The sequence below is a fragment of the Ovis aries genome, chromosome 3 (assembly GCF_016772045.2).
Source record: "Ovis aries strain OAR_USU_Benz2616 breed Rambouillet chromosome 3, ARS-UI_Ramb_v3.0, whole genome shotgun sequence".
NCBI lineage: Eukaryota > Metazoa > Chordata > Mammalia > Artiodactyla > Bovidae > Ovis > Ovis aries.
Window position 1 is genome coordinate 153,936,120 of NC_056056.1, and position 288,358 is coordinate 154,224,477.

Consider the following 288,358-nt stretch of genomic DNA (forward strand, 5'->3'; position numbering starts at 1 on the left):
AACGATATAATTGCTGCTGTTGCTGCTCAGTTACTAAGCAGTGTCCAGCTCTTTGTGAACCATGGACTGTAGCACCCCAGCTTCTCTGTCCTCCACTATTTCCTGAAGTTTTCTCAAATTTATGTCCATTGAGTTGGTGATGCTATCTAACCATCTCATCCTCTGCCACCTCCTTCTTTTGCCTTCACTCATTCCTAGCATCAGGGAATGGGTCAGCTCTTTGCATCAGGTAGCCAAAGTATTGAAGTTTCAGCTTCAGCAACATTTCTTACAATGAATATTCAGGGTTGATTTCCTTTAGGATTGATTGATTTGATCTTCTTGCAGTCTAATGACTCTCAGTTCAGTTCAGTTCAGTTCAGTCGCTCAGTTGTGTCTGACTCTTTGCGACCCCATGAATCACAGCATGCCAGGCCTCCCTGTCCATCACCATCTCCCGGAGTTCACTCAGACTCGCATCCATCGAGTCAGTGATGCCATCCAGCCATCTCATCCTCGGTCGTCCCCTTCTCCTCCTGCCCACAATCCCTCCCAGCATCAAAGTCTTTTCCAGTGAGTCAACTCTTCGCATGAGGTGCCCAAAGTACTGGAGTTTCAGCTTTAGCATCAGTCCTCCCAAAGAAATCCCAGGGTTGACCTCTTTCAGAATGGACTGGTTGGATCTCCTTGCAGTCCAAGGGACTCTCAAGAGTCTTCTCCAACACCACACTTCAAAAGCATCAATTCTTCGGCACTCAGCCTTCTTCACAGTCCAACTCTCACATCCATACATGACCAATGGAAAACCATAGCCTTGACTAGACGGACCTTAGTTGGCAAAGTAATGTCTCTGCTTTTGAATATACTGTCTAGGTTGGTCATAACTTTTCTTCCAAGGAGTAAGCGTCTTTTAATTTCATGGCTGCAATCACCATCTGCAGTGATTTTGGAGCCCCCAAAAATAAAGTCTGACAGTGTTTCCACTGTTTCCCCATTTATTTGCCATGAAGTGATGGGACTGGATGCCATGATCTTTGTTTTCTGAATGTTGAGCTTTAAGCCAACTTTTTTACTCTCCTCTTTCACTTTCATCAAGAGGCTTTTAAGTTCCTCTTCACTTTCTGCCATAAGGGTGGTGTCATCTGCATATCTGAGGTTATTGATATTTTTTCCCAGCAATCTTGATTCCAGCTTGTGTTTCTTCCAGTCCGATGTTTCTCATGATGTACTCTGCATAGAAGTTAAATAAGCAGGGTGACAATATACAGCCTTGATGTACTCCTTTTCCTATTTGGAACCAGTCTGTTGTTCCTTGTCCAGTTCTAACTGTTGCTTCCTGGCTTGTATACAGATTTCTCAAGAGGCAGGTCAGGTGGTCTGGACCCAGATAATCACGATGGTGAGATCACTCATCTAGAGCTAGACATCCTGGAATATGAAGTCAAGTGGGCCTTAGAAAGCATCACTACGAACAAAGCTAGCAGAGATGATGGAATTCCAGTTGAGCTGTTTCAAATCCTGAAAGATGATGCTGTGAAAGCGCTGCACTCAATATGCCAGCAAATTTGGAAAACTCAGCAGTGGCCACAGGACTGGAAAAGGTCAGTTTTCATTCCAATCCCAAAGAAAGGCAATGCCAAAGAATGCTCAAACTATCACACAATTGCACTCATCTCACATGCTAGTAAAGTAACGCTCAAAATTCTCCAAGCCAGGCTTCAGCAATACATGAACCGTGAAGTTCCTGACATTCAAGCTGGTTTTAGAAAAGGGAGAGGAACCAGAGATCAAATTGCCAACATCCGCTGGATCATTGAAAAGCAAGAGAGTTCCAGAAAACATCTCTTTCTGCTTTATTGACTATGCCAAAGCCTTTGACTGTATGGATCACAATAAAAGTGACTCTCATAATTCTTCAAAACATAGAACATTTCCACCACACCAGAAAATTTTCTGTGCCTCCATGTAATCAAATTCTCCTTTCAACCTCAGTTTCTGGAAATCATTGACAACCAGTATAAAATATTTAGGTTTCCTAACCATTTGCCGGAAAAGGCAATGGCACCCCACTCCAGTACGCTTGCCTGGATAATCCCATGGATGGAGGAGCCTGGAAGGCTGCAGTCCATGGGGTCGCTGAGGGTAAGACACAACTGAGCGACTTCACTTTCACTTTTCACTTTCATGCACTGGAGAAGAAAGTGGCAACCCACACCCATGTTCTTGCCTGGAGAATCCCAGGGGTGGGGAAGCCTGGTGGGCTGCCGTCCATGGGGTCACACAGAGTTGGACACGACTGAAGTGACTTAGCAGGAGCAGCAGCAACCATTTGCAGATATCCTCCAGCCCTCATCAGGCTGCCCTGTGGGAACTGGGGTTAGAGTTACTAGCACAAGAAAATATTGATATTTTGGTGATTGCTATTGTTGTAAGTAATTAAGTCCTTTTCTCTGACCCAAGAATCTTGTGCCTCTGCCAGCATCTATAAACAAGGGCAGGCTAACTTGTTATTTTGCAAGTAGGATAAAATTTCAGACCCTTTATATGTTTCTCAACCAGTTTATTTCTTCCTTTCCAATCCATTTCATCTCTCTCTCTCTTTTTTTGCCTTATTGCATTGGCTAGGATTTCTAAGTGAAACTGAAAGTCTCTCAGTCATGTCCGACTCTTTGCAACCCAGTGGACTATATACAGTCCGTGGAAATCTCCAGGCCAGAATACTGGAGTGGGTAGCCTTCCCTTTATCCAGGGGATCTTCCCAACCCAGGGATCAAACCCAAATCTCCCGCAATACAGGCAGATTCTTTACCAGCTGAGCCACAAGGGAAACCCAAGAATACTGGAGAGGGTAGCCTATGCCTTCTCCAGTGGATCTTCCCAACCGAGGAGTCAAACCAGGGTCTCCTGCATTGCAGGTGGATTCTTTACCAACTGAGCTGTCAGGGAAGCCCAAAAAATTTCTTATGGCATTAAATAGGAGTGGAAGAACAGGACATCCTCGACTTGTTTCCGATCTTATGGGGAAATCTTCCAAACTTATCCAATTTCTTACCATTATTGATGATATAAGCTGTAAGTTTTTGATAAATATCCTGTGTCAGACTGTAGATGTTTCTTGTTATTCCCAGTTTCCTATTTTTGTTGAGGATTTTTTTTTCATCTTTACTTTCAGAGGGATATTGGTCTGTTTACTCACAACATCTTTGGTTCTGGTATCAGGAAAATGTATGCCTTATTAAATGAGCTGGGAATTTTTCTCATCTCTTTTATATTTTGACAGAGTTTTTACAGTGTTGCTATTACTTCTTTCCTAAATAGTTAGTAGAATTTGTCTTGAAGTCCTCTGGGCTTGGAATTTTCTTTTCTTTATTTTTTTAAGAAGATTTTTAATTAGAAATTAAATTTTTAAAAAACATATGGGACTAGTCAGGTTACCTATGTCTTAGAGGGAGCTTAAAAGTCCCTGTCTAGTAGTTCCAATATCTCTCTATTATTTGACTATGATTCTGTTGATTGTTTTGTCTCTTAAAATAGTGTACTAACTTAATTTACTGCTTGGTGTGTCTTGCCCTTTTGGTTGAAAGCTGGACATCTTATGTACAGCAATATAGACCAAGGTAACTTTATTCTTGATAATGGGCATGTCTCTTATTTTTGCTAGTGTCTGGGATTGTCATCCTAGAGGGCAGGGCTGGGCTGGGTTCTTTTCTTGCTGTGATTGCCTTCATTGTACCACACAGTTTCAGCTTCTAGCATTACCTTGTGTTTAGGGTCGGGAATGGTCTGCTAGAAGGTTTTCCTCAATGTCTACTTCACTCTCAGATTTAGGTCTTCCCTTTTTTGCCTACACTTCAGAAACTTATCTCTTCATACTTCAAACAAATAATCATTATTTATGTATTTGCTTTTTTGGGGTTGTGCTGGCTCTTCATTTCTGTGCAGTGGGTGGGGGCTACTCTTTGTTGAGGCGCTTGGCCTTCTTATTTGGTGGCTTTTCTCATTGCAGAGCGCAGACCCTAGATGCGCAGGCTTCGGTAGTTGTGGCGCATAGCTGCTCCATGGCACGTGGAATCTTCCTGGATCGGGGATCAAACCCACGGCCTCTGCATTGGCAGCTGGATTCTAAGCCACTGGACCATCACAAAAGTCCTCTCCGTTCTTTTACAGACTGCTGTTACTCGTGTTTTGAGTTTGCTAGCCTGATGTTGGGGAGTGGAATGGAGGTGTTTTCTGTTGTTCTGCTTCAGTTCCAGTCTTAAATAGGTGCTTCAACCCCAGGTCTTACAGGTGGAGCCTTCTCAGTGATTCTTCTGCTTGCTCAGCAATAGGAGATCTCTTATATTCTGAGCCTCGAGAATACTGAGTCAGTATTCCTGACTTTGTCAGAGAGTATTTCTGTTCCTGCACCCACCTGCAATATGTCTTCATCTGTACTCTGAGGGTGACAAGGTTTAATGTCTTTTCTCCAGTGGGATAAGGCTTTTATTCTGTAGGAAATACAGAAGAGAAGGAATGGGCAGATCATCATACCTTCACCTCAGTGGTTGCTCTTCCTTTCCCCAGGTCTTCACCACAAAGGATGCTTGTCTAGACTCTTATCTGTCTTCAGTTTTCTTATGCACACTCAGTGAGGTCTCTTGTAAACGGGTGTGAATTCTTCTACACCTGTGACTCTCAGTAATTCTAAATGCTTACTCTAAACTCTATACCCTATACTCTACACTTGCCTTTTAAGGTTTTGTTAAATACGTAAGTCAATTTTTTTCTTACCAGTGCATATAACATTTGGTGTTTGCTGCAGCTAAGTGCTCTCCTTAGAGGCATCTGTTGTTCTTAAGTTAATTGTTTGAACCATACTCTGTGACAGTCAAGAAAAGTTGTAATTTCCTAAGTTATCTAGCTTTTTTCTTTTGGTTGTGAGTGTGGGGTGATGTTCTTTCCTGTTTCCCACACCCCATAGTGAAACCAGAAACCCTATTTATTGACTTATTAAAGACTTCATTTCTTGGTGTTCAAACCATCTATAGGCAAATCTCATATTATTGGTCAACTGTCAATCAGGTCATCTTGAACCTCAAGTATCAGTAACAGAAAATCCAACTTCAAATATTGAAACCAGAAAGTAGTTATTATCTCATTTGAAGAGAAAAACTGAGGTAAAAGGTTTAGTTAAGTCAGATCAATAATTTTATTAGGGTTCTAGGGTCTTTCTCTTTTCTCCTCTGCTATTCTCAGGATACTGCTATGTCCTTTTAGGGTAACTTCCTTCAATGTCCCAAGATGGTTACCAAAGTTACCAAAGAAGAAAAAAAAACTACATAAAAATATACATAAAATTAATAGCCTTTTTGTATTATTACTTGTTCAGAGAAAGAAAATTGTCCCAGGAAGATTCCCATTAAGACTTCCTATATGTCTTATTTGGGCTTTCCTGGTAGCTCAAAGGGTAAAGCATCCGCCTACAATGCAGGAAACCTGGGTTTGATCCCTGGGTCAGGAAGATTCCCTGGAGGAGGAAATGGCATCCCACTCCAGTACTCTTGCCTGAAACATCCCATGGATGGAGAAGCCTGGTAGGCTACAGTCCATGGGGTCGCAAAAAGTCGGATGCGACTGAGCAGCTTCACTATATGTCTTATTTAACAGGATTGGATCACATGCCCATTGCTCAATTAGTTGCTAGAAAACGAATGGAACCACTATAGTTGATGTAACAGCAAGATTCACCTTTGGTCTGGGAAGGGAACAAATTCTTCTGAAGCAGATGGCCACCTGATAGCTGAGCAAAATCAGGATTCTATTACTAGCAAATAAAAATGCGAGGAATAGCTGTTAAATGGGTGACTAATGGTGCCTGGTAGAGTCCATAAGTTGTAAAGAAGGACAAGCTTTGCAGTCAGATATATCTATTCTGGCTCTTTGAACTTTGGAAAGTACAAAATGGATAATATTTTGTAAATATTAAACATTTTATATTTATCTCTCTCCCTTGTGAAATCATATTCTTTGGCATTCATTTTGTTATTGTAGCTGAGGAAGAGGGCCTGGAAAATGCCACCTAAGGAGGATAGAGGAAGTGATTCTGGACTTTGTAGATGCTCAGAATATGGTAGCTGTTGTTAACCCACAAGCAAATTGTTATAACACGTTTAGCTAATGGCTTTTTCTAATGTTAAGTGCTTTATTACAGCTGCATTTTCCATTTTGAGGGAAGATAGACAAGTATTTTCCAGCTTAAACACAGAGTGACAGGCCTTTAGCTGACCACCTCTTCTGTGGTAGCAAAAGACAGGGTTATATGGCAGAAATGTCAGTTTAAGGCTCTCCCATTAGAGAGGATAAGGACTTCCCTGTAGCTCAAATGGTAAAGAATCTGCCTGCAATGCAGGAGACCCGAGTTCAATCCCTGGTTCAGGAAGATCCTCTGGAGAAGGGAATGGCAACCACTCCAGTATTCTTCCTTGGAGAATCCCATAGACAGAGAAACCTGGAGGGCTACAGTTCATGGGGTCGCAAAGAGTCAGACACGCTGAGCGACTAACACTTATTCACTTATCCATTAGAGAGGAGGGTCCTATATTCCTGTCTGATTGACATGAGCCCTTGTTGTGGAGTATGGAAAGCCTAGGAAGCGCAAGGAAGCAAGAGAACTCTTCACGGATTGGTGTTTGTCTTTCCATCCACAACTGTGGAACTCTGCAACGAGCAAGGAAAGTAATAGCACCAAACAAAAAATAGTTTAAGCTCCCATTTCTCTTTAGCCACAGCATAAGAATGAGACATTGCTCAGGTTAAAGTGCAATGCGTTTAATTAGGACCAAAAAACAAATGAGTCTTTTTGTTTGCACATCACTGATGCTTTAGCTGAGCAAACTCCGGGAGATAGTGAAGTTCAGGGAAGCCTGGAGTGCTACAGTCATGGGGCTGCAAAGGGTCAGACATGAGTTAGCAACTGAACCACAGCAACATGCTTTAGTTATTCTAAAACTTATGTTTAGTCTTATTAGTTTCTCAACATATTTATTTCCCCAAGGCCCATCAATCATATTAATTCCTTTTTAATCCTGAAATAACTTTTCTAAATTGAAAGTACCACAGCCATTCTGAAAAATAAGATGGCCCCCCATCCATCCACAATTTGGTTCCAATATAGAAACATACCAAGAGGGTATGAAAAGGTTTGTTATTTACCAAACTGAGGATTTTCCAGAGAAGTCAGGGCAGAAACCCTAAGCAGGTCTGAAAATGGCTTGAGAGAGCAAGGAAAGGAGACAGGCCTGGGGTTTTAATGGTGCTTAAGGGAGAGTCCAGGCTGAGGGTTCTTGCCTATGAGTGGAGACTTGTGTGTCTTGGACTCCCAGCAGTGCTAACACAGCAAACAGCCAGGTTTTATCATCTTGCCCAGACGTGAGGCAAAGGGAAAGAGAGATGTGAGGCTTACAAGTTGTCAATGGTTAAGCCAAACAATGGAGTCAGAATCCTTATTAAAATAAGATATCTTTGGGAAGTCCTATTGAAGATGATATTTCAGTTGTTTGGACCTCTTGAGAGCTGGGTGGGAAAGTTGCAAGAAACAGGATGAAGAAGGAAAGAACAAATGACCTTGCAAAATCTTTTGCTAGTACTAGTTACTTATTCTAGTTCTCAGTGAAATTCAAACAAATTTCTTTTGACTCAAGGTCCTTTATAACCACACTCCCGCCTGCCTCCTTCAGCCTCTCTGTAATTCACTTTCAGCCTCACTGACTTTTTTTTTAATGCTTTACAACTGTGAACTATTTTTAACACACAGAGAAAGTCATGTGCTTTTCATAAGCTATTTAAAAAGTATGTTCACATACCCATAACTCAGATTTAAAATACATAGTCAATTCTCATTGTTCACAGTAGTTATGGTCTATAAAGATCCTGGGCTCCCCTGGTAGCTCAAATGGTAAAGAATCTGCCTGCATTGCAGGAGACCCGGGTTCAATCCCTAGGTCGGGAATATCCCCTGGAGAAGGAAATGGCAACCCACTCAAGTATTCTTGCCTGGAGAATCCCATGGACAGAGGAACCTGGCAGGCTACAGTCCATGGGGTCACAAAGAGTTATTCGACAAACACTCTCACTTTTCACATGCTCTATAAAATTCCTGGAAACACTGATAGTGAGTATTGAACCATTACTCCTAGAAGAAATATGGGGTTAAGTTCTTATGAGCCTCTGGTCACAACATTTCTATCAACTGATCAACACATAACCTGTCTTATTTGTTTCTGTTTAAACACATCTTGTTTAAGCTGTATTGGTGATAGTGAATCACCAGCGCTGAGCTCATCACAACAACATTACAACTCATGCCTGATCAGAGCTTATATAACATGTGTTGTCGGATTTCTTAATTTTTGCCAAATTGCTTAGCATAAAGTGCTATCTCACTTTTCTTTTTTTTTCTAGTTTTATTGATATATAGTTTATACACAGCATTGTGTAAGCTGTAAAATGTACAGCATAATGATTTGATTTATATATATCATAAAATGTATTATCACAATAAGTTTAGTGAACATCCATTGTCTCACATAGATACAAAATGAAAGAAAAAGAAAATAAATATTTTTCCTTTGTGATGAGAACTCTTAGGTTTAACTCTTTCTACTTTCTTTTAATTTGAATTTTCCTAATTACCAAGGAAGTTGAAAGTCTTTCTGTGCAATTATTTGCCTGTTGGTTTCCTTTTATTGTAAATTGCTTTTTGAGATAGTTTACCCATCATTATATTTGATGGGTTTTTCCTTATTAATTTAGAGATTTTTAAAATGTGCATTCTGTATACTAGTATTTTCTTGATTGTATCATCGACATCTTCCTACAATAGCATGTCTGCATTTTAGATGATCTTTGTCATACAGAAAATTTCAGTTGCTTTCATAAGGTAAATTTTGTGTTTTATTTGAGAAATTTTCTCTTGCATATTACAAGGTCATAAAGACATTTCTATATATATTGATATTCTCCATGTTATCTTCTCATGATTTTAAAGTTTTGCATTTCATAGTGAGACTTTTAATAAGCCTTGAATTCATGTTTATGTGTGGGATAAATTTTTAAACATAAAGAGAGTCAGTTTTCTCAGCTTCATTTATTAGCCCATTCTTTTCCCACTATTTATTGTGTTATTTTCAGGGGCCCCCTGACCCCAGAAATAAATATACTGAGTTCCCAACATGTGAGTGTCTGTTTTGTGATTTTCTATCCTATTGTATTAGTCTATTTGTCCTCCAGCTAATATCACACTGTTTTAAGGACCAAAGCTCTATAATAAATCTTGATATTTGGAAAGGCAAGATGTCCCCCTCCTTATTTTTATTTTTCAAAATTTTTTTGATTACTTTTGGTTCTTTATTCTTCCATATGTATTTTAGGATTAGCTTGTCAAATTTAGTTCAAAACCCTGTTAAGAGTGAGATTAGAATGGCAATAAATTTATAAATTAATTTGGGAAAAATGTATAGATGTGAGAGTTAGACTATAAAGAAAGCTGAGCATCAAAGAATTGATACTTTTGAACTGTGGTGTTAGAGAAGACTATTGAGAGTCCCTTGGACTGCAAGGAGATTCAACCAGTCCATCCTAAAGGAAATCAGTCCCGAATATTCATTGGAAGGACTTAGCTGAAGCTGAAACTCCAATACTTTGGCCACTTGATGTGAAGAACTGACTCACTGGAAAAGACCCTGATGCTGGGAAAGATTGAAGGTGAGAGGAGAAAGGGATAACAGAGGATGAGGTGGTTGGATGGCATCACTGACTCAATGAACATGAGTTTGAGCAAGCTCCGGGAGTTGGTGATGGGCAGGAAAGCCTGGTGTGCTGCAATCCATGGGGTCAATAAGAATCAGACACGACTGAGCGACTGAACTGAACTAAACATTCTTACAACACAAGTCCTTCCGTCTACTGAAAGTCTGTACATCTCCATTTATTGGTTTTATAATTGGTCCTTGAGTACATTTTACTATTTCCATTAAGGAATGTGCATCTTTGGTTAAATTCATTGTCTGCCTTATGTATTTTTTGCTATCACTGTGAATGGGATCTTTTCTTTAGTTACATTTTCTAAATGGTGGTTTATTAGGTATAATGAAGTTACTATTTTTATATATTGGTTCTCGATCCAGCAACTGATGAACTCTTACTGATTTTATTAAACCAATTATGGATTATCTTCAGTTTCATATCATTGGCTCACATGGCCCATCCTGTTTCACTTTTCCAGTTCTTCTTTCTCTCTCTTTTCCTATTCTGGATTCCATCCTGAATACAAATGGTAATGGTGAGCATCCTTCCCCAGTCCCTGACTTTAAAGATAATGTTCCTGTGATGTTGTACACTTGAAACTTATACAATGTTATATGTCAATTGCATCTCAATTTTTAAAAAATATCATGCCTCTAATGTTTCCAATTTAGTTTGATGTTTGCTTTAGATGGTTGGCAGGTAACTGTATCAGGTTAAGAACAATTTCCTTTCATTCCACATTTATAATCATTTTTTGTCTTTTTTCCTTCCCTCCCTTCTCTTTTTTTTTTCTCTTCCTCCTCTCTTTCCTTCTCTTCCTTACTTTTCTTTGTAAAATAGTTAATGAGCAAATGTTCAATTTTACCAAATGCTTGTACAACTATGTTCATAGTTATGCTTAGCATATAATTTACCTCATTGTATATTGTCCATGTGGCATTTTAATATCAAAATTTTGCCAGTTTCTTAAAAGAAATTGGGGAGCTTTTCCCTTTTTTCATCTCTTAGAGCTGTTGTTATATGATCTATGAAAGTTTGGTGATATCTGAACCAATACTTTAATATATATTAAACATATGTTTGGTAAATTTAATGTTAATAATTATTAAATTAATACATAATATAAAGATTATATTATAGCAATTAATGCACATAATGATTTAGCATAATTATTAAAGCAAAATGTTAATAGTGATATATTAATATTAATTATTAATGGATTGTATTTCTTATATTAAATGAATATAGATTAAAGCTTGATGTTTAATATTTCCCTTTTATCTCAAGGTTGATGCAGCAACTGTACTACAGCTACTCTGACAATTGTACTCTAGTTTTCCATTTGGCGTTTCTTGGACTTATCTTCCTTCTCTGGGAACTTAAAAACGTCCAAATGATCTCGGTGTGTTGAGAAACACAGGCCTAGCCTTCCGACTAGTTCTCAGAAGGACTGTCTCCTCGGTTTCTCCTATTTCCCCAGTGCTCACTGGGGTGACCTGGAAATTACCCTTGCTGTGGGGTTAAACACTGAGAGCAACAGGGCTCTATGTGAACAGGGCTCTATGTGTCTACCTTTCCAACTGAATCTTCCCAGTGGTGTCTGAATAAGCCTCACCCATAGCAAAAATTCAAGGGAACCTTGTTCTGGTTTTAATAAAGCCCTGTCAAACAATGTCACGAGCCATTAATCCATGCCAAAATGAGGAAGTAAAGAGGATGTCAGGCGCTAGGTCATTGACATTTGAAGGCTCTTTGTTGATTTTTTTCCGGCCACCATAAAGCACCTAATTGAAGAGACCTGCGTGGACACAGCCAGGCCTCCCCTTCCTTCTGTGAGATCTGGACCTGGACGTGTCATCTGTGATCTGCTTAGGTGCCCTTCCTTCCATCTGGGGCCCCGAGAGCTCCTTTTACCATCTAGATATGAAACCACCATGGACAGCACAGCTCAAAAGCCCTACACTGGATCTTCTTTGCAACAAATGGTAAATAATAGCCTTAATTGGGCTATTAAAAAGAAGCATCCCTTGAACCTTCATTCTCATTTCTCAGCTTTGTTTTCTCTACACTTCCACCTTTATTCCCTGAAATCAGTATTGCCTAGAAATTCTTCCTGCCACAATTACGCTTTCCCAGAAACTCTGGAGCTGGCAGGCCAGAGCCGACCCAGCCCACACCCAGGGCTCTGCGTGCCGCCATCCTTACTCATAGCTCCTGTGGGTTTTTCCAAGACAGAGAAGATTCAAAACACACTCTCTGAGGCAAAATGGCCCCAGGAGGAGATTCACGCTAATATAACAAAGTCTGACAAGGAGTGTAACTCATTCCGACCCCTCACCCAAATCGGGATGCATGTTTAAGAAGAATTGCCAAGCATTCAATAAAAAAAAGCACACAACTTCATTCTTGTGGTTTTTGTACCCCCATCTCAGACAGGCTTGGACAAATTCTACTAACGCTATTGCTAAGTGATGGCTCCGGAGGCATTTCCAGCAACTTGAGGGAGAAAGGAGACAAGAAAGGAAAGGGAGTGGGTTAGATAAGGCCGGTGGGCTCCAGCGGGGCCACCCAAACTACTGAGGGAAGCTGCTGCCACTCACCTCACTAATCTTTTGAAACTTTGCTCCTATTGAGGTAGAGGTTGTCTGGGGTGAGGGGTACACAGTGAAGAAGAAGGGAGGTGTATCCCCTTCTGCAAGGGGAGGTCAGCTTATTCAGCCACCCTGCATGGAACCGCTGTTGTGTACAGAGGTAAGCAATGCCCAACCGCTGGCTGAACTAGGGGTAGGACCCTGGATTTAGTGGTTATCCCACCACCAAGATTGACCCAAGCAGGCCTAAGGCTGTAAGTTTTTGGTGTTCAAAGCAAAGTCTGGGGCTGGCAACGTGAATTACAATAAACCATTAAGCCCAAAGCAGATCACAAAGAATCAAACCAAGAGTTGGAAGCAGAATGAGCAGCTAGGTCCAGAAGAGGTATAGGAAACGAAGCCTGCAAAAATTCCAGGAAAGAGGCCCCTTGGCAGACAGAGCTATACATGGTCCAGCCCTAATCAGAGGAATGAATCCCAAGATTCATCCTCAAAAAAGGAACCATCCTAGAAGAAGAGATAGTCACATAAACAATAAACCTACCCAACATTCTAGGGGCAATTGTGGATATAATCTCCCATATGTTAAAATAAAGAGAAAGGACCTTCATTGGTCCATGGTAGGTGCAATGTTGTAGAGAGTTTTGCAGAGGAGGTCATGTTTAAGCAGGATTTTGGGGGATGCTGGCAGTGAGGACGTGGGGAAGGCATGAGAATGGCTGTGTAAAGACACAGAGGTTTGAAACAGCATGGTGCGTGGAGAGCCCTAAGGAGTGAGGTCATTCTGGAGGGGAGGAAGAGAGGGCAAGGGTAAGCATCAAGACTGGAAAGGAGGACCTGTGGGCTGGCATAACGATGGAGGGCTTCAAATCCATGCTAAGGAGTTGCCTCTGATGTGTTTTAACCAGGCTGTGTAACTTCATCTTTTTTGAGTTTTTCAAGAATAAATTTCTGGAGGCTGAAGCATAGAATATTCATTTTGGCTATAACAATGAAAGGACTTGGCTAGTTATAAAGCTGCTGCAGTGGTTCATGTCAAGGCTAAGAAAGCTGGAACCAAAGTGTTGACAGTGGGGTTAGTGTTGGGCATGGAGAACAGATCCAAGATACAACTGACTTGATCATGAGTTAGATATAGGAGGTAAGGTAGAGAGAGGAGTCAAAGATGACTGGCTCAAGTGCCATCCATCCATCTGCCATCATATTCCTCTGCACTTAACATTTATCTATAATCCATGTGGACCACAAAGCCTTCCTCACCTGCAACCTCCAGTAACCTTTCTAAATTCACTTCCTCCCACTCTCCCCTTGCTCACTGTGCTTCAGCCACACCAGCCACAGCAGACACTCCGAGCATGCTCCTGTCTCGAGACCTTTGCACTTACCTGTCCTGCCTGCCTGTAACGCTCTGCACCCGGATATTCTCATGGCTGGCGCTCTGATTTCTTTCAGGTGTCTGACCAAGTATCAGTGGATCAGAAAAGACTCCTGTATGACTCGATCTAAAAGAGAAACCGTTTCCTCCCATATGATTTTAAAAATACTCTTAACTGTGCTTGATTTTTCCACAGAATACTTAGCCACTCCCTTTTCCCTGCAAAATTCTGATTATTCTCTAGTAATGATCATTCCCAAACGTAATGGGCTAAACACGTATCTGACTCAGGCAACATGTTCACTGCAGACCAGCAGGGGGCTCCACTTGTGCTAGTCACGCAGGGTGTCAGAGAGATGAGGCTTCATATACCGAGTTGCTACCACAAGGACCGCAGCAGTGGTAAGGGAATGTGCTGGGTTTGTGCCTGGGCTCCTGAAGCTTCTGCCAGCAAGTGACAGAAGTAATTACTGCTCCTGTGTCACTGGCAGTAACAAGTCATATTGTTGTTGTGTTTAGTCGCTTCAGTCGTGTCCGACTCTTTGCGGAGAGTAGCCCGCCAGGCTCCTCTGTCCTTCGGATTTCCCGGGCGAGAATAATGGAGTGGATTGCCATTCATTTCTGCAGGCGATCTTCCCGACCCAGGGATCGAACACGCGTCTCCTGAGTTGGCAGGCAGATTCTTTACCACCAAGCCACCCGGGAAGCCCCAAGTCATATGACCACACCTCAGTCCAAAAAGGGAAGGCTGTTGTCACAGTGCGCACAGCAGGCAGACAACCAACAGTATCTGAGGAACAGTATCCTTGGTACTATAATAATAGACACATTAAAGAGTTCTTTCTTGTTAATCTCCCTCCTCCAGAATATAAGCATGATAGCAATGTCTTTGCTTTGTTCCCTCTGGTTTCCCCGACACTGAGGACTTACTTGGCATCTAGTAAGCACTTAATAAATATTTGTTCAATGATTAACACCCTTCTAAGTTCCTACTCTTGTCTGAAGCTCCTTGAGGACACATTCAAGGTTCCTCCATCTTTGTATATCCTTTGATTTCTGGACAGTGTCTCGGACCTGTTAAACATTCATTAAACAGTTTCTGAGGGGAAAACAACCTATGGCTTAAGGCCATGCCACTCTGTTTTATCAGAACTCCCAAATAAAATATTTTTATTTGAGAGTATACGAGAAACAGATTGGGAAAATGAAGGGAGAGACAGACAGAGGAACAGGCAGAAACCTTTTGACTAGGCCCCTGTATTAGATAATTCTGGAACTCTCAAAGATTGAGGGGGTCAATTGAGTCCAGATTTCTTAAAATAAATTATTTATGCTACCTGTCTTTTATCTGAAGCCACCTGTCCCCCTCAAAATATACATTTTCACACAATTCTCTCTTATTTGGATTAGAAAATTTTAGAACTTAGAATGTCACCTGGCTCTCTGAGTGTAGATCCAGTTAGCAGATGCTGACTTAAAAAAAAAAAATTGCTGTCCTCTTTATCAGTTCATTTTGAGTACAGAGTAGTCAGACTTCTTTATTGTGGGAAACTCTGCAGTTGCGGCCTTCCAAGGACAAGCCTTAGTGGGGAAGTGAACTGAACAAACTACTTGAGGCATCTGAGGCTGTGACTGAAGGAAAAGTGATATTTGTGACTCAGGGGACTGACTCAAGTTCCCACTTGTTCCCACTCCTGGATATTGGTTGTTAACTCTGCAGAAGTGTGGAGGGAGCAGACAGACAGTCTTGTTCAGAAGCTGAGCATTCATGGGAACACATCTGTCCTAGTTTTCTAATTTATGAATAAAAACATTGTAAATGTACACACCAGGAAGCATGTCTAGACCAAGACAGAAAACTTTTGGAGGCCTTTTCAAAAATGGAAAATATGAATGTTTCCTCGTACTTTCACCTGCCTGAGTAAAAGCTGAATGTGAGCAGAGCAGAGAGTGCTGCGGTTGTGGATGAGCTGGGCAGCTTCGCTTGTTCCTCTCTATTTTCCTGAAAGAGCAGTCTGTTGATGGTAGGAAGAGTGGTACTGATGGAAACACATACCTATGAGTAAGTGCCAAAGGAGACCCTGGGGGAGGGAGTTGGTCTGCATCTTGGTCTGAGCACCTCATCATTGGAGTATGCTGTGGGCAGGTGGCACCAGACATCGTGGCAAGAATGGTGCCTTAGTGTTAGCAGGCTTCTTGGAAACAAAGGCAGGATTTCTGAAAACTGATGATGATGCTCACAGGTAAGGTCCTTTGCCAGGTCTTTCTGCAGCTCAATCTGGCACCCACTTCTGCCTGTTCTTTGGAATGCTGGGATACTCACCTGCCTCTCAAATGCTCTGGATTGTGGGAGAGATCGGGAGAGTGGAGATGAACATCCAGTGTCACCACCAACATCCTTAAAGTTGAGGGAACCTCAATTCAGTTCAGTCGGTTCCGTCGCTCAGTCATGTCGGACTCTTTGCGATCCCATGAATAGCAGCACGCCACTAGGGCAGGACAGCCACGAGTACATTTAGAGAATATATGTGGATTCAAGGAAATTCCCCTTTCTTCTGAGCAGACACAATCCGGTACCACTGTGCGTGATTTGGCAGGCAGAGTGCTCGCTCGATTTTAGTCTCACTTGCCACCTCAGCTGTGTACTTTTGAAATGAACAACCTGGGCAGCTATGCATGGTGGCCTAGCTCCTTCAACTTTCCTCAGCAAACTCTCTCATCATCTTCTGGTGCTCAGTGACTAAGATTCATCTGTGGAGAAATCTCTTCATTAAGTTTTTGTAGGCTGAGAAGTGATTCTTTCCCTTCTCTGAATGTTCACATTCTTCCAGACATGTTTTTTAATTAATTTTTTTTATTGAAGGATAATTGCTTTATAGGATTTTGTTGTTTTCTGTCAAACCCCAGCATGAATCAGCCATAGGCATACATATGCCCCCTCCCTTTTGAACTTCTCTTCCAGCTCCCTCCCCATCCCACCTCTCTGGGTTGATACAGAGCCCCTGTTTGAGTTTCCTTAGCCATACAGCAAATTCCCGTTGGCTATCTATTTTACATTTGGTAATGTAAGTTTCCATGTTACTCTCTCCATACATCTCACCATACCTCCCCTCTCACCATGTCCACAAATCTATTCTCTATCCTTGTTTCTCCATTGCTGCACTGTAAGTAAATTCTTCAGTACCATTTTTCTAGATTCCATATATATGCATTAGAATATGATATTTATCTTTCTCTTTCTGACTTACTGCACTCTGTATAATAGGTTCTAGGTTCATCCACCTCATTAGAACTGACTCAAAGCCATTCCTTTTTATGGCTGAGTAATATTTCATTGTGTATATGTACCGCAACTTCTTTATCCGTTTATCTGTTGATGGACATCTAGGTTGCTTCCATGTTCTAGCTATTGTAAATTGTACTGCGATGAACAATGAGATATATGCGTCTTTTTCAATTTTGGTTTCCTCAGGATATATGCCTAGGAGTGGGATTGCTGAGTCATATGGTGGTTTATTTATAGTTTTTTAAGGAATCTCCATATGGTCTTCCATAGTGGCTGTATCAATTTACATTCCCACCAACAGTACAAGAGTGTTCCCTTTTCTCCATACCCTCTCCAGCATTTATTGTTTGTAGACTTTTTGATGATGTCCTTCTGACTGGTGCAAGGTGATATCTCATTGTAGTTTTGATTTGCATTTCTCTAATAATGAGCGATGTTGAGCATCTTTTCATGTATTTGTTAGCCATCTGCATGTCTTCTTTGGAGAAATGTCTGTTTAAGTCTTTTCCCCACTTTTTCATTGGGTTGTTTGTTTTTCTGGTATTGAGTTGTATGAGCTGCTTGTATATTTTGGAAATTAATCTTTTGTCAATTGTTTCATTTGCTATTATTTTTTCCCATTCTGAGGGTTGTCTTTTCACCTTGCTTATAGTTTCCTTTGCTGTGCAAAAGCTTTTAAGTTTAATCAGGTCCCACTTGTTTACTTTTGTTTTTATTTGCTTTACTCTAGAAGGTGGGTCATAGAGGATCTTGCTTTGATTTATGTCATTGAGTGTTCTGCCTATGTTTTTCTCTAAGAGTTTTATAGTTTCTGATCTTACCTTTAGGTCTTTAATCCATTTTGAGACAAATACTTTTAATAGAAGCAAATGCTTCTAATTTGAAAAAAAAAAAATTCGGTCTCTCAACTGATTTCTTGGTGGGGCAAATAGACTCACACTAAAAAGCCTCTTGATGAAAGTGAAAGAGGAGAGTGAAAAAGTTGGCTTAAAGCTCAACATTCAGAAAACAAAGATCATGGCATCCTGTCCCATCACTTCATGGCAAATAGATGGGGAAACAGTGGAAACAGTATCAGACTTTATTTGGGGGGGCTCCAAAATCACTGCAGATGGTGATTGCAGCCATGAAATTAAAAGACACTTACTCCTTGGAAGGAAAGTTATGAGCTACCTAGATAGCATATTAAAAAGCAGAGACATTACTTTGCCAACAAAGGTCCATCTAGTGTAGGCTATGGTTTTTCCATTAGTCATGTATGAATGTGAGAGTTGGACTGTGAAGAAAGCTGAGCGCTGAAAAATTGATGCTTTTGAACTGTGGTGTTGGAGAAGATTCTTGAGAGTCCCTTGGACTGCAAGGAGATCCAACCAGTCCATTCTGAAGGAGATCAGCCCTGGGTGTTCTTTGGAAAGAATGATGCTAAAGCTGAAATTCCAGTACTTTGGCCACCTCATGCAAAAAGTTGACTCATTGGAAAAGACTTTGATGCTGCAAGGGATTGGGGGCAGGGAGAAGATGGGATGACAGAGGATGAGTTGGCTGGATGGCATCACCCACTCAATGGACCTGAATCTGAGTGAACTCCGGGAGTTGGTGATGGACAGGGAGGCCTGGCGTGCTGTGATTCACGGGGTCGCAAAGAGTCAGACACGACTGAGCGACTGAACTGAATTGAACAGGACTTAAGAACTCTACGGAAGGAAACCCTTATCTCTTAGCGCTTTCAGTTGAGCAACTGTGTTTCCGTATTGGCTGAAGAGTCCCTTAACTCACCACAGAAACCCCAGCACCAATCCATTGAGATGAGTGTGTTTTAGAGATGGGCCAGATGGAAAGAGTCCAGATTCCATCTGTTCATTATACAGACGTGGCCATTGTCCAAATCTTGTAAAATTGCCAGGAGAGAAAAAACCACAAGGAGGTACATTTTGAGGGTGATCATAGTTCTTTCCCAGGTGGCTCAGTGGGTAAAGAATCTGCCTGCAATGCAAGAGACACAGGCGCTGCAGGTTAAATCCCTGGGTCAGTAAGATCCCTTGGAGAAGGGCATGGCAACCCACTCCAGTATTCTTGCCTAGAGAATCCCACTGACGGAGGAGCCTGGTGGGCTATAGTCCATGGAGTCGCAAAGAGTCAGACACGACTGAAGTGACTGAACACACATGCATAGTTCTTTGGATTATTTTAAACCCAAAACTAAATAGTGTTCCATGTGTATATGTGTGTGTGTATATATGTAAAGGACACCTTCTAGGTCTCTCTAGATCCAAGCAGACCTAGATTTGAACTTCAGATCTATTGCTTATTAGCTATATCAGGGCAGGTTAATTCATGCTGTTATCCTTCTTATCTCCATCTATGTCAAAGGGTTGGTGTGAGAACCAAGAGTTTGTAGATACCCTTCATTTCTGTGCTTTCAAGAAAGTTATTTCTTCTAAACAGTTGAAATCGTCTGCAAGATTTGAAGGGAAAAATACATGGGATAATTATTAATAGTGCATATCAAAATTTTAAATCAAACAGTCCATTTTCAAAAAAATGCTCATACCAGTGGATTGGTGCTGGGATATATCCATGGCAGGTTGACTGTGGATAAAGAAATACAGCTGATCACTTTACAGAGCTAAAGTTCATGGCTTACCTCCACAAGACTCTGTGCCTAATTTACATATATTTAAAATTTTTAAAAAGTTAGATCTTATTATTTTCATATAAGTAAAACCATTTGCAAATCGAAGCTTTAATGTTCATCTAATTACTAGTATAAACAACCGGTATTATAGTTCATGCATCAGTTATCTCTAGGTCTATACATATAAATTTAAGTGAAAGTGAAGTCGCTCAGTCATGTCTGACTGTTTGTGACCCAGGCTCCTCCATCCATGGGATTCTCCAGGCAAGAATACTGGAGTGGGTTGCCATTTCCTTCTCCAGGGGATCTTCCCAACCCAGGGATTGAACCCGGGTCTCCCACATTGGAGGCAGATGCTTTAACCTCTGAGCCACCAGGGAAGCCTATAAATTTAAGAGTAATATTAATTTTAAAAATGTTACAAATTTTCTTTTCCAGAAATTATATGCAACAGTTTCAAATAAAGATAGTTGATAGGTATCTCCCAAGTTGGAATATCAAGAGAAGCAAGAAAATTGATGTTCAGTACTGCTGGGAAATGATGCTATTTATGTAAGAGGAAAGATGTGACAAGGTCTTTTGTCTCTCTTACCTGAAAACTTGCACTGTTCCAATCCTCTTCTCACTCAAAGCAGTATTTTACCCCAAGGGTTGGTAACAGCATAACCTGTACACATTCAGGACAGTCATATGCTTGTAGTTCAAGTATAGGAGGCAAGAGGTGTTTTCCTGTGGGCTTGAAGTATGCTAGTCTTGAGAGCAGTGTTTGGGATTGCCAGACATGTGCAGGCATTGAATGCCAGATTGTAAGTAACAGAGTTCATGAGCTCATCAATAAAACATGTGTGTGTGATGTTGTGACATGCTGCCAATATTCTTTACATATTACCTCCATGGAACTCTTGCTTCCTTCAGCAAGAAACTTTGAAATCATCCTGGATCCCTTTCTTTCTCATACATCCTCTATCAAATCCATCTCCTGATACTATTGGCATTGACTTCAAAGACAGTTCTTGAATATGACCATGAATGCAACTTCTACCACCACCATTGTAACACAAGTCGCTGTTATCTTCCACCTTTTGTTGACGCTTTGTGCCTCCTCACTCATCCGGTTCCTCGCTCCCCTCCCCTGATTCCTCCTGAAGTCTGTAACAATAGGCAGTCATCCTCTTAAAATCAAAAGAGTAACAGCATGTTGATCCTGGGCTCACATTACTTCAGTGCCTTCCTGTCATGATCTGCAAGGTGGTCTCTCATTCGCCTCCTGTCTACCTCTCTTTCTTCATTGCCTACCATTCACTCCTTGCTTGCTGTATTCCAGCCACAGGGGCCCTTCACTGTCTGTCAGATATTCCCAGCACTTGTCACTCTTGGAGCTTTTGCCCTTCTCTTTGCCCATACCTGGAACCCTCTATGCGAGGGTTCAACTACTAGCCCTGACCTCAACTAGTAGCCCTCCAGAGTCAACTACTAGCCCTGACCTCACTCCCTGCTGACCCTTTCTAAGAAGCAAACTTTTTCTTCCTCTCTTTTTATTCATTAGTGATTTTTCAAAAACTTGAAGTATAGCTGATTTACAATGTTGGGTTAATTACTGGTATACAGCAAAGCAATTCAGTTATACATATATACACACTTTTATATTCTTTTCTATTATGGTTTATCATAAGATTTGAAGATGGTCCTCTGCGCTCTACAGTAGGACCTTGTTATTTATCCATTCTATATATAAGTGATTACGTCTGCTAACTCCAGCTTCCTACTTCATCCCTCCCCTAACCTTCCTTACCTTGGCAACCACTTGTCTGTTCTGTACATCCGTGGCTCTGTTTTGTCTATGGGTCCATTTATGCCATAGTTCAGATTCCACATGTAAGCGCCAGCATATATATAGTGTTTGTCTTTCTCTTTCTGACTTACATACCTTGGTATGATAATCTCTAGTTGTATCCATGTTGCTGCAAAGGGCATTATTTTGTTCTTCTTTATGACTGAGTAGTAGTCCATTGTATATAGGCACCACATCTTCTTCATCCATTCATCTCTCAGCAAACATCTAGGCTGTTGCCATGTCTTGGCTATTGTGAATAGTGCTGTTATGAACACGGGATGCACGTATCTTTTTAAATTAGAGTTTTATCTGGATATATGCCCAGGAGGGAGATTGCTGGATCACTCCTCTATTCTTTCAGTTTGCTATATATTTACTTAGAAAATCAATTTAAAATATAAGGTTTTATTTAGAGGACTTATCAGTACATATCTATTTTTAAATGCCATGTGTCTTTCATCCAGATTTGTCATTTCAGATTTGGTTTATGTGGTTCGAGGATCTGACTTTACTCCCTCTGGAGACAGGCATTTTACCCAGGTTTGTCCATTCCCATCCACAATGACCGGTTTGAGATTTTACAAGTGGAGCAAACAGGTATCTGCTTAATACTGTTTATGACACATTTTGGAAATAGAGGCTCTGGTTTTGTTGGCTTTCTTAAGTTGAAGCTTCTAGTAGCCATTTCACCCATCTATGGGAGCAGCTGCTTGAAAATAAAAAGACAACACAGAAGAAATTGCACTTACGAGAAGGAAAGAGAGATTCTTGAATGTTCAGCTTGAGCACCTGGATTTTCAGTTCAATAATCCAGTGAGTTCATCTTTTCACTTGAGCCAATTTGATCTGCAACCACCAAAAGATTCTGATGAATATAATTATACTGCATTACATCTGTATTTACCTTAACATTCTCATACAATGATTTATGGCTACATCAGATTTTATTGAAGTTTTGGTATATGTAAAAAGAATCACCATATGGAGGGTTATAGTACTAATATGATATAGCATATTAATATTATTGTGTTAATATACCTGTTATATAGTAATGATATAACATAATATAATAATAAATAGTATATAATATAAAAGTAAATTATCTAAATGTTGTACACTAAATACAGCATTTCCCACAGTCTAAGAAAACAATCCAAGAAGTTGAACAATTTACAGGGTGTTTCCTCATGAATGTCCAAGATCTTGTCCTCAGATATGGACACATCCTTTCTCCTGGAAAATGCCTCTTCTTTATAAATCCCACGAAAGAAACTCCACCTACCTTTTGGGAAATCCTACCCTTACATACAGGATTAAAAAATTTTTTTTCTCATTCTTTTTTATTTTTTTAATTATAGAAGTATTATTATACATTTACAGGAGACTTAGAAAATACAGAACAAAGTCACATATAGTTACACTATATATTACAATTATTTTTTAAAGTAGATAAGATTTTTAATTGGAGTTTCAATATCAAACTCTCAAAAATTAATAGAATGGATATACAGAAAAGTAGAAGGATACAGTAGACCTGAAAAACACCATGAACCGATTCAACATAATTAAGATTTATACAGTTTTCACACACTAATAGGATACAAATCCTATTCAAGTTCCCATAGAGTATAAACTAGGAGACATTGGAACATATCCAGGGGCATAAAACAAGGTGCAAGAATTTCATGGTCTAAAGGTATTGAAATCCTACAGAGTCTGCTCTCTTATCACTGTGGAATTATGTCAGAAATCACTATCAAAAGATATTTGACAGTAACCCACATATTTTCATGTGCAATATGACATTTACCAAGAGAGATCTTTGACTTAGGCATTGAAAGCTTCAGTCAAGTTAGAAGACTGAAAAAGCACAAAGGGTGATTGCAGAGAAGAAAGCATTTAAATGAGAAATTCATATCCAAGATACTTTAAAAACCCCATGTATTTGAAAATTAAATGTACACTTTTAAATGATAGGTGTACTAAAGGAGCCCTAACGAGGAAAATGAGAAAATAAGGCACAGGATTTGGTTTTATTCCTGGGTCCATCCCTCTTCCCTAGCATTGCGTTTCCCCAAGCCTGAATTTTTCAGCCTCTTACTCTTAGAATACGCAGGAGTGAGGGTGGAGTGAGGACTGGTGGTGGGAAGAGGTGGCGCAAGCAGGGCAGTCCGAGTGGCCTTTGGCATTCTGAGCGCCTCAGGGTAGCCCAGGGTAGATATGAGTATTCCAAACCCTGACTACTTTCCAGGACTCCCTGTTAGGGTGAGTGGTAGACACTCTGTCCAGCAAGAGTTTCCTCTGGTCTCACGATTACCTGTCAATCACGCATGTACAAGCACTGACGATTCTCAAAGGCAATGTCATCTAGGCTTACAAGAAAGATATGAGTTTTAAAACATTTCCCTGGAAATGTAGAGTAATGTTAGCTCCTTTTCTTGATCCTACCTCTAATCTTAATTAGAAAAGCTCCTCTTTCAGGCGTGATGGAACTATGAAAAGGTCTTATATGTACCATAATGGGTATGTGCCTGGGCGCTTAGTCATGTCTGACTCTTTGCAACCCTTTGGACGGTAGCCTGTCAGACTCCTCTGTCCATGGAATTCTCCAGGCAGGAATACCGGAGTGGGTTGCTATTCCCTTCTCCAGGAGATCTTCCTGACTCGAGGATCAAACCTGGGTCTCTTGCACTGAAGGCAGATTCTTTACCTCTGAGCTACTGGGCAAGCCCATGCCCGTGTGGCTCCGGCCTGTAATGCGGGAGACCCAGGTTCGATCCCTGGATCAGGAAGATCCCCTGGAGAAGGAAACAGCTACCCTCTCCAGTATTCTTGCCTGGAAAATCCCATGGACAGAGGAGCCTGGCTGGCTACAGTCCATGGGGCGCAGAGAGTCAGACACGACTGAGCAACTAACATCCCACATACGCATAACAGTGTATAGGAGCTGATGAAAATTTTAACCCAGGGCTCATCTTCCTCCCCTGTGTCCTTGTCCGGAGGAAATGAGATGGGGATGATCTACAGAAGGGACAGCCTCATTAATTTACTTACAAAATCTTTCTCCACTGTTGGGTCTGAGGCTCCTTGAAGAGTTCTAAGTTTCACAGCCAGTGTTGATAGTTAATAAATAGGTGTTGAATGGACAGATGACATCTGCTATGGTTATATTTAGGAATTCATCATTCACGAATTTGATAACAGACTTGAATTTATACCCATTATTAAATAGAAATGGATTTGGGGTCTTTATTTTGCGTCAAGCTCTTGGTCTTCCAGAGGTTGCTGATTCAGATAAAAATACCTGAGATGGAAAATAAATCCTCAAGCGCCATTGAAATGGAATCAGTTCCCGTATTAGCCAGAAGAGGGCAGAGTCCCTGTGGGAATGTGGCAGGACAGACGTATTTTGATGCCGCAGTAAGGTTTAGGAGCACAGACACTGGCTAGGGAAGGGAGGAGGAAGTGACAGAGACTCTAATGGGGGACAGAGGAAGAAATAATTTCTAGAAGGTGACAGAAGAGGTTTTTTTTATTTCCTTTTGGCTGCACTGGGACTTCGCTGCGGTGCACAGGCTCAGCAGTTGTCACGCAGGGGCTTTGTTGTTCTGAAGCATGTGGGATCCTAGTTCCCCAACCAGGGATTGAACCTGCATCCCTTGCATCGCAAGGCAGATTCTTAACCACTGGACCACTAAGGAAGTATCAGAATAGGAGAGATTAAAAACTCTGTCAACTTCATCCAAATTCATCTTTCATTCATTCATTTATTCTTTCATCAAACATTACTGTCCTGGCTGTTCTTTGGAAGGACTGATGCTAAAGCTGAAACTCCAATACTTTGGCCACCTCATGCAAAGAGTTGACTCATTGGAAAAGACTCTGATGTTGTGAGGGATTGGGGGCAGGAGGAAAAGGGGACGGCAGAGGATGAGATGGCTGGATGGCATCACCAACTCGATGTGGACATGAGTTTAAGTGAACTCTGGGAGTTAGTGATGGACAGGGAGGCCTGGTGTGGTGCAATTCATGGGGTCGCAAAGAGTCGGACATGACCGAGCGACTGAACTGAACTGAACTGAGCTGTGCAAGGAGATCCAACTAGTCAATCCTAAAGGAAATCAGTCCTGAATATTCATTGAAAGGACTGATGCTGAAGCTGAAACTCTAATACTTTGGCCACTTGGTGCAAAGAGCTGACTCATTGGAAAAGACCCTGATGCTGGGAAAGATTGAAGAGAGGAGGAGACGGGGACAACAGAGGATGAGGTGGTTGGATTTGAGTAAGCTCAGGGAGTTGGTAATGGACAGGGAAGCTTGGTGTGCTGCAGTCCATGGGGTTGCAAAGAGTTGAACACGACTGAGTGAGTGAACTGAACTGAGCTGAGCACTTACTATGTGTGAGACTCTGTGCCTGGGGTGAGTCAGGCAGAGATGAACACAGTAGACATGACCTGGGGAACGTTTAGACCAGTAAGGGTTACCGGAATTAAATACTTAAGTGTATGTATAATTAATGATTCTGCTAAGAACAATGGAAGAAAATAACAGGATGTTACGAGAACTTCTTCAAGTAGGAGGAGATCTCTCTGATAAGATGCAACCTGAAGGCTGAAGAATCATGTGGAAAGTTGGGAGATGTGCTCCAGAAAGAAGGAATAGCTTGTATGAAGGCCCTGGGGTTGGGGGAGGTGGGGGTTGGAAGATTCAAGGAGTTAGAAGGCCAACGTGGCTCCATGAAGTAGTGGCATAAGATAGATTTTGAGAAATGGGGGAAGACCACGCAGGGCCTTTTAAGCCATGCTCAGGGTTTGGATTTTCCTTTGTCTTTCAGTTTGAAAGCAGTCTCTGTTTATTAACAGGCCAGATTGCAAACTAATCGATGTACATACCTTAGTTTATCCTTTCAATAAGCCCATTGATCTTGTGCAAGCATCTCCATCTTCAAGAGAACGGGTGGTCTTTTTCTTCATTCTACCTTGTGGAGAAGATAATTTGAAGGGTCATGGGAAGTTGTTTGCTTCTTTGAAATGTTTTTCTTTTTTTTTTTTTTGCTTCTTTGAAATGTTTTTCAACAGAATAGATCTCATGAATCAGATCCTCCATGCAGACGATGCCACATTTACCAAGAGATTGAGTGATCCATGTGTTACCTGTCAGGGCAATTCATTTTCTGTTGATTTTGCCATAGGCAAAATAGATCAGTTCATTTGTTGACTTCAGGTTTAGGTACCCTCGTGCATTCTGGGTTCCACAATCCTCAGCATGTTGACTAAAGCCTCACTGTACTTCACAAAAGTGCCGATGAAGATCGGGAGGAGGTGAAGAAGCTGCAATACCTTCGGACCTTTGAGCTCACACCGCTGCTACCTCTGATCCTAATGACAAGTGCCAATTTGGATTGACACATAGGAACGTAGAAGTCACCAGCCTTTCCTGCCATCCTAGCAATTTTACTTCTGTACATCTGCCTATACGCCTTGTAATAGTGCTTAGCGTTTTCATTGATAAACTTTCTCCTTGCTTTTCAAAGCATGTTCTGCACAAACTTCTTTCCCAGGCTCTTGATCTTCAGTTCTGTGAAGTTCCTTTGCTTTTTCTTACGGGTTTCTAGTATAGCAGGAACCTTCTTTTTCTTCTCTTTGGTATTCTCCATGATTCCAGCCAGAAAAGAGCACGTTTTGATACTCTTGTATGAGCCATACAAAGATCTTAAGCAGAGGCATGGATTGTCTCATTCATATTTTAGAAGATCACTCTGGGGAGTTCCCTGGCAGTCCAGTGGTTAGGACTCCGAGCTTTCACTGCTGAGGACCCGGGTTCGATCCCTGGTTGGAGAAATAAGATCCCACAAGTGGCTCAAGATGTGTGGTGCAGAAAAAAAAGTCACTTTGGGCTGCAGTATTGAGGATGCTCTGAGGGAAGAGGGAAGCAGGGGTTTTAGGAGGCTGTTACAATAGTTCTGGGAAGATATAATGATAGCTTGGACTAGGGTGGTGACAAACAGTGGCAAGAATTGGATAAACTAGAAATGTATTTGAAGACAGACTTGATGAGACGTGGTAATCAGAGGCTGAGTGTGTGTGCCTGCGTGCTTAGTTGTGTCCGATTCTTTGCAAGGTTGAGAAAAGGTGCCAAATGTTTTTTGATGAGTTTCTATCATGAGCAGTTGGGGAAATCTAGGGAAAGGTGGGCTGGGGATATGAGGATGGGGAGTGGAGAATAGAAAAAGAAAAAACTCAGTGTTGGACCCATGAAGCTTGAGATCCTTGTGAGATCCCAAACAGAGATATTCTGGCCTGGAGCTCTGCAAGGAGGGCTGAGTGAGAGACACAAACTTGTGGATCAGCCCTGTATAAAAACAGCATTGAAAGCCACGACTGTGGGTGAAGTTATAGAGTCAGAACACACAGGAATGAGATGTCCCAAGGCTGAATCCTGAGAAACCGTTACCGATGCAGGGATCACAAAGGCAGTCAGGATTTTGTGCATGAAAGGGGAGAAAGTCCTTTCAGAAATGTATCTAGTGAGTGGCCACCTCCTCTTTCTTTCCTTGTAAGGAACTCTTATGTACTCATTTCCTACTGCTATTGTAACCAATTATCTCAAACTCAGTGGCTTAAAACAATACAAACTTATTCACTTAAGTTCCTGGAGGTCAGACGTCTATAATTGGTCTCACTAAAATGAGAGCAGTGGCAAGACCTGAGTTCCTTCTGAAGGCTTAGAAGAAAATCTGTTCCTTTTTTTTTTTTTCCTGGTTTCTCGAGGTTGCCCACATTCCTTGGTGTGTAACCTGCTTCCTTCTTCAAAGCCTGCAAATGGTGGGTGGAGATTTTCTCAGGCTGCGTCACTCTGACACTGAGTCTTCTCTCTCTCGCATTTATTTCTACAGATGTTTTGCGATTACATTGGGCTTACTGGGATAATTGAGGATACTGTCCCCATCTCAGGACTTGCTGATCAGCAACTTTAATTCCATCTACAACATTAAATCCCCATTGCAGTGAAACCTAACATACTGTAACTTATCCACAGGTCCAGTAGATTATGACATGGGCTTCTTTGGGAGTTATTATTCTGTCTACCAAACCTTACAAGTCTGCTTATTCCTCTTTGGAAAAGTGTGAAAAAGTACACACCACTCCTCAAGTCCTAGAAGAAACTCTTCCATGATAGTCCAAAGGGGGAAAAATGACAAAAGTGTGAGATTTACTTGTGTGTCTGTCTGTGTCATACCTATCTTTCAGCAATACACTCAGTTGGATAAGAAAGCGAAAAAATAGCCAAGTTATTGATTAGGGATTTGTTTATACTTCCTTTGTCCACTGGAACAGCTGTTTGTCTGGATAAGGAATCCTTGAGTTTTTATCATAAGTAATGTCTCTGTCTTGGTGCATGATCCACTATAACATAATACCATGGACTGTGCTATGCTAAGTCACTTCCATCTTGTCCAACTCTTTGCAAACCTATGGACTGTAACCACCAGGCTTCTCTGTCCATGGGATTCCCCAGGCAAGAATATTGGAGTGGGGTGCCATGCCCTCCTCCAGAGGATCCTCCTGACCCAGGGATCAAATCCGTGTCTCTTATGTCTCCTGCATTGGCAGGCAGGTTCTTTACCAATAATGCCTAGCTTGTAAACAGCAATTTATTTCTCACAGGTCACACACCAAGGAACGTGGGCAGCCTCAAGAAACTAGAAGAAAACCAAGGAAACGGATTTTCTCCTAAGCCTTCAGAAGGCACTCATACAACCTTCAGTCTGTAGCAGTCTCTTGGTAAAACACAATGTCACTATTAGAATGGCGAAACAAAAACGAGTGCCCCGACCCGATGCCAGCAATGTGTGTTCAGTAACTTGTAACTGTCATTTGTGGCTGGTACCAGTGTCACAGTAATTCTAATCTACAAAGAAGGGAATTGAAGTTTTCAGAAATTTGCCAAAGTTGCTCAGGTAGTACATGGTTAAAGTGGAGACAGAATTCATGGCTGTCTGACCCTGGGCCCATGTCCTTATTCATTCCTATATCTTGCTTCTCTCAGAGCCGTTTTCTGTTTAGAGGCAAAATGTCCAAGTTAGACTGTGATATATATATATATATATATATATATATATATATATACACACAATCATATTGTATGTACATATAGATATTCAGTTCAGTTCAGTTCAGTCGCTCAGTCGTGTCCGACTCTCTGCGACCCCATGAATCGCAGCACGCCAGGCCTCCCTGTCCATCACCAACTTCCGGAGTTCATTCAGACTCACATCCATCGAGTCCGTGATGCCATCCAGCCATCTCATCCTGGGTCGTCCCCTTCTCCTCCTGCCCCCAATCCCTCCCAGCATCAGAGTCTTTTCCAATGAGTCAACTCTTCTCATGAGGTGGCCAAAGTACTGGAGTTTCAGCTTTAGCATCATTCCCTGCAAAGAAATCCCAGGGCTGATCTCCTTCAGAATGGACTGGTTGGATCTCCTTGCAGTAGAGTTTTCTCCAACACCACAGTTCAAAAGCACCAATTCTTCAGCACTCAGCTTTCTTCACAGTCCAGCTCTCACATCCATACATGACTACTGAGAAAACCATAGCTTTGACTAGACGGACTTTTGTTGGCAAAGTAATGTCTCTGCTTTTCAATATATACATATAATTTTTATGAAAAAGTCAAATATCTGTTAATATTAACCCATTGATGTTTTTGATCAATATAGATATAAAAAAGCAAAGAGGGCAGATGGAATGAAATTAGCATTTTCATTACTTGGTCGATAAAAATTTTACTTGGGAAAATAAGTGTTTGTTTATTTACCCAATAGGTGTTTGTTTATTTACCCAATAATGTTCCTTTGTCCCCCACCCCATTTTTTATTCTAGTAAAATGTACCTAATAATGTTTTGTATTAAAGAAAGATGAGATCTTACTTTGGGGCTAATTTTTTTGAGTGATTTTATGCACTTTCTTGAAAGAAATGCTCATTCATTTCAATACTTTTAAAGAAATATTTGAAGCTATAAATTTATATCTAAGAAGCACCATATATTCTGATACTTTAATGGTTGTTCATGTCTAAATATTTTGTAATTTCCATCATCATTTGCATTTCAATTCATGAATTGTTTGAAGGTACTTCCAATCACAATGTAGTATTTCTTCTTTTCTATATGATTATTGTCATTGTCTAATTTAGTAACGATGTGGTTAAAATGTAATCTCTAAGACATTACATTTTTGAAAAATTCTGTGCCGTCTTTTGTGACTAGTGTGGGATTGATTTGGATAAGTGTTGTATGTGTGCTTGACTAGAATGTGTATCTTCAATTTGGGGAGTACAGTTGCATGTAGCTGTAATTAGCATGTTGAATCTGCCATGCGAGGCCTGTAACAAAGATACAATTTAAAAGGTTTATGGTAGGAGTACCTTTCTCTGTCCCTGGAGATAAATTGTGGAAATGGTGGTGTCTTTTCTGTGAACTGTGATTTAACAGACAATCCTGTTCTTGCTCTGGTCCCCAGATCACCATCTCTGATCAGTGACCAGCAGGAGATATCAGTTAGTGCTGCAGTATTTAGGGTAGATTGAATCTCCCTCTCCATGTGGTTGGCTGTGGTCTGCCTCAGTGGAGACAGCTGGCTTCTGGATCCTAGCCTCTTCTCTCTTCCCACGTCACCTTCTTCTTCTTCACCTGCTGCTCCATCTGCGCTTCTGATCTTAGCAAATGGCACCAGCATCCACTCCTCTTCCTGTTTCCACTCTTATTTCTAACAAACACCAAGAGTCATCAACTCTCCTTGCAAAGTCTCTCAAATTCTGTCTCTCCTGCCACTGACTTTGTTCAAGACGCCTTTATCACTCTGTCACTGCAACCACCTGCAAGCTGATCTTCGTCTCCATCTCCCCTACTCCATTCTTTCTGCTGTAGCCGGTGACTTTTCTAAAGTACAAATCTGATCGCATCATGCTCTGCTCATTCAGTGGTTCTCTATCGGTCATAGAATGAACTTCAGACTTCTTAACTTTGCTTCCCTGGCTCTTCTGGCTCTGTTTTCAAAAAAATTCTCTCCAGAGTCTTCTGTGATCATTTCCCTCTTCTGAAAATAAACCTACACTCTAGCCATTCTTGCAGGTCCTCAAATATGCTATGCTGTTCACCTTGAAACATAATGTATAGGACTTTACGTCTTTGAGGCTGATGATATTTCTTAAGTTTATGTATTTCAGCTCTGAAAGAGTGGAATGATAGAAGAAAGATTAACACACCAAAAAATACACTTACATATATACAGACATATGTACATACATTTGTGTATACACAGCCATATATAATGTATATTTGGGATAAATTCATGGAAACTGTACATAAATGTATGCATGTATATGATGCAAATTAGCAATCAATAAATGCTTTTAAAAGTAGTACATGTATATCCAATTATAAAGAACAGGTTAGACAATACATTAATATTCTCTTCTTCCCTAGATTCCATCAGAATCAGTAAAAGCATGTGAAAGCTATACATCCATGAGGACAAAAAGAATGTTTGGAGTCGATAAAAAATAAGGTTTCCACACATTTCTGGAATACAGATTTAGCAAATTTAGCAGAACAGAAGAAGCAGCCTCTCTCACTGCACACAGAGGGACATATACACAAGAAAAATCAGATTTGCTCAGAGGAATCCCAGAAAGACAGGATTCTCGAATTCCCAGTAGAGCAGTGGGTGGTATTTAGGCTTACGGCTGAAAACAGGGTGGTTGTATGGGTCAGTGGACTGCCATCCACTTGTTTGGGCATAAAATGTCAGCAATTTGGTTTCTATACTGAGGCTGGAAGTCAGAGATGACTTCCCAGGAGACCTCAGGAGTCTCAAAAGTAAGATATATATACCATATATCTTCGGTATGAAGAGTTAAAAAGATAAAATCAAGAAAATCTCCCAGAAAACAAAACTTAAAAAAAAATACATTTAAAATATCCAAGCAGTGTAGAGAATTAATCCTGCAGGACCAACATGTTATCAACAGGGCATCCAAAAATAAAGAATAGAGAAAACAAAGGTGAAGAACTTGTCAACAATATAAGAAAATTTTCCAAGGATTAGAGTCAGGTAATCAACTTCTTGGGTTTCCCAGGTGGTGCTAGTTGTAAAGAATCTGCGCTAGAGAGGCAGGTTCAATCCCTGGGTCAGGAAAAATCCCTTGGAGGAGGAAATGGCAACCTGCTCCAGTATTCTTGCCTGGAGAATCCCATGGACAGAGAAGCCTGGTGAGCTATGGTCCACTGAGCCCAAAAAAGTTGGACATGACTGAGTGACTGAGAACATGCTCCTGTGCGCAAAGCACAACTTTTCAGTGAGGCCTTCCTGGACCATCTCTTTAAAACTGTAGCCCCTCCACTTAGCCCCACCTTGCTTAACTATTCTCCTTTGAATTTTTAACCGCCCGGCATACAGTATATTTAACTGTTTGTTCAACGTCTCTTCTCTTAGAATGTAAGCTGCCCTCCGGGAAGACATTTTGTTCGCAAGTGGCACCCTCGGTGCGCGCCTACTCAGTGCTTGGCATACAGTCAGTATTCAATAATTATTTATTGAGTGAATGAATAAGAGGATAACTCAAGATTTAAATCCTCCTCGTGGAAAGAAGTTAGTTAGTTGACAACTCCTCAAACTGGTTTCACAACAAAATGATAGGTAAGCCTATAATTTACAAATATGAGACAGCCATCTGAAGCAATAACAGAGTTAAAGGCACTCAGCTGCATCTCAGGAAAGGATGGAGAGGCAGAGGGGGAAGAGGCAAACTGCTGTTGATCTTCATTACAAGCTTTTGAAAATTACTTGCTTTTTTCACCATGTGTCTGTACTGTTTGTTTTTTAAAAGAGTGTATATATCTTAGGAAACATTTTTTATTTATTTACTGTAAACATATTTCAACAGTAATAATAGCTAACATTTATTGAGCACTTATTATATGCTAGGCATTGTGCAGAGATTTATATGAATTATTGAAGAAGGCATTACACATATCTGTTGTCATTTTACGCAAACTGAAAACATCTGGATTCAACATAAAAATAGAAAAAAACCCTCAATCCCCAAATATAAATATTTAGTAACCTAATCTCAATCGAATAAATTCTGTTTCTCAATCATCATAACAAAGATACGAATTTGATGTGCCTCATGTCTTTAAAATGCAAGAAAAAAAGCATCATGCAATAATTTTTAAAAGTTTTTATTTAGTAGGAAATCCTTGTAGAACTGAAAAAGCACCTGTCAACAGGAACTGTAGAAATTGAAAGAAAAATTGTGCATAAGCTCTTTTAGAGACATCTGTCTATGTCGTCTGGTGGCTTTCCCTCCACCCTTCTTTCCTTTCCTCATTTCTCTTTCAGTCTGTTCATCTGAAATGTAAGTGAGCTTTGTTTCAGGAAATTTACGAGATTTTCACAACATGAGATGGCTTCTGACAGTCATTTCTGGGCCTCAGCTCTGATCTGCTTCCTCCCGTCTGTGCCCAGATATTCTGCTGTGATGCCATCCATCACTAGCTCAGGAACACACGGAGCCGTCACCTCTGCAAGTCACTCTTCGTCATTCCAGAGATGAAATCGAAACCTTGGTAGTTGTTTAACAAAGGTTATTTTAGCGCAGTGCTGTCATCTGGCTGTTTCTGGTGTTTAGGCTGTGCTCTGGATCTTCTGAGGGCTTCCTCGGTGGCTCCTGGATCTTGTGGGAGCAGCCCCCTCCCACCCTTTCCCTCTTTTGCTTGGCTAAACTCCTTTCCACCTCTCTTGCTTCAGTTGAGTGGTGCCCCTGGAGAAGCCTGTCTCAACAATGACCCCACCCGATGGGGACCCTCCACCTCCTGGGGATCCTGGAGGACCCCTCTGACTTTGACTCCATAGATTACATTGTTGCTGTCATTTACTCTCAGTCTGCACTGCTGGCCCTCACGGTCCCTAGACACAGAGACTGAACTCTTTGTCTTGCCAGCCCCACCACACGATGTAGTGCCCCGGTACACAGAAGGTGCTCAATAACCACTTGATGAATGAAAGAGTAAATGAAGGAATGAAAGCCACCGTCACTGTGTACAGTCCCACTTTAGGTTGCACATACTGTTTATGTATGAAAAATAATAACCAAGACAACTACACAGCTGTGCTTAACAATTACTGAGTCAAAGGCTAATGAGTTGAATAATCTTGGCCTAAATCCAGAAGTTAAGGGAACAAGAGATACCGAGAAGGCTGTGCCTACATCCTGTGTTCTGTAGGAAATGAATATTTCCTAAGCTCTTTTCCTCTAGCAAGTTCCAAAGTTGAGAATGCACTATATAATTTTATAGCCCCATGAAAGAAAAAAAGTAAAAAACTTTCAAAACGGTTTGCACTACATGCTATAACCTAGCCTCTTATTTATGGCTTGACAAATAGGTGAGAGACAGTTGTTCTTTTTTCCTGTTTCTTCAGAGGCTTTGAATAATAGTTAACAAAGATCACATTGAAAATTGAACTTACCTTATCACTCATGAGACCTGGTTCTGAATTATTTGATGTGAAAATGCTTCAATACAGTCCCCTCCCTCTCCTATTCTCTCGTCTCCTCAGCTGAGGCTTAAAAGCCTCTAGAGGCATCATAGTTATTCCATGCCTTTTCTATGGCTCTCTACTGGACCAGACCTAATATGCATGGAATGCCCTTTCAAATGACAGGAAAAAGTTGAAAGTGAAGGTGGTTCTAAAATTTTAATCTAAGGCTATTTGAAAGATAATTGTTTAAGATCATTATCTGGCTATTGAGAAATTAGACAAGATTTCATTTTTTAGTTCCAATATGTGACCGGTAAAGAAATAACAAATCAAAGAGAAAAACAGAAGAACAAAAATTTTCTACTTTGATGGCTTATGTGTTTTATCTGCGATGCTAGGTTTTCAGTCTATGTAACTCTGAGGGAAAATGATAAATTAAGATACTATTAATAATACTTATGGGATAATTTTTTGATTTATATGAGATTAGCCTCTGGTTCAGTTTCTCTTTTCACATAGCAAGTGTTCCTTTTGTAAGAAAAGTACTTTTGTTAAACAGAGTATATCTTTGACCTGAATGGTGTTCCAGAGACATATTTAGTTACAAGTTGAAACAGAGTTTGTTCCAAATCTATTATCAATATAATAGCCACATTATCTTTCATTCATCTCTGGGTGTGTTATGCCCAAGTCGCGAAATCTCCCAATGACCACCAGGGAGCCGATATCCGATGCAAAAGCAAGAAAGTTTTTATTACCAAGCTCGAGTTGGGGCTCCCACCGTTACTGACGTGGCGGCTAAGGAGAGGAGCCCTGAACTCTGGGTTAGATTGCTTATATAGGGTATTCTCGCGGGAAAAATTGGAAAAATGGGAATTTCTGGGTTGGGAGACATCTAATTGGTTACCTTCTGTCGAAGGGTTAGGTGTTGGGTTCTGATTGGTTTTCATTTCCCGGGCTGGCCACGGGTTCTGATTGGTTCCCATTTCCCCGGCTTAATTCGAATTTCCTGGGCAGCTCATAAGTCCTGAACATAAAGTCAGGAGATCCTGATCTGGGATCTGATTGGCTCGCAGGTGGTGGGGGTGAGGTCAGGGGATTTCCAAAAAGCTCTTTTCCGGGAATTTTTACAAAATGGAGTCTTCTTTAACAAAATGGAGTGGCTTAGGCTCTTCAGGTGATAATAAGTGATGTTTCATTTACTTTCTTTGCTCGCTCTACTTTGTTTGAAATGAAGAGAAAGCTGCTCAGTTGTGTCCAACTCTTTGCAACCCCATGGACTGTACAGTCCATGGAATTCTCCACGCCAAGATACTGGACTGGGTATCCTACCCCTTCTCCAGCAGATCTTCCCAACCCAGGAATCGAACCAGGGTCTCCTGGATGGCAGGCAGATTCTTTACCAGCTGAGCTATCAGGGAAGCCCTTCTACTTTGTTTACTAGACCCTAATAGGAATTGTATATTATTATTAATGTTTAATTATGAATGACTCTATTTTTATATTATCTTAAATTTAAGGAAGGACATATCTCCCACAATGTTTAACTTAAAGTTAAATGTATATTTATATATATTACTTATGTATGTAAGTTATACATACACACACACACACACCTGCAGTGACTGTGAGATAAACAAGCTACCTCACGAAACTCCACCACTGTGAGGTTGCTATTTTTCTATTTATTGGCTTCATACTCTAGTAGGTTCTATTATCAGTAGGAGAAGTTCCTTGTTTCTCTAACCTGGAAGTGTAATAGGAAGCCCTGCACACGTGAACTGTGGGAAGACCAGGAAGAGCCTCTCCTGATCCAGTACTGTTTTCTTTATGGGCCCTTATTCCAAATTCTCAGCACTTGGAACTAATTCTTTTGCCTTTAGATTCTATGGACATCTTGCTATCACAGAATCCTAGAATTTTAAACTTAGAAAGAATATTAAAGATCTAGTCCAACCAGCTTCCTCAGTCTGTAGATAAGGAAACTGAAATTCAGAATTTCGTCCAGGGTTTCACACGCTGAGGCTGGTAGAACCACAAGAATCAAGGCCTTCTACAGGTCATGTCTGCTGACTTTCTTTGTGTTCATTCATTTCTTCACTTTTTAATTATATATATATAATTATTTAAATATTTAATTATTTAAATATTTAAATATATATATATATATTCAATTCAATTTAATTCAGTTGCTCAGTCGTGTCCGACTCTGCGACCGCATGAATCGCAGCATGCCAGGCCTCCCTGTCCATCACCATCTCCCGGAGTTCACTCAGACCCACGTCCATCGAGTCCGTGATGCCATCCAGCCATCTCATATATATGCCATCCAGCCATCTCATATATATGCCAGCTGTGACCCAGCGCACTAAGCGCGGGTGGCCAAGAGGAGCTACCCAAGTCTGAGGTCAGGGGCAGAGGCCGGGAGGAGCTACCCTGCATCCGAGGTCAGGGGCGGTGGCTGAGAGGAGCTACCATGCGTCCGAGGCCAGGGGCGGCCAGGAGGAGCCACCCCACGCCCGAGGCCAGGGATGGCAGCCGGGAGGAGCCACCATATGCCTGAGGCCAGGGACAGCTGCCGGGAGGAGCAAACCAAGGAGCGGTGGCTGCGTGGGCGCAGGAGTGCCTAGAGGAGCTATCCCACGTTGAAGGTCAGGAAGGGCGGCAGTAAGGAGATACCCCTCATCCAAGGTAAGGAGCAGCAGCTGTGCTTTGCTGGAGCAGCCATGAAGAGATAACCCATGCCCAAGGTAAGAGAAACCCAAGTAAGATGGTAGGTGTTGCAAGAGGGCATCAGAGGGCAGACACACTGAAACCATACTCACAGAAAACTAGTCAATCTAATCACACTAGGACCACAGCCTTGTCTAACTCAATGAAACCAAGCCATGCCCACCGGGCAACCCAAGATGGGCGGGTCATGGTGGAGAGGTCTGACAGAATGTGGTCCACTGGAGAAGGGAATGGCAAACCACTTCAGTATTCTTGCCTTGAGAACCCCATGAACAGTATGAAAAGGCAAAATGATAGGATACTGAAAGAGGAACTCCCCATGTCAGTAAGTGCCCAACACGCTACAGGAGATCAGTGGAGAAATAACTCCAGAAAGAATGAAGGGATGGAGCCAAAGCAAAAACAATACCCAGCTGTGGATGTGACTGGTGATAGAGGCAAGGTCTGACGCTGTAAAGAGCAATATTGCATAGGAACCTGGAATGTCAGGTCCATGAATCAAGGCAAATTGAAAGTGGTCAAACAAGAGATGGCAAGAGTAAACATTGACATTCTAGGAATCAGCAAACTAAAATGGACTGGAATGGGTGAATTTAACTCAGATGACCATTATATCTACTACTGCGGGCAGGAATCCCTCAGAAGAAATGGAGTCGCCATCATGGTCAACAAAAGAGTCCGAAATGCAGTACTTGGATGCAATCTCAAAAACAACAGAATGATCTATGTTTGTTTCCAAGGCAAACCATTCAATATCACAGTTATCCAAGTCTATGCCCCAACCAGTAACACTGAAGAAGCTGAAGTTGAACGGTTTTATGAAGACCTACAAGACCTTTTAGAACTAACACCCCCCAAAATTGTCCTTTTCCTTATAGGGGACTGGAATGCAAAAGTAGGAAGTCAAGAAACATCTGGAGTAACAGGCAAATTTGGCCTTGGAATGCGGAATAAAGCAGGGCAAAGACTAATACAGTTTTGCCAAGAAAATGCACTGGTCATAGCAAACACCCTCTTCCAACAACACAAGAGAAGACTCTACACGTGGACATCACCAGATAGTCAACACCGAAATCAGACTGATTATATTCTTTGCAGCCAAAGATGGAGAAGCTCTATACAGTCAGCAAAAACAAGACCAGGAGCTGACTGTGGCTCAGATCATGAACTCCTTATTACCAAATTCAGACTCAAATTGAAGAAAGTAGGGAAAACCACTAGACCATTCAGGTATGACCTAAATCAAATCCCTTATGATTATACAGTGGAAGTGAGAAATAGATTTAAGAGCCTAGATCTGATAGATAGAGTGCCTGATAAACTATGGAATGAGGTTCGTGACATTGTACAGGAGACAGGGATCAAGACCATCCCCATGGAAAAGAAATGCAAGAAAGCAAAATGGCTGTCTGGGGAGGCCTTACAAATAGCTGTGAAAAGAAGAGAGGCGAAAAGCAAAGGAGAAAAGGAAAGATATAAGCATCTGAATGCAGAGTTCCAGCGACTAGCAAGAAGAGATAAGAAAGCCTTCTTCAGTGATCAATGCGAAGAAATAAAGGAAAAGAACAGAATGGGAAAGACTAGAGATCTCTTCAAGAAAATTAGAGATACCAAGGGAACATTTCATGCAAAGATGGGCTCGATAAAGGACAGAAATGGTATGGACCTAACAGAAGCAGAAGATATTAAGAAGAGGTGGCAAGAATACACAGAAGAACTGTACAAAAAAGATCTTCACAACCCAGATAATCATGATGCTGTGATCACTAATCTAGAGCCAGACATCCTGGAATGTGAAGTCAAGAGGGCCTTAGAAAGCATCACTACAAACAAAGCTAGTGGAGGTGATGGAATTCCAGTTGAGCTGTTTCAAACCCTGAAAGATGATGCTGTGAAAGTGCTGCACTCAATATGCCAGCACATTTGGAAAACTCAGCAGTGGCCACAGGACTGGAAAAGGTCAGTTTTCATTCCAATCCCAAAGAAAGGCAATGCCAAAGAATGCTCAAACTACCACACAATTGCACTCATTTCACACGCTAGTAAAGTAATGCTCAAAATTCTCCAAGCCAGGCTTCAGCAAAATGCGAACTGTGAACTTCCTAATGTTCAAGCTGGTTTTAGAAAAAGCAGAGGAACCAGAGATCAAATTGCCAACATCTGCTGGATCATGGAAAAAGCAAGAGAGTTCCGGAAAAACATCTCTTTCTGCTTTATTGACTATGCCAAAGCCTTTGACTGTGTGGATCACAATAAACGGTGGAAAATTCTGAAAGAGATGGGAATACCAGACCACCTGACCTGCCTCTTGAGAAACCTATATGCAGGTCAGGAAGCAACAGTTAGCATTGGACATGGAACAACAGACTGGTTCCAAATAGGAAAAGGAGTACGTCAAGGCTGTATATTGTCACCCTGCTTATTTAACTTCTATGCAGAGTACATCATGAGAAACTCTGGACTGGAAGAAGCACAAGCTGGAATCAAGATTGCCGGGAGAAATATCAATAACCTCAGATATGCAGATGACACCACCCTTATGGCAGAAAGTGAAGAGGAACTAAATGGCCTCTTGATGAAAGTCAAAGAGGAGAGTGAAAAAGTTGGCTTAAAGCTCAACATTCAGAAAACAAAGATCATGGCATCCGGTCCCATCACTTCATGGCAAATAGATGGGGCAACAGTGGAAACAGTGTCAGACTTTATTTTTTTGGGCTCCAAAATCACTGCAGATGGTGATTGCAGCCATGAAATTAAAAGACGCTTACTGCTTGGAAGAAAAGTTATGACCAACCTAGATAGTATATTCAAAAGCAGAGACATTACTTTGCCGACTAAGGTCTGTCTAGTCAAGGCTATGGTTTTTCCTGTGGTCATGTATGGATGTGAGAGTTGGACTGTGAAGAAGGCAGAGCGCTGAAGAATTGATGCTTTTGAAGTGTGGTGTTGGAGAAGACTCTTGAGAGTCCCTTGGACTGCAAGGAGATCCAACCAGTCCATTCTGAAGGAGGTCAACCCTGGGATTTCTTTGGAAGGAATGATGCTAAAGCTGAGACTCCAGTACTTTGGCCACCTCATGCGAAGAGTTGACTCATTGGAAATGACTCTGATGCTGTGAGGGATTGGGGGCAGAGGAGAAGGGGACGACAGAGGATGAGATGGCTGGATGGCATCACTGACTCGATGGATGTGAGTCTGAGTGAACTCCAGGAGTTGGTGATGGACAGGGAGGCCTGGCATGCTCTGATTCATGGGGTCGCAAAGAGTTGGACACGACTGAGCAACTGAAGTGTGTATATATATATATATATATATATATATATATATATATACACACACACACATTATTGGAGTATAATTGCTTTACCATTTCTTTACTCTTTAATTTATGTCATAGTCAGGATTCTCCTGGGTAAAAGTGAGAAAAAACCAAATCTGATATTCTTCAAGTAAAGAAGAAACGTTTTTAGCCTTTAGGCACAAATAGGCTCAAATAATGTCTTCCACACTTGAACTTCCTCCAGATCTGGCCTCTGGTGTCCTCTGCATGGGTTTCATCCTCAGACAAGCCCATCCCATGCTGTGGCAACATGCCTTTCCTGCTCCCCACCCTGTCCTTAGAAGTTACAGGCATGCATCCTACCAGCTTTAATCCCACCAGAGAAAGAGACTCACTTTACTAGTTAGTCTCAGAAAGGTGCTGACATGAAATCTCATGGGTTTGCCTTGGATCATGTGTCTGAACCAATCAGAGGGTCAAAATATATCAACTGGCTTAGCCTAAGTCACATGCTCTCCCCTGCCACCAGAGGAATCTCAGAGGCTGAGAGTGAAGGAGAGGAATTTCCTCCCCGCCCCCCCCCCCAATTTAAAAATAAATAAAAAATGGAGTCCTGTTGCCAGAGGAAAGTAAAATAGAGACCAAGTAGTTTAAGCAACCCCTGTCTGCTTCAAGTTCGTACTGTGCCTGAGACGTGGTGTTTGGTGTTTGCTGTTTTTCTGGGAAGCAGCCGTTGTTAACTCACTTGCTTACCAGTTGGTGTTTTCAAAATGAACACACTGGCCCTAAGTTGAGCTGACAGAAATGGAGTGAAGGAAAGACTGTATTGGATATGTTGAGGGAGAGGTGGGGAGACCACAGGGGAGGGGCGTTGGGTACAGAACCCTGGGCAGAAAAAATGGGCAGAGGAGGAAAATGAGGTCTGAATGAAGGTCAGCAGGGGCCCAGAGGACAGGAGAGAGCCCGGAAAGGCTCTGAGGGAGACTGTGGGTCTCTACTGGGTGGTCTGCTCAGAGTCAGCTCTACTTACCGAACAGATGCCCAATAGAGACACCATGTGGCTGATTCATCATGCAAATCAGTGGGAGGGGCTGCTGTGCTAGGGGCTAGGCATGCAAATATGATGAGACAGATCTTCCCTCACCCTCTGCCTTGTTTCTGTGGTACAGCCAGCAATGCTCACTGAAAAACCAGAAAGTGAGGTGAGGTCAATGTGAGTAAACGTCTCTAAAGTCACATACTTTATTATCAGCATGAATGGAAGAGAGGTACCCTTAGAGTTGCCAATCAGGTGGTGGGTTTTGCCAGAAGGGACAAGAAAGAAAACTTGCTTCAGGGCACTGAGATATTGCTATTTCTGATCACGGCATATTTTGACCTACCTTGTGGCTCAGCTGGTAAAGAATCCGCCTGCAATGCAGCAGACCTGGGTTCAATCCCTGGGTTGGGAAGCTCCTCTGAAGGAGGGCATGGCAAGTTACACAAAGCTTACTGACAGTTGCAGGAATTGCTACCAGGGAGAAGTCCAGAGTGTTTCGAGAATATACAGAAGACCTGACTGAGTGGAGAATTGTGGGCAAGGAGAAAGGCCCCTAGAATAATATTTCAACTGAGACTTGGGCTAATTCACTTTGCTATACAGCAGAAACTACCATAACATTGTAAAAGAACTATACTCCAAAAAATAAAAATAAATCAATAAACTGAGACTTGAAGAGCAAGGAGGAGGTTCGTCAGGGTGGAAAAGGGTCCAGGAGGAAAGAATTTCAGGCAGAGGGTACTGGAGCCTGTGAGAGGGGTCTTAAAATGATAGAAAAAAGAATGGTGCATCCCAAGCCTCCTAGGAAGGCCAGTGGAGTGAGGATGGGGGGCACCAGGTGGGGAATGCTGGTGAGAGCTCAGGCTGGAGAAGGAAGCAGGAGCCGGACCATGTCACTTGATTCTGGTCATTGGAGAGAGGCTTTGAATTTTACCTGCAAGCATTAGATTTGTGATGAGACTTGTGGTTTTAGAAAGACCACACTTACTGAGGATGGAAAAAATTGAGGCAGGCAGTGAGACTACCCAGCCAGAGCGTAAAGAGGGGTTCAGGGCTTGGACTGTAGAAGTGGCAACAGAGATGGAGGAAAGCAGCCACATTTAAGATGTATTTGAGGGACTTCCCTGATGGTCTAGTAGTAAGGGGCTTCTTCCCTAGTGGCTCAGCGGTAAAGAATCTGCTACAATGCAGGAGATGCGGGCTTGATCCCTGGGTCGGGAAGATCCCCTGGAGGAGGACATGGAAACCCACTCCAGTATTCTTGCCTGGAGAATCCCCATGGACAGAGGAGCCTGGTGGGCTGCAGTTACAGGGTCACAGAGTCAGACATGACTGAAGTGACAATTCTGCACTTTCACTGTGAAGGCCTGGGTTCAATCCCTGGTAGGAATTAAGATCCCTCAAGCCACAAGTCATCATCAAAAAACAAAAAAGGTATTTGAATTTCTTTGTACTAGCAAGGTTTCTTCAGCAGAAGTTGAACAGGCAGTGCAATATACCTGTGGACTTGTGAAAGTTTTACATTTTCATTAGCTGGTTGAATTGCAGGTTTTATTTTCCGTGACAGTATTAAATTGGCTGGGGATTGGGCTGAATATAATTGTTTTATGGCCAAATGTATCCCATTGTAATAAATAATGACCATACATCAGCCTGCCAACTGCCTGATTTGAGTACAAGGCCACAGGAAAATTCTTTGAGTCTACAGATTTGGTGACCAAAGATAAAGGAATGGGACTTTAAACTCTGGTGGCCCCACAGAATATCCTGGGTCCCACAGCCAGCTTGCTTACTACCGTTTAGAAAATCCTTGAAATCTGTTAGAGTTCATATACATAGACCCCAGAACTATATTCTTAGATTGATGAATGGGATGAATAGTTGAGTTCAGATAATCTTCAATGCTCAGTTATGTCCAATTCTTTGTGACCACATGGACTGTAGCCTGCCAAACTCTTCTGTCCATGGGGATTCTCCAGGCAAGAATCCTAGAGTGGGTTGCCATGCCCTCCTTCAGAGGATCTTCCCAACCCAGGGATTGAACCCACGTCTGCTGGATTGCAGGCGGATTCTTTACCAGCTGAGCCACAAGGTAGGTCAAATTATGCCGTGATCAGAAATAGCAATATCTCAGTGCCCTGAAGCAAGTTTTCCTTCTTGTTCCTTCTGGCAAAACCCACCACCTGATTGGCAGCTCTAAGGGTACCTCTCTTCCATTCATGCTGATAATACAGTATGTGACTTTAGAGACCTTTACTCACATTGACCTCACCTCACTTTCTGGTTTTTCAGTGAGCAGTGCTGGCTGTACCATGGAAACAAGCAGCCGCTGTTTTTCCCTCTCCTGGATCTGTTATCCCTTCTGGAAGTCCAGTTGCACTTTTCTTTGGTCCATCACAAATTTCATGTTTCACATGGGGCTGGCTCTTCTCACTAACACCTACAGTTCAGTCATCAGGGAAAATTGCAAGCAGGGGAAATCTCCTTGTTTCCTCTTTCTTCTAGTATTCCACTAAGCTGTCAGTTATTCTCAGCTGGTCGAAGGAGAATAGTATCCTCAGGCAAAGGGGACTCTAAGTGGAAACAGAGGTCTATGGAAGAGGAACACAGTGAGGTGGCATTCTTGGATGCGGATGAACAGGCGAGGGGCAAAGACCGGCTGCAGAAGCGTATTTAGTGTAGTCTCATTAAGCAGGCGGTCCTAAAGGAAATCAATCCTGAAAATTCACTAGAAGGACTGATGCCGGAGAAGGCACTGGCACCCCACTCCGGTACTCTTGCCCGGCAAATCCCATGGATGGAGGAGCCTGGTGGGCTGCTGTCCATGGGGTGGCACAGAGTCGGACACGACTGAGCAACTTCACTTTCACTTTTCACTTTCATGCATTGGAGAAGGAAATGGCAACCCACTCCAGTGTTCTTGCCTGGAGAATCCCAGGAATGGGGGAGCCTGGTGGGCTGCCGTCTCTGGGGTCACACAGAGTCGGACACGACTGAAGTGACTTAGCAGCAGCAGCAGCAGGACTGATGCAGAAGCTGAAGCTGCAATACTTGGGCCACCTGATGGGAAGAGCCAGCTCACTGGAAAAGACCTTGATTGGGGGAAAGACTGAGGGCAAGAGAAGGGAACGACAGAGGGTGAGATAGCTGGGTGGCATCACCAACTCACTGGATGTGAGTTTGAGCAAACTCTGGGAGATAGTGAAGGACAGGGAAGCCTGGCATGCTGCAGTCCGCGGCGTTGCAGCAGCAGACATGATTGAGCGACTGAACAACAACATTAAGCAAGGGGCTACAGCTGGAGGCTGGGATCTGGAGGAAGAACTGGAGTTAGGTGCTAAGATCTTGGAGGAGGAAGACCCCCACAAAGGTCCCTCCTCCAACACTGTGATCCTTCCAACCAAGAACAATATCAGGAGTCTGGAGCAGCCAGGCCTGAGGGCTGGACTGAACGGCAGAAAGTGAGTAACCCCACAAGCCAATGAAGCAGCAGGGCATCAGGGACCCCTAAAATGAAAGTGAAAGTTGCTCAGTTGTGTCTGACTCTTTGCGACCCCATGGACTATACAGTTCATGGAATTCTCTAGGCCAGAATACCGGAGTGGGTAGCCATTCCCTTCTCTAGGGCATCTTCCCAACCCAGGAATCAAACCCAGGTCTCTTGCATTGCAGGCAGATTCTTTACCAGCTGAGCCACAAGGGTAGCCCTAAGACCATTGCTGTAATGCAGGCAATTTGCATCTTGCTGACTTTTCAAGGGATGATTGCTTTAAGCAACCAAATCCATTGAGATCAAATACAATGCAAATGGCAATAGGGGAAAAGGAGTCTGTAGTTATATTAATGATTTTCATGCATTGAATATACAACCAAAATGGGGTTGAAGTCTTTGATATATTTTGGACAATGTGGATATTCTTGTGTGCAAAGATCAAATAGCCCCCTTGCAAAGGTGGTGATGACCAAGGACACAGGATGACAAGATATCCCATTGTTTTCCTCTAAGTTCTGGAGGAAAACATGCTAGTTTCATGCCCACCCTGCAGCCAGAGGCTGGATAACAGAAAGAAGAACCAATCCTTTATAGCATCTTCTATGTGCTGAATGCTGTTCAGCATTTCACCTATATTGGCTTATTGAATCGTTACAATAATGCCTTTTTTTTTTTTTTTTCGACCATGCTGTATAGCTTGTGGGATCTCTGTTCCCCAACCAGGGACTAAACCCAGGCCATGGCAATGAAAGCACCAAGACCTAACCAGGGCATCAGGGAACTTCCCCAACAAATGTTTTTAGATATATACTGTTAGTATTTCTGTTTAAAAATGAAAAAATTGATTCCAAAATAGTTATGTGACTTGCGAATTAGTGACAGAGACAGGATTCAAACCCAGGCAGTCTAGGTCTAGAGTCAGCACCTCTTGCATCATATGGGGCAATGGGATGTCTTGTCCTGTGTCCCTGGTCATCACCACTTTTGCAAATGGGTTGAACTACATGCATCTTTTGGAGTGAAAGTGTTAGTCGCTCAGTTGTATCTGACTCTTTGTGACCCCATAGATTCTAGCCCACAAGGCTCCTTTGTCCATGGAATTCTCCAGGCAAGAATACTGGAGTGGGTTGCCATTTCCTTCTCCAGGGGATCTTCTTGACCCAAGGATTGAACCTGGGTCTCCTGCACTGGGGGCAGAATCCTGAGCCACCAGGGAAGCCCTCTTTTGGAGTGGTGCTGTCTAAATGGCAACTCCCTTCCCTAGATTCCTCTATGACATAGCTGACATGGCCTGCAGTCCAGCAAATGCCAGTCAGTGACATGGCTTGGGAGGTCACTGGAGCTTCCGGGATTTGGAGTATTCAGGGAGACGTGGCTGTGTGTCACAGGGCTCTTCTTTGCTCCGTCTCTCTGGATTCTCAGCAGCAGCAGACCACTAGGGCTAGATCCGCATCTGCTATTTTTCCTCCGACAGAAAGTCTCTTTCTACGTATGTACCCGCCTCTCCCCGCATCCAGGTTCTGACATGGAAGCATTTTCAAACGTCGTTACTCCATGTTTCTCAGAATATATGCCTAATCTAGGGTTGGGGCAGCCACAATACAGACGGAATTCAAAAGTGAGAAAATAATCAGATGAGAGAAGGAAAGATGGGACTAACAGATCACAAGGGGTTGGTTCAAGTACAGTGGGAGGATTAGGGTGCTGGGAGGCTTGCAGGAGTGAGGGAGGGATGACTCCTGGATGACTGGGGTGGAGGCGTTTTTAAGGTTGTGACTCAGGCCTGGAGGCAGAGGACAAGAATCATCTATTGTAAACTGGGGGTTTTTCCATAGGCTCTACTGGGACTTGGCTGCCTTAGCGTAGATGGAGTCCCGAATGTACAGAATGAAGGGCGTGGGGACAGGGGATTTTACTCAGCCATGTCCCACCTCCTTGAGGAAGAGAGCAGAGAGCCAAGTATTATAGATGGCGAAACCACCTCTGTTGTTGCCTTTTGATTGTGGTCATTGCCCATGTGTATTTCTTATTTCACAAGTAGTTTTGATTCAATTTCTCTTCCCCTTTTAGACCAGATCTCTTAAATCTGAGAGTAATTGCTCAAGGATGACCTTGCCTAACTTTAAGAATTACTCCTGTTCAAGAAAAAATTTAATCTTACATAAATAAAACTTGATACGGAGCACATTCATGCTGCCCTGGTCTCCTCTCTCGGGCTTCCCTTTTCTGAAGCTTCATCCACTAACCTATAGTCTCAGCTTGCATCTCACCCCACTGACCAGATTGTTACTTTTTCTGTAGTGCTGTTTTTATTGCTTCCCAGGCAGCTCAGACAGTAAAGAATCTGTCTGCAGTGCAGGAGACCCAGGTTCGGTCTCTGAGTCAGTTAGATCCCCTGGAGAAGGGAACGGCAACCCACTCCAGTTTCCTTGCCTGGAGAATTTCATGGGCAGGGGAGCCTGGTGAGCTGCAGTCCATGGGGTCGAAAAGTGTCAGACACAACTGAGCGACTATATTTTTCTTAAAAGAAGAAAACCTAAACCACTTACCATCCCTGAATTCACCAGAGCGGAGCACAGCCAGACCTGTTAGAACACTCCCCTCCCCACTGTTTATGAAATGCTACCCCAGCTGAGACTCACTGTCCCTGAAGGCCCGGGATCCGTCTCTAATGGTGGCGCTATAGCCCTTTTGTGGGAGGACCTACGATTTGTCCCTAACATTGGCAGCAAGTTCAAGATGCCTCCAGCCACTTTCAGGGTAACTTGGTAAGGTTCTATTTACACAGCTCTCCCTGAGTCTAGCTCCCTCATGAGAAGTTTTGACTCTTTGTAGGCAGGAATGGGGCTTCCCAGGTGGCTCAGTGATAAAGAGTCTGCCTGCCAGTGCAGGAAACGCAGATTCAACTCCTGGGTTTGGAAGATCTCCTGGAGAAGGAAATGGCCACCCACTCCAGTATTCTTGCCTGAAGAATCCCATAGTCAGAGGAGCCTGGCAGGCTACAACCCATAGGGTCGCAGAGAGTCAGACACGCTTGAGTGACAAACACTTTCACCTACTAGAGGCTCCTTTGATGTTTGAATATGTTGATTTTTTTGGATACCCTCCTTGAACTTACATTTGAACTTAAGAGCTTTCTTAATAACTTTCACAAGCGTACAACTTATTTTGTGAATGCAACACTTTTAACTTTTCTAACAAGAAACCTAAATAAGAGATCATTAATGAGCATCATCTCTAAAATATGGGAAATTTTTTAATCTCATTTTTCTACTTATCCTATTCTGGACATAATATGTCCTTTTTTAGTCTTCCCTTTTAAAGTCAAAGATTCTCTCTTGGCTTATTTTTGTTTTCAAGAATTAATTTTTTCTTATCTGCTTTTCTATATTAATAAAAATGAAGAGACTAAATATGGATTCTATTAAATACATTTGTCCTATTATTAGGTTTAATTAATGATCCACTCCAGCAGGAAACAGCTTTCCCTCCTCTAGATTCTTGCAACTTGTTGCCTAAACAATTTATTTGGCTCTTTTTGCATGCTGCCTGTCATTTCTGCACCTGCATAATTTTTTTTTCCAAGGAGATAATATTTTGAAAGACCTCTTGGTCTTGGATTTAAGCACAAAATAGGCACTCACAAAATATAGGCTATGAGAATAAACAAATGAAGGAATGAAGTAGTAAGTTGGACAATAAATTTCCTGATAGGTTTCTTAAAATGAGCAAGCGCTTCCTAAAAAGCTAAGTAAAGAGGGCTGTAGTGACAATGGTGGCAGCACAACCTAGAGGACTTAGCTTTTAAAAAATGCTGTATTTACTTCCAAAAGGCAACAGAGGTGTAAAGATGAACTTGGTGGAATAATTCTGACTCTGCTTATGGGTGTTACAGAATAAAAAGATTCCTGTTCGGCAGACACTCTGTGACTTTCATTTCTTATTCTTTTCACCAAACTGTTGGCCCGCTACAGACATCAATTCAAAGATAACTGACAGGTCAGTTACAAACTTTGCAGAAGCAAGCCTTCAGTGAAAACTCTGTTTTAAACTATGATTATTCTTCCGTTACATTTCTTTGAAGATTGTCTTGGTGGAGTTAAACGTCAGATTATGAAATGTAGATTTAGGACAGCTGATTCAAGGAGTTTGATATAGCCTTCCCTCAGAATCCTGGGGGCACGGGTTTGATCCCTGTGCTGTGCTTAGTGGCTCAGTTGTGTCTGACTCTTTGCAATCCCATGGACTGCAGCCCGCCAGGCTCCTCGTCCACGGGGATTCTTCAGGCTATAATACTGGAGTGGGTTGCCATGCCCTCCTCCAGGGGATTTTCCCAACCCAGGGACTGAATCCAGGTCTCTTGCATTGCAGGCGGATTCTGTACCATCTGAGCCACCAGGAAAGCCCATGAACACTGGAGTGGGTAGCCTATCACTTCTCCAAGGGATCTTCCCAACCCAGGAATGAAACTGGGTCTCTTGCATTGCAGAATTCTTTGCCAGCTGAGTTACCAAGAAAGCCCCAATACCAAAATCCAAGAATGCTCAAGTTCCTTATATGAAATCACTTTATGCAGTCGGCTCTAGGGAATCTGTGGTTGGTTGAATCTGTGGGTTGGGAACCGTCAGAGAGCTGTGCTTGAAAACTTTACATTGGTGTGTGCGAGGTGTGGGTGCACGGTGTGTAGGAGGTGCAACAAAATGACTTGTGAATGTCTCTCTCCTTCACCTGTTTTGACCAAACTTTATTACTCATTTAATGGAGTCATGACAAAGAGGAGGAATCAAAACACAGGGGGATCACAGAGGCTGTTATGTTTATTGTGCAGAACAGACAGTGATAATCCACTAGAGAAATATTTTCAACAAGCAAGCGATTCAAAGTACAATCATAGACAGCAACTCTACATGAAGAACAAAGTTAGAAGACACTCAAAGAAACAGGGAGAAAGTCAACTGCAGTTCAACGTCTTGATACTTTTCTCCTGGAAACATACCTAACTTCAGAAATGGTAGAAAAGTTAAATGTCCAGTCTTACTTAGCCCGAGACCAACAACAGCAAAGAACAGTCCTATAAAATTTATCTCCCACAAAAATAAACTATATATATAAAAATTTTATGATGTTCTTACTGTTCCATTGGCCACAAGCTTTTTTTCAGTATGAAAAATGAGGTATACTGGGGCTTAAGAGGTAGTAGTGTGTTTTGATTGTACAACGTATAGGAAATAAGAGAGTAACTTCATCAGAGATGGAAATTGCTGGGTGTTTTGAGTTTGGCCAACATGAGCAACTGCTTCAGTTGCTGGCCAGTGAGGTTTCAAAAGACCCAACCCAAGATAAGGAGTGGGACTTCCATTTTTATGAGCCACTGTTTATTTGCGTATTAAATGCATAGTTAACAGTACTGTTGGGTTTTAATTCTCTCCATAGCTCCTTTGGTGATTCACAACAGTGAGCCCGTCTCAGAGAGGTACGTAGTCTTTGAAACGACCTCCCTGAAGCGGCTGGAAGAGAGATGGTTTTGAGTTTCATTTGGCATCAGTGCTAAAAGCCAGACTGACACAAGCCGTCATGAGAAGCTACCTCTTGGCCCAGTTGATAATACCATGTTAAAAAGTCAGCACACTCACTAGGAGAGAAAGGAATAAAAACTCTACATAAGAAGCGTTTAAAATAAATCTGGTTGAGACATATTACAAAAATCACATTTGTGTAAAATACATGAAAATATCTGTCAAGCATTTTTCATAGTCAACTAATCTTCAAAACATATTTTTGATTGCATCATGCAAAAGCTGAGCTTGTTGCATCTCACCTACAAAGCTTCAAGTTTCTTTGAAGGTTGGCTTTATTTTATTTGCAAAAAGTATGTAAAAACGTGTTCCTTTCTATCAAAAAAGCCTTTTACAAAAATAGTTTTGATGAGGGTTAGCTGCAGTCTGAAATATTTCAAACATTGACAAAAATGAAGGCTGCAAGTAACAAGTTCATTCCTTTTGAAGTCTGGAGGTAGGTCTTTGCAAGTCAATTAGTCCATTTCCTTAAACAATTCATGTGAGGTACAAACTTGGAAGGTAATATTTAAACATTACAGTCAAATTTTGTGTGATGTGTAGTGTGATGGAGGAAAGTTATCCTTAAGAACCTAGGAGCGACTTGGTTAAAAACAAAAATTCAAGTTAATGTAGAAAATCTAGCAGAGAAGCTGAAACAAGTATTTGTAAAATTTTAATAAAAAAAAATCCCATAGAAAAATACATAGCCATGCTGAAACACAGTAAGGAGACTGCTTCTTTAACTGTAAATAAGTGGACAAAAAAGAACTGTAGATGATTTGTATCACCTACCCATTGCGTTTTCTTTTCTTGCATTGCTTGTGTATAGCAGCATGTAATAAGTACTAAACTGTAAATTAATTGTAACATTCAGAGGTAGTATTGAGCAGTGGGTTTGTATTGCATCTCTGGCTAAAAGTGCAGTTTGAATGAAGAGGTGGTGAGCTGAGGTCAAGCACCTCATCCAATCATCCTATGTCAAAACGTATTACTTGACGTAACACATAAGCTTCATTTGAGGTAAGTGGTATTTAGGTCTTTCACGGAAACTGATAAACAATGAAGAGAGAGAAAGATAGGAGAGAGAGCCTGCTTTTTTTTTTTCCGTCCTTTAAATTGTAGTATAAACTATGGCAAAAGAAATTTGGATTTCGCTCCTCCCACCTCGTAATCCAGGTTAAATTCCTCATTCATTATTCTGTTGTACCTTTTCATTAAATTACAAAGAGGATAATTTTACTTGTCTAGGTTCCTTAAAAATGCTTTGAGGCTGACAAGTGTGATTTATTGCTAAATGGCATTTGGCTCTGTAGGAAGTAGATTCTACCCGGATGAGGGTTCCTGAAAGTAAAAAAAAACAAGGGCTGTGAGTAAATTTATTACTCCTGCAGATATGCGGCGGCATCCATAACTAAAGGAGTTGGCAATCAGAGTTTGCGTACTTCCCTTTTTGAAAAGTGAACATCACCTTTTCTGGTTTGTTAAGCTGGATGAAAGGATACATCAGCATTTCGTCTCATTTAGAAATAAAAGTAAAAATTAAAAAAAATCATCAAGTAAGTGTCTACAAGGTTATATGAAAAAGAGAGAAGTAGTAGCTAGTCCTATCTTTGGTGTTCTACACAGAAGCTTCACTACTGAGCGGGCTGGGTGGCGTCTGAGGTGGCCAGTGTTTCCCACCACGCCTGGCCTGGAGGAATGCCCGGTGTCACGTAGGTGACACGTTTCTGGTTTGGATGCAGTGCAGTGATTGACTAAACCCGATTCAGAGGTTATTTTCTCATCCACCCACTCCTGCTTATCAGATCCACAAACTATTAGTAGGTTAAGGAAAAAGAAAACAGTAATTAAAAGTTGCATTGTTAAAACTGTGTCCCCTGTGTTTACAGCAGTTTTCACTAAACCTGGGACCGTGAAGGGATTACAAAGAAGGTGATTAATATAGTCCTTTTTAAGGTTACGTGACTTCTCCCACCCCCACCCCCGTCCCGCCCCCACCCCTCCCCCCCACCCCCGACCCCAGATGAAAGTGGAAAGACCATGGCGACAGAGAGTAAGTGGTCACTGCAGTGTCTTCTCCCTTCAAAAGATTCAACTGCTGCTGAGGTAGAAATTGAATGCTGGCGCCCCCTAATCCTCTTCTGCAGACTCTTGTGAGGATGTCTCTTCAGTTTCCTCCTGGAACACACAAAGGGCACAGCCATTACACTGTGGGGCCTGCTCTGACAAACGGTTCAGAAGTGACCTGTTTCTACAGCACATTATGCTGGCTTCAAAAGAGGATGCGGATGACTGGCGAGCCCCTCGTTCCCAGGGCTTCTTAAACCATAATTGAGGAATCAAGGTGTTGTTTTTTCCCAGAGCCGTCATTAGCCACTGTTGACTTAAGGCTTGACATCATGGCGGCTGCTCAGCAGATTCAATTGTCTGCCATCCAGAGAATGTCAGGCCTGCGTGAGCTTACCCACCAATGAGAGGGAAAAAAGACAAGGATACATTTTTTCCTGATAGCTCACCAGTCATCAGTTTTAAAAACTAGCAAATCAAGTGAAGGGGATCCATTCCTGAGGCACAAAGGAAATGCGTCCTGCAGATATTGGGAATCATAGCTGATGCTCTTAGGGTGCTTACTTGATGCTTTTAGGGACTGGCTGGTATTATTCCCATTCTACAGGTGAGAAAAATCAAGGCACAAGAACTCATATACCCAAAGCGCAGGGCCAGGACAGCCAGGCTTTGGGCAGAGTGAGATGGGTGTTGGCACTCCTGCATGACCAAGATGTCACCACCACAGTGAGGGAGGCAGCGTGAAGGCAGAGCCTGAGAAGGGGCTGCAAGAGCTGAGGACTCATTTCCTTTCCAAATGGATTTCCTCCTTGTATTTATTAAAGCACGTTGTAAGACAATGGCCACAGTCTGCCATTAACAGCTCAATCTCAATACTAAATCCACACCAACCAAGCATTTAATGGTGGGCTAACCAAACAAAGAAAATCTAATATATATGTTTTTGCAGGGCCTTCTCTTCATAAATCTAATTCCCCCTTCTCTTTCCCTTTTTTGATTCCTTATGGCTCTGGAATTTGTTGGAGTTTCTGCAAGCCGGCTTGAGCTGTAAAGTTCTCTTTCCTTTTGCTTATTTAACAAATGTGCAGTACCTTTCAGGACATGGGTGGTAAAGCGGAGACAATAAACATTTCTGATAAAAGCGTCCTTAGTGACAGGATGATTTTTATCAAATGCTGTACACTGTCTCATAAGACGGCATGTGAAAAAGATCTGGGAGAAGAAGCAAACATTTACTCCTGCAGCAAACTTTAGGAATGGCCAGCTTCAAACAGCTTATAACAGTCTTCATACTTTAATAGATTTGATTTTCCACATGGCTTCATTTTGTCTGGGTGGCTAACTGACACAATTTATACCTCTCTTCCTTTCCCAGGTCACTACAGTACACCATTCAGTAACGCATGCCTTAAAGCTTGTCTGCATTATATGACCAAACTTCCATTCATTAGTGTTTGAAGCACTTCAGCTGTGAAGGAACTCCTAAATGCTACCATGTGTGATGCTTTTGCGTAAAAGCAGCAAAAAGGAGGCGGGGGAAGAAAAGCCCACATGAACGGGCACTCACAGGCTCACACGAATGCACACACACTCACTGTATCCTGAGCTTTAATAGGCCACTGCTTATTGCAAACCCTTTGCAAAAGGTTTCAAACATTCTCTTCCCCCTACCCAAGACTGAGGGAGCTGTAAATCCTGGGAATAAACACACATACAAATGAATGGATTATAGCTTAAAAAATATAACCACTGCAGCATCAAGTCATGAGATTTCACACTGGTTTTGTTTAGTCTGCTTTGGGTTATGTAGGAAACGTGGAACGTTTGCAGCCACCTCCCCTCTGCTCCCAACACCCAAACTGGGCTTCACATATTTAAGCAGCAGGTTTATACCTCTTGATAGGCAACAGGCCAGGATCCTGAGATTCTCCATGTATGGAGTCCTGGCCACAAAGGAGGATGGAAGGGGATCCAAGCCACGGACAGACGCAAGAGAGTTGAGCTAATGTTCAGCTGCCCTTTGACCTTGTCTTTACACTTAATATTTAAATTTCAGAAAGTCACTTATGTTGTTCGGCGGATACACTCTTCAACCATCCCCAAAGGACTCCTCATTAGGACAGGAGGTATGGACTTAGGTGACTACCCTGAAACAGACTACGGCGTACAAGGTGGCAGATAGATTTGATTGCTTCTTCCCCTGGTTAACAAATTAACAGAAGGCTGTCAAGTTGGAAGGCCCCTGGGGCCCCAGATCAAGCTGTAACTATTCCATTCCTAACTGATCAATTTTTCTAGACTATCTGGAAAAAGGTCTTCCAAATCCAGAAGGAAACCGAATTTTCAGGCCATGAACTTACAAAGATCTTGCAGTAGATGGGATGTGATCAGCTTTTCAAAACATTCCCAGAAACTTTGCTTGATCTGAGCTCTTGTAGCTCCTGATATGGAAGTGGTTTATTTAAATCCTTTAGTCACAATTTAGCCGAAAATGACGGTCCCTCATTCTCATATTGTTTCCTTTATTTAATGGTTCTTAATACAACATGGAGAGTTGTTTTATTTCCATGGACACTGAAATGCCTCTGCTAGGACTGGGTTTCTAACCAGGATGTCAGAGGGTGGGAGCCTCACTGGGTCAACCTTGGGAGGTCATGTAGCTCTCACATGCTCAGGATGAAGATTCTCACAAGTGTCTGGTTTGTGGAGAGTTTTCTCTTCTTGGCATAGCCCTGACTGGCCAACCTCTAAAGGATGACATGGCTGCCAAGGGGATCATGTTGGAGGTGCATATGAGAGGTGGCAGCTCTCACCTCTGCAAATGCCGGTTCTCACCCTTCCAGTAACTTGGCCTTTTGCTGTGACAGAAAGTATGCGTGTAATTAGGAGAAGAAAAATCTTCACTTTTTTTTTTGTTGTTGTTCCACAGTTCATTGACTCAACTGGGGCAGGTGATTCAACAGCAGATTGCAAAGTAAGGCTGGGAGAGGAGTTCTTGCTTTTCTTCTCAGGAACCATCTGTATGTCGTGGATGCATGATGATGGAGTCAGAAGACTTCCCCGGTGGCACTGTGGGTAAGAATCTGCCTGCCAATGCAGGGTACATGGGTTCAATCCCTGGTCTAGGGAGATTCCACATGCTTCGGAGCCAGTAAATCACAACTACTGAGCCCAAGCTCCAGAGTCACAACTCCTGAGCCTGTGTGCCGCAACTACTGAAGCCTGTGTGTCTTAGAGCCTGTGTTCTGCAACAAGAGAAGCCACCACAATGAGAAGCCCTCGTGCTGCAACTGGAGGAGCCCATGCTTGCCACAAGTAGGGAAAGCCTGAGCTAAGCAACAGACACCCAGTATAGCGCCCCCCCCCCAAAAAAAAAAAGGATGGCATCAGAAAATCCATGTTCAGCTGCTGACCAGACTTCACACAGGGCCCTTCTGAGGTGCAAAGAGTGGACAGACAGGAACCAGTGATAAAAGGAAGATGCATCTGGTCCTGACATCCCCTAGGAATCTTATTTTCATAGCAGAGTAGATGGTAGGAAACCCCTGAGATTCAATCCTCTTAAGTAACTTAAAAGACTGCCATTTGCTGTAGGCAATAGATTGGAACTTGAGCTATTTACTTAAATTGCTTCATGTTTGCTGCATATGGCTAAAAGATCTTTGAGCTTGGGTAGCCCCCCAACGGCAGCTCTGAGGCAATACTGAGTCGTTGAAAGACTGTCGCCAAGCACTCTCCACATCTCATTAGGGGCTAGTTGGCGAGGTGGGAAAGCCAGGCAGCCGCAGTCTGGTCAAGGAGGCTTACTGTTGGAATGGCGCTTCAGGAATGTAGGATAAAAGGACTTTTCAAAGTGAAAGTGCACAGTGACATTTTTATGAGCACCAGCCACTAAGGCCTCTAAACACTGAACAGCCCCCAGCCATCCACTCAGTTACCTTACAAAGACCACTGAGGCTGCACCGCACGGGGGTGAAACACGTGGATTTTTTTGGCAGAAAACTGAAGAGAGGGAAAAGAAAGTACACAGAGTTGGAGAACTATATTTTTATTATGACTGCTGGAAAAATTGCACTCATTTTGCCTAAAGTTTTTCTTTTGTTCCCCCCAAATGGAATTTAATAAGTGTAACTCTTTCATTGCTTTCATTACGCTTGGGGGAAAAAACCCACTAAAACCTAGAAAGACAGTTCTCACCTCTCCCCGTTCTTTTGATTTTGTTCAGCATGACACATTTAGCATATACCCTTGGATGCACTTTTGCTCACTGATTCAAAAGGAGGAAGAAGACATCCCAATATACATCCTGATCCCCTCATGCTGGATGGAATTTTTCAATGTCTTAGGTGTTTAACCATAGGTCTTACCACCGCAGGCAAGGGTGAGGGTGTGCACTGGAGGAAGGTTTAAGGCAAGAGCTGAAGCTCTGGGTTTAATTTTCAGATGCAGACTAAACAGAAGGTCTGCAGTGGAAAGGAGGCCAGCAAATTTTCAATGGAACCGAGAAATGGAAATACTCTCCCTGCAAATTATAGGGGTGCTGACACCATCATGCCCCTCTTTGTGTGTAGGAAGGAGGGCTAGTCACAGAAGTCCATGTTGCCTTTATGTCGCCTTTAATAAATACTTATTTTTCCCACCTTGGTTGCAAAGAACTCTGTGACTCTCTTATTAGAAAGTGCTGCAGGCTACAAATGCATCTGTAATTAAAGCTATCTTGCTAGTAAACCAAATAATACCTTGTCTTCTAGAAAGAGTAGTTATGGTTTAGTGACATTCTTTTTGTCATCTTAGTATGTTCAGTTCCTTAAGGACTTGGAATGACACACGAAAGAGTTTTTCATGTTCATGAATATCTCAAGCCAGTCCCGCTAGAACAAAAATCATGGGTTCCCCTCCTCTGTAGCAGAGACCAGAAACCAGGTTTTCAAGTTCCATCTGCAGCTAAGTGACCCACGAGACCACAAATCAGACATTTTCTATTTCTTGGTCAGATATTTTAATTTAAAATGGATTGGGGCTGTTTAACTTCATGGAAAGTGATTACTTCCTTCAACTAGGAAAATTTTATATCACATTTTAAAAAAAACATGTTCAATGGAACCTGTATAAACCCTATGATCTGGCAAGTGCAAGGCATTCTGGTGGAAATGTTTTTCAAAAGGAGGCTTCAGAAGTTGGGATATTTATGGTATATTTATCTTTTTAGTCTTTATGGATATTTATGGGATATTTATGGGATATTTATCTTTTTAGTCTTTATGGATATTTATGGGATATTTATGGGATATTTATCTTTTTAGTCTTATGTATGTAAAAATATACAAGTGTCTACCTTGCATGTGTTACCATCAACTTAATAAAAGTCAGTTTTAAGATCTTATTGTGTGTTCAGGTGCTAGGTTGTGTCTGCCTCTTTTCAACCCTATGGACTGTAGCCCCCCAGGCTCCTCTGTCCGTGAGGTTTCTCAGGCAAGAATACTGGAGTGGGTTGTCATTTCCTTCTCCAGGGAATCTTCCCGACTCACGGATTGACCCGTCTCCGGCATTGCAGGCAGATTCTTTACCACTGAGCCACCGGGGGAGCCCTTTGAAGGTCTTACTGGAGGATGTTTACGGTAAAGAAGGTTGATCCTAGATATCAATAACCATGGGCACCAGCCCTGGCATTAACGTGTATATAACTTGTGCCTTTTTCGCACTGTGTTACACAGTAATGATAATACCCATCAGCAGGGTGTGAGAAAAAAATGTGACAACAAAATGGGAAAATTTTGAAAAAAAGAGTAAAAATTCTGTAAGACTACAGTGTGGAGCTATGATGATTAATTATAGCTACTCATTTTGTGTTTCTTTCTTTATCTGTGGTTCAATGATAGATAGCTGTGAAAGAAAGGGAAAAAAAACCTGTTACTAAAGAATGCCTCCCAAAGAAAACAAAATATGACATCTTAGATTTGTAATATACTCCTGTTTGTCTTGTGCATGCCTCTGATCAGAGTTTCATCCCTGAAAATACTGTAAAGAGAGGTAACATTCATCTCTGGGATACTACGAACTCTTTTCTGGGATGGAAGACTATTTAAAAATATCTTCAGAAGGGAATCACATTTTTCAGATAGACAGTTCATTTTATATATAAACTAAATGCAAATTCTGGGGGCTTCCCTTGTGGTTCAGCTGGTAAAAATCCGCCTGCAATGGAGGAGACCCCGGTTTGAGTCCTGGGTGGGAAGATCCCCTGGAGAAGGGAAAGGCTACCCACTTCAGTATTCTGGCCTAGAGAATTCCATGGACTGTATAGTCCATGGAATTGCAAGAGTCGGACACGACTGAGAGACTTGCACACTTATTAACTGCAGATTTCAGGATCCTGTAAGTCATGATTTCTGAGGATCACAAGCTTCATCAGTTTTCCATGCATGCCTCCCAAGTTGCTTCAGTTGTGCCTGGCTCTTTGCGCCCCTATGGACTGTAGCCCTCAAGGCTCCTGTGTCCGGCAGTTTCTAATTCTTATTGAAGAAATGTCATGTTTAAGAAATAGTTAAAGATGCAGCAGAAAGATTTTTATATGAAGGAACCACTCAGGAAAAGGAAATTCATTTCAACATTTCCAAAACTATTGAGGAATGTTCTTCTTTTTACAAAGTAGTTTAAAAATGGATAAATTAAAGGCTGCTTAATGGTTTTATTCTGGATGTGTTTATTGATGGCTCAGATTAGCAGAAATATTTTCTCTCTGTTTTCTATGTATATAAAATTGTTCATAATTTGTATTTGTTGCCAGGAAATAGAACATTTCTGAGTTTTAATCATTATTGCACCAAACATTGTTTATTAGCCTGAGACAAAGACTTTTGAAGATGATTATGAAAATATCAATAATAACAGTAAGTTAAATAATTCTTCAATAGAAACATTTCCGTGTCTAGCAAACATTCCCTCAAAGTTAAAAAAGTTTCTTGGACAAACCAACATATTTCTATTCAAACATTAAGGATTTCCTTAGAAAGACAGTGTTTTAAAGCCAGTTACTATTTATTCATATTAATTTGGGTTTGGATAATAAGAAGAAATCTTACATATTGAATAAATAATAGCTTTTTATACAACTCACATCAAAATGCATAGGAAAAGCACTCTGCAATATGCAAAGGAAAGCAGACAGACATGGCCATTTTATTTTTAGCCTAATCCACAGGCTTTACCACACAGTTAAAGGCAATCATATTAAAAAAAAACCAAAACCTCTTATAGGAAATCTGTCAAGTTCAGAAACACTATATTTTGCCTTTTGGAGTTTTATGTCGTGCCCCAAACTGAGTAATGTTCTTTCACTTCCGTTAGACGTTTATGTCATCTCTGTAAGACATCCCATGCCAAGAAACAGCTGACTTCATCTTGCCAATATTCCTTTATTAAAACTAAGCTAATGACTTCATATGTTTACAGTTGATGATCATTTTGATATGCTTCCTCTGCCCTACCCATGTGCTGTATCTCCTTGAGCTACTTTATTATAAGAGTTAAATGATGCCTTCTACTTGGATCTTTTCTTTTTCCTTGACCTTTGCAATGTCAGAGGTCAGAGGTTAAATCAAAAATGTATTTCCTATACACAAAACAGTCCCACTCAAGGTGGGCTTTGATATCATTCTTTATGTTTTGCCAGTTGGTACCAAACATTTACTACTGGCCCACAAACTGTTTTACCAGCTTGAAAGAGCATAAGTTGGAAAACAAATAAATCAGTACTCTTTATGACTTAAGCAGCATAAATCACTATTCTCCCTGAGTGAGTAGAGAGTGACTCTTTTTTGCAAGTCTGATTTATGATGAACTATTTACTGAACTGGCCAAGATACCACGTAAAAGATGAGTGTTAGAGAACTCTCCCTTTTTCCTCCTTCCTCCTTTGTGTGTCTAGACTAAAAGCCCCCAGTAAAAATGCCTTCTTTGAGAACAAGATGCTGACTGCAATTCATCAACCTGCTTGTCCCAAAGTGAAATCTCTCATTTTGCTCCAAACAATGTTTAGGTTGTCTGAAATATAAACATCCTTAAAACTGCCCTTGAAGTCTCTGTAAAAGCATTCAACTTCTTTTTTTTTTTTAAGGGGGGGGGGAAATCCCATGATAACCAAGGCTTAGATTTCTTTGCCCCAACACACATCACCCACAAATGATGTTACTCGCAGGTAAAAGCTCTATTTCGAAACAGAAAGCTTTGTTTCCAGTCTCTTAGAAACTGAAAACTTTCCAGTTCTCTCACTGGGAAGCCGAAAAGGAGCAGGTTTCTACCTGTCTTAATTGCTAGAGGTGTAGCTTGCCAGGGCACTACAACAATGAGGAAACTGGGTTGAAAGGAAGGAGAAGTTGGATTGTTTAAAGCTGTTTTTACCTTCTGAGTAGGGCTCACGTGAGAAAAAAAATATCTGAATTATATATAAGGACTCACTTCTAATTTCAGTTTAAAATCTTAAAAGGCGGAAATCAAGAAACAATAAGATAGCTAATAAATCAACAAAATCTTTTTAGAATTCTGAGATGGGGTGAGATTTTTTTTCTTATGAAAATTAACACTTGAGAAACAAAGCCCCCTCTAGCAATAATAATAATCCTATATCTTATAAGGTTTCTTTTAGAAAAAGGACAACAGCAGCAACAAAACCTACCAATTTCCTACTCAAATTGAGAATGTAATCCATGTGGCTGAGAAATCAACTGCTTTTTTAGCAATCAATGGCTAAAAAACTAGGAAATTAGCTAACTTCTTACTTTTTTACTTTAAATGAAAATATAGAATTCTCTAGTAAGCTTAGTTTTCACTGGTTTTGGAACTTATAAATTTAATATTAAATATTAGAGATCTTCCCTTTTAGATTTTTAAGGTTATTAACTTTCCCATCAGGGTTACGTGACACACACTTGAGGTTTGCAGCTGATGGCACCTGGTGGACTTCCCAAGCACACCTCTGCAGAATGGTTTTCCTTAAATTTTTATTCCTCTCTTGATGTATGTACTTATATACACATATGCACATCTAAATTCTGAGATTTAGCCTAATTCTGAATTTGGCTCCTTAGAATGAATTATGACTTTCTTTAATCCATTTTCAAAAAGTTGCATCCCCAAAGTTGTGAGGAAATTTAAGAAGAAGCAACAGTTAGAATCAGACACGAACAATGGACTGGTTCAACATTGGGAAGGAGTACAACAAGGCTGTATATTGTCAGCCTGTTTATTTAACTTGAAACAGAGTACATCATGTGAAATGCCGGACTGGATGAATAACAAGCTGGAATCAAGATTGCCAGAAGAAATATCAACAACCTCAAATATGCAAATAATACTACTCTAATGGTAGAAAGCGAAGAGGAACTAAAGAGTCTCTTGATGACAGTGAAAGAGGAGAGTGAAAAAGCTTAAAACTCAACATGAAAAAAACTAAGATTATGGCATTTGGTCCCATCACTTTATGGCAAATAGGGAAAAAGCAGAAACAGTGACATTTGTTTCTTGGGCTCCAAACTCACTGCGGACGGTAACTACAGCCAGGAAATTAAAAGACATTTGCTCTTTGGAAGAAAAGCTATGACAAACCTAGTCCGCATATTAAAAAACAGAGACATCACTTTTCTGCCAAAGGTCCATCGAGTCAAAGTCATGGTTTTTCCACTAGTCACGCATGTATGTGAGAGCTGGACCATAAGGAAGGCTGAGCGCCGAAGAACTGACGCTTCTCAACTGTGGCTTAAGAAGACTCTTGAGAGTCCCTTAAACTGAAAGAAGATCAAACCAGTCAATCCTAAAAGAAATCAACCCTGAACATTCATTGGAAGGACTGATGCTGAAGCTTAAGCTCCAATACTTTGGCTATGTAATGTGAAGGGCTGACTCATGCTGGGAAAAAGTGAGGGCAGGAGGAGAAGGGGGTGACAGCAGATGAGATGGTTGGATGGCATCACCAACTCAATGGACCTGAGTTTGAACAAACTCCAGGAGATAGTGAAGGACAGGGAAGCCTGCTGTGCTGCAGTCCATGGGGTCGCAAAGACTTGGACATGACTTAGTGACTGAACAATGACAACAAGCATTTTGATGGCATTAGGATACTTTAGAAGAGAGTCTTTGTAACTCCATACACATGGAATTACACACAAGCCAAGTGCTTTAGTCCAATGATAGTATGTAGAAATCACCATAAAATTTTCCCTTTGTTAAAAAATCCTTTATTTTAAAAAGATGCAGTGAAAACACTTGAGGTAAAAAAAGATAGTAGTTTTGAACTAATTAGACCTTGGATATTTTTGAGAATACAAATCCCTAGAAATGAAAAGCCAAGCATCCAAAAATAAGTCAGAATGTAATACTATTCCCTGGAATTTATACAACTCTTAAAATGTCCTTTGGAGTACATGAAGATGCACCGTTATTTTCCCAGTTCATGGATATATAGGGAATAGAGAGATTAATTCATCCATTGACAGGGCCAGAAAAACCTAGGCAGCCTTATACACTGTTGAGTTCTTTTCTTGCATGTAAAATATTTAATTGTGCTAAAATTTTTGCCACCTCAAAACAGGATCTGAATGTAACCCCTGGAAGTAGTGTTGATAGAAAGGATACGAGCCTGAATTAATCCAGACTGCCACATGGAAAAGCCATCCAGGAGGGTATTTTGACAGAAACAGATGTAAAAGAAAGAGATTCTTTCGAATGTGGTGTGAAATTTACATTATCCTCCACAAACTTCCGTGTAGTCCCCATGTTTATATAATTCATCACTGTGTCCTTAAGACAATATAGATTAGGAAGCCCAATGAGCTCATGTTCTTTTATTCTGAGTCTAAACTCTCTTTTCAAGGGCAAATCTGGAGCATGGTTGCAAGACAGCAAGATTGATCAGTGAGGACCAACCCCATCCATTTGTGATTTCTTTGATATTTCTGATTCTCTTGGGACAAAAATGTCTGATGTCACTTACATTATTTCTTGGTGTATTATTGCCCAATTTGTAATCAGTTTTAGCCATGTGGATAACCTCCGCCAGTGATTTACCTGTCTCTGCCTCTTTACTTTTGAATATGCCATTCATCTCATCTAAAACATCTTCTATTCCTAAAGAATAATCTATGTCTTCATTTTCCCTTCTGCAACTAAACAATAACAAGATCAAAACTCTTCTGAGGATCATCCCCTTAGGCAACACAGGGAATCCCACTCATTCATCTATATCACGCTGTGCCTCATAGACTCTCATTGCGCCTTCATTTGCTCAACAAATGATCAAATGTCTTCTCAAGTGTGTTCACTGAGTATCTTCATCCATGGCTCTCCGTTACTTACTTGAGGAGTTCATAAAATACTAATGCGTGGGTTTCCAGACTAAATAATCCGTATCACTGAAGGGTGAGGCCAGTGGTATGCAGGTAAAAGTTCAACAACTTGCTCTCCAGTAAAATAAAGTCCTGACTTGTAGTATATATCAATTTCCATGGTGTAACTACTCCCACCAAAATGGATTTCAAGTCACCTACTTAACATCACTAAATATAGAATCTGGAAGAGACACAATTGCCTCACAAGGGCTGGCTCCAGCATACACCACTGGGTAGGGTTCACATTTACAGTTGTCTGTCCTTCAGTATCCGAGGTGGGCTGATTCCGGGATTTGCCTTAGATACTCAAGTCCTATAGTTGGTCCTCACTCCATATCCATGTTTTTGCATCCACCAATTAAACAAACTATGGATCCTGTGGTACTGTAGCAGTTAGTGAAAAAAAAAATCCCCCTTTAAGTTGACCATCACAGTTCAAACCCATGTTGTTCAAGGGTCAACTACGTATATTAATATATACAACTGGATATACATAATTATATTAATAGTATCTGTAGGTGATTCCAATATGCAGCCAAGGCTAAGAACCTCTGAACTAGATTACACATTTCTCATATGCAGTGACTGTGTTTTTGTTTGCCTTATCTTCCCTACAACCCCCAAAATAGACACTGAATCAAAGCTTTAACAGATCACCTTAGATTATTAACCTGTCATTCACAGCCCATGATGTAACAGTGAACACAGCAATATACTTTGACCCCAATGCACAGAATTATAAATTAATTTTCTCTTGGATTTCCCTACTAATGAAGGATGAGAGGGTAATATATTTGGGATCTCCTACTTTAAAATGTCAAGCTTTTGTTTATATTTTGCTCTGTTTAACATTGCTTAGAAACATCGTGTGCTTATTTTTAGTGTCCCCTACCACTCTTGGCTTTTAGGAAAGGGAACAGCTGTGATTACGATTTTTTTTTTTCATGGAAACTCTGTTTTTATTTTAAAGCACATGTGTAATTATTCAGATACATTTTTCCTGTATGCTTATATTGGTTTAGAAGCTTCAATTCTCTTTCAAGCTGCATTTGCAAAGAACAGCAGATACAGGAGATTGCCTTTCCCATGCAAACCAACACTGTCCCAAGAGAATAGGGTGAGAGGTACAGTTTTAGAGAACTCTAGGGAAAAGATCCTACAGATAAATTATATGAAAGATCAACAAAGAACTTGGTAACCTGTGATACTGCTTAATAACTTACTTCGGTAGGTTCTGTATGATACACCTAAGTCTCCTGTGCATCTCCTTCAACCCCAAAAGGGAGAACAGCAAGACATTTTTATATTTTAATTTATTATTCAAGACATACTTTCTCAATAAACATGATTCTTATGCTTCTAAGTACAGATTATAATTGGGACAAGGAACTCCAGGCATATGGAACAAGAGAAGTAAAGACGGTTCCTAATTTTGATGCTGCAAAAGACTTCAGAGACTCACTCTGCTAAGATCAGAGAGTTCATCAATAGCCAAATTAATATAAAAATTTCTCAATTTCCAGGACTTCTTTGGAGGAATTAAGTCAATGAACAGGTATGTTTCTAGTCATGGATCATGATATACTTTGCAGCTAGTAAGTCCTGTATGGAGTCAATGGGATGTGGATCGTTAGATGGAAAGGGCAAAATCTGATGTTTAAGTATGGGCGAAACACCTCAGAAGACTAAGTATTTGTTTCATATAAGGCACTAAAAGGGTTTATTTTTAGAAGTATTTTTATTTGCTTTGTATACTTTAGGTCTTGATGTCTTTCAGAATTTTTGAAAACCTCAGACTATATGTTCTTGACTATGTCTGAAGGATACAACCAGTTTTCAAGAACACTACAATGCTGACATAATCAAAACTAGAGAAAGACTAAATAAAGGTCATTTGGGGTCATATTTTTTTGGTCTTACTTTTTACATTAATTGGGAGAAAAAAATCACAGTGACTGTCTCTTACCTGAGCAGGCTTCTTCTGAACAACTTGTTGTGGCTAAGAAAGAAAAAAAAAAAAAAAAGAATTGTTATAATTTAAAAGGAAACACACACAATGAGAATAATTAAGTATACCTGTTTTAAATATTCACACTTATTTGCGAAGATGAAAGTTTCTTCAAAGTTCAAACGGTTTCTTTCAGGTTAAAGGATGTTAAATTGTTAAAACAATTCCCACCTAAGGTCTGTAATACATAGCAGTTACATCAAAATAAACTTGCTATTCTATTCACTTTGTTTTAACTAGCATATCACAAAACTTAGGAAGTGAAAGGGCTTAATTTGTTACAATTTTGTTTTAAAAAACTCAGCTTTCTTGAGATATAATTTATATACCATAAAAGTCACCCATATGAAGTGTATACATCTAAGCTTTTTAGTGTAGTCTGAAGGTAGTACAAGTATCACCACTATCCAATTTTAGAAGATTTCAGCTCTTGGGAAAGAGACCTATCCATTATCACCCACTCCCGTCCCCTCTTCCCTCTCTAGCCAGCCTCCAGTCCCCAGCCAATTACTAATCTGTCCCTACACGTGTGTTGTGTGTTCAGTCATGTCTGACTCTTGCTGCAACCCTATAGACTGTAGCTCACCAGGCTCTTCTGTCCATGGGATTTCCCAGGCAAGAATACAGGAGTAGGTTGCCATTTCCTATTCCAGGGCATCTTCCTGACCCAGGGAAGGAACCTGCATCTCTGCAGAGGCAGGCGGATTCTTTATCATTAGTGCCACGTGTAACTTTGCCTATTCTGGACATGTCACGTAAATATACAGTCTTTTTGTATCTTTTGTAATCATATAACATCTGGTCTTCTTTCACTTAAAATGTATTCTAGGATTATCCACGCTATAGCATGTGTCAGTAATGCATTCCTTTTTAATAATTTTATTTATTTACCTATCTTTTGGTGGTATAGCATGTGGGATCTCAGTTCCCTGTGCCCCCTGCACTAGAATCATGGAGTCTTAACCACTGGTCCACCAGGGAAGCCCCAGTAATTCATTGCTTTTTATCGACAAATAATATTCCCTTGTATGGATATATTTTGTTTACATATCCATCAGTTCATGGACATCTGGGTTGTTTCCAACTTTTGCCTAACATAAATGATGCTACTATGAACATTCATGTATGAGTTTTCGTGTGTACAAGTTTTTATTTCGCTTAGGTATACAGCTAGGAGTGGCATTTCTGGGTGATAGAGGTTAACTGGTAAACTTTTTAAAGAGCTGTCAGATAGTTTTCCAAAGCAGCCTCATCATTTTATAGTCTCACCAGCAATGTAGGAGGATTCCAATTGCTCCAAATACATGCCCACACTTGCTACTGTCTTTTTACATCCTGCTGGTGTGAAGGTGAATGTCATTGTGGTTCTGATCTGAATATTCCTAAATATCAATCACCTCAGATGTGCAGATGACACCACCTTTATGGCAGAAAGTGAAGGGGAACTAAAAAGCCTCTTCATGAAGGTGAAAGAGGAGAGTGAAAAAGTTGGCTTAAAGCTCAACATTCAGAAAACAAAGATCATGGCATCTGGTCCCATCACTTCATGGCAAATAGACGGGGAAACAGTAGAAACACTGTCAGACTTTATTTTGGGGGGCTCCAGAATCACTGCAGGTGGTGACTGCAGCCATGAAATTAAAAGACGCTTACTCCTTGGAAGGAAAGTTATGACCAACCTAGATAGCATATTCAAAAGCAGAGATATTACTTTGCCGACTAAGGTCTATCTAGTCAAGGCTATGATTCTTCCAGTAGTCATGTACGGATGTGAGAGCTGGACTGTGAAGAAAGCTGAGCGCCGAAGAATTGATGCTTTTGAACTGTGGTGTTGGAGAAGACTCTTGAGAGTCCCTTGGACTGCAAGGAGATCCAACCAGTCCATTCTGAAGGAGATCAGTCCTGGGTGTTCATTGGAAGGAATGATGCTGAAGCTGAAACTCCAGTACTTTGGCCACCTCATGAGAAGAGTTGACTCATTAGAAAAGACCCTGATGCTGGGAGGGATTGGGGTCAGGAGGAGAAGGGGACGGCAGAGGATGAGATGGCTGGATGGCATCACTGACTCGATGGACGTGAGTCTGAGTGAACTCCGGGAGTTGGTGATGGACAGGGAGGCCTGGTGTGCTGCGATTCATGGGGTCGCAAAGAGTCGGACACAACTGAGCGAATGAACTGAACTGAACTGAACTGAATGGCTGATAATGCTGACCTTTTCATGTACCTTTTGGCCATTTGTATATCTTCTTTAGAGAAATGTCTATTTGAATCTTTAAAAATGTATTTGTCTATTCATTATTGAGTTATAAGAGTTCTTTATATGTTCTGGATACAAGTTTCTTATCAGAATCTGATGTGCAATTTTTTCCCCATTTTTCCATTTTTTTCCAATGTTTTTTTTTCTCATTTTTTTTCCAGTTTTTTCAACCCACAGAATTCATTCGCTTTCTTGACGGTATCACTTGCAGAATATTTTGTCATATCTGTATCTGCATATCTCTATCGTCTCTATTTAATTCTGGATGTAATGCAAAGTCCCCCCTTTTGAGAAAACTGTTTTCTGTCCAGCCTAAGTTAGCTGTCCAATATTTAGCATATTAGAAAAACATTTAAGTTATTCTTTGTTGCTATAAAAGGTGGATCTGAAGCCCATTTTTCTTGGGGGGTGCACCTTGGGGCATGCAGGATCTTAGTTCTCTGACCAGGGATTGAACCTGTGCCCCCTGCATTGAGAACATGAAATCTTAACCACTGGAGCACCAGGGAAGTCCCATGAAGCCACAAATTTTTAATGAATTACTTCCAGTACTCACTCTCATGTTTGAATATAAACCTTATTTATTCATCTAGGCTTCCTAGGTGGTGCTAGTGGTAAAGAACCCGCCTGCCATTGTAGAAGACATAAGCAATGTGGGTTCCACCCCTGGGTCGGGAAGATCCCCTGGAGGCGGTCATGGCAACCCACTCCAGTATTCTTGCTTGGAGAATCCCATGGACAGAGGAGTCTGGCGGGCTTCAGTCCACAGGGTCTCAAAGAGTAGGACACGACTGAAGTGACTTAGCATGCACACACACACATCACTGAGATTTGCAAATACAACTGAACCACCACCCTGATGGGCAATGACATGCTTTTGTGGTACAAATAAAGAAAGAAACTTAATACAGTTCTCCCAGAAAACAGAAGTTAAGGTAAATTCACTCTTATCGTGAAAGGGCAGAACTTCTATTCATTTTCTTTCCTTTCAGTGATGGTGTGATGTCTTACTGCTGCTGTAGTAGACATGTTTTATTAAAAAAAAAAAAAATCAGAGCTTTTATTTTTGTCGATGAACAAGCTAAAAACAAAAGAAAAGCAAAATACTTTTGTTTACTGAAAAAAAACCCAAAAATCAAAACCCCAAAGTTCTTCCCTCTGACTTTAAATCACAGTAGAGATGATATCATAAAGGCCCAGGCTCTGAGATGATGTTTTCTCCAGGTGGAATCCAACTGAGAATGATTAGGACTTCTTTGCCTCTTAGGATTCAAGAATACTCTCTGAGCGCTCAGAGAGTATTCATTTCAAAAGAGTCATTTGTAAGAACAGACCACTTTTCTTCCTCCCCCTTTTTTTCCCCTGCCGATTACACCTGTACACATGCTTACTCCCAAATCATTTCAAATCCCCACACATTCTTGCAGGCTGACTGGTTCCTCCTGCTCAGAAGTCCCCCTCCCTTTTTGGCTGAGGAGCCCGCATTCATGTGACTCCTGCACACTGTGGGGCTCAATGAAATCCTCTGAAAGGGCTGCCAGCTCGCCCAATTTTCCATGAATTAGGTCCTGACACTTCAATGAGGGGAAAGACAATGTCTGAAACCCTGCCAGCCCTGGCTCCCGGCCTAGTCCGTGTCACAGAACTTCTTCCAGCTGCCCTTCCACACAGCACTTCATACTTTTCAGACCACCAAACAAACAGACCCTTGAGGACTTTCAATGGTGGTTGGGGCTATGGCTGCCGGGATGTCTGCCCAGCCTCTGGCACCCAATGGCTCCAGACTGCGCCGACGACGTTTTCCGTTGTTGTTATTTTGTTTTGTTTTTTATTTTTATGAATGGCTTTGGTAGAAAATGCAGACGGAAGCACAATACTACGGCCATTCATAAAAAGTGAGAGGAAACAAACTGCTGTCTGGAAATCTTCGGGGACACCAAACTGCAAATCTTTTATCTTCCTTGGGGCACCTACTAGCTTAAATACCTAGAAACCAGTTGCCCCTTAGGATTCTTGTCATTGAAACCATGGTCGACCACTATATTTTAATAAAAACTGACTAATATCAACTGCACACATGGGCCTGGAGTGTGGTTGGCAGTATATTTCCCTGCACCCTAATAAGGGAGCAATATTTTGCACGTGCATTTCCTGTATAGAAGCTAAAATCCTGTTTTAAACATCAGCATCATTGTGACTGGAAGGTCCCAGCACTTGTTATTTTCATTCGCTCAGAGGGAAACTAAGGCAGAGGGAATTTAATTAACTCCCCTGAGATCATCTTCTAAAGCTACAACAACCGGGGTTTCCTAATTCTCTGCATCCCCAACCTGTTCTCAACCTTTTCTTTAGAAAAATCAAATCTGATCAACCCTGGAGGAGAAGCTATTATTTCATGACTTCGGTTCCCACCTCCAGATTCACTCTGCTCTTTGGGATCTCTTGGGATTCCACATGCCACCACAGCCGGGAAGGCCCCTGGTTTTGTCAGCAGGGCCAGCTCTGACTCTCCTAGGCTACTGATGGAGAGTGAACCCCGGGGGAAGACTCAGTCCCACAAGGTCCAGCTGCTCCCCCTCCCTACTTGGAGATTCTTGCATCATTACCTACTGCGGAGGGTCTGAGGACATCTCTCTTATAGGCGTGTGCTATTGAACAGATAGCAAAGCCTACTCTAAGTTGCTGATTTAGACAGTTCTGATGGTTCCACTTCTAGTTAAGTCTGTGCATGTGGGGAAGTTTACACAGTTTAGGCACTCTGCAGACCTGGCATGTCAACCGTGCCTTGCACTGAGATTCTGAGTTCCTTATAAGATGGTTACACCTCTCAAATAGCTTGTAATGAAACTCTCTCATTCCACAGTGGCATTTTAACTTCTGAAATACAATTGGTGGAAGAGAGCTTCCTCCCAGAACAAAAGAATATCAACAACAAAGGACTTTGAAGAAATGCTTTGAATTAAGTTAATGTTAAATAAAACTGTGAAGACAATTAAAAAACCCATTGACTGAATGAATCATAAAAAGATTAAGAAGGGCCCTCTCTAACCACGGGGACGTCAATATGCTGTTTTCTGCAGATTAAACCTTGTATCTGACTAGCACAGCCAAATTGAATGTACAACCTTTAAGCAAATAAATACTGTTGTTAAAGTCTGTAAATAGCTTAGGAGACAGCATGCTAAACTAGATCATGCAAAGAATGTGAAAAAGGAAAGAACCTGTTTTTGGATTTCTGAGATCATACAGCAAACCAGTATTTCTCCAAATGAAAGGGGAAAAATGATTGAATTCTTAGTGTCCATAGAGTATTTTGGCTTTTAAAATTTTGTAAAAAGACACTGGTATAGGAAACTTATTTCAGCATAATTAAGGGGCTCCCCGGTCCTCCTGTGAATCCAGCCTATGGTTCCAGGGAGTCTAGGTATTTTAAAGCTGATGCCTAGGCTGCTAAGCCACCCCTTCTAGTAGGTATTGAAAGAAAATCCTTCGTAATAAAGAACCTGAACATTAGTAGTTTATTTCAATACTGACCTAAACATTAAATGAAAAGAAGCTTGAATTGGGCTTAACATTGTGATGTTTTAAAAAATGAGGTACAATGTTTAGTAAAGTAAGGATGATTATTATGCAAAGGGTTTAAGTTGATCTTTTGAAGAAAACAGTCCTTTCCTGGATCTCCATGCAGATGGGTCTTTTGGTTTTATGTACGTAGCAAACTTTTAATCTGATTATATGCTTTGTTTTATTGCCAAATAGCAATAGATGGTTTTGCCCACTGGCTTTTAAAATCATAAGACCATTGTTCAGTTAAGAGGTACTTCTGTTCCCAATACATACTTTTTTTTTTTTTTCACTTTGACCCTTCTTTCATTCTCATAGCAGTACAGGGCAAGACAGATTCATCCCCTAGCTGTTTACTAAAAAAGAATTTTAAAACCTTCACTTCTTTTGTGACACATGAAAGGCCCCTAAAATATTAACTCTCATTTCTCATTTCTAAATGAAAGTTACATTTTAGGGGCCTTTCACATCTCACAAAATAACAGCTCACAGGATAAGCTCAGTTATTTCAAATTTTTAATTAAATATGGTATCCCGCTAAAAAAGATATTTGTTTTTAAACTTCCCAAAGAGTCCTTTATGGCTTAATTGAAACAGAGGCACTTACGATTATGTTTGTAACCACACAAGTGCAATCAGATTCATCTTCTGCCTGAGGTGACTTATTGTTGTTTCGTCACTAAGAACTCCGATTCTTTTGAGACCCCAAGGCCTGTAACCTCCACCCCAACCCCACAGCCCCTGCCCAGTTCCTCTGTTCATGGGATTTCCCAGGCAAAAATACTGGAGTGAGTTGCCATTTCCTTCTCCAGGGGGTCTTCATGACCCAAGGATCAAACCCATGTCTTCTGCATTGGCAGGTATGTTCTTTACCAATGAGCTGCCAGGGAAGCCCATGGTGGCTTCTAGTTCAATTTAAAAATGAATGGTCAGGACTTCCCTGGCGGTCCAGTGGTTAAGACTCTTAAGACTCTGCACTTTCATTGTAGGGGGCATGGGCTCAATCTCTGGTCGGGGAACTAATATTCTGCATGGCACGGCCAAAAATAAATAAGTAAATAAAAACAAATTTAAAAATGAATAGTCAACTCTCAGTGACATCACTATAGGGAAGTTGAGTTCAGAGTATTCTCTAACACCAAGTGGTCAAAAAGTTATTTGATTTACCTAAGGAATCACCTTGGGCTTCCCTGGTGGCTCAGATGGTAAAGAATCTGCCTGCAATGTGGAAGACCTGCGTTTCATCCCCGGGTTGGGAAGATCCCCTGGAGGAGGACAAGTATTCTTGCCTGGAGAAGCCCCATGGACAGAGGAGCCTGGTGAGCTACAGTCCATGGGGTCGCAAAGAATCAGACACGGCAGAGAGACTAAGCACACAAGGAATGTTTCTGTTAATTAGATAGGACGATGTGTCTGAAGTTTGAAGAATTTCAGATCAAATGTTAGTTCAACAATGTGAGGATGAAACTGAGCTGTAGCTATACAAATCCCTTGCCTAATGAATGTGTTAGCCGCTCAGTTGTGTCCAAGCCTTTGTGACCCAGTGGAGCCTACCAGGCTCCTCTGTTCATGGAATTCTCCAGGTAAGAATACTAGAATGGGATGCCATTCCCTTCTCCAGGGGATGGATCTTCCCGCCCCAGGGATTGAACCTTGGTCTCCCTGCATTGCAGGTAGATTCTTTACCATCTGAACCACCAGGGAAGTCCTGCCTATTGCATATACCACTCTTGTTGGGCTGAGAGTCTTTCTGTATTAACAGCTTCTTCAAGCTGAGAAGGATCCTGCCTCCTTGTGGTGGGAGGCCTTCGTAAAGGAGAAAATATCCGCCATAACTCAGTAGTTGATGTCAATTTTTCTTCAGCTCAGAAAAAGCCTAGGTTGGATCACAACTTCTATGTCCTGTCCCTCCCGTGTGCACTCAGAGATGACGGGGCAACGTGTGTACACATGTAGCCCTGAATGGTTACAATTTGACAGTAACATCTGGCCCTTAGAACGTAAAGGAGATTTTGTAGTTCTCTGTACAAAGTCTCCTAACAAGTGATAAATCTATGGGGAGTTTTGGCAAAATCTCTGGAATTTTTGCTTGGTATTGGGGGGAAGGGGAGGTGTTCTTTATTTTCCACTCTACTTGGCTTTACTCTTGGACTTAATGCAAAAGACAAAAGTAAGCATCATTTCAAAAGTATTTATTGGATTATTATAGCAAAGTGCCCTCACTGCAGCTGGCCTTGTTTAATCTGTTCAAGGATGAGAACAGTCACAATCTGCTCTAGTTAGTGTTTATTAACATCAGCCTGTGTGTGTATGGCAATGAGCCACTGCAGTTCTCATGAAAACAGATTTGGGAGCTAGTACTGTGGAGTTTTTGTACCTTTCTGACTTCTGGTACCTTTCTGGTACCCTCAGAATGGAGGAGAAAGATCAGTGAAGAATTCTTTAAAAACCTCAGTGTCCTAATTAGTTGTAAAAGCCAACCTTTTACAATTTGACCTGATGAAGTTATTTACTGGCTATCAAATTTGAATTGATATATGATAAAGTATACATCAGATGGGGACTGGGTGTACAAAATAAATAAGAAATGTTTCCTAGTCTCAAGAATCCTAGAGTCTAACTGGGAGACAAATGAGGAAATAGATATTAAGAGTATAATGTGCATTTTAGATTAATTTTCTCCTATGTTCAATGCAATCAAACGTAGAGAAGCATGTTCATCAAATTACAAAAAAGGATAATTATAAGAAAGAAGAGCTATTTTCCCTTCTAATGGGGAATATGAGAAAGCAGAGTTAAGTTCACTGAAGAAAAGAAAACACAAGAAATTTGAAGACTTGATGTAGAGTTAAAATATCACTCATCTCTATCACAAAAAATATAGATAGAAGTAAATTTTCTTTGCTTTCACTTTGGAAAGTTAAAGATTAGAATTAAGTTCTAAAAAATCAGAAAACAAAACAAAATGCAGCAATGGCAGGAGTGTTGTGAAAATTATGACTAATTTTTAAATGATACTTTGGTATGCTCCTGAGTTGCAGCATTTAACAAGCATTGTTATCTTAGAGAAGATGGCTGCACTTTGGGGATATAAAGCATTCTGAAGTAGACAGTTACATACAGGTGGGGTAAAGGAATATATCGTCTCAAGAGTTAACTTTTCATTTCAATTTTTACAATTCTCCAAGATTTGGGAGGGAGAATTCATCCTTACGCAAAGGAGCTGAGTAAAAATTGCAAGGTTAGCGTTGCTTCAAGGAAAAAGAATTACTCTTGTTTCAGATCTATTTCCTCATCACACAATATTTTTAGACAGAAACACTAACTATGTATTTTTTAAAGATGCAAATTATTTATTTATTCTCTTTACATATTTCTTTTTTTCTTTCTATAACCATTCACAAAGCTAGTTCATTTTGAAAATGCACACATGGCTAACAGCACCAAAGGAAAATGAACAAATATGTGAAACATTATGCTGTTGGGTTTTGACAAATCAAACACATGTGCATGGATGCTATGGACTATATTCAAGCTTTAGTTAATGTCAACTTTATCCTGACAGTTCAGGACTAATGTTCAATAATGGATAACGTAGACATCTATGAGATAATGGAAATTAAATTGTATACTATAGGATTCTGTTGTGTATTTGTGTTAGCTGCTCAGTCAAGTCTGACTCTTTGCGAGGAGATGATCAATAATCAATACTCCAAATCTGTTGGAGACATACTTGAAAGTCTACTTAAGACACAACGTCTTCTTAACATTTGACAGATTATTCAGAGTGATTATATGAAATTGGATTTGGACTTGAACTAGAGACACAATTTTTCATATCACATGTAATACCTTTTCTTGTGTGTTTGTCCATGTGCATAGGATAGAAATCATGTGACTTTTAAGTAGTTCTAATTACTTTTATTTTAATGAGAGAGATTTAGAATCAATACTCAGAAACCTTCTTTGATACCGAGAACATCTGTTCGGGTTGTAGGGTAAAACATTTTAAAATGGTTTACCACTACTATATATAAAATAGGTAACTGATGAGGACCTACTATGTAGCACAGGGAACTCTTCTCAGTATTCTGTAATGACCTATGTGGGAAAATAATCTAGAAAATACTGGATATATGTCTATGCATAACTGATTCATTTTGCTGTGCAGCAGAAACTGACACAACATTGTAAATCAACCATACTCCAATGAAATCTTTTTTAAATGGTTTTACAAAATGATTTGAGGAGCCAGCATTTCCCAGCAGCTATACTAGTTACACATGGAAACCGAATTTAAAAAGCTGAATCATGATTTTAGGCATTTCCTTTCTTTAAGGAAAGAGTCAGTAAATTTATTTGTAATCTCTTATGCTCTCAAGGACTACAAAGGGATAGTTTATGGGTTGAGAGCTCTACGATACTTAACTGAGTCATATCTCTCCTAGAACCCTAATTTAGCAGTATTTTCTTGGCATTAGCCTGGGGCTGACTTTAGCAGTTGAGTTGTTTTCCTTGGAGGAAGTTCCATATTCAGTCCGAGAAATGTTAACTATTCCCGAACATTAGCTTAAATCCTTTAACGTTTTAAACAGTTGTAGAAGTGAGCTCTCTTCTTTCACATTCTCACACTTCCAGAGAGTACCCAGCACACTCATCTTCCCAGAGAATACCTTCTTCCTGGATCCTCCCTGGAGGTTTTCTCTGGATTAATGTTCCTTTCTTCAGAATCTGTAAATTAAAATGTCTCCCTTCCTTCTTCAGAAAAACCTCACATTTCATTGGGCTTGTCTCCAAAGTCTCTATTTGAAACTTAAGGGAGTTTCAGGCAACCGACCCCCTAAACCACCTAACTCAGCTCAACCGCTCTACAACGGATGACCCTAGCATTGGTATATTGTCATTCTAAAAACTATGTATTTGTTTTGACCGTTCCAGAAATGTCTCTCCCAACTTTGTTTCATGATCATACCCACTGAATCAAACTTTCTTTCATTACAATTCAGGGTAAGGTGATATGATGCTGCACTTTCTATTTCGATTGATCACAGAGGAACAATAACAAAAATAATACATTTTACAAAGTGATTTAATGTGTGCTTTCTGATTTACTCCACAACAGCCAACTGCGGAAAAGTACCGCTGTTCAGATTTATACATGAGGAAGTAGAACCCTAAAGATACTCAGTGACTTACAAAGGATTACAAGGCCACTACATAATGAAGCCACAATGGTAACGCAGGTCACATGGTTCCAGATCTTTTGCTCTTTCTATCATCCCATGCTGCTGCAGCAATCTGCTTATTCTGTGCTTCTTTTCTTATTAAAAATTAGTGCTATAAGCAACCACCATCCATAAAAAGAGCATACGTTTAAAAAGATCATAAAGACCTAGCTTTCTGGGGCTATGATTTCACTGAGAAGAAAAATGATCAAATAAGAGGAAAACCTGAATTTTAATGTAACAATATTAAAAGATCTTTTAGTTCAAAAGAATGCTTCTAATGTTCTTAAAGGAGAAGTCAGTATCAGAAAACTACTTTCAGTTCTGAAAAGTTTAGTCAAAAGTCTCAAGATGTTTTAGAAATATAAATAGCAGCTTGTTTCTCACTAGATTTCTATAAAAGTTGAAATCCTGCCCTGCTATTCACATATATATACGTGTGTGTACATAAATATATATATCTACATCTACATATATATTTATATACACACTTTCCTTTACCCTTTTATTTCCTTTATTCTCTTTGAAAAGTTTATGGAAAAAAATTCAGGCAGAATTGTGAAAGCTAAGATTTCTGTGATAAATGCTAATAAATTACTTTTGCTTTCCCCCCCCATTTATCACATGCTCTATTATGTGATGGTGTTAAAAACATTAGCTATAAATTCCATGGTGTCTACGATATAGGAAATAATAGACACAGTTCCTGTCTCTATGGTGTTAACAGCTTCATGTATTATTGTCTGTGAGCAAAATGTGAGGAAGAATAAAGATGCCTGGTTCTCATCAGATGCCAGGTCCTTCCATCCAGCTCCTCATCTATATCACCAGACAGCTCTCCTCATTCCTTGTGGCTTTCTTTCTCTTTTTAATATTTACATTTAATATTTTTAATTGGCATATAATTGCTTTCAATATTGTGTTTCTGCCATACAGCAACATGAATCAGCCATAGGTATATGTATGTCTCTTCTCTCTTGGAACCTCCTCCCTGTGGCTTTCTGCTCAAGAAATCTCCCTTTAATCCCCTGTCCTGTATGGTCTCTGAATTCACTGGTGGGTGCTTTTGTGCATGTGTTCATCTCTGTGGAATGTGACCACCCGTGGCATGAATTTTTTACCCATGATATATGTAAATATACATTGCCATACAGAAGGAGTCATTTAAAACACTCCATTTAAAGCCACATATAAATGTATAATATTTATATATATTTACATTAAGGCACAATTACTAGTCAAAGCTATGGTGGCCATCCATGCTCAACCTGAGATGTGTATCTGCAAACGCTAAGCAGATCACGCCACCAATGGAAAATTCCCAGGGAAATTGCCCACCCTGACTCAGCTCCTAGCATACTTCCTGTCTCCTGCATGGACTAAACCTTCAAAAAAGGTTTTCGACTGATTTCTATGCCTTCTCTTTGCCTGGAGGAGGTCCTCCTCTTCTTCTAGCTTCTCTTCCTCAGGTGGTGCTAATAACCTTTCCTAGATCTCATAAAAGAATGCTAGAGAAATGCAGATTCCTGACTCCACTCCTGGATTCAGGATGGATTTAGTAACCTGTTCCATAAATAAGTACCATGGTCCTCTGGCTGGTACTCTGAGAAATATCATCATAGGAGAACAATGGTTAAACTACAATGCTTCCCTCCACCAAGGTTCCTACAAGGTAGTTGACATGAGAGAGGTTTTTTTTTTTTCATGGATCTAAGGAAATGGAGGAGAGGGATGTGTATATGTTTTAAAAAACATGAAAAGACACATTAAATATGACTTTATACCCCTGTAGGTCAGTGTATGTGGGCAAGGGGTAACAGAAGCTTCAACAATCTATAAAAATGTAGATAATGAATTCTGATGAACCTCATGTATCCTGGCAAAGAAAATTCTTCTTGTATGCTTTAGAATACAATATGGGATTTAACCTGCTGAACTAACCCAACTGTCTTTTTAAGGATTAAAACAATTTTTTTTTTGAGGAGCACCAGTTTTAAAGTCTTTATTAAATTTGTTGCAATATTTCTTCTGCTTTTGCACTTTGCTATCTTGGCCCTGAGGGCTGGGGGATCCTAGCTCCCCCACCAGGGATTGAACCCGTGTCCCCTGCATTGGAAGGTGAAGTCTTAACCGCTGGACCACCAGGGAAGTCCCAAGGATGTTATGATGATGAACAGAAAGCTTGGAGATGATGTCTCTTCAGAACTGGTTAATTTAGCAGGTTAAATTCAGTTGGTAAAATCCTTAGGACATCAGGTTCTTTCTAACCTTCTGCTCTGCCACGTTATGTTTCTTCTCAGTGTATCTCCCCCAGAGTTACAAGACCAGTATGACTGTTCCTGGTGGCACTTTCAGGAAAGTCGATGTCTCCAGGAGGAGAGACAGTCTGTTTCCTATGGTTCCAAGCAGACTGCTCTTCTCTCCTCCTGCCAGAGGAATGGAATCGCCCACCAGCTCTGACAAATCAGACTTACTCCCGAGCAAGGAAAGGGTCACTGTGAACAAAGGAAAAGAGGGGCTGGATCTACAAAAGCAATCAGTTGGCTTTGAGTATTTCACTCTTCCCCGTGCCTTTCTCTCTGCCTTTGAGCACTGGCAAGAAGTGCCCTCTTGACTCCGAAATCAGTTGCACAAGATTTTTCTTTGCCCTGTTTGTCCTACTCTAGTGCATAAAAAGCTTTTGTCTTTGTCAAGCCTTTTCACAGGAGATAGAAGAAGAACAGGCCTCTTTGTAGACTGTACACATTGCAGTTTTACGATTATTATAGAGACAGTCGTAGGTGGTTTTTGCTTTCCCAGCCTGTTTGGAATTTGCGTTTGGTGAATCCAGATCTGAGTTCATTTCATCGTGGACAGAAGGGTGTAAGCTGTTCCTGACGGCCAATTAATGAGTGTGCCACGCTGCCTAAAACCCAGCTGCAACTCAATGGTCATGTCCAAAAGGGATTCCAGAGATAACTCACAGGAGCTTCTGCCCATATTCTGGAAGCTGACTAAATGTTGACTTTTAACGAGTCAACCGGAGTACTGCCTGGCTGAACTTAAGGAGAGCAGACGTGGGCTGGGGCTCTTGTGGGTGTGCTGGGGGCCTTCAGCTGCCTGCCTGTAACTACTCTTTGTTGTATGCTGCTCTTCCACCTCCCTGTCACATCTGTGTACCTATTCGGTGAATGAGTTGTCTCTATAAATGAGATGCTTGTCTCTCTGGAGGACAGTGGGATTCAAGTCTTGGGTCTAGATAATACATGTTTTGATATGTCTGGGCTTATTGCCAGATCCGTGTGTGTATCTCTGATCTTAGGAGGGACTGTTGGCGGTAGTAGCTTTTTTTTTTTTTAAATAAAGGAAGTGTGTTTGTAAGGTGCTATCTTTGATTGTAGTTGCTGTTTTCAGGATGTGGAAGCTGCTTTGGAATACTCCAGAGGCAGCTCTTTGGCTTTGAGAAATTCTCCCCCAAGGAACTCTATTTACTTTGTCAAGATTTGGAGGTGATGTCTTGGTACCCTACAGAGTTTTAGTCCCTACACACACACACACACACACACAGACACATGCATGCAAAGGAAATTTAAGGCCGTGGTGGAGAAGAAACTTTAGCACCAGAAAGGCCTTTGAAATCAGGTCTAGACCAGCCATGCACAAGCCCTGTGACTTGGTAGCAATTTAAACCTCAATTTCCTAATTCGTCTAATGTGGATACCTCCACTGGGTTGTTGCAGTGATTAAAACTGATTAACGTCTCTAAAATGCATGGCACAATTGCTGGCTGTAAAAACTTCATAAACATTATTTAAAAGCACTAGGCTGGTGGGGGTGGTGCAGTAGTAATAGTAACAGCAAAGGCAGCAGCAGTAGCAGCCCCCCTGGCTTGTGATTCGAATTGTTCAGCATCAAAGAACTGGTTTTCACAATGGTGAATGATTACCGGATTCTCTGCGATATAAATTTAAAACCCCTCATCTCTGATTTGCCAATGTGTCACTTCTGTGGCCTTCAAGATTCCGGTTTCAGAGGCACAGGAATATGCATGGCAACCAGAATAGGATTTTGTATGTGCTTTGTTCACCGAATTTGCACAGGACAATGGCAATTTCCTTTGTATTGTGTGATGCAAAGTTCATTGGCATACATTTTACAAAGATGTTATCTAGGCCGATTTCCTTTGTTCAGCTCTCTCTTGGCTATTTAAAGCTCTTGATTTGTGGATAGAGATGTCCTCCCCCGACATTTTTATAAGGCCAAAAAAAAAAAAAGAATGGAACAAAAGATTTACAGAGAGGAGCAAAGAACACATGTAGTCACAATATTAACAAGTAACAATTACTTAATGGTAAAACAGCTTAAAAATAGTGGCTTGCAAGTTGCATCTGATCCCCAGATCCCGTTTGTTGAATGGATCCAGCTATATGGACATTAAAGCTACATGTGTTAGGCATGTATGAGAACTCCCTGTAGCTGTTTTTTTGTAATATTACTGTAATATGACACTGCATCAAGAACGCAGCGCCTAAAGCACTTAACTGCACCCCTGCAAGATGTCACAGCTTAAAGCACTTCCCTTGTTCTCCTGTCTTCTAAACACCCTGGGCTGCTGGGAAAGAGAGCTAGGCTTTAAAATGTACTATTGTCAGGGATTTCTTTTGAGAGGAACCTACATTTTATTAAATTTGATTAATGACTACCAATGAAGCAGGGCAAAGGCTAATAGAGTTTTGCCAAGAGAATGCACTGGTCATAGCAAACACCCTCTTCCAACAACACAAGAGAAGACTCTACACATGGACATCACCAGATGGCCAACACCGAAATCAGACTGATTATATTCTTTTTCTTTGCAGCCAAAGATGGAGAAGCTCTAAACAGTTAGCAAAAACAAGACCGGAAGCTGACTGTGGCTCAGTTCATTGCCAAATTCAGACTTGAAGAAAGTGAGGAAAAACCACTAGACCATTCAGGTATGACCTAAATCAAATCCCTTATGATTTTACAGTAGAAGTGAGAAATAGATTTAAGGGACTAGATCTGATAGACAGAGTGCCTGAAGAATTATGGTCAGAGGTTTGTGACATTGTACGGGAGACAGGGAGCAAGACCATCCCCAAGAAAAAGAAATGCAAAAAAGCAAACTGGCTGTCTGAGGAGGCCTTACAAATAGCTGTGAAAAGAAGAGAAGTGAAAAGCAAAGGAGAAAAGGAAAGATATACCCATTTGAATGCAGAGTTCCAAAGAATAGTAAGGAGAGATAAGAAAGTCTTCCTCAGCGATCAGTGCAAAGAAATAGAGGAAAATAATAGAATGGGAAAGACTAAAGATCTCTTCAAGAAAATTAGAGCTACCAAGGGAACATTTCATGCAAAGATGGGCTCGATAAAGGACAGAAATGGTAGGGAAGCAGAAGCAGAAGATATTAAGAAGAGGTGGCAAGAGTACACAGAAGAACTGTACAAAAAAGATCTTCAAGACCCAGATAATCACAATGGTGTGATCACTCACCTAGAGCCAGACATCCTGGAATGTGAAGTCAGGTGGGCCTTAGGAAGCATCACTATGAACAAAGCTAGTGGAGGTGATGGAATTCCAGTTGAGTTATTTCAAATCCTATAAGATGATGCTGTGAAAGTGCTGCATTCAATATGCCAGCAAATTTGGAAAATTCAGCAGTCACGGGACTAGGAAAGGTCAGTTTTCATTCCAGTGCCAAAGGATGCTCAAACTATTGCACAATTGTAGTCATCTCACATGCTAGTAAAGTAATGCTCAAAATTCTCCAAGCCAGGCTTCAGCAATACATGAACTGTGAACTTCCAGATGTTCAGCTGGTTTTAGAAAAGGCAGAGGAACCAGAGATCAAATTGTCAACATCCACTGGATCATCAAAAAAGCAAGAGAGTTCCAGAAAAACATCTATTTCTGTTTTATTGACTATGCCAAAGCCTTTGACTGTGTGGATCACAATAAATGGTGGAAATTCTTCAAGAGATGGGCATACCAGACCACCTGACCTGCCTCCTGAGAAATCTGTATGCAGGTCTGGAAGCAACAGTTAGAACTGGACGTGGAACAACAGACTGGTTTCAAATAGGAAAAGGAGTACATCAAGGCTGTATACTGTCACCCTGCTTATTTAACATATGTAGAGTACATCATGAGAAACGCTGGGCTGGAAGAAGCACAAGCAGGAATCAAGATTGCTGGGAGAAATATCAATAACCTCAGATATGCAGATGATACCACCCTTATGGCAGAAAGTGAAAAAGAACTGAAGAGCCTCTTGATGAAAATGAAAGAGGAGAGTGAAAAAGTTGGCTTAAAGCTCAACATTCAGAAAACTAAGATCATGGCATCTGGTCCTAGAAATAGATGGGGAAACAGTGGAAACAGTGGCAGACTTTATATTTTTGGGGGTCCAAAATCACTGCAGACAGTGACTGCAGCCATGAAATTAAAAGACGCTTACTCCTTGGAAGGAAAGTTATGACCAACCTAGACAGCATATTCAAAAGCAGAGACCTTACTTTGCTAACAAAGGTCCATCTAGTCAAGGCTATGGTTTTCCAGTAGTCATGTATGGATGTGAGAGTTGACTATAAAGAAAGCTGCGTGCAGAAGAATTGATGCTTTTGAACTGTGGTGTTGGAGAAGACTCTTGAGAGTCCCTTGGACTGTAAGGAGGTCCAACCAGTCCATCCTAAAGGAGATCAGTCCTGAGTGTTCATTTGAAGGACTGATGTTGAAGCTGAAACTCCAATACTCTGGCCACCTAATGCAAAGAGCTGGCTCATTTGAAAGACCCTGATGCTGGGAAAGATTGAGGGCAGGAGGAGAAGGGGACAACAGAGGATGAGATGGTTTGATGGCATCACCGACTCAAGGACATGAGTTTGGGTAAACTCCAGGAGTTGGTGATGGACTGGGGGGCCTGATGTGCTGCAGTCCATGGGATCGCAAAGAGTCGGACATAACTGAGCGACTGAACTGAACTGAACCAATTAGGCTGCAGGATTTTAAAGAAAAAGCATTTTCTTCAAAAATTACCTCCCTCTAATAATAACTTTCAGCAAGTTATGAAATTAGAATTTCAATAAAAGCAAGCTTAATTCTCTTTTTTCAAAGTTATGTGTTGCTTGCAACCTCCACCTAGAATGCTTAGGCTGTTAAAGAGTCAGGAGTAGACTTCTCTTTAAGATACAACAGCGTTTTATTTACATTATGTCTGCATGAATGCTGCAGTCAGAAAAAAAACCCAAATCAATCAGACGCGCCCTTAGGCTATAATGATCATGTATATCACATTGTTGTTATGCAGTTATTTCCATCAAAGAGATTTCATTTATTCAACGAAATTTCAAGTAGCTTACTTTGGGCTAAGCTATTCCTGGGTCAGGAAGATCCCCTGGAGAAGGGACAGGCTACCCATTCCAGTATTCTTGGGCTTCCCTTGTGGCTCAGCTGGTAAAGAATCTGCCTATAATGTGGAAGACCTGGGTTCGGTCCCTGGGTTGGGAAGATTCCCTGGAGAGGGGAAAGGCCAGCCACTCCAGTATCCTGGCCTGGAGAATTCCATGAACTGTATAGTCCATGGGGATGCAGAGACACGACCGAGAGACTTTCACTTTCACTTTCTACTTTGAACTATGATGACTACCAGACTATTCTCAAACAACTGTTAAGCAAGCATCCAAAAGATGACGTTCGACTACATGTTGACTTCTCAGCAATTCTTTTAATGGTTCTAATAACTGATAATATTCCCTGTATAAATATAATCTTAAAATCAAGATAAGTTTCCAACCCACTGACATCAACAGAACGCAGGGCTGATGTGCAAGTGTGGCTATGTGCACAATCTGATTTTCCTAACATTTTTCCCCTCAAAGACTCAACAACTACCATATCTTCAGGATGCTAAGCTGTGCACACTCTTGAGAGGTCCCTGCTACTAGCCAGCAGTCAAGCCTCCACTTCTAGCTGTGGGGACAGGGTAAATGAAAGCGGAATTCTACAGTACTACTTATGCTTAAAGGACAAACATTAAGGAAAGTCTAAAAAAGATGTCTAGCCCGGTATTGTGTCTGGTCAGGTGTGCATCATCTTCTGATAAAGGTGACAATAATAAAGGAACAAGCTTCTGTGGAGCTCTGCAAAGGTCTTTCCTATATATCACTATGTTTTTTGAGGACTGACCAGTGGACCTTAGGCCCCCAAGGTAACCCACGCAGCTAATAATGGATGAAACAGACACTGAAATCTATGCTATTCTATTCCAAAAGGCACACTTTGCCTCCAGGTTATATAGGAGGAGGTTATATAGTATAGGAGTGTAATGACGACAAAGTATTTGTACAAATCGAATTCATTTCCAAAATATCCTGGCCCCAATTCTCAAAGTGGTGAGGAATGCTCCTCTGTCACATCCCGAGAACAGACTCAGCCCACAGGGGACAGAATCACAGGGAATAAACCGGCATGTTGGTGTCTGAGATGTGTGCTGAGGATGCCAAAACCCCAGATGTTTTGAAGGGCAGTGGCAAAGAAAAGTTCGTTATTGACTGTAGCTGTTACAACAACTGTTTTTTAAGAAGTGAGGAAACCGTTGGAGGAGATGGCTGCTTTAGGATTCTACAGCCAGTAGTCTTGTCACAGAGCCCAGAGCCTGGTGGATGCACAGATTTCTTCCGATTTCATGAAAGAGTGGTTGCTTTCATGTTCGGAGTACTTTGCAAACATGCAACAGGGCACCACCAGTCTGGTGGGGAACACAACCACTCCTGCATAGCACTCTTCTGTACCATCATATAACTATCCCCAGTCTCAGTGAACACTGCGCTTGGTCCTACACCCACAACGATGTTTGCTGAACTGAACTGAGCTTGTTTACTCAGCCTTTCTTTTTGTTCCTTCAACACCCATTCACTGAGTGCCTTCTAGGACTAGGGTGGCACATCATTTGTTTCATACTCAAGAAATGAGAAAGGAAGAAAGGATGAAAGAACATGATCTTTGCCACTTAACAAGTCTAGTGATGCTTATGACAGTAACTTAATGTCATCAAGAATCACCTGGAATTTTATCCAGTGCATTTATATATGTAGCCAGAGACACACACACCATATCCAATAGCCAGATTTTCATATACGACATTATCAAAATTTCAAGTTAAGAATTTAAAGGTGTTAATATTCAACTGTCTGGAGAATTAACCCTTTCTGAGAGTCCAAAGATTAGCTGAACTTTTATAGTCTCTGATTTTGCCTGCAGCTCTCACTTCTTTCTTCTGGGAAGGAGTCGGGCAGTAACAGTGAACGTGACCCTCAGTGAAATTTACTAAGTGTCTCGCTTCACACTTCTTAGGAAGAAAACGGAGATTTCTGGCAGTCAAAAACCTGGACCACGAAGCCAAACTGTGCCACAAACTGAAGGACAGAGATAACTCTTTAAACCAGCTAAATTTATTAGTTTAAGCTATATAAACAACTCCAGTGTCTTGGACTTGGTCAATATCCCAGTTCTCCATTGGTTGCAGTGATTTGGCCTCTCGTCACCAAGAGGCCCATTCATTCAGAATTTTTAGGAGGAAAAGAATACAAATGCCTGAACAGCAATATATATGCTGAAACTACCGTGCATATTTGGACACACAAAGATTTGTATATGTATCAGTCTGCCTACGCACGTGTGTGCACATACGTACATATATCTATAAACTTTGTTAGCTCCTGGATTTCATTCTTGTTGTGCTTGATAAACAAAGAAGTTATAACCATATAAAGGATATTTATAGGAGCGAGAACCTCTTAAGTATTTCAACATTGGATTGCTTTACGTGGTTGTAAGACGATGGTTTCAGGAGGGAGTAAAGAAGGAAATTCCAAAATGTGAATGGTATTTAAACCTCTTAAATTTTTTTCTTCAAAGGCAAAGAAAAAAAATAAAATTAAGTTTTCTTTATTCTACAAGATGGCACACAGAAGGGCTGCTGGGCAGCAAAATAACGAAAAGGAACACAAAGATCTAGTGACTTGAATTCCTTTCATGAAATATGTGAGTTAAAAAAATCCAATAACCATAAAACAACTTTGTCTTTGATGCTGAACAAAACACAAGCTTGAAATTTAGTGCTGCTGAGCAAATGAATGAAAAATACAGATGTCTTTACCTTCAGTTCAACTCAGATTCGTCATCTGAACAGTTCCACGCCTAACTCTTTGTACAACTGACTAAATGTATCACAGCTTAGTTAACAGCAAAGGTTTAAAGCAAAACTTAAAAGCACATATTTTCCCTTCTTAAAAAAAAAAAACTCAATGAGTTAGTAAATTCAGCTCTGCCATAGCCCTCTCTTGTCCTCCATGAATTCAAACCTTCAAATAACCCATAAAAGTGAAACACATGATGTCTTTTGCTGGTGAATTATTCCAGTCTAATGTTTTCAAATTAACTAAGATGCTGTTTTATTTAAAATGGAGGACTTCGATGCTATTTTAATTTTCCAAGTCAGCACATAATACCAATTTCCCTGAAGGTCAAAAACAATATATTAAGGAAATACCACCTGCTACTTAGAGCTTCCATAGGAAATTTGCATTTCCACTTTGTAATGTATTATTTAGGGGAGGAAATGACAATCTGCTTCATGGTCTCCCATGTGCTTCACGGTCTCCCAAAGCACAGTCTCCCATCCCTGCAAAGCAGCAGACAAAAAGGAAGAAGTCCAGTGTCCCTTTTCCCACTGACTCTCCATGGAAATTAAAAATTCAGTAGGCGAAAGCAAAAAGCATGTGTTGAAAGATGTCAGGCCCACCCAAACTCTCTCTTCTGTTTCTATTAAAGCCAGGCTTGCTTTGCCAGCCCACTTGAATGGGGCTAGTTCTGCAGAGGGGGAGGGAACGGGCCCTGGGCACATTTTTCAGTCTTCTGTAAACAATTCTTGAAGGAATAAGGTGGTGGTCATGGCTGTGCCCTTTAAATGGCCTCTGAGAGTGAGAGGGAGCACATGGAGAAGGTCTCAAAGTGCAACAGATCTTTTCTACAGTGTTATTTACAAGCCAAACAAAGTTGAAGATAGATTACTTCCTACTGTCCAGCTCAGAGAGAAAAAGCATTTTGCTTAGGTACATGATATGCATTACAGAACAAAGACACTGCAGAAAGTATTTCCTCTTATTTTATTGGTCACATTGTGAGGCATATGGGATCCTAGTTCCCCGACCAGGGATTGAACCTTCGTCCCCTGCACTGGAAGCACAGAGTCCTAACCACTGGACCGCCAGGGAAGTCTCAAAAGCATCTCCACTTATAAGCATTCAAATATATTGAGGTGTCCAATATATTTTACTCTGAAAGCACTTCATAACTTTTCAGCTTTTCTTGAGGTTATCATTTCTTTCCTCTTCCCTCTTATTCTATCTTTTACGGCTTCCCTCCCTATGTGGTTCTCATCATCATTTACAAAATCCTGCTATTCCCTGCCATATACCCCATACTTATGTGTATGGTAGTTAAAGAAATCTATATCTTGATGCATTAGACAAGTTTGTTAAATGGATCATCAGTGATTGGATCTGGGCAAGGGCAAACAACTGGCTTGATCATGTTTTTCCCTACTGAGTTTACTATCCTCTTTAAAGTTCAGAGTTATTTTCAGTTAAATTTAGTTAAAATTGAGTAAAGGGGTATTCTTTGAAGTAACTGATGAAGTTCTTCAGTACTTGAAGAACTGATGAAGGGGATGAGGATGCTGTCTTGGGGATGCGTACATAGCATAGGGACAAATAAGTCTCTCTCTTCCATGAGCGCAAACCAGGAAATACTGGCTTCTAACTCATTTCTGGCTTCTAACTGGCCATGAGATCTTGGATCAGTCTCTTGAACGTCCTAGATTTCCACTGTCCCCATCTTAAATGTCAAATGTCACAATTCTATAAAACAAAGAACTGCTGATGTCTTTGCCTTCTTTGAAGCTGAAATCATGACCATGTTGGTCTATAACCCCAGCACGTAAAAGTGAAGGCATGTCTTTTCCAGTGTGGTTAATACATCTGGCAGCAAAAAGCAACCCCCAACAGAGGAAGAATGAGAAGTCAAAAGGCAGACGGTTTCTGGTGAAGGAGCAATTCATCTTTTTCAGAAAGTTGTGATTCCTTCTTAGAGCCTAGCGTGATTGTGGACTGCAGCTCAGAGAATTACATTTCAGAAAATGCTCTTGGTTTTCCTACCACGAAGGGAAAACATTCAGTTCCTACAAGTAAAGCAATTAATAGGCACCTGTGACCATCCTGCTTGGAGAAAGAAAAGGGCCATTTTGTGCAAACCATGCAGGGCTGAAACTCAGGCTAGTTTGAAAATGGTGTTAAGTTGTGCTTTTAAAATGAGTGATAAAACTCCCATGTGTTGAAAGAAGGCTACAAAACACTGCAACTCTTCCCTTTACCAAAAAAGGAGGAGGAGGAGGAGGAGGAGGAGGAAAACTAGGCCTTTGCCTAGAAGGATGCCATAGCACACTCTCCCCTCAGACACTTCAGCAGCAAGAAGAACCCTATGTATCTCACAGTTCACCCTGATCCACAGAGCCAGGAAGATGATTAAATACAAAAACACTCTTTTTTTTCCTTTGTTGAATGAACACAGGGATGCTTCTAGAAGCGGAGGTTGCATTTTTCTTGCCACACAGCTCCCTGGGAGCTGCGTGTGTGTTGGGAAACAGCTGAAGGGGAGCCTCTTGCTGAATGTTTCGTGGGACAAAGGGGGCATTTCAGAGTTTCTTGCTGCTAACCTGGTGATCCTGCTAACCTTGCCTTCATGATCTCAGAAGTTAGCGAGACTGTAAAGTGGCTTCTGAACTGACTGAATGCAGGTTTAAAGGGCAAAAGAAAACGGTATTTGTCTAATGATTGAAAAAAAAAAAAGTGAAAGAACACAGGATTTTAAAAGAAAATTGCTGAACATCAAAGTTGTTTTATTTTCATGTTTAAATCAACATACATGTTGATGTACACGGTGTTCAGGCTGAAATAGAACTTCACTGCACTGCTGTGCTCAGGGGGAAAATATTACTTTAAAAACTCAAGTTTGTAAACTGGCCTTGAAACCCTCTGCTCCACTCCTCTTCCTCCCAGGAATTAATTCCACAAAGTTAAACACATAATTTGTAAAACCATTGAGAAGTACACTTCTGGTTCCTCGGTAACTGAGAGTAGTTGCCAGATACAGAGAAATCTTCACCCAGAGTAGAAGCCCCACACTGTTTAGAAAACAATTCCTCGACTTTTGCCACTGTTGAAACTGATTGAAGGCTCAAACCACCACGGGCACCACTGTGCTTGTTTCCACATATGGCTTTTAGGGGTGGAGTTCACACTTTTTCAAAAATCAGTGGCGTCCCTAATAAATACAGTGATGTAGTGGGAATTTTGATTGTCTTGGGTCTGTGTCCCTGAGAGTAGACGCTTTCACTGATTTTGCTCTAAGTAGGTGTGTAACGAGAAGAGAGACGGTGTTGATAAGAGAACCCTGGGAGTTGGTAATATATTATCCTCTGCAATTTCTTCCCAAAATAGGCTTAATGGAAAGAGGATGCATAATATACCCCCTTCTCAAAGGAAGTGTTCCCCAATACAACAGAAGCAGTCATTCTAAAAACAGCTTTATGGCTCTTCAGTCAATAGCTCTATTTTCTCCCTTTTCACAACTTCCTTCCTTCGGCTATGTAAGGATGCATGGGTGGACATAACACATTCTCATCCCTGAACACGCCACTGAAAATGCCCCCAAGATCTGTATCCTCCCACTTACTGAAAATTTAAATTATTGGAGGTGATTTAACCTGAGAACTTTTAAATGCTTTTGATTTAATTTCACTTTTTTGCTCCAAATCTGATGGGGAAGAACCATTTATCAGCTTCGGGTGAAATTCAGTTCAAGGAGCAATTACTAAATGCTCAACTATGAAGCCTTGTGTGGGACTCAAAGACAAATAAGGGCCCATGAAATGAGATGAGCTGCAAGCAGTGCACTTCTCTAAAGATAAAGATGGCCCGAGGAACAGAACAGAACTCTGGCATCCAGAGAGCTGATTATCCATCCTAATCACACCCCTAATTGCAAGTCGGATTACTTTCCAAGGTCTCGGAAATGAAATTTCCTTGCTCTACCTGTGATGTTTTCTTTAGCTATACTTCATAAGCTAGAGGACTATTTCTTCCTGCTCATTTGAGCCAATCAAATCCTCATTAGAATAGAAGCAGTCCAACAGCTGAGTTGCGTGTCAAATTTTTTCATATTTGGAAGATGTTTCCCCTTCAGTGAAAAAAGGTATTGAGTGGTGGTAAGATTCTCAGGCTATCACTTGGGCAACAGAAGTCTACAACCTAACACGTAGCACATTTGTAAAAGAAATGACAGAAAGCAATACTTTTGAGCGATTCATAATTAATTGAAAGAGTTAAATAAAAGTTCCTAAGAATTCTGAAATTCGTCTTGGAACCTGACATTCGAGGAATACCAGATTTTAATAAAAGACAGTGGATGGAAACTTTTGAGGAGGGTCTGAATGGGAGCTTCTAGGCATTTTCAAGGGTTGGAGATTAATGGCATTCTTTCTTTATTCTATTAAATTTCAACCTCAAAACATATGGTTGCTCTTTCTCTTCTTTGATACATGTATTGCCTGGGCCACTCTAGCAATGTGACAAAATGGTAGAAAATACATGGGAGAAAGTGAGAAGGCATCCTCTGAATGAACTTGGAAGAGGTGGAAGAGAGAAGAAAAGGGAAAGTAAACCGATTACTTGTGTGCATGAAAAAATATGTATGAGGACGTTATCTTGAGATGTGAAGAACCTCTGAACCACACATTATTCTAGTGCACAGCAAAGTACTCTTCAGGAGACCTCACAGATATTGTTACTTTGAGTGACCTTCAAGGGTGTGTGTGTGTGTGTGTGTGTGTGTGTGTGTGTGTGTGTGTGTGTGTGTGTTTTGGGAGGCTGAGCCAAGACAGAGAACAACTGGAATCTGTAACCACAAGCCATTTGCAAAATTTGAGTACCCGCCTTACATCCAATCTACAGCCCAGAAATTAACATGTTGGAGAAGTTGGAGAGTATCTTCAGAGACAACAAAGAGAACAATGAGATCAGAATCAGGTTGGATGAAGTATGAAAATAATTTTATTTGCTTTGAAGTGAAGGATCTAAAGCCTCTCGCTTCAGTAACACTCCGGAGAGTAGGAAGCAGGCAAAGCTTTTCCCCTAATAAACCATGACAAAAGGAACAGGAGAAATTTTAAATAACAGCAGGGGAAATTTTAGTTACTATCAAGTAGTCCGTTCCCAGGCAGGCTGAGGTTGCCACTGGGGAAAGATTTCTTAGGGGTGTGAAAGTTTGGCCTCTTTGATCAGACAGCCTCCAGAGCTCCCATTTGATGCCATGAAACGGGGCTTCTCTTGGTGTCCTAACACACTTATTCTCAGTTCTCCCTGGCTCTGGGAACCTACGGAGCTTAAGATATTCACTAGACAAGTCACAGTCTTCAGTATCAGAACACATCTTGTTTGCCTAGTTCAGGGCTAGGAGCTGGCACCGGGAGCCCACCATGGTACCAGCGTATTTCTTGAAAGCAAGGAACTGAGGGTGACCTGTCTAATACAGCGAAGCCCATTGTGGGTAACAAGTTTTCCTTCATCAAAGAACACTTCCTCCCACACACAGTCTTGGAATATCAGTCTGTATAAATGATAAGGACAGAGGTGCTCTGGTTGGGGAGAAAGCACCCAGAATCTTGTCCTCTTATTCCCCGAGGAGCTTTCCTATAAATATGGCTGTAGGGAATTTTTCGTTGTCTTTTACTGGACCCAGATTTATAATTAAGTCAGCGAGAGGAGCAAGCCACCCTTCTTCAGGGCACACCAGTTACTGAGGAGGAGCAGTTTCCCCTAGAACCACAGCTATGGTCAGACCTTTCCCAAGCCCACGCGGTTAGCAAGAGGAGAACTGGACCTAAAACACACATTCTGCAAAATCTTTTACATTTTGCTTGTGTTTTTCCCTTTTCTATATCATTTCCTATTATATTTTAGTAGACCCTTGATGTTTTTGAGGATTTGGCAAACCCCCAAATTTAGTCTCTAAATTTGGGAATGCAGGAAACATTGTGTTCAGGTTTGGAGATTGCTCCTAAATCTGGATTCCTATTGAGAGGCAAGCTTTTCCTGTGGGAGAGGTGAACTCCCTTTCTAAATTTTACCCAAGAGTAATCCCTCACACGATGGTTATTTTCTCAAAGAAACTGAAACAACTGCTTAGTCTTCCTAAAGAGAATGGCTAGGCTTCCTCTGCAGGAGCTTTGGGTTCGATCCGAGTCAGGAAGATCCCTGGGAGAAGGGAATGGCAACCCGCTCCGGGATTCTTGTCTGGAGAATTCCATGGACCGAGAAGCCTGGCGGGCCACAGTGCATGGAGTCACAAAGAGCTGAACATTACTGAACAACCAACACTTTAAAAGAGAATGACGACGTAAACTCCAATTAGGGAATGACCAGGTTGCATTGCCATGGAGCTGTTGGCGATATATTGGCTCCCTTCATCCACAGACTGAGTGGTTTTCTCCCAAACACCAGCTTCCAGGAGCCAGAATTTAACTCTCTGCCTAAGAAAAATGGCAAACCACTCAATATCATGGATCTCACAGACCACCTCTGGTCACAGAAGGTTGTCTCAGGTCCATCGTGTTCCTTTTACAGCTGATTAAAGTAAAGCAGGATCATGTTAAATAAGGCCATAAATAAACAGAGCAGATCTGAACACCACCCAGTGAAATTTTTTGGTCCTATGTTGTCATTTATATACATATTCTACCACTTATTTGATTTTACGACATGTCTTTCACTGATGTGGATGAAGTCTCAGACATTTTAATTCTCATCAATTTAATGGAAAGTAACAAAACATGTCACACCTTTCCACACTGGTCTCTGACTTTCCAGGGTTGGGCAAACAGCTAATTCACATAACTGTGGGAGAATTATTGCATTAGCTTTTGATATCATGTTTAGTTTCTGTTTTGGGCGTTTCATTTCACCTGCAACGTTCTGCACTCAAGATGCCTGCCCTTAGCAACGAAAGCGCCTCCAGGCCTGTCAGCTTCCTCTTGCTTCTAAAGCTGGGAATTAACTGACTATAGGCACCTGTCTCCTGCAGTCCAGCTCAAGACTCCTCCACAGTCTTAAGGAGGTCTGACAAAAGTGGAAATAGAAAAGTAGGTCAGCACACATTTGGCTTTCCAGTATGCGGACCACTACCATCTTCCTATCTGATATCTAGCCTAACTTACCTGAACTTCCTTTGGGGCCAGGAGTCCACAGGCTACCACTGTGCCTTCATTAGTCATACTGTCTTGTGCGTCACTTAACAAGCATACCACAACCTCGAGCATTTACATCTTTGTGGCTAACGAAGACTGGCTATTGTTCTTCTCAGGGCACCAGTCTATATTTTTATAGTGCTGTCTGTCTTCCATGTTTGGGATTTAGCAAGTCTGCACTGCATACTGTTCCCACAGAGATGTGGGCTGTAAAATTCATGAGGTCTGATAAACGTTCTTATCTGATATTCATCCATTTTCTGTGGGAACGTTCTACAGATGAACCAAGACTGTCTAGACCTCCTTTTTCTTTCTTATCCTGAGAGATTTACCAGAGCAGTACCCCTTCCCTCCTACAGACACATTTTTTTAAGTGAAAGATTCTTTAAATTCTGAGGTATTCACAATTTTCAAAAGTTTCACACATGATTTCATACAATCCCATAACAGCCCTTTTTAAAACCCCCTACCCCTACCTTGCTTCTCTCCTCTCCCCTGTCTTCACTGATAACCACCAGTTTCTTCTCCATATCTTTGAGTTTGACTCTTTTTTGTTTTATTCACTAGCTTGTTGTATTTTTTAGACTCCACATATAAGTGATACCATATGTCTTTCTCTGTCTGATTTATTTCACTTAGCATAATACCCTCCATGTCCGCCTATGCTGCTTCAAATGACAAATTTTCATTCTTTTTAATGGTTGAATAGTATTCCACTGTGTGTGTGTGTGTGTGTGTGTGTGTGTGTGTGTGTGTCTCTATATATATACATCACGTCCTCTTTATCCATTCCTCTGTTGATAGACGCTTGGATTGCTTCCATATTTTGGCTATTCTAAGTGCTCCTATGCACACTGGGGTGCATGTATCTTTTCAAAGCAGTGTTTTCATTTTTTCCAGATATATACTCAGAAGTGGAATTGCTGGGTCATACAGTAGTTCTACACTTTTTTACATCTAGAGGCACTTTGTTACAGTTGACCCACTGGTATTTCTTGCTCCATAGTATCACTGACATCACCCCGAAAAGCGGGAATGACTACCAGGAAATAGGTGCCAGCAACTCTTACAAATTTAATAAAAAATGTAACATCAGAGCATTTTTCAACAGTCTCTTCTCTGCCCTTATAGGAGCACAGGTGATAGAGCATGCTCAAGTTACATACAGAAGCCATTCCCAAGACTATTTCTAGACTCTCCAGCCTTCTGATATTTGTCAACACTTCCATCTTGATCTCCACCAGAAGGCAAATTTTATTTCTTTCCTTTTTAAAGTTTGAGAAAAATATATGCAGATATTTTTGAATGATAAGAAAACCACACTTTTGATGCTTTCAAAGCCACTTGAAAGCATCATTCTCAGTCAGATCCTTGCTGCACGCAAATTGGTAGAAAATTAAAAAGCTGATGTTTTCCAGGTGTTGGGATTCTTTAAAGGAGATCTTGTGGACTAACTATGGAGGCATTTCCCAGGTTCAAAATTAATTAACCACCTCCACCAAATTTTCTCACCAGCCCCTGCTTATGTTTCCCACATGCACACTCCACCTCAACATGCCTGAGCTCTCTTTGTAAGTATTTCTATCAGACTTACACGGACACTTCATTTTCCTTCAGAAAAACACAGTCTTTAAAATTCATCTGCAAATACTTACAGTTATTTTTATGGAAACAGAACAAAAATTGGAATGAGGGAGGAGAAAGAAGCATATTTCAAATCCTTTAGACAGGTATGTCCTCATTTTGCTAAGATTAAGAAGGAAGCTTGTATGGTGGGCTCGGAAGGTCATTTCACAAGTAACGTACATTCTTTTAGAGGAAAAAGTTGGGGAAAATGGTTTACAAAATCCAAGTTAAAAAGTCAACTGTGAATGGAGAAGGGGCGTTTTAGTTTGATTTATCAGAATTGGAGGTTTCATCTGTAAAATAGACAACAGACAAGGGCCTACTGTATAGCACAGAGAACTATACTCAATACTTTATCATAACCTACAAGGAAAAAGGGGCTTCCCAGGTGGCATTAGTGGCAAAGAGCCTGACCACCAACGCAAGAGACATAAGAGACGCAAGTTTGATCTCTGGGTGGGGAAGATACCCTGAAGGAGGCATGGCAACCCACTCCAGTATTCTTGCTTGGAGAATCCCATGGACAGAAGAACCTGACCAGCTATGGTTTATAGGGTCGCAAAGAGTCAGACATGGCTGAAGTGACTTAACACAAAGGAAAAGAATGTGAAAAAGAGAAAAAAAATTATATATACATATACACATACACATACACATATATAAAACTAAACCACCCGAAACTAACACAACATTGGAAATAAACTATACTTCAAAAAAAGGTTCCTTTGATTAAATTTCTCAATAATTACACACTGAAATGTGTAAGGACCGAAAACGTGCCTCTCTTTCTTTCAATCTGTCATTAAGTATAGAATAAATATTATACTGTATTAGGTACTAGAGAGATAGACAAAAGAAGTTTCTATCTCTGCCAAGAGGTTTAAATTTCCATCCGAGGAACAAGATGAATGTTTGGGAAACAGCTAGAGATAAAAATTAAAGGCCAAATCCCTACATTTAAGTTGTTGACCTCTCCAACTTCACACTCCAGGAATCCCCTGGTCATCTTTGCTCACCACCTCTGTCTTCTCTTCTCCTCAGTGATACCTCTCTTTTCTCAACTCCTCTCCTCCCTTCTCCCTGTCTACGTATTAGGCCTGTCAGTGACTTTATAGGCACTGTTGAGTACTATGCTATTATCCTCTTTTATGGGAAAAAACCCATGATTACTTGTATCTGTTTCTTTGACTGATTCATTTGTTCACTCATTCCCTTATTCTCTCAAGATGATCAGACCCAGATTCTGCCCCAAGTTTGCCTCTTTCCAGCAGTCTAAGCTTTTGTTCATCCCGTTTATGAGGCATCAAACACCGAGGCACTTGACTGAGCTTCTTACCAGTGTCCCAGTTCTAGGGGTCCAGTCAACTAGTCAACTTCCAGAGTAGACTTCCCAACCTCCTCGTGGAGTCAGCAGCACAGGATCCATGCCATGGGACTCTCAAATATCTCTACTTGCTTCTTCTTTCTTCTCTGACTCCCTCCTCCTCTCTCTATGCAGCATTACTTAGTACCCCCAGAGTTCAGCCCCAGGGTTCCTGGGTCTTCTCTTTCTTCTCTGCTCACTCCCTTGAGCACCCACATGGCTGCAATCAGGACCTATACTCAGAGGAGCCCCAGATCTCCATCTCTGGCCCTCACTTTTCACTTTCTCTTTAGTCCCTTATTTCCCAATGAATACAAAATACACAGACTAGATAGTTCATGGCTATCTAAAGCCAACATGTAGAAACCAGACTGCATGATCTCTTTTCCCAAAGCCTGGCTGCTTGGCCACCTTCCCATCAGCAAGAAAAGCAGTGGTGTCCCCAGCTCCTCAGATCTATCTTCCACCAGCCTGCTCTGCATTCATGGTCTCCTCTGCCCAGCTCTCTTCCCTCAACACACTCGGAGAAGTAATAAACAGGCAAACTTCTCAGGGTACCCTGCACAGCCTAAGACAGATCAGGAATGGTTTCTATCCCATGTTTTCTGGTGATTTACAGAGCATGAAAGAAATGCCTCCAGCTGAAGTTATATGAATATCTATTAGATTTTTCTATTTACTTAACTTAATGGTGGTTTTATTGTTATGTTCCCCGGCAAGCACTGGCCAAACAGGCATGTTAGAAATAAATGAAGAAAGATGAAGGCAAGGCAAATTTAATAATGGCATTCCCAAGCATATCCATCACAGGACTTATCTGCAGTATAGTACATCAAGCTGTCAGGAAAGTGTGCCTCTGGTTTCTCATTTCTTAATTTGATCCCTCCCTTTTTGCACTAAAGTTTTCTTCTATCTTCTTGAGATGAATTTAAAAAGAACCAACAGTTACTGGATACGAGAACAAGCTGGCTGAGACTTATAAGTTCACCAGAACTGGTTTGAGTAAGCTTTGGAAAATTTAATTGTTCACTGCACCTCCTTACTGCTCTATGCAGCACTTACACAAGTTGTAAACTTGACGGAAAAGGATCTTCTTTCCTGCTACAGGAGAGAGCAGAGGACTCCTCAGAACCTCTGAACTCCCATTTCCTGTGAAAGTTACCAATGTGTGGATTATGAAGTCTCTTGGTGAGCCCTCCTCTTTGCCTTGCCATTAATTTGGTTTAGGCCATTTCAGATGCTCATTACAGTCCTCTCCAGAGAGGAATGGAGAAGAGGCAGAAACAACACTGAAAGGAATGAACTATATTGATTTCACCAATTTGCTTTTCAAAAGAATCTATGAATAGAGTGTTGAAAATGTTAGGAACATCTATTTGGCTTAATCCCAAATTGCCTATAATTTAAACACAAAGAGTAACTCCACATGAAGTAAAGGCCGCACGGGTATTCAAAAGTGCATGTAAAGAAGTAGCTAGAACCAGTAGAAGTAACCAAATCTGAAGCAGGGAATGAAATGTTATTATATACTGTATCAAGAATAATTGCTATAGGAAAAGAGGAAGGCCAATGGAATGAGAAAGGAAGGTTAATGTTGGATGACATCAAAAAAACAAAGCCAGTATGTTGTGAGCATCTGCCTGCTAACATTAAGCCACACCAGAGCCAGCACTCTGGTTTCTACAAAAAGGTTAAATCTGTACTAGTGTGCCCAAAGTTTAGTCTGCCCTCCACCCCGCAGGCCATCCTTCCAGGCATGACGTTGTTGCACCTGCTGAGAATGGATGCCTTTTTATAATTTGCACAAGGGTGCCACACAGATCAGCAGTGAAACTGCATCCTGGAATTCACCCAGACCTCAGGTGGAAACCCAGAAATGAGTAACTAAGTTCTGAAACGATCTGAAGGACATCTGACAGGTCCGGTGTTGGAGAGAGCTGCCAAGAAGCCACATAGAGCCAACCTGGGAAACTCTTCAAGGTGAAATGAAGTCAAGAGCTATCTTAGACTCCTCTAACAGATTAAAGGCAGGAGGAGAAGGGGACGAAAGAGGACAGGAAGGTTGGATGGCATCACTGACTCAATGGAGATAAGTTTGAGCAAGCTCCGGGAGATGGCGAAGGACAGGGAAACCTGGTGTGCTGCAGTCCATGAGGTCGCAAAGAGCCGGACATGACCGAGCAACTGAACGACAAAAATGCCAATTCAGTCACTTTTGAGGGTTTTGTTTCCTTGGGATGTTCTCTTTTCAGAGATGATTCTTGGACGTGATTGTCCATGTGGACACAGAATGGCATGAATACCTCGGAGGAAATCTAGTGATGAAACAGTATAATGGGGGGGAAATGAATGTCATAGGGGGGTGAGTAAGTAGAATTATTTCAAATTCTATTTAATCCCAGGCTCCAAACTAGTAGGAAATAAGTGTCCTGACGTGGAGGAGAGTCACAGGGAAAGGGAACTCATATTTATCAGAGCACAGATTATACACTAGAAACATTATTTGCATCATCAATTCTGACAGGCATTGTGTGACACAGCCCGGTTAACCCTCTTGATAAATGAGAAAACTGTAGTTCAGACAAGGTAGGTGCTCCGAGTCACACGGCCCAGATTCAAACCCAGGTCTAACTACAAAGCCCATATTCTTTCTCTTCTTTTTAAACATTTATTTGGCTGCATTGGGTCTTAGTTGTGGCACGTGGGCTTGGTTGTCCTGTGGCATGTAGGATCTGAGGTCCCTGACCAGGGATCGAGCCCACATCTCTGCATTGGAAGGCAAGACTCTTAACCTCTGGACCACCAGGGAGGTCCCAAAGCCCATATTCTTTCAATCACACCACGATACTTACTAACAGGCTGAACGATACGCCTGATGAGAAAAAGTGAAAGGAAGCTCTAGAACGCATGCTTGACAAAAAACACTGAAAAGTGAGATCACTTTACCGAAGTAACGTCTAGGAAGGGTGGACCTAAAGGATGGTAGTCAGCTCCTTTGAAACTTACTCTGAAGAAATAAGAATAGAAAATGGGCTTCCACTGCAACACAAAGGAAAGTTTCCTTCTCAGATGGTTACATGTAATGGAGTTTAGTGGGTAAGGAACATTGTGAAATCTTCTTCCTGTGCAGAAGTCAAGATGACTGACTCTGGAGAAAAGATAAAAAGTGAGGTTTGCTTAAAATAAAGGAAACCATTGAAGGAACTCGCCAGGGAGAAGGAAAAGAAGAAAAGCTGCCACTCAATCAGTTCAGTTCAGTTCAGTTGCTCAGTCATGTCTGACTCTTTGCGACCCCATGAATCACAGCACGCCAGGCCTCCCTGTCCATCACCAACTCCCGGAGTTCACTCAAACTCCTGTCCATCGAGTCGGTGATGCCATCCAACTATCTCATCCTCTGCCATCCCCTTCTCCTCCAGCCCCCAATCCCTCCCAGCATCAGGGTCTTTTCCAATGAGTCAACTCTTTGCATGAGGTCGCCAAAGTACTGGAGTTTCAGCTTCAACATCAGTCCTTCCAATGAACACCCAGGACTGATCTCCTTCAGAATGGACTGGTTGGATCTCCTTGCAGTCCAAGGGACTCTCAAGAGTCTTCTCCAACACCACAGTTCAAAAGCATCAATTCTTCGGCGGTCAGCTTTCCTCACAATCCAACTCTCACATCCATACGTGACCACTGGAAAAACCATAGCCTTGACTAGACGGACCTTTGTTGGCAAAGTAATGTCTCTGCTTTTGAATATGCTATCTAGGTTGGTCATAACTTTTCTTCCAAGGAGTAAGCATCTTTTAATTTCATGGCTGCAGTCACCATCTGCAGTGATTTTGGAGCCCCCCAAAAATAAAGTCTGACAGTGTTTCCACTGTTTCCCCATCTATTTGCCATGAAATGATGGGACCAGATGCCATGATCTTCGTTTTCTGAATGTTGAGCTTTAAGCCAACTTTAGCAAACTACAAAACAGCACAAAATGGTAGAAGGAATGGAGGAAGAAATGTTGGATGTGGAACAAACAGAAAACAAAACAATCATGCTGACAAATAGTGAAAACACTTTTGTTTCAATAAGGTCTTTGTGGAACCACGTCCTATAGCCTCCCCTTCTCTGAAAGTGTTTCAAGCAATATAGGTTTTAATCTGAATGGAAGAATTTAAGTGTGGTCCTGCCTCACAGCAGAAATACATAAGTGCTAAATGACCACATTAGGGGCTTTGGCAATCCTTAAAGCAGCTTATTCTTTTTTTGTTTTTTAACCTTATATTTATATGGATCTAACGGAGATGCTAGTGGTAAAGAACCCCCCTGCCAATGTAAGAGATGTAAAAGATGAGGGTTCGATTCCAGGGTTGGGAAGATCCCCTGGAGGAGGAAATAGCAACCCACTCCGGCATTCTTGCCTGGAGAATCCCATGGACAGAAGAGCCTGGAGGGCTACAGTCCATAGGGTTGCACAGAGTTGGACACAACTGAAGGGATTTAGCACACACGCAAGAGTAATCTCATTTTAGAAAATAGAATGCTCCATTTACTTTTCAATTTCAAGTATATTAGGCTTTATCATTCTATGGCAATTTTTATTTTTAGAGTTGTGCAAACGGTGCCCCAGAGAGTTAAGGGACTTATCTAGTTTATAACTGACAGAGCCAAGACTCGACTTTAGGTCTCTGGATGAACCCCCAATCCAGGATTCTTTCCAGAATCTTAACCTGCATTTTCAACCACATTCTGAGTGCTGGCTGTCAACTCTACCACCTCAGGTTGTTCCCTTAACTTTGATGTGAACCACTGTAAACTCTAGAGACTGCTTGCAAGGGTGGCAGGAGAATTGCTGAAAAACACTGATCAGATTAAGAGAACAATAAAAAGGACTCGTGTGTCTTAGATACCCATGTCCTTCTACAGACCTGTTGAGGAAACCAGATTCCTCATGGTTCTAGAGAATGGGAAGCATTAAGGTTTTGTTCTTCTCTTTTTTTTCCTTTGAAAAGGAAAAAGGAATCCCACCATACACAGCGTGGTATGTGGGATCTTAGTTTCACAACCAAGGATCCAACCTGCGCCCCTTCCCTGGAAGCTCGGAGTCTAATCTACTGGACTGCCAGGGTAGTCCCTAAGCTTTTGTTCTCTATGTTGCTACAAGTCCAATCTGAAGCCTGAACCCAGAGAACATTCTTTCCATTTGTTTATTCATCCATTTACTCAAAATTGAAACAGAGGAGGTCATCGTTGTTTTTTTTTTTTTTATCGCAGCTCTGAAAAATTTATAGTATGTTCTCTGGAGAAGTAAATGACAAAATATAAAAAATACATCAAGTTCACGTTAACATTTAGAAAACTTTTCTTTGTTTAGTTTACCAAAATAATATGGAGAAATTTAAAAATATTTATTATTTGCCTTAAGAATCATTTTGGGAAAAGTGCTAATAAGAATTGCAATTATTGATTGTTTTGAGATTATAAAGAGAAGATAAACAGGAAAGCTAATGGGAAGAAAATACAGTTATAGATAATGAATTTGAAGAGAGCTATGGTTTCTAAGTTAGGAAGCATGGTCTGAAGCTCTGATTTATACTAGATACTTCATATAATCTAGTATCTATTACTGGAAATATATCCAGATCCACAGAGAGCAGAAGTTGGCATAGAGATGCTACCATAATGTAGCCTCATTCCCATTGGGACATGCTTGTTAAACAATTTCAAGCATGAAATCACTAATAAATAAAGAGCTCAGTGTGATCCCACATCTTGGATATTTAGCAAGATGGAGCCTTCACCATGTATGGTGTTATTTCTATAAAGATGCCCTGGGTTTTAAGGAAGGTGGAGAAGCTACAGCATAAGGGATCCACATACTACAGACAGAAAGGGTTTCAAATGAAACTGTCTGATATCATGAAAATTCAAATGACCCAGTGCTCATTAGGAGGTTCAGCGTTTGGCATAAGCTGTGCTGGTGGAATTGACCATGCTACAGAGAAAGAGACAGCTTAGAGCCTCTCACCCAGCCCTGCTTCCTGCGTCCTAATCTCACTGTCATTGCACAGCTTTCCTTGGAGCTCTGCCAAGCAGTGTGCCAACAGAGAAGCTGCTCTGCGGAGCAGACGATGTGGACGGTAACTACTCAGTCACCTGCTTCCGGGAAAGGCCGAAAGCATATCAAGGTTTTTAGAAGCCTGATCCTCCCAACAACCAGCCCCATTATTAAGCTCTCCTTTCATCTAAAACTGACTTTAGAGTCAAGTGATAGGGTTTCTGCTATCCCAACCTTTGAATATCTGTTTTTCGAACAACAAAACTCAGTTCTTTCCCAGACTCAACATTTGAGCACAGAGACATTTTCTAAGCTTGCTTGTGCCTTAAGCTTATTAATATAACTTATCACAGTATTCCAAGTGATCTGCAGTCTTCCAAGATCATAGAGTCTTATGTTGAAATCAAGTTGAGTTCCTATTAGATATACATCAGCTTTTAGGACTAGCCAGTGTCTGTCACTGGTATCATTCCCTGGTGGCTCAGATGGTGAAGAATCTGCCTGCAATGTGGGAGACCTGGGTTTGATCCCTGGGTGGAGATGATCCCCTGGAGGAGGGCATGGCAACCCACTCTAGTATTCTTGCCTGGAGAATCCCATGGACAGAGGAGCCTGGCAGGCTACAGTCCACGGGGTCGCAAAGAGTCCGACACAACTGAGCGACTAAGTACACAGTATCTGCATACTTCTGAAGCCTTGTTTCTTGATGCTATTATTTATAAGGTTATTAGTCATAAGGCCCCATGGTTGCAGAGTCTGGCGGGGGGATCGTACGGAATAAACTTCAGTGGGATAAACAAAAGATGGAAAATCAGATCTCTTAAACACTGATGTTCAGTGACTACTAATTGCTAGTTGTTAAAGTCTATACAGTTCAAAACTTGAATTGATTTTGCCCTCTGAATTCAGTCAACTCATGGAACAAAGGGCACTTAGTTTTTTTCTGTTAAGGAAAGGGGAAGCATGTAAGAAAACCAAAAGAAATGGAGGTGTGCATTTCTGCTTAAGTCGGAAAGTGTTCCGAGAACTCATAAGGAACTACTGTAAAAAGGAAAAAAGGAGGGGACTGTAAAAAAGTGTCCCAGGATCCAGCACCCATGTTCCTATCTGAAGACATCCATGGAAAATCAGAGTCTGCAGAAGCGGGGCAGAGAGAGATGCATATAGCTACAAAGGAAAAACCACAGGCTTTATGTAGAATTATCAATACAAGTGTTTATATCCATACCTATCTTACTGAGTAATCAATAAAGTTGCAATGACAGTATCTATTTTACAGGAGTAAAGACTGAGTAAGATATCAAGATTGTTAAGTAAGATATAAAAGATTTAACACAGTACTTAAGTAAGTGGTAACTATTTTTCATAACTGTAATATCTGACATCTAGAAAGAATACGTGGATTACTGGACAAAAAAGAAAAAGGCTTCCTAGTAATGGAGATCTGTTTAATGTGAATGGTAAGACAATGACTGAATTAAAAGATTACACAGAGCCCCCTCCACCCCCTGGGGGCAGGAAAGGAGCATTTTTTCAGCTGTGGTATCCCACGGATAAGTGCTCAAGGCCAGACTGTGAGCTGAGTATGACTGAACGTGAGAACCATCTGGGGCGCAAAAAAGGGAGGCTCTAGGAGCCAATCTTTAGAGCTTTGCTCTTAGCTTCTCTAACCTTCCCTTCCTCCTTCCTTCTCTGTTTCTCTCTCGCCTTTCTTTCTCTCTACATCTCGGTATATCCTCTTTTGTACCATTAACTTTAACCCATCTCTTCTTTTTTTGTTCTAGTGAAAGTGTTTCTTCTACACATTCAACATCCAAGACACAATGCATGCAGCAATCTCACATCCTGGGCTTCCCAGGTGGTGCTAGTGGTAAGAACCCACCTGCCAGTGCAGGGGGCATAAGAGATATGGGTTCGATCTCTGGGTCGGGAAGATCCCCTGAAGGAGGAAAATAGCAGTCCACTCCAGTATTCTTGCCTGAAAAAATCCCATGGACAGAGAAATCTGGTAAGCTACCGTCCATGCAGTCTCAGAGATTAGGCCAGGACTGAAGTGACTTAGCACACAGGCACACAATCTCACATGTTAGGACCAAATGGTCCCAAAGGGCTGAGCACAGGACACCAGAGAGGCCAGTCAGGGAGTCACGGAAGATGTGAACGCAACAGGAAGGCCAGAGCCCTCTCCTGGCATGTCTGGGTGGGTACGTGTTCCTGCCACGTGGTATAGTCTAACATCTTGGTCCTGTAAGCAGAGTATAAAATTATATGCAATGGATTTATGAATATGGGGTTTATGTTTCCATAACCCTGCCCATGGATGTTCTACTCCTAAATTCATGGCTATGTAGGCAAAATAGAGACATGACATCAGGCTTGAAGCATGGTGACTTGGTTAAATTAGGTCTAGGGCTCCTAATTTCGTCATTATTCATTTTTTTGGTAGGGCAGGGGCTGTTTCTAAATCGACTTATTCAGATAATGGCATCTCTTTCCTAGATCACCAAGTCAGGCACAGCTTCAGTGCCACTGGCTTTAGACAGTCTTCATTTTCAAGTTAACCTGAGAAAACAAAAGGATTTCTGAACTTGTTTTCCACATGAATGCAAAATTCAAGCTATGCTTATAAAAAGATTAAACAGAAATTAGGGATGCTAAGTATCCCATATTACAGGAACAAACAAAAGTTTTTTTTTTTTTTTAAGGCAATCCATAGTTTAAATTTCCTGCCTGCTGGGCATGTTACACCTTACATCCTCTTAAATTCCACAGGTAATATAATTTATATTAAATGGGACAGGTCCCAGCAGAAATTTGTACAGGCGCCAGGCAAAACAATTACTTTGATGTGCTCTTTTGAAAGTACTGCAGCTCTTAGGTACAGGGTTTACATGCAAACAAATACTAGAAGACTTAGATGTACTCTCTGTTATTAAAATTATTAAACTGCTAACATATAATTATTGACTATAATACACAAACAAAGCTAATCTATTCACATTAAAAAAATTAATCAACAGTTAAAAGTAAGAAAAATTAAAGTCAGACAGTCTAATAGTTTGCTAAGCTACAGTTTCCTAGAAAAGAAAAGCAAAACAAATCCTCTGCCAGCGGATGTGTTCAGAGCTAAACCTTTTTAAGATGATGGCAGGATATATGTTGTAAAGGCAATTACAGTGGAATTCAGGTGGGGCCAAAGTACATCAAGATTACAGTTCTGCAACAAAAAGCCTTTTGCTGTAGTTTGACCACAATGCAGGAAGTCCTCAACCTACACAACAGTTGAGTTTCAAAAGTCTGCTTGTAAATCGACTATCTGGAAAGCAGAACAAACTTCCTTACTGAAATTATGGTGGGTAAAAACAGGAGCATCTATTAAGTTCCCATAAGATGCCAAGGGAATTGCTAAAGATGAAAGTCTCTTCAAGGCAGAGACAGATGCATAATTAATCAACTGCAATGTAGTGACCCTGAGCTGTGGAAAGGCTGTGGATGAGCCAAGAGACGACCATCTGATGCCACTTCCCAGAAACAATGGAGATCAGTCACCTCACAGTGAGAATGCAAAGAGGGAAAGAGTAAAGAGGACAGTGGCCAGGCCAGAACAGAGGTGGAGCAGGGAAATATGTGGAAGCCAAGAGATAAGACTTTAACAAGATGAGAAGTATAGGAATACATGAGCAAGAAGTTGCACAGAACAGAACAGACTTAAGAACAATGCTACAATGCTGTGTGAGATAAACCAAACGGAGAGGATGAGTTCATAGCTCAGGCCAACAGTTTTCTGGGCCTGTTCTTGAGCAGGGAGAGGAAGGCCAGGTCATATATAGCTGTCACTGATATGCAAAGACTGTTTCTAAGTCAGGCAACAGCAAGTCAAAGCGCCTTTTATATCGGACCATAATTCATCATAGCAATCAGGTAAGATCTCACAAATGTATTCATACCAAATCTTAGTCAAATTTTCGGTCCACTTGATTGTCTAACTGACCTTTCTCCTCCCCAAGGAGAGAATGTAGTTTTTTCTAAATGCTTAATCTTAAGACTATATAGTTATCGCTATGGTCTGAATGTGTGTCCCCAAATACATATACTGAAATCCTAACCCTCAGAGTAATGGTTTTAGGAGAGAGGCCTTTGTGAGGTGACTAGGTCATGAGCAGAGCCCTCAGGAATTAGTGCTTAGAGGCCCCAGGGACTTGCCTCGTGGTCCAGTGATTAAGAACCCACCTTGTAATGCAGGATGTGGGTTCAATCCCTGGTTGGGGAACTAAGATCTGATCGGCTATGAAGCAAATAAGCCTAAGCACCACAACTAGAGAAGCTGGGAGCTGCAACTAGAGGGTGCACTGCAATGAAGATTCTTTGTGCTGCAACTAAAATGTGACACCGTCAAATAAATTTAAAAAATAAATCAATAGAAAATAAAAGAGGCCCCAGATCTGGCTGGCCTCTTCCACCACAGGAATACACAAAGGGCTCTCACCCAACCACACTGGCACCCTGATCTGAGACTTCCAACCTCCAGATCTGTGAGAAAGAAATGTCTGATGTTTATAATCGCCCCAGTCTGTGGGATTGCGTCATATCAGTACAAACAGGATTAAGACAGACACAGTGTCCATTTAATTTAAAGGAGTAAAAACTGAGAAATCTAGTGTCAAGAGGCAGTCAAGCTACATTTGTAAAGACTGACAAGCCGTGGTAGAAGCTGAAAGGGAATGCCAAAATGGAACTTAGGTCACAGCGGTAGTCCATACCACTCAGGCGCAGTAGGAGGCCTGGAAATGATGTCGGAAACCCAATGACATCATGGCTCTCCAGTGCAGCTGCCTAATCCCATGTCTACCACGTCCCAGAACCACTTAGCCACAACAGGATTGTTACCTAGAAACATCCCTACTGGAAAAATTAAGCGCTTGTCCAATAGCTTCCCGTTAATGACCAATTTCCCTAAATGTTGGCTTGTGTATCTCCCCAGGGACCACTCTATCTTTCAGCTCCCTATTCCCAAACTGCTGTCATTAACCAAGAACTCCCCAAAGGACAGGCCTTCCAGGTGCTTCTAAAGAGGGGCACAGACTCCTCTTTAAATCTCTCCATCATTTTCCCTCCTGCTCATTAATCGTTGAGTGATCTAACATTACACAAATGCTGAGAGGCCCAGAACACTCAGCACAAGACTCCACCAGAGGACTTCACTGAAGTGAACAGTTCACACGCTTGGTTTCCATCATCTTCAGCCTCAGGGACTGCCCATTCACCACTGGAACAAGTTGCTTACGTGGCATGGGTGTGGCACGTTGTAGATGAGCAGTAATTGTGAATGAAACCCAGCTTAAAAAGGTACTGATCTTTAATGTTTGTAGCAATTATACCACTATATCTAATGGTGAGCCTCTAGAATGACTAGGGCTTCCCGGTGGCTCTCAGTGATAAAGAATTCACCAGCAATGCAGGAGACCCATGTTCGACCCTTGGGTCGGGAAGGTCCACTGGAGAAGGAAATAGCAATCCACTCCAGTGTTCTTGCCTGGAAAATCCCATGGACCGAGGAGTCTGGTGGGCTACAGTCCATGGGAGCAAAAAGAGTTGAAGACGATTTAGCAACTGAGAATGACTAGAATGACTGTTAAGCCTCTCACAGCAGCTCCTAAGCATATAAAACCTTATAGGCAGGCTATTCTGCCCTCAAAGAACTTACAATCTAAACAAAGAATAATAAAAGAAAACTCAAAATCCTTTCCCCATAGGACTTGGTGTTCAGCATCATTTATTCTTAACCTCTTTCATTTTGATCCTCCTCTTTAATGGCCTCCACCCCTCTGACCAGTACCACCAATTCTGACCATCGTGAAAACAAAGATATCCCCGCCCCCAACATTCTGCGACAGTTTGAATTCTAAATGTTGAGGGTGGGGAAGACTCCAGAATCTCCTTTTTGCTCCAGTAGGGGAAGCAAAAACCACGTACCGCTGAGGCTTCTGCTTAGCTTTTCCCTCCTAAAGCCACGGAGCCCACAGAGAAACACAAAGATGTATTTAAAACACTTATTAATGAATATTGCTGGGCTACTGAATCCGCTTCTGTAGAAACCACCCTTCAAGGGCTCTCGTGTAAAATGGCAACACATCTGTATGCCTACAAGATGCTGTCGCACAGGCACTGACCCCCCCCCCCCCGCCCCAGCGACCCCTCCCAGTCCCCCTCACCTCTCTCACAAGACTTCAGAGAACCTCCCCCTCCGGCCATCGTTCCATGTGACCTCATGGCAACTTCCCGACAAGAGTTTAGCTGTAGGCTGATGTCTAAAAGTTCAGGCACTATAAAAACTGGTTTATTGGATGCAAAAGAGAATTAGGACTTCAAAGACTCTTACTCTGTCAAATTAAATTAACATATGGAACAGCAACTAAGCTATGATTGGTATTCATAGCATCAGCTCTTTAGTAAGGCTCTGGCTGGTTTTTAATGCAGCCTGTTCACTTGTTTTAAGTGAACTACTGCTGATCCACTCTGGTTACTCTGAAGAGTCTTTAATGATGTGGGAAATGCTTACAGTATACTGTGAAGTGTAAAAAGCCGAATCCAAATTATAGGTAAAGTATTATCCAAATTTTCTAAGTAAGCTTGTCTCCATATTACATTTGGTTTTTTAAAACAATTCTTTCCTTTGTCTCTGAAAGAATTATACCAAAATATTAATGCTGACTGCCTCTGGAGAGTTAAGATTAAGGGCAATTTTTATTTGATTTCTTGTACTTTTATGAATGACCCAAAATTTCTTTAAAAAAATGCTACTTTAATGTAAACAGAAAAAAGAATATATGTGTTCAAAATACATTTTTAAAGAAAAATATTCCTTATGTAAGAAGAAACAAGCAAAAAATAGTGACATGTAAAGAGACAAACATTTACATGCACATTATTGCTTTGTGTGGCTATTTTCAGAGCAAGTGTAGTTGAAGACTCATCTGACTGTGATAAGAGCAGCATCCAGGCACAGGACAAGTTTTGCTAAGAAGTATTTTATTTATTTTTTTGTTAATTTTTCTTCTATTCCTCAACCTAGAGAAAATGATGAACAAGCAAAGTGACAGACGAGTGGTAAGATTTTTCTTTTTCTTTTCTGCTGAGAAAAGAATTGGTTTCAAAAGCTAGTGAAAGGACATGGAAGAAGCTTGATAAAAAGCCTGATAAAGAATCAGTGGGCTGAAGCTGAAGAAACAGAAAATATCTAACCATTTCTGTCTTATAAAAACATCAGTTTCATTTGGTTTAACTGAAAATATCAACATCACTAATTCTACATAATAATAAATACTCTTAGTATTTATCCTTATTCCCCAGTCATAAAAACACACGTATGTATTTAAGAGATAAAGTCAGTCTGTTAGAACCTCCCCAAATAATCAGAAAGCCAAACCTTTAAGAAGAAAAAGAGGACATGTGCTGCAGAATCTGATGTAAATGATTTTCTATTTAACTGCAAATTTTAATTTTTGTAAAAAATGCTGCCTCACTCCTCAGTTTGCCTAATCAAAAACTCACTAAGCGATAGAATTATACATACACTACATGCTTAAGAGTTTTAAAGTAAGTAGTCAAACTAGCAGGCAATGTAATCCCCCAAATATCCAAACGATTGTTTGAATTGATTAATAAACAATATTATTTAGAATCATCAGACCAACCAATGAGTCTTGGGCATATAGGGATCATTCTCTGTGCACCTTGCTTTATTCATTTACGAAATAGCAAAACTTTACCTGTAAGGCCGCAACAAAAAATGCAGTTAAGGAACTATTGCTAAGGAACTGAGGGTCAGGAGTGGCTTGCACTGTCATCTTAATTTGGGATGCTTTCTACTGTGGAAAAATAGGATATGCCACGATTATTTGAAAGAGATTACCTGATAATTGCACCGTGCTTGATATCAGAAGCAGTTTCAAAATGAATTGCTCTGCAGCTTGCAACTGTTAGGTAAGTTTATCATCTAGAAGCAGATATAGTGATTGCAAAGCTTTGATCACTCAGCCAAAGGACAGTAATGGGCGGAAGCAGTAAATCCAGATTCTAGTCCCAGACAGTGACCTTGGAAAAAACCTCCCCAACCTCCCCAGCCCAGAGTTCCCTAGAACATGAAACTAATGATTTATCTGCTGGATTAGGCAGTGCTTTGCAAATTACCCGACACATTCAAGACATTATAATTACTACTCATGATAATCACAATGAGATATGTTTGGTTTTGTTATTTACTCTTCCTGGCAGATCTAACACCACCTCCCTCAAATGAAACATGTCCCCTTTTCTTCTACCAGGAAATCAAGCTGCTCTAGGCAGTTACTGCGAACGTTAATTTGTCAGCGTGCGTTTTGTCTCACTCCAGCCATAGAAATGAATGTTATCTGTTTTCTGCTAATTACGCACAGAAGTCCGCATCGCACCGATCTAGCAGGCAGAGGATGTGGCTGAACTTTGGGTTCAGACATTCTGTGATTTAATCCACAGTCATTTTCAAGGCGAAGCAGCACTGTGCTCAGAACACAAACAGCCTCTCTAGGCCCACCGATGCAGTGTTTGACAGGGCTGTCAGAAACATTTTGCTAACATTTGACCTATATAAATATTCACTGTGACACTTCGAACCTGTTCTATTCGCTCCTTTTCACAGGGACTGCTCCGACCCGCCTCCCCACCCCCACCCCATGTCTCAGTCTGCTCCTGTGACCGCAGGCTTTCCAACTTTCACCAGAAAGAATCCCTTCCCACCCACACAGATCACTCTTCTGTGTTCTTCAGTATTTCTCCAAAGTTTCCTAATAGACTGTAATTTATATCGCCTCCAACTGATGGCGTAAACCAATTAATAATCCTAATTCAAAAGACCAACAATCCTACATTCCTCTTCATTTCCTAGGGTACACTGACTATTTCTACATTCAACAGTTTCCCAGGCACTTCTTTAGTGAAGTGTCCCAAGTTTCAGCCTTTCTCATCAGCAAAGCCACAGTTCCAAATTGTGTGTTTTGTGGAAAAGATATAAATAAAAAAATCCAGATCAATATACAGGGAGCTATAAAGCAACTAAAGGGAGACAGTATTTCCAGTGATATCACATGTCCTGATGTTTATTTCTTAAAAAAAAAAACAACATATATATATATACACACATGTATATCTTGGATCAGTATTTATAAATAACATATTCTCTCTTCTTTTATATCACACCTCAGTGTGGTTTATTTTCTAACTACACAACCTGGTTTATCTGATCATTTTACTTTAAACAATTGAGATATAAAATATTGGGTTAATGCTTGCTAAGCAGCACATTGATGGAGAGTGAGGGAGGAGAAAGTGCAGTAGACCATACTGTGGGCGGAGTAACTGTATCTTGTGGTATCAGTGGGTCAAAGACTTGGTTGTTATCAGAGATAAACAGCAAGATCAAAATATGGTTCCCCACTTTTCTCTCCACCAAAGAGAGATCTCAAGACTCTGTCTCCTGTTCCATGCTCTCATTCCTGGGCAGCTGTTTTCTCATGCTGTGCTATCTAAGGCAGAAAATGAATCTGGTCATCCAGAAGTCACTTGGTTTTATCCTCGCACTTGTTGAAAAGCATTTCCCCAGGCTCTGTGGGTGTTCAGGAATGATGTAAGAAAGAATATATTTTGTATTTGTTTTGTGTTATTTCTTAGGGCCTCAGGGTGAAAACCTTTTCAGAAAAGAGAAAATTTTTGGATCAGGAAGACCCAAACTCAAATCCCATCTCTAACGAAAGTGAAGTGAAGTCGCTCAGTCGTGTCCGACTCTTTGTGACCCCATCGACTCTAGACTACAAGGCTTCTCTGTCCATGGAATTTTCCAGGCAAGAGTATTGGAGTAGGTTGCCATTTCCTTCTCCAGGGGATCTTCCTGACCCAGGGATCCCGCATTGCAGGCAGACATTTGTGTAAAATGTCTCATTTTGGTGTAAAATGGAGATATCAGAATCTAGGTCACAGAATTTATTAAAACATTAGTTTTGAAGAATGTGCCTGCTACAGAATACCACACAAAACCAATGGTCAATAGTGTTGACTTAGTGTTACCAGTCTATGGAAAACAAATTCAGATGAACATCGGCCTTCACAAATTCACATCAATTCTCCAATTTTCCTATGTATTTGGAATGAAAAAAATATCTTTCAAGTGGGATGATCCGTATTGTGAACACACATTTGAGCTTGACCTAGAGAACAAGGACCAAGTCTCTGTGGACAGTCTGGCACCTAATTGGTTCTCAAAAAAGAAACTGATATTTTAAAAAAAGTTCATATAATCATCAATTTTTACTATTCTTGAAACACTATTCTATGGGCCTAACATAAAAGACTTAGTTTTCTGAAATAGTTAAGTGCATTCTAGATATAAGTATTGATTAGATTTTCAAAGATTAAATAGGTTCATGGTGATAGCTTTATTCCCCAAGGTGCAAGTGTGTGTGCGTGTATGTGTGTGTACACATGTGTGACTTTTCATTCTGTTCGAAAGTTCCACAGGCGTCCTCGAAATCACAAGGACCTCAAAATAGGACTCAAGAGAAATTTGTGGAGGATTTATGGAAATCGGGTCATAAAGCTTCTACTGTCTTCCATTATCTAGTAAATGGTTAACTCCAGGCCCTCCAGGTGAAAAAACTGTGTGCACATTTACACTTACACAAGTTAACTGTAAATTTTGTGATATGAAAAATGTATTGCAAACAATCTCAAATAATAATAGTGAGACATAAAATACTGTTTGTTAATTCTAAACACCTGTAACTGTGGTTTGACTTGCTATTTCTTACAAAATTCATAATCACTTTTTATAATTCTATCCCCAAATATAGTGTCACAAAATCAGGCTACAAACGCATGCTTGATTCCTATTCAATTTAGCAAAGAAAGAGCCATGCTGTTAACAAATGCAGTTCCAACACAAATACAGGTTGATATTTTCATTTATACTAACAAGTAAGACCAAAGTGAAACAATGAACTTCACTCAGTCATCAATAATGTGAGTAATTTCTTTGCTGAATTAGATAATAGTTCCTGAAGAGTTGAAAAACATTTCCTCATTTTTTTTTTCTCTATTCACAACGAAGGCTACAGACACAGCATGCTTAAATTTAACCTAACTGTTAAAATGTTGTCAATAATCGTATCTGAAATCTGGACAATCATCAAAACAATATGTCAAGCTCTATTTGTAGCATTTTTCAGATTCTGTAACATAAGTGTTCCCACTGTGGTCAGTTTCAAGCTACCACACTGTGTCATCACTGAATGTAGGGCTGGAAGAGAGGCATGCATTACATACTGTTTTCTCTTGATGAACACGATAAACATAAATAACCTCAAGCGCATAAATAATAGTAAAGTCCAGTAAAAACTTGGAAATAATGATCTTTGTGTATTAACTTTCTTTTTAATATATTTCATTATATGCGTACATACCTTAACTTTTTAATAACTGTTGTGTGTAACAACCAGCTCACAAAATTCCTGATAATTTAATAATCTGCTTCAAGTGAGCACACCACAAAATCTCCCTTAATTGCTCTGGCTAGGGTGTGGATTTATCCAGCTTTATCTGTGAGCAGGTGGAATTTAGTGAGTCTCCAGAAATGACTGGAGCTTCTGATACAAAAATGGGGCAGATTTTGAAAGCCATAAAATTGTGGCCATGTTCTCTGTGGCCTGCTCTAGGCACGCATTACAGTTCACAGAGTCGTCAATCTCCTTTGACACTGCTGGTCCTTGACTGGCAGTTGATGTGATTTCACTGTGGTAGCGTTAATGCCATGTGTCTGGTTCCTACCTGAACCCTGCGTGAGATTCTTGTCTGATAAGCTCTGATCTCCAGTGCGCGGCTATGCTCTCAACAAGGAACAGATTCTATCCAGTTTGATAACACCCTGAGAAGGAATCTTGAGGAGAGGAACCGGAGCCTATCTTGGGCACAGAAATGAATCCCTGGAATCGCAGTGTGAGAAATGCTAAGCTATTTCACATCCAAAGATCTAGTATTTTCACAGCAAAATCTCACTATATAAAATGTGGAATACAGGAAAGCTCTACTAAAGAATGTAGAGACTGACATTTACCATTCTTTCTATCATATTCGGAGGTAGCAATGACTGAAATAACCCAAAGGGAATTCAATTCAAATCATTTTCATTGTCAACAGAGCAAGTATGACCTAATTTGCTACCAGGAATTAGTAAAACAATCTAAACTGCATATATAACAAAATCTACAATGGTGAAATAATTATTTTGTAAGTTGGAGTTTTGAAAAACTCGAAACAGTCAGATGACTGAGACAAACGTTTTCCCCTTTCCTTGGATCGTAATTTTATTTACTTATCATTTTATTGAGGTCCCCACATAGCTGCCTCAATGTCTGATTTTGTGAGAAGCTGAAAAACCCAAATATCAGGAAATGAGCTACTTTGATGGCAGAAATGTTGAAGGGAGATGTGATCATTCATGATGGAACTAGAAACGCCAGCTTTCCTAAGATTCAGCGGGGTGTTTATAAATTACAATGAAAACTATCCAGAGATTAAAAAGTCTCCAATTCTCATCATAAAAATAACACGATCTGGGAAATAATCACTTTCCTCCGCAGAATTACAGAATCCTAAAGGCTACAGACCGTGGTAAAATGTCTAGAATGTAGAGAATTTGCTATAGATAGTGAATTAGGCTTTTCCTCAATAAGCATTCAAAACTTGGCCAGAACGCTTCCATTTAATTCCCCAGACCAGAATTCTTCTCATCCAGAGATAAAGTTGATTCAAGCCCTCATCCTCCTCTACTTAAACCTTCTGCAATTCAGAAAATATCTTGCGATTATCACATCATAAGGCAGATTTTCCCAAGTGTGTGTGTCTTGTGATGATAAGGAAGAAAGCCAATGAAGTAACGGGTGAATTCTGAAGCAGGGGAAAGAAGGATATGAGCCATTAGCGGGGGGAGGGGACAGTTAAATGTAGGTACTATAGAGAATAAATAAACATTTAAAAGGACTTGCTCCCCAACGTGTCATAAACTAAAATCTATGAAATACAGATATTTGGAAACATTTGGATATTTGACCAAATTGTTAGGTTTTCATCTGTTTGGAAGCATGAGTTATAAATGAATGGACAAGAGGGCAGATGGGGAAGAACACAGCCACTGCAGTTTGCCTGAGGCAGTTGGAATTTGGCTCCGTTACCCTCTAACCCTGCTGCCGCACTGAGCCTCAGGTTCCTCACCTGTAAAGTGGGACTCAGAGGATTAAGGATAATGTGAAGCAAGTGCTTGACACAGTTGGTGCTCAAAATATAGCCATTATGGCTGGGACCCTAGTAGATATAAATGAAATTTATGCCCTTAAAGTACATTGAATATATTCAATAACCATATATGTAAAACCACAGACTATTAAATAAGATAAAAAAGTGAAAGTGAAGTCACTCAGTCGTGTCCGACTCTTTGTGACCCCATGGACAGTAGCCTGCACCAGGCTCCTCCATCCATGGGATTTTCTAGGCAAGAGTACTGGAGTAGGTTGCCAGTTCCTTCTCCAGGGAATCTTCCCGACCCAGGGATTGAAGCCAGATCTCCCGCATTGTAGACAGACGCTTTACCATCTGAGCCACCAGGGAAGTCCGTTAAAAAAAAAAACAACAAAATACTTTCTGGCTATACTATATGGCATGCCGGATCTTAGTTCTTCGGCCAGGGACTGAACCTGTGCCCCATGCAGTGGAAGTGTGCAGTCTTAACCACTGGACTGTGAAAGAAGCCTCTCATGAAGCTTTCCTTATGGAAAAAAATAAAAATTCCTAGCTAGGCTTTTGGGAACTGGTATGATGGGGCTCAGCAGGCAACACCAGCCACTGTAGGTTTCTATTGAGACTCGGAAGCTCCACTTTGAACAGTTGCAAAAGTCACTGAAAACAGATTTGAACACTGGTTTATGATTTCAATAAATTATATTGAACTGACTGTAACAAATGCATGCATGCTCAGTTGTGTCCGACTCTTTGCGACCCCATGGACTGTAGGCCACCAGACTCCTCTGTCCACGGGATTCTCCAGGCAAGAATACTGGAGTGGGCTGCCATTTCCTCCTGCAGGGCATCTTCCCAACCCAGGGATCAAACCTGTGTCTCCTGGACTGCATTAGCAGGCGGATCCTTTACCGCTACACCACTTGAGAAGCCCAAATAGCAATAATTAAAAAACAAAATCTGAAAGAAAATGAATAAAACACTGATCTACCGCAGATAATGATTCTCTATCCTGTTGTACAGGCTGGCAAACTTTCCCCACTTGAACTACAGCTGCTGCTGCTGCTGCTAAGTCACTTCGGTCGAGTCCGACTCTGTGTGACCCTATAGATGGCAGCTCACCAGGCTCCCCCGTCCCTGGGATTCTCCAGGTAAGAACACTGGAGTGGGTTGCCATTTCCTTCTCCAATACATGAAAGTAAAAAGTGAAAGTGAAGTCGCTCAGTTGTGTCCGACTCTTCACGACCCCATGGACCACAGCCTACCAGGCTCCTCTGTCCATGGGATTTTCCAGGCAAGGGTACTGGTGTGGGGTGCCAGTGCCTTCTCCATGAACTACAGCACCTGTATATTAAAAAGCTTACTAAGCGAGGGATCTTTGGGGGCTATGAAACAGCATGACCATATCTTAGTTAGAAAGCAGCCTAATATGTTTGTTTCCTAGTAGGAACTGAGGTCCATAATGGAACACCCACAGTTAACCAGGACACATCAGGATTAAAGAATTGACATAAATGGCTTGTGGAAACATGTAACCACTGTGCTGTCCTTTTCTATGGATGGATCATTTAACTTTCTTATTTCTTTAGGAGAAGTGGTAAGCATCATTCCTTACCTACCAACCTTGGTCCTAACGTCCCTTTTAAATTTTATTTTTTAATTTATTTTTTATTTTTTGGCCTTATCACATGGCATGGAGAATCTTAGTTCCCCAACCAGGGATTGAACCCAGGCCCCATGCAGGGGTAGTGCAGAGTCATAACTAGTGGACTACATTTCTCCTTCTGAATTTTAAAACACTGTTCAATGCACTTCCTCACTCTGCGCTCTCCCTGACCATTCTTTGGTCCTTTTTCCTGGGCCCCAGTATGAAGCCAGAATATAACACAATGTGTTGAAAATAAACAGGATATCTCTATTAGGATGCCTAAAATTCTACTTACTCCCGAGTTACATCACAAAGATTCCCATTCAAAATAAGACAGTTTTTTTTTTTTCTGAAAGCTTATAAAATGATGTAGATAACATCACTGCACGCTCTCTAGCTCATGAGGATAGTCTCTTTTCATCAAAAACCAGTGTCGTGTCACCTAAAACAAATCTGATCTGCGCTTTTCACTTCTGTACTATTTTGCAAGGATCAGGTTTCGACGAACCGGTTCTACATTCCTCTCAGAAGCAAACAGGAAACTGCCCTAAAAAGCATGGCACTGACAACAGGCTAGAGGTATAACGTGCATCAGGCAGAGCAGCCACATGGAGTCAGATTCTCACTTTAAGCGTTGGTTCCCACAGCCTCATTCATCACAAATCCCAGGACTTAAATGCCAGCGTGTAAGAAAGATCTCTAAACCATATTCTTCATGCAGTGTTCCTCCAATGTTTAATCAATTAGGAAAACACAGACCTCCCCGCAGGCTGCGGGGCTACTGCAGATCAGTTTATAGAACCATCTTACACCCAGCAAAGACCTGTAGCTGGCCATTGACTGGTGAGCAACAGCGAAGGTCAGAAGATCTGCTTCTGGAAGTGGCCCTGCTTCACACAGACAGAAACGTACATTCATAAAAGGAAAGGAAAGGAAAAGACTAAGAGGAAGGAGGGAAAAAAATGGAAAGAGAAAGAGGGAGAAAGCAGTACACCTCCGACAAGAGCGGCTTTGTGACCCCTCTGGTAATGTTACCCAGTTTTGTTTATCATGAAAAGATCCCATTAATGCCTCAGCCCCATCAAACAGCAGATCAAGTCCATGAATGGCACCTATCAGAGCCCAGGGTAAATCCAATGATTAGAGGGAATTCGCCAAAGGGCCTTTGTAGCTGAGAAAAATGCCTACTCCAGAGAGGAATGCAGAAAATTCCTGGGAGTACAGGCCTTCCTTTGTTGGCAGTCTGGCGGTATTCTGGAGCAAATAAAAGGACAAAAATGGGACCTTAGATGCAATGAACATTTGAAGAAAATGTTTTTCAAAGACCTCCTTGAAACATTCCTTTAAAAAAAAAAAAACACCCTCAAACTATCACTCGGATAAAGATGAACTACAGAGCTTCTTCCCAAACCACCATTTTATACGACTGCATAACCTTGGAGATTCTCAACAGGAACAGGGTTTTCGTTAGATCTCCTTTGTCCTGCAGAGTTTCCTGGTTAAACAGTAAGTCCAAGTTAAAACTTGACAGATAAGAAAACACACACATTCCCTCACTCCCCCTCAAACTGACTGACAGAATCCACTGAGATTTAGCATAACATAAAAGCACTGGCCAAGGAGAGAGGAGAACACAGAATACTGAATCAAAGGTATTAACCAAACTCAGACCGCAGCAAAACATACAGGATAATGCTGAGTTGTCACGATTATCCAAACACGCGGACAACCAACCAGAAAGAAAATCCACCAGGAAGGCTAAACAGGACGAAGAAGGGACACTAAGGCACGAGCACCTGGACACCAGTAATTCCCCTTTATTCTGTACACAGCAGCAAAATTTTACTGAAAACCCCCTAAAGGATACAAAAGTTACAGCCCTACGTTGTTGCTACTCTTCAATAGCCTGGATCTACCAGAGCGGACAGAAGGAATGCAAAGCCAACATCATTTCTTTGAGCAAATTTTCCTGATGGAAACAGAATCTTAGGGTTTTGTTTGGTGCAAGGAAGCTTGCCTAATAGAAAATGGAGCTGAACCTTAGGTACACTTGAGGTAGGCATTTGATGCAGCTGAATTTCTCATTTTTCTAAGAAGGTTTTTCCTCCTCTTCTTCAAGCCCAAACAATTTTAATGACTTTTCTGCACAATGTGCCCCTAATACCTTTCCTCATAAATCTTGTTATAGACTTATTTTATGCTCCATTTTAACATTTTCTGGGTTGAGGGAGGAGCAAAGTAATAATCATGTAATTCTAGTTGAAGGTTTTCCTCCCCTTTCTCCTGGGCTGAGATCTAATAAAATATTATTTATTTGCATCTTTAGAGACCCATTTACTAACATTTTTCAAAACTGTAGTAAAGTGGTTGCAAAGGTGGTATCTTTATTGCTTTGCAAATGTTATTCATTTTTATTATTTGTTTTAAATGCCATTTTACTGGTATCAGTGGATTTGCATTATAAAGCTTGTATCAGGATGCTATTTGGGGTAGACACAACAAATCCGAGCCTTTGGATTGTGTTTTTCCATCCTCACTTCTGTTTGTCTATGTAACCATATAAAACACTTTCCCCAGATTTCCCCTCCAAATAATTGAGCATACAAAATTGTAGGGTTATTGCATCACTGTTTATGACCAACTCCGTGCTTTCTAAGAGTTACTCCAAAAAGCCTCTACCTTAGGGTGTACTCCCATAAAGTTTATACATCTGTGCACCAAAGGGGAGAGGTTAATTTTACTTTTGCATCATTAAATATATAGTTTTGCAAGCACTAATGAATACAATAATTTCTCAATGTACACGATAGCTTGAAAAACAACTGGCATACTCTCCTGATGCATTTTGCAAATTTCCCCCTACGTCTGGACTAGAAAAGCTCTATTATTAGAGATCTTATGAATACAATGCTTCATCTCGCCAATCAAGAAAAAAAAAAGATCCATTTGAAAAAATATCCAGAGCAGAAATAAATTTAAGCACAGAACCAGATAAACTCTCTCAACGACCCTGATTCAGGATTGCCTATAAATGCAGTGTACCTCTTCACCACTGTAGAGTTCTCTGAAATCTTGCCAAATGCATAAATCCTGGAAACATCTTCTAAAAGATAAGAATGAGCTTGGAAAACAGATCATCAAAGAAGTATGCAGTGCCTATAAAATAAACCACACACATACACACACAGTTTTCATTTACCAGATCCTCTTTCACAAATCTAGCAGATGGTGGAGTTTTAAAACTCAGCTTTTCAAAAGGCAATCTGACTTTCTATTTAAGCCATAATCTTCAGTATGTTAAAAAAAAATGCAGTGGATATAATACAAACACTAGGAGCATATAACTATGCTCACGTTAAGTTGGCCAAAGGTAAAGAAGCAAAATGAATAAGAACTGGAAGTTCAAAAACATCACAATTGTTGGCTCTGTAACTTTATACTCTTCTATATCATTTCTTCATGGTATTGCAATTTTTTAAAAAAAGTGAATTAAAGGACTTTCCTCGTGGCTCAGTGGTACAGAATCCGCCTGCCAAAGCAGGAGACACAGGTTCGATCCCTGATCCAGGAAGATCCCACACTCCAGGAGCAACTAAGCCTGTCATGCAACACAGCTACTGAGCCCACAGGCCCTAGAGCCCACGTTCCACAACAAGAGCAGCCGCTGCAGTGCAAAGCCCGAGCTCCGCAACTAGAGCAATGCGGACCCAGCGCAGAAGAAAATACATAAAACTTTTAAAAAGTAAAATAAAAATATCTGTAGCAACTTTCAACTTCAGCTAGTGGTGTATTTGAGTACTCTGGGCAAAAACAATGATAACACAATGCGGAGGAAGGGCCCTCTAGACTCTAAATGGAGTCAGAAAGGCAGACATCAGTCAGTCTTGCTTTTTAGATTTCCTGCTTAGAAAACTCAAACTGTTCTAACATCTTTCCCTATTGATCCCAGTCCCCCCATTGAAATCCAACCAATTAAACTGTCTGCCACTTAGTTTCTTAACACTTGAAATCATAGCTCTGATTCAGTTCTTTGTCAATAGGGACTGTCGTTAAGCTGTAAACCACGAAGGTGCAGATAGAACAGAAGCGGGTTCTAACGAGCCATCGCTCTGAGATCTACAATGTTCAAAGGACACTGAACACTGTAAGAACAAACAGCTCAAAGAAGGAGGTAGTTGCAAAAACAAATTCTGTTCTGCATCTGTTTGTAAATACTAATATACAGAACCTAAGTGGACTCAATCCTTCTCTTTAACACGTACTCTCTGGAAGAAAACGACGTCACGTTGGAGATATTAAAAAATGATAACAGAAGAGGTTATTTCTTCTTTGCAAAGGTATGTCTGGCCAGTCCTCAGACACTGTGAGGTTCTGAAGTGCCCTGTCCTGGCAGACCTCATGGTGAGAGTAAATGCCTGGGCTCTTAGGCTTAACCACACAGGGCGGGAAGAGACGGTGGATGGGGCTGCAAAGAGAACGTGGCCCTTAAAGGTCCTCCTGTACTAACAGCAATTAGTGAGTGAAGCTGTAATTTCAGCCCTCCTTCCTTCACATTGGACCTTGTCTCCCCGTCTCCAGGAAATGGGGGCCAAGTTAGTGGGGCATGACTATAATAGGGATCTGTGAGTACAGCGGGGTAGCCATCAGTATAAATCTGTCATAGACACACTCGCAGAGGAAGAGGGACTTCCATACACTGCAGCCTTTACACTTTTTGATGCAGATACAGATTTATGGCACACGGGAAGCAGAAAGCCTTTGAGCCAAAGGGGCCCTGTGAATCAAGGCCATTTTGTAGGTTTCCGCCGCCTGAAAAAGCTACACATTTATAATTGTGCTTGGAGTCAGCCCCCTTCCAGCCCCAGGAGGCAGCAGCATTTGGTTGAAATAAAACGGAGGACTTTTCCCAACAGCTGGCCAGCTCCAGTTTTAAGTTTTAACAACAGGATGAATGAATTGAGGACGGCTGAAGGGATCAAAAAGCATTATGCCAGACCTTTTTTTTTTTCTTGAAGACCCTTCCCACCACAACCCCCCCCACCCCCGCTCTGACTACGCTGTTCCCATGTATCAGATTCATTCAGAGATGATGAACTCTACTTTGAAGAGTTCCCTCCCATTGTTCAGCTGACACAGATGACTCTTTCACCAACATACTCAGAAATGAACCAGCGGAGACCTTCAGGAAATGTCTTTAAAAAAAAAAAAAGTTTCCGGCAAGAAAAAGAGAGGGAAAAAAAAAAAAAAGAGTCAGCTAGAAGTAAATTAAAAACCAGCCCAGAGTTGGTGTTAATTAATTAAAAACACAATTTCAAAGCATCCTTAATAGAAGACTTCCTCCCTGCAGTCAGTATCTGATTCAGGGAGTGACTCAAGTAATAAAATCACAGTTGGGACGACTCTCGTGGTGCTGGCAGGCCAAGTTCAATATTTTCCCTATGAGGCATGCCTGTACTATAAAAAGAATGCGATGTTTGAAAATGAGTGTCTCTGCTCTCTGTACGCTGGCATTAAAAGCCTCTCCTAGCCCTCTTGCCACACTTCGCGAGTACAGTATGAATCACAATCATGTGGCGAGCACCTCCTTGCCAAATTCTTTCCTGCTGCTACCACGGTGCGTTCCCTCTCAGGCTCCTGCCAGCAGCCCCTGTCTCCCAGCCAAGAGCATCAGGGCGAGAGCCGCTGGAGAGCCAGGGCGCTTTACTCCGCAACCAGGACACAACGAGGCACATTCTTGTACAACTCGGGATTGCTGAATGGAACGAGTGGGCAGAAGGGTACAAAAGTCAGCAGAGGGACACAAAACGAAGAAGCTGGAGAGAATGGATGCCTCAAGAGTACAGCCTCTGTGCCAGGTGTGGGGCTGGGCACTTTAGATTCACACTCTCAAGGAATACTCCTGAGATAGGACTGCCCGTTATCAGGGGTGAGGAAGCAAGAGACCCACGGGGATGAGAGAAGTGGCTTCCATGGTTTCATAGCCAAGGAAGGCCATGCTTAGGCTGGAGCCCAGCCTAGCGGTCCTGCCTCTTCCCTCTCTACTCTGATTCTGCAGCCCAAATGTGGAGGAGCCAGAAACTACTCTTCTGCCGTCCTGGGCTTTTTAATGTTCAAGCCACTCTCTTAACTATACAGTCCCTAGTTTCTATAGTGTTAGTTGCTCAGTTGTGTCCGACTCTTTGTGACCCCAGGGACTGTAGGCTACCACTGTTCCCTAAATGAACAGTGCCACTTTCAACCACATGTTTATTAAAGTATGCATCAGCCAGATTAACATCCATTGAACCAACCTTCACAGCTATGGCCACAGAACCACCACCCCCTCAAGCCCAACAGTCATCTCCAAATTCTGCTCTAGGGTCACAGAGGGAACTGGGAGAGAACATGGAGAAAAACATTATTATAGCTCAACATCATGAATCACTACTGATGGAACCACCTAAAGTTTATCCCCTACTCACATCTGCATTTCTTTGTGTTCATTCATTGTTGTGGTTAACTATGGACTAATTGCCTTGCCAGTTTTCTGGCTAAATCTCCCACGAACCTAGCAAGGCTTGGCCTCTGAGAGGCAGAAACAGATTGTGAAACCAGGAAACTCCCTGCTGTAACAGTGCTTCTAAATAGGCTATTAGGTGTAAGGGTGAGCAGCTCAGTGCTCTGTGATGACATAGATGGGTGGGATTGGGGGTCTGGGGGTTGAGTAGAAGGTCCAGGAGGGAGGGTATATATGTATATATGTAGCTGTTGGCTTCACTGTACAGCAGAAACTGACAACATTGAAAACTAACTACACTAAACGAAATAAAACAGGGTCGGAAGAAGTTTCTATGCTTTGCATTAAAGACAAATTTGTCCCAATGGCTGGGAAGAGGAAGACATGGAAGAGGCAGCAGAAGAAGGAGAGAAAGGTCCAATTCACATCCAAGAGTCTACAGGAGAAGCAGAAGATGGTCCTTTCAATCTCATCCTAATCCAAGAAGGGACAGCCCTCCCTGGAGTTATGGTCTACCCAAAAGCACAGTGGGAGTGGGCAATGTGGACGTTCGTAGACCAACTAGCTAGCTAGCTTGAGTAGGTGGTATAATAAGGCTGTTAAAGAAAGATTTTCATCTTAAGAAATATAATATTTAGAATAATGCCAGGTGATACTCTGTGTGGCACTGGCCAAATTCCAAGAATCTATTAATGAACGATTAAGTAGGAATTTAAAAGGACTCCAAACCGAGACCTATTAATCAGTCCAATCCTTATTTACTAATAATTAATTATGTAGATATTATGTCTCGGAGAAGGCAATGGCAACCCACTCCAGTACTCTTGCCTGGAAAATCCCTTGGACCGAGGAGCCTGGTAGGCTGCAGTCCACGGGGTCGCTAAGAGTCGGACACGACTGAGCGACTTCACTTTGACTTTTCACTTTCATGCATTGGAGAAGGAAATGGCAACCCACTCCAGTGTTCTTGCCTGGAGAATCCCAGGGACGGGGGAGCCTGGTGGGCTGCCGTCTCTGGGGTCGCACAGAGTCGGACTCGACTGAAGCGACTTAGCAGCAGCAGCAGATATTGTGTCTCAGGCATTGTGTTAAGGCCTGGATATACAAAGATAAAATAAACATGCTCTCTGTCCTACTGGAGTTGAACAGAGTGGGATAATACAATGTTTTAAGTGCTATACTTCTACAGTGGCCTGTACTTAGTAACTACTAACTTCACAGCATAATAATTTCCAAGATCTGGCTGACTCTCACCTTGCTTAGTGTTTTTGCTGATAAAATTAACCTAGAGGAATTTGTATGATTTTGTGCTGCTTAATTACTCTATGAGTTGGTAATGTTGTTGTTGTATGGATCTACTTTTGTAGTAACTGTGGAAGAAGTAAAATGAGTAGGACTGTGGGGAGAGAGCCTGGATTTTCTCCAGTGGAGAAGACAGAAGGATTTTTCAGAGTGATAGAAGAAAACAGGTGGTCAAAGAGGATAGCTCTGAAGCCATCCTGTTTTGCCTGGCTCTGTCACTTATTCATCAATATTCAACTGTTGAAGTCCCCAGTAGGTTACTTTACCAATCTGTGCCTTGATTTCTTCATCAGCAAAAAGGGGATGATAAGAGTACCACTTCACTGAATTGTACTATTATCTGAATGATGGTGGTTCATAGGGTAAAGTATCTGCTTGCAATGCAGGAGACACAGGGTTGATCCTAGGTCGGGAAGATCCCTTGGAGAAGGGAGTGGCTACTCACTCCAGTAGAATCCCATGAACCAAGGAGTCTGGCAAGCTATATAGTCCATGGGGTTGCAAAGTCAGACATGACTGAGCGACTAAGCACACACACACAATCACCTACCTATCTGCCTAGGTAAAGTCCTACTCTGATTCATTCACCATCCTGCAAAGCTAAAATATTCTGTCCTACACTTCTTTGGCTTTGTGTACTGGGTTTTCAGGTAGCGTTCTTGGAATGGAAACTCTTTAAAGTACTCATCTCTTTTTATCTGTGTGTATTGATAGTTATTTACTACTCATGTTTTGGGTTGGTGAAAAGTTACAGCTTATGAAAAAACCCAAACAAACTTTTTGGCCAACCCAAAAGGTTTAGATCAGGTTGTCTGACCATCTATAGTGCATCTAAGATTATTTTGTTGGGAAAGAGAAGGAACAAATGCCAGTTAACAAGGCAGCCTGTAGTGCACTGAGGATTGTTTGATCTGTTGAAAGAAAAGCCCTTTTTCTTTCTTGGAACTTGAGGGGGAAAAGAAAAAAACAATGGTGACACTGTACTAATTACAACAATAAATCTTACCAAAATCCAAATTAAAGAAGCCTTAAATATCTAATTGAGATACTGGCATTTATGTAACAAGAATAATAAAAAAAAGTTCAGGAGATTAAAATGGGCACATTTAATATTTCTTTTAAGAAATGTTTAATACTGTGGCTATTTTGGTGTAGACTGGAGTCGGGTGCCAGTAGAATTGAGTAGTATAATAAAACAAGATATCAGATGTGTTGTCCTTGCTAGTATGCACGTGGAGGGCAGCTCACCACTGGGAGAAAGAACACAGACTCTGAAGTCAGATAAGCTGGGCTGAGTGCATCTCTAAAGGGATGTTGGTCCATGGTTCCTGGAGTCATCTTTGCTAAAGTTTGTGCGAGATAATTTGATCAAAATGTCTAGTGCTCTGAGACACTCTATATATACTGGTGAAGGAATCAATGAGTGAAAGATGTAAACAACATATTATTCAGTGTTTTCTTTTGATGAAAATAATCTGTGCCTCCCTTACTCACGCATGACATCTTATGCCCCTAAACCACTATGGAAAAGGTTACTAATAACCTTAGAAAAAACAACTACTATTTCTAGTAGTCTTTGTGAAGGGGTGTGTGTATGTGTCTGTGTAAGTGGGAGAGATCAAGAAGCAGCCAAGCAAAAGTCAAAAAATGCCTTGTGTGGGTCAAATGCAAGGAAGGCACAATTAAAATAATAAATTAAAAACATTTTTTTTAAAGCTTATCTGTGTCAGGTTGTATTGTGTACGGATATCTTACCATAGAGGTCCTAGGGATTAAACTCCAGGAAATCTTCACTGTTCAATTATTTTAATTATCAAAGTTAAGATCTGACTATGGTTCTTTAAAACTTTTAGAACTGCACAGAGTCCAAGCATAAAATATCTTTCTTAATATTCTTCCATACTGGAACGCCACCTTTAAAAAGAAAAGTTACGATTTTCATTGCTTTCGTAGAGCTGGCCTTAGGAGACGGCATCAAACTTCCGTCTTTGGAACTCCCCACTAAAGTAACACTGATTGCACAGGGGCCGTCTGTGTAATGAGCTCTTTATAGAAAAGACATCACTTAAATCACCAAATAAATAGCGTGAGGTAATTGGCCTTCTATAATTCTGGGCCATGAGAAACAGGCATTACTTTCTACATGAGCTCAAAGTCATTAAAAATCACAAGAATTGCATAATCTAACCTATTGGTTAAGAGAGTCTTTGCTTACTTATTAAGGGGTACAAGAGGAAGGCAGTGCATGAAACAGGAAGTGAGGAATTCAATGGACTGTGCCTTCAAACAGCGAGAATGTGTTCCAGATAAGGCAGAGAGTGAAAGTGACCACTGCCAGTTGGCTTTTCGTTGGCAAACTGAGAAGCTTTGTCTGGAAATATCACTAGAGTTCAATGGTATGCCCTGGTTGGATATCTGCCTCCTTCCCCAAATACCTCTGTGTTGTCTTCTAGCCAACGTACTTCTCAGCAATTCCCTGCAAGAATGATGACTCAAAAGAAACCCCCCATCAGGAGGACAAAACAGGGACTAAGGATGCCAGAGAATCCTTAACCTTCAGTGAACCGTCAGCTTGAAAACAGTTTGAATTCCTTGCAGCACTGTAACTCATAAAAAATGGCACTTGTTCTAGTCAATGAATCATTTTTAAGAATGGGAACAACAGAGTAACAGAGATATTTACATAAGCCAAGTTTAAGTTGTCTGATCTTTTAACCTAGTAATTCGGTTTTTTAAAAGACATTTTCATAGTATAGATATTTGATATCATCAGGTCATATTTTAAGATAATTTTGAAAATGTGGCTCTCAATTTATAATCAATAGTTATAATAAAAATCTTCACATATCATTGTTGTGATTATTATTATTTGAAGCAAGAAATATGGAGAGGCGGTGGCCTTGACGTTACTTTTTTTTTTGACGTTACTTTTTAACAAGGAAATTGGGCTATTTAAAGTGCAGTGTGTGTGTGTGCGCATGTGCATCAGTCGTGTCTGACTCTTTGTGACTCCATGGACTGTAGCCCATCAGGCTCTTCTGTCCATAGGATCTTTCCAGGCAAGAATACTGGAGTGGGCTGCCATTTCCTCCTTCAGGGGACCTTCCGGACTCAGGGATTGAACTTGCGTCTGCTCCGTTGGCAGGAGGATTCTTTGCCACTGAGCCACCTGGGAAGCCCAGAGTGTACTGTAAGGTGCATGAATGCTTCTGCTGCCTCAAAGAAAACTTTGTTCCAACATGTTATTTATTCCCAGGGACTGTACACATTCCAGATGACATCACCAGGGCTGCGAGTGCACAAGAAAATAAGCAAATGAGACACACATTGGCTCATGTGGCAAATCACCGGGTTTGCCAAATGGAAAAGAACAAAAACGGGGAGGGAAAACATTTTGTTTTCAATCTACAAGGATATTAATAAAACTCAAACCCAGCATTCTGTGGCTACATTTCCCAGGAAGAGGAGTCTTTTCTGGCCAAAAGAACATAACAACAAACTTTTGTATCTGAGAAATATGTATCTCATGATGTCATTTAAAAACCCACTATTTACCATGACTAGGACCAAAAACATGTTTCTTTGAAACTTGGACACCAAGAAAAAAAATGAGGGCAAATTCTACCTAAAATAATCTGCAGTTCAGAATAAATCAATTCAATGAGTGTAATTTGATGCATTATATGTCACAGTTTAAAGTCAAAAGCTGCTCTAGATAAAATTCGAAGGATAAAATAAACAGTAAGTCACCACTTACTAAAGAGAAGATGAAGTAAAAGAAATATGAAAGTTTCTTAAGAGCCTTTCTAAGTAAATGCAATTTATAGACATCAGTGAGAAATGAAAAAACCAAACTTTATAATGCTGAATACCAATACAAATAGAATAAGCTGAAGCCTCATTATGACTGAAAACTTATGGATACAATTCTTAGCAAATTTGTTTGAAAGTGATCAGTGATTAAAAATATTAGTTAATACTGTGTGTCAGGAACAATCTGGAGCACTTTACAAAATTAACTCATTTAATGCTCTTAACAATTCTTTATAATACTTTGATGACCCCATTATAATTCCCATTTTGTGGCTGAAGTAACTAAGGCTCAGAGAACTTAAGAAAATTGTCCAAGGCCTCACAGCTAGTGATTATTAGCACACAGTAATCTCGATGAGGCTAACTAACAAAATTTCAAAGATACTGATAAATATTGAGAACTTAGAGGCATAATTCCACTAGAACATAAAAATTTTTGATAGAGAAATTTCCCTTAGTAAAGTAATAATGCTGAGATATCTAGATGGCCTACCTTGGGGGTATAAATTATTATAATATGCATAAACACATAGTCTTCCTTGAAATAAAGGCCAGCACAAATAAAGTTTACTATTTGCTTCTGACAACAAAAGGAGAAATTCCTGTGCATTGATATACTTATCAGGATTAAACAATTAAACTTATCAGGATCAACTGGGCAGGCGTAATTTCGTGAAAATGTTCCTTTTTCCTTAGAGTCATTGGGCTTACACATATATCAAAATATCACATGACAGTTTTTCCTAGTTTTTAATCCCTTTCTGAATTCTGTAACTTGAATGACACATACATACCAAAAAAGAGGAAAAAAAAGAAAGGCAACTGGTCCTTTGATTTTAATAGGGTAGAATTTATTTGGAAAGTAAGATTCCTTATTATAAACTGTACCTCTTTCTGGAAATATTTAGAATTTTCAAAGAAGTAGCCTTGGCAAGAATGTAGCGCAGTCCTAAATTTACAGTGGAAAAAAAAAAAAGAAAACGGCGGGCCACAGAGATTCAGGTTAGAAGTAAGGTTACCATCAGGAGGAAAGCAGGGCATGGCGGCAGCAGCAGCAGGGCATGGCACACTGGCTAAGAGCAGGGGAGCGTTTACTAGCTGCATGATCTTGGGTGAGTTATTTAACTTCTTCAAGCTTCACTTTTCTCATCGCAAAACAGGGAAAAGTTTCATGGGGCTGTTGTGGAAATGAAGTGGGATTACAAATACAGTGTGCTTTTGCACAATACCTGACACTCAACGAGGGTCACTGTTCTTGTACTGTGATCTCTAACTGATTCCCAACCAGCTGCTGTCAGAACTTGATGTAAAGCACTTCGGGAATTAAGTGTTGTTAGAAGTGAAGTGAAGGGAAGCTGGTTCCTAATTCCTTCCTTACACCTGGGCCTAAGGGGGCAAAATCATCTATCATTAGTCTTTTCTGCAAAATGCAGTATTATTCCCCACTTCCTCCCTTCTTTTACCCCTAGAGCAATTCCTCCGCTTTTAGGAAGCATTTTTCAGTCAGAATGTAACTTCGAAGCCGACAATTCTAAACTCTCAGTCAGGAAGGTTCAGAATTGGCTTTCACAAAGGGGATAAACCCTGCATTCAGGAAGTCTGACCGGCAACAATTCCAGGGCTCTCACATTACTCGCTTCCTCCTCGTTATTACAGTTGGGCTCTTCCTGGAAGGGGGAGTCTGCTGCTTGATTAAACATTCCAATCACATCATCACTGAGCAAAATCACAAAATCAGCCTGGTCTTAATCAAATGTGTTTACCTCTCCTTGGGAAAGGCTTTCAAATTATAAAACATTTCACAGATCAGATATGTAGGGAACAATTCCCTATCTCTCTCTCTTTCTTCAGTGGCATCTCAAGCCCCCGATCATAGGAGACAAGCCAACGTGTACTGAGCACTTCCTAATGGCCAGGCACGCCACCAAGTGCTTTCGCTTACACTTCCTCATTTAATTTTCAGAGCGATTCGTAGGAGGAGGGAGGATCTAGTCTCATTCCCATTTTATAGATGAGATGACTGAGGTCAGGGAGACTAAGCAAGTTGTCCAGGGCTGCACTATCAACCCCAGAGCTACTAAAATCCAGCAGCGGAGTGGACAGGTCCTCAGCAGACCTGGTTCAGCCACTGCCCAGATATTGTTACTTTCTCTCTGGCCTCAGTTTCCCTTCTTGGAGACAATGTGGCCACTCTGAAAGTTCCCTTCTAGCCTGACATTCCACAGCCGGCTGCTGCTGCTGGCGGGCTTCTTTGTTTCCACGCTCAGCTGCTCTGGCCGGGGCCTCCCCCGGCTCTGCCCTGTTTTGTTTTTGCTGCTGGACCTACTACAGACGCACTCCTGGCAGAGCAGCCCGGAGCACAGCCGAGGAGGCTTCCTCTTTCGCTCAGTTCCTGGCCGCTTTAGTATGAACAGAAAAGGTGGGCAGGGGCCAACTGGCAGAAGCCACAGAAATAGCAGCACATGATTCTCTACGAGCAGCAGAAAGGTCGGCACGCAGGACCCCGCCATCTGCTGAGCTCTCTCATTGACTAAGGTTGCTCTTGGCACGCAGAGCCACCTGGGGTTTCCACGCTCGTTTCCCTCCGGTCAGAGTAGACAGCTTTGGTGATAGACAAGTTGGAAGGGGATGCTTCGTGGTCCTGTGCTAGCAACCGGCCAGGGACAGGAGATGGACAGCTTTAACTGCAAACCCACACAGGAACACCCCCCTGCCACAGGCATACACATCTGAATCTCTCATTCTGCAGACTGCAACCTCCTGGGGAGGTCCTCCCTGGGTCCAGGCCACCTCTGAGCACACAGGAAAAGGTGTGCAGTTCAAGGATGTGTAAGCGGCGGTGACTCAGTCATCCCAGCACGGGTGGGAAAGGCGGGTTCCCCGGATTAGCAGGCTCCCTCCACCAGCTCCGCGTCCTCATTAGCAACTGCCTACAGGGATCGCATGCTGGGGCTGTCTGCAGCACAGTTTCTCCTCTCCCTGTCATCCTCCCCCACTCTCTCTCCCTCCCTCTCTCTTTCTGAGTCTAGGACAATACTCAGGCCAGGACAGTTCCAGTCATAACTGGATCTTTCCATGACTTAGTAGCACACACGAGGATTTGCTGGAGTGGTGTTTTGTTTTGTTTCACTACTATTAAGCAAGATTGCTTCATAATCCTTTAAGTGTTTTGTAGCCAAGTTTTATTTACATATCCTGGCCAGCAAGCACGTGATTAACCCAAGGATGTCACGGAGGGAAGGCAAATGCTACATCTGAACAAAATCGGATGCTGTTTCGGTGAGGAGACAGACACAGCTGAGCTGTCCAAAGGACAACCGTCTCTCGGGCCAACACTACACAAAACTCTCCGAGCCTGGAGACCCTCAGGGACCAGAAGGAACTGCTGAGGTAGGGGCTCAGATGCACGTGATTCTGATTCCAATTCCTCTCTTTTTCTTTCACTCTCTCCACTCTGGGGGCACAGTGTTAGGAAAGCCGGATGCCCAATGGTGGTAAGCTGCCTGTCCGTTTATCACAAGGATACCCTTATGATGTGGGGTCATCCTACAATGCACACCACCCAGAAAACAAGCTGCAATGGCATCGACATGAAGGAATTCTTTCAATCAACGTTTATGGAGTGGCTTGATGTGAAAGAATCATGCTAGGAACTATCAAAGAGCTTTTCACATCTTTCACCCATGATAAAGATAATTAGAGCTGGTTATGACCATTCTCATTTCTCAAAAATATATCTGGTGATCAATCTACCAGAAGGTTAAGTGGATGCTGATTTATCAGTGAATTTTTTTAAGAAGTAAAAGAAAGTTAAACCCTGGGACCTAGATTCCTTGGTCTCTTCACTAATGAGAAATCCTTAAACATTAAAATAAGCATTTCCCAGGAGGTATTAATGAGGTCTTGACTCTATATCGTCTGTGTGTGCGAGCATGCTCAGTCGCATTAGCTTCTTTGTGACCTCCATGGACCGAAGCCCACCAGGCTCTGCTGACCATGGGATTTTCCAGGGAAGAATCCTGGAGTGGGTTACCATTTCCTATTCCAGAGGGTCTTTCTGACCCAGGGATCAAATCCACACCTCCTGCGTCTCTTGCATCGGCAGGAGGATTCTTTACCACTGAGCCATCTCAGAAACAGCAACCTCCTATTTCTAACTCTCATCCCTGCACACTGCCTAGCTAATGCAACTTTAAAACAAGTAATTTATCTTCTCTGATTATACATTTTATTATCTTTAATACAAAGGGACTGTGTTAAGGATTTTTAATTTCTTATCTAGTTTAAAAATCATGTATTTGTTTAATGAAAGACTATTAACACTGTCAATGGCAGGTTTTATTTTAACCTTTAAATACAAAGGCTGTACAGCACAAAAAAAAGATCATGTTGCCATAACCTTCTAGCAAAATATTTTTGCAAAAATTTCCTTGCTCTTCTTGGAAGAAAAAAATATCATGCCATCAGGCTCTGTGATAAGATGCCAGTGATACAGGATAGAAGATAGTGGTTTTATTTGTTTTCTCTGAATGAGCAAGGCTCTGAAAGTGCTAGGATCTTCCCCATGGAAAATGTGTTTGCCTCTAATATTATCTCTCGTGATCGGGAGTCAGTGTCAAAGGTTTGTGAATGGATTTCAGAATGTGCAAGTGGCACCTCCCATCGTTAGCTGTCTACATTTTTTTATAACCACTTGCATACTTTTGGTCAACCACTGTAAAATAAACAGTCCTTCCCAAATGTTTTTGTTTTCTTTGACAGCACAGCAATAATTCACTTGGAATGCTGTAGAATAGAAGAGCACTTTAATGCTGTTCTAACATGGCTTTTTATGATTTCTATCCATCAAGTTGTTTTTAAGTTAAAAGATGCCAGACTGAAAAGAGCCTAAAAGAGCATAGTCCACTCTGGAGATGTACTAGGCTTATCTCTTCTCTCCCTATCCCTTCAAAACATACATCTGTACAATATACACAATAATCACACATGTGCACATGCATAAATTGATGTGTATACACATACTCAAAATGGATATGAAAAACAATATTCATCGAAAGCGTTGGCTGTTTTTCTTTTTGCACTTGTACTTCTGTTTCATGCTTGAGAAGTATAACATCTCTGTGAAGGTATGGATTTGTGTTCATGAAAGTGAAGGTGGAAATTAATATTTATTTCTGCCTAGAAAATGTTTTAGGAAAAAATGTCCCTAACACACTCTTGGTTTATTTGATTAAATACTTTTGATCGCTTTTCTCCAGACACACACATACTAAAGAAAGAGTTTAGAAGAAATAAATAGTTTGGCCAAGAGAGCTTTTCTTTTTTGAGGGGCTGGGGGATGACCATCTCAGACGTATGTAGCAGAATAAAGTATATATCTGTGTGTCAAAATGGAAGGATGGGAATTAACTTGAGAATGCTGCACAGTTTCTGTGTAGCACCACATGGATTAGCTTTCTATGGGACAACTTTGGAGGTAACGAACTGGAGATTGGGCAGCGATCTATGTTCATCTTACCCATCGTCTTCTCTGAGAAACCCGTTCCTAGTCTGCACACCACGGCTCTTCAACTGTGATCTATGACACGCACGGGTAAGCCTTGTGTTAAGGTGAATTTCAGAGGCAGGGAGTTTATCAGCTGAGCCATCTTACCTGCATTCCTTGCAAATGATTTGAGCCCTGGAAGCCAGGCCTAGCTTTGGGCTTCTCCAGCAGAGAGCAGTGAAACACTGTCAATAAACTTAATCCTGGAAGCCAGAGTAGCTTCTGAGCTGAGAGAAAAGGCAGAAGCAGAACTGGCAGGCTCATCAGAATTGTAAGGAATGGGAGGATCTGGGCTTGTAGATTTTCAAAGCTGGATATGTGTTAGAGGTTTGATGCCGATGCGGACAGCACTGCATATATTTAGACATTTAAATATTAGTCAAACAGCAGCACTTCAGAGCGAGACAGATGACCCACACACAAAGTGTATGCCTTCCAGAACTAGTCTCTCACTTTAACCATGCACTCACTGTATTATCACACATTTATTAGGTCACTTTCATTTGCATTCAGTATTATCGCAATGTCGACTCTTCAATCTTATTCTCCAATCACCTACCTTGGCAGTTCTTCTAGCATTCCTTGCTCACAGCGCAGTAACTGCTTGGCAAATCAAGTGCCAGAAGGAGTTTGCACACATGCATTCTATAGGAAACATGGTTGCAAGAGCTGTTTTAAGAAGCTGTGGCTCCAGTTCAACATGAGGTTCCTAGTGGGGATGTGTGAATGATGCTTCCAGGTGAGGGGATTTACGACAGGACACTTGAATTTGTTAACAGTACAACACAAAAATGCTAAATTCCCTGGACACCAGCCCTTGGCTGGGGTGCAAATTGGTTCTTTTCCTTCTAATCAACAAAAGCTGATGACAGAGAATATTAGTGAATGGACTGTGTTTGTGTTAAGCTGCTCTCAAAGAAAACCTCTTGTTTTCACACAGGAAGTATGAGCACTAAGGATCCCATGAGGTGGTTTATATGATCTGACCTGTTACTTTTCTTGGATAAAAGGAAGTTTAATCCATTCTATGTTTTCTGGAGCAAAGTTATCAGACAGATTATTCTGCAAAGATCTTAAAAAAATACAAACAAAAACAGCAGGCAGATCATGCATTTGCTCTGTGGAAACAGGAGGTAATATCCTCTGTATACATCAGTGGCTCCATGAGTTGCTATTCTGAAATGTTCTACTCTCTTCAAGTGCTGGCCTCAGATGGCAGCCTGTGCAGGCTGCCAAAATACTAAGTGAGGCATGGGGCGCTACACATCAAAGGGGAGAGGTCAGCATGGCAGCATGCCCGAAAAGCACGCTCTACAAAGGATGAACTTCGAAGAGACCGGCTCACATCAAAAGTCACCGCGTGCTCTACATTCCCCAGTGCCCAGGGTCATTTTACCTTCCACTGGCAGCTCTTCTTAGCCAGTCTAGCTCCCATCTCTGGAAGGAAAACTCCCTCCTCTTCTTTACTCCTCCTGAAGCCCCTCTCCCATCCCATCTCAGCAAAAAAGAGACACCTCACAACCAGAAAACGACTTCCGGGGTACACCCAGAGCTGCACACCTCAGGGTGAGGCTTCCTGGGGCAGGAGAAGGTGGCGAGGCTGCTCTGCTTGGGAAAGTGCAGCCTCGCTGCACCACGTCAACGTTCCACCCCCTCGGCCTTTCCCAAGGCCTCAGTGAGAAAAAAAAAAATTTTTTTTGGGTTCTTATCAGTTCAAACAAGAACAATGAATTCCTCAAGCCCACAAGAATGTGACAAGGTGTCAACAAAGCCGACCAGGAAGGTGATGTATGGCCCGTGAGCTGCAGCTCTCATAAATCACATCACAAAACAGAGCTACAAAGACCGAGCCTTGCAAGTGGAGTGCAAAGGGCCAGCTCCCTGCACCCTCCAACAGGCACCCCCACACCCCACCTCTCCCAGTGACCTCGCTGGAGCACACCTGTCACCCCCACACCAACAAACTGGCCTCCTCAAGGGTTAAGTTCTTTTCCTTCAGTGGCCAACACGCCTCGTACATGGGGAGCACTGTATAATTTAATGTGCTTCAGAGACATGGGTTGATATGGCTTTGTTGAGGGCTGTCTGGAAAGTTCGACGTGAACCCCCAACTTCAAAGGTTTATAAATGACAGAAGTATTTGTTCTTCAGTCGAAATTGGATTTAGAAAGTTTGGGCTTTGGTGGTGAAATGATTTTATGGTTTTCAAAAATAAAATGTCAGGAGTGGTTTTGCCTGCTTTGTAAACGATACAAAGAGAAATTGAGAATTACCCAGATAGCATCCTTTTCTGGGTTCCTAGGATGTGGCTTTCCTGAAAGGAAAACTAGATGTATAGTTGTATACAGATCAAAATTAGGAAGGAATGGGACTACTTGGCATTGCCTTCTGCAAAGTAACTTATTGGCAAATAAGGAATTATCAAAGAAGATATTTTCCATCACTTTTTAAACATGTCTGATTTATATTTGACACCATGATTTGGGAGTGAGTGTACTAATGGACTTCCCTGGTGGCTCAGACTGTAAAGAAGCTGCCTGTAATGCAGTGGGAGATCTGGGTTCAATCCCTGGGTTGGGAATATCCCCTGGAGTAGGGCATGGCAATCCACTCCACTATTCTTGCCTGGAGAATCCCCATGGACAGAGGAGGCTGGCTGGTTACAGTCCATGGGTAGAAAAGAATTGGACACAGCTGAGCGAATAAGCACAGCACGGCACATCTCCTGAAAATATTTAAATATAATATTTGATGAATTTTGAGGAAATCAGAATTCATTCTACGAAAAACATTATACAGAACTGCTGTTTTATAGGGGGGGGAAAGTGCCTTAAATACATACTTAATCAACAGACCAGCTCAGCTAAGGTGAATTATTTATAAGTGCATATTAAAATGATCTCTAGTTGCTACATTCTTATATAGCAAGTAGTTTAGGGAAAAAAGAAAGACTTTCTAAAGAAACAGTGTTATTGAAAACCATGAAGCAAGAATAAAAGAATAAATGGAGGCCAGGGGCAGCCTAGTTGAATCATAGTTCTATCGTTTCCATCTAACCATTTTTAAAAAATCAAAGCGTTTAAAAATAGCTGGAGTGGCAATGAGCTCTTTTTCTACTAACTAACCTTGCTTGTTTCTTAAGACAGTGAAGATAATCCAAACAAAAAGCAAATTTTAAAAAGGAAAGTCACTGCTACCAAATTGGTAGTTCCACTTCAGAGAGAATGGACTTATGACTGAAATAAGCCTTGGTATTAAAAAAAAATAAAATGTACAGTGATTTAAATAAGGAGTTATCTGCAAGCCAGTGTGATGGTTGAAATAATAAACTGAGGTGTTATAAATGACATGGTCTTCGAGATTATGTCAATAAGTAAACTTGGAATAATACGATCTACTCATTTAAGAATACACAGCTACTCAATTAAATAAGGTCCATCTGGTATTACTGTCAATAAGACAACCAAAGAAAGCATGGGCTGAGCCATTGTCAATGTGTCTTCCAAGATGAGAACGGAGAAGTGAAAATTCAGTTTGGAGCTACTTTGGAATAATTACCTGCTGCATGAACCCTATTAAGACATAACTGTTCCTTTTTATTTTCACACATGTATAGTTTTGAAAAGAGAAATTCACTATGGCAATAGCATCAAGCTCCATGGTACATCTACAGGACTACTCCTGGGGAAAACCCTCTTTCTGGTTGAATAAAGAGGGAAGAGGAGACAGGAGCACAGGCAGACCTGTGAGATTCCAATTTGCTTGCCCTGGAGAAAATGCAGAAAGAGCCGCACCTGCTTCAAAATGTGGCTATTTCCATAAGATGGGGCTCCAGGCTGGACAAGGCGAAGAAGAGAGCCTTGGGGATGACCATTTGAAATCTCTACTATTTAAGCATACTTGTGAAAGTATTAGGGGATTCCCAGGTGGCATTAGTAGTAATGAACCTGCCTGCCAATGCAGGAGATGTAAGAGACTGGGGTTCAGTCCTTGGGTCAGTTCTTGCCTGGAGAATCCCATGGAGGAGGAGGCTGGTGGTCCATAGACTATGGGGTTGCAAAGAGTCAGAAATGACTGAAGGGACTTAGCATGCATGCACATTAAAATATTAACCTTTCTATATAGATATAGATACAGAAAAATAGATGAATTAGAACATGATCATCCTTTTTTTTTTTTTAACAATAGTTTGCCAAGCCATAAGGAGGTTCCATGGGTAAATCTAGGCTGGTAGGTATCACGAATTGGCAAAGATCGAGTGTACACAGGTTACCTGTATTTCACTCCAATGAAGCTGGTGAGGCACCTGGGATCACCCTAAACCTCCTTCTGAAAAAGACTAAAACAGCTTCTAGAAGGAACCACATCTTTAGTTGGCTTCCTTCCTACTGGAAACCTACAATTTGTTGTCTGAAACAATTTGCTCCCATTGAAAAGACAACGGTTAAAATTTCCTAAATATTTGCCTCATGTCATTAAAGACTTTACACTTTCACCCAACGTGTCTCAGCAAGACTGACAAAGCCTTCAGTGAAGCAACAGACTTTACAGAGCTTTAAATTATCTACATTTTTGCATATTTGTTACTTATATGCTTTAGGTATACATTTATTATTCACATTATATATTTATTAATTTTGATTTCCAACTTGTAAAATAAAAATAAGCTTTATCTGACATCTATGAAAAGTATTAAGGATAAATTCTTACTCTTATGCACAACTACCTAGTGTCAAAAACAAACCAAGACCCGACTCCAGGTAAATGCAAAAAGCGAAGAAAGGACAACTGAAAAATTATTACAAATTTGGTCCGTCCCATTGTCACTTCATTCACTAAGCAAATACTTATTAAACACCCACTGTGTGCACAGAGCTACAGTAAGGTGTTATTGGTGTTTAGTCACTAAGTCGTGTGTGGCTCTTTCGAGACCCCGTGGACTATAGCTCGTCAGGCTCCTCCGTCCATGGAATTTTCCCCAGGCAAGAATACTGGAGTGGGTTGCCATTTCCTCCTCCAGGATATAAAATAGAATCTCATTTATTATTTGCCATTAATTGGCTTACTTTAAACGGCCTTATTACTTATCTTTTACGTATATGATTTTTGAGTTCTATAAAGCAGGGACAATATGTTTAACCCCGCAGGTTAACCCCATGAAGTCCCTTGTCCTTTTTTTTTTGTTCCTGTTTTTGGCTGTCCTGCTTGGCATGTGGGATCTTAGTCCCCTGACCAGGGATTGAACCTGTCCCCCCTACACTGAGAGCTCGGAATCTTAACCACTGGACCACTAGGGAAGCCCCTAAAGTCCCCTGTGTTTATTATGGGGCTTATAACAATAATTTCCTGAGGATGACTATAATAAAATATAACTTATGTGAAGTTGCTCAGTCGTGTCCGACTCTTTGTGACCCCATGGACTGTAGCCCACCAGGCTCCTCCGTCCATGGGATTTTCCAGGCAAGAATACTGGAGTGGGTTGCCATTTCCTTCTCCAGATCGTCCCCACCCAGAGACTGAACCCAGGTCTCCTGCATTGTAGACAGACGGTTTACAGTCAACTTAGTAATGTTTGACATTTAAATACATATGTACATATACATATATTTCATATTACACATATACACATACTTTATATGACTAATTAGACACTATGCTTTCTACCAAGCTCTCTCTGTATCAGTATGAGAAATTAAATTTTAATGAATGTGACTCACGAATAATTACATTAGAAGTCTCTCCTCTTCTCTTTCACTCTGGTCTATTAAAATAAATACCAATCTTCCCACACCTGACTTCTATTTTTTTTTTTCACACCTGACTTCTAGAGTGACTATACATAGCCACATACACTCAGCCTAGATTCAACACAAATTAAATATTAAGAGAAGGAAATAAACCTTTTCTGCTGATAACTGGCCTACTTGGATTTCCTAGCGCCATTCATTTCTAACATGCCTGGCAACATAACAGCACCCAAGGACATAGTGTAGATACTGACATGCAGGTTGGACACATTCGTTTCTTGGATGCTTTGTCTGAGATAGATAGTGTGCTATGACCTGAAAATACAGTGAGGAAGGAGACAGAGTCCTCTGTGTGAAAAAGGATAAACAAACAATTATAGTACACTGTGAACTGTGTTCTCCTCAGGGAGTGTGCAGAACTCCAATGATGGCAAAGAGGAGTGGGTAGTCATTTGGGAGATGGAGAACCATATTTGAACTGGGGTTTGGGAGGTGTGTGAGATTTGTCCAGATGGAGACGAAGGTCAAGAATACAACAATCAGAGCGGAGGTGTGAAATAACCAATAGAGGTTTCAGAAAGACTAGGCTTTCCGTACTAATGGAGCGAAGATTACAACCAAAAGATGATGAAGCAAGATGAGAAACTCAGCCTAATGCCAGAAGCAACATAAGAAATTTAAACTTTTGCCCTTGGGTGAATGGAAGCCACTGAGGCATTTGGTCTTGGAGACAGCGCTTGCAGGAGTATTGAGAGTGGCTGGAGACAGGGAACCTGGCAGGAGACCAGTGCAAAGAGTTCAAGGGAGGGATGATGAGGGCCTGAAAAAGGAAGCAGCAGTGAGCACGGAGGAGAAGAAAACTCAGAACATATGGTGCAGTAAATAAATGACAGGACTCTGTGAATGTTGAAAATGCAGAAAGAAGGGAGTTCGGGGTGATCGGATGAGTGATGGCACACTCACGACAGCTATGGATACAGTCCTCGAAATGGAGGGAATAACTGAAACGTAGATGTCAGGAGTCCACTCAGAACCGAAACACCGAGTAAAACACAGTGGGTTTCACTTGTCTCCCTGCAGACAAGAAATGTGGGAAGGGCAAGTGAAAAGAGAAGCACCTAGCAGCTCTGAGGAGCTTTCGGAAAAAAAAAAAAAGAGAGCAAATGTCAGGACTAGATTTTGTTCTGGGAACCAAGGAGAGAGAGCGTGAAACAGGGAAGAATTGTCAAAGTCCAGATCCTTCAAAAAAGACATCAGGATGAGGACCGAGACGCGTCCCTAGGATTTGGCAGCCAGCAAGTTCCTGATGACCTGAAGTCGAGTGCTTTCAGTGGGATGAAGGGGATGGAAGCCAGATCACATTTGCTTCAGGGGTGAATATTTTTCACTCTGGGTCCTGTTGCCTCCTTGATATTTCAGAATGGCTTCAGCCTTAGGCTCTGAAAGCCCAGAAAGTGATGATGCTGAGAAGTGCAAACAAAACCGCAGAGCACAGATGGCATTAACACGCCAAGCAGGAAGGTGAAATACACTGTTCATAATCCAAGGTTATTTCACTATCCCTGAGCCTTTTTGAGGAAAACTACCCGGGCAAGACACTGGCAGACGCCACTGGAAGAGGTTTTCAAGAGATCCTAAAGGGCTTCCCCAGTGGTTCAGTGGTAAAGAAATTGCCTGCCCCTGCAGGAGACATGGGTTTGATCCCTGATCTGGGAAGATCCCACATGCTGCGGAGCAAGTAAGCCCGCGTGTCACAACGATCGAGTCTGCGCTCTAGAGCCCGCGAGCCGCAACTACTAAGTCCATGCGCTGTAACTACTGAAGCCTGTGCGCCCTAGAGCCTGTGCTTTACAACCGAAGAGGCCACTGCAGTGAGAAGCCAGCACACCATTACTAGAGAGCAGCCCCCGCTTGCTACAACTAGAGAAAAGCTCGTGCAGCAACAAAGACCAAAAAACAGAAATTAAAAAGAAGAGATCCTAAGAAGCTCATTTGACATTGTTCTGTGGAACTGACAGCCTGAGCGTGAACTAAAAATGGGATATGATTAGAAAAGGAATGCGGCTCTCTAACCTAAAGAGAAAACCATACTTTCAGGATCCCCATAGAAAAGGGCTATACTAATGGATAAAACATATTCTACCTCATTATTCTTTAGCTTTGCAAATCTAGATATATATAGAACATTCAAGATTCTCAAGAGAAGGAGGGGGAAAAAAACCTGAAGGCAAAGCTCAAAGTTTCTTGCTTCTAATGAACTTAAACTCATTTTCCATTTGCACAGAAAAGGAAGAAAGCCATATAAATGGATTAAGAAGGCCAGAAAGACACAGTCCAGCCAGGGTGAGCAAACTTTTTCGTGAAGGGCCAGAGAATAAATGTTTTAGACTTTGTAGGCCAGGTGGTCTCTGCGACAACTGTTGAACTCTGCCACTGTAGTGAGAAAGTAGTCAGAGATAGGACACAGGATGTGAGCAAGTAAGAGTAACTGTATCCCAGTAAAACTTGGGTTTCTGTATAATGAAACTTGGTTTCTGTATCTTACTTGATTTTCATGTCTCAACATATTACTGTTATTCCTTTTTCAATTATTTAAAAATATATAAACCATTCTTTAAAAAGAATTAATTTGACTGCACCGGGTCTTAGGGCTTCCCAGGTGGCACTTGTGGTATAGAATTTGCCTGTCAGTGCAGGAGACGCAGAGACATGGGTTCGATCTCTGGGTTGGGAAGCTCCCCTGGAGATGGAAATGACAACCTGCTCCAGTATTATTGCTTGGGAAATGCCATGGATAGAGAAGCCTGGTGGGCTATACTCCATGGGGTTGCAAAGAGTCAGACATAACTGAGAGACTGAGAAAATGGGTCTTAGTTGCTGTGTGTGGGGTCTGGTTTCCAGACTAGGGATCGAACCTGGGCTCCCTGCACTGGGAGCTTGGAGTCTCAGCAACTGGACCGCCAGGGGAGTCTTAAACCAGTCTTAGCCTGCAGGTCATACAAAAACAGGCAATGGGCTGGATCTGGACCGTGATTCACTGTTGACTCCTGTGCTAGAAAACCTTCATCCAGGATAACCTCTTCCATCAGCCTAGATTTAGTGAATTCGAATTTATGTGTGTGGAACCCACTGATCTGTAGATACCATGGAATTTATCTATTTGACAATTTACAGAAACCTGGTTTTCAGAAGTCCCAAAGTCTTTCTCACTGTGGCCCTGGGTTAAGCATTCACCATGATGCTGAGTGCAAATTACAGTGAAGCTAGGGGCTCTCCATTCAATTTTTCATCCATCCACCAAGTATTCACGAAGTAATAATGGTTTCTGCAGAACTTGCTGCTGCTGCTGCTGCTAAGTTGCTTCAGTCGTGTCCGACTCTGTGCGACCCCACAGACGGCAGCCCACTAGGCTCCTCTGTCCCTGGGATTCTCCAGGCAAGAACACTGGAGTAGGGTGCCATTGCCTTCTCCTCTGCAGAGTTTGGGAGATATTAAAAAAAGCAAAAACCGCAGTCCAAATCCTCCAAAGACTACACCTATTGGTGACAATAGACTCATGTATCAAAATAGTGATACAATAAATTCTATCAAGTTTACAAGAAATAAAGGGAGAGGGCTCATTGCTAATACTTAGACCAGAAGCTAGAAGGAGGAAAATCCTTTCAAGTTAGTCAAGGCATGTGATTACCAGCTCCTGGCATTAGAAAACTATAGAAATCATCTTATAAAATGCTGTGTGTGTGCTTAGTTGTTCAGTTGTGTCCAACTTTTTGGGACCCCATGGACTCTAGCCTGCCAGGCTCCTCTGTCCATGGGGATTCTCCAGGCAAGAATACTGGAGTGGGTTGTCATGCCCTCCTCCAAGGGATCTTCCCAACTCAGGGATCAAACCCAGGTCTCTTGCATTGCAGGTAGATTCTTTACCATCTGATCCACCAGAGAAGCCCTTATAAAACGTTAATTACCTGTATTTTAAATACCTCTTTTTAAAAATGATGTTTTAAAGGAAATGATTGCAGCAAATAATTCTAATGCATTGGTCATGAGACAATCTATGGTTATTGATATAGGCTTCTGACTGACTTTTTTCTGAATCAAATCAGATGTATCATTCTCTTATGCCCAAGTCTTTAGTAGCTTCTCATTTCCTATGATGCCCGATCTCCGTGGGCCTGCAGGGCATGGTCTTCATGACCTATATTATCACTTCCTTCCCACACCAAGGCCCTAATTTATACTATCCCATACAAACTATCTGTTCTCACTTGAACACGCCCCACACTTCCCTGCCCTCATTGATTCGGTCCTTCTTTTCACATAGCATGGAAGGCTCTCTCCAGGAACTTCATCTTCCAGCCATCCTATCAAAATCCCATATACTCTTCAGGGCTCAGCTTGAAGTGCCATTGATCTTCTTGATAAAACTTTCCTTATTTTACCTAGTTGGAATACAGGCCTAACTGATCTTTGTTTATGATTTACATCTTGGCAAAAATATTTATAAAATACCTACTTTATAAGACTCTTAGAAAGATATAATAGTAAAGCAAGATAATGTTTGTAATGCATCTAGCATAGCTCCTGGCTCATAACTGGAGTTCCAAATAGAAGTTCAAGTGTATGCATATCTACCCTTAGATTTTAAGTTCTTAATGCTAAGAATCATATTTTATTTACTTATGAACCTATTAAGTGCTCAATAAATGTTTATTAAATCTAACTGGAGTATTGAGCACCACATTTTTGCAAAGCATAACCAATACTTTTAATCTGAAAGCCAAGTACAAGAAAGACTGAAAATTATAAGATTTTCATATTTTTGTAATTGGATTGGCAACATAGTGTTAAAAAATCATGGGTTTGTGAGTATGATAGACCTGGACTCTAGACTTATTTTGTTACTTTGCCAACAAAGGTTCGTCTAGTCAAGGCTATGGTTTTTCCTGTGGTCATGTATGGATGTGAGAGTTGGACTGTGAAGAAAGCTGAACACCGAAGAATGATGCTTTTGAACCGTGGTGTTGGAGAAGACTCTTGAGAGTACCTTGGACTGCAAGGGGATCCAACCAGTCCATTCTGAAGGAGATCAGCCCTGGGATTTCTTTGGAGGGAATGATGCTGAAGCTGAAACTCCAGTACTTTGGCCACCCCATGCGAAGAGTTGACTCATTGGAAAAGACTCTGATGCTGGGAGGGATTGGGGGCAGGAGAAGGGGATGACAGAGGATGAGATGGCTGGATGGCATCACTAACTCGATGGACATGAGTCTGAGTGAACTCTGGGAGTTGGTGATGGACAGGGAGGCCTGGCGTGCTGTGATTCATGGGGTCACAAAGAGTCAGACACAACTGAGCGACTGAACTGAACTGAACTTTTGCCAACATCCACTGGATCACAGAAAAAGGAAGAAAATTCCAGAAAAATATCTACTTCTGCTTTGTTGACTATGCCAAAGCCTTTGACTGTGTGGATCACAACAACCTGGGAAATTCTTAAAGAGATGGGAATACCAGACCACCTTACCTGCCTCTTGAGAAACCTATATGCAGGTCAAGAAGCAACACTTAGAACAGGACATGGAACAACGGACTGGTTCCCAATCGGGAAAGGAGTACGTCAAGGTTCTATACTGTCACCCTGCTTATGTAATTTATATGCAGAGTGTAGTGTTATTCAGTGTTGTCCAACTCTTTGCGACCCTGTGGATTGTAGCCCACCAGGCTCCTCTGTCCATGGAATTCTCCAGGCAAGAATACTGAAGTGGGTTGTCATTTCCTTCTCCATTATATGCAGAGCACATCATGCAAAATGTCAGGCTGGATGAAGCACAAGTTGAAATCAAGATTGCTGGGAGAAACATCAATATCCTCAGATATGCAGATGACACCACCCTTGTGGCAGAAAGTGAAGAGGAACTAAAGAGCCTTTTGATGAACGTGAAAGAGGAGAGTGAAAAAGCTGGCTTAAAAATTCAACATTCAAAAAACCAAGATCATGGCATCCGGTACCATCACTTCATGCCAAATAGATGGGGAAACAATAGAAACAGCGACAGACTTTATTTTCCTGGCCTCCAAAATCACTGCAGATGATGACTGCAGCCATGAAATTCAAAGATGCTTGCTCCTTAGAAGAAAAGCTATGACCAACCTAAAAAGTAAAGTAAAGTAAATAAAGTGAAGTCACTCAGTTGTGTCCAACTCTTTGTAACCCCATGGACTGTAGCCTACCAGGCTTCTCTGTCCATGGGATTTTCCAGGCAAGAGTACTGGAGTGGGTTGCCATGTCCTTCTCCAACCAGTATATTAAAAAGCAAAGACATTACTTTGCCGACAAAGGTCTGTCTAGTTAAAGCTATGGTTTGCCTAGTAGTCATGTATGGATGTGAGAGTTGGACCTTAAATAAAGCTGAGAGCCGAAGAATAGATGCTTTTAAACTGTGATGTTGGAGAAGACTCTTGAGAGTCCCTTGGACTGCCAGGAGATCCAATCAGTCCATCCTAAAGGAAATTAGTCTGAATGTTCATTGGAAGGACTGATGTTGAAGCTGAAACTCCAATACTTTGGCCACCTGACGTGAACAGCTGACTCCTTAGAAAAGACCCTGATGCTGGGAAAGATTGAAGGCAGAAGGAGAAGGGGACGACAGAGGATGAGATGGTTGGATGGCATCACTGACTCAATGGACATGAGTTTTAGCAAGCTCCAGGAGTTGGTGAAGGCCAGGGAAGCCTGGCGTGCTGCAGTCCATGGGTTACAAAGAGTTGGACACAACTGAAAGACAGAACTGAACTCTGTATTTGTGCAAATTACTTCAATTTTCCAAAACTCAGTTTCATTTATAAAATTATGTCAATAAGGTCCCCTTTGAAGGTTTATTCTGAGGCTTCTAGAATATAACCTGATATTTGGGAGTCATTTAATAAGTACTGATTATGAATATTAAGTGGGACTATGTTTAGATGCCCTATTTACATTACTTAAAATGAGAAACGGTGCTCAAATAGTATATACCAGAATGAAATGTGAACTGTATTTCTTGACCATTCTTGTTTTTAAATTGAAGTATAGTTGATTTACGAAGTTGTTAGTTTCTGGTGTATAGCAGAATATATATATATATATGATATATATGATATATACATATATATATATGATAGAAAGTGAAAGTGAAAGTGAAAGTGAAGTCGTGTCCGACTCTGCGACCCCATGGACTGTAGCCTACCAGGCTTCTCTGTCCATGAGATTTTCCAGGCAAGAATACTGGAGTGGGTTACCATTTCCTTCTCCAATATATATGATATATATATCATATATATGCATATATAAAATAATGAATGTATTTCGTATATATTCATATATATGAAAATTCATTTCCATGTTCTTTTCCATTATGGTGTATTACAGGATATTGAATACAGTTCCCTGTGCTATACAGTAGGGCCTTGTTGTTTATCTGTTTTATATATAGTAGCTTGTATCTACTAATCCCAAACACCTAATTTATCCCACTCTGACCTCTTTCCCCTTTGGTAACCATAAGTATGTTGTTATGTCTATAAGTCTGTTCCTATTTTGTAAACAAGTTCATTTGTATCATATTTTAGATTCCGCATATAAGTGATATCAGATGGTATTTGTATTTCCTTCTCTGACTTACTTTACTTCATATCATAATCTCCAGAGAAAGTTGCTCAATTGTGTCCAACTCCTCATGACCCCCATGGACTTGTAGCCTGCCAGGCTCCTTGGTCCATGGGATTATCCAGGCAAGAATACTGGCGTGGGTAGCCCTTCCCGTCTCCAGGGAATCTTCCCAACCCAGGGGTCAAACCCACGTCTACCACATTGTGGGCAGATTCTTTACCGTCTGAGCCACCAGGGAAGCCCATGATAATCTCTAGGTCCATCCATATTGCTACAAATGACATCATTTCATTTTTTTGGCTGAATGGCTGAGTAACATCCCATTGTATATACACACCACATCTTCTTTATCCATTTGTCTGTAAATGAACATTTAGGTTGCTTCCATGTCTTGGTTATTGTAAGTAGTGCTGCTATGAACATCAGGGGTGTGTGTCTCCTTTTGAAATAAAAGAGTTTGATCATTCTTTCTTAAATACAGAAATGGAACAGGAATCTCTGGCCCATTTTATAGGGAGGAATGGTGCAATGCAGGGTAGTTTACTATGATTGCTGAGGAGTTACCCCATTGACAGAAGGTAACTTCAACTTCTCCCCAATTATGCCAGCCAATAGCAAGAGAGGAGTGTGGACTATAATGTCAGGTTAGACTTGAGGATCAATCAACCTATCAGTTCAGTTCAGTTCAGTCGCTTAGTCATGTCCAACTCTTTGAGACCCCATGAACCACAGCACTCCAGGCCTCCCTGTCCATCACCAACTCCCGGAGTCCATCCAAACCCATGTCCATTGAGTTGGCGATGCCATCCAACCATCTCATCCTCTGTCGTCCCCTTCTCCTCCTGCCGTCAATATTTCCCAGCATCAGGGTCTTTTCAAATGAGTCAGCTCTTTGCATCAGGTGGCCAAGGTATTGGAGGTTCAGCTTCAACATCAGTCCTTCCAATGAACACCCAGGACTGATCTCCTTTAGGATGGACTGGTTGGATCTCCTTGCAGTCCAAGGGACCCTCAAGTGTCTTCAACACTACAGTTTAAAAGCATCAATTCTTCTGCGCTCAGCTTTCTTTATAGTCCAACTCTCACATCCATACATGACCACAGGAAAAACCATAGCCTTGACTAGATGGACCTTTGTTGGCAAAGTAATCAGATGAAAGTTCAAAAGCTATGATAACTACCATCTGCTGGGTAGGGTCCCTGAAATACAACCATTATGTTTCATTTTCTAGTCACTGCTGTCATCTTTCTCAGCTGCTCTGTGATCTAGCATGTTCCTCCTCTGGTCTTGCTCTGATTTATGTATAGATACATGATGATAATAGCAGCAGTACCCTATTTCAATAGATAAATACATATATATAGCCAAACTAACCTGGCCTAGGGAACTCTACACAAAAATGAATCAAAGTCTACTTGGTAGTGAGTTGAGTTCAGCAGGGGTGTTAGAAAACAGTTAGCAGTTTTCTAGACTCATTTTAGTGTGCCATTTCATCAGCTGAGTGTTTTGCAAAGGTTTCTGCCTCTTTGATTAAGGAAGTGTAGCAGCAGCAGCAGCAGCAGCTTACTGGGCTTCCCTGGTGGTTCAGTGGTAAAGAATCCGCCTGCCAGTGCAGGAGATGAGTGTTCGATCCCTGGGTTGGGAAAATCCCCTGGGGAAGGAAATGGCAACCCACTCCAGTACTGTTGCCTGGGAAATCTCGTGGACCTGGTAGACTACAGTCCATGGGGTCACAAAAGTCGGGCACGACTTGGCAACTACACAACAACAACAATAAAGCAGCTTACTAACATCAATCTCTTAAAATATACGGAATAGGAAATCAATGGTAATCTGTTAGGCTAATTTGTACAGAATGTGTTGGTGGTTTGGGACAGCACTGGCACTTAAAATATGATAGTATCTATAATTTGAGTTTTGGCACAAATTCTTGATTTAATTTTTAATTTCCAAATGCCATGATTCCATTAGTTTATCAAGAATAACCAAAAAAAGGGGACTTCCCTGGTGGTCCAGTGGTTAAAACTCTGCGCTTCCAATGCAGGAATGGGGAACTAAGAGCCCACATGCCTCACGGTGTGGTCAAATTTTTAAAAAAAGAATAACCAATAAAACCCACGAATCACCTAGCTGATAGCATTAAGACTAATATAGATTAATTTAAACTAATCTATGGGAATGATGCTAACATTCCCATAGATTCTAATGAGGATTCAGGTAAAAGAGCTAGGTGAGAACATGCAAGACCAGTACTACCTGGGGTTTTTCCCTGATGGACAGCATTCTATAAACTATCATTTAAGATATACTGAATTAGGTAAGAACCACGGAGAAAAGAGTAAAAGAGAAAAAAAATTCTTGCTGCAATTTTTCTCCATATTCAAGGTAAAGGGTGCTTTGGGCCCAACTGATGCAACACTGCCTCAGTTCTCCCTTTCCTTTTTCACATTCTGACACAGCCGACTGGCACGTAATCTGACACCTCTCTGATGCTGGTGGACTGCTTCCAGGATGATAATTTAGTTTTCATTCTTCATGTGCTCTGCAAAAACCACCTACTGCTAGAGAGGCTCTTTGACATGTTCTTCACTCTAAGAACAAATGAAAATGGCATTTTGAAAAAAAAAAATGAAGGCAGAACAAAGAAGTCAGAAACATGATACTGAGAGGTCAGGCACTTATCAGCACTGCAAGTGACTCAAAGAACTTAGCAATTTAACCACTAGTTTTCTCCTGAGATGTAACTGTCACAAGAAATCCTTACACTTCCAACGGCATTCAACACAATTCTCTCCCCTTTCAGTGAGGCCAGCGGCAGAAGGTTACTGGATATTTGTTCCTTCTCAGACTCAGAGATTCCTTTGTGAGCAATGTTGGACGGAGAAAGGGCTCGAAAGTGAGTGGATATAGGAAGACAAAAGGGACAGCACCACAGGTGCCTGTGACATTTGTTTCCATTTTGAGCTGTGGCCGGTGGCAGAGCAGAAGGCCAGTGTTTCATGGATTTAGCAACATGGTGCCCAAGTCCCTTGTTCCAGCTCTTGGTAAACACTGCTATAGAGTAACACGGGACCTCAGGGAACATATAGGAAAGAGATACTGCATTCTAAACCTCCAGGTGGTTCCAGTCTTCTTCAGGTGACAGGTTTTATGTATGTTAACTCCAATCTTGTCCTCACTTCCTCCAAAACTCCACCCAAAATTCTCCTGCAGGCAGCCTTACTGACCAATTGCTCATGGCTCAACTCTGTGTTCCCCACAAGACTCATCTCCTCCCCTTTTACACAACTGAAACTTGGCAGAAGTGTTCTTTAGTTAATTCCTGTGTGCTCAGGCCAACTGATTTGTCAGTATCACGAGGATAGGGTTTTGGTCTTCTCTTTCCTTTGTGTCTGCTCACAGTAATTAGCTCTGTAGCTTAAGCATAATAAACACTGGCCGGCCAATTCCAGCTCCTCCTGCTCAGATACCCTTCCAAGTGTTCAGAGTCCTGGCTCTCCCCAGAAGAATAAGTTCCTAGAGGTTCCTCTTCCTGAGAAGATCTCAAGGTTTTCATGCTACCTTTGTTTCCCAAAGCATAGATGTTCTCAACAGAGGAAGATGTTCTCAACCTACAAAATACACAACCAACGATGAAGTCCATAACATCACAGAAGATTTCAGAGGACGATCTCAGAGGAGGAAGCTGGAAAAGAATTCAGTGCCTTGGGGGCTAGACCTCTGTTCATCATCAAAACAGGACAAGTCACTTCTTCTTCACAGTTCATGCCATCCACTACCTCATGAGCACCAGCTAAGAACAACAGCAGATCCTAATTCACAGTGTCCACATTTTGTTGTTGTTATACGAGCTAGTAATTCAACCCACAACTAAGGAATCTGCTGCACCTCATTCTACTTCTTTTTTCGCATATTCTGTTTCCTCCTCTACTATGTGCTTCTGCAGTGTGTAGAAACCAGAAAACCAGAACTGAGTTCTCCTTTCCCATCCCTACACACATACTTTCTGTCTCTCTCATTTCTACAGGGAAAACAGCAGCAGAAAGAACAATCTGACTCAGATGGGTTTAAGGGGCACAAGGCCAAGCAGTGCTGATACATGTGGTCTACATCTCAACTAAGTGCCAGTGATTTTATTTTCTGAGTTAGCACTGCTAAGAAGAAGAATGACTATTTTTAATAATGACTGCTTTGATTGCTTTCTTAAATCTGTGCTGAAAAATAAAAGGTGGGCTAAGGTGGGAGAGGTAACCTTTATTATATTTTAAAGCTTACAAACAGTCACATAGGTATCACAAGAATAGACAGAGTGAATCCTGTCACCTTTTTCCTGCCTCTTATAATATCTCTAACAAATCCTTGGGTATTCTGACTATTGCATTCTTCATAATCCAAGGGATTGGAAAAATAAAACTGATGCTCAGCAAGCCCCTTCTAACCCCCCACGCCTCATCCCCATCTGCTGTTAATGCCAGCCAGGCCAGCAGATCTACCAGCTGTGAGGCTGGCTTTGTCTCCCTCGGGGCTCTAAGTTCACATGGCACCTCCTCCACGATGCCCACCCAGATTGCCCCACCTAAAGCAGCCTCCCCGACTCCTCTATTACATGAACATGGTTCACCTCTATCCACAACTCTCATCAAGGCAAGAAATGATCATCTTTATTCTTGAGTAACTAGGCCACTGTTCATAGTCCCTCTTTAGAATGTAAGATCCCTGACAGCAGGGGCCTTGAAGTGCTCACCAGCGTATCCTCAATATTTGGCATGGTGCCCAGGATTAGCACTGATAGGAGAAAGGTGAGCTGAATGAGCAAATACCTCTCCTTAGGGATGATTCTTGGTTTCCATTCTTTCTTATACATTTTGGAACTTTTTTTCTCTCCAACATAGAGGCCTGCTCTCCTTGCACACAAATCAATTATAAGTAAATCTGATATGATTCCCTAGAATTCATACATTTGATGCTCCATCATTTTAGCCATGATGACAGTTTGAATATTAGTGAAAAATAGATGTGGACTCAGATGCTTAGTGCAAGTGTCTTCCCATCTTGGCAATGGGGAAATGGAAAAATGTCACTCTGGTGCATTCCACATTGTATTTCCATTCAAATAGGAAAACTTTAGAAAGTCTGAGGACTGACTTAGATTTAAATTTAATATAACTATTTTAAAACAGCAGCTATAATATTTTCAGTGCATTGACACTTCATTTATACACAGTGCTTTCATTTCTACTTATAAATGTTTAGTACAAAATAAATTGACAGGTACACACTACTACATTTAAAATAAAATGCCTTTTCATGAAAAAAAAAAAGTGCACCATCAGAAAATCAAGGAAAAATACACTAATGTTCAATAAAACTGAAGTGAATAAAATACATCCCACTATGTCTGATCCCAGTTAAATGAGCTAAGAAATAAAGGCCACTGACAATTTTATGCTGGCGCTCAAGTGGCCAGGGCACATGCAAACAAAAGCACACCTATGTGTGTTAAATGGGCACAGAACATTTGCAGGGTATCCTAGGGGAAAAAAGGATATACAAACATTATAATATTAATGCCATTATGTCAAAGCATTTTTCTAGTATGTTAAATATTTCCCTGTACTTAAAAAAATGAACATTGCTATTAAGGTAACAAAATCTAGCGATCTCTGCCAAGTGCAGGGTGAACACGAGCTACCTACAACATATACAACCAACGGTGAAGTCCATAACATCGCAGAAGATTTCAGAGGTGCAAAAAAAAAAAAGCTATTATTTTCCTAATAATCATAATTCTGTTGCTAGCTATGGAATTTTTGACTTTGGAGCACTCCTCAATTAAATTAACCTGTGAGTCAAAAATTATCATCTTCGTTGCTATGTGGTATTCTTCAAATCTCAAATCCCTTGCTTAAGTTTGCTTTTCTGAAAAGCACTTACCTCTCTGGGTTGTTAGAGGAATTAGGAATCCTGGAGCCCACAGAGTCAAAGTATGGCCAGCTAACAGCACAATGGAAATGGGCTCAACTTAGTTACCATGGATACCTCAGACATAAAGGATTCCTATTGGAGGTATTCATCAGCAACTACTAGCACAAAATCCCACATGCTGCCTGGACCTAAATATGGTCATAAATGTTTACTGCACATACATAAGACCCATGGAAGACTGCAGAGCTGTGGTGGGGGAAACTGTGTTTCTTTCCTTCAGTGGATTTGAGTATCCCATTTTCCATCTGGAGAAGTGAGTTTTGTTTTGCAATTAGCTCTGCAGAATAGAGCCTTTCTGTTGCATTACTGAAACTGTTCAGCCAGTCTTAGATGCAAAGTCTATTACAGGTCAGAGAGACTGCGGTGGGCACAGATCCTGACATTCTGACCCTTATGATCCTATTCATGCGAAAACCCTTCAGACCTTTTCTTGTGAATGAGTCCCAAATTACAACTCAGTTCCTCATCATCTGATCCGTGCAAAGGATATCATCTTGGTGGGCCTTTTTTTTTTTTTTTTTTTTTTTGTCTTTGAAATCTAATGATCCTGAAAGCTAAGGCTGTCAGTTTAATCAGCAACACCCCAGGGACATTTCTCTCTTCTTTACATTCACATCTACCTCAGAAAGGAAGGTGCAATCAACTGCTGGGGCCAGGACTTGCACTTGTGCCCATTTTGCTCAACAGTATCAGTAAACCAACAAAACCGCTCCATTCTGCAAAGCTAATTGCACATGAGAATTTAACTTTTCCAGATGGAAAAAGGGATGTCATAGATAGGAGTTAATGATCTGGCCTCCAAAAGGATTCTCCTTGGTCTCATTCCCTTGCTGTCTTTGAGCACTGATGGCATCACCAGGATGCAGGGCTCACTGCTGTCTGTGGTGTGCTTATTTCAGTGAGTCTGTGGAGAACTTAAAGACTGTGAGCTGAGCTCGGGTGAGGAAGGGGCCAGGGAGTCATGCAGACGTCCTGTTCATGGAGCGACCACTGGGCCATAAACCATCCCTAGCAGCCTATTTCATCTCCCTGTGTGTAATGCTCCCATATTCCCTTTCTTCTCCACTTTCTGCATCACCTCCTTTTTCCCCCTCACTTTTCTTTTTCCACGTTTTCTAGCGATCTTTATCCACAGCCATGGCTTCACTTACTACCACAAATAGCCCTCGTATCTTTATCTGCGGCTCAGCTTCCTTTCTCAAACGTCATCCATACATAACAAGGATATGATTATTTCATCTCTACTTGGAATTTATCTAAACCCATTCTTCTCCTTCCTGGTTTTTTTTTTTTTTTTTCTCTCTTAGCTATGGGCATATGGCCACCCTCCAAGAAGCACTAGACTCATGCTTCTAGTCCTTTACACCTACCGCCTTCTAAATGTTTGAAGCACATGAGATTTCTAACAACTGGCTTCTGTTTTGTACAACCAGAAGATTCACTATTTGAAAACAGTATTTTAAATGCACTTTCAGGAATAGTTTTTCTTTACTTCTCATGTAGCATAAAAATGTGAAAGTACTTCAAATACTTAACCCTATTGGTAGTCAAGGTGGCGGTGGGCTCCCCAGGTGGCTCAGTGGTAAAGAATTCACTGCCAATGCAAGAGATGCAAGTTCAATCCCTGGGTCAGGAAGATCCCCTGGAGTAGGAAATGGCAACCTGCCCCAGTAACCTTGCCTGGAAAATTCCATGGACAGAGGAGCCTGGCAGGCTATAGACCATGGGGTTGCAAAGAGTCAGACATGACCAACTTGGATACCACGAGGTCGTGATACTGATTGTGGGAAGCAGGGAGAGAAGTGGGTAGAGAAAAAGCCATTTTCTGTTGTTTGAAGTTGTACAGGGTGTGCATATGTGTTTTGGTAAGTTTCTTGCAAGAGTCTGAAAAAAAGTAAACATATCCAATGCTTATTCTTTTGTTACCACCCTTTAAAATCTAAAGTCTCATTGTGTAGTTAGGAACATGCCCACACATAATTTTTAAATGTCGATTAATTAAATTTTAAAGAATTGTCTATTGAGAAAATAGTTGCAATATTTCTTTACTGAATTTACTCTTAAGATTTTATCATTTTGTTTACCATGGACATATACGGTGCTTAAATCAAATATACAAAACATCTAGAAGACAGTCAAAAGGTACACACTTCCAGTGTTAAGTCATGAGCGTGTACTTAGAGCATAGCAATTATAGTTAATGAAAGATGTTAACCAGATTTATTATGCGGATCCTTTTGCAATACACACTAACACTGAATCATTATGCTATACACCTGAAACTAATATAATGTTATATGTCAATTGCACTTTTTAAAATTACAATATAATTTTTTTAAAGAAAACTAATTTATTTTCTAAATTCAGTGTACCATATACATATAGAAAATGATTAAAAACATTAAGTATATTCACAGATAAGTTTTGCCACATGCAGCTTTCTTTTGTCCATCCCAACCAACAAGTGTTACTTCTTTAAATGATCTTTATAAAAGTCACTCAGAAACACATTTTTTGTTTGGTTTTTATTTGGAGGAAAATTCCCCCAAATAGACACAGCTCTTTCCAGAAGTGCAGAAGAGTAGGCCACCATGTTATCAATCTTGTTTGGCAGTTTCATCTTAGACTGTGTTCCTGAACTAAGCAAGATTATCTACATTTTGTTATCTTTGCAGGTATTTTTCTGACTTCTAAGTCTACTCCCTAATTTGTAATCTCACTGAATGCAGTGGTATAGCTAATGTCACTTATATTTATGTCTCTAAGTATTGGATCCAAGAGATTAATAGCAGCAGTAATTCCTCTGAGTACTGTAATTAATGGCATAAACTGTGGAAATACTTGGGAAAAAAAAAAGCCTCCAATTACACAGCTTTAAGAAATCATCGTTTGGGAATGACCTAAGTTGCCCAGCCATAAGCATTTTAAATTTTATTCAACAAATATGTATTAAGCAACTACTGTATACCCCTGTCCTGGGTTTTAAAGAAAATGCAAAACACGTGGTACCTCTTCTCAAAGAGTTTGTAAAACTGCTAAACAAAGATGGGAACTATTCAAAAAGTCTCAGTACAAAGGAAAATGGATCATGCTTTAAGCAAGGCACTAACAACATATGTTCGTATTCAGGGGTGAGACAGCCCACTTCTGACCAGGAGAGTCAGCGGTTACTTCATAAAAGAGTCGTGTCTAGACTGGACGTGGAAGGCTGGAGAAGATTTTCAGCAGCTGGACATGCGAGAAAGAGATTCCAGTCAAAGTGAAGGTGAGAAAGTGTCCGCCTTGTTCGTGGAATAGGAAGCTTATTCACTTGGCTACATGTATGTGAGGAAAAAAACAGAGCTCAATAGTTCTATTTATGAGGCTTGAAAAATTTATAATTGATTCAGGAGCTATTGGCAGTTTCCAGACAGAGGAATGACCTGATAGAGAAGTGACACGGAAGAAAAATCTGGAAGTAAGCTAAGAGCACAAATGCAGCAAGATTCGGAGAGGTACAAACTGCATGTGTTTGCGTGTATGCATAAAATTTAGGCAGACTGTAGGCAGGGGATTATAGGATTTACCCCCCAAGCTGGACACCTTGGAGACTGGGAGGAGTGCTACTGGTAGTTACGCTGGAACAGGCAGCATAAACTGAAACTGAACTGAAAAACACCCATGACATACAGTCACCTTAATTCTGAGGCACTAGTGTGGTATTTTAAGAGGTAATGGTGTTATACCTTATGAACTACCTCATTTAAAATGGTTTAAAAGTTTCCAACCCTTTTATAAATAAAATCACACTCTTTTGTAATACGTCCCATCTCAAAGCCATAAAGTCCTTCAGGAAAATCCGCAAATGCTTACTCCTGGTTAATGCTGGATCGTGAGCTGTCTGTTCCCTATAACCCAGAAAACTCTGGTTCCTTCTACTCTGTAAGCCCGTAGAGGAGATGAAATGGACTGTTTTCTTTTCTTAAAAAATTTTTGGCTGCACCACGAGGCATGTGGGATCTTAGTTCTTCAACCAGGGACTGAACCAGCACCCCTTGCAGTGGAATAGTAGTGTCTCAACCACTGTACAATCAAGTAAGTCCCTGGACTATGCTTTCTTGGTCTCTATACTTCCTCTAGGTCTATGCACAGAGGCTTCTCAATTTTGTCATATCGAACTAGGCAAGAGACCAAAGGCAGAATATGGTAAAGTTGAAGTAGAAGGGCATTAAGGTCTCCTTCAGGGGAAAAAGACACAGTAGAATTGATATGCAGAGTACATCATGAGAAACGATGGACTGGATGAAGCACAATCTGGAATCAAGATTGCTGGGAGAAGTATCAATAACCTCAGATATGCAGATGACACCACCCTTACGGCAGAAAGCGAAGAAGAACTAAAGAGCCTCTTGATGAAAGTGAAAGGAGAGTGAAAAAGTTGGCTTAAACTCAACATTCAGAAAACTAAGATCATGGCATCCAGTCCCATCACTTCATGGCAAATAGATGGGGAAACAATGGAAACAGTGACAGATTTTATTTTGGGGGCTCCAAAATCACTGTAGACGGTGACTGCGGCCATGAAATTAGAAGACGCTTCCTCCTTGGAAGAAATGTTATGACCAACCTAGACAGCATATTAAAAAGTAGAGACATTACGTTGCCAACAAAGGTCTATCTAGTCAAGGCTATGGTTTTTCCAGTAGTCACATATGGATGTGAGAGTTGGACTACAAAGAAAGCTGAGCGCTGACGAATTGATGCTTTTGAACTGTGGTATTGGAGAAGACTCTTGAGAGTCCCTTGGACTGCAAGGAGATCCAACCAGTCCATCCTAAAGGAAATCAATCCTGAATATTCATTGGAAGGACTGATGCTGAAGCTAAAGCTCCAATACTCTGGCCAACTGATGTGAAGAACTGACTCACTGGAAAAGACCCTGATGCTGTGAAAAACTGAAGGTGGGAGAAGAAGAGGATGAGACGGTTGGATGGCATCACCAACTCAATGGACATGAGTTTGAGTAAGCTCTGGGAGTTGGTGATGGACAGGGAAGCTTGGCATGCTGCAGTTCATGCAGTCGCAAAAAGGTAGACATGACTGAGCAACTGAACTAAACTCAACTGAAGGTAAAAAGGACAGATAATGGAGGCAAGGCGAAGATATAATGGATCCAAGATGACTGCATTGACCAATACAGTAGTCACTAGCATGTGAAGCTATCTAAACTTCAATTAGTTAAAATGAAGTAAAACCAAATATTTAGTTCTTCAAACGCACCAACCACATTTCAGTTGTTCAAGCAGCCACATGTGGCTAGTGACTTCCATATTGGATGGCACAAATACAGAACATTAATATTTCCATCAATGCAGAATGTTCTATTGGGCATTGCTGCTCCAGAAGAACTGGGAGAATCCTAGCACCTTCAACAAAAGTGAAAGAAAACAGAGGAATAGTCAGAGACGCAAAGCGGCATCTAAGCTTTCTGTAGATGGCAAAAGTTGAGGAGATGGAGAAGCAGAATGGGGAGATGTAAAGACCTTTGACAAAGTAGGCTCAAGAAAGTCTGAGCACAGACAAGTCTACCAACATGAACAATGACTTGTAGGCTACAAGCAAATTTGAAGAAGTGGGACAGGAAATTGAGGGCCAAATAGGACAGGACTTCTTCGCTTGATTCCTACTGCTTTTAGTGCACATCTGTGTCCTGCAATATTTCAAATTCCCCACTGAGCCTGGCCTACATCGGAGGTTTGACAAACACAGAGAGTTACTAACAGGTGAGACAGGTAAAAATGGCCCACAGGCTCACGGCTGCATGATGCTGTCCACATTTCTCCATTGGGGCAAGGATGGCAATATTCCAGGACTGTTCAGGTTCTCCCTTTTACAACTTTTAGGAATGTTTCTAGGTTGGCTCTGCTAATAACTGAGATGAAAAACAATGCCAGATGATTAAGATCAGAAGGAAAAATACAAAAAATGCTACTTATTAAAAAGAGAAAGGAGCGTGGTTAAGAAGCATTTTGACACTTTGGCTTCATTTTTAAGTGTTTTTTGTGTGTTTGTTGTATTAAAGGGTTTCCCATAGTTGCAATATTTAATATAGATTTTTTAAAAACCCTGCAGTGCTGAAAAACTAAGTTGTGCATTGTTGTCTCACAGAGTCACTATGGGAAAGTATAAATATAAGGCTATCTCTTATACAGATGACAGCAAAAAAAAAAAAAAATCAAAGCAGCACAGCAATTTATTACAGGGCTTAAAATTTTTTCTTTCAATGTTTCATTCTAAGAGAAAAAGTATTATCACAAAAATGGAAAATGAACTCATTTTTTTTTCCTTTCAGCCCATGTGTGAAACATGAATATTATTTGAAGTTGATAACAGAAACTGATGTTTCTAAATATGTCAGTGAAACACAACACTTTGAAGCCTTGAACCAATGTAGAAATTAAGGAGTCAATTTTTTTTTTTCTTGTTTTGAGCAGGAAAGGTAGAGAACTGTATAACTCCAGTTATAAAACATATGGAATACTAAAGGATGATTCAAACAGTCTGACTTACAATTGTTATGTATACACAGTCATTTTTTCAAATTAGTACATACCATTGGAAACTGCATCAACCCATAAAAGTAACTCATACGCCTATTATGTTTTTCCATTTTAAGCTTGTAATAGCAGTAACGACCTCAGCAAAAGACATTTCCTCGGAATTAATGGCTGGCTGGGAGGCAGAGCCAAGGGCCACTGGTTCCTCCCAGCTGGTCATTAATCCTCAGGAAATGCCTGCACCTCCATCATTATTGCTAAAGCACCATTATAGAAAATTCTCACAGTTCTAATATATGGAAATTTGAGGCTATTTTGCAAGCCCACAGTATTCATGTTAGTTAATAGGCCACCACTGAGCACGGAGGACGTAATTATCAAAACGACAGAAGGGAAAATGTTCTCCTAGGTCTGTAAGATTATAGGAAATGGGGACTAGCCTTATGGGAAGAAGTCAATTTGAAGCTAAAAGACATTAATTTAAAGAGAGATTTGGAATCACATATATAAAAGTTAATAAAAGACACAGCATACATTCCCAGTACTTGCTTTAAAAAAGACTTTTAAAAAAATGTACAAATTAAGGTTATATGGACATTTCCTCCCAGATCGATCAAATAATGCTAAAGAGAATGAAGTCAGGAAGAATGTTTATGAAACACAAATGACTGTATTCAACAAGGGAAGTTCAGGGGAATGCAAACAGTGGAGAGTGCTGACTGCAGGTAGGATTTCTTTCTTTTTAATTTCTACTTAAAAATTGTACACACACCATGAAATACTTTGAGCACACATTCTGTTCTAGACTTTATTACCACAAAATAATTTTTCAAAAATTTGTTTTTTGTTTTTATTTTTTTACATCTTAGCTAGAGGCGTTAGCACATGCAAACAAGCATCTAACAACTGAAGATAAGACTAAAGTACTACACAAATACAGTGCGAATGTTCTGTGACACAGTTTTCAATTCTTTACAAAAAACTTTTATTGGCTTCCAGGGTAAACTGAAAATTAGGTGTTTTCAGGTCTATTCATTCCCTCCTTTAAATAAACAGGACCCAACAAATGGTTTCAAAGTGGGGAATTAATCCAATAATCACACCCAAAACAGTCTATAAATCTTTTCAATGTGTTATTGTAACAAACTACAAATATTGGATATGATGCTTTACACTTAATGAAACTCACTACAGTTCTCATGGTGTGTTACAAAGACTGCCTAGTTCTAAATATGGTTTGGAAGCTAAGTAGACCTATTATGGATTGAACTGTGATCCCCTTCAAAGATGCTGAAGTTCTAACCCTTTGTGCATCTATGAATGTGACCGTATTTGGAAAGAGGGTCTTTGTATACGTGATCAAGTTAAGCTGGGGTCATTAGGGTGGGCCGTAATCAAAGATGGGGCTTTCCCAGTGGCGTTAGTGGTAAAGAAACTGCCTGCCAATGCAGGAGACCTAAGAGACTCGGGTTCGATCCCTGGGTGGGGAAGATTCCCTGGAGGAGGGTATGGCAACCCACTTCAGTATTCTTGCCTGGAGAATCCCATGGACAGAGGAGCCTGGCGGACTACAGTCCACAGGGCTGCAAAGAGCTGGATGTGGCTGAAGCAACTTAACACAATCAAAGATGACTGGTGTTCCTTCAAGAGAAGAGACATGGGAACGCACAGGAAGGCAGGAGAAGGAGAGACTGGAGCAACGCAGCCAGAAGTCAAGAACATCAAGAGCTACCAGTAGCACCCGAGGCCAAGGGAATGGCATGGAACACAGTGTCTCCTAGAGCCTTCAGACAGAGCATGGCTCTACGCTTTTTGGACTTTTGCTTTCCAGAACCATTAGAGAATAAATTCGTGTTATGTTAAGGCCCCGAGGTTCATGCTCCTTTGTCACGGCAGCCCTGGGAAACGAACACAGGACCTGAGGAAAGAGGTGGCGCCGGAGGACTGTCAACACTACAAATGGGAAACCAAGACAAGACTGGGGGGTGACAGGAAGCTGCTCCCTGCAGGGAAAAAGCAATGGACTAGGAATCAGGAAACCTGGTTCTTGTCCCAGCTAACGAGGTGGTATGACCCTGAGCTGGACACTTAATTGTTCTCAGCTTTCATACTGTCACCCTCAGAACATGAGCGAACTCAATTATTTAATCTCTAAGTCTAGGGTTACCGACGGGCAGATAAAGCAGCAGACAGACCAACATTTTCATACTTACAAAAATCACTCTTCTGGCATAGCTTTGACAAGGTCTCAGTGACAGACAACAGGACACGGGACGGAGGGCCGCTGGCTCTCGCTTGCCACTTCCAGGGTCACGCCAGCGGTCTCTCCCACACTTATTTGGATCAAGTCAGGTCCAAAGAACTTTGCTATGGAAGTAATAGCCTGTCCTGATACTCTTTTATAACACTTTCTTTTTAACACATAGTTTTTCTGCCTTTCCAAGATTTTCAAAATGTCTCCATCTGATTCAAAAGTAAGCCTGTGTTTAGACAAGATGATTGTTACCACCCCAAATAAAGGATGTCACTTGCAAACCATGATTTTTTAATTTCACTTTGCCAATAGGAAAAGTACTCATCCAGAGAAGAAAATAAGCACTGCATATGCTGTGACTTAGTTGGGATTTAGGATCCAATAGGACAGTGGCAATAAATACAGTACATGTGTTCTCTAAATGGTTGCTATAGTGATCAGATTTACAGCTTTTTGCTCATTGGTTTTCATGTCCAAACATCACCATCATCACCATAAATTCTGGTCATCTAATCAAACACTCAGATTCCAGGAGTGACTAGTATAACATAACAGATCTTCATCATTCAGACATTTTCATATTTACAGTTGGAGCTACTTACAAATCCAGTTTTTCTCAGGTTGGAGTATAGGAGACTTAGCTGGTGAGGCATCCTGTCCATCTGCCTACTGTTTGCATCTCAGTTTAGCTTTGCTGTGTATATGTATGTGACAGGTGCAATCTGTTTTAAAATTAGGGAATGTAATGCTATTGTGGGGCTTCCTAGGTGGGTGCAGTGGTAAAGCATCTGCCTGAAATGCAGGAGACTTGGGCTTGATCCCTGGGTTGGGAAGATCCCCTGGAGAAGGAAATGGCTACCCACTCCAGTATTCTTGCTTGGAGAATTCCATGGACAGAGGAGCCTGGTGGGCTACAGTCCGCAGGGTCACAAACAGTTGGACACGACTGAGCACACACATGCGCACGCTCATACACACCTTACTGTGGCATTCTCAAGTGTATATATTCCTAAAGGTCTCACGAGAATGGGATTCCACTCCAGTTCATTCTAGAGACTGGGCCAGATAGGCAAAGCGCAATTAACAGGACATTTCCCCCAGTGAATATCTGTCCTCACGGACATCTAAAATCTGTGTGAAGCACGCTTCTGGGGGTGGGTGGGAGGAAGCATTTATCCACAGCCTCAGGTCTCTGGAGACAAGTTTCCGTATATCCTACTAGGGCAAACAGGTACTCACATCAGCCTGTTGTTTGTGGCCTGGGGAAAAGCAGGTGTGTTACACTCCTAGGCCAACTCTTCGCTTCCTGGCCTCTGAAATTGGCAGAACTCTTAATACAGTACAAAAGCGTAAGTTACTCCAGGCAAGTAGTTAGCTGTGTGCCAAGCCCACCTATGATTCTGTCTGGGCCAGCCAGCCCTTTCTAATGAGGGAATGTGAAAGAGTAACTACACAGCCACAGACAGGAGCCACGGGCCAGATTTCCACTCTCCACCTCGCTACAGTCACACAAAGTTCCTGTGTGTTCAGAAGAGAAGACACATCTTCATGTCTGTCATCACCGGATGTGCTGAAAACTCTCAAGCAACTGACAGTCTTCAGAAAGAATACCTCTGGTGGTGGATACAGGAATCTTCACAGGTGGTAAAACTGTACAGAGCTGAAAACACACACATACGCACACAGATGTGTTCACAAAGAACTGGAGAAATCTGGGGGAAATGTACTCATACAATATCCTAGCTGGGATATTGTACCATAGTTTCACAAAATGCCAACATTGAGGGGGAAATGTGACAACTTGAGAAAGGAATTTTTCTGTATAATTTCTTGTAACTGCATGTGAATCTGAAATTAAAATTAAATTAAAAAGAAAAATAAGAATATATTTTCTAAAATTTAAGGTCAAGGAGGAGAAAAGAAGAAAAGGGGTCTAATTTTTCTACCCAGAGAAAGAGTAAGAAAGAAATTTTTTATTTTAAAAATATCTGTAAATGTATAAAGCTGTCAAAAGCTTCCTTTCCAGTTTGATATTTTCCCTATTCAGAAATTTGGAAGCAATGTGGGGGGCCTTCCTTCTGATCTTTTTTTTTGGTGGGGGGCAGAGTGAGGTCAGAAAAATGTGGAACACCAAGCATCTCAAAACATGTACCCCCATCAGCTATTTTTCATTCTGAATGCTTTCAAATGTCACAATATTATACATAGTTTATCAATTTTGCATTAAGCTAAAACTCATTAATCCCGTAAGAGGTCTTTTTATGATTCATGAGAAGCCGCGCTGTAAACCAGTGCAGCCATCTTCTTAGACTTACATTCCCTCACGACTGCCTCAGCTTTCTCCATGGATTTTAACTGGGGAGTCAAATGCTATGGTGGTGTTCTCAAATTTGGATATTCCTATTTGAGATCCAGGGAGAGACAGGAAAAGTAGCTAAATTTATTGAGCGCTCACGATGTGCCAAGCACTGTGTATTGAGCTGCCGAGACCAGGAAGGGCGGGACCTGTGTGTGGTGAGGGTACAGGCTCATGCCCCAGACATGACATCACACCACCACTCTGCCTGCTCAGAATCACTGACTTTGGAGGCCAGAAACGATTACATGATTCAATGGCTAAGGTCACAGACAGCCATGGGAGAAAGGACTCCAGGAAGGCAGCATGTACAAATCCGAAAAGGACAGCTGGATCACTGTGGCTAGTTTTCTTAGACTCTCGAGTCATTTAAGTAATCAACAGGGATATTTAACCAAATTCCACTCTCTAGTACCCAAACTTAAGCACATTAGTTCCATAATTAAACCTGGCACCAAACTGAATTGAGGTAACAAAACAAAAAGATGAATCCAAATCCAAACACGGGGAAAAGCTTTTGATTAACTACAAACTCTTAACTGTATATCCAATAGATTTAAACAATGAAACCAATAAAACATGTAAATATTTACTTATATGTGGCTATCTCTTCTACTGCCCAGGTTCCCTCTAACCTCCAAGGTCACTTAGATTCTGAGCAGTCCCAGAAGTCCTAAAGTTCTCTTCTTACTCAGATGTGTTTGACCACAACATTCTTCTGTTCGGAACTTTGCAGTGGCTATCTTAAGTCTCAGAATCCTCTCCATTACTGTCCATCGCTGCAGAGATCTCTGCTGCTCATTTCCCCCCTCCTGGGTCATGTCATCTCTTTATTACACCTGGCCCTGTCTTTATGCACCTAAATCTGCTTACTGATTCAACCTCTCTGTACACAAACTTAAGCCCTGTAATGTTGAAGCTGTTTTAATATGTGTCTGTCGTACATCTTTGAAAGTTGTCAGTTTTAGCCTTCCAACCATAAGAGCTGATGAAAGTGGAAACAGAGAAAGAGTAAATGCTCTGTAATTGCTCTGCAGGATAAGGGTGAGGCTGAGTTCAGAGATCTATGTTTTAAAAGTTAGATAAGTAACAAGACCAATTTCTTTCACCCTATTGTAAAGTATTAAATTTTTTACTTGCTGATTACACTTACTGGTATCATTTTATGATTGTGGGGTGCTTGGTGACTCATAAATGACTTTTTTTATCCTCACTCCAATCCAGTGAGGAAGGTAAAGAAGTCAGAATTATCATCACCATCTTACATATGGGCAAACGGACTCAAGGATGTTCAGTGACTTGTCCAAGGTCATATACCTGGAAATTCATTAAGTTGGAAAGGAAGTCAGAGAGGCCTTTCATTGAAAACCTAGTGTTCCACTACCATACCATCTGAAGTCTTGTTTAGAACCATGGTTGTGTGCGTGCAGCTTAGTCATGTCTGGCCCATGTCTATCTCTTTGTTACCCCATGATCTACAGCCTGCCAGGCTCCTCTGTCCGTGGAATTTTTCAGGCAAGAAATACTGGAGGGGGTCGCCATTACCTCCTAGAGCATCTTCCCAACAAGGCATCAAAGCCCCCACTCCTGTGTCTCTTGCACTGGCAGGCAGATTCTTTACCACCAAGCCACCTGGGAAACCCAGAACCATGATCAGTGGGTTGGAGAAAAGAACACCGTCAGAAAGACCTGGGAATGTTATTACGCAAAATGAAAAAGCTGACAATAAAATTTCACAGATTTTAACAATAACAATACAAGATACCACATGTTGAGGCTTTACCAGGAATGGGACATGTTAGCTAAAACTGCAAGGGAAGGATGATCAGCCTCACTTCACAAAAGAAGAAATTCAGGATCAGAGAGGTAATAACGGCCTAAGGTTAGTAAGAGATAAGGACCAGGCTCAAACCCAAATCTGTTAGGACCCAACGTGTGCACACTTTCTGCTACTCCAAGTAGGAAGGTTTATTTTGAAAAAGGACATACCAGATGTTCTCTATCACCATTAGGAACAAGACAAGAGGAAATGAACTGAAAACCGTATAAGGAGAAATTTAGGTTGAACGTCTTAAGACCTTCCTGTCACAGGCGGAGTGATTAAACTTGCACACCATTACCAAGGGTTCTCAAGAAATCTCCTTTCTAGATGGCTTTTTCACATACGTAAGTTCTCCCAAAGAGACTTTCATGACTGTAAGGAAATCAGTCTAAACATTTTCTCAAAAAAGTCATGAGAAGATAAAAACCACAAAATAGGACACCTAAATTTTCACACAGATTCAAAAAGCTGTGTTTGCCTTATGGATACAAAATGTCAGCTTCTCACATGGGGGTCTAAAATCTTATCATAACATATTACTTAAAACAATAGCAAATAGTAGTGCTGAATACACACCATATTTTAATAATCTCAGGCAGAAAATTCTTTATTCATTAAAAAAAAAAAGTCAGTCACAAGGAATTCTTCATACCGTGACCATGTATGGCCAAGTTCTCTCACATTATACAATCTATACATTAATATGATGTATGCAATTAATAGGAAACCATGTGTTGCCAATGAGCATGATATGAATGGGTTCTCTGTGAATACTAAGGAATCCTTGAGAGGTTTTGACAATGCAAGTAAGGTAATAGAGATGTTTTGTTTCTATAATTTCTAAAATGGGTCCCAATTGATCTACACTGAGATTAGGGATTTAACAGCAAAGCAGACTGGTTATGCATTAGACAAAGTTGCCATTTTTTTGCTTATAATATTATAGAGTTCAAACAATTCTGTGTAGCTCATCAGCTGCCTGAATATCATGCAAACAATATACAAAATCCTAAGCCTGGCTCATTCATTGGTCAATTTTAATGTCTACAAAAGAAGTAGATTACCCCTGGGGAAGAGCATGACCAAATGAAAATACAGACTTAATAAACCATTGTTTTGGTTTGATAGCCTGGAAATGAGCACTCTAAATGGCAAATCCAAATGGAAAGTCAGTAAACTCTATACCACTTCTCTGAAAAGAATTATAGGGATGTGAATTAGGGTTGGGAATGAGTTCATTTTCATCCAATCCATATGGGAAATAGACGGTCCAAAGATAAGAAAGGAGATGGAAGGATGTAAAAATCAAACATAACCTACTCCTAGAAGAGAAATGGAAAATTGAGTAAGAGCACAGGAGAATGAAATGTTATGGGATTTCCTAAGTGGTACGAGAAGTCCAGTGGTATGAGAAGCACTACTCACCGAATGCCAGTCTCTCAAGAGAATGGTCGGAGGGGGGCCACAGAGATGGCCATTTGTACTTGCAGTTCCACCCCAGATCTACCAACTGAGAGGGAGCCAGGTCTACAAATGCTTCATCAAAATGCATTAGGGAATTTGGGTGTGTGTGCTCAGCCGTGTCTGATTCTTTGCAACCCTGTGGACTGTAGCCCACCAGGCTCCTCTTTCTGTGGGATTTCCTAGGCAAAGTAGTGGAGTGGGTTACCATTTCCTACTCCAGGGTATCTTCCCGACCCAGGGATCGAACCTGAGTTTCCTCTGTCTCCTGCATTGACAGGTGGATTCTATGCCACCTGGGAAGTCCATTAGGGAATTTAAAGACCATTAAAGTTGGGCCATCTGAGAGGACAACGGCAGGAAAGAAAACGTATTTTCTTACTGAGATTCTGTAATGAAGAAATTAGATTCTGGGATCAACTTTAGACACACACTGGCGGATATACGTCTTCTCTGATGTCAGAATCATTTGAAACAGGGAATGATAAAAGACTGCAAAACAAGTGGTATTTTATATAGAATAGTATCAGCTATAATCTTTACGATTCCCTGCTCCTCCATACCTCCCTGGGTGTTGGTGCTTCCTGCAATAGGGTACTCCCTCAAGACTGAAAATATTTGGATTGTCTAGAAACTTGGCCGACCTGCGCTTCCTTTATTGGTAATGTTAATGCTTAAACTTCTAAGTTATGTGACATTGCTACCTATGTTATTCCTACTGTGAAGTCCTATGCCTACAGTGATGTAAACCTAGGGCGTTAGATTTCCCCCCAATGAATCCCTAGCTATAAACCCCACTGCTTTATGTGTCACTTTAAGTGCTTCAAAATAGCCTTAAAAGAAGTCAAAGAAACAAATAGTTATCAACTGAGTCTCCTCATCTTTCTTTGCAGGTTAGTACTAAAAATCAGGAGGAAAGGAAATGGGAGACAGACAATGAAAATGAGTTCATGTAGAAAAAAAATCAGAAACTATCTTTGAAAATTATCTTGTGACGTTTTGCCAATAAAGCTCTTTTCTGTTTTTCTGATGATCCAAAGCTGTGACAAAAAATTCTTTTAAGGGAGAGTGCCAGAGTCTATTTTGGAAAGCAGAATGCTATTTCCAGGGGTGAGCAAATGGAAACGTTAATATAGAGCAAGGCGTTCAAAGTCTGCATCGGGCCTGGCTGATAGTGGCTCACAGCGTAGTTCTTAAGTGGAAAGGCATAGGCTGGAATTCAAAATCGTGATAAACACTGCTTTGATGCCTACAGGTTGTACTTTTAACCCTTGTGTGGGCAGTCCAAAAATACAAAACCTCTGATTAAAGAAGGAACTCAATTCAAATCCACACTTAGTACTGGAAACAAAAACTGAAAGGCCATGCTTTTTGCACATTAATGAAATACTATCATTCTGTTCCCCAGACATTTATTAAGTCTTACACATCTGAGCGACTGAACTGAACTGAACTGATGGACCTGAAACTATACTAACATCTATGCTTATGATCTATTGAGTGCTTGTCTCTTGATGAATGAAAATTTTTGAAGGCTTCTCATTTAATTCTTATGAAACAATCCTAAGGGATGAGAACTGTTATTAACCTCTGTTTTGCATCCAGGGAGACTGGGCTGGTGACAATGAGCAACTTGCCTTGATAAGCTGATAAGGGAACCAGGCAGTCTGAGCTCTTAATCACTTTGGTGAATTCCTCCCTACGTCCTAGGTGCTGAGGGTAAAAAGATAACTACAGCTTGCTCTCTACCCTCCCAGAGCTAATTTTTAAATACAAATGGAAGCACGATTCTGAAACATTAAAATACATGATCAAGTTGTTTTACCACCTAGTGACCTTTAGATTATTTGATAAATATAAATTAAATTCTTTTTGCAAGAACAAAGAGAGAAAAGATGAATATATGCTAGAATGGCAGCTCAAGAGGATTACTCTGGTCTTTCTGTTTCCTTTCTCCTTTTCTTTTCGGAGCCTGTATCTGACTATTGAATACCTATCTTTTTATTGTTGCTGTTCAGTTGCTAAGTCGTGTCCGACTTTTTTGCGACCCCATGGACTGAAGCCTGCCAGGCTCCTCTGTCCATGGGATTTCCCAGGCAAGAATACTGGAGTGGGCTGTCATTTTCTTTTCCAGGGAATCTTCCCGACCCACAAACTAAACCCGAGTCTCTTTGCAATAGCACGTGAATTCTTTACCACTGAGTCACCAGGGAAGCCCACCTAATTGTTTTAAGTCTAACTTAACTAAATATAGGCTTCTCAGCTAATCCCACTCCAGTATTCTTTCCTGGAAAATCCCATGGACAGAGGAGCCTGGCAACTACAGTCCAAGGGGTCGTAAAGAGTCAGACACGACTGAGCACAAGTGTAACTAAATATAATTGAACTATTTTAATAAATCATACATCTGATACTAGCCTGGATATGTGCCGTGGTGATAATGAGCGAATATAACTCTGAGCCCACCAGTACAACTAATTCACAAATTTATATATATATATATATATATATATATATATATAAAGTTCAAAGCAACATAATCACTTCTATGGAAGGTCTCGATAATTCAAAAGAGTTCAAAATATTTGAAATCTGGGCTTTCATTTACCCGCACGACATCTGAAGCACAGAGCAGTGATCTAATGACCTGGCATCAGGTTTCCTTTCGTTGCGAGCACCCCAAAGGCAGCTACCACCGATTTTGTTGGCCTCTCCATTCCCAGGACCTAGCACAAGCCCTGATCCATAATATTGCCAGAAGACTTTGTTGGACAAAAGTGAAGTCATAAAGTCAACAGGTCTCAGAACTGAAGCCCTAGCGTTTAAATGGTCAAGCCAAGAAAGACACAAGCAAACAAACAAGTGAACCAAAGTGCTTAAGTTTCTTCTCTATCCACTGTCTGTCTTACATGCTGAGCCTTCTGCACAATATTATGTTCAAAGAGACACTTGAAGTGCATTTTTTGGCACCTCACATCAGCAGTGAAACCACAGGTGATGACATGGCTTCCCTTGGTCATAGAGGTAGGGTGAGCTCTATGATCTTTTAACACCACAACAGGGTGCCTCCTGCTTCATAAGGTAATCTCCATTTGCCAGAAGTTAAACAACTGTCATTCCCCAACCTGCCTCTAATCCAAGAGTGCACTTAGCAGGTGGCGCTACTGAAGAACCTGCCTGCCAATGCAAGAGACGCCCGAGACGCAGGTTCGATTCCTGAGTCAGGAGGATCCCCTGGAGAAGGAAATGGCAACCCATTCCAGTACTCTTGCCTGAGAAACCCCATGGAGAGAGAAGCCTGGCGGGATTCAGTCCATACGGTCGCAAAATGCAAGAGTAGACAGTGCAATTCCTCTGTCTTCGAACAGGGACAAAGCCTTGCTAAATAAACCAAGCCTGATCGGCAGCCACTCATCAATACTAAGGAAAAACAAAAAAGAGACTTCACTTCCAACAGCATTCTGAAAAAGATATTTTACCTTGAAAATTATAAGAATGAAAATTTATCACAAAGTTTTATAAATGTATTAAAAGAATGAATAGCGAATAAAAAATAAATTTCAATGTCATAGCTGCACTAAATTTACCCCTGAGGACAGGGTTTGGGGGTGGCTTGGATGTATCAAATTGACAGGTAATCTGAAAACCCTATGTCTGTCATTACTCCCAGCCTCCTTCCCACCAAGCCTTTTACCAGAGTTGAACCCTGTTCCCAGGCCTGCCCTGCATCTGGTGGAGGCGCTAATGAGCAGTGAAATGGCCAAAGGGCAGGCAGCAGAGGGGAGCAGGAAAAACAGCACAAAAAAGGGAACAGGAGGCTGAACCTTCTACAAAATCAACAATCAGTCCCTGGATAATAGTGCTGGTAGTAGTAATAAAGGTTTCTATATTTTGCAACTCAAAATGCTTGACATTCATTAATTATGGATAGACCACTCCTACTTAAATGGGAGAGAAAGTATTGAGTACATTGAGCAACCTGCCCAAAGGTACACAGTTCATCAAAACCGTCTTTACCTATGTCCAGAAAAGAAACAGTAGGTTTGATTAAATCCCACTGGATTGACATTTTGCCAAAAATAGTGAAATATTTGTGTCAAATATGGAAGAGTTTAGAATCAAGAACTCCTTGGTTAAAAAAAAAAAAAAACCTTAAAAACAGATTCCACTCTTTAAAAGAGAACAAAAACATTCTCTTGACACATGGAGTAATATTTTTACCTATCTTACCTTGTTGAAAAAATATATATGGCATATTAGTGTCATTTATACATGACAGGAGGGTTTCCAGTGTTTTAGAAATACTTACTGCCATCCATAAAAACTCAGATTTGGGGAAACATAAGTAAATAAGTGTATGATAGTATGGATAAAGTCTTTAATGCATTTACTGTCATATAAAATGGTCACTGAATTTCATACACCTGCCATTTAATCAGAGTGAAACTGAGATTACTACCTTGGCCAAGATTTTAGTGATCTGATTATTTGGGTAGAGAAACGGGACATTTATTTTAACTGCCTCCTGTCTATAATCTGCCACTCAGCCACAAGTGGACAACATATTCTTCCTGGATCATAGTTTAATAAAACCACATGGCCACTGTGGTAGAATCATTTGAGCAGTGGACCCGAAGGTCAGTGTCTGAATAATCCTGAATGGCCAGCATCTGGTAGAAGCTGGTCATGCCAAACTGAACTGGATGACCAAGAAGAGCTAGTTATCAATCTCTTTGTTAAAAATATCATTAACTGAAAAATTAAGAACAGGACTTCAATACTGAGACAAGAATAAAAGAATAAAAGAGATCAGAATACTAATGATCAAATCCAATTCTCCCATTCTGAGCATGATTTATTTATTAGTGTTTTCATTATTTAATCTTGTAATTTAAAGTAAGCATTTTAGGGAATTTTGCAATAAGTTATTTAAAAAGAAAGTTAATTTAAATCACTTTCCCCCACAGAGTTCTGTTGTGGTTTGCCAAAAAAAAAACAAAACAAAACTCCATTTTTATTACAAAATACTGCAAAGAAGGTAGTTTCAGAAAATATAGTTTACCAATACTGAACACCTTCTAAGCATCAGAAAATTTGTATTATAATTACTGAGCATATATCAAAAACTCATGTGTTATAGAGGAAGCATCTCTAGGTTTTTAAAGCATGTTGTTTTTAACATATTCAAATGAAAAATGGTTTTATCTTCACATACTCCATTAACAGATGGTTTTTGATGTTCTATCAAAGTCATTTCTTTCCCTCAGTAAAATGTTACAATTATATGCAAAATGCATTACTGGATATTTCTTTCTAACCATAGAAGAAATATTTTCAGTTTAAACAAGCAAGTATTAAATTACAAGTGGCTAAAAGTTAAAAAAAAAAGTAAGAAACATCTGGAGGGAAAAAATAATGGAAATGAAAACCCAATGTTTTCAACAGTAGATTTCCAGGTTCTTCAATACATCAATACTTGGAATATTTAGAAGAAATCCAAAGAGTTTCAATCAGTCTAGTTGTAAGAAGTTTTACTCTGATTTAGTTCCTCCCACTTGATTTTAAAATCATAATTTAAGTTTCTAGATTTCTACAAACTCAGAAAAACAAAAAGCTCTTGCCGCCTATCTAGAATGTCTGACTAACAAATGAAATTACATCACTTTCTTGTGATCACAAGCTCTTTTATAAAAGAAAGACAACTGTCCCTCAAAAGAGATGGAATGGAAATGCATATTTTTAAATCAACATACCGCACACACCCCATTACCAAAAGGAGAGAATCAGCAATCCGAGAAAACAGCTGGGGTTTGTTAGTAACTTTCTAGTGACCAACTGAAGTTAAGCTTCAGCATCTGGTACTTGGGTCAATTTCTAGGTCAATTTCTAGGTCAATTTCAGTATCTCCAGAATGATTTTTTTTTTCCTTTACAAACCATTAATTTATATTGGGGAGTATTTCCCTCCCCTTGTTAATTTCCTTTCTCATAAAGATACTCTGAAAACAAAACACCTAAAAACATCCCTGGTTCCCACTGATTTATTCTTTATTAGTTTGTCCTCGCTTTTTTTCCTCCAGAAGCACTAGCTGCTTCACAAAGCAACATCTGGATGGAGCATTTCATATACAAGGTTAACATCTTTATTATCGTCATGTATTCCTGAACCTTAGCTCCACTCTCTAAAACTTTTGCCAAATACTTTCCATCACTAAATCAGTTGTGTGATGGGCTCCTTTCTAAGGCCAAAATGAAGAAATACAAAGAAATATGAAATGCCTAGTTTCACCTGGCAAAACGATTGACTAACATATACCTAAGTAGATTCTAAGAAGCCAGAACAGCTCTGCATGTGCCTACTGAGGCAAACAGCAGAAATTCTACTTTCTGAATTGATGAATATGACATCAAACCTCTAGAGTAGCAGGCTTATAAGCTGCCATTTAAATTATTTTCCTTAACTATAAGTAGATTCAAAATGTAATTTAGTATTATTTATAAGCTATTCTTAGACTTGATGATATTCAGCAGATATATTAAAGATCTAATTACACCACAAAGGGTACTTGATGAGTTTGATAACATAATTGTCACCTCACTCCATGTGTAACTATAGGCAGCTATAAGTAATTAGGGTTTAGGCAGTGTGTAATATCTACATGAAAGTGTAGAGTGGAATTAATAATAATGTCGAACATTTATTGAGTATTTACTATATGCCAGACCTTGTATTAAGCCCTTTGTATCAATTCCCTATTTAATCCTCACACAACTCTATAAGAAATGTACCACTCTTGTACCACTCTTAAAGAGGAGGAAACTGGACCTTTAAAACTGAAAACAGAACTACCATATGACCCAGCAATCCCACTCCTGGGTATTTATCAAAAATATAAAAAATAAATGAAAACACTAATTCAAAAAGATACATGTACCCCAATGTTCACAGCAGCATTATTTACAATAGTGAAGATATGGAAGCAACCTAAGTGCCCATCAACAGACAAATGGATTAAGAAGATGTGGTACATAGAAAATGATGGAATATTACTCAGCCATAAAGAAAGGAAATTTTGCAGGTTATTGCATTAAGTGGAATAGGGAAGGAGACAAAAGACAAACACCGTATGATATCACTTACACGTGGAATCTAAAAAATAAAACTAGCGACCGTAACAAAAAAGAATTAGACTAATACACGTAGAGAATAGGGGCTCCTAGTGGATATACCCTCCTAGAGGGTATGGGGGAGGGGCAAGAGAAGGGTAGGAGATTAAGAGGCACAAAATACTATGACTAAAACAACCTACAAAGATAGACAGTACAACATAGGGAATACAGCCAATATTTTATGATAACTATAAGTGAAATATAATCTGTAAAAACTGAATCAGCATGTTATATACCTGGAACAATTAAAATAATTACCTAAAATTAAATAATCTTTTAAAGAGAAGATTAGTTAATCAAATATTTAAAATAATCTTTAAAGTGTTTTTTAAAAGGTCATGTAATTTGCTCAAAATCCCAGTGAATCAAGTGATGGACCAGAATTTGAACCCAAGCCACCTGAATCCAAATCCTGAGCTCCTGACTCAAGAGACCAGTAGAAAAGGCAAGTCCCACTTCTCTTTCCTTCCTTTACCTCTCACTTCCTCCATGCCCAAAAGATGTGAAAGTCCAAAGCAGCTCATCAGAATAATGGATCTGAAATCTGATTCAAACTCACAAGAAAACAGAAGGCAAAGGAGAATAAAGTAAGCAGAATAAATGAGCTTAAACAAAGTCTAGCTAGTCGTCACTGGATTAGTCAACACTCCATCCCCAGAAGAGGCAAGACTGGCACAAATTCTGCTTCTACAGCTACACACTTTCAGTTCATCAGCTTTGGAGTAAACTACCAAGTACTGATTCCAATCACATCGGGTGAGAGGGTTACACTGTACATATCTTCTTCCAGGCCTGTTACAGGACACTATAAAATGTACGAGACATCTTTTTAAAAGCAAAAGAACTTTTAAAACAAAACAAATGAGAAGAATAAAAGGGGAGCAATTTGTCTTTTAGGTCCTGTACCTAGTAAATCCTGTTGGTTCAAAAACATAGCTCTAATATGGGGAAATCAGTGAATGACACTGTTGGAAAAAATTGAGCTTACTATAAAGTACAAGGCTTATTTCCTATGGAAAATGCAATAATTTATTTCTTTAGTACAAGCTCTCCAGTAAAGAATGCCCTTGAACTGAATGCCTTGCTGTGACCAGCCATGCACACTCTACCCAACAGAATATATATGAGCAAAGAGGAAACACGCTGTCGAGAAAAAAAAAAAAAACACAACACAATTTCCTTCTATTTCCTTTTCTAAGTAGAACAACTCTTCTTTGGGGAACAAATCAGGGTCTTGTAACAATTCACTACACAATATTTTCCATTCTCATAGCCAGTAAAAATTAGAAACCAGGAAGGGTCAATGAGGATGGCCCAATTATTCCCAGAAAGGCAAGGGCTTTTGTGGTGGGCGCTTTACATGGGCTCCTTATCCAGCCTGAATATCAGGTGCCTGGAATCCAGATCTCCCTCAAATAAGCAAGAATCCATTGAGAAAATAAAAACATTTAGGTCCTTTAATTATTACCTATTTTATTCCAGCTTGGCTGAAACACTGGCTGTGTGAGAATGAGTAGTGGGAAATAAAGGCATAAACGGAGGTGGGTGTAAATTGTGGGGACTTCAAAGAGCTAGGGAAGGTTGTAATCAGTTCAGTGGCCAGCCATGGATCCAAGGGAGGGTCCATGAAGAACAGTGATGTGAGTATACCCCGTGCAGGTGAACTGGAAAACACAGGAGAGCCGAAGGCAGAAAAGGTAGGAAGGCCACTTAAGAGGCAAGATACGGAACTTAAGAGTCCATCGACAGATGAGTGCCTGAAGGAGATGCGGTAGACACAGACAATGGAATATCATTCAGCCAGAGAGAGAAAGAAGTCCTGCCATCTGTATGGATGGACCTTGAATACATTAATGCTAAGTGAAGAAAGTCTGATATTGTTTGTGTGGAATCCAAAAATGCTAAATTTATAAAAGGCAGTAGAATAGTGGTTGCCAGGGGCTGGGAGAAGGCACAGGGGTAATGAGGAAATATTAGTCAAAGGGTGCAAACATCCAGGAGGTCCAGCGTTGTGACTGGAGTTCACACGATTACGGGCTTCCCTGGTGGCTCAATGAGAAAGAACCCACCTGCTAACGCAGGAGATGCTGGTTTGATCCCTGGGTTGGAAAGGTCCCCTGGAGAAGGAAATGACAACCCACTCCAGTATTCTTGCCTGGAGAATCCCCATGGACAGAGGAGCCTGGAGGGCTACTGTCCATGAGGTCGAAAAAGAGTCAGATAAGACTGAGCGACTAAATAACAACAACGATGACAACATAGTATTATATACTTGAAAGTTGCTAAGATCTTAGATGTTCTTACCACAGAAAAAGAAATGGTAATTATGTAAGATGAAGGAGGTGTTAACTAATGCCACTGGGGTAATTATTTTGCAAAAGATAAGTCATTTGACCTTATGAAAGGTCAAATGTCAATTGTTGTTGTTCAGTTGCTCAGTCTTGTCAGACTCTTTGCTACCCCATAAACTGCAGCACACCAGGCTTGCTTCCCTGTCCTGTACATATTTTATTCCATAAAATATATTTTGTTTATTCCTGTACCATATTTTATTTATCTCCTGGAGTCTGCTCAAACTCATGTCCATTGAGTTCGTGATGCCATCCAAACATCTCATAATCCTCTGTGGTCCCCTTTTTCTCCTGCCTTCAATCTCTCCCAGCATCAGGGTCTTTTCTAATGAGTTACCTCTTCGCATCAGGTGGCCAAAGTAGTGGAGCTTCAGCTTTAGCACCAGTCCTTCCAATAAATATTCAGGGTTGATTTCACTTAGGATTGACTGGTTTGATCTCCTTGCTGTCCACAGGATTCTCAAGAGTCTTTTCCAGCACCACAGTTCGAAAGCATCAATTATATCTAAATAAAGCTGAGTTGGGGCTTTATTTAGATAGAAGCTGTGTGCTGGCTAAGCCTTGTTGTATTTGCTTACAATGCATTTCATTTCGGGAGAAGACAATGGCTACCCACTCCAGTGTTCTTGCCTGGAAAGTCCCATGGACAGAGGAGCCTGGTGGGCTGCCGTCTATGGGGTCACACAGAGTCGGACACGGCTGAAGCGACTTAGCAGCAGCAGCATTTCATTTTAGCAACATTAATCTCATTATTTCAAACAACTTATCTATTTCCTATTTTGTTGCCTATAATAAAGTTTATACAGGTTTTCCTTAGTGATGAGTTCAATTGGATATATTCCACTGATGCCGTTTTAGTTCTGATGCTTAGAAAGATGGCAAACCTATATCCTCCTTGCTATAGCCAAGGCATCTTTTTGAAACACAATTTGGTCATTTCACCTCCATGAGCAAAATCATTCAAGCAAATAAATAAAATGTATATGATTTTTTAAACCCTTCCTTAACTTGGTGAGCAAAGTTTCCATCCACCTGTACAGTCTCATCTCCCACCCGCACCCTCTGATCCCTCTGACCCAGTCACACTGGCTTTTCACCCCTATTCAATGTATTCCATCCAGCCACAGTGTCTTTGCAAGTACTACCTCTTTTGTCTAAGGTATATTTCAGGTGGTTAGTCACTACAGATCCCCAAGACCACAGCCAAGGATCACCTCAGAAAAGTGTTTCCTGGTCTCCCTGATAGAGATCACATCATGACTGCAAGCTCTGCTGCTGCTGCTGCTAAGTTGCTTCAGTCGTGTCCAACTCTGTGTGACCCCATAGATGGCAGCCCACCAGGCTCCCTGAGAGCACCCTTATTGCTCCTTCCCAGCACTAAGCACAGATGGCAAAGTTACAACTAATTACAGCTTCCTCCATCAGGGACAGAGCCTGTTGTTCTTACCATTGCATCCCCTGAAAGAAAGTCAATGAATACTTGTTGAATGAAAGAAAAAATAAAATATAAAAAGGTAGATCTATATTTGATGTGTACGCCAACACGAGCTTACTCAATAGTGTGCTCACTAGTATAACGGAATAGCACTTCTTGACATCTAAGTCAAAAAAGGCTTGGACTTCCTGGGTGGTCCAGTGGTAAAGACTTTGCCTTCCAATGCAGGGGGTGTGGGTTCGATCCCTAGATGGGAAACTAAGATCCCACATGCCTTGTGGCCAAAAAACCAAAAATTAAAAACAGAAGCAATATTGTTACAAGTTCAGTGAGACTCTAAAAATGGTCCATATCCAAAAAAGAATCTTAAAAGGAAAAAAGAGGTCTTGCTTGCAGCTTTCTCCTCACTGGGGAGAACATGCTCTCTGAAAGGCCAGAGTGCATGTTACAAGATTGACTACCTACCCTGAGACCACCAAGATGGAAAGGCTATGTGTGTGGATGCTCCAGAGGACACTCTCAGATGCATCCAGATTTAAGCCAATTCTGCAAAAGCACCAGCCCTGTGAGTGAATATACTTCCAGATTCTGCCCCAAGCATGAAAGGTACCCCCCAACACACACACACACACACATCCAGAGTCTCTTGAATCCTCCCAGCTGAAGCCCCAGACATCCTGAATCAGAAACAAGCCTTTCTGTTTCTGTTGTGCCCTATCCATATTCCTGACACAAAGAATCCAGGAGGGTTTTTTTTTCTTTTTACATTATTACGTTTTAGGGTGGTTGATGAAACAGTAATAGGTAACTGGAACCATATGTCTAAAAGAGAGGTAATAAACCCACTGGTTATGGAGCCCACACCTGGAATATGATACTAAGTTCTGGGTGACATATTACAAAAGACAAAGAAAACAAGCATACTCAGAGGAGAATAAGAAGAATGTTTCTTTATGGGGAAGAGCTAAAAGGTTTAGAGATATTCAAACCAGAAAAGAGAACAAAGAGTATATATGTTAATTGCCTTCATCTGTCTGAAGAGCTATCACAAGTAAAAGTAACAATTACTCTGTATATTCCTAGGAAGGAGGCCTAGGAACAGTGAATGGAAGTTACAGGGAGTCAGATGAAGTATTTTCTAATGTCCAGAGCTTTCCAGGAAAGAAGAGGCAGCCTTAAGAGGACATGAGTTTCCTAACATGAAAAGTAATCGAGCAGAGTCTAGATGATCACCACCTGGTGGGTTGGTTTGGAGAGAATTCATTTCTGGACCAGCAGGTTTTGAATGAAATGCTCTTACTTTAAGTTTGCCCTGCAACACTGAGATGTTTTTAATCTAAAGATCATCCCCATTTCCTTCTGCTAAGAAATCTAATCCTAATACATGTTGAGCAGAGGGGAAAAAAATACAAGAAGATGAATAAACTGAATGAAAGGCAATACCAAAGTATAAATAGAAAGGGATGCAGAATTCTTGATGGGAGAGGAATGGCAAACTAATAGGAAAATGCAATCCAGCAGAGCAGCAAAGGCACTCTGGAAAAAGATGAAGCATGAAGACGGAACCACAGAAGAGAGAAAGGGAAGGCTAAAGATCCCATCATAGATGATCCTGGGTAGGGAAGATGCCTTCATCTTTCTTGAGAAATGGTTTTATTCATTTTGAGACTTGTGTCCTCTGTCACTGGGAAAGACTGACCAGAAGAGCAAGGTAATGTAGCAGTATAAACAACAAGCTTCAGGTGGTAAAACTAGCAAAGCCATCCCATGTGGCTTAGCCAGTAAAGAATCTGCCTGCTAAATCACTGCAGATGGTGACTGCAGCCATGAAATTAAAAGACGCTTACTCCTTGGAAGGAAAGTTATGACCAACCTAGATAGTATATTCAAAAGCAGAGACATTACTTTGCTGACTAAGGTCCGGCTAGTCAAGGCTATGGCTTTTCCTGTGGTCATGTATGGATGTGAGAGTTGGACTGTGAAGAAGGCTGAGCCCCGAAGAATTGATGCTTTTGAACTGTGATGTTGGAGAAGACTCTTGAGAGTCCCTTGGACTGCAGGGAGATCCAGCCAGTCCATTCTGAAGGAGATCAGCCCTGGGATTTCTTTGGAAAGAATGATGCTAAAGCTGAAACTCCAGTACTTTGGCCACCTCATGTGAAGAGTTGACTCATTGGAAAAGACTCTGATGCTGGGAGGGATTGGGGGCAAGAGGAGAAGGGGACGACTGAGGATGAGATGGCTGGATGGCATCACGGACTCGATGGACGTGAGTCTGCGTGAACTCCTGGAGATGGTGATGGACAGGGAGGCCTGGTGTGCTGCGATTCATGGGGTCGCAGAGTCGGACACGACTGAGCGACTGAACTGAACTGAACTGAACTGAACGCAGGAGACACGATTTCAATCCCTGGGTCAGGAAGAGAGTTGTCATTTAGATGACGTCACTCCAAATGAGGGCTTCCCTGGTGGCTCCACAGTAAAGAATGCAGGAGACCTGGGTTCTATCTAAAATCCCATGAACAGAGGTGCCTGGTGAGTTACAGTCCATGGAGTCGCAGAGTGGAACACAACTTAGCGACTGAGCATGCATTTTCAGCCACCAGTGAATTTCTGACCTCAAAAAGATTCAGGATCTGTGTGCCTATGCAGTCAAGTAAGCTTGCACGGAAGCCACTGTCAGTATGTAAAAATGACCACTAAGGGAAGCAAGAAAAACTGGAGATTAAAACCTGGTTTCCCAACAAAGGCAATGTGAAAAGGAAAACACAAACCACCTAGAAAATGAGATATGTCCAAAGCCAAGTCATCCAGGAAATAGTAACAATAAGAAACGAAAAGAAAGAGGTAAAAAGTTATCTCAGACACACATTTCATCTGAATTTTATCACCATTTGTAATCAACTTCCAACATTTCATAATACCCTTTAACCTTAGTTACTCAACCCAGGGAACAAGTCATCTCATTGTTACCGCATTTGAAGGAAGAGTAGAGACTCTTTTCATGTTGATAAGAGGTAGAAAAAGGAGACACTCCCAGGAAAGAAAAGTGTTTTGAGTAAACTCCTGGAGCCTGAGGGTAAGGAATGGTGGTTAATTTGCCTTAACCCTTTCAAAGATTCATCAAACCAGAAGTTAGAAATTAATGTAATTGATAAAATGAAATTTACTATACAATGCAGGGAGCTCAAATCTGGTGCTCTGTGATAACCTAGAGGGGTGGGATGGGGTGGGAGGTGGGAGGGAGGGAACATATATATAGATAAGGTTGATTCATGTTATGGTAGAAATCAACACAATATTAAAAGCAATTATTCTCCAATTGAAAAGAAATAAATTAACAACAACAACAACAACAACAAAAAGAACCCAGAAATTTTTCATTACAAAAAAGAACACAAATTTTATCTTATTACTCACCCATTTCCTAGGTCTGCCTCTTGGCCGTTTTTCTCCAGTGGCTTCTGCTTTCTGCAAAATGAAAAAGGAAGTCATATCGTTTCCTACCTGACATTTCTTTCAAGTGCTGCAACAAGGACCCATTCCAAGTAAGAATGTTCTGGTTTGCAGATGAGGTATTGGCATTGCTTTAACAATCTCAGTCTTCTTGAAGGCTCATCTTCTTCATTTTTCATTCCATGATGCAAAGAGGGATCTAGGCAACCCTCACCCTAATAGACTCTCCTGGAATGATCTCTGAAATGCATGAAAATGCTTTGAAAAAGCCATTTTGCAGTAGTTCCCTGGTGGTCTAGTGGTTGGGACTCCAGGCTTTCACTGCCTGGGCCTGGGTTCAATCCCTGGTAAGACAGAACAAGAGGTCAAAAGAACAAGGATTGAACAAGGTACAGATCCCATAAATCGCATGGTGCAGCCAAAAAAAAAAGCCATTTTATCCTTATTTCTGACTGTAATAAAAACAGGAATTCCCATATACCCATAATTATGTAAAGTAAGATTTTAAAAAAAGTTTATTAAATGATTCTTTCCATAGCAAAACTAAAATTATGAAAATTAGCACTATATATTACTGTACAATTTACAAAGTACTTCTACATTACAAAGTACATTGTTAATCAAAAGCAAATCTAAACATGAGGGAAAATATATAGGCTTCCAAATCAAAGAAACAAATATTAGCCCACCTCTACATAGTTCATTTCCTATTCTTTGCCTCAAACAATCACCTGTCTATCAGTTCACCAAAAGCCGAGAAAGCAAAATAAGCTGGAAGAAATCATCAGTGTTTATCTCTGAGATAGAAACTAGGGATGCTAAAAATAATAATTAATAAAAAATGTATGTTATTAACAATTTCATACTCAACATAGACCTGACATGAATATATTTCTAACTCCCTTGAGAGTTTGTTCCATTGCTTTGCTTCACAGATTTTTCTGGTATCACAGCTATTTCTTCCCTTTTGAGTCAGATTTTAATACCATAAAGTAATTTCTCTTTTATCACCCCTACTGTAATCCCGAAATTCACCAGCACACACCCATCATATACTCCTATAAAAATACATTTATAATTTTCATTTGCAGGGTGAAAAAAACTTAGTACATACTCTTGTGTGTATGAGAATCTTCTCAAGGTTAACACAAAAATACAGGTAACCTGAGCCAGGATAACTTGTTTTACATTTTACTTCTGTTACTTGTGTTAGCAGACAGTGTATTTGGTACAATGATACTACAATTTCCTATTGTATAGTATCTGTCTACACTGTCAGATGACTCTCTCTCTTCAATCTGCCTGGTAAAAACAGATGGAGGTAACTGACAGATACAAAGATACACAGGTACATAGGCAAAGTAAGACTTTTACATCACAAAATTTATCACCAAATCATCTTGACCTGGCATTAATCTAACAGGTTCCGTGAATTAACCGAAACTTCATCTGATTATAATGCTAGTGCATATTTATCAAGTATTTAAAGCACCCTAGGCACTGGGCCAAGTCATTCGCATGTGTTACTTTAATCTTTACAGCAGCCGTATAGGCAGCTATTGTTATTTCTCTTATTTTGCAAAGAGCAATTAAGTCTTAAATAGACAAGGTGAATAACTCAGTCTGCACACAAAGCAGATTTGAACCCAGTTCTGCTGGACTCTAAAGCCCAGACTTATTCTCCTAACAGTGCTACCTTCCTTTAGCATTCATATATTTGCTACTATAAAAAGACATCTTAGTTAACTGAAATTATCAGTTAACTCCAGCTAAGCATCAGATTTGGGCACTCTGAATCATAGCAGTAGGGGTTACTACTTTGAATGGTTCCACAAAGCAATCATTTCTTCTCAGGGATTGGTAGCCTTGTCTTACCTTCAGTCAGAAGGGCATGAGTAACTAGAGGTGCCCAGCAAATCACACATTCTTTCTGAGTGTTGTCTCCGAGAGAGAGGGAGGAACACAGACTCTGCTCTGGAAAGCTAAGGCTCAAATCTCTGCTCTGCGATGTTGGCTTTATGAGTTTGGGCAGGTCCCTGAAAACCTTAATTTGGGTTCAGGTGTGAAATGGAGATAATGCCTCCAGTGAGAAGTGATGTGGCAGCCATAAAGGAGGTGTTCAATATATGTTCTTTCCCTTCTAATGCGATCGAACTCTTAAAGGGAAAGTTTCCTTTCAAGTTAGTCCAATCTCATAGAAGGTTCAGTCAATGCAAATATTCCATTACACCCATCTGTCACCTTAAGAATGAAGCTTTTAAGAAACCCTCTGGTTGATACATTGTGAGTTATAGGAGTACAAAATTCCCTAATACAGAAGCAGTGTCTGATTTAATCTTTAGGAGTGACTGTAAGATTGCAGTTTACTCAGTAGTAAATTATACAAACATGGAAGATAGAAATCCTTTTTAATGGGCCTGGGAATGGTAGGTGTGGTAGAGAGCAGGAGTTTGCTTGAGATCTTAAAGGCTAATGGCACTTCTATGCTAGGCTTTTCTGTATGGTGGTTATGCTTCCAGATCCATGATGTGATCGGGTGTATCTAAAATCTGTTGAAGAGGGTTGTTTTCTAAAAGAGGGTTGTTTCACTACATTTCAGAGTTAAAGAAAGCAAACCTCTCATAGAGTGAGAAAGCCCAGCAAAGGAGAAGTCTTTAAGCCGAGCTTCCCATTTACAAAAAGTCTCTTCAAAAATAAAATTTGCACCATTAACTGAAGGGCAAAGTATCCTGATTATCACTTGGACTTGTTAAAAGTGAACTTGCTCCTTGGTCTTGGGGCCAGTATTACATGTAAGCTGAAACCCTCTTCTGAGACGACATCCACAAGAAGCACATTAGCTGTGCTGTGTGGCGGCGATCTGGGAGGTTTTCATTGTTCCTTAAAACCCACATTATTTAATCATTCTGATCAAACTTCACAAAGCCTGTAAAACCAGTTAGGATTTTCATTTGTAAACCAGCATAGATCCAGGAATTTTACATATTGGAAAACACTGGCTTTAACTTTTTTTTTCCCTGTGTTTAATGCTCTTCAGGATATTATTTTTCAATAGAAAACAAACAAAACATTTTGGAGGCCTGTTTTGTTTTTAATATAACAACATATGCAATACTGTGGAACTGTATATTTGGTTTTCCTTTGCCAGACTGGAATTTGGTTCCACGCTACGAACCCATGCATAATTCAGACAATAACGTACTCTAAATACTTAACTGCTTATCTCAGGGTGGGTGAGTAGGGAGCGAGGGTGGGAATTCTGCTTTTGTAAGAACTGAATTTCAGACTATTATCAGCACCGTTACATTAATATTTGCAACTGTCATATTTTAGAAACGTTATTCCCTCTTGACTTGTCTTCATTCATGTTTTTCTCTTTTCAAAGAAGTTCAGATTCAGAACTGTAGATTCATGAGGGTTGGGAAGATTCAGAACTGTAGATTCATGAGGGTTGGGAAGAATGTTAAGTAGGAAATGTAATTATTTCTGCCCCTAAGAAGTTCTGGTACTCCAGGCTCTTAAATGTATTAGCACTAAAAAATTAATTAAGAAAGGAAACTCATCTAGCAAATAGAACTCTTGAACTTGGAAAGGGTGCTTAGCATTAGTGTCTGGTGCATAAGATGTACTCACTACATATTTATTGCATGAAGGAAGGACGGAAAGTCGCTCTGGTATTTATGTCACCTGTGTGTCTTATTTCCCTCTTGCCATCAGAATTCTACGGCTTGGTAGGGCTTTAGAAGACATTTCATCCAGCTCCTTCATTTAACAAATAAAAAAACTTCTGGATGTACCATGATCTTCAAAGGCACAGCCTTCTGGTTTACTTGGGGGCCAGAAATTTGTGAGGGTGGGTTGCAGAGGGCCCATACTCCCAATGCCTTTATAAGCTTATATAGAACTGCCCAGCAAAGGTTTCTCAAAACCTAACTTCCAACCTATGTTTCTGGTTACTGGAGAAAACATAATCTACCTTGTAGCAAATATTTTACAAAGTATTTGACAGCACATAATATGGAACAATCATAAGTTTTAGAATTGGATTTGAACTCAAATCCAGATGCTCCCATTTATGACAGCTTAACTTTAGACACGTCACAGTCTACATCTCTGAATCAGTTTTCTCATTTGTGGAATGAAGACCACAAAGCCTACATCAGAAGATTAACAGAGCTATACATGTAAGGTAAGGCTGATAAAAGTTAAAGCAGTAGGTAGAAAAGTGTTAGTTGCTCAGTCGTGTCCAACTCTGCGACCCTGTGGACTGTAGCTGCCAGGCTCCTCTATCCATGGGATTCTCCAGGCAAGAATACTAGAGTGGGTAAACCAATGTAATTTCTTAATTCCCTCCATATTTTGAAATGTTACTTAAAAAAAAAAAAACCTCCCTGGGACTTCCCTGGGGGTCCAGTTTTAAGACTCTGTGCTCCAACCGCAGGGGGCACAGGTTCAATTTTTGGTGAGGAACTAAGATCAAGATCTCACACACCCAAACGAAAGGCCAAAAAGTAGAAAACAACAACAAAAAAAAACACCCTCCCAATTCTGTAAGTTTCCAAAGTAATGAGTGAGCATTGTCTGAGCATTGTCTTACTTATGTAAGGCAGCTATTACTAACCCCCCAACTGGGCGATTAAGCAATCTATCCACGTGTTTAAGTGGTGGAATTGAGACCTCATCTGATTTTAATGCAATAAAAGGTCTGTTCTTCTGGGAGACAGTCCCATATAAGTAGCCATGGGGAAATGTGGGGCTTTCCTGGTGGCTCAGATGGTAAAGAATCTGTTTGCAATGCAGGAGGACCCAGGTTTGATCCCTGGGGGAAATTATGAAAAAAAAAACAAAACAAAACAAAAAAACACAACACTTCCAGGGTGGAAATCAAATGAGTAGTTAAGACTAAAATATTTCCGAGTTTCCTATAAAGACATAGGCAAAAGCTGAGACTGGGAACCAAGCACAATATCTACTTCTGACTTCTGGGTCAAATTTAGATAGCTATTAATCTTTTTGTTATTCTAAATGCTCACAGCATACTGTGATAATGCATGGAAGTCAGAATGCCCCTACTCTAAATCAGTCAGCGAGTCTATACACAAACACACAAAAGAGCTAGAGAAACTATCAGCTCAGTGGTACCCTGCTTTGTTTCCATGTATTTTTACAAATATATGTATATACGACCAAGACCGACAGACTTAAGAGCAAACGGAGCCACCTAAAAAAGTATAGAAAGTCACATTTATTTCTTTTAGTAGTTCTTTCAAAAATACAGTGTAAATCAATGTGCTGTGGTAATCAAAATCCACTGGACTGACTGTCACACTAAATGATAAGTAATTCTCACTTAACCTTTATGCTAATCTAGTTCGATGAGTTTCCCAACTGTATGTGCAACCATTTCAGTCTTTAAAAACAATTACAATCTTTCCATCAGTACATATTTTCAAAGAGGAAATAAAAGTGAATTCTATCATCCATTGTAGTTCATGCTCATTTTCCCCAAGGAAGTCCTTGTTGTCAACTCCCATGTCATTATTTACACATGCCTGTCTTCACTTATACAAAAACAAAATTAAAGCCAAGGCCAAAATGACAGGAAAAGCTATTTTCAAAGTTTAGGATTCTCCTCTTTAAACGGTTCTTTCTTCCTCTTTTGTAATCAGAGAAATCAATAGCAATGATATGAGAGTTCACATGGGTGACCTTCCAAACAAACTGTTCCTTACATTATCCTGGAGGAAAAAAAAATGGCTGTGACTGCTCCTTGCTCAATCAATCAGAAGATGACATTCAGCAATGTTCAGTAGATTAAAGCAATATAGAATAATAAAGCAGCAGCCTAAAATGGAATCCATTTTCCATTTACCTTTTTCTCCTGGTTGGCAGAACAAAAACTCAAGAGCTGACAATTTCAGAATTAAGGACAGTAAAATTCATTGTTCCACCCTTGTGCCAAACTATATGGTTCCCAAGTGAGTTCTGGAAACTGCAGAAAGTCAGGTAACAAGATAAGATAGGTCTGAATGATTTAACTAACATAAAATGCTCTTCAGCACCCATCTAGTCTTTAAAAAGAACTGAAAAGGAAACAGAATACCAATCTGGAGTGTTCTCTTGAGCAAAATGATCTGTTGAGACCTTGAGATAAAAATGAGCCAGCGCTGGAGGTCAGTCAAAGTAATGAGAGGCTTTCGACGAAAAAGTTCAGAATGATAACTGCCAAAGAAAGAGATTTCTGGGTCCCCTAAAGTAAAGGGACTTCAGAAAATAACTCAAATGCATTTGAATCTTCCATATTTGGATCATAATCTACGATGACTCAAAGGCATTGTGAAAGAGAATTTACTGATACATTAAGGCTCCGTCCTCTCTGGAAAGTGAAGTGAAAAAAAGGAGGCAACTGTTTAGGTAGAACAGCCTAAAATACCAAGATAATGGAGACAACAACTGGGCTTTATGTAACTCCACCTGACTGGACTCATCTGTATCCTTGAGCCCTGAGTACCAGTGGAAATTGCTTGCCTATAAAAACAGAGGAATTCAAACTAAGTCATATTAGTAACATAGAAGCTATAAGCTGGAATTGTACCACAACTTCCAATTCAATCTTTCCCTGACTTACCTATAATGATGCTTTTCGTTCCTGTCTTCAGTTGGACCTACTATATCCTGCAAAAAAATCATGCCCTCACTCAGCATCTATGCTTGAACATTTGTCTGAAATGATGAGGAAACCCCATTCTTTCCTTCTGAAATATCTGTGCATAGTGTTATTAATCATTTATGAAAAATCAACCACTTTTCGAGGAAGGAACATGATTAGAAAAGGGACAATTTCTTTATTTCTTTACAGTAGCCAATTCATATCAGGTTTTCTTTGTATAGGCAAATGGAAAATATAAATCAAGTGTTTGTCTGAATACATTATTTGAAGTACACTTTACCTAAACCCTATTTTCATTTTGTGCTTTTTCTCTTTACTATACCTAAAGTCCAAAGGAAGTTCCGAAATGTCTATGATATGAAGGAAGGCTATCTCACACCTGAGATCTATTTTATGTGCAGTTCTTTCAATTAAATTTAATTTAATCTCAGAATTTTTTCTTTTTTTCTAAAAGTACCTGAAAGACAATTGGCTTGAGACTTACAGATGACTTTGACTTCTGAGAAATCCCTCCAGTGTTCTTTTATGATTAAAAAGCCACAACAAAAACCCTAAACTAAAGGAGATTATATCTTTCTACTTTCCAAACATGAGAAATATGAAAATACAAAGTATTTTCATTCAGCACAAACAGGAGAGGAAAACAAAATAAAACAAAAAGGAAATTAAGAGGCAACTGGTCACAGGTATATCTCAAACTAACACATAAATAAAAGGGTCAAGACACACACACAGGCATACTCAACATGAATAAATTATTTATTCAGGAAAACATTAACTTCTGATCTTTTATTAAGATAACAATATGACTCTGGTTCAGGGATGAATTTTGAGCACTCAGACTGGTGCTCTTGGGAATAACTAGAATTTCTACATAATGGTTATCCATGAGAACTTGTCATAATGGACTAGAAGCAAAGTCAAGAATAGTTACATTCTCTTCCAAAAGTTCCAAGCATAACAAATTGTGTTTTCATAAATGTTTGTTTTTTGTATTACACAAATCAATTTTATATTGAATGTGGCCTGAAATTAAAGTGATAGCTAATTTAGTAGTCCTCCACTTGGTCTTGCAACTTTCCACATGCACTGTCAAGTTTCACATTGCTAATTTTCCAACAAGCAGTTTTGTTTTCAAATGCCCCAAGGCCAGTTACTGAGTCCAAATACAAACTGTGTAAGTAAAGAAATTTCGAGCAGCAAGAAAATTTAAACATACAGCATCATCAGGATCCCAGTGTACATTGCATCTTCTCTAATTTTAGAGCTCTGTTCTCTTATATACTTACCAGTTTTTGTTATATATTTTCCATTATGATGAGCTTTGGTTTGTAGGAGAATTCCCAATTTATTAATCACAGAAGACTTCTCATCCCTACCCTGGTCAGTCTAGCAGGGTATGTTTATCTTACATGATATGAACAATGTAACTTTCCAAAAAAAATTGCTTTTCAAAGTCCTAACAAAAATATGTTTTGTTAGAATATATGTTTGACAAAAAATATGTTTGATAATCATGTTTATATAAGGTAAAAGCAAACTCAATAAATACTGATCTGAAACTGAAAATACCTTAAGTTTACTCATGCCATGAATAATTCATCAATGTCATTCATTATTTTGTGAAGTATTATCTTTTCCAAATGAAGCGTAATTTATAAAACTGAAGAACTATAACAGTCATGTTCTGAGCAAAAATATTTATCCAGTTTTATTAGAAAGGGAACTTTTATAACAGAAGTGTGTGAAATACTTTTGTCTGGAAGAATGAAAGATTTCAGAGAAAACTTTCCTTGGGAAAAAGAAATCCTACTTCTGGTTTGGAAGTTGTAATGTTATATGCATACACATGAAGAATTATCAGAAAGATGAGTAGCCTAAGGGTCATTTATAAACACCTATCACCAAAGTAACTAAAAATAAGTTACACCTTACTTGGGAAGAGACCAACTTTCTGTTATTTTGCTTTAAGTGGTAAATTAGGCACAAGTCTCAGCTTTCCTTTTGTCAATATAAGATTTTGTTAGTCACTGGCAAACTTTTCAGAATGAAGAAAAGGTGATGGAAGCATATCTTTACTCATTCAGAAAATGTAATACAGTAAAATCTGAGAGATAATTTTCCCTCTTTTGTATTAAATTTTAAATAATTTATTTATGATGAGATTTACAGATTTTTTTTTTTTTCCTGGCAAATGTTATAATGATGCATTTTTCAGGGCAATTACATCATAGTTTAAATGTCTGTCAGCTAGCTACCAAGATATTCCTTTGCCATTCCATTAGAGTCAAATTAAGATAAAATTAACTTCCGCAACAACAACAAAAAAACTTCTTTGGTAAATTAGCCCTTTTTATTTAATTTAATAAAGCAGGTAAAAAAAAAAAACAAAGTATTCATGTTAGTAATACCAGATTGTCATTTTTAAATGACAAGATAATTTAGAACTACTTTAAAGTGTATTGATTAAATATAAGCATGATTAAATCTCCACTCTGAGAAGCAATTATATTTAAGTATATTAGAAATCTGCTCTTTCAGCTCTGTTCAAGACTTAAAACAGACAAAACCTCACAGTTGCTCCCTAAATAACTTTATATGTATCCCTGGTTGCTATGGTAGTTTACAACACTGAAACCTATCAAATATAATATGGTTAGTGCTCAAAGTCATAGAGAAAACCACACAAAACATTAATTCCCCAAAGATGAGCATATAGTTATTCTTAACAAACACTGTACATAGTATACTCAAATCTACTGTAAAGATACATAAAAATTGACTTCTGAATTTTGAACCTTTGTTTTTAACAAGTATACAAACCTACAAATAAAATACAGAAACGTTTTTCTGATTTATTTGTAAAGCTTAAAAATTGTGATTTTTGTCTTCACCTTCACTTCTCTGTGTATGCACTGATCCTGAGATATTTCTTCTTTGTGAGTTCAAATACCATCAACATGAAGTTTTTAAACTGCAATTTAAAATTTATAAAGAAAAACACTGGAAGTTACACTTGGTTGGGTTCTATTCTGCCCCAAAATGTACAATAAATGAGCCAAACATTTGTTTTAAAAATTTCTCATTGTCCTATTCAGAACATTTCTGTATCACCTGAGATGGAAAGGCTTTTGAGAGACGATGATGTATTATATTGCAGGTTGATGGCAAACAAGCAAAATACTTATCAGCACATTTAAAGCTGTAAAATTTGGGAATTTTCCCCCCAGAATCCTATAATTGAATTTACTTCTAATTATCACCTATTTGGCAAAGTCCTTAACTTGAAGAGTGGGATTTGGTTTTCCAGTAATCATGTAAATAAGCACAAAGTAAATTAATCTTTATTATTTTTTAAGGAAATTGCAAAAACTTCACTGCCAAACAAAATCTATACTTTTTTTTTTTTTAACTATTTCACAACTGGTGCAAATCTTTTTTTCTTTTGGGTACAAATCTTATTTGTTTATTCTTTACTCTCTTACCTCCCCCCCACCCCCATCTCTGCTTTAAGTTTCTTATTATTTGGTGATTGTTTAAAAACAACCCCAAGCAGCTTCATGAACTTTTTATGCTAAGTATATGCTTGGAAATCTCACCAATAGTAAATGAAGGAAATGAGTCTTGGGTTACCCACTTGGGAGAAATCCTTAGGTGTGGATCTAGAATGGGAAAATTACAAGGAGGTTCCTATGGGTGTTGAGAAAGTTGGGAGGACTTAAGAAATCTCTCACCTTTTGAGCTGCTTTGGAGGGACTCTTGTTTTTGCTGCCTTTGGGTCTTCCCCTTGGTCTCTTAGGAGAGGGCTCACCGGTTGGCTCCTAGTTTCGAGGGAAAAAAAAATTCTGTTGTGGCAAGAATGTCTGAAAGAAATTGACCCTGACTCTATAGATATATTTTCTGCCTGTGCTGCTCAACAGAACCGTTGGAACACATTCAATTCAAGCACAAATGGATGATGCTGGTACAGAGTTTACAGAAAGGGGAAATAACTAGACTTTTAATCCAGGGATTAAAAGAGGAAATTCTATTTTGCATATGAAAACTAGATTCTATTTCAACCAGAGAAAGGTAACAAAGGCTGACAAGGTTGCATGTTCCAGAAAGAAAGTTATGTATCCTTAAAGTGCAAAATATGCAAGGTTGTGTATTTGGCAACTGAGAGAAATAATAAGCATTTTACACAAATACTACTCTCCACTGTACTACCATTTTAAACAACAGAAATATGAAGCTAACATCATAAATATTTCAACAATCTCCCATACTGAAAAGGCGGCTTTTGATCATTCTGTATATCTGCACTGTAAGTCAATTATGACTCAATCAACACATTGAGTAAAATATTGGAGCAATTATCCAACTTTTTCAACTTAAAATAACTCCATTCCTCCTGAAATTTCCAAATAATTAGGGTAACTCCGTTGTGGAAGGCTTTGCTTGAATTATCTAGATAATTGCTTCAATTCTTCACTTCCCTTTGGAGATGCAGCCATGGTCTCCAGTCTACATTTAAATATCTTTTGATAAAAATAAGCATTTTTTCCAAAACTTTCTTTTGGGAAAACCCTTCTGGGGATGAACTGAAGGAAACTAAAAGGGGTAGGGGGGGCGGGTGGTAGTGAGAAGGAATGCAAGTGTCTGGGATGGAGAAATTGAAACTATCAATAGGTTTAGCAAAACTTTAAATGGCTTCTATGCCAAGTAGTAAATACTCAAGTGGTTAAGAGAATGCGATGATTAATATTCCAGATCCTAAATATTTATCCAGTGAATCATCAATTAACATTTCATTCAGATTCGGTGATTAAATGAGACTAATTAGCTTAAAATGCATCAAAGTCTTCAATGAAAATTCGCATCCTATTTAGACAATCTGGGAAAGGCTTCCTGCAAGCTTCTGTGGGACCACTAGCGCCAGTGGGCACATCCGGAGAAACATCGGAGACACATTTTTCTTTCTTTGTGAACTCTGCCTTAACTCAAAGGTAAAACCTTCAATCACCTCCAGACCCCGCTGCAATTTTATTTGGATTATTTTTCAGAGGTGGGGGGCAATTAGCAGAGTTTGAGAAAGCTGGGTGGGAAACAAGGGCGGGGGGAAGGGCAGTGACTTCCTGGGAGGTGTAAAACAGGATCCTAACGCGGTGTAAAGTGTCGCTCGGGCAGAGCGGGAAAACTCTGGGGCCTCTAGATTGGCTTGTTTCCTTTGATGTTTTCAAAAAGGTACAACAGCTTTTCTAAAACGCAATGGCAAGCAAACACTGTTCGGTTTCCCCACCTTGCTCTAGGTAGCTTTAGGACTCTAGGATTATTTTCTACTCGGCCTATTTGCCCTGAAAGAAGCGCTTTAAAGCTAAAGAACGCAGAAGTAGTTTTAAAGCCCGCGGAAGCGGAGTTTAAATGTTCTCAATAGACAAGTCCCGCTCAAGCCCTACCCGCGAAGGCTTGGAAATTGCCGCGAACAAAACCCCTCCGCCCTGGGCGCTGCGCGCAGCTCTGCAAGCGCCGGCTGCACGCTTAATTGGTTGCATCCGCAGACAAAACCCTCCACTCGGCGGGGTCCCGGGCGCCCCTCGATCGTCCCCTCCCAGCCCCCAGCCACTCGTTCTGGAAGGGTACATTTAATGTCTGCAGCGCTGAGGCGCGGGATCCGGAGGCAAAAGGGGGACTGGGCGCCTGGCGAGGAAGTGACCCTAGCTACCGTGCACCCTCTTGGACACTACTTTCCACTGCGCCCTTAGCCAAACTAGTTAATCCTGTCCCGTGGGGACGCAGGATCTCCTGCAGCCCCTTTCCTGGGACACCTCAGCAGCGGCGGCCGCAGATCGGACGCCGCGCCGCATTTAAAGAGCCCTAACAGAACCGGGCGGGCCCACGAGTTCTTTGTCGGGAGGGCGCGAGTCTCAGGCCACCGAGAACTTGGGGAGGGCGCCAAGGGGGCGGCTGCGGCGCGCCAGTTCCTGGCCAGCGAGCAGCCCGGGTTGGCGGGAGAAAGAGCCTCCGGGCCCCCAAGACTTCAGCCCCTCCAACCCTGACCCGCGAGAGGACCCCTGCCTCCCGGGCCACTGTAAAGCGACTAGGAAAGTACTTGGCAAGTCCCGGTTTGTCGGACCCGGCCGTTTCCCGTCGCCAGGAGACACCGCGCCACTCGGGCCGGGCACAATAGCGAAAGTCCGAGGACGCTTCGCCCGACCCCACCTCCTGCTCGCACCCGGCCGCCCGCCGCGGCTCCCACCTCCCGGCCCGGAGGGGAGCAGGGTTCAGCCGCGCACTCGCGCCGCGGACTCCGCAGCCCGCCCCCGCGGCGGCGTGCGGCGGCCGTGGCGCCTGGACTCCCGCGCTAGGGTGGCCGCGCGTCGCGGGGCCCTCGCGGAGGTAGCGGAGGTGGGCTACTGCCCCCACCCCGCCCGCGTACTGACTTGCTGCTGCTTCCTGGGTCGGCCGCGTCCTCTCTTCTGAGGCGCCGGGGCGGCAGGTTGTCCCTGGGCTGAAGTGGACGGCTGCCCGGCGCCTTCACCGCGTGCGCTCATCCTGCCTCCCGCCGCCGCTACCGCTGCCGCCGCCGCTCCTACCGCCGCTGCAGCCGCTTCGCCTCTGTCGCCCTGAATCAGCCCGGCACCTTTCGGGAGATTGCGAGGTAGGGCTGGAGAATGAGGCGGGGTGGGCGAGAGCTGGCGTGCGGCGAGGGCTGCTGCTGCTTAGGCTGCCGCCGCTGCCACCATCAACACCGGACGTCCAGCGGCTGCCAAAAAGAGAGAAGAGGGGAGGAGGAGGAGGAGAGAAGGAGGCGCTGCTGGTGGCGGCGGCAGCGGTGGGTGGGTGCCGGAGGTGGAGGTGGCGGTGGAGGTGGAGGTAGTGAGAGGAGGAGGAAAGCGAGGGAGAAGGAAAAGAGGAGTTGAAGTTGGGAGGCTCCCCTCTCAGTTTGGGATCAGAAGTTGCGGTCACCGGGAGCACTTCGGAAGCGGCTTGGAAAGGGAAGAGACTTGGAGTGAATTGTGTCCCTTGAAATGTTAGGCGGGGAAAGAATTCCTCCTCCTCTTCCCCCCCGCTCCGCGCTCGCAGAGCAAGAAAGAGAAAGAGAGAGAAAACAAATAACGCCTTGGGCAGTCGGAAAGCGAAGGGAGGATGGGGAGATTCTGCGGGGATCCGGTCGGGCACTGGGCGCAGGCAGGGGACGGAGCGGTGGGTGGCACCGTTCCTTCTCGGGTGGCGGGAGCGGGCGGCAGCGGCACCGGAGAGTTGGAGGGGGACGGGCTGATTACTCCTGCGTCCTGCACCAAGCGCGCGCTGCCCAGGCTGGAAGTTTTCTGAGTTTCTACCCCAGAATTCGAGCGGGTTGAGTGTGTGTGTGCTTGGGGAGGGGGCGGCGAGATGGGGGGAGTGCCCACCTCTAATCGTGGGCGGATAAAGGGGAGGGGGCTGCGCTGGAGGAAAAGTATGAGGAGGAGGGAGGCCAGGCAGACCGCCGAGCCAAGGCGCCTGGCCGCGGGCCAGAGGCAGTGTTCGAAATACAACTGCCTCCGCGGCGGCGGCGCCCGGGTGCCACCCGGAGCCCCGCTCACGTGCTCCCGCCTCACGGCGGGGTTAAAGGGACAGGCCGGGAATCCCGGGCCGGCTCGCCGCCGGCCTAGCCCCGCCCGCCGCCCGAGGTCGCTCCTGGGCGGCTGTCCTAGAAAGGCGCGGGAATGTGGCTGCCCCGGAGCCGCGTTTAGGGGCTTGGCCTTTACCTGCACCTCTACGATGCGGAGCCAACACTCTGCAGGAAGCGTCTGGCTGCACGCGCGGCAGAGTTCTAGTTTCCTGGGAGTAGGATCAAATGAAGGGGAGTAGGAACAAGACCCCACAGCCCTGCTCTGTGCCGGAATACCCTCCTCGCAGATTGCACGACCCATCGAGAACGCGCGCGCGTACACACACACACACACACACACACACACACACACACACAGACTTGCTCGCAAATCCACACACGTGCACTTAGATACACGTGCACACTCCCACAGACACATGCAGGCATAAACACATGTAAACAAACACGCGCGCACTTGTATGCACATATGCACGCAGAAACACATGCACACTTGCAAACAGTGTGCACATAGGCACACGAGCGCACCAGCCTCCACTGAGCGTTTTTCTCTGGGAAGGGCTGAAGGCGAGCGAAACCTCCCTTCGACTGGCTCTATGCATCCGGCTTCCAGCGCTCGCAGGGTAGAGGAGTTGCCTAACGAGCGGACCTCATGCTTCCTAACTCACAATTGCGCCAACTGTCCAACTCTCCCTTCAGTTTACCTCGATTTAACCTTCTCCCTAGGAACTCCCTTTCTGCCAAGTCCTAATTTTATAGCCTGGGCTGTTTCTGAGTTATGTGAACACCATAATGACCCCAGTCCGTTTTGAAAAAGTTGGAGTACATTTAAAAATGTACCTCTTTTCATCCTTGAATAACAAAAAACTGAAAAAATTAGGTTCAGATTTTCACACATCACACCCAAAATTATTTTGGGCCAATTCCAAAATAAAAACTTTTACTCAAGGAAGATTTTTTTCTTTCCCCCAAATACAGACCACCGTGGAATTAAAAAACGCCTACTTTACAGCCCTAAGTAGGGAGTTAGGCACCGCCAGGTTCCTCTGTGCCTATGGAGGAGGCGCGTGTAAATGTCTGCTTCTGGCGCGGCGGCGCTGATTGGTCCGCGTTGCCATTTTAAATCCATTTCCAGCTGCCCTTTACAGAGCTGGGACACTTAGCTGCATATTGAGTGCCCTGCAGAAACCCAGGGTTTCTCCTGAGTCTGGGAACGCTTAACTGTGATGGAAAAGGAGAGCCCCCATCCCTCCGGATGGAGCCCGGCAGCTGACTGGGGAAGGAGGGGTCTAACAGGAACCTAAGATTTTCTGCCAGGGCTTGGCTGAAAGATGGTATCTTCATCAAAGAGATTGAAATTTCACGTCCTAACGATTGCAGTGACATTTCCTAACTGCCAAGTTTGCACGTATTTTAATGTGATCACATTCACACAGTGGTGTGCAGTTCACATACACATACAAAATGGGCTTCTGGGGTTTTTTTGCTTGGACTAGAGATAAAATTCTGAGGATGAGTGTAGGAGAAATCACCGAAGATTTCAGCTAGCCAGTTATGAAGTTGGGCACATCATATTCTTGGATTGTAAAAACAATTAAACAGAGCAGGCAAGGAAGGGATTCCAGAATTTTATTTTTGCGTTAATCCTTGACTCTAAGAACAGCACAGAAGAAAAATGGGGGTGAGAACCACTTGTTTTTGGACCATTGTCGCTTTGCTATCAGACTGTTTGACCCTTTTTGAATTTATAATCAGAAAGATAGGAAACAAATATTGCATGTAGCCGTTTTATATATTTTCATTCCTGGAAGCTATGCTTTTTTCCAGTTTCTGTATGTTTTCTGTCCTCATTTCTCAACTGAGGATTTTAGGATAAATCTGAGATTTTAGGATTAAAATCTCTGAGGGTTCTTCCAACTCGAATAGACTTTTTAAATGCATCATATTTTGTTCTCTAATTGTGTCTTGTCTGTAAATTGGAAGTAAATTTCATGGGGAGAGGTAGTATTTCTAACACCTGTTTTTTGCACCATTTGTATGTAGGTAGTATTTAGTTCATAATAGACTTTTGTTCATAATAGACATACTAATTTACTATTTTACAAGTGTACCATAGGGTGAGAAAAGCATTACATATATTAAAATATCTTCAAAATTATTCAGAATAATCAAAATTATTCCGATTAAAAGAAAATGCATCTGTGATGAAGGTATTGAAGTTCTCACATTGTACTTTATCAAATATTTATCCTTTAACATATTCATAAGTTAAAGAATGATTAAAGGATTTTCTCAGATTATAACTGATTGAATTAATCCTGTATGTATTTTATACATAATTAACCAGAGATTTATTAAAGCAAGATATATTGGAAGTAAATCTGTATAGGGTCACAGAAAAAATTGTAATCAATATTTATTGAATGTGATGTATAGCATATATTCACACATATATACATATATATATACACACATATACATATGTTCAGTATATAGAAGATCAGTATAGCACAGGGCAAACACATATTTCTTTCTTTTTTTTTTTGTTCTACCAGTTTATTGCTACCAACCCATCACCCTCCACCCTCATGCACACATGCTCAGTCATGTAACCCCATGGACTGCAGCCTGCCAGGCTCCTCTGTCCATGGACTTTTCCAGGCAAGAATACTGTAGTGGCTTGCCATTTCCTTCTCCACAAACACATATTTCCGAAAAATACTTCCAGTGTTTTAACATGAACTTATTTGCACTCCTCAAACTCATAGTTCGAGTTTTAGTGATCGTGCCTCTTAAAAGATGTTTAGTATTTAATGAAATGTAAGAATGATAATCTCTAAGAGTTTTCCTACAGTATCACCAAGAAAGAATATACACTACTAAGTTAGCATTTTGATGGGGGTGGGTGAGGTGGTGGTTTGGATAGGCTTTCAAGTCCTGTAGACAAAGGATCACCAAACAAAATTAATTTGTTCCTTCGTTCACTTAACAAATATGTTGAATTGGTTTGGCAGTAATCTCACCTCTTACTCTCACAGGACCCAGGAATGTAATTCATTCAGAACTGGAGAGACGCTTTGAAAACAGCTAGGTGCTCATTTAAAATCTGTTTACCTGTTGGTAGTCTCTCATTTACTCTTAGAAATACTGATTCTCTTCTGTCCAATACATAGGTCCTTCAACGAACATTTATTGAATACCTAAAAGTGTGAGGATTCTCAGAGCATTCTTTTTGTCAAAAGTCATAGAAGTGGAACAGAGGTGGCATAGTTTCATTTCCATGGCTCATCTGTTAACATTATAGCGTCAGCCCCAGTCTTGGTCTTGGTATACTATCCAGCAGCTCTTAAATCAGATACAGGAATGTCTACCACCCTGGGGTGGGCTTTCCCAGTGGCTCAGCCATAAAGAATCTGTCTGCAGTGCTGGACGCACAGGAGATGCGGCTTCAATCCCTGGGTTGGGAAAACCCACTGGAGGAGGAAACGGCAACCCATTCCAGGATTCTTGCTGGGAAAATCGCATAGACAGAGGAGCCTGGTGGGTTACAGTCTGTAGGGTCACAAAAAGTTGGACCCTGGTAAATGTGCTGTGTATAATTGATGTATAATTTGATGGCTTTTACTCCCAAGATTAGATTTTGTTAGTTGGTACAGTTGACCAGTGGGAATTTGCTGTATGATGCAGGGAGGTCAAATCTGGTGCTCAGTGACAGCTTAGATAGAAGGGTGGGATACGGTGTAAGATGGGAGGGAGGTTAAAGAGGGAGAGGATATATGTATTCCTATGGCTGATTCATGTTGATAGATGACAGAAACTAACAATATTGTAAAACAATTGTCCTGCAGTTTTTTAAAAAGGATAAATTATCCTAATGAGCATGACCTTATTGTATGTGTACCTTTAAAGCAGAGCATGTTCTCTAGCTAATTTTAGAATAGGAAGTGAGAAATTTAGATCTCAAGAATGATTTGACTGTCCATTACCTGTTCAGATATGGAGAGAACACATCACAAGGCAAGCAGGGGACCTCTAAGAGCTGAGGGCAGCCTCAAACTAACAGCCAGCCAAGAAATGGGGACCTCCTTTGTAAAACCACTAGGAGCTGAATTCTGCCAGCAAGAATGAGCTTGGAAGTGAATCTTCTCCAGAGCCTTCAGTGAAAACTCAGGGGTCATCTTGATTCCAACCGTGGGATACCTGCCCCCCAGCAGATAACCCAGTTCTACCTGCTTTCTGACCTACAAAACTATGAGCTAAGAAGTGGGTATTTTAATGATCTGTAAAGTCATTAAGTTCGTGGTGAATTATTGTGCAGCAACAGAAAAGCAATATAGGAAGGATCAGGTCAGGTAAACTTCCCTTTCCTTCCTCCATCCCATGGATTGCTTCAAAAAACACACAGTTACTCATACAGTTGTCTGGAGACCACAACCCAAGTAGTTGCGCCACACCTACCAAGCCACCCAACCACCTGCTGTATGTCTTTGGGCTTGTAGTGAAGCAATGGCTAGCATGGAACCACATGATCTGTGCTGCTTTCCATCCTTTCTTCTTGCCCTCTCTCCGCCTCCCCTGCCCCCACCTCAGTCTCAGCACCTTGGAATTCTGAAGCCACCATACTGGTGAGACATAGGGAGAGGTCATACATTCATATAATTCCTGATCCCCTCAAGCTCGGGCCCTAAAACTCCCCAAACTAATGAGAGCAAATCAGGGAGGAGAGACCCCTGCTGTGCACTGTCCCAGATGCACTTTTATGAGTATAAAAAAAGTTTTTATTTTTAAGCCACTAAATTTTGAAGTGGTTGGTTACATAACCATAGAAAGTAGCCCATCATATTTTCCTCCAAAGCTGATTTTTTAAATTAACCAATTAATAAGCTCAAATGAGTGATTTTCTTAGCTAGCAATCACTCTTTAGTTGGGGATCACTCTAAACCCTCCTCTTCCCACATCAAGTGATCACCAAGTCTGTCCAGTTCTACCTTACATTTTGAAAATCCTTTCTCTACAATGCTTCTAGAAGAATTTGTTCCTTTCTTGGATCAGTTATATTTATTACACTAGAAAATACATTGTAGAAAATGCCCGTGACAGAAAAGCAAAGAAAAAAAATTACTAATTGTCCCATCACTCACAGATAACCCGGTAACATCTAGGTTCATGCTGCACATTCTGTTTCATAAGCTATTTTTATGTAAATAATATGAATATTTTTTTCATGTCAACAGGATGTCCTACATGGTCTTGTAGAACAACAGTATATATACTACACGGAGAAGGCGATGGCACCCCACTCCAGTACTCTTGCCTGGAAAATGGATGGAGGAGCCTGGTAGGCTGCAGGCCATGGGGTCGTGAAGAGTCAGACACGACTGAGCGACTTCACTTTCACTTTTCACTTTCATTCATTGGAGAAGGAAATGGCAACCCACTCCAGTGTTCTTGCCTGGAGAATCCCAGGGACGGGGGAGCCTGGTGGGCTGCCATCTATGGGGTCACACAGAGTCGGACACGACTGAAGTGATTTAGCAGCAGTAGCAGCAGCATACCATGGAAATACAGTAGAATTAGAACACTTGGAATTAAGTAAGCATTTAATAAAAAATTTTTGTGACATCTTTGTGAAAAGATGGAGAAGTGTAGCTTGGATGTTATACATTCTTTTGTGCTGACATCAGCTTCAAAGGTGGTCTCTTCTAGGAGCATTCTGGCATAATACACAAATTTTCAGATATGCTAAAGTAGAAGGAATAGTTAATCCTGTTAATGAGCAAATTAAGATCAAAAAACAACACAACAAGCCATACTATGATTTAAGACAATGAATATGAAGTATTCATACAGAGGAATTAGTTTCAAAAGGAGGAAAAAATCAACCATACTTCATTTATTGAGAAAGACTGTCCATTGTACTTATTTTTTTAATTGAAATATATTTGATTTACAATATTATATTAGTTTCAGGTATACTGCACAATCATTTGACCCTTACATACATTATGAAATGATCACTATAATAATTTTAGTAACCATCTGTCCCCATGCAAAGTTACTATAATATTACTAACCATTTTCCTTATGCCGCATGTTACATTCCCATGGTGTTTCTTTTTAATAAGTGAGGGTTTGTACTTCTTAATCCTCTTTAGCAATTTTGTATCCTCCACCTCCTCTCTTCTGGCAACCACCTGTTCTCTCTGTCTATAAGTCTGTTTTTTGTTTGTTTTGGTGTTTTTGGATCCATAGTATTTTCTTTGCTCTTCTGTCAAAGATCAGTTGACTATGTTTGTGTGGATCTATTTCTGTGCTCTCTGTTTGGTTCCATTGATCTATTTGTCTGTTCTTTTGTGAATACCACACTGTCTTGATTACTGTAACTTCCTAGTATATCTTGAAGTGGAATAGCATCAGTATTCTGACTTTGACTCTTTGGTCAATACTAACGAATATTACTCCTTAGCTACTATGCAGCTTTTGACTCTTCATATAAACTTCAGAATCAACTTGTTGAAATCCATGAAATAACTTGCTGAGATTTTGATAGAGATTGTGTTGAATCCATAGTTAAAAACCTAACATCATGACTGTATTGAATCTTCCTATTAATGAACATGGAATGTTTCTTCATTTATTTAGTTCTTTCATATCTTCTGTAAGAGTTTTATAACTTTTTTCATGTAGGTCTTACACATAGTTTGTTAGATTTATACAAAAATATTTCATTTTGCAGGAGGCTTGCTAATATGAATGGTAAAATGGCTTTCATTTCAAATTCCGCTTGTTCACTGCTGGTATGTAAGAAAGAGATTGACTTTTGTATAACAGCCTTGTTTCTACAACCTTGCTATAGTCACTTACTAGTTCCTGGAATTTTTTTTGTTGATTGTTTTGGATTTTCTTCATAACTACATCATCTGTGAAAAAAAACTGTTTTTTTCTTCTTCCTAATCTGTATGCTTTTAATTATTTTTTTTTTGTTGTTGTTTTATTGCTTTAGCAATCCATCAACTACGTTTCAGGTTTTCTTACCCCAGTACTATTCTCCAGAAATTTCTGCTCTGGAAAGTTATTATTTTCTATATTCACCCAGCTCTCCAATTTTTGAGGTGGTGATTTGCCATGTGATCTTTTGCATCTAAGAAGCATTTTTTTTCTTTAGTTTGTTTAGCTTTTACTGGTTAGGATGGAATAGTAACTTATAAGCTCCTCACATGCCAGATCAGAAATCGATAATTCCTAAAACTTGCCTTTAAATACTCAGAATAGAGAAAGTAATAATATCACTACGTTTTGCCCTTGTCAGTATACGTCAGGAAAATTATATTCAGTTCTAGGCATTGTGTTTTAAGCGAGATTTTGACAAATAACTTGCAACCCTAGTTGGTTTTCCAAATAAGTCATACAAAGACCATTTGAAGGAAATGAGGTTTTTAAACTAAAGAAAGACTTGTGGCAATAGGATCACCATCATAAAGTACTGTCATTTTGAGGAAGTAACTTTAGCTATATTCCTTACTGCTTCAAGCGGAAGAAAGAGGGGTCATCAGATTTCAGCCAAATATAATATAGAACTTTGTAAACTTAGAGTTGTTTGAAAACACAGTGTTTAATCTTATTGCATAGTCAGTGAATTTCCAGATATGGAGATATTTAGGCAAGAGACTTAGCAACTAAGCAGAGACACTGTAAGGGTGTTTGGAAGTAGGAGGTGAGATTAGAGAAATTGTTTTCAGTTCTGAAGATCAGAACCCTTCTTCAAATGAAAGCCTACTGAGGGCTTTTCAGTATGTCCCCATTCCTGGCAAGACTGGATAGCATTCCCCAGGACACAGCTTTAAAATACTGGCTTAGAAGATAACTGTCACTTCTATTCCAACTTATAATGTTAAAGAACCTGTTACAAATGAGTATTTGCCCATGTAGGATTTGTGTCTTTGATACCCAGGAAAAAGTATTGGGAGAAAACAAGACTTATCATCAGAAAACTTTTAAATAAAAACGAAGTCCCCTATTATATATGTAATATAGATGAATTACATATTTTCATATGCATTTATCATAGATGTATATTATCATAGATGGATTTGCATATTTTAAATGTAACAACCACGTTATCACCAAAGGGAAATTTTAATCTATGCCATCCCCTTCATAAATTTTTATAAAGTGTACATTATAATAAATTAGTAACTGGTGTCTGTTATAATAGTAATCAGTAGTAACAAATGGTAACAAAAATGAGGACTAGAACACCCATTTGGCACGAAGCTTTATTTCAGGCGCTTTGGAGAGGGAGGTAGAGTTCAAGGAGGAATATTAAGGAGAGAGAGAAAAACAAATCAGATGTAAGTGTACATTCAGACTTCAAAGAATATACAAACTGGCCAGAGTTACATGTACGTAAGTCACTATAATTTAAAACAAAATACAGATAATAACTCTCAAGTATGTGCTGAGTGAATTTCAGGGAAGAAGAGATTTCCGTGGTGTGGGAATTAAGGGAGGCTACTTAGAAGCAGTGGTGTTTGAGAGGGCCTGGAAGGACAGGTAGACACAGAAGTAGGAGGAAAGGGATTTCAAGCAAAGGGAAGATTATGAGAAATGTAACTGAAATGCAAACCTGAAGCATGTATGCTGAGAGAGGTTTTACTGCGTTAGTCAGGGGCCAGCTGGAAACAATTCATTGAAGATGGTTTATTTGAAGGCCCTGGACTGCAGGGGCCACATATAGAGACTGGGCAGAGTTATAGGAGCAAACAAGGAATGTTGAGTCAGCCAGACACCAGCAATGTTCGGAGCCATTATCACTCGAGGAAGTAGCATCAAGGACCCTACGGAGAGCTGGAGCCCTGGGAGAGGGCTATCGCATGGGAGCTGAGGTTGGGAGGCTTGTGACCTCTGCCAGAGAAGAGGCACCAAAGCAGAGAGTGGACAGGAAGAAGTATCCTGACTTCTTTTTCCTTCTGCCCTGCTTATGCCAGTGCCTCTGTGGCCAAACTCAAGAAAACGCCAACAAGCAAGGGACCCTGGATGACAAGTCACCAACATCAGCTTCCAGGTAGGTGGGACACAAATGGCTAAGGAGGACAAAGAATGGAAACTGGGTGCATAGGTGGTTGAAAGAGCAAAGAATAACTGAGATGAAAGATTAGAAGTTTATAGAGCATTTAGGAAATCTTAATTACCACATTAGCTCAGACGGTAAAAGCATTTGCCTACAATGCGGGAGACCCAGGTTCGATCCCTGGATCAGGAAGATCCCCCTAGAGAAGGAAATGGCAACCCACTCCAGTACTCATGCCTGGAAAATCCCATGGACAGACGAAGGAGCCTGGTAGGCTACAGTCCATGGGGTCACAAAGAATCGGACACGGCGGAGAGACTTCACTTTCACTTTCAATTACCACATTAAAACATTTCTAAATTATATGGTAGTCCATGTGGACACTGATGCCTGATTATCAGAGGGTGACATGATACTCCAGAAGCGGGCAGGCCAGGTGGGGCTGAGCTTCGTGATGGTATCTGTGTTCCGTGTTCCTCCTTCCATTCTGCACCCCGAGTCTTAGCAAGTGGTTTTCATCTAGGCATGATTAAAATGTAGCCATTTCACCTCTAGGCTCACATCCTTGTCCTAGGTAACAGCAACGAGAAGAAAATGACAAACCAAAGTTTTCCAGGAATTCACAGTAGACTTTTATCCCAGGGTGAACCTCAGCTACAAAATGAGAGAGGCTGGGGAAAAAGCACATTGCTACTCTGAATCAAATCAGTTTTGTTTTTTTTTTCTTTTCTAAGAAGAAGAAATATTGAGTGGAAGCTAGCAGCATTTGATACAAAAGAGAAGAAAGCATGATGGGAGATGGGTGCTCTAATTTGTAATTATTTGAGCTTCTGGTAATTCCTATTTGGGTGGTGGTGTCTAGATGGAGAGGTTGGGAGGAGGAGTTATTTGGTTAACAAAAAGGGTTTCTGCGATTTGAGGCATAGTAAAGTTTAATGACAGCAACATATTATACACAATAGCTAAGCCATGTTAGAAAACAAGAAAGAGGATAGAAGTGGAGATAGAGAATTGAGTGGTAGGGTAGACTGGATTATTGCTCCCAGCTTTTTACTTCTATACTTAGTAAGCTTATACACTTGTACCTTTTTGCCATTGCAAGCCAAGTTTACTCACCAGCCCCACTAAACTTGGGTTTGGAGACATGAATTCTTTTGATAATGGTTTGAGAGAAGTGACTTGTGCTTGTTTTAGGTCACAGGGTATTTCTGTTTGAGATTGAGATTCTGAGCTCCTTATGAGAAGAGAATTCCCTGGTCCTAGGATAAGGACTCATGAAATGGATCAGAACCAATGCCCAGCCAAGCCCAATGGAGCCACAGTCACTGCACACATGTTAAAGGGAGAAATAGATGCTTGTGGTTAAAGCCACAGAAGTTTGAGGTTGTTTTTATTATGTGATGCTATTGTAGTAGAAGCCTAATTAATACATGTAGTCATTCTCAAATACACAAGAACATAATGGGAACTGCTTCCTCTTTCCTAAGACCATGATCAAAAAGATAGACAAAACGAGTTTTGGCAAGGATATAGGCACTCATACATTGCTGGTGGGGATGTAAATAGGTAGAACCTCATTGGAAAAGTCTGGCAATTCCTCAAAATGTTAAAAAGTAGAATTATCATATGACCTAGTAATTCCACTCCTAGATATATTACCAGGAGAAATGAAAACGTAGGTACATACAAAAACTTAGGTGCGAATGTGGAGAGCAACATTATTCACAAACCAAAAAGCAGAAGCAGCACAAATGTCCATCAGCTAATGAATGAATACATGTGGTATATCCATCTAAAGGACTGTTACTTAGCAATGAAAATGAGTGACATACTGACGCATGCAGTGGTGTCCTTGAAACAGTTTTGTTCTGAAAGAAGCTAGAGCTAAAAGGTCACGTGTTGTATAAGCTCATTTATATTAAACTTCCAGAATAGGTATATCTATTGAGACAGAAAACAGATCTGTGGATTGTAGAGGATGGGGAGGAGCATGAGGAGTGACTGCTAATGGGTAAGGGCTATCTTTTGGGAGTGATAAAAATACTCTAAAATCAATTGTGGTGATGGTTTTGTGACTCTGAACATAACTAAATAGTGGTGAACTGGGTACTGTTAATGGATGAATTGTATGATATGGTTTAAAACAAAAAACAAAGAGCAGAGCCACAAACCTGCCAATAAGACACATGCTGAGCTGAAAGCCACAAACCAGTGACACTCTCTCACCTGATCTGACTGTAACAGTGGTATCTGTGGTTAAGAAGGCTGGTCTGGGATTAGTAGGTTCAATGTTTTCCAGACAAACGGAGATACTCCGTCTGTGGCACTAACTTGATAATGTAGGAAAAAGGCAGATATTCTTGGTTTCATCATAGCACCACGATGATCTCACCCAGTTGGTTTCAAGCTCTGTAAAAATGTTTTCTATAATAATGTGCATAAGCTATAAGTGGATAAAATCTGAGTGTAGAACATTCAAATAACTCAGGAAGATTTGGAAGAAAATGTGAAAGTGTGACAGTCCTTTACCAGCCTACCAACCTTACATATTCTCCTAGAGGTAATCCCTAGAAACAGTTGATACATTATAACGTTCTAGTCCCTTGTTCTAAGCATTTATTAAATATATAGGTAAGTATGTACTTCCCTAGTGACTCAGTGGTAACAAATCTGCCTGCCAATGCAGGAGACACAGGTTTGATCCCTGGGTTGGATGATCCCCTGGAAAAGGAAATGGCAGCCCATTCCAGTGTTCTTGCCTGGATAATCCCATGGACAGAGCCGCTTGGTGGGCTACAGTCCATGGGGTCACAAAGAGTTACACTTGATTTAATGATTAAACAAAAACAACAGTAGGCAAGTATATAGCCTTATTTTCTCATAAATTGGACCGTACTAAGCACATTTTACTGAAATTTTCTTTTAAAAAACTTAAATGTGTCCTGAAGATCTTTTCATGCATTTTGATTAGCTGTATAGTATTTTTCTATAGTATGACTATACCATAGCTTGATTATCTATTCCCCTATTGGAAGGTGTTAGGTTGTTCCCAATGTACTGCTATTGCAAAGTAATGATAACAGAGTTCTTGATATATAAATCTTGATCATGAGTTTGATTTTTCTTTTCTGCAGTGTAATTTTTTAAAGTTACATTTCTGAGTTGAAGAGAATGCACATTTAAAATTTCAAGTCACTTTGAGTTAACAGAAACGTTTTTTTTCCAAATAAGGCTTTACATGGAAGCCCGGTATGTAGAAAGTTAGGAGAGAATGGATTGATCTTGGGCAGGAAAGCAGGACTCTGCAGCTTTCGCCCCTCAGCCTCACTGTCAGTCTCTGGCTTTCTCTGCCCAAAGGCACCTTCATGGAACCCTAGGGTTCCACAGACAACAGATTGGAAACAGTTACTTTGGTCAACTGAATTGACATATAATATTTCAGAATGTAAGGGTGGAGTTCAAATGTGATTCTTTTTATAATGAGTTGATTCCAAATCAAAAGAGTGTTAGCTACCTATGAGAGTAGTGTATGATTTTATGTCAGCCAACTGGACCATTGTCAACCAGGATGACTTTTAAAAGCAGTGGAGTTTCAGAGTTTCTAGAGAGGAGAGACTTGGGGGAGATATGCTGGTTGGTAAAAGTGGCTGGCTCCTGCTGCTGAATTCACATTGCAAGCTGCTTCCCTAAGGTGGCTTTGGGGAGCTGAGGGTATTGTTCAGTCACTCAGTTGTGTCCAACTCTGCAACCCCATGGACGGCAGCACACCAGGCTCCCCTGTCCTTAACCGTCTCCCAGAGCTTGCTCAAACCCATGTCCATCAAGTGAGTTGATGCCATACAACCATCCCGTTCTCTGTCATCCCCTTCTCTTCCTGCCTTCAATCTGTCCCAGCATCAGGGTCTTTTCTAATGAGTCTGCTCTTTGCATCAGGTGGCCAAAGTATTGGAGCTTCAGCTTCAACATCAGTCCTTCTAATGAATAAATATTCAGGATTGATTTCCTTTAGGATTGACTGGTTTGATCTCCGTGAAGTCCAATGGACTCTCAAGAGTCGTCTCCAACACCGAAGTTCAGAAGCATCAATTCTTCAGTGTACAGCTTTCTTTATGGTTCAACTCTCACGTCCATACATGACTACTGGAAAAACCATAGCTTTGACCATATGGACCTTTAGGGAGTTGAGGGTGAGTGGTAGACTAAAGTAACTCCTTTCAAGCTACCACTTGGCTTGACCATATCATTAAATGTTTCATAAATCAAAATGAGATGTCAGGAAGATGGGATGATTCAGATGCTAGATTTTATACATCTTTATTACCTATGGTTTTGTGTTAAATCCCCGGCTTAGAAATATGAGCTTTGAGAATGCTTATATTACCATCTGCTAAAGGATTACATCTGGATAGCAATAAGTCTTTTGCAGTCCCACACAAAACATGAGGTGATGTTACCTAATTCTAATGAAATCTTAAAAAATTGAAATTCAAGAGCATGCAATACTTTCATAGCAACTTTCTTTCAAATACACCAACATCATTTAGCTTGGAAATCATCAGGAAGATCTACAGCTTACAGTCTTCAATTCCATTTTATAGGGAAGAAAAGGAGAGCTAGTTAAAGCTGCCTAGTTGAGGCGCTTACTCTCTGAAGCTAAAGTCTGGCTGGTATTTGAGAAAGCAAAATAAAATAAAACTCGCAAATTCAAAAGCATCTTATTCCCAATCCTTGTCACAACCTCATTGAGAGCGGAGGCTGTATCTTTTTACATTGTGTGGCCCTTGCACAAGATTCAATAAATGTTCAATAAATGAGTGAAAAAAATGCTTGATCACCACCAAATCTGAAAGGAGAAAGTACATAATTTAATTAAAACATTCAGACCTCCTAAAAGCTGTTCTTAATAAAGGCACAGATCTTTTAAGAAGTAAACCAGTTCTTCAACATTAAAAAAAAAGCCCCTTATAAAATTCTCAAATACTACAGAAAGATATAAAATTCCACTCTCCAGAGGTAATGTCTGTTAATAGTGTCTGGATAATTCTTAAATGTTTTATGTATTTGTGAGTATGTGTCAAGAACACCTCTTGCCCTTCTTGGCCACACAAGGTGAGCATCCTCTCCCAGTGCTTTGGGAATTCCCACTTAATAATGACGCACAGCTTGCCTCTCAGTATAGAAGCTAAAAATGCCAGATATTTTTTTCTGGCATCTCCTACAGCAGAGGTATAAACACGCATTCTAATCTCCATCACCTAGCCCCCGGTGGGCTATGCTGTATTTAGTCGCTCAGTCGTGTCCTTGAACCCCTGGATGTAGCAAGCCAGGCTTCTCTGTCCATGGATTCTCCAGGCAAGAATATTGGAGTGGGTTGCCATGTTCTCCTCCAGGGTATCTTCCCAACCCAGGGAGCGAACCCAGGTCTCCCGCATTGCAGGAGGATTCTTTGCCGTGTGAGTCATCAGGAAAGCCCAGTTTCTAGACTTTAGAAGTTAGGGACTCAAAGAGCAAGAACCACAAGGAATCCCTGCTGAGGAGGGCAGTGGTGGTGGCCACAGTCAGCAGTGGGAAGTGGCACTGGGTTCACAGCAGGACACCAGCCCCACGCAGGATTTCCCAGGGCAGCTGCACAGTGTGGTGACTGTGTTTAAGTGGGCCCCGTAGTTCAAAGCTGGTTCTGCCAAACGAGTGCATCGTGTTTGTGCCTTGCCCAGATCTCACCAGATCCCCTTTTACTGTTTCGTGTGCTTCATTATCCCAGCATCTTAAGGTGCTTTCATTCTAAAAGCAACACCTACATCCCGCGCGGCTCCTGGATTAGCTTTTGCCAAGAGGCACAGAAAGCTAGAAGTCCTCTGAAGTTGCCTTCCTGGGTAACAGCCCTTATCCAGTGAACTTGGAGGTGCAGAGTTGGAAAGGCCAGCCCCTAGACCTTGGGTTGGGGCCATACTGAGGTGCAACTTCTACTACCGTGTTTCCCTGTGGGATCAGGCTGTAACTACCTTGGGGACCATCACTGGAGACTGCACCCTTGCTGGGCTTTCTCCTTTTCCCTGTCCTGCTTCCCCCACTGCCTAACAGGCATCTCCCAGCATCATTTAATAAATCACTAGTGTACAAATCTTTCAGGGTCCTCTTTTTAGCAGTCTGACACAAGATAGCCAACTTCCTGGAGATTCCAAACCAGTCAAAACCTTTTAAAAGTATTTTTCCTTTACGCCTAAATCAGCCTGGGATGGCTTCTCTTGCTACAATTCAGTATAGATAGATACAGGCACATCATATATACATATGTTAAAATACATGTAAAGTTAAAATACATGTAAAGTAGACTGTAGCTCACCAGGCTCCTCTGTCCATGGAATTCTCCAGGCAAGAATACTGGAGTGGGTCACCATGCCCCCTTCCAGGGGATCTTCCTGACCCAGGGATTGAACCCAGGTCTCCTGCATTGCAGGCAGATTCTTTACCCTCTGAGCCACCAGGGAAGCTTTTAACAAAAATTGAATCATAAAAATATTTTACATTCTGAGTCTTTGCTTTTTTAAATAGCTACTTATTTATTTTTATGTCCATTTTTACCATCTCTGCAGTCTACCTTTATAAAGATTTCATTCGTGCCCCCTTTCTAATGGTTCCTTGAATTTCTCATCAATCTAGTTTGGGTGGAATTGCACCCACCCCCTAAGTTTCAGGGTTAATCTATACTTGGCTTAAAACAGTCAGCAAATTCCTCAGAACTGAGTTTGGTTCATGGGATAATCACAAGACAAAACCTGGCAAATCAGGACAACAAATTCTGGAACTTTTGTCTGGGACTTTTGTTCCAACTGTATTTCCCCCACCCTGAATTGAGCAAGAAATAAGTACCTCAACTCACAGCTATAGGCAGCTTTTTGAGGATTAGAAAGGGGCAGCCTGCTAGGACCTGAGGTCAATAAAATGGCAATAGAGCGAAGAAATGGAGAGAGGAACACATTTTTTGAGCCTTGGATAACAGCTGAATGACTGTTCATTTGTACAACCCAATATATTTCCTGTTTTGTTTGAGATGGTTTAGGTCAGGGTTTCTATAGGTCAGACATGAGCTTAAATGATTTAATACAGTGGTCCCTAACATTTTTGCTACCAGAGACTGGTTTCATGGAAGACAGTTTTTCCACAGATAAGGTGTGGGGTGGGGATGGTTTCAGGATGATTTGAGGGTATAGTACTTATTATGCCACCACAGATCTGACGGGAGGTGGAGCTCAGGCAATAATGCAAGCATTGGGGAGCGGCAGTAAATACAGGTGAAACTTTGCTCACTCACCCACCACTCACCTCCTTCTGTGCAGCCCGGTTCCTTACAGGCCACAGACTAGTGCTGGTCCATGGCCTGGGGGCTGGGGACCCCTGATTTAGTACAGGTAAAATGCTTAGTATTGTGTCTGTACATGGCATCCACTAGATGATGGTTGCAGAATTATTAGACATAGTCTATCATGCATGATTCCGAAATCTTCAGTTTATCTTGTTTGTCTCTGGTGCTCACTGCAGCTTTTATTCCATTCCCCATTTCTGTGTAACTCTAGATGCTCTTTAGTGGTCCCACTACTGCCTCACCTCCACTTTGTTCCCATTTTCCTGTCCTCCCCCTCATCATTTTGTCTTTCTCATCTTCTCTCCCTTCCCAAAACATGAAGTGGTTTGGGGATGCAGAGTTTAGAATCAGAGAGAGAAACTCTGAAAGGTGATGAGAATGCTTTCTGTGCTTGTTTAAGCTGGATCTCTTTGTCTTGTACTCAGGTTTTCCCTCTTGGTACCTAGAGTCATGATACTCCAAAGCCTTTGTTTTTAATAAACAAGCATCAAAAGTTAACTTCATGTTTTACCACACTATCTGGGAAAGCATGCGAAGGCTCCCATACTCCCTAAAAAGACATCTAGTAGAAAGGCAGATCACTTTTCCTTTTATTAAAAAAAATTTTTTTAACTTGAATTATTATTATTATTTTACTTTTTGGCCATGCTGCGTGGCATGTGGGATCTTAGTTCCTCGGCCAGGGACCAAACCCACACTCCCTGAAGTGAAAGCCCAGAGTCATAACCCCTGGACCGCCAGGGAAGTCCTCTTCACTCGTTCTCTTAATCCAGTCATTTACCAAGGACTCTATATTACACTGTTTTACACTATATTCCATATCTTCCTTTTCAGATCAATCTTCCCATCAAGAATTTATGATGTGTGAGTCTTCCTCTTTGTTCAGATGAGCAGCCATGTAGTACAAGGAAAAAAAATTCATTGAGGTGTTTGGATGGCTTCACAGTATAGACAACTGAATTTTTAGTGGCTTGGCATCAGACGTTTAGGATAGAATTTCTTTTGTGGCGAAGTCTTAGCCTTAAAATGTACATTTCTCCAAGAAAGACCAAAAAAATGACATTAATACTGATATGGCAAAACATCCTTTTATGAATACAGTACAGTCATGATTATGAATTTAACTTCTCTTGGAACATGTAATGTACACAGACATTTTAAGTGGGAACATTCCAGTTTAAATTTTAATGCAGGATAGAGATATAGAATGATTCACAGGACAAGTATTTTTCTCATGAAGAACTACTTATGATTCAAATTTATTTTTCCCTGTTTGTTTTTCCAGATCATTATTTCAATTTTTAATGTTTGGCTTCTGATTTTTAATCTACTTGTCATTTATTTGCTCGTCTATGCAATCAAAAATTAACTGTGGAGTGTCTGCTATGTGCAAAGCAGTGTGCTAGGGGCTGATCAGGGGATAAGAAGGGAACAAAAGTGAGTAAGTTCCCTCCACTCAAGGGCTTACAGTTGATTAGGAGCAGATCCAATGTACAAATAACTCTAAAAAATAATAGAAAGAGACTAAACGTGGGGCAGGGAGAGAGAAGATGCCCGGGCCAAATAAGGAATGGTTCATCAAAGAGGAAGGTAGGGAAGCATGGTGCCTATGTTTGATCTGCATTATTCATCTAGAAGGCTCTGCAGAAAGGAGCGGTGGCAGGTGAGGGCAGAGACCTAGACTGGGCCACACCTAAGCATTTAGTGGTTGACAAAAGCCTAAGGTTATATATGGAGACTCAAAGAATCCAGTCTTGGGGGGGGATTTAATTTGTGGGGGGCTTCGTCTTACAAATCTGTTCAGAACGGAACACAAATGCTTACAAATGAGAGGCACTGTAATTGATGGCGTTATGTCAGATATTTCATTTTCCTTAGCTAACCTACAGTTTTCACCAATGTTGGTGTGCCACTACCTTACATTTTTGCTTACATAAATATTGGGGCTGACAGAAAACGAGGAGAGGGAGCCTGAAGCCCAAGTTAATAGCCACAAATTTAGACCCTCTGTGGAACCAGGGATTCTAACATTTTTCTGAAAATGCTTTGATGGCTTGCTCTATAAGGAGCAGGGTTTTCACCGCTCCTGGGACATTGTGGATGGAGATGACAAATTGGATCCACCATTCTTTTAATCCTATCAAGTTGCACCATTTGTTTATAAATAGTGCTTTTGTTATGACCCTAATTGAGGGAGATTTAGTGCTGTAACTGGCTTATTTCTGACTCGCTATTGTCTAAGATCTTGCATTCTTTAAAAAGTTGAAACAGAAAACTAGAGTAAATTACACATATCTGCTGCCTAAAGGATTTATATTTTCCTTTTGTTTGTTCTCAAATACCACCACTGGACTCATCTGCTGACTGTTCAATTGCAGGACACAGTGGCATAAAGCCAGATATCCTGTCCTGTGGTTTCCCCTCCCCCACTCATGAGATTAAGAGGGAAGGGGGCGGCGTGGAGGGAAAGGAGGAAAAAGGCAGAGGAAGTTCTTCTGTTTTACTAAAGACCTCATCCAAAAATAAAAGAAAAATGTTAGTGTAAATAGCACTACAAAGACAATTTCAGATGAGCCAGAAGCTTTCAGTGTAGTCCCTGGCACTAGTTCACTTCTACACAATGAGAAATATAGACTGCGTGAATTTCAGCAGCACGTTTAAGCACTTTGTGATGGCACTAAATCTCAGCCTAATGTGCTGATGGAAGGGGCCCACCTGCCTTGCTACCCAGGACTGAGTCTGAGTTAAAGCCTGGGATGACTTGCTGCTGCTTTTAAGAGGCTGGACTGCTGGCCTCCCTCGCCAATGCTGTCTTAGGGGCTTTTGTATCTTGCATTGGCCAACTGTACCAATTCATTCTGCAGTCAACTGAGAAGACAGCAGAGGTTTGGTTTAACAACATGTTCAGAGCAATGTGATTTAAAAAAAAAAAAAAGATTTTTTTTTGTTTGCACTGGGTCTTTGTATCTGCACCCAGGCTTTTATCTAGTTGCTGTGAGTGGAGGTTACCCTTCATTTAGTTGCATGGGGTTCTCACTGCCATGGCTTGTCTTGTGGATTGAGCACAGATCAACACACACAGTCTTCAGTAGTTGCCGATTGCAGGCTTAGTTGCTCTGTCTCATGTGGGATCTCAGTTTACCAGCCAGGAATTAAACCCATGTCCCCTGCACTGCGAGGTGGATTCTTAACCACTGGACTGCCAGGGAAGTCCCTGGAACTATCTTTTTGGGACATTCAGCCCACTACACACTGGTGTGTATGTGTGCTAGGTCGCTTCAGTTGTGTCTGACTCTTTGCAACCCTGTGACTGTAGCCCACCAAATTCCTCTGTCCAAGGGATTCTCCAGGCAAGAATACCGGAGTGGGATGCCATGCCTTCTTCCCAATCCAGGGATTGAACCAGCGTCTCCTGCACCTCCTGCATTACAGGCGGATTCTTTACCACTGGGCCACTGTGGAAGCCCCCACCACACACTGGTTCAGTTCAGTTCAGTTCAGTCGCTCAGTCGTATCCGACTCTTTGAGACCCCATGGTCTGTAGCACACCAGGCCTCCCTGTCCATCACCAACTCCCGGAGTTTACTCAGACTCTTGTCCATTGAGTCGGTTGGTGATGCCATCCAACCATCTCATCCTCTGTCGTCCCCTTCTCCTCCTGCCCCCAATCCTTCCCAGCATCAGGGTCTTTTCCAATGAGTCAGTTCTTGGCATCAGGTGGCCAAAGTATTGGAGTTTCAGCTTCAACATCAGCCCTTCAAATGAATAGTCATTCATTCGAATGGAAATCAAGGAAATCATAAAAGATTGATTTCCTTTAGGATGAACTGGTTGTATCTCTTTGCTGTCCTAGGGACTCTCAAGAGTCTTCTCCAATACCACAGTTCAAAAGCATCAATTCTTCTACAATCAGCTTTCTTTATAGGCCAACTCTCACATCCATACGTGCCTACTGGAAAAACCATAACCTTAACTAGACAAACCTTTGTTGGCAAAGTAATGTCTCTGCTTTTTAATATGCTGTCTAGGTTGGTCACAACTTTTCTTCCAAGGAGTAAGCGTCTTTTAATTTCACGGCTGCAGGCACCATCTGCAGCCATGCATTTCATCACCATGCAGTGATTTTGGAGCCCCCCAGAATAAAGTCTGTCACTGTTTCCATTGCTTCCCCAATTATTTGCCATGAAGTGATGGGACCAGATGCCATGACCTTAGTCTTCTGAATGTTGAGCTTTAAGCCAACTTTTTCACTCTCCTCTTTCACTTTCATCAAGAGTCTCTTTAGTTCTTCTTTGCTTTCTGCCATAAGAGTGGTGTCATCTGCATATCTGAGGTTATTGATTTTTCTTCCAGAAATCTTGATTCCAGCTTGTGCTTCATGCAGCCCACCATTGTCCATGATGTACTCTGCATATAAGTTAAATAAGCAGGGTGACAATATACAGCCTTGACGTACTCCTTTCCTGATTTGGAACCAGTCTGTTGTTCCATGTCCAGTTCTAACTGTTGCTTCCTGACCTGCATACAGGTTTCTCAGGAGGCAGATCAAGTGGTCTGGTATTCCCATCTCTTTAAGAACACACTGATGGCTTAAAACAAAAATGTCAAAGATAGCACAAACCGAATCAACATTTAAGTCAGTAGAAAAGGATCTTTGAGCTTCAGTATTAATCTGAGACTTGTTACTTTGGATCGACGTACCCTCATGCTGCGAAGATGGATTTTCCTGCTATCTTCTGAATAAAATAGAGCTGTAACACTGATTTGTCTAAGAGCTATAACAGGATCCGTTCGAGACCTGAGAGCTATAACACGGTCTATCCAAGACCTGAGAGCTGTGACATGCCGAGGGGGCTTTAATGTCCGTCACTCCAAATCTTTGTTGTGACGAGACAAAGAACCAAGGAACATACCCTTGTGTGACAAGAGGAAAGTCAAGAATATTACTGATTAAATCAGTTTAGCTGTTTTAATACACAAAAGTCAGATGGTCAATTTGAAAAAAAAAAAAAACAAACCTGTCAACTTTATTGTTTTAATCCTAAAATAAATTCACATGGTAGGTTTTATTCCATCCTTTGCTTGACCATAAGTTTTTCATGCTTCTAATATTATGATCAGGCAATCCTCCTGCCTTAGAGTAGGAAAAAAAAATAACCCAGTAGCGCTAATAGATTAAACATTTCTGTGGACAGAGCAGCCAGCACCCTCTTCTGACTGTGGATAACTCTGTCTTTGCATACTTCTCTGTTGTGTTGACATTTCTGTTCACTCACCCAGTGAAACACATGTGCTGCTTTCAAGTGAAAACTCACACCTACCTCCCAAGTATTTTTGTCGACATCTCAACTATTGACTTTGCATGCAAAAGTCCTTTGAAAAGCAAATACTTAAGGAATTTGATTGAGTGAACACCTCAGCCTGAAACTTGGGGACTTTGGGCTACTAACTCAAGTTCCTGGGACAAGTAGTATTACTAGAACCTTAACTTGGAATTTAATTCTTAGAGTCCATATTCAAATATGAAAACAACAAATTCTGCTACTGGGGAAGTGGTTTTCCCACTCTGTCATTTGGGACAGCCCATAGATCTGTGTCCCTCCAACAAAGTGGGTCATTAAGAGCTGATTTTACCTCTCTCTGCATTTAGTTCTAGGGGCATTTCTGCTGCTGCTGCTGCTGCTGCTGCTAAGTCGCTTTAGTCATGTCTGACTCTGCGCGACCCCATAGACAGCAGCCACTAGGCTCCGCCATCCCTGTGATTCTCCAGGCAAGAACACTGGAGTGGGTTGCCATTTCCTTCTCCAATGCATGAAAGTGAAAAGTAAAAGTGAAGTCGCTCAGTCATGTCTGACTCTCAGCGACCCCATGGACTGCGGCCCACCAGGCTCCTCCGTCCCTAGGATTTTCCAGGCAAGAGTATACCTGCAGTTATTAGCCAGAAAATGGTTACATCGATGCTGTAATTTAGTTCTTTTTTAAATTGCTGTGTAGTTGCTTTATAATATTATGTTAATTTCTGGTATACAGCAAAGTGATCCAGTTATATATATATATATATATATATATACACACACACACATACATACATGCTGCCGCTGCTGCTAAGTTGCTTCAGTCGTGTCCGACTCTGTGTGACCCCATGGACTGCAGCCTACCAGCTTCCTCCATCCATGGGATTTTCCAGGCAAGAGTACTGGAGTGGGGTGCCATTGCCTTCTCCATATATATACATATATATACATACATATATATATATATATATATATATGTATGTATGTATATATGGGGCTTCCATGGCAGCTCAGATGGTAAATATCTGTCTGCAATGCAGGATACCTGGGTTTGATCCCTGGGTCGGGAAGATCCCCTGTAGAAGGAAATGGCAACCCATTCCAGTATCCTTGCCTGGACAATGCCATGGATGGAGGAGCCTTGCAGGTTACAGTCCATGGGTTGCAAAGAGTCAGGCACGACTAAGCGACCAAGCACACACACACAGACACGCACATATGAACTCTTTTTTCATACGCTTTTCATTATAGGCTGTTACAAGTTACTGAATATAATCCCCTGTGTTTTACTGTAGGTCCTTGTCTAGTCCTCCTCCACTCTCCCTTTGGTAACCATGTCTGTTTTCTAATCTGTAACTCTGCTTCTGTTTTGTAAATAAGTTCATTTGTACCACAGTTGAGACTCCGCATACAAGTGACATCATATGATGTCTGTCTTTGGGATTTGGCTCACTTAGTATGATAGTCTCTTGGTCCATCCACGCTGTGGCAAGGGGCAATATTTCATTCTTTTTTTATGCCTGAGTAGTATTGCATTGTATATACGTACCAAATCTTCTTCATCCAGTCCTCTGTTGAGGGACGTTTTGATTGTTTCCTTGTCTTGGCTATTGTAAGTGGTGCTGCTGTGAATGAATATTGGGGTGCATGTATCTTTTCAGATTATAGTTTTCTCTGGATATACGCCCAGGAATGGGATTTTTAAAGGTCAATTCTTTTTAAAGGTGACTTTTGAGTTGAGGCAGATTATTAGATTTTTGGACTAGAGAACTTGGCAGCAGTTTGACAAGAACATATAATAGTTTGGCATTATCTTGACATGACTTCAGCAAGAAATGCTTGTCCATTGTAACTGCTGGCTCTGTAGACATTTGGGGTTACATATACGCACCATCAGAAACAAAGAATGGGACCCTCTTTTACAGTTGTGTGACTCTTGAGTATATTTATGGTGGTAGGCATTAACACCTGTAAAAATATGTATGAAATATAAACCTTAATTGAAATATGCTCATCGTGCTTAATTGAAACATGTTCCCAGGAAAGCAGAGGAGGTTTTGCCTATGTAAAAATCTGTAGAATAGGAACCAAAGGTAACATGATATTCTTCTATTAGTAGAGGTTTTTATTTAATAAAACTGTAAGACAAATATCTCATGTGCTTGGCTCATTAGCAATACTTATTTTTTATCAGAATTAATATTCTTCCATATTTTCTTTGGAAAAAGCAATATTGATGTTTATATAAAATGCAAACAAATGATGCAGTGTTTCACATTTTCCAGTTTTTCACTGTGATGTATTTATTCTCTAAAATTTTATGTTAGTGCAACAACAAAAAAAAAGTGCTTCCACAGTTCATTTCAAGATAATATATTGCTCCATTATAGCAAACGTGGTACAGCTTGGGCTTAGGAACTGGAAGCTAAAGCAATTTTGGTACACGTGTTTATTATATCTTGAACAAGGCTCTTTTGGTAGTCTTGGACCACTGATAAGTTATTAAAAGACATAATTTCCATACAAGTGACAAAAACCTTTAAAATACGTGGATGTAAATTTCAGTGCCCTAACTACTAAAATATCTTTGAAGAGAACATCCTTCTCAGCAAAGAGAAAATTATAAATTAAAAAAAAAGCGTAATTCTAAAAACTTCAATGATTGTTAGAAGAAAAATGAATATTGATTTTGACTTTTTGTGTTTTAATGATTTGGGCAATGAATGAGCTCACTTCATATAATCACATATCTCTAACTTCTGCCTGTTTACTTTGACACTAGAGTATGTGAATGTATGCTTTTATATATAATTATCTAGGAATATTTCATAAATATTAAACAAATTTTAAAAGATAAGCCTAGTTGGGAAACTCTTAATAAATCAACTTCTTGGAAATTTTTGAAAGGAAAAATGGAGCATGGGCATAAAATTGTAAGTAGCTGGATTGAAACAGACAACACTAGTGTGTAATATATGCTTAAATTTTATTGACTTTTTGGTGTATGCCAAGTATACATACATACACATTAATCCTCATGAAAATCCTTTGAAATAGTTATCTTCTAGATTTCAAACAAACAAGCCTGAGACTCAGAGAAGTTAGATTACCCAACATCACATCTTTAGTAAGTGGAAGAATCTGCACTCTTATTCATAGCCATCTAAAGATGATTCAAGTTATTCACTATGTGTTTCCTAAGGAAATCACTTGCATTCTTAAATAATATGTACTCTATTTTTTTATATTTCATTGAACAAAATGACTTTCTCTCCGGTTTGAATAGGAAGTGAGAATATTAGTTTCTTAAAATACCTGAACAATATACACTGAAGCCAGGTACTAAATAGCGAGAAGGACATGACATACTTTCTTAGCAATAAGATCTTTCTGAGAGATCATAAATATTTAAGCATAAACATTACCATAGAGTGGCAATCAAGACAATTCTTGATTTAATATGGAATTTTCCAAACCTTGAGATTGCAAACTAAGTAATCTGAATTTCTCATTAATTGACAAATATCCACTTTGCTTTGGAATGTGCAGATCTTTAAGTTAGATCTTAACTTTCAAGATAATTCGACCTCTAAGACCTTGAGAAAGTAACAGATAAAAGGAAACAGCCCGCAATCATAGATTTTTTGTATTCTGACTTAATGCAATTTGAATATCTCAGTCCACCACTCCTTCTCATTTTTTGTGATCACTATAACTCCATGGACATAAATTTGAGCAAACTCTGGGAGACGGCAGGACAGGGAAGCCTGGCATGCTGCAGTCCATGGGATCGCAAAGAGTTGGGCACAGCTTAGTGACTGGACAACAGCAAAATAACTTACTATTTTTATCAATTAATCAAAGTTTTACTTCAAATACGCATGCTTCCCTTCTTCTCAAAAAGAGAAGTCCTGAGTCTTAGTTGGACACATATCTTTCTAGAATAAGAGCTACATTTCTTAGCTTCCCTTGCAATCAGGTGAGACCATGTGAATTCTAGCCTGTGTGCTTTAAGTGGGAGAAAGGACACAGTGCATGCACCTTCCTCATTCTTTCCTCCGTAGACTGAAATGGAGATAACGATGTCTGAAGCTTCAGCCACCATCTTTGAACATGAACTGATCTTGGAATGGAAGCTTCACATAATCAGGCAACCACCTGGAAGGAGGTTGTCCCTGTCACTGGGGAATGCCATTCCAACCAAGATCAGTTGTCTTGAGACTTTTTAACCACAGAGAAATATTTCTACCTTGTTTAATCCACTTTTGGAGGGTTCAGTTCAGTTCAGTTGCTCAGTTCTGTCTGACTCTTTGTGGAACCGCAGCACGCCAGGCCTCCCTGTCCATTACCAACTCCCGGAGTCCACCCAAACCCATTGAGCCAGTGATGCCGTCCAACCATCTCATCCTCTTTCGTCCCCTTCTCCTCCTGCCCTCAATCTTTCCTAGCATCAAGATCTTTTCAAATGAGTCAGCTCTTCGCATCAGGTGGCCAAAATATTGGAGCTTCAGCTTCAATATCAGTCCTTCCAATGGACACCCAGGACTGATCTCCTTTCTCCTTGCAGTCCAAGGGACTCTCAAGAGTCTTCTCCAATACCATAGTTCAAAAGCATCAGTTCTTCGGTGCTCAGCTTTCTTCACAGTCCAAATCTCACACCCATACATGACTACTGGAAAAACCATAGCCTTGACTAGATGGACCTTTGTTGACAGAGTAATGTCTCTGCTTTTTAATATGCTGTCTAGGTTGGTCATAACTTTCCTTCCAAGGAGTAAGCGTCTTTTAATTTCATGGCTGCAATCACCATCTGTAGTGATTTTGGAGCCCAGAAAAATAAAGTCAGCACTGTTTCCACTGTTTCCCCATCTGTTTGCCATGAAGTGATGGGACTGCATGCTATGATCTTAGTTTTCTGAATGTTGAGCTTTAAGCCAACTTTTTCACTCTCTTTCACTATCATCAAGAGGCTCTTTAGTTCTTCTTCACTTTCTGCCATAAGGGTGGTGTCATCTGCAAATCTAACGTTATTGATATTTCTCCTGGCAATCTTGATTCCAGCTTGTGCTTCCTCCAGCCCAGCATTTCTCATGATATACTCTGCATAGAGGTTAAATAAGCAGGGTGACAATATACAGCCTTGACGTACTCCTTTTCCTATTTGGAGGGTAACTTGCTGCTAAACCAATTTATCTAAAATAACATGCCATTCACAGTCCCTTTTGTTATTTACTGCTTATAAAATGTCACAACAATGGCAGCTCAGCTTAGTTTTAGAGTTCTGATAGTAGGCACCAACAAACAGCTCAGGTGATCAGGACATTGCTGAGTTTTGATTATTTGCAAATTTGCTGGCTGGTTAACACCTCTTTTATTTTACATATTACAAAGTGAGTTGTTTGTGTTTTTTTTTTAACTTTTTTCTGAATAATAGCTGACAGTGTCCAGTTCAACAGAATTTGCAGGTGACATGCTTTTTGAAATAACTGCATGTGTGCGCTTACCTTATAGAGTTTTCTGAAACACTATTTGGGAATTAATTCACATGTAGAGGCCTAGTGTTCTGCACTCCCTGGTTAGGTAGGTGAGGTGGAGATGTTTCGCTGGTGAAACAGAAGACCCAAAGGAGACCTTGACATCTGAGTTCCTAGGCAGCTGCTGAACTCACCTTTAAAAGACTCTTCTCACTCAACAGAGGCGAATCACCAAAGGCAGAGGGAAATACTACAGAAATAGCTTTGCTAGCCTTGTCACAGCCCCAGTGGCATTGGAACAGGACTTCCCTGTCGTTCAAACGGTAGAGAATCTGCCTGCAATGCAGGAGACCAGGGTTCGATCCCTGGGTCGGGAAGATCTTCTGGAGAAGGGAATGGCAACCCATTTCAGTACTCTTGCCTGGAGAACCCCATGGACACTGGAGAATTCCATGGACAGAAAAGCCTGGCAGGCTAGAGTCAGTGGGGTGGTGAAGAGTCAGACATGACTGAACAACTAACACACACACGTTTGGCTCCATGACTTGTTTTATAGATAAAACACTGCGAATGAAATTTCAGTCAAACGTTTAGTCAACTTCAGTCCAACTGTATCTCTTGAAAACCAGTCCTCCTTTTACTCCAGATTTGATACAGCAAATAACATCACACTTTGTAAAATTCTCAATGAATTTTGTCCCTAATTTTTCATGTGTTATATTAATACCAAAAAGAATAATTGAGTGTTACCTAATTTTACAGAAAATGTTAAGTATTTAAAAGTTTGAGTTTTGAGGTATTTATACTTAAAAACCTTTGAAAAAAGTGGTTGAATAACTATTTCCTTCTTGGATGGAGAAACAAATTTTCCTTTAACTTAAAAAAAAAAAATCACATTTGGGAGGCAGCCACCAGGGACAGTTTCACTTGGAAAGAGACTTTTTGAGAAAGTTCCAAGTGACTGAGAAAAGAGAATTATAATGGAATTTGCTCCACAACTTTTATTCTGACAGAGGGGCTATTCATCCTATGGAATTCTTTTAAAATCACTGACCTGAACAATCTGCTTCTGAGAATGTTTTCCTGCTTAGCTTATAAAGATATTATTATGTATCTATGATATAATCACTAGAAAATGCTCCCTCTGGGACATTTGTTGTTTCTCTAGTTATCACAGTTGATTGTAGCACTGATATACCTGACGTGCTTAAGGGTGTAACAGGAAAACAGATACAATCTTTAATGCCAACCGCACCTTCTGCCTTTATATTGGAGTCTGTGATTATAGGTAACAATTGAATTAAAAGATATCCTATAAACAGATTCTTTTTAAATTTAAGGGACGAGAATTATTGTAACAAAGTTAAAATAATAGTTCCTATAGTTATTTGCAATTTTGATGTCAAGATAAACCTATTTTTAACTATAAGCTGTGATGCAGTCTACTTCTCTGAGCCTGTTTTTTCCTGTAAAACAGAACTAGAAATATCTCTCATTTCCTAGGACTGTATTGAGAATAAAGACATGATATATGTAAATGTTCTAACACAGCGCTTAACTCACTGTGCTCTGTTTTTTAAAATATTTATTTATTTGGCTGTGCCATATGGAGGTTTTTTTTTTTTCCTTTTAGTTGAGGCATGTGGGATCTAGTTCCCTGATCAGGGATTGAACTCAGGCCCCCTGCATTGGGAGCTTGAAGTCTTAGCCACTGGACAAACAGGGAAGTCCCTCATTGCTATTTATAAATAGTGTCATTCTGTGCTACCCAGTAATGTTCTTATTTATACCATATATAAAATATATATATAGCAGTGTGTATATGCCAATCCCAATCTCCCAGTTTATCTTTTTAATTGAAGTATTTGATTCTTACATTGACTCCACTATTATTCCATTTTTCCTTATTCCTCAATAATCATACTCATATGAACAGTAAGAGTCAAAACTTACAGAGACACGTGACTTGTGCAAGGACTGTTCTAAATGCTTTACGCTTATCAGTTCATTTGCTTTGTGTATATTAACTAATATAATTCTCCCGTAATTCTGTAGGATCGGTGCTGCTATTTCCCCCACTTTGCAGATGATAAAATCACATATATAATAACTTGCCCAACATCTCACAGGCTTACCAGGTGGCACAGCAGTAAAGAATCCACCTTCTGCTGCAAGAGATGCAAGAGACGTGGATTCCATTCCTGGGTTGGGAAGATCCCTTGGAGTAGGAAATGGCAACCCATTCCAGTATTTTAGCCTGGAAAATTCCATAGCCTGGTGGGCTATAGTCCATGGGATCACAAAGAATCAGATACAAGTAGGCAACTGAGCAAATCGTTGATTTACAGTGTTTCAGATGTACCGCAAGGTGATTCGGTTATGTCCTTACATTCTTTTTCAGTTCTTTTCCATTATAGGTTATTCTTGTTGTTGTTTAGTCACTAAGTCGTGTCCAACTCTGTGTGACCTCATGGACTGCAGCATGCCAGGCCTCCATGTCCTTCTCTATCTTCCCGAGTTTGCTCAAATGCAGGTCCAATACAAGATATTATAGTTCCCTGTGCTATACAGTAGGTATCTGTTTATCTATTTTATATATGTGCATGTGTGCTAAGTTGCTTCAGTTGTGTCTGATTCTTTGCGACCTTATGGACATAGGCCACCAGGCTCCTCTGTCCATGGGGATTTTCCAGGCAAGAATACTGGAGTGGGTTGCCATGCCCTCCTCCAGAGGACCTTCCCAACCCATGGATCGAACCCGTGTCTCTTATGTCTCCTGCATTGGCAGGTAGTTCTTTAACACTAGCAGCATCTGAGAAGCCATTTTACATATAGTGTATATCTGCTGCTGCTGCTAAGCCACTTCAGTCGTGTCCGACTCTGTGCGACCCCATAGACGGCAGCCCACCAGGCTCCCCTGTCCTTGGGATTCTCCAGGCAAGAACACTGGAGTGGGTTGCCATTTCCTTCTCCAATGCATGAAAGTGAAAAGTGAAAGTGAAGTCGCTCAGTTATGTCAGACTCTAAGCGACCCCATGGACTGCAGCCCGCCAGGCTCCTCCGTCCATGGGATTTTCCAGGCAAGAGTACTGGAGTAAGTTGCCATTTCCTTCTCCGATAGTGTGTATCTATTAATCCTCAATTCCCAGTTTATCTCTCCCCACTGAGAATCCATACAATTCTAAAGGCCATAGATAATAGAAATACATATTTCATTAGTTTCACTGTGGAACTGAAGAAGAGTAGCTCAATATGGTTAACCAACTATGAAGAAATTGTACCCTTTAACTGTCTTTTCATGTGTGCTAAGTCACTTCAGTCGTGTCCAACTCTTTGCGACTCTATGGGCCATAGTCCGCCAGGCTCCTCTGTCCATGGTATTTTCCAGACAGGAATGCTGGAGTGGGTTGCCATTTCCTTTTCCAGGGGATCTTCTCAGCCCAGGGATTGAACCCACGTCTCTTCTGTCTCTTGCACTGGCAGGAGAGTTCTTTTCCACCAGTACCACCTTTCAGTTCAGTTCAGTTGCTCAGTCGTGTCTGGTTCTTGGCGACCCCATGAATCACAGCACGCCAGGCCTCCCTGTCCATCACCAATTCCCGGAGTTCACTCAGACTCACGTCCATCGAGTCAGTGATGCCATCCAGCCATCTCATCCTCTGTCATCCCCTTCTCCTCCTGTCCTCAATCCCTCCCAGCATCAGAGTCTTTTCCAATGAGTCAACTCTCCGCATGAGGTGGCCAAAGTATTGGAGTTTCAGCTTTAGCATCAGTCCTTCCAAAGAACACCCAGGGCTGATCTCCTTCAGAATGGACTGGTTGGATCTCCTTGCAGTCCAAGGGACTCTCAAGAGTCTTCTCCAACACCACAGTTCAAAAGCATCAATTCTTTGGGGCTCAGCCTTCTTCACAGTCCAACTCTCACATCCATACACTAGACGAACCTTAGTTGGCAAAGTAATGTCTCTGCTTTTGAATATGCTATCTAGGTTGGTCACAACTTTTCTTCCAAGGAGTAAGTGTCTTTTAATTTCATGGCTGCAGTCACCATCTGCAGTGATTTTGGAGCCCAAAGAAATAAAGTCTGACACTGTTTCCACTGTTTCCCCATCTATTTCCCATGAAGTGATGGGACCAGATGCCATGATCTTCGTTTTCTGAATGTTGAGCTTTAAGCCAACTTTTTCACTCTCTTCTTCCACTTTCATCAAGAGGCTTTTTAGTTCCTCTTCACTTTCTGCCATAAGGGTGGTGTCATCTGCACATCTGAGGTTATTGATATTTCTCCCGGCAATCTTGATTCCAGCTTGTGTTTCTTCCAGTCCAGCGTTTCTCATGATGTACTCTGCATAGAGGTTAAATAAGCAGGGTGACAATATACAGCCTTGATGTACTCCTTTTCCTATTTGGAACCAGTCTGTTGTTCCATGTCCAGTTCTAACTGTTGCTTCCTGACCTGCATACAGATTTCTCGAGGCAGCGCCACCTTTGAGTCCTCTCAATTATTCAGACTATTTGGGAAGATCAGAGATTAAGTTAATATAAAACAGAAGATCAGAGATTAGGTAGTAAAACTAATCTAAATGTAAAACTAATCTAAATGTAAAAATTCTTTACATTTAGCTTTGGAATATGTTTGGTTATTACATTTGAAAACTAATGTGTCTGGTGTTCTAGATATTCGCTTCAAAGAAAACAATGAAGATGAATTGAGGAGACGTGGTTCAGAGAAAGATGCTTGGTCTCCCTACTCAGCCTCTCTATCCACCTGTTCCCTTACTGCAGTGGCAGAAAATGTCTGCTTTCCCTTAACGGGTGACATCTGTGCTCTTTCAAAACTTATTTATAAAGTAGGGAGGTGGCTAAGTATTTGAGCTTCAAAGGGCTTCTCTTCATGCAAAGTAAGTAGAGGAAATTGAAATGTCTAAAAAGCTATAATTAAGCAAATGCCACACTGACTTCATTGAACTTGAAAGCAAGTTTATTATGGACAACCTAAAACTTTGATACACCACCCAAGGACAATACTGATTCACCTCAGGGTCCTTTGAATATTAATGAGCGTAGATCTGAATATACTGAAACGAAACCTGTACCATTAATTTTATTATTTATTTAGAGGTATTAATTATTTTTTATGTGAACATCTAAAAAGCTGATATAGTAACAACATTAAACTGGAAAGATTTTTTTGGTTTGTTTTTGAGAAGGATTTACTCCTAGGATGACTCAGTGGTAGAGAATCCACCTGCCAATGCAGGAGACATGGGTTCAATCCCTGGATATGGAGGATCCCTTGGAGAAGGAAATGGCAAGCCACTCCAGTATTCTTGTCTGGAGAATCCCATGGACAGAGGAGCCTGGCAGGCTACAGTTCATGGGATCCAAAGAGTCAAACACGACTTCATGACTAAACAACCGCAGCAACACTTCTAGGAAATGCTTGGGTTCTTTTCTTTACATAAAATAGTTAATACTTAATTTGAATCTGGTAGAAAATAATTTGAGTAAGGCAAATTAAAACTTCAATACACACTTTGATAATAAAACTTGCAATGTATTTTTAAAGCCACACATGAACTTATGGTTAATGAAAATAGACTATTCTTATAAGTAAAAGGTGGCATTTTAGCAAAGCAAAGATCTTGAGACTACCCTTTAAAAAACCCAGAGAGAATAGTATGAGTATGAATTTTTTAAAGTTGATCTGTTTATTTTCGGCTGCATCGGTTCTTTGTTGCTGTGCACGGGCTTTCTCCAGTTGTGGCGAGTGGGGACTACTCTCTAGTTGTCGTGTGTGGGCTTCTCACTGTGTGGGTGCCTCTTGTTGTGGAGCATGAACTCTAGGGCGCATGGGCTTCAGCCATCGTGGCATGTGGGCTCTAGAGCTCAGCCTCAATAGTTGTGGTGCACAGGCTTAGTTGCCCTGCGGCATGTGGCATCTTCCCAAACTAGAGATCGAATCCTTGTCCTCCGCGTTGGGGACAGGCAGGTAGATTCTTAACCACTGGACATCCAGGGAAGTCCTGACAGTGGAGTTTTAAAAAGTTATCAATTGTAGGATGATTTAAAAAGGGAAAGAAAGTTTATTGCTAAAAGATTGAAAACCAGCTTCAGAGAAACTTGACAGTATATAATCATAAAGCTGTTTTTAAGATTCTAATAAGAGTATGGGCTGCAGTGTTGATGAGCACTGCGTGGAACAGAGTCCAGGGTCAAACACTGGATTGTATTCAGTTAAACAAGTTTTATTATCCTTTAGTTATCTATTGCTACATAACAAACTTCCCCCATATTTGGCAGCTTTACTGCGTGGTTCTGGCTCAGAGTGTCTCACAGTGTGTAGTCCAGATGCAGCCCAGGGCTGCAGTCATCTGAAGGGCTGACTGGGGCTGGAAAACTCACTTCAGTAAGGCTCACTCATGTGGCTGTGGAGGGGGGCATTCCTTCCTTGCTGCACGGGCTTCTCTTTGACACACAGCAACTGGCTTCTCCCAGAGTAACTGATCCAAGAGAGAAGACAAGGAGGAGATGGTAAAACCTCGCCTTAGGCTGAGGACACTTCTGCTGTAATCTGTTCATTAGAATTTGGTCACTCAGTTCAATCTTCATGCAGCAGGAAGGGAACTAAACCCTAATTCTTAAAAGGAGAAGTATCAAAGAACTTGTGCCTATCTATTAAACTCCACATCTCCATAGAACTTTTCAGAGTCCTTAATTCTCTGATGTAGATCCAATTGTGTGTGTACCATTCCCCAAGCTTATTTGGTCTGTGATTCATTTTTTGTGAATTATTTTGCAGGACTGGTGTTTCATTAAAGACACTCTGGGAAACACTGCTTTAACACTGCCATCGCAAGGGAGAATGTATATATTTCTTTAAGGTTGCATGCAACGTATGGTATTGTTAGATTTTCATAACGGCAGTTCATTATCATCCTTGTGCTAGATACAGATTTCTAGGTGTTACAGTAATAGCTGTAGTCAGCAAGTGTTTTTTGCTATCTTCTGCATGTGCCAGGCACTAATAGTCGGCTCAGTTCAGTTCAGTCGCTCAGTCATGTCCGACTCTTCGTGACCCCATGAACCGCAGCACACCACGCCTTCCTGTCCATCACCAACTCCCGGAGTTCACTCAAACTCATGTCCAGAGTCGGTGATGCCATCCAGCCATCTCATCCTCGGTCGTCCCCTTCTCCTCCTGCCCCTAATCCCTCCCAACATCAGGGTCTTTTCCAGTGAGTCAACTCTTCGCATGAGGTGGCCAAATTATTGGAGTTTCAGCTTTAGCATCAGTCCTTCCAAAGAACACCCAGGACTGATCTCCTTTAGAATGGACTGGTTGGATCTCCTTGCAGTCCAAGGGACTCTCAAGAGTCTTCTCCAACACCACAGTTCAAAAGCATCAATTTTTTGGTGCTCAGCTTTCTTCACAGTCCAACTCTCACATCCATACATGACCACTGGAAAAACCACAGCCTTGACTTGACAGAACTTTGTTGGCAAAGTCATGTCTCTGCTTTTTAATATGCTGTCTAGGTTGGTCATAACTTTCCTTTCAAGGAGTAAGCGTCTTTGAATTTCATGGCTGCAATCACCATCTGCAGTGATTTTGGAGCCCCCCAAAATAGAGTCTGGTACTGTTTCCACTGTTTCCCCATCTATTTGCCATGAAGTGATGGGACCAGATGCCATGATCTTCGTTTTCTGAATGTTGAGCTTTAAGCCAACTTTTTCACTCTCCTCTTTCACTTTCATCAAGAGGCTTTTAGTTCCTCTTCACTTTCTGCCATAAGGGTGGTGTCATCTGCATATCTGAGGTTATTGATATTTCTCCCAGCAATCTTGATTCCAGCTTGTGCTTCTTCCAGCCCAGCGTTTCTCATGATGTACTCTGTGTATAAGTTAAATAAGCAGGGTGACAATATACAGCCTTGACATACTCCTTTCCCTGTTTGGAACCAGTCTATTGTTCCATGTCCAGTTCGAACTGTTGCTTCCTGACCTGCATATAGGTTTCTCAAGAGGCAGGTCAGGTGGTCTGTATTCCCATCTCTTTCAGAATTTTCCACAGTTTATTGTGATCCACACAGTCAAAGGCTTTGGCATAGTCATTAAGGCAGAAATAGATGTTTTTCTGGAACTGTCTTGCTTTTTCCATGATCCACCGGATACTGGCAATATGATCTCTGGTTCCTCTGTCTTTTCTAAAACCAGCTTGAACACGTGGAAGGTCATGGTTCACGTATTGCTGAAGCCTGGCTTGGAGAGTTTTGAGCATTACTTTACTAGCATGTGAGATGAGTGCAATTGTGTGGTAGTTTGAGCATTCTTTGACATTACCTTTCTTAGGGATTGGAATGAAAACTGACCTTTTCCAGTCCTGTGGCCACTGCTGAGTTTTCCAAATGTGCTGGCATATTGAGTGCAGCACTTTCACAGCATCATCTTTTAGGATTTGAAATAGCTCAACTGGAATTCCATCACCTCCACTAGCTTTGTTCATAGTGAGGCTTTCTAAGGCCCACTTGACTTCACATTCCAGGATGTCTGGCTCTAGGTGAGTGATCACACCATCGTGATTATCTTGGTCGTGTAGATCTTTTTTGTACAGTTCTTCTGTGTATTCTTGCCACCTCTTCTTAATATCTTCTGCTTCTATTGGCTACTAAAGGGCAAATAAATGGTACTGAGCCCTGATGAGCCAATAAATGAAGCACAATCTCGAATAGTTACAATGAGGTAATAGCAGAGACATAAAGAATAAATTATGTGCCTTGCAAAGTCCTGTGTGCTTTGGGCATATACCTCATTCAACTCCACAATAACACTATCGGGTGCATGAGTATGGCTAAGTCACTTCAGTCATGTCCAACTCTTTGTGACCCTGTGGGCTGTAGCCTGCCAGGCTTCTCTCTCTGCGAGATTCTCCAGGCAAGAACACGAGTGGATTGCCACATCCTCCTCCAGAGGATCTCCAAGACCCAGGGATTGAACCTGAGTCTCTTCCATCTCGTGCACTGACAGGTAGGTTCTTTACCACTGGAGCCACCTGGAAAGCCCAACCCTATCAGGTGGAGCGCTCTTTTACAGATGAGAAAACTGAGACAGGGAAAGGTTAAATAACTTACTCAGTGTTTCACAGCTATTAAATATCAGAGCTAGGACTTAGGTCCAGGGGGAGTTTGGCTCTCAAGTTTAGCTCTTTGCATCATGAATATGGCCTGCTAAGTACTATACTACCACACACTTGTAGAGAAGAAAAGAAGATTGCAAATAGCTCTAGTGTAGGGGACTAGAGGAAAGTGTCACCATGGAGGTAACATTTGAACTAGGTCTTAAAGAGTAAGCAGATGGAGAAAGAAAAAAGACAGTTTAAGCCTTAGTACCTGGTGTCCCCAAAGGCATAGCGTTCTGACCCTGAATTGTGGGTTTAGAGAATGCTGGTGTGAATTAAGAGCACATGGATGATAGAGGATTCTGGTAGATAAAGCTGTGAGGTGAATGGCAATTACCTGGAAAGTATAATTCAGAGCCACAGTGTTATTTGGCTTCTCTCTGCAGATGTTTAAAATGAATAGCCACCTTTGCAAAGAGCAATCCGTTGAGCCAGGAATATCTGTCTAAGAGATTCAAATATGGGGTGTGGTGGACGCTTGGATGCGCCACCCAGAACCCCTTTCAGGGATGAAGGACTTAACTCTCCCAGATACTGGGAGTTCCTCCAGCAGGGAGCCCTCCGTGGTCAGCCCTCTGTGGGGATTGCATGGGCTGAAGACAACTGCCTCACCCAGGGTCATGACCCTGTTTGGTGATGTCTGCATGCAATGACTGATCAGTGTTGGGTATAACGGCTGGCCTTTTCCCCAACTCAAGACAACACAGAAAGGGCATCCTAGCCTTAGAGAGCCCTATAGAGTCGGTTGCAGACTCGGTTGAAACTGCAACACAGCTTGACTTATGTCTTTGCTCAGTCCTGCTTTCATCTCTCCTTTTCTGTGGGAAGTGATCCCATGAGGCTCCATAATACTATAAAACTCTCCAGCTCTAATCTCCACCTCAGAGTCTGCCTCCTGGGGAACCCCACTAGGAGTACTGGGAATGGTTGAGAAAGCATATGCTGGGATGGAATTTTGGAACTCTTGGCTGGTGATTTGAATTCCATGACTGGGGTTGTCCAGGTAACCGCTGGTACAAGGCAGCAGTGCAACTGTTAACACCTTTGACGGTGGTGAACTGGGTTGACATGCTGGTGACCTGTGGGACAAAAATCACTAATTGGTGTGGTGCTGTAGGAATTTGAGAAATGTGTGAGAAAGGGTTAACTATGAGGATGGTGGAATTGGTTGGCTATACCCAAACTCAATGGGCACTCTCAAAAATACAATTAGGACAAAAAAGCCAAGCCTTTAAATTTAAAAGCTAAGACTGAAAGCCAGAGACCGCCTCCTTGGCTGCACAAAGAGGCTCTCATCTTTTGGAGAGAGAGCAGAGAAAGCTGAGGACCAGAGGACTTAATCATGACAGTAGCAGAGCTCAAAAGGAGGTTATGCTCCCAAACAAGACAGATCTGTTATGCCAAGGTCAGAGTCCTGGATGGAGGAGGAAGGAGGGGAGTGACCTTGGCACATGGACAGGACATCTGGATTGATGTTCATGAGAATCATGAATTCCCAGATTCCCCCTGAACCCACTGAGCCTGCCTGCACAAGGGCCCACCCTTTTTTAAGAGTAGCCCTTCCCCTGGCTTGCTAACGAGGTCAGTAACTAGAAATCAGTCCCAACGTAACCCAGCCAAGGACATATCGGATCTGATGAGGGAGAGAGGGAACTAGATCTCCCAGGGCAGAGGGATGGGTAGGGGCCGAAGCAGGTGGGTGTTTCTGGATGCTGTGAGCACTTGATAAAGGGTAGTGGAAAGCTGAATAAGAGAGTGTTTATCCAGGATCTAGGATGCAGGCCCACGTACAAGCACAGTACCAAGATGCCTCCTGGAAAAGGCAGTGCATCACAATAAGTGAGGTAGTTGTGCCAGAATTGTTGTGATGGGAGGAGAGACTCTTTCTCCTGCAGTGGCTGTGTGGTATAAGACCAGGAAGCCACGAGAAGCCTTTGTTCTACAGAAACAAGGGAGGAGCATCATCTGCCAAGCAATAGGGATATGATGGTGAGAGGGGCCATTCACCAGCCCTGCTAAGAAGTTCAGTGGTGCTTGTCCCCTGAACGCCAGGCGGGATGGCAGGAGAGGCCATTTCTGGCAGCAGTGGGGGTGATAGAACCCCTAAATAAACACAGTTACCGTAATGAGAGGCCAAGTCATAAAGGCAGAGAGAGTGGTCTATGCTCAGTGTATTATGGACACTATTAGAATACAGTATCTCTAAGGGCAAAATAGATGGGCAGCCAAGGAAGATGCTACTCGGACTTCCCTGGTGGTCCGATGGTTAAGAATCCACTTGCCAATGCAAGGGACACGGGGTAGATCTCTGGTCCAAGAAGATCCCACATGCTGAGGTGCACTTGAGCCTGTGAGCCCTCCAGCCTTAGCTGCTGAGCCTGTGTTCCACTCAAGAGAAGCCACTGCAACGAGAAGCCTGCGTACCAAAACTAGAGAGGAGCTCCCGCTTGCTGCAACTAAAGAAAGCCCGCTCACAACAATGAAGACCCAGAGCAGTCAAAAAAAATTAAAAAGTTAATTACTTAAAAAAAATTTTTTTTAAAGGAGGGTACTACTCAATCCATAAAGTCAAACGCACTCAAGCGGGGATGATCAGGAAGCTAAGGGTAGTCATCCCAATAACAGGTTTCTGAACCTGAGCCAGTTTATGAACCTGGAACCCAGTGGTTAAAGAGGCTGAGTCCCCAGGAAGAAGAACCCTACAATACTATAGGAAATGAACACAGTAATGATTCCCCTATCCTTCCCTAAAGAAATCTGTGACTGATTACTAGGGAAAAGGAACACTGATACCCTGGGACCAAAGCGTTACCTTAGCTCCCTGTTAGCACGTGGTCACAGAAGGGCCAGGTAATAGATGGAGACCTGGCCACTCAGTGGTGAGCCCACTGGGACTGTGGCCCCTCCAGTGGTCATTTCCTGGTCTCCAAATGTAGCTGAACTAGATAACTTGGTAGCTGACTGATTTCTGTGTTGGCTGGTGTGGTCAGAGCTATCAAAGTCCAGGGAAAGGCCAAGTTAGAAGTCTCTGAAAGTGCCCCTCTCCCCAGCCAAAACAGTAAATCAAAAGCAATATTGCATCCTGGAGAAATGACAGAAATTAGAGAGGGCAAGAATGTTTGAATTCACTGTATGTTTCCTCCTGAGATCAATACACTTCCCAGGTATCTCACTTCAGGAATTGGATATCAAGTCTAATTCATCTCCAAAGCCTTGAAATTGAAAACAGTTATTTCTAGTGATGATTTCATTTTCGCCATTATAACCCAATTCCATTATAACTAAATGATTTGGAAAATCTACAAAAACTTTTAAAATGAAATCTTGCCTCTATGTGCTGTTTCTGTAGGTACCCTTAAAAAGCACATTCAGTTAAATAATTCTAAAATTGTTTGCTGGGAAACGAAAGCTTTTTTTAAAAAAATATTTATTTGGCTGCACCAAGTCTCAGAGAAGGTGATAGCACCCCACTCCAGTACTCTTGCTGGAAAATCCCGTGGGAGGAGGAGCCTGGTAGGCTGTAGTCCATGGGGTTACAAAGAGTCGGACACAACTGAGTGACTTCACTTTGACTTTTCACTTTCATGCATTGGAGAAGGAAATGCCAACCCACTCCAGTGTTCTTCCCTGGAGAATCCCAAAGACGGGGGAGCCTGGTGGACTGCTGTCTGTGGGGTTGCACAGAGTCGGACACAACTGAAGCGACTTAGCAGCAGCAGCCGCAGCAGCTGCATGCGGGTTCTTTAGTTGGGACATGTGGGATCTAGTTCCCTGATCAAGGATCAGACCCATGCCCCTTGCATTGGGAACATAGAGTCTTAGCCACTAGACCACGAGGGAGGTCTCTAAAGCTTTTCTTTGAAAAAAAAAGAAAACTATTTTCATTGTATCTTTATGTGTGTTTATTCATTTTTGGGCCCATAATAACCTCAGTTCCTAAAATATGAAACCTAAGGTTGACTTTCCAGAAAATAGTAAAATACGTATTTTCGATCTTTGCCCTTCTCTTTTTCCTCTTCACTCCTTCAGCCTTTTCCTTTTCTCAAAATAACTTGCTTTCACTAACTTTATGTGAATGTTTTAAATATCTCAGAGAATTAAAAAAACTGAGACCATAGTATAATATTAAGTATTTGATATATCTCTTTCAAAGAAAATTTACTTTTTGCCATTGTTATTATTTAAAAAGTTTTCAGTTCAGTTCAGTTGCTCAGTCGTGTCCGACTCTTTGCGACCCCATGAATCGCAGCACGCCAGGCCTCCCTGTTCATCACCAACTCCCGGAGTTCACTCAAACTCATGTCCGTTGAGTCGGTGATGCCATCCAGCCATCTCATCCTTGGTCGTCCCCTTCTCCTCCTGCCCCCAATCCCTCCCAGCATCAGAGTCTTTTCCAATGAGTCAACTCTTCTCTTGAGGTGGCCAAAGTATTGGAGTTTCAGCTTTAGCATCAGCCCTTCCAAAGAACACCCAGGACTGATCTCTTTTAGAATGGACTGGTTGGATCTCCTTGCAGTCCAAGGGACTCTCAAGAGTCTTCTCCAACACCACAGTTCAAAAGCATCAATTCTTCGGCGCTCAGCTTTCTTCACAGTCCAACTCTTATATCCATACATGACCACTGGAAAAACCATAGCCTTGACTAGATGGACCTTAGTCGGCAAAGTAATGTCTCTGCTTTTGAATATGCTGTCTAGGTAGGTCATAACTTTCCTTCCAAGGAGTAAGCGTCTTTTAATTTCATGGCTGCAGTCACCATCTGCAGTGATTTTGGAGCCCCCCAACATAAAGTCTGGTAGTTTCCACTGTTTCCCCATCTATTTCCCATGAAGTGATGGGACTGGATGCCATGATCTTCATTTTCTGAATGTTGAGCTTTAAGCCAACTTTTCTACTCTACTCTTTCACTTTCATCAAGAGGCTTTTTAGTTCCTCTTCACTTTCTGCCATAAGGGTGATGTCATGTGCATATCTGAGGTTATTGATATTTCTCCCAGCAATCTTGATTCCAGCTTGTGCTTCTTCTAGATCTGCGTTTCTCATGATGTACTCTGCATAGAAGTTAAATAAGCAGGGTGACAATATACAGCCTTGACGAACTCCTTTTCCTATTTGAAACCAGTCTTTTAAATGGGCACAATTTAAGGGAAAAAATGACTTTCTAGGACATTTCAGTCATCACTGGATACAGATTTTTGATATTTCAGTGAAGTAGCCTCCATATATCTTTTCTACAAGAGTAAACTTGGTTCCTTAGAGTTTTTGCTTCACATACCGAGATTGCAATACTGCATTTAAAAAGATTCTCAGAAATTACAGATTGTATCTTTCTTGTATCCCTGTGTGCTTCCTACAACAAATACAGTGTTTGGTAGAAGGTAATGAAAGTCACACGGCTCTGACAGCTAATAAATAGGTCTGATTTCTGCAATATTTTCATAAATGTTCTCCAGTTCTCTAAATTCATCTTATCAGGGTAGACCATGCCCTGTTTGACCTACTCCATTCCAGGTGCCTCCTCACATGATTAAGGATATAATTAGGAGGAATCAAGAGCAGTTATTTAGAATTATTTATATGTTGATTATTTTGCATACAAAAAACAAAACCATAATATTCACATTTGACACTTTTGTCACTCGTGATGCTATATATTAATTTGAATGAAAAAGATTAATATGTGTGAAGCACAGTTCTAGGCACTAGTAAGCACTCTACTAGAATCTGAATAACACCAAATTATTATTTTCAAAAAAGTATTTTGATCACATACCATGGATCATAGAACATCGGTTTTTTATCTGGTCCACAGTGTCTTCAGCTTTTGAAAGACCGGCTGGTAATACTGAAAAAGTTCAGGGCATTGCAGTCAGGGGGCACTGAGTGTCTTGGCCGTTGGATCCCCTTTTCTCCGAAGGCTCAGCCACCATGTGTCCCCTGCCGTGGAGTCTCCAGTTCCCAACACTTGTCCCTGCTCCTTACTGCCCTTGCCCCTGAAGCAGAGTGTCAGTTGCTGTTTTCTGCAGCATTTGTCGTGCTGTCTTTTCTCACAGCTGCTGGCTTTTCTTTCTCTTACTGTTCCTAGTCCCTCTGGGCATTTCAGTTTGCATGCATTTGCAAGTTGATAGGGACCTTGAAAGTGTTGAAAGTGTTGTTATTATCACTTTTTCTCCTTCCACTTTTGTCACTATTCAACTGTTACTACCAACCTGCCTCCTTCGTCAGACAACAGGGTCTGAATGAAAGCTTTCACCTGGGGACACACCTCTCCTGGGAAGATCATGTGTGTGGCCTCTGTGCCCAGTAACCTCACAGAAGTTTCTGGGTTTAGTCATTGTTGCAAATATAATTCCTGCTGGTGAGTGGAACAGACGTAAGACTGTTTCATGGAACCTGGGGGCTTTAATATGTTTGCTCCCAGCCCATCCCCCCAAATAACTCTTTTATCCTAAAATGACATTTACATTCATGAGGTTGAGTAAATAAACGTTGAAATTCCTTTTAGCAAGAATTTTCTGGCTGTGTATTCTGTACATTCCCAAAGAAATTGTAGTTTAGGCAATTCAGAAGGAATTAGTTATTTAGTGTTCTGTAATTGAAAATAATTTTTATTTTCCTTTTTAACTCTTTGTAGTGTTTAGACAATTTATGAAAAATTATATTACTCCAATTTTTATAATGTGGTTTATCTTTTCCTATTATCCTTTTGGGATTACGATTTAACAATTAGAATTGAGGATGACAAACACCCATTTTTGTGAATTACTTCAGTGTATAATTTCAAAAGTTACTTAACTTTTTTTTGTCTTCTGTTCTCAAAAAGGCTCCATGCCAACAAATGTGACTTGACTTGTCATTCTGTTAAGTAGCAATTGTTTATAGTATCGCATTAACGTATTTTTAAAAATCTTCAAAAAAATACAGCTGTAATTGGTTGACAGACTGATGTTACATCTATAGGTTATAAGGAGAAACTAAACTTCTAGCTTTGTTCTTCCACTGCTCTATTTGGGGAGGACCCCTTCTAAGGCATTTCCAGGTTGGCTCCCTTTTACATGGTCCACATCTGAGCTCCAGGAAACAGTATTTCCCAACATCATTTGACGTTTGTCCCATTGCAGCCCTCCTTATTCTGTCACCAGACACAGCAGTGTGTCCACCACCATAGCCTTACCATTCTTCTGTTCAGTTCAGTTCATTCGCTCAGTTGTGTCTGGCTCTTTGCGACCCCATGGACTGCAGCACAGCAGTCTTCCCTGTCCATCACCAACTTCTGGAGCTTACTCAAACTCATGTCCATCGAGTTGGTGATGCCATCCAATCATCTCATCCTCTGTCGTCCCCTTCTCCTCCCGCCTTCAATCTTTCCCAGCATCAGGGTCTTCTCCAATGAGTCAGTTCTTCTCATCAGGTGGCCAGAGTATTGGAGCTTCAGCGTCAGCATCAGTCCTTCCAATGGATATTCCTGAATGATTTCCTTTAGGATGGCCTGGTTGGATCTCCTTGCAGTCCAAGGGACTCTCAAGAGTCTTCTCCAACACCACAGTTCAAAAGCATCAGTCTTCAGTGCTCAGCTTTCTTTATAGTCCAACTCTCACATCCATACATGACCACTGGGAAAACCATAGCCTTGACTAGATGGACCTTTGTTGGCAAAGTAATGTCTCTGCTTTTTAATATGCTGTCTAGGTTGATCATAGCTTGCCTGCTGCAGGGTCGGGGCACTGAGCGTAGCAGTGCATGCATGGGACCTTTGAAGGAGGTCACCATTATCTTCCTTACCTCCACCATAGTTTGGCCTCAGGTCAAACAGCAGGGAGGGAACACAGCCCCACTCATCAACAGAAAATTGGATTAAAGATTTGCTGAGCATGGCACTGCAGCATCAGAACAAGACCCAGTTTTCCCCTCAGTCAATCTCTCCCATCAGAAAGCTTCCATAAGCCTCTTATCCTTATCCATCAGAGGGCAGACAGAATGAAAATCACAGTCCCAGAAAACTGATCAAACTGATCACATGCATCACAACCTTGTCAAACTCAATGAAACTATGAGCCCTGCAATGTAGGACCACCCAAGACCGCGGGTCATAGTGGAGAGGTCTGACAAAACGTGGTCCACTGGAGAAGGGAATGGCCAACCACTTCAGTATTCTTGCCTTGAGAACCCCATGAACAGTATGAAAAGGCAAAATGATAAGATACTGAAAGAGGAACTCCCCAGGTCAGTAGGTGCCCAATATGCTACTGGAGATCAGTGGAGAAATGACTCCAGAAAGAATGCAGAGACGGAGCCAAAGCAAAAACAACACCCAGTTGTGGATGTGACTGGTGATGAAAGTAAAGTCCAATGCTATAAAGAGCAATATTGCATAGGAACCTGGGATGTTAGGTCCGTGAATCAGGGTAAATTGGAATTGGTCAAACAGGAGATGACAAGAGTGAACATTGACATTTTAGGAATCAGTGAACTAAAATAGACTGGAATGGGTGAATTTAACTCAGATGACCATTACCATTCTTAGTGGGGGTAACTAGTAAGATAGCAGGTGCAGTCCTAGTTAAGGCAGCTCATTTCTATATAAAAAGACTACTTTTTAAGTGCTAACATTTCCTAGGATCAGTAGATTCAGCATGTTCAGGCAAAGTGTGTCTTTCTCGCCAGTGCTTTTAGCTCTTGGGAGATCAAATTGGTTCCTCTTCACAGGTATCCACCCTTAATACATTTTCAAGTAAAAGTCTGAGATTAGAGAAAGAAGCTCCTGCAGCTGCACATTCCTTGGCAGCCCACATCATAAATGCTTTTGCAAAAATGCCTCACCCAATTTTTTAAACTGTTCTGGGCTGCATTTAATAGATGATGAAAATAATGACTTTTAAATATGCCACTGCACAATTAGGCCACTAAAACAACTGAGATACTTTGGGAACCTTGAGCCTAGGAAAGAAGACAAAAATACCTGCAGGGAAAAAAAAGCAAAGTATCTACAGGGAAAACGTGGAACTTGGAGGTCAAAATTTGCATCAACACAATCAAATTGGATAAATGTGAATGACACTGTAAAGAAGCAACCTCTCATTTCTCATTCAATAGTATACATCTGAGCATTAAATAATCTTTCCATTTTGTTCTGCTTGAGCAGACTCAGGGAAGAGCAAATGACACCACTGTTTCTCAGAAGTATGGAGAGGATGAAGGATGCTCATTCTCTAATAGCGGAGTCTGTTTTAGAAAGAATATGTTGACATGATAGTTGTTGAAAATATGAGAGACTTTAAAGAAAATAATGGGAAAGCCAAACTATAAGACACCCAGAACAGAGAGTTTCTGAATGGAGGTCTCTCCCTCTCTCTGTCTCTCTCTCTTTTTTGTTTTGGCTGTGCCCTGTGGCTTCCTTGTGGCTCACATGGTAAAGAATCTGCCTACAATTCAGGAGACCTGGGTTCAATCCTTGTGGCTCACATGGTAAAGAATCTGCCCACAATTCAGGAGACCTGGGTTCAATCCCTGGGTCAGGAAGATCCCCTGGAGAAGGGAATGGCAACCCACTCCAGTATTCTTGCCTGGAGACTTCCATGGACAGAGCAACCTGGTGGGCTACAATCCACAGTGTTACCAAAAGTTGGACATGAGTGATTTTGACTCACTCCTGTGGCTTGCGGGATCTTAGTTCCCCGACCAGGGATGGAACCTGTGCCCCTTGTAGTGAAAGTGCAGAGTCTTAGCCACTCCTGTGCCCCTTGTAGTGAAAGTGCAGAGTCTTGGCCACCGGACCACCAAGGAAGTCCTAGATCTCTCCATTGTGAGCTCAGATTCCCTCCTGGTGACGTTGTCTTGGGCTCCCACACATCAATATCTGAACCTGCAGATACCTTTCCCACCTGCCCTGTGAGATATGTTTCCCAGCATGTACCACTGTGAGCCTATTGCTTCTGGCCAGCATCCTTTCTGACTGGTTGTTAAACATGTCAAATATCACTTAAGATAGCCCTCTATATCCCACCAAGAACATTAAAGTCCACATTTTTAGATAAGCTTCACAGCCACTCTATCAAGGAGAAAAGACAAGTATGATTGGGCTCCTCTTTAAAAAATGAAATGACCTAGCTATCTGGTGCTAAGTGCTAAGTTGCTTCAGTCATGTCCAACTCTTTGTGACCCCATGGACTGTAACCCACCAAGTTCCTCTGTCCTTGGGGTTTTCCCAGTCAAGAATACTGGAAATGGCAAGTGGGATGCCGTTTCCTTCGATGGAGATCTTCCAAACCCAGGGACTGAATCTGCATCTCTCTCTCTTTTTTTTTTAAATAAATGTACTTATTATTTATTATTAAATCATATATAGTTGAATACAAATATAAATCATTTAGAATTTGAGCCATGGGGAGCTCTAACATGATAATAGGAAGGAAAGAGTAGATACATCAAAATAAAACGTGAGAGATACAAAAAAAATATTTGAGGGGGATTTTGAGGGAAGAGTTTTACTCTAAGACTGTCTGATTTGTAACGCAATGAATTTTTACCCTATCATGGTCAATAAACACTTTTTGGCATCTAGGATGTAGAAGGTGTCCCTTGGGCTGAGTTTTAAAAGGATAAGAGAAGTGAAGCAGGGAAGCTGAGAGGCAGGGAGGAGACCCCAGGCAGAAAGAACAGTCTCTGCTACCAGTCTGCATCTCTTAATGTTTCCTGTGTTGCCAGGTGGATTCTTTACCACTGATGCCATCTGGGAAGCTCCTAGCTCTCTAGGCTGGTAGGCAAAGAATGTGCAGGTAGAATCTAAAAATCTCCCGACTGTGGGTCCGGCCGAGCCTAGTAGAAAGAGCATGTATTCATTTTCTGTTGCTGCGTGACAGATTCGCATGAACTTGCTAACTTGGTTTCTGTAGGTCAGCAGTGCTGATGTGGAAGGCCTGGCTTCCCCGCTTGGTGTGTCTGTCTCACAGGCGGCAGTCAAGGCGTTGCCAGTGCTGCAGTTCTCATCTGGATCCTCTTCCAGGCTTGTTCAGATTGTTGGCAAAACTCAGTAACATAGGTTGTAGGACTGAAATTCCTTTTCCTGGTGGATGTTGGCAAGGAGAAGGAAGCCAGCTGAAAATGCTCCTGAAGATTGCCGTCGGGTCTTAACCTACTGCCCCCTCATGGCATGGCTACCTACTTCTTCAAAGTCAGCAGGAGAATCTTCCTGACTTCTGCCAAGATGGAGTCTTAAAGGCTATAATGTAATCACAGCATCGACTCTCTCCTCTGACTCACAGTCCCACCCAGACTCTAGGGGAGGGGATTATATGAGATATGGATGACAGAGGAGTGAAATTTGGGGCCTTCTTAGAAATCTGCCTAACACAAGGCATGCATCTCTGACACACAAAGAGGACATTTACTGTCAACTCTGTACTAACCGACTTTGCGACTCAAGTTCTCAGAGTCTCTTGTTCCTCAAAATTAGGGCAATGCTAACTCATTGATCGGACTTTCTTGGTGGCTCACTGGTAAAGAGTCTGTCTGCCAAGCAGGAGATGAGGAAGATCCCCTGGAGGAGGAAATGGCAACCTGCTCCAGTATTCTCGCCTGGAGGGTCCCACGGACAGAGGAGCCTGGCGGGCTATGGTCCGTGGTGTCGCAAAAGTGTCGGACATGACTTGGCGACTAAAGGACAGTGACAGCCACTCTTACATTGTTGGGAGAAGTTGAAATGCTGATGTCTAGACAGCGTTTGACAGGAAGCTCGCTCAGTGCAAGCCGGCTGCTGGTCCTGCTGCCTCTGCTCAGTGCATGCACGGCACGCGCAGGCGCACCGTGTCAGCCTGTATTTTTCGTGTTATAGTGGGTAGAAAGCAGTGTGTTGCAGACTGCAGTATTCCACCTGGTGCGCTGACAATGGAACATGGAAAGGAAAAAAAAAGAGGACTAGCTCATCTTTTATCATTTTATTTTAGAGGCTACCGGTATTATCTCATTAACCACAAGAATCCTGCACAGTAGATATCTATCACCATCCCCATTGAACAGGCAAGGAAACTAAAGCCCAGAATGTTTTTCTGTGTGCCCCAGTGACACAGTGAGTAAGTGGCAGAGTTCATGACTGGAGGTCTCAGCCTGTAACAGGGTATCCCACCAAAGGACCACTGAGAAACCATGCTGTGTGTGTGTGTGTGTGTGTGTGTGTGTGTGTGTGGTCTCAGCTCGTAACAGGGTATCCCACCAAAGGACCACTGAGAAACCATGCTCTGTGTGTGTGTGCGTGTGTGTGAGGTCTCAGCCCGTAACAGGGTATCCCACCAAAGGACCACTGAGAGACCATGCTCTGTGTGTGCGTGTGTGTGTGTGTGTGTGTGTGTGTGATTCATCAGGAAGGAATGCAAAGAATTTCCCCTCCCCTCCGGGAGAAGGCTGGGCCCCTTTACCCTCAACAGAGAGTACACAGATTTTCAAATGTTGCAAAGGGCCATCAATTCCTATTGTGAGAGGCAAGGAGCTGAAAGAATATTTTGTAAATAAGGACTCAAGAGAGAGGGTCTGGAACTAGTGATTGCAGTGTTTTTCCTACTGTTGGGTGCTGTTTTTAAGGTTCAAAATAATCCATTTGTTTTTGTTGTTGTTACAGTGTCATTATTTCTATTTCTTAAAAAAGCCTCAAAATATGAAACAAGATCAATTACATAACTCTTAACTCTCATTTAAAAAGGAAAAAAATAAAAAAGAAACAACTTTCTACCCAGAGAATTATATACTGGACTAAACTTTCTAATTAAAAAAGAAAAAGAGAAAAAGATATACTCATTTAGATTACACCAAAGCCCTGAAAAAGGAGCAGAAACTTGATCATTGACCAGGCAAAGTTTATGCTGCAGAAATAGTTCTTGCTTTAGTTTAAAGGTTTTCTGAAAAGGTGGGGTGGTGGGGTGGTGGGGTGGTAAGAACAGAGCAGTACTGAGGTGGATGCTGGTAACACTTTAATAACGTAGTGATCTACACTTGGTAAAATGAAAGAAGGGGAAGATGAACTAAAAAAGTTTTCTTTGAAATAATAATTACATCTCCCTGGCAATAAAAAGTTTCTGCGAAAAGAAAAAGCAAAATTGTTCAAAAAGATCTCAGAGTTCTGGAATAGAGATGGAAGTCTTTGAAGCTGAGGCATCAGAGAAAATATTGGGAGATAGATTATTACCATCTCTTCATCATTTCACCAACTGGTAGAAAATCAGAAGGAACATTTCAACAGCTGGCTCACTTAACTTTCTTTAAAGATGATTTAGTTCTGAAGAATAATGAGTATATTGGATCTAAAAAGATTTTCATAGGCTGAAGTGAGCACTTTTTAGTAAGATAAGGTTTAGGGTCCTCTGCTTGGGTCAAAATATCTAACTGTAGGTATGAGACAGAACAGATACATGAGTTATCAGTAACATGCAGAGGCTGTGAGTTGCCTACCCATTTCTGTTTTCTCCTCTTCCTTAATAATAAAACTTTAATTTTATTTGGAGCAGCACAGTACCTAGGTAAGACTTATTTTCCAGCCTGCCCCCTAAAAAAAGTTTTGTCCAATGAGATATAAATGGGAATCTTTGCAAATGATTTTTAAGATCGCTATTTAAAGGTATTGATTCATGTACAACGGAAATCCTTTTTGCCTCTTGCTCTGCCCTTTCCTCCTGCCTAGAATATAGATACAATGGCTGGAGCTCTTGCAGCCATGTTGTGTCTTTAATGATGGACACAAGTAAGGGTCTCAGAGGAAAACAGCAAGGTAGCGCTGGGTTCCTGATGGCATTTTGGAACCTTTATGGCAGCTCTGAAGTATATGACCTCTCAGCTCCCTTTATGTGAAAGAATAAACCTTTAATTAGTTATCGTGCCACTTGGATATCTGCTACTAGCAGAGAATCTCAATTCCTGATGCTGGTCAGTAATTCAATGTGATTATGAAAATGGTCCCGATGATCTGAGACTGCATTAGTATTTTGTGCCTGGGTTCATCAAGACTATGTTCATTGAAGAACATGAACTTGGGCAAACTTCGGGAGCTGGTAAGGGACAGGGAGGCCTGATGTGCTGTAGTCCATGGGATAGCAAAGAGTTAGACATGACTGGGTGACTGAAAAATGACAGCAAGACTACAAAAGCAAGACAACAGCAGCACATCAGCAGCAAAGATTGATGCCTTAGTGTCCTTCTGCCACGAGCCTGCCAAACAAGGCAAATATTATTTTCCGGAAGGCCCCTGGCGGGGGTATGATGCTGGCCTGATCCAGAAGTGAGGAAATCAAAGAATATGCTTAGATAATAAAAGCAGAAATGCTTGACTCTGCCAGCTTTGTACTTCATGAGTAACAGGACACAAAGGGATGGTATGCGAAATACAACTGGTTGTCCCCAATATCCATTACGCCCTTTTCCTAAAGCAAGAGTACCTCCAAGGTTTAGCAGGGCATATGGCTCCCTAGAAAACATTGCATTTCCCAGCCTCTCTTCCTTAGATGTGCAGGCATGCAACTAAATTTGAATCAGCGAAGTGTAGTCAAGATTGGCAATTTCTGGATGGCCTTGCTAAGGGTCAGCACATAGGCACACTCAGGTCTTTCTGCCCCTCCTCTGTCCTGTTGCTTAGAACTTGGATGCTAACACTCAGACTTTGAGATGTAAGCCATGTACAAAAGAACAAGATGGAAGTCTGTGGTGGTGTACAGGGCCATACTAGTCATAGCTCATCTCCCTGAAATTTTAGACAGAAAACCATACGTCTTGTCTAAACCATTATTGGTTAGGTTCTTAGTCACTTGTACCGTAGCCTTATAGTACAAAGGCTTGGGTAATTCATAATCATGTCAGGGGTTTGAAAGAGCTGAGTCTACTTAGCCTAAAGGAGAGATCACTCAGAAGGAGAAGGTGGCTGTTTTTAAAAAACCTGCAACTTCTTGCAGAAGAGGCTTAAACCTTATTCGGTGTGGCTTTAACAAAGAAAACTCTAGAAAGACAAATATGGATAAAATATAGGACAAATTGAGGCTTCCCCAATGGTTCAGTGGGTAAAGAATGTGCCTGCTGATGCAGAAGGCATGAGTTCGATCCTTGGGTTGGGAAGATCCTCTGAAGGAGGAAATGGCAACCGGCTCCAGTATTCTTGCCTGGAGAATCCCATGGACAGAGGAGCCTGGTGGGTCTGGAGTCCAAAGACAGAGGAGTACAAAGCCTCCGACCTGGATCCTGTCATGGGCTCTATTATCTGACTGGTTCATTTAATCAAACATTCCTTGGACTGTAAGCTCAGTGAGGGCAGGGACAGCATCCCCCACCCCCACTCAGACTGACCACCGTGCCCCCTACCCCAGCCTCTTGCGGGTGCTGGATAAAGGTTTGCTCTGTGGGTCAGAAGACAAAGCAAACCTGGATGGTGGAGTGAGAGGCCTCTGTAGGACCAAAGAGGTAAGATTTGAGGACAGGCCGTTTCCCAGTAGCCAGCAGACTTACACTGCTTTTTAAATTCAATCCTTTTTCTTGTTTGGTAAAGTTAAAGCAAAATCTACTTTAAAAAGGGAATGCTGGCAAGAATGGCCATTATCACATAACAGAAGAATGTATGGGACAGTAATGATTCTAGGGAAGAGACAGGGAAATTCTCCACTAGGTCTCTCCAATGTGTGTGTCCATATGTGGAAATATCTAAAGAGAAATACACCAGGAAATACGGTAAAGACCTTCGCCACTACCACTTTCAGATATGTAGACATTTACCATAGTTCTCTTATTCCCTTCAGCCACATTTCAAGCCTTGCCATCTTGATCCCATTCAGAAAATTTAAACTTTGCAAGTAAAACTGTATCAGATGTTTTGCTTACAATTTTCTCTGTATTCCTTTTATCCCCAAAGCTAATTCAGGTGTGCCATGCTTTAAGAAATTCAAGTACAGTATACTAGAACCCCAACTTGACAACATATAAATTAGGGGTTGAGAATTTGCATTACAAAAAGAGTCTAAATGTATCTTCTTAGGAGAATGACACATATATTAAAACTAAAGCCACATCATTATAATAAAACTAAATTCTCCCTGAGATTATAATGCAAACCAAAGGAAAAATGCTATTTTAAGGACACGAATCCAACTGGCAAATCCTTGTGATTAGGGCATTCATTGTAATAGAATTGATTAGATATCCTTGGAGTCCGGCAAAAAACAAAGGTCTATGACACACAGAAGTGTTGTACAAAGAGAGTTCTCCTTATGTTGCATTGGGGGAATCATTACTAAAAATCAAATGGACTTGCAGAAAATGAACACAATAATGACACGGTGTTTTCCCTGATGCGTTTTATATAGGAGCCCTTTGAATCAGTGTGTTTGGTCCTGGATCGTTCATTCACTGAATGTTGTCGTTTGTTGTTTAGTCGCTCAGTCATATCTGACTCTCTGCAACTCCGTGAACTGTGCCAGGCTCCTCCGTTCATGGGATTTTCAAGGCAAGAGCACTGGAGTGCACGGCCATTTCCTTCTCCAGGGGACCTTCCCGACCTAGGGACTGAACCCAAGTCTTCTACAAGTCTCCTGCTTTGCAGGCAGATTCTTTACCACTGAGCCACCGTTACTTAAAGACCACTGCTCCCTGCCCTAGGCTAGCTGCTATTCCTTTAAAGAATAAGTCATCGAGGTACCTGCATGTTATCCATTCACAGACAAGTACTCATAAGGGTTTAGCTTTACAGAGAGAAGTTATGGCAGAAGCTACTTCCTGTTCTTTGAGAACAGAGGGAATTGATGTATGGTCCGCTAGTCCCCACCAGGTTATATCAAGGTCAGAAGATGGGGGCTTGGAATAACAATCATGGCCCCGAAGGACTTCCATTGTCTTCTGCGGCAGCCACATTGACTGTTGGCTTTGAGACAGTTTTGGTCTTTGGATTATGCAGGCTTCCCTTGTGGCTCAGCTGGTGAAGAATCCACTCACAATGTGGGAGACCTGAGTTTGATCCCTGGCTTGGGAAGATCCCCTGGAGAAGGGAAATGGGAACCCACTCCAGTATTCTTGCCTGGGAAATCCCATAGGCTGGGATTGCAAAGAGTCAGACACGACTGATCGACTTTCACTCACTAGCTTCGGTAGTGCTCTTTGAAGGGAAAACGAGGAATAGCTTTTTCTTTCTTTTTAAACTTAGGATGTGTGATTTCTTTAGAGAGGAGAGGGAACACTTATCCAAAAGTGAGATGGACCAAAAGACTGCCATAAAGCTCTCTGAGAGAAACTTCCCTTACGTTAGAGATAGGAAATGAGAACCATTATTTCTCTTTTGTAGTTGAAGCATAGTTTTTTATATTGTAGCATAATATTTTATTAGTTTCAGGTATACAAAGAAACCATTACTTCTTGAATACCTCCTATGTGTTTGGTATATCATCCTGAGAAAACTTACAAAAAGTATTCTGTAAGGCAGCTATGCTGGGGCTTCCAAGAGGTTCTGGTGGTAGAGAACCCACCTGCCAATGCAGGAAACGTAAGAGACAAGGGTGTGATCCCTGGGTCAGGAAGATCCCCTGGAGGAGGGCATGGTAGCCCATTCTAGTATTCTTGCCTGGAGAATCCCATGGACAGAGGATGCTGGCATGCTCCAGTCCATGGAGTTGCAAAGAGTCAGATGTGACTGAAGTGACTTAGCACACACGCACACAAGGTAGCCATGCTGTGCCTGACACTCCAATCTTAACAGGCAAAGAAACCAGATCTTAGGTTACACTGAAGAGTTGAGGTCTCAGAGCAAGAAAATGGCAGAACCAGAATGAGAACTATCCCCGAAGCTGAAAGTAAATTTCTGTTTCCAAAACGATAGAACAAGACTGATTTTTTCCTCTGTGATTCTGGAAGTCAGAGCTGGCTGGAGGGACTCCATATGTGTTTTCATATGTTCCTAATCCAGAGAGTATTTCTCCAGAGTCAGATCTTCAGATGGAGACCCAACTGATGCAAAGAGTATATAAATGAATGGATAAAGCTGGAAGAGATTAAACCTCTGCCCAAGGAAGAGTGGGAAGGAGAGTTAGAGCATCTGACACCCTAACCAGACGCCACTTTTGGGTGAGCTTCCTGTAAGGAGCAGGAGCTAGACGTGTGGGGGTGATGTTGTCTATTGATGAGGCGGGGTAGGAAGGGGGCATACTGACCTTGCCCTTGGTGGAGTGTGGGAGAGAAGGAGTGAGCTAAGCAAGCTCCTTGAACAGGAGAAAGAGGACCTTGGTCTCCTGGATGAGTTTGGAAAGAGAAGCTGAGCATGCCTTGGCCAGCCCTTCCTCTTCGTTTTATTTTTGGGAGCCACCTATCTATGAGAATACAGCTTTACTTTTTCATGTTGTAGTTTTACAAGAGCAGGGCCCCTCTTGAGGGAGGAGTTAGGATTGCCAGATGCAAACTGTGACTGGGTTGGCAAATCTGTTTCATTCTGGAAGCTAACTTGCTGATAGAGGAAACATTCACCAACACCAGCTTTATCTGTAAAAGTACATTTTGTATTTTTTTCTGCCTTGCTCTTTTGACTTGTTTCTGACTTGGTCCGGAATTCAAGTGAGAGAAAGAAAGCAGGTCTACTGTTCCTTCAGTTCAGTTCAGTCGCTCAGTCGTGTCCGATTCTTTGCGACCCCATGAATCACAGCACACCAGGCCTCCCTGTCCATCACCAACTCCTGGAGTTCACTCAGACTCACGTACATCGAGTCCGTGATGCCATCCAGCCATCTCATCCTCTGTCGTCCCCTTCTCCTCCTGCCCTCAATCCCTCCCAGCATCAGAGTCTTTTCCAATGAGTCAACTCCTCGCATGAGGTGCCCAAAGTACTGGAGTTTCAGCTTCAGCATCATTTCCTCCAAAGAAATCCCAGGGCTGATCTCCTTTAGAATAGACTGGTTGGATCTCCTTGCAGTCCAAGGCACTCTCAAGAGTCTTCTCCAACACCACCGTTCAAAATCATCAGCTCTTCGGTGCTCAGCCTTCTTCACAGTCCAACTCTCACATCCATACATGACCACTGGAAAAACTATAGCCTTGACCAGACAGACCTTTGTTGGCAAAGTGATGTCTCTGCTTTTTAATATACTGTCTAGGTTGGTCATAACTTTCCTTCCAAAGGAGCAAGCATCTTTTAATTTCATGGCTGCAGTCACTGTCTGCAGTGATTTTGGAGCCCAAAAAAATAAAGTCTGACACTGTTTCCACTGTTTCCCCATCTATTTCCCATGAAGTGATGGGACTGGATGCCATGATCTTCATTTTCTGAATGTCGAGCTTTAAGCCAACTTTTTCACTCTCCACTTTCACTTTCATCAAGAGGCTTTTAGTTCCTCTTCACTTTCTGCCATAAGGGTAGTGTCATCTGCATATCTGAGGTTATTGATATTTTTCCCAGCAATCTTGATTCCAGCTTGTGCTTCTTCCAGATCTGCGTTTCTCATGATGTACTCTGCATAGAAGTTAAATAAGCAGGGTGACAATATACAGCCTTGACATACTCCTTTTCCTACTTGGAACCAGTCTGTTGTTCCATGTCCAGTTCTAACTGTTGCTATAAATAGCCTATGCTTATTGTAAAAAATGGTAAATTGAAAGAAGAAAGGAAAAAATTATTAGAAACCAGACTTGTGGTTACCAAGGCAGTGGGAGAATGCGCTGGGCATTTGGGATTGGTAGATGCAAACTGTTACATATAGGATGAGTAAACACCAAGGCCCTACTGTATAGCACAGGGAACTATATCCAATCTCCAATTTTCCCTTATGGGATAAACTATAATGGAAAAGAATAAGCAGTCACTTTGTACAGCAGAGAAAAAAATAAAAATTAATAAAAAATTAATCAATTAAAAAATTATAAAACTCCTAAAAATTCTAAATCACATTTGGCTGCAAAAATTAGAAGTCCAGAGAAAGCAGTTTTGAGATAGAACCACAGCTATCTGATTCCTTTGGGAATCAGACTCTTTCTGCCTCTCCGTTTCACGATGCTTATCGTAAGTGGCTGCCTCGTATCTGGTACCTCATGGCTACAAGATGGCTGCTGTGGCTCTAAGTCTCATATCCTTCTGAGGCAAAGAGAAGGGGAAACAAGAAAGGTCACTACCTATATAAGAAAAATAAAAGCTTTTTAGAAACTCTCACTTCAGTTCTCATTGGCCAATACATTTCATGTAGTAGTCTCCTAACTGCAGGGAAATTCAAGACTGAGTATTTTAGGCTGGTCCCAAGGTTTCCCCAAATGAACTACCATATGACCCAGCCATCCAGCTACCAGGCATATACCTGAGAAAATCATAATTCAAAAAGACACATGTACCGCAATGTTTCTTGCAGCACTGTTTACAATAGCCAGGACACGGAAGCAACCTAGATATCCACTGACAGATGAGTGGATAAAGAAGTTGTGGTACATATCTATAGTGGAACATTTCTCAGCCATAAAAAGGGATGAAATGGGGTCATTCATAATGATGTGGATTACCTAGAGTCTGTCATATAGAGTGAAGTAAGACAGGAAAACACATATTGTTTATTAACGTATATATATATGGAATCTAGAAGAATGGTATAGACTGTGCCTATTTGTGGGGCAGGAATAGGGATGCAGATGTAGAGACTGGACTTGTGGACACAGGGCGGGGAAGGAGAGGGTGGAATGAATTGAGAGAGTGGTGTTGACATATGTACCCTACCCTGTGTAAAATAATTAGCTAGTGGGAAGCTGCTGTGAAACACAGGGAGCTCAGCTCGGTGCTCTGTGATGACCTAGAGGGGTTGGCTGAGGGGAGGGTGGGAGGGCGGCTAACAGAAAGGGGATATATGTATACTGATAGCTGATTCTGAGACAGTCTAACAGGACATTGTAAAGCAATTATACTCCAATTAAAACATAATTCATTAACTAATTTAAAAAATCAATATTTTGCTGGTAAGGAAGAGGAGGCTGTAACTGCTGCGTGGGCAGGCTAGTGCTTTCTTCGGTTCTGGCTCACCCCACCTTCTGCCTCCTGTGCCTTTCCTGAACCTTCCCTCCATCTCTTGGTACCTTCTGTGCTGTTCCGTCACCCAGACCGGAGCACCAAGCCTTCCTCGAATTTTACATCTGACTGGCAAAACGAGACTCTTCATCTCTCCTAGGTATTATGCATTGAGTTGAGACTGTTACACCTTTTTAAAGCATGTGTACAAACTCCCCATAGCATTTCATGACCTGTTCTTTTCTGTTGATGATATATGTATTGTCAGTCGTCTGACAGTAGTCAACGTAAGAACACCATAGATCAGACGGAGATAAATAGTAAGGAGAAAAATATAGCTGGATGAGGGAGTTCGGGAGTGTCAAGAAGGAAAGAGTCCTATGTTATACATATGATAGTCAGGTAAGGTTACATTGATAAGCGGAGCTTGAAATAAGAGAGCGAGCGAGTTGTGGGCATTTCTTGAAATTTTCTAGGAAGGAGGAACAGCACATGCAAAGGCTCTGATGTGTGAGCATACATGATAAGTTTGAGGAACAGTATCAGGGCCTTGATAATTAGATCAGGGTTAGCAAGACAAGAGTATTCAGAGATGAGGCAAAGATAGCCCTGGAAATGCTGAAATAGTCGGAAGAGCATTTTTTAAGTTAGTTGCATAGTATTTAATCATTTTGTTAGACATCTGAGTTCTTTCCAATTGTTCATATTTATAATTAACAAAATTTTTTAGTAATATGTTACTAGATAATTTTATATTTTTTAAAATACTTATTTATTTCTTTGGCTATGCTGGGTCCTAGCTGCAGCATGCAATCTCTCAGTTGCTGTATGTGGGATCCAGCTCCCTGACCAGAGATGGAACCTGGGCCCTCCACTTCGGGACTGTGCAGTCCCAGCCACTGGACCACCAGATAAATCCCTACAATTAACTAGTTTTTTAAAGGTTCTGGGCCACTGGAAAGAATTCACTGATGCCTACATTAAAATAATAATCACCTTGTTTTTTGAGAGAGTTTTAAGTATAGCTTAATGAACAAGGAAGAAAAACAGTACCAAAATCTGAGTTCATTTACAAGCAAACAAACAAAAATGTCTCTAATTATCTTCATGTAGTGGGCTGTAAGAAAACAATGAGGAATAGGGGGAGAAAAAAAGAAAGAGCAGAAAGGAAGACGCATAGAAAGGGAAAAGAGCCAAGCTTCCTGAAGTAGGAAGGGGAGCAGCTAGCTCTGTCTCCTGCTGCGTCACAAAGTATCCTTAGTGGGTGACGTGAAATAACAACCCTCCTCTGAAGCTCATGGTTCTGTGGGTCAGGATCTTGGGCTTCCTTAGACAACATGGCAGCCTTAGAGAAATTCAACTTGTCAGGAAGCCAAGATAGAAACCTTCTTAATGGCTGGGCTTGAACTGGTATACATATTGTTCTGCCAGACTTTGTTGTTCAGGGCAGTTATAGGCCAGCCAGACCCAAAAGGAGGGGAAATACACCCCAACATCCAGTGAGAGGAATATCAAAGAATTTGAAGTTACTTTTTAATTTACCACAGTATTCAACGATGAGATAGCCAGATCCCTACCTTTGGCCCACCTGAGGTTCCTGGCTGTGGTTACATAGCCACATGACCAGTCTCATCAGAATCAGGGTCGTTCTGGTTTCCAGTCCTGGTTAGGACCCCAGCTACATCTCATATATGATTTATCCTTTTCTAGATCTTGGAAAGCCACCCTTAGTAGACAATAAACTGCAGATTTCCTCTATAATCTTTATTTTTTTATTTTTTAATATAAATTTATTTATTTTAATCTCTATAATCTTTAGAAAAATACCATTCTTTCTGTTTTTCCCTCTTTCTTGGTGACATGCTCCTTTTTTTTTTTCTCTTCCTTTTAGTGATCAAGTAAGCTCGTATGTGTGGCCTTGTAAATGGAAACTTGTCCAAGGTAGCAGTTTGTGCCAGGGGAGTCTAAGACAATGTTGATTGTATTTATTTTACTACCTGTGCACTTCCTGAGGGAGGGCGGTATGTTAAAATATTACTGTGAAGCTGCTCTGTTTGGGGGTGCTTATTTGCAAGGCTACATTAGCTAATTCCCTCCAGACTTCAGTATTCATGTCATCTGGACTCCCCTGATTTGTGTACGTTCAGATTTTTCAAGTATTCCTTTACCTGCGTTGACAGAGCATGTATTTGACAGAATAATATTAAAAAATATAAGATGGCAAGCAGATGGTCAGAGTCTTGACTGAAAAGAGATCTTACTGAAAATGGTTTGTGAATGCAGACCATGCTTTTGTTTACGCAAATGTCCTTTTAAATATTTGGTTTGATCACCAATGGAGGTCTTGAAAGAGCCAATGCCTGCAGAAATATGTTAGCTGATATCCTCTACCTGAAGTAATGGCTCCCTTAAAAAAAAAAAAAAAGAAAAGAAAGGATAGAGAAATTTTCTGTAACTCCTTGCTGCCAGATGTCTGCATTGCTACCTAAATCATGGAGGTGAAAAAAACCTCTTCCTGATCCCCTATGCTCGATGCAGCTCCTTTTTCAGTGAAGAAAGGCATAAATTCCATCCAGTGAAAGCAAGAGGAGGCAAAAGAAACAAAGAAATGGAAAGACAAAGACTCATACCAAGAAGAATTTCCAGGGATTTCAAGTTTAGCTTCTTTGTATGGGAAGATAGGTTGGTGAGAAATCCGGATTCTGCACTGATATCTGAAATAAGAAAGCTAACACTTTTATGTGTAAAGAATAGAGATCTGTATTTAAAATCTTAGACACCTCACACATGATGCAATGGGAAACTTGGTAATGTAATATTTGGGTTTTTTTCTGCTGACCTTTTTTCCCGTGGATGCCAGTATCTGAATAACAGAGAAAAGAATGTAGATCAGTCTTTCAACAATGACACCTAGTACCTTTCATTACTCAAGCAGTTAATTCTGGTACCTTTTTGCCATCAGTCTCTGGCTGTGACCACTGGAAACATCAGTGGAGTGGTTTGTCCAATGGTCAGAATCCATGTCCCGTTTTATAGTCCTTGGATCCCCATTTCAGTTGCGAAGGTATACGGACATGAAGTCCACAAAGCAAGCCTGGAAATTGCTTACATCTGTTACCAACTGTTTGTTGCCAAATGTTTTAGGAAGGTTGACTCTTTGGGGGAGGATGAATCTTCTATCTTTAATGCACATAACCGTCTTTGTCTCAGACGAGGACTCAACACCTATGTATGTAAGCACCCACCAAAGTCTAATGGCTCTATACCATTTTGTTTCCTCAGGCATCTTTCCTCTGTTCCTGACAGCCTTAAGCATTGTTACTCTTTTTCCTACGAATAGTCTTCTTCTCTATCCCTTCCTGTTATGTGTATCCAAGTTTTCCTCTCTTTCACTTCCTAGCCCATACCTCCACTGGAAGTTGTGACAAAGCCATTTTTATGATTAAAATGGAATCTTATTTCTAATGCTATCACATTCAAATGTTCAGTAACTAGAAAGATTTTGCATATTCTCAGAAAGACACTTGATGAGAATTTTTCCTTTACCCGGAGTGCAGCGATTTATTTTTCTAAAGTTATATGGCTGGAAAATATGGCAGAAGCTTCCTCCACCTGCTTCTAGATGAGACTGTTTTTGGCAATCCACGCAAGTGGGTCTCTCTTGGGAGAGAAAAGATGATTTTATAAGAAGTAGACCAGTGTGCAGAAAATCAATCAAATAGTAAGTCATTGACTATCAATCCATCAAAGAACTAGTTTGCCAAAAGACCATTTTTTTCAATGTTATTGATTCATCAAGAACTTGTTGCTTTAGAGTTATTAGCATAATTGCTTGAAAAAATTCCAAACTTAACCCTTGGGCGTCTTCCCACTCGCCTTATACACCCAAGTATCCCTCCCCATCCATGTATTAAAACATTCTCAGTGAATTGCTTGTCATTCAACTCCTTCCTCTCCCAGTCAAGAAAGAAAATCTGTAACTTATGATGAGTAGGAAATGTAATAGAATCGGTTGAAAATATATTGGAAGATTTAAAAACTCACCATACAATTTTGAGGTATCATTGAGATTGCTGACAGCATCTTGCCTGATACCAGAATTTTTAAAGACCCGAGAAATTGTCTCTTGCTAAAGTAAGCTGTATACTGAGCAGCCTGACTGAAACACACACCCCTGTTACTTTATTACTTGTTTAAAAATTATGAATTATTAAGTGGACAGATTGATTACTGGACCAACTGATTTTTTGACAAATTGTTATTATGTGAAAGAAATGTTAATGATTCATGTAGAACATGATAGAAATTCTCTTTTAAACATTTCTAGAAGCTATAAATTTTCTCTCCAGAATTTTTTTGGCTTTTGAGCCTAAGTTTGTGCAATTTTTTTGATTCTCAGTAGATATGCCAATGAGCTGATTGAAACAGTGAAGACATTCGTCAATAAATACTTTTTAAGTACCTAACGTAGAATATTTTATTAGACACTTACAGGTGAAGAAAAGAGAGGAAATACTAAAGAAATAGGTGATGAAAATGCTGTTCCTTATTGACTCAGAAGACAAAAGATTCATATACTGGCTGACTTGAGAACAATTACAAAATATTCTATCAACGAGTTCACAATGGCACTGTGCAAGAGTAATGTGAAGACAGCTCTGACCTGTTGCTGGGTCATGCCCACAGTCCCCATGTCCACACATGAAATCATCTTTCCTCTGGCAGGATATCTTTTTTCCACCCAAGATAGGACCTCTTTCCAATTTTCAAATCCTAAGATATTTTTTCCCCATGCAAATCATTCGAAACTCAACAGGTATTTTCACTATCTGCTGTTTACTCACATAAATCTGTCTTGATTTTAAATTCAATGGAAAGAAATTTACTTCAGTCTTTATATTTCCCAGTATAGACTCTTGAAAATAGACCAAGATAATATTTTTTTAAAATAGTTGTGCATAATGATTTGAAGCTACACATCAGTGATCAGATGTCTGTAAAAATCTACTTTTGACATCCTTCTTATAGGCAGAGAAAGTTTGGTGCAGCTTAAAAGACCAGGTGACTAACTAGTGAGTCAAATGATGATCTACAGAGAATACAGGAGCCTTAAAAAAACCCTGTAATTTCAAAAGATGGGTTTTCTGATGAAAATGCACCCAAAGTTCCCAGGGATGCAAAAAGACATCTAGTTGGCATTAGGTCCCAAGGATTTGGGCCTCTGGCATTATACCTAATTTTCAGACGTGCATCTTAATTATTTGGCACTATCTTAGAAAATAACCAAAACATTATAACAGGTCCTAAGGCACGAGAAGAGAGTGAGGATTGAGCAATACTGTCTCCCAGAGCAGAGGCCACATTTCCTCCATTGTTTCATGTAGCAGTATATATAAGTTTCCTGGTCAATAAATAAATTAATGAAACATCCCCATAATTACAAGCTTCCATGGCTGGAGGGAGTTTTCATCGAAGATACAAATAACGTTTTACAAATACCGACAAGCAAAATGGTACAATTATGTAGATGGCTTTCTCCCAGATACTTGATGTCAGTGTAATCAGACATGGCTCACTTCAGCCTTAACTGTCTTTAGAGACTCTTCAAGGTTTAACTAATGTGCTGGATACACAGTTTGCTGGAGCATCAGCATGGTAAGAATTAGCAAAATGGAAATGCCTGTTTTTAACATACTTATTGTCCTCCAAGTCTACATCTGCTATCTTGGTCCTACTTTATATACTTTATGAGAAAATATTTTATAGATCCACATGTATATATGGCTGGATTTTTAAAGCCTCAAAGTGCAGGTTTGGAAGAGCCTTTAAAGATGCTCTAGTCCAGCCATCCAAGTCCAAATTCCTCCACATTCTAGTCTAGACACCGAGATTCCTTGCTGGACCGCTACATCCATACATTTTTGTTCTGCCTAAAGCAGGGGTAGGCAAATTGTTTCTGTAAAGGGCCAGAAAGTAAATATTTTCGGTTTTGTGGGCCACGCAGTCTCTGCTGCAACCACTTCCCTCCGCCTTTGTAGTGCAAAAACAGCCACAGACAATATGTAAGCGAGTGAGCATGGCTGTATTCCATTAAAACTCTATTTACAGAAACAGGCAGTGGGTCAGATTTGGTCAGGCCCTGGTCTAAATAATTTGCTGTGAAGCATGGAGCATGGCGATGGATGAAAAAAAAAAAAAGCCTAAATAACATGAATAAAATACTCATGATGAATACTAACAAAAGCTCTCCCCTGAATTCTCAGTCCAGATGACTCAAAACTTTTAAAAGAAATTGGTCTTCTTACTAAATACTTCTATTGGGCCCTCTTGAATAAGGATCACCTCCTTCTACCCCTTCCATCTTGTCAGCTCAGAGCTGAGGTAGATGAGAGAAGCCAGCAGATTCACGCAGTCACCTTCATATAGCTTGGATATTCTTAAGAGTAACATTATTTAAAAACAAAATTAGATATACTCTGGTTGTTAATCCAAGGATGTTATCACTTTGATGGGGTGCACCCACATGCAGATGAAAGGGTTGATTCAGGAACACTGGATCAGGAAGTCAGCACAGCTCAACTGCCAATGGAAGATTGTGCAGGGAAGCTTATTTAAAATGAAAGCCTGCATTGCCTGATATAAAGCCTATGGGCTTTTGAGTTAGAACCATCTGGATTTGAATTGTTTCTGCAACTTAGTAATTCTGGACCTTAAGACATTACCACTGGACATACTTCATAATTTTTAAGCCTCCAGTGTCTCATCTATGGAAAAGGCGATGGCACCCCACTCCAGTACTCTTGCCTGGAAAATCCCATGGACAGAGGAGCCTGGTGGGCTGCAGTCCATGGGGTCGCTAAGAGTCAGACACAACTGAGCGACTTTACTTTCACTTTTCACTTTCATGCATTGGAGAAGGAAATGGCAACCCACTCCAGTGTTCTTGCCTGGAGAATCCCAGGGATGGGGGAGCCTGGTGGGCTGCCGTCTACGAGGTCGCACAGAGTCAGACACGAATGAAGCAACTTAGCAGCAGCAGCAGCCGCAGCCGCAGCCGCAGCCACCTCATCTGTAAAATGGGGATAATAGTATTTATTTTTCAGTCTAGTCACAAGGGTTCCATCAGGTAAGGCCTGTGACATTCCTAGTACGTTGCCTGACTCACAAGAAGAACTTATTTTATACTGAGAGAATAAAGAATGAGCTGTTATAAAATATTGCCAACTGATCACCATTTTGAAAATATCTACCACTGGCGGGATGAAAGCCTAAGTTGTAAGGAAATGTTTTGCTTTCATATTTTTCAGGGGCAAATGTCAACTGCTCCCACCATACTAAGTGACAGTTATAATCAAGAACTGATAGAAAGGCATTGAACTTTGCTCAGAAGTTACCGGTTTCTCCCAGTTGTATTTTCCCGGTCACTCTTTGGTTATTCAGACAAGTTTGGGGCCAGATTTAATCACTGAAATTTCTCCTTAGGTGTGAATGTAGGGACTCAAGAAATAGATTCCAGAATACAGTCTAGCTCTGTGCTAACCAGGTCCTCAAATGATTAGCAAGGAGAGAAAATCCAACTTGTTTCCCTTTGAAGGCGGCCCGAAGACCACCCAGGAGCTTGCAGTGCTCAAGAAAGTGGCAGCATGTTTACATAGGAATGTGAGCCGTATAGAACATGGAACACCTGTACTCTGTGGCCTTCACAGACCCAATTAGCTTCTGGAAAGAATTCAGGGTAGAAATCCTTAATGGGATGCCTCAGAAAGTGCCTCCATTCTGAGCACTGAAATAATTTCTTCAGCTCTGCTAGCTGCATGTAAAACATATTCACTAATAACTGTTTAGTTACCCAAGTGAGTGCCATAAAAGAATCCTTGACTTGCAGAGAAGAGACTTGACTTATTCATAATGAGAACTTATAGTGTTGGTACAGGAAACTGACTTGGGGCTTAATATGAGAAAAGTCTTTCAAAATCCAGAACCATTCATATAAGTAATGGGTTGTCCTGTGGGGTAGCAAATCTCTGTGGTTAGAAGTGATGATCTATTAGAGGTGTTGTGGAAAGTATTTCTGTAATGAAAGGAAGGAAGATTTGACTGAATTGTTTTATTCTTACATCTTTATTTAACTAGCACTTTTGAGCACCTAATATGAACTAGCAGTTTTTAAGTTCTGGCACACTGATAAAGACTAAGAATGCAAAGATAGATATGAGAACATTTTGCCATTGAAAGACTTAAAAGATGAGAGGGGCATGGGGAAAAAAGGGAATTCCCTGCTGGTCCAGTGGTTAGGACTTGGTGTTTTTACTGCTGTGGCCCAGGTTCAATCCCTAGTCAGGGAGCTAAGATCCTGAAAACCAGCAATGTGGCAAAAAAAAAAAAAAAAAAAAAAAAGGGAAAATGGACAAGTTGCCAATGATTGCAATAGAGCAAGGTGCTCTAGTAGAGAAATGTGCAAAGGTGGGGTATCTAACTTAGCAGTTTCGAGAGCAGGGGACACTGGGTCTTAAAGGGTTAATTACATAAGTTAGTCAGATGGAGGAAGGAAGTAAGAAGCAATTCCAGCCTGGAGGAACAGTATAAACAAAGGCATGCAGTCATAGAAACACAATAATGCTTCAGCCATTCTAGAGGATTGTCCCTAGTGTGGGTCCCAGGTCTCTGTCATCAACCCTATCCCATTTAATATTGTAATAAATGCATATGAAGGACCCCCTAATCAAATTTGTGAATAATGTGAAGCTGAGATAATATATAATACACTCGAATAGCAAAATTAACACCCCCAAAATGACACAGTAGGGATTTAATAAATAATTGTGAAACAGTAATTTTTGGTGGTGTGGTTAATGTGGCTGCAGAGCTATAGTATGTAGGAGATGAAGATAAATACAACAGAGGGACTATACTGGTGGCCCAGTGGTTAAGACTTGATACTCCCAATGCAGGGGGCCTGGGTTCAGTCCTTGGTCGGGGAACTAGATCCCACATGCTGCAACTAAGAGTTCGCTTGCCACAACTAAAGATCTCGCATGCAGCAGTAAAGATCCAAGATACAGCATGCTGCTACTAAGACCTAGCACAGCCAACTACACAAATAAACTAATATTAAAATAAACAGAAAGAAAAAGATCAATAAGGCAAGCTAACATCTGTTGATCTTGGTGATGACTTTGTGGGTATCTGTTTTATTTTCTACATCTTTCAATATTTCATGATTTTAAAAAACACAGGACTGTGGTAGCTATAATTCAACAATTGGACATAATTGCCAAAAACTCAAATGCAGTTTTCAGCTTGAGTAACAAAAGTCCATATTGAGAACAGTAATATGTATCTGTCTCTTCTATCCTATGCTGACCTGATTACACGTGGAAAACCTGATCGATACTAGGGGCTTATACTTAAAAGAACACATGTTCAGATCTGTTCAGAGGAGAAATACGAAAGAATGAGGGGCTCAAAACCATGTTCTATGAAAAACATTGAAAGGAAGATGATGTTTCATGTGGAGCAGTTTAAAGTGTTCTAATAACTGTCTTCAAAGGCTTTCATTAAACAGATATTAGACTTGCTTTACGGGCTTCCCTTGTGGCTCAGCTGGTAAAGAATCCACCTGCAATGTGGGAGACTTGGGTTTGATCCCTGGGTTGGGAAGATCTTCTGGAGAAAGGAAAGGCTACCCACTCCAGGATTCTGGGCTGGAGAATTCCATGGACTGTATATGTATAGTCCATGGGGACACAAAGAGTTGGACCTGACTGAATGACTTTCACTTCACTTTACTTCACTTCATGTAGCTTTAAAAGTCTACAGTAATATGTCATGTATGTGTTTGTGCTGTGCTTAGTCGCTCAGTCGTGTCTGACTCATTTTGACCACATGGACCATGGCCCACCAGGCTCCTTTGTCCATGGGATTCTCCAGGCAAGAATACTGGAGTGGGTTGCCATGCCCTCCTCCAGGGGATCTTCCTGACCTAGGGATCAAACCCAGGTCTGCCCGCATTGTAGGTGGATTCTTTACCATCTGAGCCACCAGGAAAGCTCCGTGTATTGTGTTTAAAGGATGCAAATTCAATTATATGGCTCTGCAAAAGTAACCATATTTTAAAGGGAATAACACAGTCTAAATCGTGTGGCAGGCTCCTCCAGCTATCCACTTAATGAGTATATGTGTGCCCCCAAATGTGCAGGAGACAAAAAGTGTGAATCCCCCATCTCAGGACCATTTTGCCTCTCAGAGCACGAACATCTCCCCAGAGTGTACCTCTAGCCTTGAAATGTATTGATACATTTTTTAAAAATCCATATATGTCCTATATGCAAATCAACTATATAATTTCCTTGGTTCTCAATGAAAGAAAGAGTGATCCGGACTTCCCTGGTGGTTCAGTGGCTAAGACTCTGTGCTCCTAATGCAGGGAGCCCAGGTTCAATCCTTGGTCAGGGAGCTAGATCCCACAAGCCTCAACTAAAAGATCCCAAGTGCCACAATTAAGACCCGGCACAGCAAATAAATATATAAAAAGAAAAAACAAGGAATCAGTTCCAACACTGGAGGGAATTGTGGCTGAGGACTCAGACTGATGGCTATTGGGGTACTTTCCAGAGGAACGTTCAAGACCAAGTTTAGCTATATGCAATTGTTGCCATGTGTTTACTTTAAAACCAAACTCCCCGCAAAATATGCAACTTCACAATAGAACCACAAGTTAAAAATTTCAGCAAGATGAGTATAGTTTAGCCAAAGGAAAAGGTCTCTAATAGCTAACTTCTTTAGGAAGTTAAGAGAGCTCTTCCTGGCATCAAAGATATTTAATCAGAAACTAGATGATAACTTTTCAGTATGTTGCAGATTGGACTCAGATTTGACGAGAGTGGTGAATTAGACCAAGTCGAGTTAGCCTCAAGTAATCTTGAGATTTTGAAATTCTGTGATACAAAGATCAGATTCATCCCAAGTACATGCTTAACTCATGTTGCCTTCTGCTAGCCTGTCCCTCCTTTCTTCAGATTCCTCTTTTTCTGATCATTTGAAACCAACCATCTCTTTCAGGAAGCATTTCTCAGTTCATCTCTGCTGCAGTACAATGGATGATGAATCCTAGGTGCCCAGGAATGGTCATCATTACTGCATTTTTAGTGATGGCTGAATTGGCTCTTAAACTTCTTTTTCTTAAACCATGGTAACTCATTTTGCATAGAGCTTTCACTTTTTCCTGGGGTTAAATCTTAGGAACTTAAGATCCTGGCTTACATGACTTCGTTATATGTGGATGTTTATATGTTGTGATATTTATAAGACCAACAACAAACTCCCATAAGGAGGGGAAAGTTCAGGGCTGGAGTTACCTATTGGTTCATAAGAAAAACGCCACACTTAGTGGCTTAAAACAAGTCTTTTTTATTTGCTTGTGCCAAGTCACTTCAGTTGTGTCCAACTCTTTTTGACCCTATGGACTGTAGCCCTCGAGGTTCCTCTGCTCATGGGATTCTCCAGGCAGGAATACTGGAGTGGATTGCCATGCCCTCCTCCAGGGGATCTTCCTGACTCAGGGTTCGAACCCTCATCTCTTAGGTCTCCTGCATTGGTAGGCAGGTTCTTCACCACTAGTGCCACCTGGGAAGCCCCTTTATCTGCTCACAGACCTGCAGTTTGAGCAGGACTCTGCAAGGACAGCCCCACGAAGCGTGAGCTGGGATGGCTCAAATTCTGGGGTTGGCTTCTGGGGACCGGAGTCATCTGAAGACTTGTTCACACACAGACTGATAACTGATGTCAGCTGACAGGTGGGACCCCAACTGGGTTGTCAGCCAGAATACGTACATGTGGCCTGTCTCTGCTGCTGCCTGGCTTCTTCACAGCATTGTGGCAGGGTTCCAAGAGCAAGTGTATCAAGAGAACTAGATAGAAACTGGATCCACTTTTATGGCATAGCCTTTAGAAGTCACATAGTGTCGCCGCTGCCATAGTCCCAGGCCCTCTATCCAAGAAGTGTCCAGCTCAGGTTGCAAGGAGCCCACGTGTAATGGGAGATCTTACCGCCACTGTCTTGGGAAGTACAGCCTGCCAGGAAGTAGATGAGTCATTTGGAAACAAGAAGACCTGAAACCTGCTCAGTTTGATTTTTTGCATCCTCCAATATGTTAGGAAAAATTGCATATGCTTCATTTTTGCTTCTTTACTTTGACATTACCTTTGAATGCAGGGTTTCAAAAATCTATAGGTTTTTTTTTTTTAAGATGACATTGCTACTTTATTAAGCAGATGCAAAGAAAGTCAAGTTAGGTGTCTGAATTTGAGTAAAGCTATATTCAGCCATCAATTTGATGAACAGTTCAAGATGACTACATGATTACATTAAATGACATCATCACTGTCAATAGTAGTCTTTTTCTTTTTTGGAAGAATAACTTTTTTTTTTTTTTAGCCATGCTGGGTCTTCATTGCTGTACTTGGGCTCTCTAGTTGTGGTGTGGACTTAGCTTCTGCGAGGCATGTGGGATCTTAGTTTCCCAACTAGGGATTGAACCTGCATTCCCCGCTTTGGAAGGTAGATTCTTAACCCGTGGACCACCAGGGAAGTCCCTGAACACTAGTCTTGTAGAAGACCTCTTCTCTTCCGTGTGTGGAGATTGTTGGGCATAGGCTGGTGGTTTGTACTCCTCCTTAGCACAGCAAGCAGGCCACAATCTCTTGTGTCAGTTAGCACAGGGGATGCCGGAAGAGAAAATTCTGACTGGTTGTTTTCTACTTCTTCTGGTCCCCTAAACCTCCTTTCTACCATTAGGAGTAGAATTTCAAGTCATTGCATTGCTTTCAGTGCCACACCCTAAACTACCCAGCCAACAAAATATGAAAAGCAAAGCAAACCAAGAACTTCCCATCTAATTAAAGCATCTAAACACTGTTGTGAATGGCATCCCAGCTTTGAACAACGACTGGGCTCCTTGCAATGTGTACATATGTGTATGCTCTCTCTGCTCTGCTCTGATCAGTCGTGTCCGACTCTTTGTGACCCCATGGACTGTAGCCCACTAGGCTCTTTTGTCCATGGGATTTCCCAGGCAAGAATACTGGAGTGGGTTGCCATTTCCTCCTCCAGGGCATCTTCCTGATCCAGGGATTGAACCCACATCCCCTGCGTTTCCTGCATTGCAGGCAGGATTCTTTACCACTGAGCCATCAGGGAACGCACATATGTAGATGTATGAATATAAATGGACAGTAGTTACAAAGCTTTGAAAGGATCTGTTAGGGACTAAATGCCCTTTTTTTTTTTTTTAATTTTACATTTCGAGGCTTTTAGATAAATGACCATTTGTTGAGTGGGGTAAGGAAAGGAGAAAGCGGAGGAGGGGAGAACAAGGGGACATGGAAACGGGGCACTGCTCTAGGGTTTTTGACACGGAACTCTCCCTACGTGCACATATTGCTGCTGTTCATTTCTGGTGTCTCTCTGGGTAAAAGTCACGAATGTGTGATTATCATGACATGAATGCAATTCTGCAGCACAAAAGTCAACAAAACTAACACATACTATGTTCATTCAACTTTCTCTCTGAAAACTATACTGAATTCTTAAAAACTATAGTGACCAATAATAGTATTTTTTTGTAAGCAAGATGCACATAACTCTGCTTCTTCAAAAACTGTGGAGAAATAAGCCAATAAAACTATGATAATTGGAGTGGCATCTCTAAAATAAAAGTTGTGCTAGTAGACTGTTCTAGAACTTTTTCTCTTTCTCCCCTCCTTTCTTCAAGAGGACATAACGCTTCTTGAGGTCCTTGCATCCCTAGGCATCTTCCAGGCATCGATGCAGAAGGGCATGCTTCTGAATTCCTGAGAGGGCCGATCTTAGGTGGTGAGTTCAGTGCGGATGCAAATGGAGCAGAGGAGGCCAGCTCATCTCATCAGTACCTGAGTTCAGCAAACCCCCTGGTTAAATCACCCAAGTTGAGGGATACTGATTTAAAATTAGACCATAATGTGTATCATTCCAAACTGCTAAGAGGGCCTGTCTTTCTTTCAGGGTTCAAAGGTTCAAGGGAGGTTTGTGTATGATAAGAGAGTGTTAAATTTCCTCTCAGAAATGTTTGAGAAGTTACATTTTTTTTTTTCCAGGCTGAGACTGAGAATCAGGAATATGCATACATTTGGTATGAAAGGGGAAGGAGTTTCCCCTCAGGGTAGGATCGTGGCTTCAGAATCCCAGTGGTCAGCTGGAGTCAGACCAAACACACACCTTGGGAAATAGAGACATTAATCTGTCTGGCTTGCGGGTGTGAGATGATTCTTTGGAGGCCAAGGGACAATGAGGTAACCAGGAACGAGGAGGAATAAAGAGGGGGTTGTGAACAGAGGGAGAATCGATAAAACGAGTAAGAATTATGGGTTTCTGCCTATGGAGAATACACAAGGGGTTTCTGCTGAGATGGACTCAGGCACAGAAGAACCTGAAAGATCAGGTGACATCTAGGGCTAGACAGGGAAGTCTGTCCTTACCTTTGGTATAGTGTAAAGATTTATTTTATAAGGTGCTAGGTCTGATACTGGGGAGTTGGTGGAATTCTCTCCGAGACATTCCAATGTGGGCTGTATCTGTCTAGGGAGATTTGCTATCAGAACCAGCAAGTGTCCCCCCAAATAAATGTAACCCAGGGTGGTCTCTGGGCACCCGCCCCCTACTCCCTCCTAAGAGTTGGGGGCTTCTGATAGCTGGCAGGCCTCCCAGCTAAGAGTCATGTGTCCCTGCCACCCTGGCAAATTTACAAGTGAGCTGTGGCAAATTTACAAATTTACAAGAGTGCTGCAGAGCCGGGAAAACATGGGCCTAGTGGGATGACTGAAAGTTCTCCTGTTTCTTCACCACAGAGAGCATGTCCTTTCTCTTTAAGAGTGTTCACTTATTTTTCAGTTCTGCTCAGCCGCTTGAAACAGCCCCTCTCTCCCCGACTCTGATTAAACTGGCCAGTTTTACCAAAAACTCATTTTTCAAAATAAAATTGTGGTACACATTCAGAAAATGAGACTTATTCAACAGTTGTTTCTCATTAAAATTCTTACCTCTAGGATTCAAAACATGATTTCACAGCCTACCTCCCACCTCCGCAACCCCTGCACTCCCCCCGCAAGGATCCAGAGTCTCAAAATCCACTGGAGGCTTGGATGCCTGACATCATTTTACGTAAAGACAAATACCCTAAATACCCTGTGTTTTCCACGAGCACTGGAAGTGAGAATTGTGCCTGTGTAAGAAGGTGGAGATGAGGCTCCTCAATAAAGAAAAGGTTGTATGTGTAGTAGGAGAGAAGAAGGGCCCTTGCTCTGGTTCATCTCTGGGAATCTGACTATTACTCAGAGTCAAGCAATTATCACTACAAAAAAGCATGAAGAGTTCAGAAAGAAACAAACCTTTCCATATCTAGGTCACAGAGACTGTGACATTGCTCCCCCTCTCCAAAATAAGCAGTTTAGATGTCCAGGAGCACCAAGTTTTGCAGCAAAACAGAAGTTACATGTCTTCCAACTTTCAAAGGCAAGCACGATATTGATGTCTCAGATGTTAGTTGGATGGACTGCTAAAGGTTGTTTTGTTTCTCAGTAACAGTGGCCCTAAAGGTCCTTCTCACTGATGATGGGTTCTGTGGCATTGGTGACTGCAAGAATCATAACAGAATACCTGGAACGGCACTGTTGTAAGAGGCTTCTGTGTGGACGCTATGGAGGATGTAACACTGCCAAGTCTCCTAAGTCCAACAGAAAGTAGGGGAAGGAAGAGATTTGGGACATGGTACAGTGCCAAGACTTGTTCTTTTCAGTGGTACTCTTCAGAGGGTATGATCTCAAAGGCTTTGGGGACCAGCTGGTCCCAGAGGATGCCTCAGGAATAGAGGAAAACACATGTTTGCCAAAACAGTAACAAGCTTCAGTTTCAGAAAATTTCAGTTTACGATCAAAGACAAGAATATGTTCAGCTCTTTTTTTAAAATTGAAGTATAGTTGATTCACAGTGTTTCAGGTGGACAGCAAAGTGATTCAGTTGGCAGGACTGATGCTGAAGCTGAAGCGCCAATATTTTGGCCACCTGGTACAAAGAGCCAAGTCGTTGGAAAAGACCCTGATGCTGGGAAAGATTGAAGGCAAAAGGAGAAGGAGGCGGCAGAGGATGAGATGATTAGATAGCATCACTGACTCAATGGACATGAATCTGAGCAAACTCTGGAAGATAGTGGAAGACACAGGAGCCAGGTTTGCTGCAGTCCATGGGGTTGTGAAGAGTCAGATGCGACTTTGTGAGCGAACAACAACAACAACCACATTTTCTAGACCTATGTATCTATTTGTTTTGTAAATAAGTTCATTTCTGTCATCTTTTTGGAATCTACATATAAGTGATATCATATATTTGTCTTTCTTTGTTCAACTCTTGATAACGTGGAATTTATCTTGTAGTGTGTTTCACCAGAATCTTGCTAGTTTTTTTCTAGATCATGTGGATGCTTTTTGGACAGAATTATTCAATCTGTGTAGCTTCAGGAAGCTACATAAAGCAAGGTAAGGAAAGTAGTCCTGACCAAAGTCATTGCATCTATTGCAAGAGCATGTATGTTGGTTGCTGTCTCTCTCCTATATCTTAAAGAATTTCACATTGCCACATGGTTCTGGTGGAAGAGGCTTGAGAGTCAATGGTAATAGGTTTCCCTTAGACAGAACTAGTTTTTTAAATCTGCAAAATGTACCTTGTCTATCTTCAAAGTCTTGTAGAAATTAATGGTTTGATTTTTGTATATTTATTCCTTTTGTCTCTAAACATTTCCACAAATAAGTTGAATTTATGATTCAGTATAAAACTGACCACTTACTTACTTGGGGCCTAAACATAAAATCAGTTCTCAAACCCTTCAGTTCAGTTCAGTTCAGTCGCTCAGTCGTGTCCGTCTCTTTGCGACCCCATGAATCACAGCACGCCAGGCCTCCCTGTCTATCACCAACTCCAGGAGTTCACCCAAACTCATGTCCATCAAGTCGATGATGCCATCCAGCCATCTCATCCTCTGTCATCCCCTTTTCCTCCTGCCCCCAATCCCTCCCAGCATCAGAATCTTTTCCAGTGAGTCAACTCTTCATGTGAGGTAGCCAAAGTATTGGAGTTTCAGCTTTAGCATCAGTCCTTCCAAAGAACACCCAGGACTGATCTCCTTTAGAATGGACTGGTTGGATCTCCTTGCAGTCCAAGGGACTCTTAAGAGTCTTCTCCAACACCACAGTTCAAGAGCATCAATTCTTCGGCACTCAGCTTTCTTCACAGTCCAACTTTCACATCTATACATGACTACTGGAAAACCATAGCCTTGACTAGATGGACCTTTTTTGGCAAAGTAATGTCTCTGCTTTTGAATATGCTATCTAGGTTGGTCGTAACTTTACTTCCAAGGAGTAAGTGTCTTTTAATTTCATGGCTGCAGTCACCATCTGCAGTGATTTTGGAGCCCCAAAAAATAAAGTTTGACACTGTTTCCACTGTTTCCCCATCTATTTCCCATGAAGTGATGGAATGACTTAAATGGTCATTCAGCTAACAGGATGAGAGTTAAACCTTCAGATCCATGGTTTTATATTCACTCCAGACTCCATGGAGTCCCAGAACCTCACATTTTAATTCACCTTTCATCTTAAGTCAATTGTGGCGCTTACAGAAACTACCAGAAATTCTGATATCATCCAATGGGTAATTGCTATATGGAATGAAATATATTTGAAAAATAGATAAAGTCTCTTATGGCTAGATGGATATCAGTTGGCTAGACATATGGCCGCTCAAAGTACAAGCTAATCCTTCTATATTGTGGTGGGAATCTGCAAAGTAAGCCCTCTCTCTTGGGCTTTGGATGGTGGATGTCATGAGCTAGGGCTCTTTGCTAAAAACACACATTAATAACCTTAAGGCAGCTTCTTTGGAAACAGTACTCCCAACAATGTGGAACTTAAAGATGAGTAGAGGTTTCCACTTGGACTCTTCACGTGCAGTTTCAGATTAGAAAGTATTCATTCAAGGGGGATATTTGTCATCTTCCGCAAATGAGTATGAAGTGAAAATGGCCAGTTTTCTCTGTATTGGTCACACCTCGGTGGTGAACAAGCAGCTTTTTATAGTAACTTGTCAATCTGACTTTAGTAATTGGTCAATTTTTGCTTTATAGTTTTTATTTGCGAAGGAGATAGGACTTTACTTTCTTGCTTAGAAGTGACTTGATAGGTCAATAAATCTAGATTTACATAGGTGTTCTTCAAGTGATGTTTAAAAATTATATAACTTGACTCAAGCCAAGTTTAAGGTCTTCTGTCTTTTAAAGATTTTCTCTCCTGAGATCAAAGGCTTCCACCTCTCCTTCTCCATCTTCAGTGAGATGCCATTGCTTTGTGGAGTGCCTCATTCACACCACCCGAAGCAGCTAGTGAAGGTCACTTTAGATGTAGCTTCCATTTTTGTGGTTGACTTCTTACATTGCTTTATATCCCAGCTGACTTAAATATACTTTTGCTTCAGTTAATACCACCAATTCCTCTAACAAATATATATATTGGGAATCCAATTTAATAAGAACAGTAAACATTACTGAACATTTACTGTATTCCAGGCATTGCTCTAAGAGCTTTATATATATATATTTGCCTTCAATCCTTGTGACATCCCTATTATATAGCTTTATTATCCATTTACAGGTGAAGAAATAGAAAAATCCAAGAGGTTAAGTAACTTGCTTTGGTAGCTGGTTTACTAGTGTCAAAGAAAGGATTTAACCCAGGCAGTCTGACTTTAGAGCCTCAACATTTCATCCCTACCCTATACTACCTGTGGCTTCCCAGATGGCACAGTGGTAAAGAATCCGCTTTCCAATGCAGGAGACACAGGAGACATGGGTTTGATCCCTGGGTCATAAAGATCCACCAGAGTAGGAAATGGCAAAATCCACTCCAGTATTCTTGCCTGGAAAAATCCCATGGACAGAAGAGCCTGGCGGGCTACAGTCCATGGGCCCGCAAAGAGTTGGACACGACTAAGTGTGCATATACTCTACCTGTAGCCCTGTACAGACAACCAACAACGGTATGAAAAAATATAAAGCATGATCATCCCTACACGTTCACTTCCTCCACCCACTTCCATCTAGGTCAGATTCCTGAGGGCAGCTCGCCCAGTCCTCCACCTGTACTCAAGCGCTGGTCTTGTATGCGGAGTTCCATCTTCATCCAAATCTGACTGCATTCTTCAAGCCCTGTTTAATCCCTCCTCCCACCTGTCCCTTCCCAGCTTCCACAGCCATGCTAGATCACTTCTGTCTCTTCTTTGATCTTATTACAGCTAATCAAACACTGTCAGCGGCACTGTTAGCTCCTTGAGGGTAGGTTTCATGCATGTTACTTCCTTAATATTTTCTAGATTAGGTAGTGCAGTCAGCTGCTTCAACAAGGCACCTTCAAGTCTGCTTCTAGCATCGAGCAGTTGCTTCTGTTTGGCTGCCGCACTGTTACTCTTTTCTTCCTCTTCCTCATCAGTCTCTTCCTCTCCCCTCACTATTATAAAAGTAATATTCATATACGCATTGCATCTCTCCATTGTTTCTAGTGAGAGGTCAGCCTTCTTTTTTGTCATCATTCTTCTGAATATGATTTGTTTTCTTTATTTCTCTGGCTGTTTTTCCCTTTGTTTTTGGTTTTCAGCAGTTTGACTAAGATGTGCTGGAATGTGGTTTTCCTTGTATTTATCTTATTTGGGGTTTGCAGAGCTTCTTGGATTTGGAGGTCAATTTTTTGTTTGTTTATATGGCTTTTTAAAACCAAATTTGGGGAATACTTCCTCAAATATTTTTTGTCTGCTCCATTCTTTTTCTCCTTTTTCTGAGACTCAACACATACATTAGGCTGCTTGATATTTTGCCGCCACTTAAAAGTGTTTTCCTCTTTGTTCTATGGATTAAATAATTTCTATTGATCTGTACTTAGGTTTACTGGCCTTTTTTCTGCAGACTCCAATGTGCTGTTAAGCCCATTCAATGAGTAATTCATAATAGATATTGTATTAATACTTTTCAGTTCTGGAATTTCCATTTATTTCTTCTTTTTGTTATCAAGTCTCTACTAATAATTCTGATATATTTGCTCTTTTAGACCTATCATTTCCTAAGTTCTTGGACATATTTATTATCACTGCTTTAAAGTCCTTGTCACCTAATTGCATCGTCTGAGGAATCTCAGTATCTATTTCTATTGATTACTTGTTTACTTTGACTATAGATCACATTTTCCAACTTCTTTGAACACTTTGAATGCTCAGTAAATTTTCAGTATAAGCTGGACAGTTTAGATTATCAGAGGAGCCTTGCAGGCAACAATCCATGTGATTGCAAAGAGTCAGACATGACTGAGCGTGCGTGTGCATGCACACACACACACACACACACCACACAACTAAAGTGAAGAGAAATCCATGAAAGGGAGAACATTGCCATCATCACAGAAAATTCTATTCAACAATGCTGGTTAAAAGTTGTACAAGTCTTCAGTGAGGAATCAGGGAAATGTAAAATCAAATGACATTCTTTATCATGAGATTGGGAGAAAAATGGAAAGTTTGATAATGCTAAGTTTTGTTGGGGATGTGGGGGTCTCACCCCGGCCTCACACTGGGGCCAGGCACGAGGGGAGGGCCTCTGCTCGATTCCCATGATCGATCGGCCAGTGTGAGGGGCAGATGCTGGGTGTGGGTTGGTTCCAGTGTGGGACGTGGCGTGAGTGCACACACGTGTGAGGGCGGGACCTGCCGGGGGAGAGGAGGCCGGGGTGAGAGTGTGAGGAGGGGTCTCACACACTGTTAACAAGCCAGCAAATGGTTATGAGAACTTTGAAGAACAATTTGGCACTCTCTAGTAAAGATGAAGCTATGTAACTCTACAACCCTTATTTTTTAGGGATAGAAGTGAGAGAAGCATTCTCATGAGCAAACAAGGAGACCACCCAGTATGAAGACATCACTTTAACATTCTTTCTAATAGCAAAAAAAAAAAAAAAAAGGAAAAAGAGATCCTAAATATCCATTTTGTGAGAATGAATAAGTAAATTCTAGAATAGTCATTTAGTGGAAAACTGCAATAAAGATTTATGTCTCAAAATGAGTATATCTCAAAAACTTACTGTTGATTGAACAGTTTTGTCTATGTTGTAAACAATATAGAGGAAGGTATACTGTGTTTATTAATTCCCTTGCATACCCAGGGCCTCTGCCTCTATATAGCCACCATGTTTTCTAAAAAGGTATTAATAATCTTGTTCTGTGAACCCTTGACTTTTCTTTAAATGGCATAAAAGCTCTCTCACTGGAAAAAAAAATAGGTTGCCATTTTCCAGATTTGAACAGTCTCTATCCAGCTAAGTCTTGTGTTCTCAACTCAGCATTTATGTAGAGCTTGAATGTGGGTCAGAAAAAATAACAGTGCAAAGTTGGAGAACGTTACATATTAAGGAAGGTTGGCACTGTTAGCCTGGAAAACAATATGAACCTGAGGTGTTTAATGATGGTTTGAGCACTTCTGTGATATCATTTAGATGTGCAGGATCTGTTTGGTTTAGCTCTGAAGATGCAAATCATACCTGTTTTTTTCAATGGATCTGAAATTATTCTGGGATTCCCCCCACCCCCACCCTCCCTTTCGTTCTTGTCTTCTTTCTCTTCTTGGAAAGCTGTATATAACATTTAAGTGTATCTGATAAAGTGTTAGGTAAGCCTCAGTTAAAAAGATGGTTCCTTCAACATGACTGAAGGCACAGCTACTATTTATTTACTAGGCCCTGTACTAGGGTCTGAAGTGATCCAACTGAGTAACACACCTTACCCTATAAAGATCTCATAGTTTATATACAGATCAATCTAAACTAGTCACTGTACCCCTGCAAGATCAATGTCAAAATAAGACTACTTCAGGGTCTTCTGTGCAAAACGGCCTTTATAGAGTCGAGGAGAAGAATGGCTGTAAAGGGAATCACTAGGTCGCGGCGACCACCCAGGTGGTGCCAGAGTTGGAAGCAGCCCTCCTCCCCCCATCCCCTGCCATCAATGCGGCTCAGAACGAATCGGCTTTTCGCTAACGCAGGGAGCAAAGGAAAAGGCGGCCAAATCTTCCAGGCAGAAGCAGTTGAGATCAAAGGATTAGAGCCTATCAATGAGGGGTGACCGAATTGGAGAGAGGAAAGAAGGAAGGAAATAGGGCTTAAGCTCCGAGGGAGACTCTATCAAGAGACAGGGTCAGGCACCAAGCATCCGCCTTCGTCGGAAAGTTCCCACCCGCGGAGGAAGCAGGCTCCCGCCGCGGGGCTCTAGCGGCTGCGGCCTGGCTGAGCCCCCGTGCCCTGGCCGCCCGCGATCTGCATCGCTCGGAGAAGGACCTCCAGCGGCCAGGTCGCCTTTGAAGTCTTGGCGGCTGACGGGACGGGAGATGGATGACATGGGGGGGGGGGGGGCAGGCACGAGGGGAGGGCCTCTGCTCGATTCCCACGATCGATCGGCCAGTGTGAGGGGCAGATGCTGGGTGTGGGTTGGTTCCAGTGTGGGACGCGGCATGAGTGCACACACGTGTGAGGGCGGGACCTGCCGGGGGAGAGGAGGCCGGGGTGAGAGTGTGAGGAGTAGGAGGCCTGGTGAATGCGGGCCTGGGGCTCCGGGTCATCAACCCGGACCGTGGGCTGGGCCGAAGCCCAACGGGGAGACAGCGGACTGTGAACAGAAGGCCCCTCGGCTGGGTGGCAGACGCCTTCCCTGACCCTGCCCTCGCCCCGGCGGCCAGGGGCAGGTCGGTGGATGGAGACTCGAGCAGGAATGAAGTTCCGTTTAACCTAGGAGCGCTGGGAGAGCTATTAACTTGTCACTGGCATCCGCTCATTCTTAAAAGAAAAAACCCCGCGAACTAAGGGACCCCTAGGAGGGAGCGCTGGGGGCGTGGCCGCCCTCCCTCCACCTCTGTCCCGCCCAGCTCCGCTCCGAGGAGTTAAGTTACCAAGTGCTCCAGGCCCCGCCCTCGACCCGCCCCTTCGTCCGGCCCCGCCTACCCAGACTGCTCGGCGTCGTTCCGCGAGCCAATGGGAAGCTCTCGACCTCCAGCCCCGGCTGCAAATCACCGCAGGAAGTGTTAGGCGCGCCGCAGCCCGAGACAAAATCGATTACTTTTCTCCGCTCTATGGTCCGGCTGGGAACCCGGGAAAAACTCGGGTGGATTTTCGTCGGTCTGCCTTCGGGCCAGGAGGAAACTAGGCCCCGGGGGCCCGAGAGACTTCTTACCTCTTCCTCCTGCCTTGCCGACATGGATAATGACGCGCCCAGTTTGAGGTTGAAAAGAGGCTCATTAACTAGAGTACACAATAAAAGCTCTCCTGGAGAGGAAGGCAGTCTTCTCCCCCGACTTCAGATTATTTCCGATGGGGGTCATCGGATAAATCCACAGGTCACATCTGTTCAAAGGGTCCTATTAAAATATTTGTTGAACTAGAGTGAGAGTTACATCAGAGAGGGTGTGTGTATGTGTGCAAATGTACTGTTGGAAGGGGCACCCCACCCACCCGCCAAAATGAACACAATGGGAGGATGTGAAGAGGTCTTAAATAACAACCAGTTCAAATCCCCACTGTCCCCCATTCTTGTGTTTGAATACTGTAGTCTCAACGTGCTAGGTAGAACTTTGGGTTGCGAGGGCATTTGGAATTCCTAAGATTTCGTGGTTAAGGAAAGCTTTAGAGATGGAAATAGTGCACAGAAAAAAATTTGACCAGCGAAACCAAAAAGATGGAACGTGGGAACGAGAGAGCGACGGAGAATACAAAATAGATAATAGAAGACACAAAAAATAGCATCTGTATTCTTCAATCTCAGCAGGTATTCCTAGAGATCTCTTCTTTCTATGGCCAATTTAGAGCTGAAATCTTTGGCCTTAAAAAGCTGTAGGTAAGGGTAGTGGTCTTTGCATTTGTATATTTCCGTGCTTTTTTGCTTGTTTTCCCTGGTAAAATATAAACTCCCCCAAAGGTGGGTGGTAATTTTGTTTGTTTGCCCAGTGCCTCCGTGTGTGGACATAGTAGGGACTCAGTGAATGTTTCTCCAATAACAATTCTAGCTTGTCTCTCTGACTTCTTTCTTTCATTCATCCTCTGAGCTGCCATCAGAGTGGTTTGCAAATCCAAATCTGCTTCTGTCCTTTCAGGGCCACCCTCCATCTACACCATGAGATCCAATCTTCTTAGCATGAATTGCATAACTGTCACACAAGGCCACCCAGCCGTCAAGTGGCAGAGCTGCGATTCAAATCTAGGACCTCCCTGGTGGTCCAGTGGTTAAGACTCTGGGCTTCCAATGCAGGGGAAGCAAATTTCATCCCTTGGGGAAGTAAGATCCCACATGTCATGGGTGGGGGAACAAAAACAACAGCAACTAATCAAATCTGGCTATGACTGACTTCAAGCATCCAAACTCTTCAAAGCTATATTTTCCTGCTTTATTCCAGAAACACAAGGGACTCTAGGCTTAAAACACAATGGGCTATTTCAAACCTCTGTGCTTTGGAATATGCTGTTCCATCTACCAACAATGTTCTTTCTTTTCTTCCTTATTCACCTTGTAACCTCCTACTCATCTTTTAAGACCCAGGCCAGATGTCACTACCGCTTAAACTTCACTGATCCATCAATCTGAATGAATCATTCCATTAGCTGTCCAACCAAATACTTTACACTGTCTCTGTTGTTGCATTATAGCTCCATGTTGCAATTATTTATGTATTTGTTTTTCATCCACACAGGAAGTATTCAATCAATGACTATTGAATATTTTAGGTACTTAAGAGTCCAGTTTTGATTTACACTATACTTGAGATGGATGAATATCACATTAGAAATTACAATTTCTTTAGCAGCCTAATCTTCAGCTTCATTGCTCTAAGTCTCTTTAGAGCCATAACTGAATTGTCTAGTTAGAGAATTTAGAAAGTGTAGCATTTAGGAATTATCTTCAGCTGCTAATGTCAGAGACTACAAATAGCATTAGCCAAATCATGACAGAATTTTTTTCTCTTGCTAAATCAGTCAAAGGCTAGTGTGGTAGCTTCACACCCATCAGTGATTCCTTTAACGTTTTTGTTCCAATTTTTTTCCAATGTATTATAGATTCTTGATGCCTCTTGGGCTAGGTTCTTCATGCTCCTTCTACCAAAGCTCAGCTGATTAATATTGATTATCATTGAGTTAGAACATCTTGCTATGTGTAGTGTTTATTTAAAAAGTTGCTTTAGATGCTTTGCTACTCTTCTCATTGGGAAGTGAGGTGCATGCCCGCTTAATGCAAATCTGGGTGACCTTATTTTGGCCAATAGAGTATGGCAGAACTGTAACTGTCATACTCTAGAGTATGGAAGCTCTGTAACTTCCAAAGGTAGATCATAGAAGGCCGTGGAGTGTCCCTCTGGCTCTCCCAGATTTGCTGTAGGTGAAGCCAGTTACTATGTAAGAAGTCTGAATATCTGAGAGTGTTGTGCTGGAGGAGCCACAGGTAATCACTCGATTGGTAGCCCCAGTCAAGCTTTTAGTCAGGAGCTAACATCATCTGCCCACCCATGTTGGATGTTCCAGCTGACATGTCAATGTAAGAACAGGAGAAACCCCAAGCCAACTGACCCATCCCCAAATTCCTGATCCACAAAATTGTGAGCAAAATAAAATGGCAGTTCTAAGCTATTGTATTTGGGGTTTATTTGTTTACAGTAACAACAGATAGCTGAAACAGAATCAGACTGTTCTGACTGATGTTTGCAAGTCTTTACCAGATTATTTCAGACAACGCCTCTGGTAGGATCCTGTTTACGCTTACAGTGATCCCTCAGCAACTCACTGTATCTCACCAATTATAAATACAACTGCATTTTTGCATAATTCCCCCCAAACTTTTTCCAGTTTTCTATATTTGTGAAGCTCTCAGGCTGACAGTTTACCTAAGGAACCAGTAGGTTACAAATGCAGCTACTCTTCCTTAATGTTCAATGATACATTGCCTAACTCTTTGGTGAGAAAGCTGCCTAGATTCTTAGAACAATGTAAGATGGTTTGCAGGCTTCCCTGACTCTTCATTTTGTGCATAAGAACTGGTTATCAGTCAAAAGGCATGATTTCAACATAGATTATTCCCAGTCTTTTTAAAAAGTTCTTAAAAACATTATATTACATGATATAAATCAGTCACAAAAGTATACATTCCACTTATATGAGGACCTAGAACAGTCAAATTTCATAGAGTCAGAAAGTAAAATGGTGATTACCAGGGACTGGGGAAGAGAGGAATAGGAAGTCAGTGTTTAATGAAACAGAATTTCAGGTGCAGAAGACGGAAAACTTCTGACAATAGATAGTGGTAACGGTTGCATGACACGGAACTGGAAACTTAAAAATGATTAAATGATAAATTTGATATTATATATATTTTACCACAATTTTAAAAATTCAGAAAAACTCTCATTTCTTCATCTCCTATAAAACCTAAGACAAAAAGGAACAATCTCCTGACAGATCAGAGAACAGTCCTTTGAGGTATGAAACAGGGTGATCTTTGTTTAAAAGTTTCCCTGTCATAGTAAGTTGGAAGAGGAACATTTTCCTCAGGTCTGATGACATTGTTTTATTACCATGAACCAAAAATGGCCTCAAAAAAAAAAAAGTAGCTGTTGTATATAACACCCGTTGAAAATAATGGCCTAACCAACTATAATAAAATTAAAATCCTGGTTTGTGGGAGCTATTCTCAACTCATTCAATTTCATTTTGCAATGAACTCATACTGGAGTCCCATCAGAAAGCCTTGTCATTCACTCATAGGTACTGATGTTTTCCTCCAGCCACTGTGGGTGATTAGGAAACACCAGCTTTGACATTTTTTCCATGCCAAAACAGTATGGAGCTCCAGGGACTCAATTAAACATTTGTTCAAGTGCTGGAGCACATTCAAAGCAACTTCCTAAGGAAAATGTTGGCTCACCCTTGAGATGCCCCTGCAGTCTACCTCTGAGGAAACCTGGGGTGGTCTTTGTGTGAACACACTGATTTGCTTCTGTCGCTTTAGTAGAAGGATGACAAATGTAGCATTTGTTCAGTTGTTTTCCAAACCCTGTGAATCTGTACTCTGTGATCCCGAAGTATTAATAATACCAACACTCGGCTCTGACCAAAGAATCCTAATTTTAAGCTATTTGGCTCAGCTGAGAGAAGTGATACATGGGGAAGGCTGCCCAGTGGATATGTTATTTAGTGATTTAAAGTGAACCCCCAGTACTGAATTCTTAATACACTAGCTCAGTCTGCAAAGACTCCGCTTCATTCACGTCTTGATTTTTGTGGAAGATTATTACAAGCAAAAGGGTTTGTGATAGCCTCTTTGCTTTTCTATAAAAGTGCTGTTAGGCCACTGCCAGTTACATCCCTTGGTGCCTTTTATGATACTCTGCAGAGTAAATTCTTTTAAAATTTAGTTTTATTTGAAAATAGGCATTCTTCGCACTTTTAAGCAAGATCGCTATCCAAGTTTTTCTCTCTTTACCTTGGCTGCTAAGAAGCTCAACCAAATCTGAAACTTGATTACTAAAATCAAGGCAACCCTACCTTCACTCTGAGGGTTGCCTTATTTCAAGTTGCCAGTTTTTTCTTTTCTGGTTTTCTATTTTGATTTTACCAATTTATTTGAAACGTAGTGTTTTGAGTTGTAGACCACCCAGATTCTTTCTGGAAAGAAAGAATAAGTAAAACATACTTAGCTCATAAATTTTTAACCCCCTTGATTGTGTCACTTCAGCTCAGCCTCACTTTATAGGAATTGACCCTAAAATGAATGCTTAAGAAACACAGAACGGGACGAAGGTGATGGCTTAAGACTAATGGAAGGAAACACACTGAAGGTTCTAGAAGAGGCAATCCTGGATCCATTATCAGAGACATTCTTACAGGGAAATGACATTTAGTGAATTCCTTCATTTACTTGGAGCCCAAGACAGGGATGAAGTTTGGCCGGACTCAGTTTAATAAAAGACTATCTTTTAGCTGGCTGTCGTCTATGGGGTGGCGCAGAGTTGGACATGACTGAAGTGACTTAGCAGCAGCAGCAGCAGCAATCCTGCCTCCATTGAATTCCCTAGTACTTAATTAGAGCCAATCTTAGAGGTCTTTACACTTTCTACCTCTTGTTACCATCTAAACATTCTTCCTGTCACTAGACTGAATGATCTGTGAGGATAGGAGCCCACATTTATTCCTATTTTATCGTTTTCCCAATTCTTTCTTAACTCATCCTACCAGAAGAGGTTTGTCCAACTGTTCATTGAGTGAAATTATGTCCTTTCAAAGGTTGCTCTGCCTGTGTTATTCACTTCTGGCTACACAGGTTTGTCCCTTTCTCTGTAGTGTTGAACACTGGATCTTTGCCCAGACAGGATACCAAGATCTAAGAAGCATGTGACATTCCTGGCATTGCTTTGCTCTCCAGTGACGGTCAGTCATAAGGTTTCTGATAAGTAAGTGGAAATGAGTCTCAGTTGGTCCTTTCTATTCCTTCCCCAAGTTATCCTGATCATTAATTTCATTTTCCAAAATTATTAGGCTTATTTGTCTCCTATGACATCAACTGACAGAGTTTGGAATGCCTTCCTAGAAGATGCTGCTGAAAAACAAATTTGTATGAGTATGTATTTGTGAGTTTCCTACCAAACATGATTTTTTTAAAAAAAATTCTAAATAGAAATCTGCTATAATGTTAGCCAGCTTCTAGTCCGAAGGTGGGGGCGGGGTGGGTGCGGTGGATGGGGAAAGAAAAAGGAAATCTAGTGGCTGAATTCTTGCCAGGGAAGGAGGGCAGAGGGATGAATTAATAAAGGAAAATCTGACAAGCCAACGTGGGGCAAGCACATATGCATAATATTATGTTTGTGGGTGGGTGGAGGCTGTGGTTCATTACTGTTCCTTAGGTGTCCTGAATGACCCATGGCTTGGCTTTTGTACTTAAAATAGCTTTGGGGTGGCATTCCCGTCGCCCCTCACCCACCGCCCTCGAGCTGAGTAGCGGTTTGCAGCGGCTACCCGCCGCCCCCTCCCCACCGCTCTGGGTAGCGGGCCAGGCTGCTGCGCTGCCCGGAAAGCCGAGCCCGCGCTCCCCGGGGCCACCCGGCCGCCCCCCGCGCGCTCGCTGCCGCCAGGGTTCTGGACGCGCCGCCCGCGCCCCTCCGCCTGCGAGGTCTCGGCCACTGCCGACCTCCAGGTGCCTCTGGCCCACAGACCCGCCGGGAACCCCGCTGCCTGGGGCGCGAAAGTTGCGCTGGGGAGCAATCAGGTTCCCAAACTCAGGGCGGCGCGGGAAACCCGCAGACACCTCCTCTGCCCGCAGGGAGACTAGGGTCGAGTACAGGGGCGGCTGCTCTCCAGAGAAGCGCCCTGGGCGCCCACCTAGAGGTCTCTGCGGTGGTGGCGGCGGCTCCCGGGTCTGCAGCGAGCAAGTGCCCACGACCGAGGTGGAAAGAGGGGTTTTCCATTTCTGCCTCCTCGGTGGCGTCTGGTCCCCGTGTTCCGTTCAGCCACGTCCCGGTGCAGGGCGCTTTGACTTTCGCCAATTAAGGACAAGTGTAGAGCCAGCACAAGGATTTAAAATTATTGTTATTTTTTTCATTTTTTAAAGCGTTTCCAAGAAGGAGGGGCTGGAGTGAAAGTGGAGGATAGGAGGGGAGAAGTGTTAAAATCTCTACCAAACCACGAAAAATATAAATGGTTACGAGTTTGTGACAGTTTATTGGCTTTCTCCAAATATCCTCAGATTAGCCTGACAGCTCCTTCCCTAAAAATATTGAGTAAAAGGCCCCGAGTCGGGAGCTGTTAAACGGTGTCACTGAATCCAATCTCAGAGCGATTACGGAGTTAATTCACATAATAAGCAAATCATAGGGTTGACAGATTATTATATGAACACGGACAAATTGTTACATAAAATATTTTGATACTGATTGTTTTATTAGTAATGTTAAGCCTCTTCATGGCTGTTTCTGTTTCTCGGGACTGACATGTTAAACAATACTCCCTGCTAAATAAATAAACCAAATGGTGTGAACTAATTGTCTCTGTCATTTAACTGTACACTTTCATTAACATTATTAACACAATTATTGATAATTGTACTGGATACTTAATCCGTATAAGATTTTTCAGTAGGAAATATTACCCATGGAGGGAAAAAAAAAAAAACAAACCCTCACTTGAAGGGGACTTGAATAACCTCCAGGTGTGAAAAGTGATCATTTTGATGTTTAAAGATACAGTAAGGTTTTTTGTATCCTTAGACTAATGTGATTTTCAAGTGCACATGCTTCAGGTATTAAAGCAATTTCAATTATTAATGACAACAACAGAAAACTACAAGGGGAATAATCATAAGTCAAAACCTAGAAAAATATGTTTTGCCTAGCAGAGAAAAGGGAAGTGTAATTTATATTTCATTTTATCAAAGAAAACTCTGTGCAGTTTACTTAGTGCTGTGTAATCGTGATTTCTACTTTTAGTAGAGCCGTGCGTATAAAATCAAAATGATTGATAGGTATTTTGCTGATAAAAAGAAACATAGCAATTCAGTCTTACGTTTCAAGTAAAACTTCACTGACAAGGAACATTTTAGCCAATGAAAGAAAGGTCTTTAGGAACTGCAGTGGGGTGTTATATATCATAGAATTAAGTGAAAAGTCTAATTTAAAGTTCAGTTGGGGTTATCACTTTCTCTCAGAAACTGGAATCTTACCTGTAAAATGAAATGAACTTTGGGGAGGGCTGAAAAATTGGGAAAGAGGAAGAAGGAAACTAAAGAAATTTTAGTCTGTGAACAACATAAATACATCGGTAAATTATATACATCTTTTTCTTGTAATGAATGAATGAATACCATAGTAAAACCTGTTAAAATTTCCTGCAACACAAAGAAAGTATCCAAACAACACCATCTATATAGGATTAGAAATTCAAGTTACATCAATTGGAAATGTTAAAGGAGTTAAGTTTATAACCCTGGTAAAGGAAGATTTAAGGTGACTAATAATCATATTCCATTATTTGTGTTATCCTAAGGGCCCTGAAGTTGGGACATACGAAAAGATTTAGCAAGAAGAAATGAGACTTCAGTGGTAACAGGAGGAATGGGCATTGATATTTTAATACTTTCCTGACCGTATGTTATTGAATAGTAACGAGTCACTTAAGCAATGCATTCCTACAAGACTATGGCTCAACTACCTATTTTATGTTCCTTAATGTTCAGAATCTTCTAGACTAGCTGGCAAGGAAAGTTGAACTCAAGAGGTCCTTCTGGTTGTTCATTGTGAAGTACTACCTAGAAATAAAACATGTGCAAAACTATTCCATTGAGATGGTAGTTTCGATGATAGGTTTGTTACTTTTTTCTCTCTGTATTCCTGCAATTTATGTGAATTTTTATAAAAATGAAAGTCACTCAGTCGTGTCCAACTCTTTGCAACCCTGTGGACTATAGCCCTCCAGGCTTCTCTGTCCATGGAATTCTCCAGGAAAGACTACTGGAGTGTGTTGCTTGCCATTCCCTTCTCCAGGGAATCTTCCTGACCTAGAGATCAAACCCTGGTCTGCATTGCAGGCAGATTCCTTACCATCTGAGCCACCAGGGAAGCCCTTATGATAACATTAATGATTCTCATCTCACAAGTTGTCTTGATGATCAAATATAAAGATAAAGCAAAATTTTTTTCTAAAATTCATGTGATTATTATTCAAAGAAATGCCCTACCCATTTATATTATGGGTGATGACTTTCTATATCTTTTTTTTTTTTTTTTTACTTTCTATTTTTTTCTTATTGCTGTATTTGGTTCTCTTTTCCCAAAGCGGTTAAAAGAGCAAGAGCACAGTTACCTTTCATTGTTAGGTGTTTTAGCTCTGATTATAATTTTTCTTTATCTTTTGAGGAGTTAAATGAATACACTAGTGGAGACCTACCTTTATTTAGCATGACTTAGAAATGAATGACCTAAATCAAATCCCTTATGATTATACAGTAGAAGTGACAAATAGATTTAAGGGATGAACTATGGACGGAGGCTCGTGACATTGTACAGGAGACAGGGATCAAGACCATCCCCATGGAAAAGAAATGCAAAAAAGCAAAACGGATGTCTGAGGAGGCCTTACAAATAGCTGTGAAAAGAAGAGAAGTGAAAAGCAAAGGGTAAAAGGAGAGATATAAGCATCTGAATGCAGAGTTCCAAAGAATAGCAAAAAGAGATTAGAAAGCTTTC

The 288,358-nt window shown here is 41.3% G+C and overlaps 1 protein-coding gene and 1 long non-coding RNA gene across 2 annotated transcripts; one reads left to right on the plus strand and one right to left on the minus strand.

The window, feature by feature from the left end:
- Positions 1-53,149: 53,149 nt before the first annotated feature.
- HMGA2 (high mobility group AT-hook 2) lies at positions 53,150-198,625 on the minus strand. The gene is made up of 5 exons (XM_027967479.3): positions 197,453-198,625; positions 194,765-194,851; positions 184,325-184,375; positions 66,546-66,578; positions 53,150-53,309 (listed from the first exon to the last, which is right to left on the minus strand). Exons 1-5 carry the CDS (start codon positions 197,561-197,563, stop codon positions 53,262-53,264), a joined length of 330 nt encoding a protein of 109 aa, XP_027823280.2. The 5' UTR covers positions 197,564-198,625; the 3' UTR covers positions 53,150-53,261.
- Positions 133,855-166,654, plus strand: LOC132659626 (uncharacterized). Its single transcript, XR_009600268.1, has 2 exons — positions 133,855-133,984; positions 158,650-166,654. It is a non-coding gene; the product is annotated as an uncharacterized LOC132659626 (long non-coding RNA).
- Positions 198,626-288,358: the final 89,733 nt, after the last annotated feature.

Excerpts from the sequence above, each read along its gene's own strand:
- HMGA2 (XM_027967479.3), bottom strand. The coding sequence starts at position 197,563 with ATGAGCGCACGCGGTGAAGGCGCCGGGCAGCCGTCCACTTCAGCCCAG. Across the intron at positions 184,376-194,764 it reads CCTCCAAAGCAGCTCAAAAG|AAAGCAGAAGCCACTGGAGA; the intron begins GTGAGAGATTTC and ends TTCATTTTGCAG. Across the intron at positions 66,579-184,324 it reads GAGGCAGACCTAGGAAATGG|CCACAACAAGTTGTTCAGAA; the intron begins GTGAGTAATAAG and ends TTTCTTTCTTAG.